The sequence below is a fragment of the Phalacrocorax carbo genome, chromosome 10 (genome assembly GCF_963921805.1).
Source record: "Phalacrocorax carbo chromosome 10, bPhaCar2.1, whole genome shotgun sequence".
NCBI lineage: Eukaryota > Metazoa > Chordata > Aves > Suliformes > Phalacrocoracidae > Phalacrocorax > Phalacrocorax carbo.
Genome location: NC_087522.1, coordinates 12,192,947 through 12,480,363, shown reverse-complemented (window position 1 = coordinate 12,480,363; position 287,417 = coordinate 12,192,947). Strand labels below are relative to the sequence as shown.

General features: G+C 37.9%; 6 protein-coding genes and 1 long non-coding RNA gene across 37 annotated transcripts; 4 read left to right on the top strand and 3 right to left on the bottom strand.

Annotated features, from left to right (window-relative positions):
* Window positions 1-33,249: 33,249 nt before the first annotated feature.
* On the top strand, window positions 33,250-44,752 carry SNN (stannin). Of its 4 annotated transcripts, none has more exons than XM_064461931.1 (3): window positions 33,250-33,355; window positions 34,255-34,383; window positions 41,953-44,752. In XM_064461931.1, exon 3 carries the CDS (start codon window positions 42,029-42,031, stop codon window positions 42,290-42,292), a length of 264 nt encoding a protein of 87 aa, XP_064318001.1. In that variant the 5' UTR covers window positions 33,250-33,355; window positions 34,255-34,383; window positions 41,953-42,028; the 3' UTR covers window positions 42,293-44,752. The 4 variants fall into 4 exon arrangements, with proteins under 4 accessions (XP_064318001.1, XP_064318004.1, XP_064318002.1 ...); XM_064461932.1 differs by having other exon boundaries at window positions 33,259-33,355; window positions 34,108-34,383; XM_064461934.1 differs by lacking the exon at window positions 34,255-34,383 and having other exon boundaries at window positions 33,254-33,355.
* On the bottom strand, window positions 44,187-79,588 carry TXNDC11 (thioredoxin domain containing 11). 3 transcript variants are annotated; one of them, XM_064461917.1, is made up of 12 exons: window positions 79,332-79,588; window positions 74,888-75,104; window positions 74,032-74,129; window positions 71,954-72,083; window positions 63,834-63,927; window positions 62,475-62,587; window positions 61,061-61,261; window positions 57,745-58,528; window positions 55,148-55,293; window positions 53,841-53,950; window positions 51,803-51,883; window positions 44,187-45,409 (listed from the first exon to the last, which is right to left on the bottom strand). In XM_064461917.1, exons 1-12 carry the CDS (start codon window positions 79,481-79,483, stop codon window positions 44,782-44,784), a joined length of 2,754 nt encoding a protein of 917 aa, XP_064317987.1. In that variant the 5' UTR covers window positions 79,484-79,588; the 3' UTR covers window positions 44,187-44,781. The 3 variants fall into 3 exon arrangements, with proteins under 3 accessions (XP_064317987.1, XP_009507208.2, XP_064317988.1); XM_009508913.2 differs by lacking the exon at window positions 79,332-79,588 and adding an exon at window positions 75,393-75,508; XM_064461918.1 differs by lacking the exons at window positions 71,954-72,083; window positions 79,332-79,588 and having other exon boundaries at window positions 74,888-75,018.
* A 356-nt stretch (window positions 79,589-79,944) lies between these two features.
* Window positions 79,945-110,601, bottom strand: ZC3H7A (zinc finger CCCH-type containing 7A). Of its 6 annotated transcripts, XM_064461912.1 has the most exons (24): window positions 106,127-109,662; window positions 104,961-105,043; window positions 103,490-103,593; window positions 102,313-102,352; window positions 101,282-101,479; window positions 100,572-100,730; window positions 98,784-98,864; window positions 98,653-98,697; window positions 97,832-97,859; window positions 97,036-97,316; window positions 94,913-95,120; window positions 93,882-93,946; window positions 92,926-93,118; window positions 91,021-91,182; window positions 90,146-90,342; window positions 89,835-89,932; window positions 88,603-88,784; window positions 86,533-86,609; window positions 85,856-85,989; window positions 85,396-85,501; window positions 84,793-84,901; window positions 83,852-83,985; window positions 83,346-83,509; window positions 79,945-81,968 (listed from the first exon to the last, which is right to left on the bottom strand). In XM_064461912.1, exons 3-24 carry the CDS (start codon window positions 103,555-103,557, stop codon window positions 81,779-81,781), a joined length of 2,919 nt encoding a protein of 972 aa, XP_064317982.1. In that variant the 5' UTR covers window positions 103,558-103,593; window positions 104,961-105,043; window positions 106,127-109,662; the 3' UTR covers window positions 79,945-81,778. The 6 variants fall into 6 exon arrangements, 5 of the variants coding, with proteins under 5 accessions (XP_064317982.1, XP_064317983.1, XP_064317985.1 ...); XM_064461913.1 differs by lacking the exons at window positions 104,961-105,043; window positions 106,127-109,662 and adding an exon at window positions 110,539-110,601; XM_064461915.1 differs by lacking the exons at window positions 104,961-105,043; window positions 106,127-109,662 and adding an exon at window positions 110,399-110,473.
* An 18,974-nt stretch (window positions 110,602-129,575) lies between these two features.
* Window positions 129,576-147,249, top strand: LOC135315213 (phospholipase A2-like). 2 transcript variants are annotated; one of them, XR_010374663.1, is made up of 5 exons: window positions 129,576-129,837; window positions 138,645-138,810; window positions 142,653-142,759; window positions 143,123-143,222; window positions 145,312-145,398. XR_010374663.1 is itself a non-coding variant. In XM_064461900.1 (4 exons), exons 1-4 carry the CDS (start codon window positions 129,603-129,605, stop codon window positions 145,455-145,457), a joined length of 654 nt encoding a protein of 217 aa, XP_064317970.1. In that variant the 5' UTR covers window positions 129,582-129,602; the 3' UTR covers window positions 145,458-147,249. The 2 variants fall into 2 exon arrangements, 1 of the variants encoding a protein (XP_064317970.1); XM_064461900.1 differs by lacking the exon at window positions 143,123-143,222 and having other exon boundaries at window positions 129,582-129,837; window positions 145,312-147,249.
* On the bottom strand, window positions 146,604-159,052 carry BFAR (bifunctional apoptosis regulator). 15 transcript variants are annotated; one of them, XM_064461885.1, is made up of 10 exons: window positions 158,566-159,052; window positions 157,129-157,354; window positions 154,968-155,138; window positions 153,641-153,971; window positions 152,652-152,853; window positions 152,132-152,301; window positions 150,417-150,561; window positions 149,997-150,164; window positions 149,285-149,487; window positions 146,604-147,794 (listed from the first exon to the last, which is right to left on the bottom strand). In XM_064461885.1, exons 4-10 carry the CDS (start codon window positions 153,904-153,906, stop codon window positions 147,602-147,604), a joined length of 1,347 nt encoding a protein of 448 aa, XP_064317955.1. In that variant the 5' UTR covers window positions 153,907-153,971; window positions 154,968-155,138; window positions 157,129-157,354; window positions 158,566-159,052; the 3' UTR covers window positions 146,604-147,601. The 15 variants fall into 15 exon arrangements, with proteins under 15 accessions (XP_064317955.1, XP_064317969.1, XP_064317960.1 ...); XM_064461899.1 differs by having other exon boundaries at window positions 149,285-149,418; XM_064461890.1 differs by having other exon boundaries at window positions 155,062-155,138.
* Window positions 159,053-159,149: 97 nt separating this feature from the next.
* PARN (poly(A)-specific ribonuclease) lies at window positions 159,150-222,200 on the top strand. Of its 5 annotated transcripts, none has more exons than XM_064461880.1 (24): window positions 159,151-159,257; window positions 159,608-159,685; window positions 160,574-160,653; window positions 162,314-162,381; window positions 162,476-162,557; window positions 163,296-163,356; window positions 164,081-164,246; window positions 164,457-164,522; window positions 165,297-165,335; window positions 166,989-167,031; window positions 167,711-167,791; window positions 170,414-170,470; window positions 171,513-171,590; window positions 172,760-172,803; window positions 173,272-173,314; window positions 174,964-175,039; window positions 176,681-176,791; window positions 176,877-176,946; window positions 182,989-183,044; window positions 187,098-187,184; window positions 194,409-194,483; window positions 211,447-211,636; window positions 218,403-218,596; window positions 221,263-222,200. In XM_064461880.1, exons 1-24 carry the CDS (start codon window positions 159,239-159,241, stop codon window positions 221,313-221,315), a joined length of 1,917 nt encoding a protein of 638 aa, XP_064317950.1. In that variant the 5' UTR covers window positions 159,151-159,238; the 3' UTR covers window positions 221,316-222,200. The 5 variants fall into 5 exon arrangements, with proteins under 5 accessions (XP_064317954.1, XP_064317950.1, XP_064317953.1 ...); XM_064461883.1 differs by having other exon boundaries at window positions 159,170-159,244; window positions 160,574-160,634; XM_064461881.1 differs by having other exon boundaries at window positions 159,171-159,244.
* Window positions 222,201-223,645: 1,445 nt separating this feature from the next.
* LOC135315210 (uncharacterized) lies at window positions 223,646-248,500 on the top strand. Of its 2 annotated transcripts, XR_010374660.1 has the most exons (3): window positions 223,646-224,271; window positions 245,716-245,828; window positions 246,193-248,500. It is a non-coding gene; the product is annotated as an uncharacterized LOC135315210 (long non-coding RNA). The 2 variants fall into 2 exon arrangements; XR_010374659.1 differs by having other exon boundaries at window positions 245,716-248,500.
* Window positions 248,501-287,417: the final 38,917 nt, after the last annotated feature.

Genomic DNA, 287,417 nt, shown 5'->3' with positions numbered 1-287,417 from the left:
TGCACAAGAAGCCAGGAGGGGACACAGTTGGGACAGCTGACCCCAACTGACCCCAGGGATATCCCACTCCATAAAGCGTCACGGTCAGCATATAAAGCTGGCAGAACAAGAAGGAGGGGGGGATGTCATGGCATTTGTCGTCCTCAGTAACCGTTACGCGTGGCAGAGCCCTGGTCTCCTGGAGATGGCTGAACACCTGCCTGCCCACGGGAAGTGCTGGATGGATTCCTTGTTTTGCTTTGCTTGCGCACGTGGCTTTTGCTTTACCTGTTAAACTGCTTTATCTCAACCCATGAGTTTATTCGCTTTTACTCTTCTGATTCTCTCCCCCATCCCACCAGGGTGGAGAGCAAGCGAGCAGCTGTGTGGGGCTTAGTCGCTGGCTGGGGCTAAACCATGACAGTCCTTTTTTGGTGCCCAACATAGGGCTCTGAGGGTTTGAGATAATGACAGATTTGATCGGAATGCGCTAGATCGCATTTATAGCTGTTATTGCGGTTCAGTTATTAATCAGGCAGCTTCCGTACTTGCCATGGGGCTTGCTTGCCTTACTGTATAGTTGAGTCTAGAGCTCATTAGTGGCTGCTTTCACTGCATGCCGTACTGCTTATCACCTTACGCTGCTGTGCCTGGGAGCAGTGCAAGTGCAGCAGTGACCCAACCTGAGCTGGCTTTGGTGCCCAGTAACTCCATGTAACACACCACCTCTCATGTCCTGAGTGACCACCATAACAGATGGAGCCCAAGGTCACTGACTAAATGAACTCTGTGGACATTTGTGGACACTTTAAAGACATTTTACAGGGTGGTCCATAGACTAAGGGAATGATATCTGTGTATTATATCAAAGGAGTGGCTGGGTGGTACTTAGCTACTCACTGGGGCTAAACCATGACAGTCCTTGACATTCTAAGTGTCTGGCTGACCACTTACACCTGGACATCGGAAGACGGTAGCTAAAGTAGGGCCATAGCACAGTCATCATAGAAATGTCTCTATCACATAGATCAGCCTGTGATTTTCAAGGAAATCGTCTATGTCTTTCATATAAAGAATGCCCTAGTACCACAAAATTATTAGAAGGTGGCAATTGCAGATGTTTATGTGCCAGGGAAACAAGAATACAAACAATTATTCTCATTAATAGATCACTGTAGTGGTATTAGAGATTAATGCAGGAAGATGTGTAAAGCTGGCCTGTCAGAAGGGTTTGGGCAAAGGATAGCAGGAGTGAGAAGAAAGAATGAGAAAAACGCTTATCACTAGAAATAGTGGTAAGATTTCAAAGCTCATATTGGCCAAAAAGGAAGGTGGCAGTGCAATGAGCAATGATTGCTGCTAGCATCCTGCAAAGCAAGCATAACCTGACTGGGGGAGTCAGTAGGATTGCTTGTCAGCAGCCTGCAGTAAAAAATGTATGTCATCATCCTAGCTAATAAGCAGAGCCACTGTCTGTCTGTTGAATTTAACAATCAAGAAATTTGGTTTTCACTTTTTAAAATAGCTAGCTTTCGCATCCTGTGCTAGCAAGTACTCATTTTTCTTAACATTTAGCTTTTTAAAAAAAAAGATAAAAGGTTTCAGCCTTGACAACTTATTACAACATATACAGGATGAAAATGCCTCTCCTTGAACAGTCCCTTCCAGTGATTGTCAGCCTAGTCATTTGAAACTCTTGCAGCTTACATTACCTTAGTGAGCTTAATCATTTTGGCATAATTAATTTTTCTGTGAATAGGAAATAAGGTCTGACAGCCATCACAACCACCAGGATATCTGCGTCACCATTAAAGGAGTGAAAAAACCAGCTCTGTTCATTGTGGAGGGCTTCGATATCCTAGGGTATCATACAATGCTGCCACAGTATATCCGCATAGCCCCTTGCCTGGTTGAATTGCTCAGCCGTTCACTGAATTATTATCCTTCAACTGCCACATCTGACTTCAGACCCTTGGGAAGAATTTAATCACTGTCTCTGCCCACTGAGGGCTCAACATCAATGAAAATGCAAAAGCAAATACTAAAGAAAAAAAGGGCAACTCAGATAAAGCTGAATCACGGGTACAGGAAATGGAATGCTAATCCTTCCTTAGGAATTGTCAGTGTATTTCCCTGTCTGCCACTGGCAATATTTTAGGCCCTTCTTCAAAAGGGTGCTATGAGTATGAAAATCCTCACTTTATTATAAATTTCTTTGACATTAACTGAATGCATATTAAAGCAGTGTCTTGCAAGCATAGAATCAGATGTTGGACTACAATCAGAGGGACACGAGATTGTCTGGCTCACTGCACACTGTTGATCCAACACAGAACAGACACCTTAAAGGTTTCTGGAAACATCACAAGACAACTACTATTTCTACTCTCGTTACATCCACTACTCTATGTAGTTACCAATGCAGGTAATAGGAGTATAAGACAAGGGCCTTGGTATTTCCTTAAAATAAATAGCCTATTTAAATGTAATTATAACTTGGATTTATGAAGTTGAAGTTATACAACCAGCTTCTGCACAACCTTGGGATAAAAAGTGATACCGGTTAGTTTATTAGTGCCAAAAGACAGAGATGAATGGTTAGGGCTGCCATGCCATCCTTAAAATGTACCAGCAGCAGAAATATACAGGGATAGGTTGGTGGCTGTCTTCTCTCTTTAGAGAAGCTGTCAGATAGAAATTTTTCTGTTCTTGCATGTGAACTTCTTCATTTGATAGATAATAGAACTTCCTCCTTTAATTTAAGAAGCAGCAGCTTGTGTGCTGAATTTAACACTATGTAGTCTTTTCCCAGTGCCCATTTAGGTATGCAGTTATCCAAGGCAGACACAGGCCATTGCAGGCAATCTAGAGTTAAGGGAGTTAGCAAAGCTAAGTACAGAATGGTCTAGAGAAAATTAAGTAAATCCAGCTGCTCAACTTCTAACATTTAAAATTAAAATACCATTACTGTGTTATTATAGTAATACTTAAACTCCTCATTATTTTCAGAGAATTTTGAGTTCGGTTCCTTCCAGTCAGGTCATTCCAATAACATTTATGCCAGCATTTCTGTTCTAATATCCTCCTATTTTAGAGGTTTTATAACTCACCTACCTATAAAAATATACTTCAGACTCAGGAAGTACAGTCTCCTTTTCTTAGTATTACTTATGAATATAGCACAAACTTTATTTTAACCCAATTCCATATTAGTTCACGGGTGAGTTACAAAAGCAGAAGTCTTTAAGATGGCATTGAAACAGTATCAGTTGTAAAGAGAGGGAAAAACAAGCCACAGAAAAGAAGAATGAAAAGGAAAATAATATCAAATTAGGACAGAATAGACATAAAAATAAAGTAGAAAGAAAAAAGCTAGTAAATGAAATGTTGTTCTCTACATCTTCAAAAGTGTTTTTTTCCCAACCATTAACCAGTCTCCCCAGTATCCCCATGGATTGTTTCCCAAGGTAGGAGAGAGGATTTTCTGTGGGTTAGGAACAGTATGAGACATTCAGCATTGGATTGGCAAATCGATTGGTTCCCAAGCCCTTGCCATGCATTAAAGGAAGTGCACAGAGAGCTCAGGGCAAACTGCAAGTGAAGGAGGCTTTCCCGAAAGAGTCAACATTGCATCCTGCTGCCTGAAGGGCAATTAGTCTTCAAACTTCAGCCTTCTGTCTGGTGAAGATTTAAAACCACTGATTGTCTGTTATATTTTCAGGTGACTGAGGATGCCCTAATAATAACAAATCATTTTATAGAACCTGAAATGATATAGAGAAAAGTCTGTGCATCAACTTACTTTACTAGTGAGCTAAAAAAGAAGTAAAGACTTTGCAAAATCCACAAATTATGGAAACCTGACTAAATTAGGGTGCTTAAGGGTTCCAGGTGCACTTGCGGGGTACTGAGAAACCCTGTGAGTTTGGCTGTGTAGCTGCCTGTACATTAAGTTGCCAGTCCGGCTTCATACAAGAAGTTTCCTACAGCATCAGAGTTGAGGTGCCTTAAGTAAATAAGACAATAATGACAACAAAATCTATTGCTACCTCCAAAGAACTTGACTGAGATCTCATAAAGCAAGAAAGAGAAATCCAGGCCTAGCATCAAGGCTCAAAAAAATCTGGAATCCACACCTGAAGTGCAAATAAAATAAGAAAAGAAAGCACTATTTCAACCATTGGGGCTTTTTGCTGAGGTATTCAGAAGAAAAAGCATAATTTTATGCTGCTACAGGGAACTGTGTAGCTTCTGGGAACCAATGTGTTAGAAGGAGCAAAATGTATCAACGCAGATTCTTCCCATTGTTTCTGGACATTGGTGTCCTCCATGACACAGATCCTTGCCAATTTAATCTAGAGGGCTTTTTTTTTTTTTTAGTGACTAATACCCATAGGAGGGGCCATATAAAATTTTCCCCTCTGTCAGCTTTGGCTATACGCCAAACATCAACTGTATGCAGCATTTGTATCCCCATTCTGTCCAACTCTAACATGCCATTTTCCTCTTGCTCTATTTTTACTTTTCATGGTCTAGCTTAGCCTGGCAAAACTGCAGCAGTCTGAGTGCAAGTTTAAAATATAAAAAACCTAACCCTCATAAACACACCAGAAACAAACTATGTTTTCAGTTGTTGCTCTGCTTTTCACATAGATTTCATCTCCAGAAAAGCAGTCCATCTCAAGAAAATTCTTTTCTACCACATAAAAGGACAATTATCTTGTTTAACAGCATCTTAAAACATGGAAAACAGCAGGTTTTATTTAGAAAACCTGTAAATATGTTTTTCTAGCTAAAGGAAAACATTGGTCAAATGGGATGTTATGAGTTCATTAAGCGAGATGCTGCTAAAATGAAAGCCTCACTTCACACTTCCCATTTCAAATTTCTCACCCAATATTCCTTTCTCTACATTTACCGTACAAGATATAAAGTATTTGTTACAGTGATTTTTCAACCAAGACTAAATAGGTAGAAACTTCTGTACTTGAAGCCACAAATCTGTAAATTGAGTTTACAGCAGCATGATGATGACAATATCTCTGACCTATCACCAAAATTGATCTAAACTGTTCCTTGGACTTTCAATTAGTCTGCTATGATGCCAGGAACATGACTTCTTCTTGAGGTCTGGGACTCTGGGACATGCCCACTATGCAGCCTGCCTGCTGGCTCCCTGTGCCATCCTGCAAGCCAGCTGACTCAGCAATCTGCAAGCTATAGTCCCTTGGTTACAACAGACTAAGCAATGCTGTCCCTGCTGCTTCATTGCCTGGGAAACTGGAAATAAAGAGTGAGTATTTTAACTGACATTAGAAGCTGCCCTACTGTTCCACTGCTTTCATCTGAAAATACATCCAATCTAAACCAATTCCAAACATTCCAAATTTTCTAAAATCTGACCTTTTGCTATGCAGTAGACATCAAATGGTGAGAAAGAAATCATTTTGCTTGTCAGCATATGGAAGATAGTCTCTCTGCATCATCCCACTATCTGGACTAGGTTATTCAAAAATGTTATCCTGAAAAGGAGGCCTCAGATTGTAAAGCAGCGAAAAAAGCCTCACACAGGAGCAAGATACTGAGTCCTATGTATCTAATACCATAAATTTAGCCACATTTCAGAACCATACATTTACTCATGAATGACGTAGACTGCCTATTTAGGCAGGAATTGTATGGGTCTTTCAAAAAAAAAAAAAAAAAAAAGAAGGAAAGTCAATGAGAAAAACTGCCACCAACTTGCTTCTTGTTTCTCCTAGAAGCTTGGAAAGGTGAGTGTGCATGTCAACAAGGAATATATGTCTATGTTAAATAATGAATGCCTTTTATTTCAGCCTCTACACCCCATCAAATACTAACAGCTACTGACGTTAAGAGCAAACTTTAGTCCCTGATCCTAGTTCCTTTCTTGTTTAATGAATGAAAGCAAAGTGTCTGCAAGCCTTTGAAGAATTTCCTTCCCTCCTTTTAAATTGTTTTTCAGTCAACAGGAATTTGACAAATTAGTCAACAGCTCACATTATGTAAAAGGCATGATAAGGATAGATGAGGATTTTACACTTGAGCTGTCAAGGAAAAAGATTTTAAGTAAAACTCCTTAGGTCTAGACATTAAGAGATCCTAAGCTTATTGGGTGTGTTTTGGGGTATTGTGTTGTCTAAGGCTGTGCTATAAAAGATGTCAAATTAGATTGTGATGTGATCTCACTGGCATTAAAAATCTTCCACCAACATCTATCTAACAAACATTAACAAAACATTAATCTACAAACAACTCCTTTGAGGATGATCTGTTGCTTTCTGCTTCAGGACAACATGTATTCTTTCCTTGAGCACAAGAACAGACATGAATGAGCAGTTCCTTCACCACATGATTCCCTTTGTCCTCAGCCAGTGCCACTGCACCCTAAGAGTCAGGCTAAGGTGAGTATCATTTGGAGGAGGGGATAAGGAACAAGCTACTCTGCCTGCCAAAAGAATGAATGGAAAACTAGATTTAGATGGTTTTGGTTTTTAACTTGCTGCATCCATCCTCCCTTAGGGAGACTTATTTCACAGAGTTAGCACTTTGGAGCATGTCCATTAAGTAAGATGATTTCGGCAGCAATTTCTTTTCCAAGAAGTTCCCTACACAGAGGATTATCAATACACACTGAACACACAACTTCTTTAAATATACACCCTTAATAGTTCTGTATCATCCTGACCTTTATGACTCAAATCCAGAAAGTTTTGGGTTTGTTTTGCTTTTTTTTTTTGGGTCACTTGAAACTGTTAGTTAGACATATATAATCTGAAGGGAAAGCAAACAAGTTATATTTCTGCCTCAGGAGACTGTTTAGAGTGATACCAGCACTTCTTGAAAGGTTCTCCTCAATGCTGATATGGAGAATTCCAGTTCATCTAACTAGTTAATCTAACCAGTACACTTTGGAAGCCCAGGAACCACAAACCACTACTTCAAAATTCTTTCTCTGGGTTCAAAACTCAAGAAGATCTCATATCCATGGTCGAATACGTTTAAAAATATTATTAACAACCTTATCAGTCACTCATCTGTTATTTAACTGAATGTATGGTCCTTCTATACTTCAGCTTTTAAGAGGTTTTTAAAGCGTGCTATCTAGTCAGGATACAGACTAAAGTTTTTATAAGCTTAGCGCTTGTCACTTATTTTCAAAATGTTTATAATGGGGGCAAGCCACACATTGGCTTATTGTCTGAAAGAAAATAGTGTATTATAATACCACCTGCCTGTGAGCATGAAATGTATTAGTAATTAATATTTCTGTTTCAAGAGATTAGATTCAAGTGTGCTATATTCACCAAGAGTCTTTGTTCACCATTTAATCCTCTGTTCTCCAGGGAGGAGACACCAAAATGATGGCAGAAAACTCCAAATGAGCAAAGCTGGTTGGCACTGTTTCATATTACAATTTTATTAAATACAGCAGAACTGTGTGGCCATAAGTACAATACAGTAGAAAGCTACAGCAATAGCACTAGCTAGCTTTTTCTCTTTTTAAAGTGATTATTACACTATCCGTGTAGCTCTATTTCTTTTACTCCCTTCAGGAAAGTATCAGAGAGAAAATTCCTAGATTTTACTACAGGAGTTTGGAGATAAACATGGTTATAAATCAAAATGAGGGATTTTATAAAAGGAAATTGAAGTGTAAATGAATGTCATGGTCTGAAATATCCCTTTTATAACCTCTCTCTTCAAAAGTGTCATACTGAAAGTGGATCCCCATTTGTTTGTGATGCCGTCTGGTAGATATATGTGAGGTATCAGTATGTGACTCTCTGTAAATAGTCCTTCAGTGTGCATCAACAGTGAGGAAAAGCAAACTCACTGCATATGCAAAACATACCATGGTCTTAGTAAGACTTTCCCAGGGGAACTGAATGTAAATTTTGGGACCTGGTAACTTATGTTAAATTTTAAACATTTATTTCATAGAAGGCACCCGAAGAAGACATCACATAGTACCTACCTTTCTTGTAGGAAGCATAAATTCTGAGAACTTTATACCTCTTCTGCGAGATTTCCAGATAAGTTGTAGATGGAAAAAATATAAGCACCAACTTTTTCCAAAAAAATAACATCTAATTATTTTCAACATAAAACATACAGAACATTTGAAGAATATGAATGTCCTTGATTGTGCGTATTAACTATGAAATTCAACACAGCTACTCAGGGAAGTTACTGCTAGTGAAATAAATTGGGTATGTACCTGGAGCCAAACAGAATAGTAGTACAAACTTAGATGGTCCCAGGTTTCCCCTAAAAATAACATAAATTAAAAGTGGTAAAGGCAGTCACAAATGAACAGTTTGTAAGCTACAAATGTTTATTTTACAAAAGCACCTAGAAGAGAATGCAAAATAAAGAGAAAACCATTGGGTTTTATAGAAATTATATTCAGGTTTTAAGTGAAATGTTTTAGAAGTTTCAATTTCAACAAGTAATTTTAGGTATTTAAGTTTTTAAAAAAAAACAAACTTGGGATTATAAATTTGATATCTCAAGTATTAGGTACAGTGTGTGTAAAAAGTTAATATGAAGCGACATTAACCACATCAGTACTCCAGAGTGCTATGCATTGTATAAATTATGCTGTAAAGATAGTCCCTGCTCCAAAGTTTTTATATACTACAAAGTGGCTAAATATGAAAAAAGAAGGTGCTTAAGAAAGATACACTTAATTGGGACTGGCTGTGGAGGCAAATGTAGACTAGTGGGTAGCAGTGAAAAGAAACAATTATTCACATAAAGAGAAGGGTAGACAGAAAAGTTTTAATTTAAGGTTCCTGAATTGGCTTTTCTTCTTGGGCTTGTCATGATGAAAAGGTTGCAGAACTGTCTGAAGTGGCCTTTTGGCATTTCCCTGGCTGGTACAGACCCTTTAGAAGAGTTCTACTTCTCTTTTGTCCACACACCTCCCATCAGAGGCAGGTTTCAGAGAAAAGTCAAAGCACTTCTACACTCAGTGTTCAGCACAGAGAGGATAGCCTAAATAAAAGCAGCACTCTGGAAAGCATTTTGAAAACTGACAGTTCAAAGACAGTCAGGAAGTTCAAAGCTACAGAGTAGTAAATTAATCATTTTTCATCCAGCACAGAAGTGCTATGTTTTTACTGTTTCTTCTTTTGATGTCAGCAGTCTACCATATCTGTTAGGCACAGCAGCACACAAGTTCATTTCCCATGATAGTAATCTGATACTATTAATTTTGAATACTGTTGCACATTTTAGAAATATACAAATTTCACAGCTTCTTTGTGTTTCCACCTTTTTGAACAACTGTGATGAAAATAAAATATTTCCCTCCTCTCCACAAAATACTGATCTTAATGTTGAATTTCTTTCCTGTTTATATTAGCATTTGCTTTCCTAATTCTGCAAGCATTCAGGCCTGCCATGTTGCAGAAATCAAGGCATACATTTCCTATGGAGCCAATTACTTTCCATAAAATTAATCATTCTCTTTCAGTCTTTTTAGTAGCATGTAAGAGGGTTCAGTGTTATTTTTATGCTCTGTGTTAGAAAAAGAGAAGAAAAATAACTTGCTTTCAAGAGGTAGAAAGTGGCAGCGGCTGGGATGATTTTATGTGTATTTTTCTAACTGAGGTGAAGTAACTGGAATCTGTGTCTGATGTCATGAAGAACAGGGATGTCCTGTGGTTTAGAGTTATATTGCAGCAGGGTGGATTTCTAGAAGATCTGAGCACCCAGAGATGTCAGTGGCTGCCTGGGGAGCTGAGAGAGCTAGGTGACTCAAAAAATCAAGAGGGTTGGGTTCTGTAGGATCCTATCAGCAAGCCATTTCATTCATATGAATGTATGCAATAATACTGTACTAAGTGTTGTACACTATCACCTGAGTCTCAGTCTTGAGTTAGTAAATCTATGTTTGAAGTCTCTGTTAGAATGTTTTTTTTATGGAGTCAGTAAACAGAAACCTAGCTGGTATATGACATAATTAAGAGCAGCATTAAAAAATAGTATTTATCTACTCATTAATAATATGCATACAAAGAAATATTTATGCATTTGACAAGTCTAATTTATAACTGTGGAAAAGTCTGACTTCCCACATAGTTATAATTCACTCTTCATACATCAGACAACCATGGCATCAGTCTCGTTCTTACTCCAAACACAAAAAATGCACATATTTCTCATGATTTAAGCTACTGGTTTTCAACCTCTCCATGTTTAGTCATATGTAGCAGTCATTAGCCTATTTGCTTAATTTAGCAAAATGAAAGTACGGACAAACTAGCACATGCTATATAAATATAAAGAGATATTCATTACACATTTTAAAAGTTTCTATAGCAAAGAATATTATGGAGTTACAGCCCCATTTCCCAGAAAAATCAGTTTAGAGATCCCGTGGCAAATCTCTCTTCTATGGAGCCTAGAGAGATTAACAATTAATTAGAATAAGATAGTTTGATCAAAATTTTCTTAATCTCTTGTTAAAGAGCCGAATTGCAAATTAGCTAAAACGACTTGAAGTTTAGCACATTAAAAAAAAAAAAAAAAAGGTGGGTGTTACAGTAATCTGTGTCTACAAGTGATTAAAAGTACCCCCACAGATTGTGCTGCTGCAATTTATTTTTAGGTAGAAATTTAAGACCTAGAACACTCAATAAAGCAGAAGACTGAATAATTTCCATATATAATGAACCTTGCCTGCCTAAAGAGAGGACAGCAGGAATCAACCCAGTACCTTTACCATGGAAATTGCAGGCTTCTCCCATTAAAGTGAAAACAAAGTGCATGCTGTTACAGTCACTATAGCCAGATTAATGGAGGAGACTCAGGATTGCTGACTGACCACAAGAGTTTGAAAATCATGAGTTCTTAAATGCAAAATGATGGAATTTTAACATTTATAATCCATTTAACTTTTTTATTAATCTATGTGTACCAACAGAATTACTGCCTTCCTTTCAATCTTTCTTTGAAAAACAGGGCATGCAACAATTTACTTCGCATTTATTATCTGAGTTTTAAAGATATGCCAAAGGTTGTAAGAATAACCACAATCAGCATGGAACTGGTATAGCTGGGGTTTTCTACATCCAAATGGAGTCTAATCTATTTTGATATAAATCCCAATACATTCCTAAACCATGTATGCAACACATACAAATCCAGGCATTTTTCTGGTGACACGCACAAAAATGACCTGTTAAATGCACTCAAATAGCAAAAATGGAGGCAAGATTCCCCTCTAGATCCAGTCATGCCAAATGAGTAACAAAATTGCCTGCAGAGGAAATCCTTTACCTGGCTTTACTTAATTCTTAATTGTCCTCTTCACTGGGGTTTGAATCTCCAGCTACCTGTAAGCTTTAGAAGCTAATCTTTTTCCCATGTTTGTTTTCAGAAAAGGGAACCAAGCAAATGGCCACCTCCAAGCATGGGCAATAGTCGGAGTGAAGGGCTGGAAAGGAAACCAAAAAAGAATTTAAGCCATAAATAAGGAGAGCAACAAATTGCTAGTTGTGCAGTGTACATGAAGGATCACAGAGTGCTCACATATCCTGAAACTTAATTCTACCTAATGATTATGAGGCAGATCTTGTCACTGTTGCAGACGTGACTTGGTTTGTTTTGAAAATAAATTTACGAAAACAGCAGATGTATCATGTCTGATAAATGATGTAACTCTTACAGTTCCCAGACCATGGTACTGGTGAATCCCAAAGGGAACTCCACTACACTTTGTCCTATGTACAATAGGTTCTCCTCTCAAACCTCTTCATTCCTGGATGTGTTGCCACTCCAAACACTAGTTAAATGCAGAGGTAGCTGGAAATAGCTGAGTTATTTCAAGCTCCTGTAGCAGCACAGAGCTAAAACTTCCCACAGAGAAGCTTGGACACCTGCACAAAGTAGTGGCAAGCTTGCTGTAATGGGAGGTGGCAGTTGGGAACCTAGTGTTAAGCTATATTATGTAAAAAAACAGTCATCATCTATATTTGCATGGGTCAAATCATACACAGTCTTTCATGCTGTGAGGAGAAAATCTTAGTTTCAGTTTCTGTCCCTTAGTCTGAAAAATAAGTCCCCACGGGTATTAGTGGCAGTTAGGCACCTAAATCTCTTTGGGGTAATGAAATACTTCAGTGACTGTGTGCAAGGCCACACTGAGGCAGAACAGGGAAATAAGTGTCCATGCCCTGACCCCAGTTTCTGAAGTTAATGGCACACTCTGCGTTTCTACAGGTTCATGTTCCGGTGAAGTCCTCTTTATAAAAGACTCATTGACAGCAAAGATTATTACAACCATTTGAAATGGTACTTCAGGACATGTCTTTTGTCAAGTAACATACACAGACCTTCTGTATATACCCATAACTTATCCCCCCCTCAACCTTTCTGAATTACAAATGGAACAACTTATAAAATGGGACTTTCAGATATGAAAACCTGTAACTCAGTAAACCCAAGTAAGGACCATGACCTTACTGCAATAAGGAAACTGCAGACTCTGTCCATATCTGTAGCTAAACACAATCTGTCTTAATACTTGCCTACACCATGCCCATATTTTTCAGGACTCTTGCTCCAACTTCAGTGACATTATATAATTGTATTACACCATGACCAGTCCTCTGCCTATTTCAAAGGCTTGGGTATGCATTTAATTTTACTTCTACACACATAATGGAACATTTTCTTCTAAAGTTCCTTCTCATGGTTTTGCCTCTAGTCACACTTAAAGAAAAAGCATTTTCACATATATACAGTTGATGCATTGTATTAGTCTTTCAGCTGGACAAATTAAAACATTTAATGAACTTATATTTTATAATAAACTCTGTGTTGCTGCTTCAAGAACTGAAGTAAATCTCACAGCAGTGGAACTGTTTTGACAGAAGCTACAAAAAATATTAAATGCCTAATCTCAGAGTAACATTTACAGGCTTCTAATGCACTATTTGTTGCTCTTCTGCATCCCTCTGTGTGTAAGTTTAAAAGAGAGTATTCATTCCTCTTCAGTTTATTAACATGGCAATTCCATTTCTGTAAGTGCTGTTGCATAAATAATTCATCCAGCATTAAAATATAAGCTCTCCCAGAAGAACTGTGTATTTTATTAAGACTTAATACACAAAAAGAAATGCAGAGAAAGACATCTCATTCTAACTTAATGGCTAGAAAAATATCCATAGTCATGAGACACATCTGGTCAAGTATTGTTTAGCTACAAGTATCTTCAAAAAGTTTTTTTTCAGTGTATTAGAGAGACAGTACTTTATCTAATCTGTTAAATGTTATGAACGCCTCACAGAAAAAAGGTTAATTAATATAAATGTGAATTTTCCTAACAAAGGCACAAAACCCATCCCTGAACAAAATCTGAAGAGAATGAATAAACAAACAGATAATTATAGTTACAATTTCATCAACTGAAAAAGTTTCATTTATCTTTATTTACAGAATGTCCACACAAGATGAAGATATGTTTACCATAACTGCAAACTGATTTGTTCTGTAAAGGGTTCTGCTGTGGCGAGGAGTGAGGAATAAGGCAGAAAAAAATCTATAATTAGGCATGCAGCAACACCTGTGTCTTTTCAATACAGACCAGACAGTTTGCAAACACTGAATGCTAAGAAACAGAAGAAAATTTTATAGCTATGTAGGTAATATTGCCTCATTAGTTTGCATGAAAGTGACAAGTTCAAAAAATAGCACTGTGTAAAAAATTCCATTATTTTGCCAAAAAGCTTTCTTGTTGTTTGTTGCAGGGTCTTTTCAGTCCAAAAAAGTCTCTCTGGTTATATTAACCTTCCTCACAGCTATTTCTTACTGCAGGGAGTAGACCCCATTTAGAAGCCTTGGTAACATCACTAATAACTTAACTTTCAGAAAGCCTCCTAAATATGCCCCATTTCCAGACTCAGGTTCTCTGGTCTGCCTTGAAAATACCACTAAAAGGACATAACTTTGGAAGCTCACACTTCTCTGTGTGTGTTTCTTGAGTAATTTGGACTGCTACAAGAATTCTCCATGCAGTTTGTCCTGATGTCAGAAACTGCAGGTGGAACACAAGAAATGAATGCAGTCTCAGCTGGCAAATTTCTCTTCTTCCAAAGACCACATTCAACATGAATTGCACTGAAACAGTTGATGTGTTCCTTATGAACAGTTTAGCATGTGAGCTAAAGGAATCACATGAACCATACCAATGGTTGCAGCAACAACTTTCCAAAGCAATGCTGGCAAAACTCTTCAAATGCTAAGTATAGTTTTGAATATAAATATTTTGCAAAAATAGGTAGTGGACTGCTGATACAACTTGTGACAATGCATCACTTCTATTATTCGCTCAAAAGAATTGGAATCATCTTGTGTGAAGACTGGGAAGTTCCTAATCTAGCCTTGCAAGCATTCCTTGACTTTGCCATATGAAATATAAGCTATTTTTATTCCTTCATAATACCATTTTCAATAGTGCTTAAATATTTTAGTCTCCTAGGCCAATTAATTTGTCAGATAGCTAGTTACTCAGCTGCAGCTGCAGGTATATGTATAATGTGGCTGAGGGGTTGGTATTTTCTTCTCCATGTCTATCACATCCTGAATAACAGGGCAAGATCCCTGCAGGATTAGAGCTTATGAGCTCTCTCAAAAAAATCTTGCTCTGGCAGCCAGACCATATGGCAGGGAATGCACAGGTCCTTCCCCTGAGACAGCAGATACCAGAGTTGTCAGCAAACTATGACGCTACTTCAAATAACATAATACTGCAGCAGTGCCCCTACACCTTCACTATTTGACACCGTTTTGTCACCTCTTTACAGTCTCTCTTTGCACTGATTCTTTGCCCTTGATTCATCAATTGCATATGTGTAGTAATCTCTGCATTGGTATGGTTCATGTGATTCCTTTAGCTCGCATACTAAACTGTTCGTAAGGAACACATTCACAGCAGAAAATTGAGGTATCCTATAAAGTATTCTCCAGAAGAAACGGGGTCTTTGTGGGGGATCCTCAATTGAAGAGCCTAACAGAAGTTTTCATTTATAATAACAGGGCTACTGATTCAATTTTAAAACTGTGCCCTAAGCTGATTCAGCAACACTCAAAATTGCTGAGCAAGAGGGACTTAAGGTGCCAAGTTCTTGTTCTTTGATTCTGCTGTTGAGTGTATGTAGTAATTTGGTGTCCTAATTACAGCTCTTTCTACTTTTTATAGGCTCTTCTCTGCCTGTTAAAAGGGAAAGGTGAAGCAAACACTGGGAGGAAGGGGAAATATAGTATCCACAAAGAACTAAAACTGCTTAAGTTCATTAGCATGATTAAGTCACTTACTGGGAAATTAAAGAGGGCGAAACACCACATTTAGTACAGGAATATGTTTATTCTGCCCTGAAAAGAGTGGAACAGAGCAGGATCAAGATTTCTCCTACGAAAGAGCTCAGTTGTACCAAAAATAGCTCAGTTGCACTGTTTGATAAATGTGCTATAAAGAAACATAAGTAAGTGATAATTATCGCTGGAACTGTGTAGCATTTTAACTATGGCTTTGCAAGCTATAACAATATATAATCACACAATCTATGATCCTCACTTTGTTTCCCTCCTGCCTTCCACTATGAAACAGAAGTGACAGCACTTAGGGGAGCACACAACATATGGTGAAACTCCGTATTATCTCAAATATAGCATTCTCACAAAACACTTGTGCCCCCGCCAAGCATTCCTCCAGGTCCCCATCTACCCTCGGCATAGCTCCGCAGCCAGGTGCAGGCAGTGGTACACTAGCTCTTCTCACGCTCCAGGGCTCCCATCCAGTTCTAACCGTGCTGGCCTGACAATGTGCCTGGGTTAGTGTGTGTAAATGGTGTCCTGACCAGAAGTCCTCAGGCTTCACAAGATCTGAACCCAGGTAAATCTAATACATGATCGTCTCTGCTTGACACCATAAACATGTCTTCTGCCATCTTTACTTCTCATGTCCTGAAAGGCTTAAACAGGTGCTTTGCTCAAAAGTTTCTATGTACAGCAGAGTAGGACAGCTTGCTGCATAGCAGGGGGAGGTAAGTGTTTAAAGTTGACTCTTCCATGCTGCTAAGGAATCTCTTTGCTGTACCTTTACTTAAACATAGCTCCAAGCTTTCAGTTTGCAGTTTGGATTTGTAGAGCACTGCACATGCCATCTGAAGAAGCATCATGTCACAGTATCTTTGCCTGAACAAAACTGTACTACAGGCAGTGACCTGGAAGATGAAACACTGAGCAAGTAAAAAACCCACTGCTCCTTAGTTAAACAAGCTTTGAATCCTTTCTACTGTTTGCATGGGCACCATCACCTCAGCCTCATAAAGTTATAGCAAAGGTGCTGCCTAACGAAAAGGAAAAAGAAAAGGAAAAAAAAAAAAAAAGAAAGAAAAAACAGGTTTATAATAGCTAACTTTAAATGTGGTCTTCACTGGAAGACCTTCACATGAATTCCACTTACAGATTTGCCCTTTCAGTACAGTAAATCAGCTAATGTAAGAGTGTGGGCCACAGTTTCTGCCACTGGCTGCCGCTGTGTAGACAGAGACAGGTGGTGGTGTTTATTTTTACTAGGCTATGTATTATGTAATCAGAATACAAATGCAGATTTGTTGTTGCTTAAGTGAAAGGATAGGTTTGGAGGAAAGGAGAATCAAAAAATCAAATCCCTAAAACTACATATACAATCAATAGTCATCTAATACTGTAGGAAAGGGGATTCTAATAAAATCCCATCCATGGGTTTGAATCCATAACTTTGGCTGCAAAACAGGATTCCATCTAATTATGGTAGAACTGCATGCTGATGCACACAGAAAAGGGAGCTTGAATGCAAAGTCTGAGTATTGGCCAGCTGGTGCCAGAACTCACTGCTCTGCCAATTTTTAGTGTGAACACAGGATGTGCTTGGCTCAACACAGTCCACTGCACTGCTAGCTTAGAAGCAGAAGTGAGTATGTGTGTTTGGTCTTAACAGCGCCTGAGCGTGACCATGAACTGTTAATGTTTTGTGGCAGCAATGTAACACTCTGTGGCTGCTAGGCACAAATGCAGGAACTGCACCAGCCCTGCCACACGCAGCTAATGTCAAGCAGGAGATGCTATTTCCACTATAAATCCATCTGTATTCACACATTTTAAAAAACAGACTAGCAAATTTAATCTTGACAGCTACCAGAATATGTGAAGAGCTTTCACAATCTTCCTGTTAATATTCCAAAAGTGTGACAATCACTGCTTTATCTAAACACAGTGCAGCCAAGGACTCCACTTTTCTCACCCTTCTGACACACACGAAATTGTTTGCACAGAAAAAAGTCAACTTATTCCAGTGAACACAACCAGCCCGCACTGAAACAAAAGTGTTTCTGCCAGGAACATACAAGTCTGCAGAGATGGGAACTAATGCAAAAAGAAACAGCCTAAGGAACAAATGAATTGCCGTTCTAGAAGTTACAAGACCATGCCAAGCAATCCCTACATAGATTTGTGTGAGACTTTTGATCACAATCCATGGAAATGTGACTGAAACAAATCAGCAATGGAACCAATTTCATTACTTATTAGCCCAGTAGTGACACAGAGCTGCTACCTCATTTCCAGCCATTCACTCTACACTTGGGTCAAATACCTTCAAAGTCCGAGGCCTGTATAACCAGACTAGCCTACTCACTCTCTATCAACAAAAAGGGCGAAGCACTGTCTATTGATTTATTGTGATTCTTTTTTTTTTTCCCCAGAAAGGTTATCCTCCAACTATGGTCTAGGCCCAAATCTGCCTGAAGTTAACTATTAACCTTATTTCACAGAATGAGCAGCCTGTAAATACTGCTGCCAGATCCAGTTAAAAGGAAGGCTTAAGTTGGTGAAGGGTTTAGAGGAGAAACCATACGAGGAGTGGCTAAAGTCACTTGGTTTGTTCAGCCTGGAGAAGAGGAGAGTGAGGGCAGACCTCATCGCGGTCTGCAGCTTCCTCACAAGGGGAGGAGGAGGGGCAGGCGCTGGTCTCTTCTCTCTGGTGACCAATGCCAAGGGAATGGCAGGAAGATGTGCCAGGGAGGTTTAGGTTGGGTATTAGGAAAAGGTTCTTCACCCAGAGGGTGGTGGAGCACTGGAACAGGGACCCCAGGGAGGCAGTCACGGCACCAAGCCTGACGCTATTCAAGAAGCACTTGGACAAGGCCCTCAGAGACATGGTGTGAATTTTGGAGTTGTCCTGTGCAGGGACAGGAGTTGGACTCAGTGATCCTTGTGGGTCCCTTCCAGCTCAGGACATTCTATGACTCTGTGATTCTGAGTCTAATATGCTGTTCTGATGTTTCCTCAACTCTGTTTTGACAGTTTGTCCAATAACTCCTAATATAGGCTTGTTCTCTAAGGAAGAAAATCTTAAAGTTGACTGAGGCTTAACTCAAGGGTTTTTAGACACTGCTAGAAATGGTTTTCTGAATTTCCTATGCAAAATGTTACCCTGAACAGAAATTCAGTGGCCCTTGAAATTCCATACAGTAGTTAGATACCAATGCCTGATACTGAAATTGAGAGCAATTTAGTCACATTTGATTGAAGACTAGGATCTTTGGGAAAATTTAGTTTAGCAGCTTGTTTTAGAATTATGGTCTCTTGCTACTGTCTCAAATTTTCTGATATATAGTCTTTTCTATGTAGTCCAAGCCCTTGGAAACACAAGAATCTCATTTTTCATTATTTTCAATGTATACTTCCAATCTTCCTAGTTACAAAGGAAATTTCGAAATGCATTCAAATAAACTACTTAAATGGAAAGAAATAACTCAATATTATTCTTTTTTTTCTGGCATTTTACTCCCCTTTCTAGGGGCATTTGGCAAGAACATATTGACTCGTGGATTTCTGAGCTTAGCAGTATGGACTGAAACACAATCCCTGGGGAATACATACAAGAAAGCTGAAGATGGATTGTCTAGTTCCTGGCAGCTTTTGAAGTTATTTGGAACAGTACTGGTCAAGCAAACCATTAGCTTTCTACAAAAGAAACTAGAGGAAAAAAACAGAGTAAATATCAGAGGTTCTGAACAATCTACTTTAACTGTTATATGCTGCAGGTTACTGGCCAAAACAGTTATGTACAGGCCTTTTTGTCATCTTGTGATGTGATCTAAGAATAGTTTACAGAATCTTGATTTGACTTTGTGATTCCATCTTCTTTCAACCTGCAAGTGTCAATGCGGGCCTCTCAGCAGAGCCTGCAGTGCAGGAAGGCTGTGTCTTAAAACACTGAGTAGCCAGACATTCTTCTTGTTTTGTTGCTTGTTTTTGTTTTATCTGTGGGTTTCTGTTTATCAAACAAAGGTGCCAAGGAATCTGAATCTGCCAAGAAAAGTAAGACTCAAACACTTCTCTCTCGAGTTTATTCTGTAACCTTTGTTCTGCTTGGTACTAGTCATACCAAAGGTACCAGAGTTTATAAGACTGGTTGCATTATTACAATACCTAAAATGCTTACTAATTCAGAGAGTGAGACCAAGTTTCCTAAATGTTTCCAAAATGATGGGAACAAGTGAAAGCCATTGAGGACAGCATCACTGGGGACATTTCAGCCCTCATTTCCTTAATAAGAAAGTGTGTAGATAAAGCTGTTGGAGAAGGCACTTAACCAAAAAGAGAAGAAAAAATTGCTACCAAGGTGTTTATAGCTTTTCCTAAACTAAGCCATATTTTTTTTTAGCTTTTAATGGGAAACTACAAACCTTTACCTGAGACAGAGGAATTAAGGTGGGGCAAATGCTGAAGCTGAATTCTTCATCTTAAGTGTCAACCAAAAAGCCTGCTTGGGCCTGCTGCTCTTACAGGAATACCTTAGCTAGGCTAAGAACATTTATTATAAAGGATTTTGAGGATATTTTCCTCATCAATGATTTGCTAGCATTACCACATTTCTTATGCTTTTTATCTCCTACAACTCAGCATTTCAGAAGCATGTACAGTTCTAAAGCATGTCAGCCTCATAATTACAGTTCAAATAATAAAGCAGAAATAATATTCTGCATATTTATGGGAAAATGGAATCAGGAGATTTGGGTTCTCTTGCTAAATCTGGCACAGATTTCCTATGTGCCCTAGGACAATTTGCTTATATAAAAATAGTCATATGTTGCCAGGGGAGTTGGAAACTTACAGTAGGAATGGCTTCTAGAACGAAACCCCTTATCATGGTATACTTTTTTCAGAAGCACAGAATATCCACAACTTCTATATGTTTCTGTTGTTGCATTCAACATCTCTGGCATGCAGTCCTATATACCAAGTTGGGCCCACAATCGGTGGAACTTCAAAACTCTGAGCTCATACCCATCTGGGTTTTACCATCTGTAGCAACTTTGCCTCACACATGACAGAGAGAACAATATTAATCTGTTTAACACTGGTAGAGAAGACTAACTATTGATTATTACAAGCATTGATAACCTTGAACAGTTCTATAGAAATACAGTGTTGATATACCAACATAGACAGCAGCTATCCGTAATGTGGTAGAGCAATTTAAAACCAAGTAACTGCCAAATGCACTCTGCACATATGCCTAGGTAATATATTTAACCATACTTTTATAAATGGATTTTTAAAGCAAATAGGTACAGGAAACTGAAACTACCAGGAAAGTAATCCATAAAAAAGCTGAAGTTTTGTATGTTCACATAGTTTACAGGAACATCAACTAAAAACAAACTAGCTAAGGTAAATAAATATGCAGCTGAGTGGGAAACACTGTAACAAATACCTTATTCAGATATTTCCATTCAGCGTGCAAAAGAAACAAGATGTCCAGAAGACTGACTTCATGCTAATATTACTAAAGTCTACCGTAACATATTGGAAGACTTTGCTTTCATCAATTTATCATGGAAAATGTGTTCAAAGACACAGAGAAAAGCTGGTGACTTAGGAATTCTTGCTATAAAGTTACTTAAGACCACGTGCTTGTGTGACACATCATGGAATCTCCTTGGATTTTAGGCAATAAAATGGAATATGGCTGAATGTGACAGGAGATGGAGAAGAGGTTGCAATGTGTATGTATAAATATATACTGAGCAGTAGTCCCTGCTCAAGAGTAATGACTGTCATTTTTCTGCAAGGTTAGGGAGAAGTCACCAAGGTTAGGAACTGAAAGCAGGAAGAGGCTGTTAAGTGAATGTTGTAGCTCTGAGAAAATATTATGTCAGAGAACTTAATTTTCCTGTTGGTGCAACAGAATGATTCTTCCTCTGCAAGTCAGGTGATCTGGAAGGTTGGCCTTGTTCTTTCTCACTTGCCACACTGTTCCCTCTTTTCCTCTCGTTGGTACCCGGCTTCACAGGACTGAGAGGAACAGACATGTTCTACTTAAACCTTTGAGGCAGTTAAACGGCATGACTCTGTTGCACAGGCTCTGATTTTGACAACATGTGAGTTTTAGCTAATCGAAGCCTGAGCTGAAACAAATCAATGCCTGTTCGCACATTTAATTTTCCTGAGCACCCCCTCCTAGAGAAGCTGATTGTAATTGCAAGAGGCAGTGCTTGGAAGCACTTCATATGGCCTGACTATACATTCCAGGACTAGGGCTGGTACTGCTGCACTCCCAAACCCCCATGAGCACAGCAGATGAGATGAAGTAGTTAACTACAGAAGACAAGGAACCGTGAGAAGTCTGAGCATAGAGAGAACTAGAAAATGGAGATTCAGTAGACCCAGGTGTCTGGGACACCTCACTAACTGCCTTGTCTGTCATCTTCCTATCACAGAATAAACACCTTCCTATTCTTTGCACATCTACATTATAGATGTCTATAGGTGACACTCTGGATGTCAGATTTCCATTTACAAGGCTTTTTTGTATGTTTGTTTTGTACCTGTTTGTAAGAAACAGGTCTCTTTAGAATACTCTGTTTACATTTCTGCCAAGCATTGTAAAAAGAAGCATATCAGTTGTGTCTAGGAGGCTTTCCAAGTGTCTTGAAATTAGCCAGAAACCTGGCCTAAGTGCTCTTTTGGGTCTGTGGTAGTCTTTTGTGCCACTTCTAATTTGATTCTTTTTAGAACTGGCTGATGGAGTCTGCTCTGCCACAAGCTGAAGGTAAAACTAGGTAATATGCTGATTTCTATTCCAAACAGTTCTTGGTTTTGTTTTAAATAAACTTAAATAGCATTTGAATGGCTGAAGAGCTGTATAATAGATTTCCCCAACAGTTTCTTTTAAGCTTTTCAACCCTCTGAACTGTACTGCCTGCTAGCCTGGACATCACACTCATATTCTCTTGTGTTTTGACCCCACTATCTATACTTCATTCCTATCAGCCATCTGAGCACATTGTAGATCTCTCGGCTACAGCTGTTGATCTGTATGTAGTAAATACTGTCCCACTAAACAATCAGAAAGCACATGTCTTGGTCATATACCAGAGGAACTACAGAAAGAGCATTTCAGGCCTGTCTGCATCATAAGAGGCTGGAATACCAACTCCATCAAAGCTGTTAATCTACATTTTTCCTCTATATTATTCAAGATTCATAGCCAGGTTAAATGCATCTTTGAAACATATACAAGAACACCAATGGGCCGAAGGTGCTCTGTACTACTCTACAGGCTTGAGTAACAACTAGTAATCTGCATAATTAATACAACCTAAGCTATATATGTAGACACGCAGCTTATCTGGCTATACACTGACACTCCAGAAAACAGAAGTAACCTCTTACTACTTAAAATGGAAATATGAGATAAAAATAAACACACTGGTCACAGCCCTACCCAGACATGTGATAAGAAATAAGCTCCAAGGGAAACCATACACCATATAAAGCAAAACTGGTCACAGTTATAACTGTTCACAGATGTAAATTGCACCTTAGTAACACCTTTCATGTTTGAATACCTACACATTTTGTTGAGTTTTCTGTTAAAAAAAAAGTGTACCTAATGCCAGAAGACTGTTTCAGAATCATTTCATATCTGATATCCTATATCCCACCTGAAGCTACATTCAGAGTCTTTCCATAGTTACGATGCTCCAAGAACAAGTAGAATGGAAAGGGGCTACCATCTTTGGGATAACCTGCACAAGTTGCTGGGGTGGTACTGTCACTCTCTCCCACTGCTCTGTATTCTCCTTTAGCTTTTAAATAATTTTTTCTGTCCTTCAGATTGCCTGTTCTCTGTTTTTCCTGCTAATACTCTCACCATAGAGTTCTTGACTCTTCACAAGTCTAAAGGAATTAAGGGAATTGCCCTGTATTCATAAATAACTGCTCCCTCCAGCAGCACCATTCACTGTACGTTCTGTTATTCCATCTGCAATAACCTACAAGCCCCAGGACAGCACATTGTCTTTGCTAGCACTTAGCCAGTGCCATAGGCCAGCTGCTAGCATGGGAACAACTACTGCGTCTAACTCTGGAAAGGCCTAGGCTGTCCAGATTATCCATTAATAGCAGAGGAACTTCACAGAAAAGTCTAGTAGAGATGAGACTCTTCAAGAGGCATGGGTCTCTAAAATGGAGAGCAGGCGTTCAGTCAGGGTGTAAGAGCATCTAGGGAACAGACAGGAATAAAAGAAATGTCTTAATTGTATTTGAAGGATAATAGACTTTTCAATGCAGTAAAGTGATCTGATTTCTTACAGCAATTAATATTAGCCTCAAAGAATATGCACTTCCAGTTTTGGAATTCTGAAATACAGTGGAAAAGTTCAAATATTTCCTATTGAAGTTGCCTTACAGGGAATAACTGCTGACGGGAGACCTCACTGTAAGGAATACTGTATAGGTTTTCTTTTACAGAAAAATGCAATGCTGTTTTGAAGCCTTGTGCATTCACCCTGGGGAATCTGCAGTACAAATCTTACACTTTGTATTGTAAGAAAGATATCTTGTTGTAATGACCAATGACTGGTGGGTAGTCCTGCAGCACAGTCCCTTTATCTGACAGGACTGCACACAAGGATGACTTGCAGCAAGATTACCCCAGAATGGTTGCTAGGCAGCTAATGTAGTGCCTAGAAAACATTTGATGCTGACAGCTACTGTAAACTGTTTTGTAGGGAACAGCTTTACCAGTGCATTAATTCTGCTGCAGTAAAGGATTTTCTAAACTAGAGCTACTCCAAACAAAAATATCATAAGAATCAAACTTACACTGAACTTTTGACATACAGCTTCACCTGCATTTCTCAAAAGAAAGATTTATAAAAAAAGAATTCTTTAAAAGCTGAGTCAACAAGGCAACTAGGTCACTAGAGAAAAGGCTGCTCCTGCCCACAGATTATAGGCCTGGATCACAGGCACTCAAAATTCTGCACCTACCACACCTACCACAGCTAACTTCCATTTAACACCCTCTAAGGCCCTGCTACTGGTCTAAACTGGTCACAGAATACGACCGATAATTATAAAGTAGCAAAAGTCACATACTCTGACATTTAGGATTTAACATAGCAAAATGGTAGTTACTGCAGAGCAGAATCAGTTCAAATTATGTCCAGCTGCAGATTTTCAGAGGGAAAGTACACCTAGTCCTAAAAAGGAGGTAAAAATGTCTTCACTTGAGACTTGAAACAATGGAAGGAAATGGAAGAGGAGAGAGCTACAAATAGATTAAGTTGCAGGAATGCAAAGGAGAATGAAGGCCTTTGCACAAACAGCATCAGAGCAGCTTATGGCTCAGCTTCTAGTATAGTGAGTAATTGCGGGTATTCAGGAAATTAACCTGAAGATCTTAATTGCAACTAAAACAATTACTCATAATCAGACCATTATATGTAATAGTCTTTCCTACTAATAGATAAAATAGCTACTTCATGTATTAAATATTGCCTATGTTAAATGTTACAATTGTTCTGATGCAATACTCCTGTCCTGGGTTTCATAGGTTGTGGGTTGCCTTCCAGGATCCCAGACAACTAAACAACAACATCCAGGCAAAATTTACCAGGAAACTTGCAGAAAAAATTGGTGACCAGAGTTATCAAAGGACCAGATGGAGCTGTCCGAATTGATTTGTCAGTTTGGGTTTAGGTTTCCAGATCATTTCCACCTTCCCTGTTTACATCACTCAAAAATAATTTTGGGCCTAAATCACCTCTAGCTTCTCTACTAACATCAGGCAGCTGTAATCATTAAGTGCAGTAGCAAATGTTTGTATTAGATTTCTATTCTTTGTAGGTATCGACTGTATAGTGTTTTCTGGTTTTCTGTAATGGCTGACACTTCCAGTTTGAACTGTTTACTATGATTTGGTTTGAAAGCAAGATGAGGCAAGTTGACATAAACGTTGAGATAACAAGGGATTTCTTTTTCTCTTGGCTACAGTAGGGAAGGTTCAAACTAGGCTTCATCTGGAGAGATGTTTCACTGCAAGGGATTCTGACACAATAAATGCAATACACTTAGTGTAAACTATGATTTGCATTAGTGCATTTACACTCTTCCATTAAGTGCTTGCTGTAAAAAGCAGAACTATGGTGATAAAATCTAGCAAGACTATCAAGAAGTTACTAAACATTTGACTATACAGTCTCATAACAATATCACTCCAATCTGAATTTCTAGCTCTATGTGAATGTAGCTCAAGTACACTGTGAAGCATATGGACCAAATACCTTATTCACCTCTGTATGCTGAAAAGGTAAAAAAATGTGCTTTAAACAGGCAATCTAAACAGATTTTCTTTTTGTTTCCCCAGCTAAGACATTCAATACGTGTCTGAAAGACCAGACAAGAAATGTGGCCTAAGTAGGGGAAGCAGTAGACAAGAAGGCTAAAAACTTAGTATATGTTCAAAAACATCTTTTGTTTATTTGAGCAAATGCACTTACAGTCGTCAACTTGAGAGAGACAATCTTCAGTTTCAGTGTGCAGGATAGGGTATTTACCTGTCCGTACCTTCAAAACTGACCAAGGGCTTACTATTAACTTATTAACAAGAGCCATACTAGGCTACACTAGGACCATTTTACAATTGGGTTTTTTTAATACCTGGAAGAAAGAAGATACTCAGTAAAACTTAGGAGTCCCTAGTCTAGAGGTCTTGGACTCTTAGGAAAAAATGTCTCCTCAGCACTGCTCTTCCTGTGCTGCCCCCCTCTTCTGGATTCACTTATGAATGTAAATCTGTTGTTCCCTTTCTCCTTCTATTCATAAAAATAAAAGAAAACTTGGAGCCTTTTTTATATTGTGTAAGTGAAAAGGTGGAAAAAATGTGACTGCAGCTTGAGTTTGGGTCGTTTTTTTTTTAAATACAGGTAATTTTCTTTAGGTTTTTTGTATAAGGCATTCTGGTACTACTTTAAAATATTCCTAGGGGAGTCTATGGTAGTCTGGAGAACTGGAAGAAGTGTAACATCAGAAATAAATCAATAAATGAAAACAAAGCAGGGAAAATGAAAATGGGATAGATTTACAGACAAACCATTTTGGTTGTGTTAATACTGTAATTATTTTATTTGAAAGGGATTAATACTTTTTTAAACCTATACACCTGCTTCTCTTCTGGAAAGGGTGGGGATAGGAAGAACACAACAAGGAAGTCCTTCAAGAAGACCCCCTGGGAAATCTCTACAGAGAAAACTAGGAATAGAAAGCCTGAAGTTCAGAAGTACAGTAAACCTCTGCAGGCTTTAAAGAGAAAGGAATTAATAGATTAAAGTTAGACCCAAATGACTAAGAAGCAAAACCAGAAAAAAAACTATTTTGATTTTTTGGGGCAGGGGGGTGGGTCACATGTACTGATTTTACAATCCTAATAAATCCACCATGATGTTACTATTATCTAGTAAAAGGAGGATAATGCCCTTTCTCTTTACATATTTCCATACTGTTCGATAGTAGTTCATGCAGTCAGCTCTTCCAGAAAGTAGCTAAATCACCCTATTTATCAGGAAATGTTTCTTCATAAAAAATGATAACAAAACCCCCAGCCAGCAGGCTATGAAGGAGGCTAAGCTCTTGCTGATGTAATCATACCCATTTTTGCAGTCCTTCAGGAGCTGATTGCAGAGTGTTTGTCCTACAAAAAAAGAGATTGCTTTACCAAAGTAAAAGCATATTCTGGGCCACACTACTGATGACAGAAGGAAATAGGAGTGGTGTACTAGGTTCATCAAGAAGGGCAAAAAAGCTATTACATACAGGAACACAAAATATGTTGTCTTTTTCCACGGATGAGAGAAAGAACTAGAATAAAAACTTTTTGGCTCTGTCTCTGGTAGAGGAACAGGGAATAACTTTGTTGCATATGTCTTTGTGATGAAGTTAAATTGAAGGAAATGCTGAACAACTCTACCAAATGTGGTTTCCAAATGTATATCAAGGAATCTATTTTTCAGCATAACACAGCTACCTATAGTGCCAAGCAAACACTCTTCCTGCGAAGCAAAGTTTATTACACTGCCGGATCTTTCAGCTAGGTAACAGTCACCTCTCATGTCTACAACAGACAGTTCCTGCAGCCTAACTACAAAGCAATGTTTGATTTCACTAAAACCTGTATGGTGTCATGTTTAAAATAACAGTTATTTTAATAACTGTTGGATTCAAAGCAATAACCTGGAAGGGTGGGAAACTGACTGTATACACCCAGATACACTGTGTGAGACTGAGGTGGTGGCACTATCATTAGGTGCCTTTTCTCAGTAGACTTCATAACTGCTGCAGAAAGGAAATGCCTTGTACCTTGCACATCAGCCTTCAGATACAAAACCAGTCTCCAAAGCATGGGACAAAGATGTTTCAACAGAGCAAAAGACAAGAAATGTCTCTTTTTGCATATTCTGAAGCAGCAGAAGTAAACAGGAGATAGCTGTGTTGTAGCAAAATAAAGACAAGGCTTTTCTGTGTCAATATGACATACAGCACTGTTTTCAGCTTTCTAATTATCATCTGTGTAATTACATATAAAAGCTGCTCTTTCAAGACAGAATGCAAGGCATGCAAGCAAAAACACCTCTTGTCCCAAGTTAGGTTCTATGCCAAAATGGGCTTCAGCCTTCAGAAGCCTGAAGCTAAGCTTATGCTCAAATGGGTTTTAAACAATCCTTTTTTCCTGGCCTGGATTCACAGTCTGTCATCATGAAGTACCGCCTACAGCACCAATCAGAATAACAGAATTTATCGTTGCCATTATTGCTGTCACATAAGAACTATCTTTCGAGGGTTTTCTTTTAAATCATTAAGGTGGGTATTCCTGAAAGTGGAATTAATGCTGAAGTGAATTGATTCTATTACTCAGATATACAGTGAGTCTATTCTCACACTAATCTTAAAATGCTTTTACACTTTTACACTTTGTGAGTCATAACAAAATGAAGGTAAGTTGCAGTGTGGATACAGGAATATAGATCTACAATTACAAATGGATATTCAGAACTGCACAGGATAATTAATATAACCAACTTCGTAATGACTGCCGAACACTTTAAGATAAAATTACATGCTCATTCTCCTATTCTCAGGAGTATCAATTGCCTTCATTTTCTCATCACTGAAGAGCGAACACACCACATTTTCTGAATGCAACGGAAAATAGTAGTATTAGTGGAACCTGTCTGATAGTTTCATTATACTTCTTTCTTTCCTAAAAAACTGGAAACTAGTTTCCTTCACTATGGACAAATATTCAGCCTTAGGCCTCAGAGTTTATCCACTTGCTATCTAACACACTAAAGCTGCAATGACATTATGTCACTCAGCTTTAGCTTTGCAGGCATGAAAAGAATGCCCCAAGTTTAGTGGACATGATACAACAAGCAAACATAAGCAGACAACTTTCTAATGCACTGAAGAGGTCAACCAATATGTTGTGCGTCAAACAGCTGAAAGGTAAAGAACAACCTCAAACTTTCAGCCAACAGTTGGAGCTGTGGAGGTCTCAGCTTCATCCATGACTGAGTACAAAAAACAATGGATGATTTCTTACACACAAGGCTATGGGAAACTCATAGGGTTCCACAGCAGAAGAGTGCCAGAAAAGCTTCTGGGGCATGTACAGCATGCCCTAGTAGAGGAAGTAAGTGTTGCTTTAGTATTACCATGTGGGTTTTATAGAAGTTGTAAAAATTAAACTTTGATCCTGACAGACTCTTCATCTACTTTCATTTCTCTATATGCACAGAGCTAGGTTAATAATTTCTCATTCCCTTCTTTCAGGTGAAATAAGAAAAAGATAAAACTTACCTGCCCAAGCTGCTGGAGAGATTCAGCTTGGTCCCCTTTTCTCTTTGATATGTGCTCTCCAGTGGACCTGTAAGCAAAGATGCAAAGTGTCAATTATACCTCCTTGAGTAGAGACAATGGCATTTTGTCCTCTTTAATAATCCCTCTGTAGATTTGCAGAACAGCTATTTCTAAGGAACAGTTAAAACACACATAAGAAAATGTTCTGTGTGGACCAGTCTGTTTCCCTGATACATTTTCTAGTGTGCAAAGATGATTACTGAATACATTTTGCAGCAAGAAGTGCTACAAAACAACTGAAATTTGAACAGGTATTATAGATGTAATATGTACTGTTGCATATATGTTGTCTTTCCAAGTGGGAATGGAGGAAGCAGGTGTTTTATTTTACTAGTTACCATTTCAAAAGAAACACAACATAAAGAACAAATATTGACAGTAACCATGCAAAATTTAAAGTTAATAGTTACACAAAGAGGACGCAGGGTGTAACTGACAGAATAAAACTCCCAAAAGAGGCACATTTAAAATAACCACATTAGCTATCTGAAAGCTGCTGAAAGACAAGGAGTGTGTGATGTGAAATTGCAACACTGAAAACAATTTCTCTCCAACAAAATAAAATGCAGGCAAATCTTAATCTGGTCATTAATTTCTCTGACAGTGGTGTTGTCCCTGAAGAGAAACCAAAGAATCTATAATTAGTAATACTTAAAATCAACATTGCTGGAAACTCTGCTAGGGGTCAGGGTAGTTCCAGCAGAGATCTGGATGACTGTGACAAAGATTACAACTGACCCCAGAATTCTTCTGCAGATAATTCCCAGTGAAGTCAATAAGCATATTTAATGGTTTAAAATGTTGAGTGCTGTGACACAAAAAGATCAAAGCAAGAGTGTGTATATTAAATGATGGTATAGAATTCAGAAAATTCTTAAGCCTTTACATATAAACTTCTGAATATCGGGAAAAATCTTATTGATAAACTTAGAATTTTTTTTTCTAGGAAGAGAAAACTATCTCCTATACTAGTATGCTACACGTTCATATTTGTACGTTACTTGTGCACAGTTAAAGAGCAATAGCAAATAAATGAGAGGAAACTCACAATTTTTCATCCCTAACACAGCTGAAGGACATGTTACTTGATTGCTTGATTTGAATCTGCCAGTATGCTTCACAAGCTCCTGGTAAAGTGTAAAGCAGGTTCTTTCTACTCCCCATCTGTGAGGTCACTAAAGCCTTGCCGCTGCTATAAACCTTAAGCATTAACTGAGGACAGGTGAAAGTGGCAAAGTAAGAGAAGCTTTTAAGCCATTCTGAAGGATTACCAGCCCTGTACTTTCTCCACAGCAGACTGGAAATTTCCCATGTTATAATCCTGAGCAGATCAAGCAGCCCATTTGCAAAGATAAAAAACTGATGTGAATGAACCTGCTTTGTTCTCTGTGCAATTTACTAAATATGAGTTACAAAATCACTATCAGAAGTTTCTCAAAGGCAAAAAGTTTTCAAATTATGCCAGAAGAGATTCTGATCTTCTCTTAAGGCTGTGCTATTGCTAGATAGCTTTTACCAGTCAGCTCTGTCATAATTGCATTCATGCTTTTTGTACAAAAGGGCCTGACCCTTCTCACTGAAATGGATTAGGACACTGATATACAGTGGAGTCTACATCCATGGTTATGTAAGTAAAACAGGCATCTCCACGGAGATTCAAATATCTAAATGGGATTTAGACATCTTAATAAAGTACTGGCCCAAAGGTTACCTCTACATCAGCTCACGTGACAGACAGGTAAGTTACTGCCATGGTCAATATTGCTTTGCCAAACAATCCAGACCATTAGTTACTAAGAGTGAAACTAACCCAGTGCTGGTGCTTGGTCTTTCTTTCAAAAGAGATTCTGACATATTAAGGATGTGCTTAGTAGTACTTTATCACCTCTTCTATGGTGGCTGATGCATAAAGGCAATAGAAACTGATGCTGTGCTACACTCATAATATCCAAAGCTTAAATAAAATATTAATTTTAAATTAAACAATGACTTTTCTAAAATGTTCTTAATTGGCTGTGGTATCTCAGGTATTCCATGCCACCATGAATTTTTGATTAACAGAACTACGAGATGGTGTGCTTAGGGCAGTCTGTACTATGAGACAGTTTCTCTGCTAATACTGCAAACTAGCTAGATAGGATTTGGGAGCAGTCCAGAGTTACCTGTCATCTTAGGAAGGCCTCCTGAGACACCAAAATGTGTGAGCAGGGCTGTACAGCTTCCCAGCAAAAGATGGCTCATATCTGGACAGCTTTGAGAGTGAGCAGGAGAGGTGAGGCATCCATCTGGGTACTGGGCCATATTTAGCTTTTCACTGGATGAGAATGGAAAGGGACAATGCACTTAGGATTGTCACATGCTCATGGTGGACTGTGTTAACGCAAGGAAAAGTTACTTTTATTCCCAAGAAAACAGGGCACGATTGTGCTGGTTTTGACTGGGGTAGAGTGAATTTTCTTCATAGCAACTAGTATGGAGCTGTGTTTTGAATTTGTACTAAAAACAGCATTGATAATGCAGAGATGTTTTAGTTGTTGCTAAGTAGTGCTTACGGAGAGTCAAGGCCTTTTCTGCTCCTCACCCCACCCCACCAGCAGGTGGGCTGGGGGGAGACACAGCTGGGACAGCTGACGCCAACTGACCCAAAGGATATCCCACACCATATGACATCATGCTCAGCATATAGAGCTGGGAGAACAAGAAGGAAGGGGGTGATGTTCAGAGTGATGGTGTTTGCCTTTCCAAGTAACCGTTACGCGTGGCAGAGCCCTGGTCTCCTGGAGATGGCTGAACGCCTGCCTGCCCATGGGAAGCGGTGAATGAATTCCTTGTTTTGCTTTGCTTCCGCGCGCAGCTTTTGCTTTACCTGTTAAACTGTCTTTATCTCAACCCATGAGTTTTTTCACTTTTACTCTTCTGATTCTCTCCCCCATCCCACTGGGGGAGAGCGAGCAAGCAACCATGTGGGGTTGCCAGCTGGGGTTAAAACACTACAATGATATAAACCAGCACCTATATTGTGAAAGAAGTTTTTGTAAGTCATGGTAACTTCTGAACTTGATCTTCTGTCAGAGCCTGTTCCCTCAAAACTCATTTGCCAGAAACCTGAGACTTTAGATGGACCTCAAACAAGTTCGGATCTGTTTTACCAGCAACTATAACTATATAAGAGATGTTGCAATACTCCGTCACCTTTTTGTTTTCTGGCATCAACAAGCACTAACTTCAGCGGAAGGGTGACAAAAGCCTGTATTGGGCAATTTCCTAAAGCACTTGCACAGTTACTGCACCAGCACGAGGTGAATTACTAAATATAACGGGCATACTGGGAATGACAGCGTACCAGACGTTTGAAACAGACGACCTTACCGGGGGTCAGGGGGTCCTGTCAGGCTGCCTGCACGGCGGCCCCGGCACGAGGGCCTGGCCGGAGGCTGTCGGTGCTCGCCGGGCACCTCGGCGGCTCTGGGGCGCGGCCTTGGCGATAGTGGCGCCCTCGCCATGTTGCTGCAGGAAGAGTCGAGAAAGGGGCTCTTGCGGGGTCCAGGCGGTACCTGATGGGTTTTACCCCCGCGGAGGCTGGGAGGGGAGCGCTGGGGCCGAGGCAGAGCTGGCTGGCGCCCTCAGTCCCTTCGCAGGGATGGGTGGCTGCGGGGCTGCCCGAGGGGTCTTCCCGCCCAGCCAATACTCGCTCCCCGCCCTCACTCGGCCCCGGGCAGGACTAAGGCGGCCGAGAGCGGCGGCATAGGGCGCGCTTCCTCAGCGAAGCCATCCAGCTCAGCTTCATCCTCCTCGGGCCCACCGTCCCCTCACGGGGAGGAAAATGAGGGGAAATGGGCCACCCTCCGCCGCTGCCAGGGAAAGGGCGGGGAGGGCCGAGACGCGAAGCCGCCCCGCCCCGCCCCGCCCCGCCCGTCAGCTGTTGCTGGTCGGGCCCTGCGCGCCGGGCGCTGATTGGCCGCCGCGCGACGCCGCCCGGCCCCCGATATAAGGCGGCGCGGGCGGGGAAGGAACTGTCGCGCCCGCCGTGGCGTCGGTGGGTGCGCCGGCACTGCTGTGAGGCGCTGTGTGGCGGGGGCTGCGGCGGACGGTGAGCGCTGGAGGGCGGGGGAATCGATACCGGTGCGGGAGGGGTGCAGCTGGGCACTGTGTGGGGCACAGAACTTCTGGTGGGGAGTGAGCCCGCCGTGCTGTGAGCCGCGGCAGGGGCCGGCGAGGCGGGCGCGGGTGTGTCCGGCGCTGGGGCCGGAGCCCTGGGAGCGGTGGAGGGGGCCTCTGTCCTTCCTGCCCACCCCGGGCTGGGGCCGCCCCTTCCCGGGCGCCGCCGCTCTTTGTGTCTGTGGCGGGAGGCGGCGGGCTCCGCTCCGGCCCTGCCTCGCGCCAGAGAGGTGCTGGGGCGCCCCGAGGGTGGTCGGGGGCACCCCCGGCGGCGGCGGGGGCTCGTCCCCGTCCTGCCAAGCGGCCGGTGCCGCCCGGCAGCCCCGGGGCTCGTCTCCGTCCTCCGGAGCGGCCGCGCTGCAGTCACAAGGCGATGCCTTAGGCTTGGCGCGGGCCGTGCCCGGCGCGGGAGGCTCGTCCCCGCTCGTTCGGCGCCGCAGAGCTGAGTGCGAGGAGTTACGAACGTACTACAGACCGAGTCCAAACGGACCGACGTATTGACGGTCCTGGGAGTTGTTCAAAATGAATTCTGTTCCTTTCTCTGAGCATCCGCAGTGTACCGTGCCGTCTCGTCCTCTTCCTTTTCCTGGCCTGAGTGCAGGTGTGCCTCCGTCAGCAGATGTTGCTTTTGAATAGACCTAAAGAACTCTGAGCAACTTGTAAAACACTTGCCTTGATTAGCAGGTAGGTGAAGCGGTACCAGATCTTCTCTCCCTGACTGCCTGTACCAGGAGCTAACGGTTAGACGTTGTTACGTAACTCTGGAAAGCCAAGAGCAAAAGGGACTGGGGATGCGGAGCATCTAGAGACCAGTGTGATCCCTCTCCACAGGGGAGGAGCAAGGCGGAAGACTTGCCAGACAAGATCCAAAACCAGTGTGACCTTCATCTTTCTAATAAGGTGATTCTGAAACTTGGAGTAGAGGACTCCTATCATGAGCTCTTGAGCTACTCAATACAGGTATGTGGTAGACTTTTTGGGTACTTGCAGTCTGAAGATTGGAGCAGAGTATAAAAACTGCTTGAATATTGGGAATGTATGGGTGCTATCTAGCTGCTGTTAGACAAAGCCATTAAAAAACACCGAACCACGGATTTGGAGAACTACCTTGAATGTGTAGAAAGGGCTTTTTATCAGCAAACTTAATGTTGTGCTCTCTCTATATTTTCTAATATATTGAGAACGAAGCTGCGCTATGGGATATACATAGCATGTTACTTCTGATCACTGAATGTCAGAAGTGACCCTGTTACCTTATCAGGACAGCCCTCTCGTTAGGGTTCCATGTGGATGTCACACTGACAAATATAAACCTAGAGTGTGACATGTCTTGCCAGCCATGCAGTTGCCTCTGAAGCAAACATTAAGACTAGAAACCTGCTTTGAGTTCTGTATAAACTGGTAGACCTGCCTGATTCCACTTGCTATGCTACTGAGAAGGTCTGCCTACTCTTGAAATTGTGTCACTGTGTCTGGGAAACTTCCTAACCTGCTATTCTCCCCTTCCTTCAACATACTGTCTTCTGTAAAATATTAACTTTTCTGTGGTTTAGCTTGGTTTAAAGCTTTAAAAGTGATTCTTGATTAAGTGTAAGGTACTACTACACCTCATGCAGAAATGAACTGCTGTTCCAGTCAGTACTCTTGGGTACCAGTTTTTGTTCTAGTGTTTCTAACAGTTGCTTCAATGTTAAGTTGTTGGAAGACTGTATCTAATTAGCCACAAACAAAGCCTTTTTTAGCTGTCTTCCCTACTCTTTTATTCCTCATCACAAGTATAAATAAGCGTTGTGAAGAGATCTGCATTGAAGGCTTCTACTGAACAGCTCCCTGCTTCTAAAATAGCTTCTGGCCAAGCCCGTTTGTGCAAGGTAACTTGGCTTTATCCGGAAGAGGTGGCATTAACTGGAGTTAATCACAACAGTGATCCCACTTATTTTTTTGGAAGTAGTGCTGCCTAAGCACTGCTGTATTGGAAAGGCCCAACTTGGCTATGGCTGGGTAGTGTGGGTGCTGTATGCACTTGTGTGCCAATGGTAGAATTACAGCTGTGATTCCCTAGAGGGCTCTTCCCCTCCTCTTCTACTGGCAATAAGGATGCTCTTGTGATAGCTATACAGTATGCCTCTAAAGTAATCTTACTGGCATATACCGGAAATAGTATTTTAAGCATTTAAGACCTCTTAAAGGTCTTAACATGGAGGCTTTTTAACTAAGCAGTCATTACTAATTTTTTTTTTTGCAAACTGAAGGTCACTCTGGTAGTTTTATCCTCATTTCCTTTGACCTGCTCCATTCAACTTACTTTAGGTGAAATACTGTAGTAGAAAGTATACCTCCCACCTTCCCCCCAACCCAAAAAACTAAAGCCAAAAGACTTCATACGTGCACCTTGAGGACTTTGGTATATTTGGGTGAACTATAGTAGATTTGCTTTTGAGGTCTTTTCCTATAGCTTTGGCTTCTATAGTAGCAGTATTTCTTTATTTCTTTTCAGAAACATGCCTGCAGGTGTTAATTATAGCAAACTTAGCAGCAGAATGCCTATAAGCATGAAAAACTTGGTTTAGAAACTAAGCCAGCCTTGCATTGAATTTGTCCCCTAGCAGCCTTCTGCAATTTAAACTGCCTTTCTGTTTGTCCTTTACATACAACTTCTGAATTGTATAATAAAACTTCACAAACTAAGTTCTGAATAGAAGCTGGTATTAGGCAAAAAAGAAAAGAAGCAGTTATTTATGGAAAAATGGTTTATAGCTGATGTTTTCACTGCTTGATTGCTCTAAGAGCTGAGATTGGCTATTTGCAGTTCCCACCAGTGAATCTGACTAATCTGGCTAATGAGTAAAGATGCTTAGATGCTTGCTTTGATAGCAAGTGTGGTGGGAAGGGATATAGCACTAGGAGCGCCACCAAGTACAATCACTCTGAAGATGAGGCATTTACAGCCTTTAATATCTTAGAGTATAAGTGATAAATGCAGTCAGTGTTGCTCCTGCTATGCTCATGGGCTTTTTTAGTTCAGGTATGCTTTAAGGGAAAAGTGAATCTGAAAGCTAGTTGTAATCTCTTTTAGATCAGTTTTAAGGAGATCTATATTTTCCCATCAAGAAGCGGACTCTGAAGACGGCTTAATCCTGATTTCAGTCAGTTGCTGGTGGAAAGAGGAGTGAGGCTGAAGTTCTGCATCTAGAAAACAACACAGAAACCAGAGACCTCTCTGGTAGTTCTTACTAGTATTGTTACAACATGCAAATGTACAGTGCTAAGGAGAGCTTTAGCTCTAGGTATACGAAAACTAGCAACAACACTGTAGCTTTCGGTACCAGACCTATCCAAAGCTAATGAAATAACTGTGTGTGTGTTACTGTCCCAGTTACTATCATGCACCATTAACTAGCTGTTTGCCATTTTAAATCCGTACAGGTGCTTAATACCTGACTTCATATAGGGTGCTAGTTCTGGACTCCTTGAATGGGAAGGAGAAGAGGTTATGCCTGCAGAAGGAATTACTTCTATGCTTTACCTCTATCTCATTGAGAAGCAGAGTTGAAGTGCTTTGAGAAAGTGACCTTGAATTTTATCTAGATGTCCTTTTCCTAGAAGGTGAATGTCCATGGGATAATCTTTTCAAAGATCTTTAAGAGGAATCTGTAAGTTGCTGTGTTGCATTCAAATTTGGAGTAGAAATGTTTAATAAGGGTAGTCTCATGCACCCTGGAGGTCCTAGGTCTCCATCTCTAACACTTTCTACCTTGCTGTATAAAAGCAAAATCACTTGAGACACAGGAGAGCCTTACCCAGCTAGAAGTAACTTTCTACTGTAAGCAGAGTGAGCATTCATGTGTAACACCCTACCTCAAGGACAGGTCCTGCAACTTTCTGTTCTATCTACTACTGTTAACATCTCAGTTGTCTTAGAGCTCTTCTAGTTAGTTGGTAATAATAAATACAAATGACCCCTTAGACTGGAAGGATAAGTATGATAATATTCTTCATTGTGTCTGAAGTTAGGAGTAAGACTTCTACAGGAAAAGATGATTTCCTGATTGTTAAACCTGCCCTTTTGCAAGGGATTTGTGCAGCTTATTTTAGAAGGAGCTGTCATGAATAAGCTGCACTAACTTGCAGAGGCTAAAGAAACAAAGCTGTCATACCCAAAGTAATCAGCATGTTCCTCCTGGCCAGCTCTGCACCTTGAAGCTCTCTACTTATGCTCATGACTGGCATCTGCTGTAGAATGTCATGTATTCTAGAAGCATCAGCTGTGTGGGAGTTGCCAGTGACTGAAGTCACACACTCATGGAGTGCATGTGTGCCTGCAAGGGTCTTCCCAGTGCTTGCTGAGAAATAAGACTGATGGAGATTTGGGTCTGATCTTTGTATGTTTTAACATAAGGGTTTTTCCAAAAGGTGGAAGTAGGGATTAAATTGCCTTACAACTTCAAGCAAGCAGTAGCAGTGTTATTAAACAGTAATTGTGGTGTTAAACAAAAGTGTCCAAGAACAGTAAATGAGAATTAAGAAAGTACTATGTGGCTTTTCACACAAGGACAGCAATAAATGCCTACCTCTCATAACTCCTCTGAACTGCTCCTGTGCAAGCTTTGTTCAGAAGAAGCACCTTCCCAGTGGACTTTCTGGTCCAGCTGTACTCCTCAGGATCCCAAAAGAAATGGGAATGGGAAGAGCCCAGTGTGTAACCTGCTAAGAGAAAGCCTTGTCTTAAGACAGAGATCTGTACCCTTAAAGAGCCCTGTTTCTTCCTCAGATAGGAACTTGCAGATCTGCCTGTGACTTCCAGGTCAAACTGAGACCATTGCAGTCTGTGGCTGTTAGAAAGGAGAGGGAAAAATATATTCTCTTACAGTCCAGATAGATGTAGGTCCTTTGTTATCTAGACCTAACATCTAGCTCTTGCTTTCAAACTTGTTCCTCAAGACTGCTTGCAAAGGTCTGTGCCTTGCTAGCTATTATGCTGAGGTCTAAAAACAGCTTGCCAAAAGATCCTGGTTATACAGAGGATGGTGGTGTACAAAACATCATACTTTATATAGCTAATGCTGTCTACTCACTTCAAGCCTGGTAGAGTGGTAGCATTTGCAATGCTAGTTTCTAGTATTAAAAGCTATTTTCTAGATAACAGTACTCTTTAGTTCTTATGTAAGGTTATGTGCTGCACCAAACTGCTGTAGAAAAACAGTGCTAGTAGGTTGTCATTGCTGCTCGCCTTTGTGCAGGCTGCAGAAGAGGGCTTACTGTGGATATGCAGGCACTGCATGAGAAGCAAGGTAAATCATCTATACTGATGCTGTACTGGTGTGGCTAGATCAAACAGTGCGCAATTCAGACATGCCCTGAAGAAAATGAAAGTTGCTCTTAATCACCCTCAGCTGATCACCCTATGTTGGATAAGCATTGCAGAACTGAGATGATCGTGACAGAAATCATACACCTCTCTGGCTGCAGTGGGCACATAGCTCTGCTGACGGTGTGCAGTGTGGTTAGTTTTAGGTTTTTCTTACTTGGGCAAAATTGAGAATGCAGTTCCTTGGCTGTACCAGGTACACTAGAAGCTATTGGTTGCTGTAGTTTACAGGGCTGGAAATGTAGCCACAGTGTGTGCAAGTTAGTTATGTGAGAGTGGGCCCTAATGACACTCATGCTGAACTTCTTAGTGGATGTGTCCTTGCTGAAATAACTATGTGGCAGTGTGCATGGATCTGCCATTCCATGAAACATTAGGGAATAAACTTAGTCTATAGCTTGAGTTCTGTCAGTAAAGATACTGTAGTTGCCTTGACTCTTTCATGTTGAAATGCTGATGAGAATTCAAGTGCAGCGGATAACACAACAACCTACTGATTCTGGCTCAAGTTTGGTTATGAGTGACTTATGAGGGGCTTGTATGAAGATACTGCTGTTGTTGCAGCTGAGAGACAGCAACAAGGATGGTGAGAAAGAGCCCTTCCTGGAAAGGTATGTGGCCCTCAACAGGCAGGCGCTTAGGGCAGCCAGAAGATACTCCTGTTACTCTGTTGCCAGTCAGTGGCCACCTGTCTGGTAAAATGCAGGCACTGTGGTTCTGTGCTTGCAGCTGATCTTAGTGCTGTGAGGGACTGTCTGTTGTACCTGAAATTGTAGTATTGGGCCCTAACCCAATTCCTACAGCAGTACACAGGTAATATATGTTCCCAGGTAGGACTGGCTTTGGCTTCTGCTAGTCCTCCATGAGTTTCTGCATTGTTAAAGAGCTAGGGTAGTAGGAAAGTAAAGGTAATGAATGACTGGCTTTTGCTTTCCCAATTGAAGTAGAGGAATGTAAAGCTACCAACTTTGTGAACAGTAACTTTGAAATTTAAGGCAAGGCTCACATGATCCCTTAAATAGTGTTAATTTGGAAGTGGCAAAAGATAATCTCTATACATTTTTGTCCTACCAAAACTCTGCAGCAGACTAAGGAAGTCTTACAGCTCTTCTTTCCTATTTTCCTGCCTGCTGCCTCTGGTCCAATTTCATCTGCAGTCACAGAATCACAGGTTGGAAGGGACCTCAGAGATCACCTAGTCCAACCTTTCTGGGAAGAGCACAGTCTAGACAAGATGGCCCAGCACCCTGTCCAGACAACTCTTGAAGGTGTCCAACGTGGCCGAGTCAACCACTTCCCCGGGGAGATTATTCCAATGGTGACTGTCCTCAATGTGAAAAATTCCCCTCTTGTGTCCAATCGGAATCTCTCCAAGAGCAACTTGTGTCCATCCCCCCTTGTCCTTTCCATCGGACTCCTTGTAAAAAGGGAGTCTCCATCTTCTTTGTAGCTACCCCTTAAGTACTGGTACATGGTGATGAGATCCCCTCCAAGCTGCCTTTTCTCAAGGCTGAACAAACCCAGCTCTCCCAGCCTATCCTCATATGGCAGCTTCCCAGTCCTCTGATCATCTTGGTGGCCCTTCTCTGGACCCCTTCCAGCCTGTCCACATCCTTTTTGTATAGAGGGGACCAGAACTGTACCCAGTACTCCAGGTGTGGCCTGACAAGCGCTGAGTAGAGAGGGATAATGGCTTCTTTATCTCTGCTGGTGATACCCTTTTTGATGCAACCCAGCATCCAGTTGGCCTTCTTGGCTGCAGCAGCACCCTGTTTGCTCATGTTGAGCTTCCTGTCCACCAGGACCCCCAGATCCCTTTCCACAGAGCTGCTCTCCAGCCAGGTGGATCCCAGTCTGTGCTGCACTGCTGGATTACGTTTTCCCAGGTGCATGACCTTACACTTGTCCTTGTTGAACTTCACAAGGTTCTTGTTAACCCATTCTTCCAGCCTATCCAGATCTTCCTGCAGAGCAGCTCTCCCTTCTGGAGTGTCTACTTCCCCACTCAATTTGGTGTCATCTGTAAACTTCATCAGGCTACACTTGATCCCTTTGTCCAGATCACTCATGAAGATGTTGGATAACATTGGGCCCAATATCGATCCCTGGGGGACCCAACTTGTGACAGGTTGCTAGTTTGAGAAAGAGCTATTTACCTTTTGGGTGCAACCTGTCAGCCAATTCCCCACCTGCTGCACAGACCACTCGTCTAAGCCACAATGCATCAATTCTCCAGGAGGAGGCCATTGGGAACTGTATCAAAAGCCTTGGAGAAGTCCGGGTAGACAATGTCCACTGCTTGCCCCATGTCAACAAAGCAAGTCACTTTGTTTTAGAAGGCCACCAGGCTTGTCAAGCATGATCAGTCCTAACACACTACCTTGCTCTTGTAGTTTGAAAGCCACTGAGAGGAGCAAAACTTAAAATAATCATCTTCCCCTTGTGTTTTGTTAGTCCTCAATAAATCTAGCTCTATGTGCTTCGTATGAAAAATGCACATAAAGCAGCATCTGTTGGTTTTCATCAGCTCAATGAAAAACCAATTAATGACCACGTAGTCAACCCTTCTAAACAGACCGGTGTTAGGGACAGGCTTACAGTAATGCATTAGCACTGCAGTTACCTGTGCAATTAGTTTACTGATCCTGGAACTCTTGTTGGGTAAGAAGGATGTTTGGCCCTTTTTAAAATTTAGTTTACAGACTTCTGACTCTGAAATGTACTGTTCCTGTAGGATTCCTTTAGGAAAACTAAAGGTAGTTGAATTGCTACCTGGTAATGGATTTGGGAGCTCACCCACGATTTATCATTTGTATTAAATAGTCTTAAATCTCTATACTAAACTGTATAGCTTCCATACAGTCTATGTGTCTGTGTCTTACCTTCTAGTAAAAATTGTGACCTCAGTAGGCTGACCATGTGCTATGTTGATGAAATAAGTTTAGCTTTCATTTGCTGCAGATTGTTGTAGAAACCTGCATCTTCAAAAGCAGATTGTTGAAGAAATAGCTTAAAATTAGTAAGAACTGTAGGAGTGTGAGAAGCTGAAAGCACTGAATGCAAGAGGGTCATGTATTGTTGTGAAGGATACAAACCATGAATATAATGTTGCTGAAAAGGGTAAACCTTTACAACTTCATTGTCTATTTTTTCTACTGCAGGAGTTGGAAGATGCAGCAAGCCTAACAGTAAAGACAGAAGAATCTCCTTAAAGTTGGACAAGCTGAAATATCGACCATGTCTATTATGGATCATAGCCCCACCACTGGAGTGGTGACTGTTATTGTTATTTTGATTGCTATTGCAGCTCTTGGTGCCTTGATACTGGGCTGCTGGTGTTACTTGCGTCTGCAGAGGATCAGCCAGTCTGAAGATGAGGAAAGCATTGTGGGTGAAGGAGAAACCAAAGAGCCCTTTCTTCTGGTGCAGTATTCTGCTAAAGGACCTTGTGTAGAGAGGAAAGCTAAACTAACTCCAAACGGCACAGAAGTACATAGCTAACTTGGAGCAACACGTGTATGGACTATGATTATGATGTGTGTAACCAGCAGAAGAATCTATACTGTGAAGAACCTAGTCACATGCACGCTACTCATCAGAAAACACCCTGAGGATTAAATAAGCTTTGTTTGCAACTGCATGCACTGAGAAGTTGCACTTTGCATCAACTGTGTATTCCTTTATGACAGGAACTGACTTACCTGGCATAATGTCCATTGCTGGCAATGGACACAGGGATATATTGGTGTGAAGAGACTACTAGCAGATCTTTCTTTGTTACTTGAATGTTTAGCTGAGCCTATTTTGATGGAGCTACTACTGTAATGTGAACTACTTTACAACTGTGAACAGGCTGCCAGAAGCTTTTTGCTTTGTGTTCCACAGCATATGGGAATAATACGATGCAACTGTACATAACACAAGGGGACTCCTGAATCACAACTGTAGATGCGATTCCAGACCTTCAAAACCAAATCTGCAGTTAAAGCTTGCTTCTGCTACTAACTTGAGTGCACAGCCATGAAGTCAGAACTCCTACTCTTAACAGTTGAGCGGACTGATGCAGAACACCTATGAAAAGAAGGTATAAGCCTTCAGTAAAATGTTGAGGGAGGAAACACAGGAGTGTCAAGAAATGAAGTGACTTCCTTCAGCTGCAGCTAGGTAGATTAAGCTTTTGGCTGCTAGAACAGAGTTCTCTAACTATGTAGCTACTGCAAGGAGGCTGCCAGTTTAATGGATTCCAACCTGGGAACTAATGATGGACCCTGAACTCTCAGGGGTGGTCCAGAAGGTTTCCAGGAGTTTGAAATGGCAGTAGAGCAGGCTTTTCCCTTCTATAGGTCTGCATGCTGAAACTACAGAAGTGGTTACTTATTAAAACTGGCATAATTGCAACTAGTATGAATTTTTCCTAGAACCCCTGTATGTGTACTTCGCAGTTAGGGTGTATGTTAACAGCCTGTTGTAAAACAGCATTTTAGTCCACAAACAGTCAACTAGAGAATTCAGTTAACGTATCTTGTAGATAACACTCTTGATTTAACTGCACTACCGCAAGATAAGTTTCAGTCTTTCCTATAAAAACAAATGTTAATATGGGGAAGGGAGAGATTGCTGATCAGTTTGTAAAAGTTTTTAGCTGGCAAAGTCTTTCCAAATAAAGACATCCTTTCCATTTCTTGCTCTGTACTATAGATGTAAAAAGATGTGTTAAACGGAGTTTTGGAACTCAAAGGTTTGGGGTGAGGAGATGGGGACGGAAAAGGTACAACACTGAGCCACCAGTGACAGCTTACATATTCTAAAACTCTTAAGGTAGGCACACATGCCTTGAGGCCACTGACATGTTTTCTATGATATTATATATAGCTTCCTTTGCCTACTGAAATCTTTAAACACTCAGTTGCCTAGGAGAAAAAAGCTACTGTAAATCTGTTCCCTGAGATAAGTTACAAACAATGAAGTCCAAGTTCTTCAGCTCTACAGGAAGCATTAGAATTCTTGTACCTGTACATATGGAATAACTAAGTAACTTAGGCCTAGCAAGCTTGCTTGAGAATTATAACTATATGCAAAACAATAATGGCCTAGACAAAATCTTGACCCTTTCTCCTACAGTAAGATGTTGTCTTACATTTTTAGTGCTACATTTGCCTTTTTTTAATTGAAGGCTATAGTTTGAAGCAAAATTAGTGCTGCCAGTAGCAAAAAGCTCCTGCTATTGCCTGTTGAGTAGATTATGGGGTACAGCTGATAGAGGGCTGTTTTTACCCTGGCACATGCCTTTTTATTTTTAGGATACTAGTCTCATGAGACTTGCATGCATAGCAAGACCCATACACTTAAACTACTGTATTCCAGACCTCTTACAAAGCAAGGAGTAAAGGATTAATTCAGTAAGACTTTCTTTAGTTTTCAGTAGAGAACAGTTCACACATGGCTCTTGCAGGTTTCAAGACAGTCAGATAACTGGTATACAAAAGTGATACAAAGTGCTGAAGTTCTAGAACAGCATAGTTGTAGCAAGATGACTATGTCCACTCAAGTTTACTGACTACACAGATGAAATATCTCTATTTTAATTCAGCAAAGAGAATGCAGTGTAAAGAACAAACTTCAGAAATCATGGAAAAGTATAAATCAAAGGTCTAACTTCTCTTCTAGCAGCTGTAAGAGAAAGCCAGTGAAAAGTAACTGGTCCTTAGTCAGAGATGCTTCACACTGCTGCCCCTAAAAATCAGGATCTTTAATTTCAATGGATAGGCATTTGGAAGTTAGTGCAACAGTAAAGTGCAGAAAGTGTTTTCCATTTTCATCTTCTCTTTAGATGGGGGTATCTAGTAAGTTGATCAAGTATACAAAAATATTCCATTTGATTTTTCTTTTTCTAAATCATGTGGGGGAAGAAGTCTTTCTTTATAATGAATTTCAATAAAATTTGCATAAATACCTACCCGATACTGCATCATTTGACTTTTTGTAAGCAATCATTCTGTCCTGTTTCCACTACTGTGCTCTGTCTCTATGGTATCAGTATTATCAATCCTTTTTTCCTCTGATGTGGTGGTAGCTGTTGAAACTGATATATCACTATCTTCAAAAAGTGTTTGTTCTGACTGAAGGGATTCTTTAGTTTCATCTTTGCTTTGTAGCTTTCCTTCCCTTGATGCCACCAGGATTCTCAGTAAAGTATTCTCTTTAAGGAGGTTTTCTGATGCATCAGCTAACTCTTGAAGCTTTTCAGCCATTTCTAATAATTCTTGATTCTTTTGGTCATATGTGGCCTGTAACTGCTCACTGTGGAGCTGCAGAGTCTTGTGCTGCTTTTCCAGTGTGTGTTTTTGCTGCTGTAATCTATGTTCCTCCCTCCTAGCTTCAGAAAGCTGTGCTTCAAGCTGGTTGTGGGCTTGATGAAGGGCACTGATTTCTGTTCTTAACTTCTGAATTTCTCTTTCCAAGTGGGAAATGTGTCCTTGCTGTAGAACTGCCTTTTTATGTAGGCATTCTTTGGTACAGGGCTCTGATGAAGAAAGACTTGAGTGATGTAAAATAAATTTAAGTAGATTAGGAAGATTAACTGAGAAGTCTTCAGGGAACTTCACACTTTGTTCCTTCCTAGAAAGATAGAATAAGTTGATATTGAAACATTCAGATAGGTAAGCAATAATAATTTTATGTAAGCATCTGCTATTCAACTCCAGCTTGATATCTTGGGGTTTTTTTGGTTTTTTTATTTTTTTTTTTTAACCAAGAATGGTTAATACAGTAGTTCAGAGAAAACAGAACTCATGTAATAAAGATAGAGCACTCAGTATTTTCTTTTGATGAACCCTTTTACCTGTATGCCAGTCTAGGTGCTGTAAGCATCTCTGCACTAGACTGGTATTTGAGAGCAAAATTTTCTGTTACAAAGTTTTCTGTCACATTGCAGGAAACAAATATTACTCTTACAAGTATCCCGATTATGGGCAATGAGCTTCAAGTACATACGGTAGCATCACCAGGGTATACTGATATGTTTGTTAGTAAGTTGAAGGAGAGCATTTAAGTGTTCCTGATTCTACGTACATTGTTAGAAGTTAAATCCAGATGTATAAAGCTATCTGATAGGAAATTACTATTTTGAGCCTATATATATTATCCTGGTAGAAGTAGCTTAATGTGTTCCCAACATCAGAGGGGTATTGCAAGGAGCAGAAAAGTACAGTTTTTAAACAGTAAGCAACCACTTTAGTCAGAAGCAAGGCCCTTTTGCTGTCAAAAACCCAAACATTTTTACTTGTTCCTCTTACTTCTTTGTCTTTATGCCACTGAGCTGATGAAGGAAGGAAACGAAATAAGGTTTTTTGTTTTTTCCTAAAGCTCATTATATGGCTGTAAATACTATGCTCAGCATATGAAGAAGTAGGCCCACTGCCTTCTGCTACAGCGTAAACTGTTCCTCTTAAACTGGCAAAAGAGTCCAAGCTGCTTGAAGACCAACAAGTACCAAATTCCTTCCTCAAGAGTACTAACCACCAAAAGATACCCACAACCTCCAGCTGTGTTAAATGTTAAAATTATTGCCCTCTTTGGACCATGTATATGCTTCTATCACAAAACATAGGCTAAACTGTCCTCTGAGACTAGACAAGAACTAACTCTCAACCGTCTTTTTCTGAACCAGTTACATCTAGAATCATTAAGGTTGGAAAAGACCTCTAGGATCATTCACTCAGCATGTTCCAGTACAACATGAGTTTGCTGCCTCCTGACTATTGCAGTAGAGCTACTTATACTCAGTTTGTTTAACTGGGAAGCTACCTAAAAAATAGCTTTATCACTTTGTATCATCTTTAGCCTTTGCCAGTCAGAAGCATATTCTCTCTTTCATTAGGAAGCCACCAAAACAGAGAAGAAAAGCTTAGTTTACTTCCCTTTGGTTGGCAAATTCATAAACAGATTAATGGTATGTAGCATACATTCAGATATGGGTTAATTACACATGTCAGAAAGCAGACATAAGACAAACTCAAACAAAAGTTATGGCAAAGCAAGAAAGCCAGATTCAAGTATAATGCCTAATGCCTCAAAGCTTACCACTGCTGCTCCTGTACAACGCACACCATGGACAACTCCTATGTCCCCACATGTATGACATTATGCTTTTTAATTGCTTAACACTGTGCATCGGAACAGGGGAGTTATTCACTAACCAATTACAGTTGCCTCAAAAATGCTTTCTGTGAAATCCAACTCATTACCATATGGATTATAAACATATGCTAATTTCATTTACTGAGATCTATTTGTTGTATTTCAGGGGGAACACAGATACCATATTTTATCAACAATTCAAGAACTTCAGCTAGCTGAGGCTCCTGTTTACCAAAATCAAGCTATTTCTAGAAGCATAAGCAACATGGTTTTTCTTCCCCTGCAGACTTCTGGTGACCAACCAAGTTAGTCTTATAATTACCATCAGCAGTTTCTCAGCTGACAATCAGCTCACATCCAAGTTTAATGAATCATTACATGATTCAGGCAAAAAATAGTCAACACTAAGACAAAACTGACTCATTACACAGTGGTAATATTTTACTACATTATCATCCATTCTTATTGACACAGTATGTATCAGAAAAGCAAAAGGCTGTTTAAAACAAAAAGCCAAACAAAATATTAACAGTATGTGGTGGAAAGAAACTGAGAACAGAGTTAATCTGCAATAATTGTCTCCTAAGGCAAATGCATAAGGAGCTGCATGGAAAGCCTTAACATGAGGCACCTTTCTATCCAAGATTAATATGCGATTATTCTAGTAGTACTAGTGATACAACAAATACTATGAAAACCTGATTTTCTTGATTACTTAGATGCGGCAAAATATTAAATATAAAGCACACTGGAGAGGAAAAGCAAGACAGAAAACAATGACTAGAGGTAAGGTACCTTTATGAAACCAATTGGAACATTACAGAAACAATCTTACTAAAACTATTGACTGTCACTCCAGAGACAGTTTAGAACTGCTTTATAAAACAGACCAAGGCAAAATGAGTATCTATGAAAAGAAATAGGGAATACCGGACTTTTTAGTAACACGTGGAAGATAGTAAGCATTAGAGGAAGATTCACTTACAATTAATTATTTTACTGCTCTAAAACCTGCTTGAGCTATGCTTTAAAATAATCCAAGAAAAAACTTTTCATCATGTTATACATGACACACAGTCTCCTAGAAGGCATGGCTCTGCAAACTAGATCTTTGCTCAAAAGTTGGAAGGAAAGTCACTTGACTCAGGTTTCCAAATGGTATGTTGGGGCTCATTAACTAGAACAGTGGTCTTTAAAACTGTACCCACAACAATACTTGGAAATCAGTTTCTAAGTTTTCCAGCCATAAAATGAATCACATTAGTATTCCAATGCTTATTAACATGGTTAGATCTAGTAGATCTTTACCTTATGCCACCTGACCTAATGGAGTGGAAGACAAAGCATACTACTACTACTTCCTGTCTCCATTGTCAACACCTCAGGAAACATGTGGCTCATCTCAGCTAAACTTGAGACCACTCATCTTTAAAACAGCAGGTCCTCCGCTTGTAGCCACTCCAGCCAGCCAGAACTAATGGACTGTGCAGATGACAGGTAAGAGTCTGAATGCTGGAAAGCATGTAAAATTGAGACCCAGTAGAATCTGCAGAACTCAACAGGTAACTGGACTCTGGTATTTGGCACTGAAGACTGCAGCTTTTGCTAAGCAGCAGATGAAGGTAACACTGCCTTTATGTAGACAGGTACACAGCTTGGAACTACTCCAGCTGAGTTCCTGCTCCGTTAACCTAAGGAACAGAGAAGGACTGGGACTGAGCTGGAAGAATGTGGCAGAGGGAGCCTGATCTGAGGCTGATTTGCAAGGCTTACTCCACAAAGTAGGGGAGACGATGAGTTGGAAGTTGGGGTGACTCAGATCTGATAGAAACAAAACTATTTCTGTACTGAATTAAAACATGAATTCAGAATTGCAAAACGTAAGGCACAGGTTTAAGGATTTTTGTGGTTGGTACTGTGCAGTGTTACCTGTAGTCTGAATTACCATTTGCTGACTGATAAGAGTTCTTGAGGGAGAAGGGTGGAAATCAACATTTTTTTTTACATTGCAAAGAGGCAGGTATTTATTATAGTGCTTGTTTTCATTTCCTTTGTATAAAAACTATAATTGTGTAAGATTGAGTATTGATCTTTTAAGAAAAACAAAACCCAAGGTCAATCAAATCTAATGCATAGGGCCAAAAACATATCTGAAAAAATAAAATTGAGCACTTTTGAAAGCTTGTGGCTTGCTTGCATCTAATGTTTCTTTCTTGTTTCTCAGCCTATGAGAGGCTGGATGCACCTGCACTGTGTGTACTGGTACAAAGTAGAAATGGCACACAGGTTTGACACACATTTTCACAATTTCTCCCTGCTGCAGAGGAAAAGTAGGATTCAGGACCCATGAATGCTATTCCAGGTCTCATGCCAGTCCTAAATGTACTCTCCTGTCCTTTTACATCCCTAACTTCAGAGTTCCATTTTCTCCTGACCCACCCTTCCTGACTTTCTCTACTCCACCCTCCGTTGTCTTGCCTTCCCCGCCCCTCCCCCATTCAAGAATCAGTTCCCTTCCTCCAACTCAGCTTTCTTTCACTATCCCAGAAATTATTCTCAATCCTAGCTGTCTCCTTGAAACTACACTTCCCTGTACTACACTCTCTATTTCTTGGCTTTTTGTCTGAGGTCTTGCTTGCTGTATGTAGTTTCACTTCAACAGCACCTACACTTTGTTTCACTGCTGATCTCCTTTGGATATTTTCCGCTTTAGGTGTTAAACTGCTACCAAAGCTTCATTTGTTTTCTATTTTAAAGAAACAATGCAAGGCTTCTAGAATGCCAACAAATCTACTGCTGCTTTTCTCCTGTGAAAAGTCCAGCACCTGTTACTAAGTCAGAATGAAAACCAAAACATTTTGGCAATATACACAAATTCTCATGATATATTCTGTAGTATCTGCAAAAGCAATACTGTCGGGTTGGTTTTCTTTTTTTTTTTATTACTGCTAAAAAAATTAGTCATAGCATTAAGGACATTAATGACAATTAAAGTATCTGCACTATTTCAATAAAAATTTTTTAGAACCTTGAAAAAATGTATTTATGCCCAAGTGAAATAGTGAATAAGTACTGTTTTAAGAAAGAAAAAAAAAAAGATATTTCAATAACCACAGTGTTAGTTTACAAAGGAAGTTCTTATATGAAAGAAATTTACTTTGAAGCATGGCTTTCACTTGAAGACTGTATCACACCATTTGAAATACTCATAGTTTAAAAAAAAAAATTATGTTTAATAAACACTGCATTAAAACAGTAAAACCCCTGAAGTATTTGCAATAGGTTTCCCGTTTTTTCTAGCCATGCAACATGACAATTTTCCAATAACTTTTATACCATTTCCAAACAATTTTGAGAATATTTTCATTTTAAGTACACTTTCTTACAGTGTGTTATAGTTCCACTTCTTCAACTACCTGTTTTTACTCCATCCCATATTCTCTTTCTACTTGATCATAAAATTCATAATGGTTGGTTGGGGTTTTTGCTTCATATGCTTTTATGGCACCACACTGATGCCATAACAAGACCAATGATATCACAAAAGTAGAAAAGTAGGAAAAAGGAAATAATTCTATATTCTGATTTTATCAGAAATGAAAACACCTCTTATTTAATATACATTTTATATATTGAAATTTCTTTAATATGAAACTTCTTTCACTACAAAAGGGAACATAGCTGACATATAAATAAAATAAAACGGCAGAAAATTTAACCCTTATTTTTATTAAATCAGAGATAGCTCATATCTTGCCCTATGTAGAATGCCATTCCTATACCCCGTAAAGTCAGAGGTTTTGCTTTAGATATTACCATCTACTTTAGAGAGCTTATAAAGGCCAGTAGTATTTCAAGTCATTCTCTCTGCCACTGTTAGACTAGTTCTCAGCTGATGGAACACTTCCACGGTTTATGCAGGTTGCCAAAGAATCCGACATCCAAAATACAGGTGCAGACACAGATACATTCCCCCCAAAAGCCAAACATCAGAACAGAGAAACATAACCTGAGAGGACTTCAGTTTGAGCAATGAACACTCCGAAGTCCCTCTGATTACGTTACATTCATTAAAAACTACAGAGCAGATGACAGAGAAAAAAAAATTCACAGATTAGGACCACTGTAATATTTCCATAGGATGCATAAGCCCTCCTTTAGTACTCAGATTCTCTGCCTTTTTTTCCTTTTTTTTAAAGACAAAGATTTTATTTTAAAAACACATAACAACCTACCTCCTCTCCCTCTGTAACATCAGGATTGTTATTTTTTGTTCTCTTAAACAAGACCAAGCTTGGGCTGGATTACTTACTCTCCATGTGTATTGACTTTTTAATTTTCTTCACTGAAAACACAGGAAGCAAATCCTTGCATTTTACTTCAAGAATGCTTTCTAATATTCTTTGAGATCTCTCTTAGTTTATCCAATTAGAAGTGATTAGATACAAGTTGCAGTACATCTACATTGCACCACCATCTACATAATTTCTCCTCTTCCTCCTCCTGTAGTCACTCATTAATTTATTTGGACAATGCCACAATAATAAACACAACCAAATTATAAGGAAAATTAACTGAAGAATATGGTTAGTAATGCTGCTGTTCATAAATGTAGACTTACAAAGAATTAAATAAAGACCTTTGGAGACAACATTCACTACCTGCATACCATCAGCTATCCATGACTATCGGGGTTTTTTGGCTGTTTTGTTGTTGTTGTGTTTTCTTAATTAGAATATGCATAACGTAAGAATACATATATGGAAATGAATTACTGTTTGGCTTTTTTCTCTACTAAGACATGTAAGCAGATAATTATTCTAACTTAGTGAAACAGAAGTTAAAAACCCACCGGGAAAATAATTACATTACCTCTGATGAGGAAAAAATAAAATGGTTGGGAGACGGTCTGTCATAAATTCCCATGGAAGGTCATTTCGAGTGATATCAATTCTGTTAAGAAAAGACACACTGATGAAGAGAACAAGCAGATTAACAACCTGTTTTTTCTTGTAAAAGACCATTTTAGGGATTGGGAAGAAGGAAATGCAAGTATCTGTGAAAGTAACTCTGTGTTATGTCAAAAATATATTGTGTATATGAGTCAGCAGAGTTAATTACCAATATTCAGGATGATGAATCTCAGTTTAACAAAAATCTGTGGGGTTGGTTTTTTTGCTAGAAAAATATGTACAGTATTCCAACTGCTCTCACTCAGCAATTAAATCATAGTCACCCATTAGGTACACACCTTCCTTCTCTGAAACAAACAAACGTACCTAACAGTTTCAGTGCGAGACTGAAGTTTTCTTCTATTCATTAATTTATTCGTCAAGTACAACTCTATGTATATTTTCCCTTTTAGTAGTTTTGGGAGAAAATGACTTTGCTTCTTCCAAGGACAAGCACATTCTTAAAGGCACATTTTTTTCTAAAGGTCTACGTAGAAAGGAACACAAGATTTTGTGAATGAAATATTTGCTCAATTGCTTGTTATGTTTTTCTCTGCATTTTTAGGTTTTCTTTGATCATAAATAAAATTCTTATTAATTACAAAAATTTTATTATAGAAAAAACCATAGCAATCATATTGTTAACACTGCAATAAAAATAATGGAACAAATGAGGGAACTTCAAAGTCAGGAAACAGAATGGGTAGAGATTTGACCATGGCATTACATCTGTGGGAACAAAGCTGCAATTATAAACAGGTGATAACTCCAGATTTTTAACTGAACTTTTTTCCCTATACGTCTCATGCTGCCTCCTGGAGTAAATTCAGTCACAATGAAACAAGGATGTAATCAGCACAGATCTTGTAAGTATTGATATATTACCAAATACATGAAAAAGAATGTCTGGGTTGCACTGAAACATTAAAAACCCTGAAAACACCAAACAAGACCATATCTTTTTTATATATTTATATCATACACATGCATATATAAAAAAATACATATGTCTATAAACTGGTTTTGGCTGGAATAGAGTTACTTTTCTTCACAGTAGCCTATATGGTGCTATGTTTTAGATTTGTAATGAAAATAGTGTTGATAACATAGGAATGCTTTGGTTATTGCTGAACAGTGCCTCCAGAGCATCAAGACCTCTGTTTCTCGCTCTGCCCCCGCAGTGGGCGGGGGTGGGGAGGTGGGACACAACCAGGCAGATGACCTGAACTAACCAAAGTTCTATTCCATACCATATAACATCCCACTCGGCGGTAGAAGGGAAAGGAGGGGCCTTTAGGGGGATTAGCCATCTTTTACTTGGGAACCATCTGGGCATCGGTCTACCCATAGGCGGTAGTGACTGCCTGCCTTTGCAGCACTTGCTTTGCTTTCTTCTCTCTCCTTCCACTTACCCTTCACTTATTAAACAATTTTGTTTTGTTTTATCTTGACCTCCAAGTTTTCTTGGTTTTATTCTTCCTTTCCTCTTCCCCCATCCCACTGGGGATGGAGGGGGGAGGTGAGTGAGCAGCTGTGTGATGCTTAGCTGCCCACCAGGGTTAACCCACAACAATATGTATTTTGCCTGTCTCAAACAATTTCTCAAGTAACAGTACTACAGGTTATAATTATCTGCTACATGTTATCAGAGAGGGGTAAAAATTATTTTCTGCTGCTGTTTCATCGATTAACTTCCTGAAATTAGGAAGTTTCAAGGTTAATTGCACTGTTTGAAAATTCATTTTAATTAAACTGCGCAACTACTGCAGTGACATTGAAAACCACAAAGTTTATACAGACGAAAAGAAAATAATGTATTCAAAGAGAAATGAAGCAGATGTCATTCACATCTACTATTGCAAGATTGTACAGAGGAAAAAAAAGTAATTATTTTCTAAAGGTGATGACCTCAATGAACTTACATTATTCTTGAGAGATAAAATTAGAATCTTTTTTACCTTGCCACAGTGAAATTATCTGGAGGCAAAAGCCGAGCAAGTTGAATAAAGATGTGATTGAGAGAAGCACAGAATCCACACCACTGTGCGTAATATAGCAGCAAGACATTCTGGGAAAAAAAAAAATGGAGAAGAGTTTCATTATCTATTGTAGTTACTCTGCAGTAAAGGAGGACTAGTCTTCACAACATCTAACACTTGGCACCCTTAAAATATGAAACTATATCCTAATGTTAATAAACTTTATAATAAGCTATTTACTGATGCCCTCTGTCTGCTGAGTTAACACACAAAAACGCTTGGGGAATTTTCTTTCCATAAAGACAAAATGAAGAGGATTATATTATTTAGTTTAGGATCATTCCCTTTAAGTGAAAATGCACCAAACTTTATTACACTTCCTAAGATTCTTTTGCAATCTTCAATTCCTATGTATCTAACAGTGACTGTATACTTCATGGGGTGGGAGGGGGAAGATGATATCTAGACTTCTGCTTTTTGCCTCTAACTAGCAAATCAGGGGTTCAGGCTGCTGGAAGCCAGTTACTGGAGATGCATACATTCCCTGCAGCCTTCAAAGACGATGGATATTAATTCTTAATATCACATCTTTAAGAAACCAAAGTAATTTAACTACTGTTCAGGATGACATAAAGCAATTTTATGGCATGCAACTGGAAAGCTTTTAACTGTGAGAGTTTGGGGTTTTTTGCTGTGTGCTTTCAAATAATGCCTTATGGTTGTTTTTTTTTCATTATGTCTAGTTTTTAAATTTTTTTAAAGTAAGTTTTTTAAAAGAATGTAATATATAGAAAAAGAGTTGTGGTATATTTATTTCCTTTGAGGTATGAAACACAGAAATCAGAGTATTCTTCCATGTTACCTCAAACCCCATGTATTTAGCATGTGCTTCTGCTACAGTGGAAAAAAAAACACACAGGAAAAAACCCAAGCCTCTACCCCTGCTGGAAAAACAAAACAAAACAAAACACAACAACGGAAAAAAACCCCAACACCAACTCCCAAAAACCCAACGAACTTTGAACTGTGGCAGAAACCTGTCAGGGATTCAGCTGCACTGACTTTTAGATTATTTTAACACCAGAAGGTGATCTTTTGCAGATTGACTTAAGATCACATTATTCCAAATTGCCTGTTTTTTAAAAAAAACACTTTTGAATTGTTACAAAATAACATATTTTATGTTACAAATAAGCAGAGCATATCAATGTAAAAAAAAGAATGAGACCCTCTCCTCAGAAGTCTGAGCAACTACTTGCAATAAATTTTTCAGTAACGAGGTGTACCTTTTCACTCAAAAACACGGTATCTTGAAAGGTATTAGTAGTCACTTCAGTGATTACATGCTGTTCATGAAAATGGACTGAAGAGTCATCAACAAGATGCCTTTTCAAGGGACTGTAGAGAATACTGAAATTTTTAATGAAGTTCTCTGAAATGATACATAACAAAGCTATTTCAGTTTCACAAATATGTGAGTTTGGTAGTTTTTACTTTGGAATTCAGAAAAACTTACAGAGAAAATACAAATTCAAACCTGACTTCACGTCATTTATTTTTGACAGTTTGCAATCAACTCTTGAGTAAGTACCACTGATGTGAAAACAGCATAAAAATTTCACATTTTTTTGTTTTGCTCATTACTGTCGTCTTTTCACTTGCCACACTACTCTCTAATCTTGCTTCTACTCCTATGTACCATAGTAATAATTCTTTAACCTCCTAATCTAACCATATACCTGCTAAGTCATAAATAGTATCCTCTCACCATTTTTCACTTTCTACATAGCATTGAAGTACTTAGCCCTTATCTTGAAGACTCCACTTAATCCCACATTTATTTGCATTTATTATCTCATTTTTAGTTACTTTCCCTGTAATTCTGCTTTCCTCTAGACCTTTAAAGACTGTGCTATTCCCATGCCAAATAGACCGACCACCTCTTGTTTACTGGTGACCACCTTCCTCTTCATTCAACTTTCTCCTGGGTTTTAGGATATTTAACAAGTAGCTGGCCAGTGGTAAAAGTTTAAAACAAGCTCCAAAGCCCTCAACCACCTTCAGGTACATTACTCTGAGCCTGGACCATGTTCTCTAAATTGATGCAAGATATTGACTGTATCCTCCTTTTCTATTTAGATAGAGAAATATTATTCTATGCATTTTAAAATAAGAGTATTCAATAATCAAGACAAAAGATAAAATATCAAGCACACTAAAAATAATTATTTGACCAAATACAAACATCGTGTACTAGTACTTCCAGTCCAAAAACTAGGCCCCAGTAAAACTGTCACTTTTGTACATACGTAGAAAATACCAGATCATCAAGTTTATCTCTGAAATGCAGAGAGCAGTACATTTAATTTTATATATACTATTCAGCATTTCATTAAATTCTTACACCAGACCAAACCAGGTTTTTTTTCTTTCTAGCTCTCCAGATTTGGAGTACCTACGCATGATTAAGTAATAACTGAAAGGAGGGGGCCAATTAAAAGACATTCCTGAATTTTTAGAAGCCATCCATAAAAACAGAAATCTGTTGAAGATATTAAATGCAAATCTCTTTTATTTTAAAATACCAAAAGTTAAGAGGTTTAAGGAAGTTAAATAAAATTAAACAAAAAAAACAAACCACAAAACCCAAACATAAGTCACGGTGACTCCTTGACAAAATATATAGAAGCAAAAATTTTCTGGAAGTTCAAATGACTTAGGATAGAAATAACCTGAGTGTTACTCAGCAGAAAAACCCTCATCATGCTCAGGAAATCCTGAGGCCTGAAAAAAGTTTGAGACAGAAAGTACTGGGAGCAGAAAGGGGAAGGAAATTTCTGTCTTCTCACGCTGATCTTAATTTTTCTTAGGCATCCTTTTATGGTCACTGGAGGTTTTGTTTGTTTTTCCAGAGTGTTTTTCTGGGGGGGTGGGATGGAGACAGGATACAGGGCTGGATGGGATCCTTAATAAGGACATGGCTATTTGTTATGTTGTGCATACATTTGTATTTCCAGATTTATGGCAAAATGGAAATTAATACTGTAAGAATTATATAGATATACCTTCTTGAATAATTTATTTTAATACTATGCTTACCTGATTTTACTTCCATGTTTACTTACACTGCTAACATTAAAAAAACCCCTGCATTTTCTGAATGTGGGCTCAGTTTTGCACACCATGGTAGGTAAATGCACGTGGTTAGGCATGTTGTGTCTTATTCAATAACTTGCAAATAAATCTGAACTGTGATCGTTGAATTGGCTGGTTTTCTTGTTTTGGGGTTTTTTTCCTCCTGCAATTCAGCCAGGAAATAAGAGCATTGACAGATTTGGCCAAAACCACTTCAGAGCTCTACCTTGAAATCACACATACTTTTCAAAATAAATTTAAACCCATTTATAAGTTGGTTTCAGAGGAAAAGAGGAAGGGCTAGTCTCTGGTGGTAAGTGGGCAGTATCTCATGAAATTCTGGGATATTTAGTACAGAGAACAGCTGAGCAAATACTAACACCATAATTAATATACAAATATCTCCTGTAATATCAAATGTGTTGATGCATAGTATTTTTTTTTTCCACAAGCAAATTAATTTATATTTTACCAATTCCTTCAACCCTTCAGGCAGTCAAGAATCACAGATTTTGAGGTTCACTTCTTTTAAGCTAATTACTTTTGGTATATGAAACGTAGTTCTTACATCATCTACAACATAATTCTACAGTTTGGTTAACTACTAAATAAATTAGAATAGAATAAATTATGATTCACAACGTTGAATATAGCCTCCCTTTTCAAAATGGCATTAAGTTTTCCATTCATAAGCTTACTTGCAAACTTAATTTTCTTATTTCAAGCATTTGTATAGTGGATACCATACCCAGGGTAGATCCAACAAGTGATTGATTTTGATCCAGGACATAATGCACTTCTTCTTTCAGGTCAACAATGGCAGCAAATTCCTTAAGGTGAGTAGAATTTGATGCTCCTAGTCTCTCTGCATATATCCAAAAAAGATTTGAATCCAGGAGATAAAGATTCAAGGTTTTGTTGGTCCTGCAGCTCAGACCAGTAATGTTAGTGCTACTAATATGAAGGTCAGGAATAAAACAATTCCTATCCTCAATGTGAGGAATAGAATGTTGGCTGTTATCTTTCTTCCCATGGGAAGAAAATGCTATTTTGGGGGTCTGAAAGATGGTCTTCTCAGAACTAATGAAACTTAAAAAATGCCTGTTTACCGTCCTGCAACATGCAGTGTAATAGCTAAAAGGACTATAGAAGCTTAAGAAATTGCTGCATTCTATGGTATTTGATATAACTTGAAAAAAGGTACGTTCCTGGAGGTAGAAAGAGTCCAAAGCTGCTTCTATCTCTAAAAAGTTACAGTGTGGCACATGGACTTTATTTGGTTTGACACCAAGTGTCTGGTTAACGCAAAGCTCACAGATGTTGTGAGTTCTAGATATTGAATGCCACTGTGGAAGCACCACTGTGTTACAGCATGGGTACTTGGTTATTGAAAATGTTTCTGGTAATTTCATATGTGCATCTAGTACAGAGGAATCCAATGCTGGTGAATCAGTGTCTCCTAAGTGTTGAAGATCTGGCTCAGCTGCTTGGCTTTTATTACAGCTGTGGTATTCCAAGGCCACTTTGGTAATCTACAGGGTGGGAAAAAAAGAAAGCAAGATTGACTGTACATAGTTCACTCAAATGCAGTTATCTGTTGCAGGTTCAACAATATATGCACAATTAGAGATGGTATTTCAGGAACATAGCGTTGACTACTCCTTTGCTCTTAAAACAAAATTATAGGAGGCTCTGACTTGATAAGAAAGTTAAATCTTTAGATATTTCAGCATGAAAGAAATAAATGTGCAGAACAACACAAAGCCACTTTAGAACTTTTTCAGTCCACTACACTGATCTCAAGGTCCTCTTTGCATCGTATTTATCACAGTACAATAACACTACATTTTAAGGTTAAATCCCACTACATGAAGCATTAATCAGTTGAGGATCCTGAATTTCCTTTATTTTCCAATACAAGGAGAAAATAAATAAAAGCATTCATAGAATCATAGAATCATTAAGGTTGGAAAAGTCTTCTAGGATCATCAAAGTCCAACCACCAACCCAACACTACCTTGCCTCCTAAACCATGCTTGTATGAAAAGGGAATAGAGATTTTTCCTGGTATAGGTGATACACAGATTTTGTAACAATCACTAACAGTGTTGAAGCAATGTTAGTATTCTCCCAGCCATGGGCATATAGTTGTAATACTGCAGGTGTACTTTGCATATAGTAATGCATAATTTATGGGAGAAGAAAGAAAAAAAAAAAGGAAAACCAGAAAAAAGCCTGCCTCTCAGTGCAAACATTCCTGTGCTGCGTCACCATTTTGATTTTCATAAGCAAAGGGACACAAGCAGCAAAAAAGGCGTGTTTATGGACCATAGAAGGAATTCCCTTTCTAGGAGATAAGTAACAGACCATTCAAGAAAGGAAATGAATGAGAAACTTCCCTTCATCCTCATCTATCACATGAAACATAATCAAAATACAGAACATACACACATTGCTTACACAAGAACACTTTGATAGGAATCATCATCATTATCAAAGGGATGTTGAAGGGTTACGTCTAGGAGGGGTGCTGTGTTACAGGACCATCAGTATTGAGATGTGGTCTATAGCAACAGTTTGCCACATTCTTTAACAATTCATTGTTAGATATTTTCATCCTGAAAATGTTCAATTAAATACTTAAAAGAAACATGACCCCTCATATTATAATCTAGCCTGAAGATTTTGACTACCTACATAAACTTGAAGAAATTATGAACAGAAAACCAGATTTGCAATAAGAAATCTCACTTCAGTGAGCTACTATCAGAAAAAAAAGTTTTGCTCTGAGAGCTTTCAACATACAACTTGGCAGCCTTGTTCTTTGCAACTGCCTTACAGCCAAGCGGTGTCATTGCTTAATGAAACCCAGAGGATGGCTGCAGTAAGTGCCTCTTCTTATGGTAAAGAAGTTGCACAGTATCTCTCTATCAAAGTGAAGCTATACAAGATCAACTGGAATATTTTGTATCGCATTTCACATTTTGATTTAGATAAATACTATTATTTAGCAGAATAAAATCTGAATCAGAATATCTTATGTTGCACTGATTTGATCTAAAAAAGTGGTACCTGTTACTAGAACGTTTAATCTGTGACAAGCATCACTGAACTAAGTCTGCCAAAAATAAGACAGGTTAGTACAAGAATAATGGCAGTTCTTTTCCAGTCTTTCCACAAAGATTTCCCCAACCCTATCTTGTAGCAGTCTAGCTTTTACTGTGTTTATTTCTACTTTGTCTGAGTATTGTATCGTAAGTTATTTTAGTTTTTTTTCCTCATTGCTTCAGATGCTGCAATATTCATTACGCCGCCTTCTGGAAACCACACATTCCAGGACATAGATGCCATGTAAGTCAGTCAGCACTGCCACCAAAACTTAGCCCTGCTTTTCATCTTCCACAGATTCTTGTTCCTTAGTGCTATGCTATCGCCACTGTGATATGCAGCTGTGTGATACACTAAATGGGACAATGGGTTCCAGCTGAAAAACAGCCCAGGGAAAAAGGTTATTTTTCAGACAAGTTAGTTTCCCTATCTCATTTATAGCAAAGCTTCACGAACTCCTGTCCTAGGCAGTTCAGAAATTGAAATAACAGCAGAGGAAAAGAAAATTGGAAGGTGACTAAGGAATGAATAGATCCATTCTTCCTTGCATAACCACTGCTGGAAAGATGGAAGGAGAGGAGAAATAGAATAGGGTGGAAGTCCTGTGATACTCGATACATTCCTGCTCTTTCATTTGAGCTACGTTAGCTGGAACAGAAGACCAGCATCTCTCTCACAGCACTCACCACAAAAAGAAGGGAGTCAAGGAAAAGAGTTAAGATGCTTGTTCTAAACAACTGTTGACATGAGACAAAGGTATGTTGTGCAGGATGCAAGCCAGCATAAGGGAATTGTGATAACATGGCTTGAGAAAGCATGCTTTTAAACAAAACTGATTACTTGAAACGGTGAAATAAAATGCAGGATCTACCACAATTAAGCTCAGAACCCTGACTAAAGTTCTCAAGTTCTAGTATTTTTGAAGTGGAAAAAAAAAAAAAAATTATTTAACTTACTTCATCTAAAAGAGGATGAATTTCTGCTAAGGGATCGTAAGGTATAAATATGAGAAGTGCTGGTCCTTTCTTCAGCTCATTGTTTAGAAGAAGGCTTTTTCCACCATGTGGTCTCAGCCAGCGTATGAACATCTCTCGATTTTCTAGAGCCCACTTGCAAATGTTCTCAGCAGTATAGTTCATGGCATCATTTGGATAGATCTTGAAGAGGGGAAAAAAAAGCAATTATTTGTCCTCACTTGGTTTAGTAATTAATGCAGTTCTCAAATATGACATGCTTTGTTACTGTAATATCTAAAACTGTCCTTCTAAATTCAATGACACTATTCAGCGAGCTTCAGTGTTTCATATACCCTTTCCAATTGGGAAATTTTCCCAAATGCTCATCAGATCATAGTAACACACACAATCTTTCAGGCAAAAAGTATTCTACCAGGGAAGGTCCTCTTTCTTTTATTACATCTTTATAATCTTTACTTTTCTTACTTGTATAAATTTTCTTTGTAAGTGAAAGAGCTCAGTCTCTAAGTTGGTATCATCACATATCTTGATTTACAGCATATTAGAGAACTTTTCCCCACTACTTAGTCACCATATTAACTCACTTTAAATTAGTCTTTTAAGACTGAAACATGAAGACTGCATTTAAAACTGGTATTTCTTATTACTCGATGCAGGGAAAAGAAATGCATAATACAAAGCACTCACAGCTTCTAGGGCCATTTTAATAAATTAGGGCAAGTTTGTCTCAAATCTTTTGCATAGACAAAAGCAGCTTTATGTCTTTACCAGTAATTTAACATGAAAAATCCATGTTTCGCCTAGTCTCAATTGAATAAAATACACATTACAAGACTTATCTTCATAGAGTTTCCACTCATGGTAGCAGTGTGGATAGATACGGTCTCTATGCCAAATAGCAAATCTGAAAGTTAGTATTTTCAGTCTTGGTCTTCCAAACAAGGCACATGGATTAAGAGTTACTATAAATTTTCAATTAAATTAATTTGCATTAGTTTTCTAATCAGCGTAATGTCATACCTTTAAATGAAAATGCACGTTTTCACTATTCGTGCTATCTTTCCACAAAACCTCTTTGTCCATATCTTCATTCAAGTAGCCTTGTAACTATAACCCACTGAAAGGGGTAGAAACTTCAGGAAAAAGTCTTTGTGTAGTCATTTCTGAGGTGCTTGGGTTTTGCTTTGATAGAGATCATAAACTTGGGTCTTAGCTACTGTTTAGAACAGCTGCTGACTGACAGAATGAAAGCATGTATTACTGTACAAAAATATTGTTCTTAAATATCCTGTATCCTGAAGTTCTGTGAAACACTTATTCATTGTCTACTACAACAGAGCTTCAATCTCCATGTACTGTGTCAGAGTCACTACAACAGAAATACAATACTCACAAGAGATGTGTTGACGTGTCTGTGCAAATACACGCTGCCTGAATGCACCAGTGAGATCTCCTCTGCAACGTGTTTATCCGTGATCACTCCAAAGCGTATTGTTCCAAGGTAATCTGAAAGGGCAAATTTTCAGTTTTTAAATATATTTATACACACCAAACCTCTCTCCCAAAAGCCTTAGAAGAACATATTTAAACCAAAATGCAGACCACTGCTGTGTAAAAGGCACAGAAATCTTCAATGGCCAATATCGGTGATTAAGTGAGGTAGAAAAAAGATAACAAGAGCAGGCAACAAGAGCATGTTCCTCTTCTGCACTCAAGGTATAGAGAATGTTAACCTGAATTACTCAATTTCTTGATTTGCTTATTAAATGTAGAATCTGGTACACAGATGCAGCTTGCTATGTGTTATGGCATCTCAAAAGCCAAGATGAGATACACGTATAAGGAAGATGTACGAACCCTGACTGTTTACATGATGTGCATTTACAGCAAAAATATATTATTTAAATACATATTATATTATTTCTTAATTTATGAATATGTACACATAAGGATAGAATGCTTCTCATCTTCACGTTGCAAAGAACTATCCCAACATAAAAATGGGGAAGTTGCAGAACAAAATATAGAACAGGTTCTACAGCATATACCAAGTCAGCGGCAGAATAAAAATCAGATTATTGGTATTTATTTCCTTCATTTGCTGACAGGAAGAAATATCCCTAAAATGTGCTCATCTTAACTTTAGGAAAGTTCTATCTAGAATTTATTACACCCCCACCCCCACCCCCCCCAAAAAAAAGGTGTTAATCATATACAAAGTTTGCATATTTAAATGCAAGAGTTTTTAGATTTTATATTATTAATGCAAAAGAACAGGGGGAGAAAGCCCTTCTCATCATGCTACCTTGTACCAGCTCTATTACTCCATCCAGGAAAGAACTTCGTTGAATTCAGTTACATAAGTATTGACAAAGTGTTTGTCTTGTGCAGCATTTGAAATGTCAGGTATTAGGATGAACTTGACTCTTTGATTCAACTTAAGTGCTAGTCTGATTATGGCTCTATATGGGTTGCACCTACACATCTAGGTTTTTGAGGAAACTGTATCTTAATGCACCCTTGAATAGCAGCCTATCATATACTTTATTCCATGATGGCTGATCATATAATAAAGCCTTTTATGTAAGCAATCCTTGCACTGTAATAAAAGACAGTCTCATAATTATATCAACATCAAGAAACACTCAAAAGGGGTTCATTCCAAAATTACAAAATATTGCAAAAGACCTACAGAAGCCCATCTACATAAGTCTTTCACAGATGCTTTAAATTACGAAAATTAAGCTTTTACCTTTCTTTAATGAATGTAATGCTGATGTGAAGAATGTTAAATAACCAGGAGGTTGAGGTGAAGCATTGAACTCAAAATATCCTAGAACTCCAGGCTGAAATAGTAACAATTAGAGTTAGTTACGCTATTTTCAAGTATAATTATATGGGGCAGAGCAATTATTTGCCTACAGTAAAATACCACAGATTTAAAAAAGACAATGTTTACTGAAGAGCGGTCACTTTATGCTGCAAGAAGAAATTTAATATTAAAAGACTGAATGGAAATCAGTTCTAAAGTTGTCATTCAAAAGCTATGTATGAGAGAGGGTTTTTACGGCTGTAGATGCATAAGTTTAACAGCTGCACATTTTCCATGTTAGCTATTAAAAGTTCATTAAAAACAATTAATATTTGTTTTTTTATTTGCAACTATTGTGACTATTTTATAAATCAGTTCCAGCACCAACATAGGACCATAAGCATTGTAAAGACTTCTTTTAGAACTGGAATATCAAATACGATTTTTCCAGAGTATAAACAACTAAAACAGGAACACTTAATTGTTCACTATTTTGCACATAATTAGCAACTACATATGAATTTACACATTTTGTGCATGAATTCTTGAACTGCTAAGCCAACTTATCATCCCATCATTAAGCTACCATTCATTGTAAATTCTTTCAGTATATCTTGCAGGAGTCAGTGAGAGTTCAGCTGCACAAAAATAATGAAAGAGCCCCATATCCCACCTGCATATCCATAAAGTTCTTCGAATTGCCAAACAGACAATTCAAAACTTAGAAGACTCGTCCCTAAATAGGCCTATTGACTTTGCCAGGTATAAAGCCTGAATGGCTTCATATTAAATTCAGGAAGAGAATCTGAGAGAAGCTGACTTGGAACAAAGAGGTGTGTACTCTTTAGACTCCTCTTGCTCCAAAATTTCAATTAAGTTCTTCTTTTAATATAATCCATCGAAAATACGTTTTTAAACACATCACTGAAACTGTGATAATAATAAATTTTCTTGCTAATAAACTGAGAGGTCAGAATAAGTGACGGACTTCGGTTACATTGTGTTTTTTTTTCCCTAGTTCCACCAGTTCATACAGAAAGAGCATCTGATACACAAAGCAAGAGCACTCTAGGGATTTCTGTGGAACAAAATATTCCAGACTCACCAATCACCCATTTGTGTGGCAAATAAATACTTAAGTGGGAATGTTCATTTGGTATGCTGGAGCCTGCTTTATTTTTTTCTTGAGTTTTACATGCAAAAATTTTAATTTCTTTTAAAAATAGGAACATATATTTTACCTGTTACTGTCATTAGTCATACGACTTCAGTTACTCATACCAGCCACAGGAATTGAGCTAATTCAATACGAATTAGTGACGTCAGGATGTTCACCAATAATGGCATTCCAACTAATGACCCGCTCTTTTTAGGCTTTTTAGGCAGGCATTATCTTTCATGAATGAATGCTAAACAGAAGGTCCTTGTTCATAAAGATTCCTTTTGAGGTACCCCAAGAAAATTATCAATAGTAAAAATGAGATACAAGCAACTAGTGAAATTTCTGCAACAACAATTGTCAAGAGGGAAATAAAAATATAAATAGAAGTGAAAAAATACAGCAAAATAATAACATCCTTCTTTTTTAAACAATAAACAGGTTAGTAATTAGTGTTCACCTTTTTCTCCTAGTACTAAACTAAGACAGTATAAAGAAACAACCCCTTATAAAAAACTTTTAAAGCATTCAATTGAACCAAAATAAGGAGACAGACAAGATCGTAAAAATTTTAGTTTTTCCATTTCCTAGGCCCATTTTTGAATACCATTAGTGTATGAAGCGAACTTATGGCACCAAATATTGAATGAAAGAAGAGTCAAAAGTGACAGTAAAATGTAAGAAAAAGCCACATCTAGAAATATTTATGTATTTATTAAAAACAGTGATGTTCTGATTCTGACTGCCACTTCTGTTGAACTTAATAGCAGCTTAAGACTTCCAGATTTTGAAGAATAAGATGTTTCCATTATACATTTTAGAAAGTGTTTTTTCAGTAACAAAAATATTTTAGTGGAGAATATATACTAGTGCTATATGCCTAATTAGTAATCTGGTTAATTAATGTTGTTTTATCGATAATCCCACAAGAGTTAAAATTTCCTCGGTTACAGGCTGCAATTATACATATGAGGAAAGTGTCTAAAAAGCTGTATTTCTTCTCAGGTACTATGTTGTTCTGCCCAGAATGAAGACATTCACTTACCAATACCAACTACTCTGTTCATTTTAACAAAATGGCACACCTCCAGGTGCTAGCAACTTAAAAGGAATCTTGCTCTGTACAAGTGAGATTCAAGTATTACAGAAGAGATACCTCGATGTAAATAAGAGGTTCCTAGTTTTGAATACAAGTATACTAAGAGGAGCTTGATGGCAGCAACTCATATTTCCTTTCATGTAAGAACCTCCAGAACAATAACTGGTGTAGCAACAGCCACCTGCATACAATTTACATGGGCATCTCCATACAAACTGTTATTGATGATCAGCTGCCTCCAGGCAACCATCTGTGTGGAGTTACGGTTAACTATCTTCATGCAGGCAGTTAGGAACAATCAGTTGGACAGGATGTGACTTGCTGCTGTATAAAGTTTGAGGATAAAATATTGGAATGTGACATAGGGATAGTTTAAAGCACTGCTTTAGGAGCATCAGTGTTGCTAGAGTGGAGCTTACTGGAGCTTGTCTTTCCATTAAACAATCTTCAGCACATGCCTCAAGCCAAGTGTCTGTAGGAAAGGTTTTGGAACAAACCTGAGGACATCAATACTGAAGAGTCCTAATTTCTCCTAATGAAATTCATATATGGAAATTTAAAAATCATTAATTGTAGCACAGCCCATTTCTTGCTTGGTCTCTACAGCAGAGGAATGGAAAGTGACATGTGATGGCAATTAAACATAACAGACTTTACAAGAATCTCAACAATTACAGAACAGCAGCTTCATAGACACTTTAAGAATTAACAGAGATCTTCAGGTGAGTAATTTTTATTGGAGAACAGCCAGTATGGTTTTATTACTGAACCATGCCTGAAGTCTATCACAGTTCTGTGAAGGAATAAGCAAGCATGTAGATGACTGATCTACTCAATGCAGAATACTGTAATTCCCAAAAAGCCTACAAGAAGCTACCAAACACACTGGAAGAAACTAAGGTGATAGAGAATAACATGGAAGGTCCTTTCTACTGATCTAGAAAAAGACAGAAAGCTACACATAAAAGTTATTGTTTTTACACAAAGACAGCCAGCCAAGATGTGTAAGGATGCTCATATCGTTCAACATTTCTATAAACACTTTGGGAAAGGGAGAGAAGGGTGAGGAACAAAATTTGTAAATGTTATTGGGAATCATCGAAACTGCAGCTGACTCAGAAGGGTTGCAGAAAGACATACTAAATGACTATGCAACGTGGGCAACGAAGCTGATGAAGGGTCTGGAGAGCGGGTCTGTGGAGAGCTGCTGAGGGAGCTGGGGTTGTCTAGCCTGGAGAATAGGAGGCTGAGGGGAGACCTTGTCACTCTCTACAACTACCTGAAAGGAGGTTGTGAGGTGGAAAGTGAGGTGGGCGTTGGTCTCTTCTCCCAGGTTACCAGCAATAGAACGAGAGAAAATGGCCTCAAGCTGCATGAGGAGAGGTTTAGGCTGGATATTAGGAAAAATTTCTTTACTGCAAGAGTGGTCAGGCATTGGAACAGGCTGCCCAGGGAGGTGGTGGAGTCACCATCCCTGGAGGTATTTAAAAGATGTGTAGACGCGGCACTTCAGGGCATGGTTTAGGAGACATGGTAGTGTTGGGTTGGTGGTTGCACTTGACGATCCTAGAGGTCTTTTCCAGCCTTAATGGGTCTATGATTCTATAAAGAACACTGAAATTTAAAGGCAAATAAATATGAAGTAATGGGAACAGAGAACAGAAAAACCCTCGTAGCTACTGATTAGCTTTTACAATTAGATAAATGCTTTTACTACTCAATTAAGTTATTTCTATCCCAATTTGTATGTATTCATTTTTATGTTTTGGCTATATTGCATTGAGGTAAGGGAAATTTTTTTTTTTCAGAATCTCAGACTTGTGCAGGCATGGATTTCCTGCCTCATTTATCTGTGAGCACAGGAAAGAAAACAGCAGAAGGAAAAGAATGCATTATCTCTGGGGTACAGAAGAACCAACATTACATACCACTAATTCAATACTGTAGAAATGCAAAGAAACAACTGTTGACTGATATTAGATTAATTACAAGTAAAAGTCTGTTCATTTTCTAACAGTGTTAAAAACATTGTGTATCCAGAACTGAAAGCAAATTCTCACATCATCATTTAACATAGGCACCACGGTACCCCACACAAGAGCAAGCTATTAAGGCAAATCCACTTCTGGGTCAGACCCTACACAGCTGGTTAATGCTCAGAGAGCATTTCTACACAAATAGAGCTGATACCTTGTTAAGGCACATGCCAGGTCCCTCCCAGAGAGACCAACTCCTCCTGCACCTCTCCTGAAGCTAGAAAATGTACAGGTCCCTGTGCACATTTAACTTTCCTAAGTGAATGAAGCTTTTAGTCTAATTACAGCAGCTGTGTTTTCTTCCTCTGTGCCTCAGAAGGATGAGGCCATTTCTAGTAGCTGGATTAGTCAGGTGAGGAATGTGATATGCCAGTTCGGATTAAAATGAAACTGTTACATCTCTGCAGTTAAGAAAACAAAATAAGCCTGATTGTAGGTACTTACAGGTATCCAGAATTATGGTAGCAACTGCAGATCTTTCTCCTCATGGAATGTGCAGGAAGATCTAAGTTACAAGTTTTTAACTGCTTTCCCAATGGGATTTTTTCCTTACTGTCAAAAATTAAATTCTAACTCTTATCCAGTTCTAGTTTTGCACCAGTATTATTCCACAACCACAAAAAAAAAACCAAAAACACAAACCAAACCACACACCAAACCTTAAATAGTATCAGAAAATGCAGAATCTTAACTTTCCAGTGGTCAGCCAGAATTTTTTTTTCACGGGGTTTCAGCGCCCTCTTGTGAGAGCAATACAGCATCTCACGGTATTCGTGATTTGAGGAATGGACATAACACCATGTAGCTACCACCCCTCGCTCTTACATTTAGCTGGATTCTGTTCATTAGTACTTCTTAGAAACAAAAACGTGCTAATTAACATTCGAATACAAAATAAAATACTGCTAGTTTTCAGTATCTCTTCATGTGGTTCAACTTCCAAAAAAAATGCTTTGAATGTTTACCTTGTTAGTCCAGGTGTACTAATATATTTAACGGATTTTGATATTCAGTTGAGTGTGGGTAGAGCTCCTGGTTTTCTCCGCTAGATGCTTTTTCTGTCAAAAGCTGGCTGCTGGAATTTGAAGACAAGACTAAAGCACCAAAAGCTTCACAGATTAGATGGACAAGTCCTGGCTACCAGTAAATTGAGAGACATCAACAAAATGCCCTTGAAACAAAAAAAGAAGGGTGCAGTAGCTCTTTTAAGTGTGAAAACACATGCTGAACAGAACTTCAGCTCACCATGGTGCCCTGCAAATGAATCACTCATCTATTAACAACTTGCCAACCTATTGCATGCTCCAGATTATATATAGTGCTATCCTTGGACAGAGAAGGAAAATTAATGAGGACCAATAGCAAGTGACAGGCAACTGCCCTACAACCTACTGCTTCCTTAACATGGGAGACCTTAATACCAAAGTAGAATCAAACAGCCAAGGAACAGAATGAGCACTGCCTAAGTGCAGTCTGGGGATCAGCTACAGAAGATCCTTTTCAACTGAAATTTTCAAGTCAAAAGTAAATACTCCTAATGTAAGTTTACAGAACCCATTCCCTAGCAGAACACAGGACTGAAAATTAGATACTGATGATGACAAATCTTCCAGAAAATATTCTGAGCTTCAAAATAATTTGCTTTTCAACGAAGAAATCACAAAAACCTGATCAAGCAGCAGACAGTGGTCAAAATGCCCAATGGTCTATCCTTTACATTCTTCTCTCCTTTCCCTTCTGCTAAAAATTAGCATTTTTAATATATAAAAGATCAAAAATCAAAGGAAGACACTAGCCAAGGCTATCAAAATAGCAATTAGTTTGTGCCATACATGCACTTCCTGTAACCTACTCTACTCCTCCAATTCTTCTCGCTCCTTAAACACAGGAGTCACCTTCTGGATTTTATCTTCTCTTACAAAAGGTATAGCAAGTTCCTTGACTTGCATGGAAAACATCAGAAAGCAGTCATATTTATAACTGTTTAAAATGATGAAACCACGTGTTTATTTCTGGTTTAAACTAACTTTTCCTTTGTGCCTGATTATGTTTCCCTCACCATCCTTCTTCATATACAATTCTCTGTATCTTAGGTCTTCTCTGTATCCTAGCTCCTGATCACTCAGCATTTGCTCTTCTTGCTGCACTCACCTGGACATGCACTAGTCAATGCCCTGTTCCCTGAATTGATATTACTGCATGAGCTGACTGTTATTTTTGTACCCCCTTCTCCCTCTTGCTTAACTTTACAGAGGCAAGACACTGAGCACCTAGTGCCATGGTCTGGGAAATAACCTCAGTCTTAAATGACTGTGGGGCAGCATGACAGATCAGACTATTCTTAGTCTATTTCAGAAAAAAGAACCAACCAACGCTGAACATAAACAGAGATTGGGCATTTGGAGCCACAGAATCTGAAGCACAGGAAGGGGGGGAAGTTTGAACATAGCAATAAAGATATCTGTTCAATTGCTAAGCAGTATTTTAAAAATATTTTCAGTTTCCCCCATAAACTTCTCAGTCTTTTTCCAAAGGAAGCACACCTCCTACTGTAAAGCAAGTTTAAGCTCAATTACACTACTCTTATTAGCTACCTTTTGCAGTCTACCAACAAATAATTCACGTAACACATACCAAAAACCAAGCATGGCTGTTTTCAAATCTCTATAGGAGGCAAGAAAATATGAGTTTTAGAATGGCAAAACTGAAGCAGTGAAAGGACAACAGAATTGCTTGTGATCACAGAAAGTATTAGCATCAGAGACAGACATACAACTTGCTACTCCTGACTCACAGTCCCCACTTAAAACATTGGAAAACTAAACCCATTAATAGCTCCCGAGGGATAAACTGAAGCGAGAACAGCACAGCCCCTACCCATGGTATCTACCAGTGTGCATCCCCTTACACTGCGGCAGCTTTCATTTAACACCACAGGTCGTGCTCTGTCCTGCCACAGAACCAGTCATTGAAGCAGAGTTCCTCTTTGGCGCCTGTTCTATTCTGAAACACTGGAAAGCCCCTCTCATGTTTTGGCCACTACTACAGCATCAATTTGTTGATCATGTTTTCCATTCTCCTCTAATAGCTTGAAGTTTAGTAAGATTATGGTATTTCTCCATTGCACACTATAGAAATTGACGGTTTTAAAGGGATTATAAATGGTTGTTGTAAGCACTTTTTGTCTAATTGGAAGTTATTAATCCACTAGTATTGATACCAATCTTGACACCTCTGAACACAACAGACCGAAAATTAATGCAACACAATGTGCCAGTGGATTAAAATCATGAAGTTACAGCATACAAAGTGGTTAGGAGCTCTTACTTCAACTGATTTCACATTTCTTTTTTACTTAACAGACTTATCTTATTAGAAAGATTTAATATTCCTTTAAAAATTGAAGCGATGATTATATATCTCTCAAATGCTTTCCCAACTTAGACTGCAAGATTTTTGCAGAAAGATTTCTCCCTTCTTTCTTGTTCATATGTAACTATTTGGTGAGGTAACAATTTTGATTGTTGTCTCTACAGACTGTAGTACTGTAAATTAAGAGCATCACTGAATCATAAGTGTTACTACACAGGGAACCAACATTATGAATTTGTCACTTCATATTTTTATTATTTTAACAAATTTACAGGGCACTGATTTCAGGATCCTGGAAATAAACTAGTACTTTGGAGCAGATCAAATTTAATTGTGAAACAAGTCAAGCTCTTTCTGAACCACAGTGGTAAAACTAGAGAAGAGAGACAAGTACCTCATAATTTGAGAGGAAATCTAGTAATTTTGATCGAGACGAGATGTAGAGTAGTGGTGTCATCACCCGGCGAACAAACTTTTCAATATAAACAGCACTCATAGGGCCTTTGTATTCAATTGGTCCAAAACTAGTACCAAAAAAAATAATAAAACATTAAGACTTAAATTAACAATAGAGTCCCTCCTGGGGGTGGCAGAGGTAGGAGCTACATAGACAGCATGCTCAGCCTCTAGGGAATTACCCTCTGTGTCAACTAACAGTGGCTTCTGCAACTGATAGAGGAGTTGTGTTACCAGACTTGAAGTACAGCGCAGAAATTGCAGCGACTCTAGCCTTAAGAGTCTATGGGTAGGGGCAGAGTGTTGGTGAGGGCGAAAGGATGGAGGCCACATCTGAGTCCCGTTAAAGAAGCTGGTAAAATGCAGGTATGAATTATATGATCATATACATATCTTTCTGTTTTGTCTAAAGTAAATACATGTTACTTAAAAATACAGATCTGAAAAATGTCTCTATTTTCACTTGACTTTTAAAAAAATCTTTATAAAGTTCAAACAGTATAAATTTGAAAAGGTGCAATATTTTTATACAGACTTTTAAAAGTAGCACTCAGTAAAGCAGGGACGAATCCAGTCACACTGCTGATGAACAGACTCAGGAAGTCTATAGTTTCTCCCCCAGCCATCTGATAAAACCGCTCACACGACATTAGGTAATACTAAAATAGAAGGCGGGCCAGGCCTTGTAGCTACGATTTCCAGAGCTCCTCCTTCATTCCCTTGAAATCCTGCATCTGTTTCATTATTATTAGGCTGAACAAAGCATCACAGTCCAAAATGAAATCAAACACAAAAAGCATGAGGAGTTAATCCATTCCCACCAAAGAATTTCATGTGATGCATTTTTTAATATAGTGTGTTTTTCAGAGTGTCTGTATGTGTATCAAAATTCCACTGAGATACCTACATTCAGATGCTTTGAAATGGTCTTCTCAAGCCCACTAGAATATTCTATATCCTACACTGATATATTACAAACCTTTGTCTTAACAGCAACATGCACTGCTTCAATATGCCACATGCCCAGTACGCAGCACTTGAGGTTTAATATCTCAGGCATGAGGGGTGCATTACCCTTAGGGGTTTTTATGAAGTATCAATATGAATTTACTTCTCATCATGTTGTAATTCTGTTCAAGGTTACTGATAATACTGAAGTGCATCCACCTATTGTGTTGTAATTTCAAGATCAAATAAGTTTAAGTCAGCGTACATCCAAGTGGGATTGTTGTTTTCTTTATTACAGTTTTAATTATGCCAGTGCCATCTGTGTCTATTCCAAGTTCAGCTCAAAAAGATCAGGATTGCTCCTCCTCAAGACATAAATCCCCCCAAAAAAACCAAAATCAGCCTCTGTAATGGAAAAGAGCTGCAGTTCAAGGCTAGAATACACAAGTAAAATGCAAGTGATAAACTACACGGCGTCCAGCCTTATTGTACCTTGCATTAGAAAGCGTGTTTCCTTACCTGCTGCTCCATTCAAAGAGAAAAAAAATACATACAAACACAAAAAAGTAAGTAAGATTATATAAAATTTTATACAACTACATCTCAACTTTTGGAGCATAAAAAAAATGAGTGTAAAGTTCAAATTTAGAAGTAAGTCTCCAGTACATAGTCCCATTTAAATATGCACTTAAATTCCACTAACTTCAATAGCCCTTAACTACATACTTTATTGCTGTCACAAATTGGGACCAGTGACACAATCCATCTACAGAGCAAGCAGACAACTGAAATATCTATATAAATTTGAATCCTTTACTTTCCATTGGAGGCAGAACTTCCAGGAGATGCACAGGTAAAAGAAAACATCCTTAAGGATGAAGCATTGCACAGCATGTCATTTACCTGACATTTACAGCCCTTCTTGACACCCAAGTAGCATACAGGATGAACTTCACCCAGAATCTCCTCCTCTACAACTAATTACTATAGCTGTAAATAGTATATTTTCAAAATGCAACACTTTATAGATTATCTCTGTTTCCCCAGACTGTACGTATGAAATCTTACCTCCGATGGTATAAGTGTATCACAGGAAAATAAAAGAAATGCTTCTGCTTCCTGCATTTCCCCTGGTTCCACCAGCAATTTACAGCCACAAACAGCACCTGCAAAGCAGGTAAAAATTCACAGCTAACAAAGTACATTACGTGTTAGATACAGAAGGTCACAGTATTTTTTTTCCAATCCATTCCATGTGCTATTTTCAGTGTCTTTTTTTTCCAACTCAGTATTCCATATCTGCTCCTCTTAATTCTATCACACGAGACTATTTTTTTTTTAATTATTATGATTTTAATCTTCTTTTTGTCATTTTGCAACAGCAGTCCTTTTGGTCACTTTTCTTTCTAGTTTTTAACCTCCTTAATCTAAAACCTTCAAATTCACTAACATAAACAGCATTATTTAGTTTTTCTGCAGAGTGGAAACCTGCAGACATTTCAACGAGCAGAGATTTAAGACAGATCTACCTGTGAAGTATTCACATGTAACCAACTGCTAGAAAGCAGTGCTATGGCTGCAATCTCACGTGACTACCTGCATCCCCAAGGATACTGGAATTGGAAGCAAACTCCCTGTAATTTCTGTCTGACAGCAGGTGAATACATCTGAGAACACTTTACAAGGAGAAAATTGCAGAGTACCCTATTCAGGGGCAAAAATAACAGACAACTGAGCAGGAATAACAGGTTTTTCCATTTGTTGTACCACTCTGCATGCTAAATTAAAATTGAGTGGCTGAGTTCGCCTAAAAGGTGAGCATTCAGGTCCTACTGGTTCCCATGGGATGACAGAAATTAGCATCAGCTTGGATATTAAAAATACATCAGGTCATGTTTAAAATTCATATTTTCTCTGGAGTTACCTGGTCTGACAATCTGCTGGCCACATGTTCTATTTCCTCTCTTGCTGCAATGGACTGGCCACACCACGGCGCATAGAAGAAATACAACACAATTTCTGAATCCTGACGAAGGTGATCTGCATAGTCTAATTGTCCCCGAAAAAGATCAATGACTGGAGATCTTGTGGAGAAAAAATTCACTGGAAGCTTCGCTGGCATTGTTACATCTTTTGCTCGGCTGAAATTAAGAACGAAATTAGAGTGGTTATTGAGACTGTACAGCAGTAGTTAAAAAGTGTGCCCAAAGCCCTGATTTTTAATCTTGGCAAAGGTCATGCAATGACAAAACTTTAGAAATTGATGCAAATTACTATGACACCATCTGAGTTAGTTCCGTGAAACACCATAAAAATCTAAAGATCATCCTTAACCAGCTTTAGAAAGTCACACCGTGATACCATGCACTATATTTATGCGTATGTTAGCTCACACTCTTATTGCTGGTTGCTACAGAGCACAAAATTACCAGGAAGAGTGATTTCTCTGGATTTCTTCCCTGTCCTCATCCTCTTTTAACACTTCTACTTTAAGTAACTGCACCCTGATAAGAGAAGAGACACTGGTCATAAAGTTTTGTGATGTGACGTTTATATAAACAGAGACTATTACCCTGCCTCACGCTTTGCTTTAAAGTATTCTACACTTCCATTCTTTTATATTGTATCAGGAAAAAAAATATGTAAATACATATCCATTTATTTTACCAAGCAGGGACTGTGAACTGTTCAGGGCATATTTCCTCTTCAATGTAAGGGCAATATCAACAAATAGAGAGTCTCGATTTAAAGAGATCGTGACAGAGTAAGTTTCTTAAGAGAAATTAGTTCGACCAGTAATACCAAGAATGTAAACCAAATACTCAGGAAACCATTTTCTATCAAATCAGCAATAAAACAATCAAAAACTTGGCATTTCCAAGGCATTCAGAAGTTGTTACAGTATAAACTGCCTTAAACGTACGTGAATGATTATATTCTTTTTTTTATTCTCTTAATTCCAGAATTTTCAACCAGCTATGTTTACACTGGAGCAAGTCAGTTTAACAACTGGACCCCACCACTGTAACGCTCCGTTTTGCCATGGTTCCTTATGTGACAGGAAGTTTTAAGAAAGACACTGCATTCCTTTATCTTGCATCACAATAAAAAGCTCCTCCAAAAATCTTTTTACCTGATATTTCACCCTCCTCAGGTCACAATTTTAGTAATTGTGACAAAATTATCGATCCCCAAATGCTCTCAAACTCACACTTCAAGCAACCTCCTAACAACGCTGCCACATTTTCAAACTTTACAATCATTCTGGTTTGTAAGTACCACTTTTGTTTTTACCATACAGGCCCACAAAAGCCACAGCTCTTTTCTCATTTCCAGTTTACTAAGCATACACTTAAAGCTCAACATTTAAGAATCAATCCCAGTATATTTTCTATATGTAAGAGACAACGGTTGCTTCAAAATACAGAATTTTTAAAATATTAACTGTTTCCTCATGTTTACAATTCATTAATTCCACTACTCTCAAAATTTTGTTTTCACACAGATGGCCAAAAATCTAGTTTCTTCTATGGACTTCTACCCGTGTTCCTTCCTTTCTCCCCCAGTCCGTAACCCAGCATCTCCTTCCCCAACCCTTAGGTTCTTATGTCACCTCACAACCAACACCTCTGGTTCCCTCCCATTCCCCCAGCCCATGCTTATCCAAACTGCTAGCTTCTTCCCACGATTTCTAACTGCCAGCTGCACAGGACAACACTGATGTGTACAGCCCTCGCTCCCAGGTCAGGGCACAAATGCTGATTAGCTGCTGAAAGCGAAACACAACAGCTAAACGTTGATCTCCCACCAACACATACATCTCCAGAGACATTAACTAGAACTTCTCTTTGACTAGTTGAATGAAAACAGACAATGTAAATATGTTTAAAACCTCTGCTTCCCCTACTGAATTAAACTGAAAGTGGACGATTGGTTCAAGAGTTACAGCGTAAGCCTTGAAAATGAGGTATGAAATTGGCTCCAAATCGCAAGAAAGTGTAAAACACATCAACAGAAGTTCCATGACATGCTTCAGTCAGGAACTACATGGCTACCTTCAAATATGAAAAACCTCCACTAATTATTAAAAACAAAACCACAATAAATCAAAAACTACCAGCTTCTTCAGCTGATTTGCTTAGCGTGCCTCCCTTTGCGATACCAAATGTATAACAGAGTACTTTTATGTCATTCCCAGGTTTACAAAGGGAATAGCACTCTGAACCCCTAAAAATTATACAAGTATAAACTGAGGATTACATAATAAATCATTATACAAGAAAAACAATCACAAACTGTTTTTTAATAAACCGTGTTATTTACCTGCTGCACAGAGCCTATAAGAACTTAAACTCATTTTAACAGAACAACCTGGTAGTAAAGGAGAGCACATGGAAGTGCCTGTAGGATCAGCCCCTTTGACTGCAAGGTCCCTAGAGTGGGGTTGTCTCAAAAATCATTTGCATAGTTCCAGAAATAATTCAGGCTCTAAACCACAGAATTTCCATAATAATACATGTTGAGTCAGGCTTCATTTGGCTATACCTTGAGCCACTATAAACCTGCAGTACCTCAAACCCCACTAATGGATTGCTGTGTAGTAAAGGAACTTTCCCTCTCCATACAGTTAACCACTGGTCTCAAAAGTTGTGTGTTGTAAGTGCAGTGGTAGCAACGGTACACTGGTGCTGAGGCCGCAAACCGTACTGATGTGTGGTGAGAAACTACATCCTGTAGTCACAGTTAACACGCAGTTAGCCATCCCCCAAAGGGCATGTGGAATTTTTACACTTGAATTTTCTGTTTCTGACAGCAACAGAACAGGGAACACTTTTATGATATGTTTGTCTCCCTCGCCACAATCTGAAAAGCCAAACCCCTTTAATCACAACTTCCTGCACAGAGAACAGGGTGGCGAGAATCATGTTCAAAGCACATTCCATTTGTGAGCTTCCAAATGCAGCTAGCAGTAAAATGAAAGGAACATGCAAGTTTTAAATAAAAGAGCAGGAGGAAAGCAGAAGCATCGTTGCAAGTTTAAAAAAAAAAATCAATTTTTAGCAATGGACAGGAAAACAGGGAGGTAATTAAGTCCAGAAATCATCTTCCATATGTTCTGTAATATGGCAAGAGCTTCACACTTTCATCTAAATTATCCGGTCACTGCAAGGTACAGACTACTGGGACAGCGGCACTGCTGCTCACAGAGCAACTCATTCATAGACTTAAAATTCACTCTGATCCAGATAATACATCCTCCGGGGACAGGTGAGAAAAGACAGCCTTAATATTTTTCAGAAGCATTACCTGTGAATCAAGTGTTTCTTGGAACAAAGATTTGTCAGATTCTGCAGAATAAGGAAGTAACCAGATCCTTGTGGCCTTCTCCCACTCCCAAAATTAAACCCCAAATGCCACAGATGTTCTTAAGTTAATATAGTATGACTTGGAGCACATAACAGTCACCTTGACCTAGAACCCATCCAGAACATTCAGATCCCAGATTAGGCTCCAGACGCGAGCTTCCCAGCTGCAGCACACTGACACGCCTACTGCACATCGCCCAGGTCTCCCCGCACTTCCAGCTACAAGCACCACCTGGTCCCACGCACCCGCGTACACCCGGCTCTCAGCAAACAGGAGCTAAAGAGGCTTTTGCAATGAAGAAAGTTCCAGCTCCCAAGAGGAGCACCACCACGTTGGGGGGGGAACCGCAAAGCACCCTTCTGTCTGAAGCGGGTGCAGGAAATTGGGGGGGGGGGAGTCCCACTGACGCATGAGTCAGAAAAGACCTGTTTCCCTGCACTTTGTGCCCCACGCCGACACAGCCAGCTGAGCGCACTGAGGAAGGGGTTTCAGCTCTGTGTCCCCCTCCACCCTTCTGAGACACGGGTGATTCTCTGAAGAAGCGCAGCTTTCTCAACAAAGCGCCGCCCCTCACGCGTGTCTGTGCCCACGTACCTCCCGCCACACCCCGACGCCCTCCAGTGAAGGGGCACGTGCCTTAGGAACCGCGCGGCTTCCTCCCCGCCACAGGAAGGCGGGGAGCGCGGCCGTCCCGCCGGGGCAGGGTCACCGAGCGCCGCACTCCCCCGCCGCCACACAGCCGGGCTGGCGGCCCCCCCGCCCCCCACACCGCCCGGCACCCGACCGCGGAGCGCGGAGAGAGGGGCGGCCGCAGCGGGCACAAGGGGTCGCGCCCCGGGAGCGCCCGCGGCCCGGCCCTGCCCGCGCCGGCACCCCCGCGGGCGGCGCTGCCCCCGGCCTCCGCGGCACGCAACGCCCCCATGAAGAACGGCGGGAGGGCGGCCGCTTCCACCGGCCGCACCCCGCGTCCGCCCGGCCCCCGCAGCCGCCCCCACCATTACCTGCAGGTGACTTTGAGGGCGACGAGGAAGGCGCAGCCTAGCACGATGGCAGCGCCGCACAGCAGCTCGGGCCGCCGCGCCATCTGGGCGGCGCGGGGCCGCAGCCGAGGCACAGCCACGGGGCCGGGACCGGGGCCGCCGCATAACGGCATCACCCCCGGCCGAGGTGGGGAGGGGTGCGGGCCACCGGGCCGCTCTCGCTCGCACACGTCTCCCTACCGCCCGCCTGTCAGCCGCGCCGGGGCGGGGCGGGGCAGCCCTCTCCACCGGCGAACCCGCCGCCGCCACGTCGCGCCGCCCCGAGCAGGCGCAGAGGTGGCCGGGCCAGCGGGGGGAGCCGGGGCCAGAGCGGGCCCGGCCGGCGAAGGACTGGGGCAGGGGGCAGCGTGAGGCCGCCCGCCCTCGCTCGGCCCCCGTCCTACCCGCGGGCTCGGGAAAAACACGTCAAGAATTATTTTGTTCGCCTCCTGCTGTCTGTGCAGGGCATTGTTAAAATTCCTGTCGCCAGGACCAGCGACTGAATTCCCCAGTAACTCCTGCGAGGAGCGAGCCCCGCCGGCAGCGATTCCCCCAGGGTCACCACGCTGCAGGCATTAAAGACGTCACACCGTCCTTACAGAACAAGGATTTCATGTTTAGTTTCGTCTAGAATTACTTCCAATAACTTACAGAGCACTCACATTAAACAATGACAGCATAAAACTGAGAAAACAATTCAGAAAGGCACACGATACAGTCAGGTTTTGTCACAGAAATAAGTGTCCATAGTACTCTATTTCAAGCTCAGTTTATTACAAACAATGTAAAAAATTAGCACTGCAGCAGGTGGCATTTCAAGCACTAAGCTGATTTTGTATGCATACTGTACATCGTATTCAAATGTACCTCAGCTGAGCCTGCAAGGAACAGATACCGCACAAGCTCCCCAAGCTACGGCTGAAGCAGAAGGTGGTGTTTTTATAGTCGTTGTGCTTTTATTTTGTGAAGTTGAAGGGACACAGCATCCAGACTTGTCATGGGTACAGGTATCACTGAACTTTGGTTGAACACTTCTTACGTACACAATATACAGCCAATGACTACATTCAAACTACTGAAGTCATTCTTAAAGCTCTTCTAATTATAAAAGGTCAGCCAATAACAGAGAAAACACTGTTGAAAGGAGGGAGAAGTCAGTCATAGGGGGGGGGAAGAAACCTAGCTTTAGTTATGTTGAATGAATGGCTGAAAAAAGCTTAATTTAAAGAAAAAAAGGAATTAAGTGAACACACAAAAAACCTGAAAGCATAATCTGCGGAAAGGCCAAAATGCAACAGAAGCTCCAGCAACCGTAAAGCCAAATGGCTTGTCAGTCAGAAGTCGTCTCAGCCCATGAACAGTTTTCCATTGCCTGCTGTCTGCAGGAAATGCCATCTGAAGTACCATCCACCTTGCAGGTGAGGTGGTGGTTCCTAACCAGGTCAAAAGGCTGAAAAGGCATCCCAGCACCACATAGCTCCAAAATGCTTTGTCTACTTTGCAAGTTAGCTGGCCATTTTTGTTATTTTAGTCATGAGATGATGCAATAGAGAAAACTGCAAACAAGCAGCTGGAGACACAAGTACCAACTTATTAAATTTTTAGCTACAGGTGCTGAAGCTTTTGCTAACAGGCAAATCATCATTTGTTTGTTTTTACAAAGTCTCAATCCTGAGAGGCTACATGCAGAAAACAGCTTTGTGTAAAGTTCTCTTTATTACAGGCAACATTAGTCCATACAATACACAATACTGACATACAAGTTTAATCTTTCGAAATCATCATTTAAACAGCAAAGACCAAGAAACAGAATTTTAACTACTTCATTTTCAAAAATTAATACTTTTTTCCCTCCCAAGATCCTTTTTCAGTAAATTATATTGAAACATACAAATAGAGAAAAAATACCCATTCAACATATACTGTAGTTAAATGGTTATTTTGTTTAAAATCTTTAATAAGAAAATCCTTTTTAGCAACCTACATATAGATAAGTAGCAAACTTTGTTTTAAACAAATCCTCTCCATTAGAAGATCTAAAGAATTTTCATCCATCATTTTCTTCTTAGCCCATAACACTCTGTTTTGTAATACCTTGATACCTTAAAAGTTTTTCAACTGAAGGACTGATACTAGGGGGCTTCCTAGATATTATAACCTCTCTTCCCCCCCTTCTATTTCCTATCTTTCTGTCCAACAGAAGGTGAGTAAGCACGTAATACTTCAGATTTTTTTTAATCACCACTCTGTTTCATGAGAGCATAGACAGGTCTGCTCAGTCCCCCTAAATCTACTATATTTTGCTGTTCAGGAGGAACAATATATGCCAATAAAAGCAGAAAACCTGCAGCTTTTCTGTCACATGCTTTTGATTATTGTCAAATTTTCTGGTTTATGCTTCCCGCTAATATGTATGTGTCATTTCCGTATTAGTTTAAATCTTTAAACAAAAAACTATATTTTCCAAAGTCATTATCACTGGGGGCAATCAAGTGGTCTTTTCTTGCTTTGCTGAGCTTCATTCTTAAAACTTGTCTTCGTTCTTCCCACTCATGGAGTTCAGCATTTCCATGGGCAAATTTACAGTTGTTTCCTTCAGTGCAAGTACCAGCCATATATCTGTTAAGACAGATTGCAAATAGTGTTTTCACAGAATTATCATGATCACTATTGTATCTAGGTATTTTCTTCTGGTCATGTTTTTCAAATACACTAATATATTAAGGACAAAAAAAAAAAGGTAATTACTTTTTAAGTAAAATGATACTAACCCTGGTTAGCATTTGATTATATTTTTCTTTCCCAGCTGTCAAGTACTTATAGAGTACAAGAGATGACTCTTTTCTTTCTGTTCTTCATGCTCCTACTTTACAGAGTAATTTAATGCTTGAAACCTTTAATTTCATCAGGTCAAATGATCAGGTAAATTAATACCTTATCATTTAACTCACTAAGCTAAAGAACTACTATTGCTAAAAAATCCAACTAATTAATTATCCTTTGTTTACTAAATTTGGTTTTTAAGTATACAATATGACTTAAAAATCTATTTTATTCTAGTATTTTTGTATGAAGTTATAAGGATGCCAGTTTGCATTCACTTTATACCGTGTATCCAAGGTCTGTTAAGTGTTAGAATTAAAAAAAAAAACCCAAACAAACAAAAAATACCATTTAGGATGTTACTTAAAAATTTAGCAAAGGGGGCATGGAAGCTTCTGTGCAAAGACTGCAAACAAAAAATAACTTGCTTTACATGCTCTGCAGTTTCTCAAGATCTCTAAACCATTCAAAATCTGTAACTTGAAATGGAGTAACAAAGGTATCCATACCAGTGAATTCAGCCTTTAACACCAGAACGCAGATTCTGAAGTTCTTAGCCTTCCAAAAAGATTCCAACAGTGGAATGAATTTTCATCAGATTTACAAAAAAATAAAAAAATAAAAAAAATCTACTGCAGAGAGGTAAACAGGCTGCACTTAAGAATTAAAGGGAGCACCAAAACATAAAACCAACGCTGGGAAAACCAACAGCTCTTGGAAGGTCTCTTCCACACGTTCATAAATGATTTCCAATAACAAATACTCGATTTTAACAAATTTGGTCTGATGCTAACAACATTTGTACTTGCCTTAAATCTCCGATATCACTCTCCAGCTAGGTACTGTTCTTGTGTTCCACAGGTAATTAACATGCAGATGCCTAAGTACACTTGTAATAATAGCAACACTATTTCATGTAGCTGCAATAAACCTGCAACCCTTTATTATCAGCACAGAAGCAAATCAATTTGCTTCCACAATTAGGCACCTTGTCACTCCCTGAGTTCTAACAGTATGTGTTAGAACATTGTTAATTACTTAATTTCTTGTTGAAAGATGTATGCAAAGCAAGAAATACTAGAAACATTGTCTGTCAAAACTAATAACCACCTTAATTATTTACACTATGAACTGTCATTTTTCAGCATTTCTGACATCTTAAAAACCACATACCTATCACAAATGCTAAAATATCCAGTTGGAAAGCGATACTGCCAGCAGTTTTGATCATCCTCAGTATGGAAAACCTTCTCTTTATGCTTTTCAGAAGAAATGTGACCCTGCCATTGCTTCTCACTATTACAGTTCTTCCCACACATCCAACAGTGAAAATCCACCTGTTTTACAGGAAATTTGAACACAAAACATTAAGAATTCAATATTGTAGGCACAGAACTGCTCCTAATACATTTTGGATGTTTTCTTTATGTTGGCCTGTAAATTGTTTACCTAAACAGAGTTATTTAAAGAATCACCGGAATTTTATGATCTCCACTACCTTTAGAGGATTCAGAAGAGCTGCTTTATAGTGTCAGTTAAAGTTTGCATTTAGCGTAGCTAGCTATGATCTAAGGAAGCACCAAGAAAATAAACACAACAGATGTTACGCACTGGAGGGGGACCAAACCAACAACAACAACAAAGTGTTTGAATTTAAAATTTTACCTATGATTACTTACTGTAACTTCAGCATAGTCAGTGGGCATGTGAATTTGCTTCCCATTTTCTTTGTTTGCCTGAGCAGCTGTATCATCTCCTTTTTCTGGTTTTTGACTTTTTAGCCATATGTCATACAACTGCTCCAAGTCTTGAACTAATGAGAGCAGAAGCTAAAATAAGTAATTAGCAATTAAGGCAAGAGTTTGAGAGTACTAGATAAATAACTGAGTTTGCAAGCATAATTCAGTCTCCACCTACTGTAAGACGAAAAAAGGAAGGACACAATGCAGACAGTTACACAGTTTAGAGGTATGAGCCAAGATCAACATGCCATTTCCACCAATGTGGGAAAAAGTAGGATGTTACAGTAACAACTGTGCCACTGTGTATCAGTAGCTGAATTTCAAAGTACTAATATAAAGTGTGCTACAGTTTTGGGGAAATTTATTCTTTCTTGCAGACCATGATGATATTATTTGTGTAATTTATTACTTCCAATTTTAGATTATTTCTCCCCAGTAACACTCTAGTGGGATAACAAGTCAACAACAGAAAGTGAATAGTAATTACCAGTATATACATGGGGCGGGAGGAAGGTGAAATTCTTAGCATGCCCTCATATGTTGTTATCAACTGAATCCTAGTGTGTGCACATAGCAATACAGTGTAAAAACACCAAAACAATATTGCTGCATGGATCAATACACTATTTCAAAGACCCCTAAAAAAACTGATACAAACTGCTTTATTGTTAAACACATCAAGCAACAAATGTATAATATAGCTATTTTTATTTAATACTATTTTGAATACCCAGTCTGGGCTTATTCAAATTAAAAAAAAAGGCACCTGCAAGGTTTACTATGAAAGACAGTGAAAAAAAGTGGATTAAGAAGTAACTGAGGAACAAGAATTAAAAGCAGAACACTTAGATTTATGTTAGATTTACTCTTCTACTTACTGCTATTCTCTTTCATATAGGTCCACATCTCTCTCTCCTCAGGACTGTGAGCAAATGAGCAGTTCCCATCATATTGACATTTCTTGCCTGAAGCAATATGATTGCACAACTGGAATGTGAATTTAAAAAAAAATCCTTATGAATAAAAACTAAAATGGATTACAGCAGAAAAAAAAATTTTGCAGTCTTAGCTAGTGTTTCCCTTCCCAAACCAACACTTATATCACATGAAAAATTAAATCACGTTTGTTTTGTAAAAACACTCATATATTGAGTTAGAAAAAGCAAACTGCTGGAAGGAAGAACTACGACTGCTTTTTGCCTCCTACCAGATTACCAGACCACAGATATGTTTGAAATACTTACTGGATATAGTAAGAACTTAGTTAAATCACTTTAAAAGTTATTAACTTCCACTGATGAGAAAGGACTTCAGTGAAAACATCTGAAATCAGAGCTTTTAAGGCTGAACTCTGCAGAAACACCATAAACATATTCACACCAACTCCCACAGGAATTTCTGCAGAACCAATGAAACCAGCCCAATTACTAGTATTTTCAAGTTACCCTATTTTCTTAACTGTTAGTTTTAGGCTAACATACATCAAATTGCAGAGGCACTTGTTTCTTTGCGGGAAGAGGACGAATAGTCATCCACTTCTTACGTTCATTAGACATTACTAGCACCACACGGCGATCTTTGGTCCATCTAAAAAACAGATGCATTCAATAGAAGAAAATACTATTAAAAAAAGACACACCGTGTACACAGAGGCACAACCAAGAAAGCCCAGAAAGGTTCTTTATAAAGCTTTCACCATATTTTTAATTGAATTCTACTGAAATTTTACTATAACTGTTAATTAAAACCAAAACTAAACAGCCACCGAAGTGTTTCTCATTAACAATTAGTAACATACTACACAGAGATAACTGTGTTCTGCTTCAATATATTTTTTTTATTTCCTTGTATGACTCTTTCCTAAGCAGTAACAAAGCTTCCCAAAAGAGGTTTTAAATGGCTGACAAAACGGTGAGATTTTCACTGTTTGGTCTTACTTACGGATGCCTTGCTTTTGCACTACAGTATTTTTTGTTTCTGTCTGGCTCATTAACTTGACCATTTCTCCAGCACTGACCACAAACAAACTTCATCTTCAAGTTAAGTGATCCATATTTCATTTGGTTCCCAAGAATCTTAAGCCAAAAAAAAACCAAAAACCAACAACAAAAGGTATTTTGTATCTGCAAAGAAATCCATATATAATTACAAATTACCCCCTACAATAAAAGTTTACAACACATGTCCGGAAGCAGATGTTACACTCCGTGCCTTGTAATTTCAAACTAGACATTTCCTAACAAATGCATTTCTACTTAATTTATTTCTGATTTAGGTATACGTACCCAGAAGCTGTGATAAGATATACAAACTGAACACATGAAAGTCCAACACATGGGAAAGATAATTAATTGCCCTATGGCAGCTGACTTTGAAACCATGTTTAGGTTTTATGTTCCGCCTATGACAAATAAGCAAAGCAAAAAAGGAATTGCTTAATAGCAAAGCAAGCATATTAGTGTAAGTGGAGCAAGCTGAAGAAAGCCTACAGTGAAAGAGATTATTTGACCACAGCATTAAAAATTAATTTCTAAAGTAAACTACATTATACACAGACATAGAAAAAGAATTATCACCAGAGTCACTGCAGAATTAGTTTAACAGAGAACCGAAAATACCTGTGATCCATGTGCACTAGCTTCCATGTTCTGCCAGTATTTCTTTGATTCTTGAACGATAGTATCATGTGAAATACCTACAAAGGAAGGGAAAAAAAGTTCTTGAGCACTTATGACTGTTGTAGAATTACAGACATGCTCAAACTGGAATGCTACTGAAGCTCCAAAGCTTTAAACTATTTTTCTTTTTATATATTGTATATATATACACAAACTCCTGTGTGGGTGTGTATATACATTTACATCCCTGCCCCCATATAAATATATATACACACACTCTCTTCTCTTAAGAACCTCATGAGGGTCTCCAAAACAGAAATATCATATATGTCATCACATTGAAAAGCAAACACAAAAGTTCTTTAAATTACAGGCTGCTCAAGTAAGTTAAGGTGCATAATGTGCTAAACCTCTAATGACAATCAAATTAGAAAAGCTACATTGTATTATGGACACAGGAAGACTATCCAAAATGCAGACAGACACCAGATTGCCCCTGCTTTCTTTACAAAGATTTTAAACAAGCCCTGTTAATTAGGTTTTGTTTCAGAAAAACATTCTTATAAATACTTTGGCTAAGGTTCCTATTGGAGCTATACAATGTTCACACACACTGTAACATTTACTGCTTTAATTCCACACAAATACAGACAGTCATCTGTGTTTGGATTTGAGGGTCGGTGAAATGTTTATTTCCTGAAGTAGCATTCCTTTACTTCCCACATGTTCCATTCAGAAGAGGAACCTCATTCAAAGAGCAGTGACTGAGCTTTAACTGACTTCGGCAAAGCATGAGGGCAGCATGAACACACCATAAAATTAAAAAAAAAAAAAAAAGCCTTTTGTGGTGAATCAAGTTTCTTGGAGAACCCAACCCTTACTTCAAAATAGAAAATATTTGCTATCCTTGCCTTTGTAGCAGCAGCTGTAAGAAAATAACTGTTTTACTTTCACACAGAAAATTCTAGAGGCTCATCCCAGGAGCGAGAACAGGAAATCAGCAGAGAAGTCTCTCTCTATTTGACTTTCTTCCTCCAAAATATTCAGGGCAGTATGACATGTTGTCTCAGTATGCCTGTACAAGAATCTACATAGAAAGCTGACACAACAAGGAGCCTCTTTTTCAAAGATGGGACAGATGAGGAGAAATCACAGATATAAAAGGGCAAAAATGCCAGAAATGTTGTAACACGTTGGGATTGCCCCATTTCCCTTTTTCCTCCATGCATCACAATGATCCAACATGATTACTTCAGATGTGAAGTACTGCTGTCATATAGAGCAAGGTAGGAAGAATGAGCAACTGTTATGTGGTACAATTTGTTTACTGCTAAGAGTTTAATTGCCTTTTTTTAAAAAAAAAAAAAGTCATGGGGAGTTTGGAAGTCACGACCAAGAAATCGCCTCTACATACAGAGACATGTCATTCAAAAGCTGTCAGCTAGAAATGAAGCCTGATCAACAAAAAGAAGCCAAAATGCCCTGTGTAAGCAAGTACAGAAAAATAGTTAAGTTTTATCAACACATACACTAATAAGAGACAGAATAGTGAACTGGGAAGATTTATTTTCTGGCTCACTATATAAGAATATCAGAATAGCAGTAAGCAAAAAGAAAGGTTTGACTGTGGAAAAACTTGATTCTTTTTACTGGGGGATGGAGGGGAACAATGGCATAAGTATTTCAAGCTTTTCTTTCGGTGCTCTGAGAGAAAGAAATTTGATCAAGATCTTCCAAAGTTTGAAGGTTTAAAAATAAAAGCAGATCTAGTTTGACTTGGATCTAATATCTGCTCAAGGCTTCTAGTTTTATTTCAAGAAAAAAAAATCTGGTCATAATGAGCAGTTTTGAAGGTATTTATTATCAAAAACTTGCTGATTTTGAATAGCTAGTAGCCTACTCAACGCTTATTGTACTTACATTACTGTATATTGAATATGCTGTATGAAAGATTCCAGCAAATTGTAAGTGAATGGCACAGATCCCAAGCTGCTAATTTCAGAAGGGTGTTCAGACGAGAAAGAAGTGGCATTACAATGAAGGGTAAAGCAAGCATTTTACCAAACGTACCTGTTTCCTTTTGCATTATCCAGACTTTAAGCTCTATCAGACTGTGAGCATAAAAGCATTTATCCTCTCGTAAGCAGCCATAATGCACCTCATGTCTGCACAGGTCAAGCTGACATCGAACTTGAAAAGGGCGGATTTTGGAATATTTCACCATAGTTTCTCTCAAAATGTGGACAAGGCACCTGTTTAGAAAACAGTGAATTTTATATATTCCTTAAAATTACTTTGTTCATACGTGGAAAAACACGTTAAATAACCACCCCTCATCACAGTTTATTCAGATGTCTTTTTAACACTTTTTATTTGAAACCAGAAAGCCAAAAAGTTTCCAGAAGGAAGTAGCATCTAATTATCGTTTCTAGGCTGAGTAAACTACCATCATGGAAGAGCACTCTTGTAAAATCCTGAGGTCCCTCTTCTAATAAGCATTACTGAATTCAGTCCAACGGGATCACTGGTTTCCAAAAGCAAAAGCATATCATGTCCACTTTCAAATATATATCCTGATCTCATTACAAACACAAGTACTTATGCTGTTGTAGAGCACCATTAAGGAACAAGTTGCTGCATCACAGTAACAGCCTAGCTCTTATAGCCGTAGTTTTTCCTCAAAGTAGGGAAGTGGAGTACTAACAAGGCAATTAAAATGCTCCCACTTATGCTTCCATCATATAAAAATGCAAATGTATTACTTCTCCAAAACTTATTTAACACTATTACCACTATGAAGTCTTTGTTAACTTTCAAAGAACAATTAAAGACACCTTCCTCACACTTTATGAACTGAATTAATAGAGATTATGGTTTATTTCAGACACTGTAATTAAGGTAAACCTGTTCTGACTGACTTAAAACTACAACAAAATAAGCAAAACAGACTGAAGAAAGAGCAAACAGATTAATTTCTATATTCATTTCACATCACACATCTACTTACATCAATGCAGCTTATGAGGTAGATAAGCTATTAACAAACTGACACCAAAGCCAGTAAGATTCAAACATGAAGGGGCCACCACTATTTTGAATGCATTGATAGAGTTCACTGTCTGTTTAGTTACATGAGACAATCCTTGTTCAGTAAGTTTGTCTTACCAATACTGCCAAAGCGTAACAGTTAGCAAGGAAAAGAAGTTAATCAACAGGTAAGAAATGAGAAGTCAGTATTAAAAAATGCCCTGAAACCTTTTTGCTTTTAATTTGAAACTTAAGATATGGTATTTCAGACATACTTGTTATCTTCAAAGTCGTGCATAGCAGGGTGAGAACAAGAAGATGAGTTATCCTTGTTCCTTTTGCTTATTATTCTGGGTTTGTGATCAAAACATTTCTGGAATAGAAAAACAGGTAATTATAGAGTATGTATTTTATACATTCAAAAAAACACCTTACCTGAAAGATTATAACAGAGGCTTCAACTAGTTTCTAATCTAAAGATAGCCAGATTATTACTGAACATGCATGCATGAACCAAAGCATTTCTTTCCAGATAATTTTATTATCTGTTATCCTTTTTATTGTGTCATTAGAAATAAAGCAGCACCTCACAAAGAAACATAAATAATCCATGATGTTCTTGAAGAAGTCGGGACACAGTCAAGTTAATCTTTCCATTTCCTCCAAAAAGAGCTTCTCGACTGAAGGCTCCTTTGCGCTCCAGTGTCCACACATCTATCTCTTCTTGGCAATATGCAAACGTGCAGTGACCTGGATATCTGCATTCCTCTTCAGCAGCAACATCTGAAATGGTAACATGGAATATAACATAATTGCTTTTACACAACACTTAGTGGAAATTCATCTTAAAACTTCCACTATCTCCATTTCAAATGTTTTTAATAAAGAAGCTACATGTGGTGTAAATGGTCAATTATGTCTAGCAGACAGAAGCAAAACCTTATGCTGAATGACTTGCTGAAAGAGCAAAACTCCTCAGAAAGGCTGATGAACACCTACATCAACTATCCTTCTCTAGTCTAAGGCAACAACGCTGAGAACTCAGAATACCCTTTGTCTAACTACAGTCAGATGTAGCTGTTAATTAATCCGTGAGTCATCTTGCTTACATCATAAGTAAGGGGTTCATACTGCAAAAGTCTAACAAGAATGCTTTTCTATTATTATTTTAAATAGTAATAGCCCAGCACTCGGAAGCAAAGTTATTCATGATGAAGAACTGTATAGAAGTACAGTGCATGTGATGCACTGTAATGTGTAAGATGCAGTGTGATAAATAATCACACTAATGGTCAAAATATGGCTCTCCTTACAGCCTTTGAAAATTTAAACAACCCAGTGAACTTCCTTCTCCATCTTCCATGAGCAAGAGTAAAAACTCATTCTCTGCTTCACTGTGGAAAAGCTGAACTATATTACTCTGAGTGTAGGCATTACCATTTTACTATCTATAACACGTACCTTTACATATATAATATGGTCCCACATACTGTGTCTTTGTTGGTCTTGGACGTATTTTTTTCCATGATTTATCTTCAGAGTTTTTTATTCTGCCAATTAGAATATCCTTCTTACACTTATGTTCTAAACTGGGATGGTAAGCATAATCCAATAATTTAGGACCTGAAACAATCACAGAAAATTGCTTATATTTGCATAAATTGCAGCATACTTGTAACATTTCCATACACAGATTAACATATAAGCCCAAAAGCAAAGTACATGAACACACTGTATAGAATTCCTGCTTGCACCAGCAACTCTGAAGAACCAAAAGTCATTAAAAGACATGTCAAGCAGAACAGAAAAAAAGCTAAGTACTTACAAAAGGACAAGCCTTGTAAAAAAAAAAAACACCAAAAAAACCCAAAAAAACCAAACCCAGAAGTTATCTGGGGAGGGATGCTGTGTTACAACCTTAAGATTACTTTGGGACAGAAACAAATTGCTGCTTTTTTTCAAATTACAAAGTATACATTTCCATAGCGCTAATTTAAAACTTAAATAGCTTATTTATAATAAGTCAATGCAGATGAATTCCAAGGATCAGTAAATGTCTCTCTCATCCTTCAACTTTTATTGTATTAGAATAGTTACTATGTTCAGAGACAAAAACACACCACATAAGAACACATGTGCCAAAAATATAAAGGCCAATCCCAGAGCTTTGTGATTTTGGAAAGAAAAATATGCCTAGATTTAAACTCTGAATTTAGTATGATACTGAAATGAAGATTACATTACCACTAAGAAGACAAAATTAGGGAAAGAGTCCAAAAACGAGCAATGCTCAGCAAATTTTACTATGTAAGGGACTACAAAAACAGGAGTGTGACGCAACTTTCCTGGACAAGAAGCTGATAGAACAGTACAATTTCAAAAGTAGGTAGTAAAAGCAGGAGACACTTAAAGGCACTGATAGAAATGCAGAGAAACAGAAGAAATAGATGCTTTGATGCAAAAAGCCAAGATAGGAACATGCTAAGTATTTCCACCAACATTTTACAGCTCCTGCTTTTAACAGAATGTGTTCTACGGTTTTTCAAACATCACAGATTTTTCTTGTATAATGAATTTTAAACTTTTATATAAGTTCTTAAAACTACAATAGCCATCCCTAAATGTCTTGATACATTTTTTTATGTGTTACTACGCTGCATGTTATTAGTACCAATATCAATGACACCTGCGACTTGAAAGACAATGCTTATTTTTAATATTAGTCTTAATAAAAGCTATTGCCTCTAGAATACAGCTCTGTTGTACAGCAACAGCCCAGGCCTAAAAGATTAGTTATATTAAAGCCCTACACTGGTTAAGATCCTTTGAGTCAATACAGTGGAGTTAATTATTACTAAGGTTTGGAAGCCTCAGGATTATGATTTAGAATTAGTTTGAAAGAACAATAAAACAGATGGGATGCGAAGGTTACCAGGTACTTTGAACTGCGGTTCAATTCCCCATGGCCAATCAGAGAGAGTACTGCAAGTTTTTTTTAGTCTTGAGCAAAGGTGTCATTCTTCACAGTACCCTGGGGGTTGGGAGGAAAGCGAATACAGAATGTGAACGACCTTACGTAGTAAACCTACAGGTTGGGGAAAGCGTGTGGTGATTTATGGTGGTTTTAGGAATCAAGAATTTTAGACATGAATATAAGACAAGAAATAAAGACGAGAAGAAAGAAGATAAAATAGTTGTTGAAACATTTTACCAGTTCCTTAATCATAAGATCGTACTACATCTGCAAAGAACAAGTCACGATTAACACTCTTTAGAAGCCAACAGTATTTTAACTTATGAACACTAACGTTTTAAGTGTATGCTTTTTAAGTTTTTAAAAATCAACCAAGTCCAAAAGCCCCTTACCTTTTTTGACAAAACATAACTGGCAGGCCTGTCTTAGCTCATGTGTACCTTCTAATGGGTTTCTTCCCACAAGTGCTGAAGATGCAGGTATATTAGCAGTTGCACTGCTAAAAACATTTGAAAAGTCATTTCTAGTTTGGCCTGTAATTCCCATGTAATTTTCAGACCCAAACAAACTATTAGGGCCATTTATCTGTTGGAAGAAAGCATATCTTACTCAATCCATATAACTGAATTTATCTACAATTAAAATTTAACCTACTGAATTTATTATTTAAAGCGTAAGAAAGACTACACACAAAAAATCATAATACAAACTTAACCATATGTCTAAGAAGGGGACATGGATTTTACAAAAGCCATATATCCAGCACAGACTAAGCATATAACAAGACCCAGCCAGGTACAGGGAGAACAACAGCACTTGACAGACTAATTATTACTCCATCCTGGCTCATGAGGATGCAATCCTTTACACCACCCTTCCCCACATAATCAATGGCCAGCAGCATGATTGAAAACGTACAGCGTGACTAGAACACAGAGACCAGATGGATTCTCAGACACAAGGCAATCTCTGCTCTGTTTGTGTATCAGGACAGTTCTCCAGGATTCCTAACGTTTGGCACCCAGATCATAAGAGATTTTCTCTCTCTTACATTGGTTATTTTTTACACTTCCACAGTATTTTACAGCAAGTTCCTCAAAATGGAGAAGTGACTATGACAGCAGTCAAAGTTCACATATATAAAGCAGCATTTGTAGTTTTTCTTGTGTTCAATTACTCTTGCTGTGAGCTGCTGTACAACTGTTTTCCAAGCCAGAATCAGATTTTAATGGTAAAAGTGCCCTTTTTTAAAAAATAGAAACTTCTACTGTAAAAATTAATATCTATGTTAAGCCTCCAAGGCAGTAACATTTGAACTGATGGGAAAGAAAACATGCAAAATACTTACAAACAACGGGGAATTATTGCTGCTGAGTGTCGGTGTTCCATCCCTAGAAGCTGAACTTGAGAGGTCTAAAGGAATAAAAAGAAGTTTTAATTATCTCAGTTCCCCAAAACACCCTATGAAAAAAAATATTTATCATTCCTGAGAAGAAGTATCAAAGGTTTGGTTTTTTGACACACACCAAAGGTTTTTGTTTGCTATGATCATTTTTTTCAGTTATATAAAAGCCCCTTGTAAACATCTGAGCTGAAAAATTACTAAGTAATCATCTTCAGTATAACCATCTGATTAACATCAGCAGCACCTTCACAGGCATATGCTGAAGCAACATGAAGATACTTGTGCAGTACAAAACAGGTAACTGGATAAGCAATGCCAACTAATAAAAATGAAGAAATGAAAGAGCATTAAGAGGATTCTTCTATTTTTTATTTTATTTTGTAAATTTGGCTTTCTTCTAAAGAGAGCATGCTCCTGTAACGCTGGTAATTAGAGAAAAAACTTTATTTTACCTTTTCTATTTCACTGGCTATTTATACCTTTCTCTTCACATACATGATTTCACTACATAATTAGTCCCTAGGGTTTGAATCCAAACATGTAATACTGGTATCTTTACAGAGCGCACAGTTATATTAGCCTTTTAGAATTCTTGTTTACTGCCAAACCATCAGAAGTGGTTTAAGCTGTGAGAACACCTTAGTTTTAAAAAACAAATTTTGAAGAAACATGGTTCCTTCCTTATTCTTATTCACCTGAAACAAATAACTTACACAATAAATGCAGAACAACTGAACAGAGGGAGCTTGGAGCATGCTTTTGCAGACCCCAAGTAAACAAAAGCTTTATTTATAAATTCTGTGTACAACCAACACCAATTATCAATACTCAAAAATTGTAAGCACAGATCAAATGTTATGTAAGTGTTAAATATTACTGAATAGTTGTGAAAACTTGTTTGTTAAAAAGATAAGCCAGTCAGCTCATGCACAACTCTCATCATAAAAGGTTAAATATTAAGACTTATTTCTTACCTCTTTTTGGGTCACTGATTGAAAAGGTGCTTAATGGTGAACAAAAATTTTCCAGTGAAGAAGCCAAAGGCTGTGAAAAGATTTCTGAAAGAGAAGGTGAAGGAACAAATCCTGTACTAACTGGCAGCGTCCCCAGCAAAGAGGCAGAGAAAGGTACACTAGGAGCAACGCTTCCTGCAGGAATAGGTCCCCTGGGTCCTGTAGTTTGCTGGAAAAAAAGACGACATTTAAAAAGAATGTTCACACACAGGAGAAAAAAAAGAAACTCAAGAAACCCAAGAACACAATATCCAGTAGTATTTCTTTTAGTAAATTATTGGAAAGTTTTTATGTAACTACTGAAAAATAACAATAAAAGGTACACTACAGTACTACACTACTGTACAATGCTACAGTACACTCAGAGAACTACAGTAATCAAACCCTAAACAATGCCCTAATGCAAGGAATTAACCACAAATCCACCACTTTAAAGGTTCACTTAGCTGAAGTTTATTAACAGATTTGGATTTTTTTATGAATCAGATCAGAGCTGAATTTCCAAATTATGTTAAAAACATAAGACAATACGGAAAAGTACGAAGAGTCAGAATTCTACATAATCTTTTTTCTAAGTAAAGAGAACATAATTCAAATTGCAGTACAGTAAAGAGTTAAGAGTTGCTTTAAGATATATCCTTAGAAACAATCAAATGATACCATGTTCTGCAAAGGTCTGATCACCTTCCCCCCGCAAATAACATATCATTCTGCATACATTTGTTTAGGACATTACCAAGTGGGGAAGTTTCCCTTCCTCATCTCTGTTGTCCCAGGAAGCTCCCCTCTTGTCTGGAGGCTGACCAAATTGGTCTGCAGAGTTTGGCCAACATGTAACTCCCTCTGGTCCCCAAGTTGTTAGCCTACAACCCACTTCAGAGTCTACATTACATGAGACTGCAGTGTATCTTGGAAGACTGTATCTCCTCCTGGCTTTCAGAACAGGAATAGGAGTAAGAATAGGAATAGAGTATTCCAGTTTGAAGGGACCTACAATGATCACCTAGTCCAACTGCCTGACCAACTCAGGGAACTTCCTAGGATCTCATTAAAATAATTACTTTCTGTATTTCCAAACTACATTCTACAAAACAAAGTGCACAAAACAGAATATAAGAAGCCCAAGCATTTTTTTATTTAAAGATTTACAACTGCATCCACACCTGAATGAGGAATTAAAATCACAGCTAATTATTAATTCAATATGCCACAGCCTCATTTAACATTGTAATACTAAGGGCTCCAAATGACTGGCAGGGCCACAGCAGAGTCAGTAACCTTGCTAACAAGTTCCAACACCTCTGCTCATCAGTCAGAGCTTTCATTTTGACTAACAGTGAGGAACTCTGTATGCTTCACAGTCTGTTCTAGCTGTGGAATGATGGTGTAATTAAGAACAACTCTTCATGTGCCTAAATTTCTCTAATAATCTCTTCTGAAAAATATAAAATGTTAGACTCATGACAGTGTAACTATTTCTGTTTATCCAGGAGATGGATCTGGACAAAGCTCTGATTGCAGAGATACTAGTGAATGCACTAGAAGATCACAGTGCAAGTATTACTGTCCTTAATATCAAAGCTATTAGCATGATTTTACCTATAGTTTCTACAGCTACAGTGTGGGCACTCCCAATATACTCTCAGGTTCTGCAAGAGTTTATTTGCACCAAAAAAACCCAAAACAAAAACACCCAAACCACCAGCCTTGACTTCAAATGTCTACTTCACTATTCACAGTACTTCCTGGAAGCAGTATCCCTCCCACTGTGGTAGTATTGGTAGCAGTACAGCAGTGTTTCTGAAGTAGTCTCTCTCCCCCAGCAACCTCGCTAAGGTTTTCCAACACACAAAACCAATATAATTGTCCTCAGAGCTCTGCTGGGTCCTGGCATCTTTACAGCAACATTTGCAAGAATCTGCACCTGAGAAAAATCAACCCAACCATACACAAATACAGCTCAACATAACAGGAAAGTTAACTGACATTTCACTACTAGCCCACTTGATAAAAATAAAAGATCCCGTTCATAAGGACAGTCTTTTGAGAAAGAAAAAGAGACCAAAAAAAAAAATAAATCTTACCATTACACTTTCATCTGGATCAGGCACAGAATCAAGTAATTCATCAAGTTCTTCCCCAATAATTATATCTCCATCTCCACAATCTAAACATGCTTCTGGCATAGAGAAAGAAACATTCCCTCCATTTGCCAACACTGCAGAAGGCAAAGAAACCTTTTCTAATTGAAGGGGCATAACAGCAGATAAAGCTGGTACAGGTACGGATGACACTTTTGACACTTCAGAAACAAAGTTTGATGAAGAAGCAGCAGAAACCATCTCTTGCTTCTGATCAGATAAATCTGAAACAGGTAAGATGGGAATGACTGGAACTTTTGTTCAAAGATGTAAAAATATCTTGCATAACTTCTATGCTGACAATGTGGGGGGGTGAGGGGGTGGAGAAACATGAAGAACATTTAAGCAAAACCACATTAAATATTTTCAGCTTCCACTAGCTTCCAATTCATGTGTACCTATGTCAGTGTTTATATACTACTCAAGCTAAAAGTTACAGACCTGACACTACTAAATCTTTGGCATATTCTCCCCTCCGTATTTTCCCAAATGAAAGAGAACAGTATGTAACAATCAGTAGAGGAGCAGTTACAATCATAACAGGTTGAGAAGACCTAAAAGGAATGTGGCTCAGCAACTTGAATATGTAATTTTAGAGATAAACAGATGAGACTTTTCATCGTGCCATTTGAAAGATCTACGGTAAAGTTCCTTAAGAAATTTCATTAAAAAAATACAACTAGATATGCACAGCGTATCTAGCTGCCTAGCATTAATATTGTAATACAAAAAGACTCACCTAACTCAATATCTTCTACAGAAGAATTCTGTAAGTGAGAAAAAAATACCTCTCAGCATTTTGCACAAGATTCATTAAAAATTTTCAAATACATATTTACAGTCTAAGAATATAAGTCCTCAAATTTAGCTTTTACAAAATTTGAAATTTATGAAGTCTACGGAATTTAAAGGTCAAAACTTTTTAGATAAAGCATCCGTTTGCAGACTGAAATTCACTCACAGTATCACTAAAACCCTGCAACCAACTAACAAAAGTGAGAAAGATACTTCAGGGAACAAAAGATCTAAACAGTATCTTAAATGAGCTGTTCCTACATTTCCTCATTTACAGTTGCATTATCTATATTCCTGTGGAAAAAAAGGCCATAAGATAAAGACGCACTCCTCTTCATTACTGCTATTCACATTACAAATAGCAAGGTAAATCCAAGTTCAGCTGCTAGTGAAGGTCGAATTTGGACAAATGCATAAATTAAAAGGGATTTTATCCCAGTACCCTTCACTTTGATAGTCGTCAACAAAATTAATTAATAAGCACATTAACTATGCCCTTGCCTCAAGACATTAAAAGTAAATATATTCACTGCACTGGATTTAATGTTTTAGCTAATATTTATTCTACAAAGACAACTTGAATGATAATCTTATGTCCTAGTCTGCCATAAATATACCGTAAAACTGAACACAAAGATCAACAGAACCCTGAAGTCCAAAATAACAACATCTTGTATAAAACAACAATTGCACAATTTTTCCTTATGAAACACTTATTCCCTGTAGTTTAAAGTCAGCTTGCACTCAGAACATGTAAAACCTTACCTGAGTTGATACATCATTGCTAGAAACTGAATTTGAGGAGGGTGGCTGCAATGAAAAGATACCTTCATTAAATACAAAATTGATATCAAGAGAGGGAAACCTCAATGTAAAAAGTCAAAATAAAATCTTACCTTTGCTCTTACATACGCTTTCCTTATTTTTAATCCTAGTTTTTGAGCTAGTTCTTGGGTAAGCTTAATTACACTTTCATCCTAAAAGATATAAACAAAATTTTGAAATTTACACATTGTCATCTAGTCAAGACATCTGCTTACGTCTCAATCTATATACTGCAAGATCCTTATATGAAGAATGTCTCATAATGCATCTTTATTCTTTCACAAACATATGAGACTGCAAGCTACCACTGAAAAATACAGCCACCCTCAAGCAAAATTATTCCCATATATGGAAATTTTTTTTTAAAAGCCAGAAAATAAGACAGTTTCCTTCTCTTCCATTTGTGTGAATTTAAAATAATGCAAAGATTTTTCCAAAACCAGGAAAGTTCAGAGATGTGGGGAGTTTTTGTGGGTAGGTATTTTTTGCTTGTTTATTTGGGGAAGGTGTATTGTTGTTGAGGGGATGGGTTTTTTTTCTTGTTTTTACACAAACTGAGGGGCACATTTCTGATAACCATAATGTCAGCTCCTACATAACACTGCTGAATATTTAATGAGAACTCCGTATTTTAGCAGTAATTGCATCATACAACTAGAAAAGTTGAGTTAAAAACCTGGTCGTATTTCACTCTGTCCTATATAATTATAAATAACTATCCATTTAAATTATTTTAAGATTTAGCTTCCAGAACTTGTCCTACAGCTAGAAAAAGCTATTTATAAAACTTATATAAAGGCATATAAGCCTTAAGCAAAAACATTCAGATCTGGAGGTGCAAAGTGAGGATCCAAAGTCCAAAGTTACATGTTCAGATAAACTGCCGTGTCTTTGGAAACACAACCGAAACCTTCTCTATATCGAGTGGTAAACCTTTGCTCAACAGTTAGTCTAGCCATTTTACTGTAATTTTGATGTAGAAAGGCAAAAAAAAAAGCAATTGATATTCTCTCCTGTGTTTCAGTCTATTTTGCGCAAAGCATGTAAAGTTTCCATCAGCATTTTAGTTCAAATCAGGAATGCATTTCTGAAGGGAATCTCTGGATCATCCTCTCACTGCATTTTAGTTTGTATTATGAAGTGTCTCAGAGAGCCAAATTAGATTCATTTTGGATGAAACTAAAACGTAAGTGCTGCAGGAGTGTACTTGATGCACTCCAACTCTTCAACAACAAAAACAAAAAACCAAACACCCCCTCCTCCCCCCCAAAAAAACACAAACAAAAAACCCACAAACAACCATGGAAATCAGATCCTCTGGACCAGCATTTCAGTCTGTAGATCCTCTCCTATCATACCACATGCTGCTCACTAATATAGATACAGCCTAAGATTAGAGGTGCATGTTAAGTGATTCAGATGGAGGCCAACGCACAGATAAGAATGTTATTAAGTGCTGGGAAAGCTAAAATACAGTTATCAAAAGAATCAATATTACATGCTATCATTATGGGCGCTTTTTTCTCTTTATGTTGTGAGTATAATTCTGGCTGTAGAGGATCCTTAACAATTAATTCAGTGGTTCTAGGTTTTTTTTGCAAACATTTATGGCACTTGACCCCCACTGCAAATTGACTATTTCTTTTGCTAAAAGTTAACACAACAAACTGAACGTGGGGACTGTAATCTCTACTGTCGGCCTTCACTTCCACAACAAAAAATAATTCTTAGAGGAATAAAAATTATTTTACTGCATTAAAAAACCCAAACCAACCAAAAAACCTTCTCTGGTCTTGATGTAAATATATGTTTTCCACATTAAACCTTTAAAAATAATCACCAATATATAATTTACCTACCTGCGGCACAGCAAGAGAACATTTTGCTACAGCATCATAAGCCTTCTTATACCTTCCCAGTTCATTCAAAGCTTTTGCTTTCCGATAGAGAGCTCTGAAATTGTTTTCATTCAATCTTAATGCTATCTCACAGTCTTCTAAAACTTTTTCATGCAATCCCTACTTGGAGAAAAAAGAAAAAAGGCACTGGTCAGAAATATTATCATCAAAATACCAAATTTAAACTGCATTAGATGATGGTATTGAAACACTACAAAACATTCAACAAGGCCACTGCACACTGCATTTATGAGTTTTGCTAAGTCACCAACTTATGCAACTAAAAAGAAGCAAGGCCACCATTCATGTAAAACCCAATAACAGTTATGAAGACAATTCAGCTCTTTCACAAGAGCCATCTTATTCCACAGAGAAAGCAGCACTCAGGGGCAATGAGCAGTATAAATGGATGAAAATACTGTTCCATCAACTTCCAAGCCTGGTGTGACTCTCTTACATTAATATTCTAGTATTAGTAACTAAAAATATCCTGATGATTATACTTGTAAAAAGAAGAGATTAAAGAACATTCCAGAATTATTATGATGGTTTGAAACATGCCAATTCTCAAACCAATACCAAGAGCTTTTCACTCACTAGGAAACTCTCCATGACTTCACAGTGTTAACACATTGTTCTTGAGAAATCATACAATTTAAACAGAAGCTTACCATATTTGAAAAACATGCTATCCTGTTCACGTGCAACTTCTCTAAAACATCATCAGAAACATGGATTTCTTCAGAATTAGCATAATCAGCTATATTTATAGCTTCTGTATAGTGACTCAGTGATCCTCTCCAATCACCTTCTCGATATACATCATTCCCTTCATTAAAAAGATTTCTAACAAGCTCACGTATAAATAACTGGAACAAAGAAAAAAAAACACCCATCAACAGCAGTTGCTGTTTATCTTCCATATTTCCAAATACATTTTTAAATAGAAAATTTAGACTTGTAATGCAAACCTTTTGTCTATATTAGTATTTTTCTTCTGACATTTTTCCAAGACAATCTGTAACATTCAACACTACCATACAAGTAAATAAAGAGGCTGAACTACTGACAAAATAATTGTTTTGTGTAAGTTAAAAGAGAATATATATATATGTGTGTGCGTGTATGTGTTCCCTACATTCTTTTAGCAAGCAGCAGCCATAGCAACTGGCAAACCAGTAGTACACAAGGGCTGTTTTTGCAGAGCGAAAGATTTTTTAAAAAAATCTAAAACATGAACAATTGCATTTTTATCTAATACGTTCTCAGATCCAATGAAACCACATACCATTAAATAAAAATGCTAAAAAGTTGAGTCTGAAAAGAAAAAATTATGCAGAATTATAACATATGTAGAAACAAAATATGTTATGAAGATTTATGTGACCAAGGTCCTTTTATCTCACTTTTGCTGTGCTACTCTAAACTTCACTCAGAATAGCACATTGTTTTATTCACTGAATGCCCCAAATTCATCCCTACCAGTAAAGAAAGAGTTAATCTGAACTGCTATATGAGTGAATTCCAGGCATCCAAATATCTGAATACCTGTATCTCCATGTAAGCAGTCCTCCAGTACCAAGACATTGTAAATTACCATTCATACTATACCATTACCTAAATGATGGTTAAAAAAGACTAAATATAATAAGACAGGTCAATGTTAAAAACACTTCTGGAAATGCAGAAGTAATTTCATTACCTCATATTGTTCTTGCGTCCCTGGATAGGGCAAAGTAGATCTACAAACAGAAATTACAAAATTTACTTATTATACATATTGCTTAAAGGACAATCACACTGGAGAGTACTGATTCTTACTAAAAGCAGTCTCGCTGCAACAGGCAGATCTCTAAATATTGTCTATTGCCAGCAGTGAACAAGGCAGGAGTGCTGCAGATTAGTTTTGATTAAACAACTGTGTAATGACTCATTTTCATTTAAAGTTATATAGCCAGTCTCAACTCTGCGTTCAAAATTTATTAAGGCTTTGAATGCTTTGAGTTTAAAACTTCCATGTTGTTTCTTTAAAAACAGTTTCCTTCCTCTCCTCCACTGTGCAGAAACAGATTATACATGAGGAGAACTGCAATCTTCTTGTAAGTATTATAAAATGACAAATTATCTGTCAAAAGAAAACGTCAATTTTAATTAAGTCATACCAATGATACCACAGGAATTTAAAGAGCTCTTTTGCAGGACACACAACAGATACTTTTCTCTAGTACACAAGAGATATTTACTTCTAACTTTTCGGGAACAAAAACAGGAACCCTTTCCTTTACCACAGAGGTTATCTGAGAATCTGTTTCTAAAGAACTTTTAGAAGGGCAGTTTTCTTTTTTTTTTTTTTTTTTTTTTTGAATGCCTTATGCAAGCAGTGCATTACTGTGAAATTTCACAATGATTTTAAGCTAGCCAGGATCTTCTAGAGAAGAATTTGGCATTGATCCAAATGAAAATTAACTACTAAGATGATATTTCATTAGGTTAAATTTGAGCTCGAGAGAGCTGAAACACTTAGGTATTGTGGAGCAAACCCATCCCCTTCAGTAGCAACCTAGTCCTAGGCATAGCTGTCTGTAAGTATAAGGTGGATTTTCAGGCTATCAACATTTTCCACCCACCAAAAAAATTGATTTTTCTCAAAGGCAGAAAAGGAATACCCTCCCACCTTCAATCTGCTCTGTTTGGGAACAAAGAGGGGTACTGTCTTTTCTTTAAGACTGCTCTCCATTTCCATGTTCACGTGAGCAAATGTTCTGAGGAGAAAACACAGGCCCTCCTCCTTCCCCCACCTGTGCAACATCAAAAGGACTTTCCCTGGGCTATCCATCTCATATATATGTGTGTATAAGAATAAAACCATAAAATCATACTCTATAAACTGGAGTCCTTTCTTAATGTCCTGTTGTCTAGTGCTTCTCTCTTCCGACACATTGGACATGTTATCCTGAACATCCACTTTTTGGATATGCCACTCCTCGAAAAGGAAGAAAGATAAATGGCTGTTAATATATAGAAGTTTGCACTTGGACCAGAAGGATCAAATCTCACATCAACTCTTAAGTCCATCATACAAAGATGATACTGCACCACAGCTTCAGAAAACACCCTCTGAAGAAGCTCCAGACAAACACTGCAGTGCTCACAGCAAAACAGGCAGAAGCCCCTGGCCAGAACCAACAGCCCGTCTGTCAGTGCCCAGTTACAAAACACTTCTACAGGAAACCTTTCATCCAATTTCTACTTTATCTTTGGTTTTCCACTAATTTACTCTAGATCATGCAGAGCCATCTTAGTAAAACTAAACCAAACAACAAGTGCAGCTTGCTTGCATTACTGCTAAGCCAAGCTAAGGTTCCACGCTCCTTTAATAGCTTTATAGTGCTTCAAAATCCTGGTATATTTATTAATAAATGCCAAACTGATCAGAAAACTACCATTAAGTCTAATTCTAGAGTCTCTCATCATCACCCAACCACTAAGGTAATCAGAAGCAAAATACTACTGCTTTAATAATATCTACCAGTTGACCAAGGTGAAAATCTTGGTAACTTTACCAGTGGTAATGACTACCTATTTCATTTGAAGAAACTAATTACTTTAATGTAATTCCACATCATCAACTTGACATTTAAATCCAATTTAAGTAGTCTGAATCAGTGAATTTTTTTTTCTTCTTCATGTCCTTCATTTACTGGATTTACAAATATTCAAGTCATATAGGCTAAAACTACCTGTATAACCTTCAAAAGCAGGCTGTTGAAACTATGGTTTCACAGCTGCATACAGTTGTGACTAATCGCAATACAATAACTTATTTTTACAAAAATGATCAGGAGGACAAAGCTTTATTCTGAAAATACTAAAATTCAGAAAAAAAGGCTATTAGCTTGAGGAAATACAAATTTTTTGTGAAAAAAATTACTTTGTGTAGAAATTTAAAGTTGTTGTTTTTTTTTTTAAAAAAAAGGCAACTACACGCAGTACATTTCTGTTAGCCTTGAAACTAAGCTAAAAAAACCCTAGCACTTTGTGCCAGGTTACCATTTCACATCAATAAGAGAAGTATGAAAACAAACTAAAACAATAAACAAAATAACCCCCAGCAAACCCAACAAAATCCCAGCTGAGAATAAAAACCCGCTGGAGAAGATACCCTACTTCCTCCAAATGATTTGGAATAATGGAACAGTCTGAAGAGTTTTCAGCTCTAGTAATGTTTACAAACCTTTCCAAAGTATCTTAAACAAACAGATGAAGCCTACACCCTTTCAAGTCATTAAGAGTTAGCCCTATTGTAACACATTCCTAAAATGAGCATATAAAACTGAGTAATTTTCTTACAGTCACTAAGCAAATTAATGGAAGCACTCCAAGGTCCCCACCATTACACCTCACTTCCTACTGTGACCTCTCGCATCAGCAAGCTTTAAAAAAATAAAAGTAAGAATCAGTCTGTAGATAAATATCACAGACAGCTACAATAGTTAACTGACATTAACCTAAACATTGCTTGTTTAGGTATATAAGTAACACTCAGTAACCTACTCTCCAAAGAGGAAATAACCACGCATACCTTTTGGAACTGTTTTTTATGCTATTTTACACATCATCTTTTCTTCCGCAAGTTAGTGACACATACTGTGCTTTTGGCATATATATGAAAGACTTTTATTGTAAGATAAGTGTTTTAACGAATAACAATAGCTGTGAAGAAATGTGAAGAAATCTAAATATAAATGCTAAAAGGAAATTTATTGGGAATCTGAATATTTTATTTTCTCATACATGGTTTAGATTTTAGAATTCAAACGAGGGCTAGAAAGAGTCAGAAATTCTCGCACTAATCAAAGGCAGCAATATCAGCATATGCTTTCCCACAAAAGTAAGCAAGCTATAGAAAACATACTTTAGTCCCATGAACTGACAAGGTAATACCTTGCCAACACAAGTCTTACATATGTCAAGATCTGGGCAAGTATTAACATCAGTTTTACTCTACCAACAACTTGCAAAGAGATTAAAAAAGTCCAACACAGTAATAACTGATTTATCAACCCAGCACAAATATTAAAGAATAATTGACATATTGAAACTTGAAGATGTGCAGATCCTATTTCTCCATAACAATAAAGTTAATGGAAATGTTACAAACTGGCATCACAGATAAAAGAATAGCTAGTAAGTGATGAACATATGTGAGTGGTGTAATTTATTATTCAAAACAGTTTTCTAATTATTTCCTACTTACTCATCTGCATCCATAAGATGTTCAGGCAAAATTATCTTTCCTTAAGACACTTTGACAGTCATGTTGCCCCAATATTTGATGATTTTGCAGAGGATTTAAAATTGTTTCAGATAGCACCTCTAACAGCTTCTCTCCCCTCCAAATTATTCTTAGATCCTCTTGAGCAACCACAAACACATTAGACTCATACAAGGCAAATAACAATCATGTCTTCACTTTTAATGTCATCCAACCCCTTTCAAAGTTTAAAAAAACCCACCTATTTAGCAACAGCTTTTCTCCTCCATCTGCAGGGACAGAATTTAAAACAAATATACATATGTGCAATCATTAAAGAAGTAAAATGTTGCTTTTAACTATTACTAGGAAAAGCAAAGCCTGTACTGTTGCTTTACTCTTTGTACAACTCACTGAAAGAGACAAGCTAAGGTAAAGGAAAATAATAGTATGGGATCTGAAAAAGTGTTATATTTCTACAACTGCTGCTACACGGCCAACACAAGCTCAATCTACTAAATCTACTAATGTGCAAAAAAAAAAAAAAGCTGCCTAAACCCAAACAAGTTAAAGAACAACTTCTACCAGTTTATCTTTAGCACAGGCTTCAACTCATCATGTTTTACAAAAGCTGAAGCCAAGTGACAGAAAGTACACTGGCAGTAGCCAATGTCACCTTTTCCGCTACATGCTGGTCCAGTCATAGAAATAGGAGATACAGAGGAAAACAGCTTTGTGCCAGCTCTGGCAGACAGGAATACCTATACTTTTCTCCTATGCAAAGCCACTTACGCCTCTTACTGGTTATTTCCTTTCTCTCCAGGACATGGCAAGTCCATTTTCTTGTTTTCTGTATTTTGGCACTTCTGAGGTACTCAAGATAGGTTTTAAAGAACATTCACAATACTTAGGATATGCCTGGGATAATTCTTCAGGCACAAGGGCTTTGAACACAACAATTGCTAGAACATCGTGAAAGCAAAATTGATCTTTGGAATGCAAGTCAGTAAAATCATACAGAATGCAGACAGTTGAGCTTATCTGTAGAAGGAATAGGCTGTGGTTATTCTGAAAAGGAAGGTCATGCTGCTTAGAACTTCAGACTATCTAGCCTTTTCATTCTAAATTGCAAATCCAGGGAGCAAGTATCTACTGTTTGCCATGCACACAAGTTCCCCCTGTTGAAAATTCAGTCCTGAAGGATAGGGAACTGGGCAGGACTTTCTCCTGCTGCATACAGTTGTGCAGACAGCTTATTTAGAGATGAATGAAGAACAGAGGAAAAATGCATAACATTATTTGGGGACCAGAGCTACTACCACTGGGAATTAATGACCTTCAGCTGACCAAACGATTCTGTTGTTGTTCATTATTGACGTTAATGGTTCCAGCTATTACAAATACTTCAAATAAGTGTTCTCTGCACCTTCAGGCCTAAATGCCGAAAACAACTGAAAGTCAGTGGTCCTCACCACACTTCCTTCTCCGCAGAGCTAAAACTTACAAACTAAGTGCAGTGTATAGACATGGATTTTCTAAGGTACAGAAGCATAGCTTCTTGCCATGCCTCACTGAGTTCACTATTAAAGCAATTACTGAGTTGCAGGAATCTCAAATTAGATCTGTGTACAGTACAAAGCACAGTCAAAATTTTACCATGATTGCTGCTGATGGATCTCTACCAGCCTCAATGGCTCAGGTCAGTTATGAACATTGACTGGGGTGCAAGTGTAGTGAAAATCACACTGAGCAGAGAGACCCCTTTTGTATTCTAGCACCAGCCTTCTCATCTTCTTTATGACACAGGCAAGAGAGAACGTAACAAACTCAAAATATTAAATCAACTCAAGTCAAAAATTAACCCATCATCTACACCATCATATATCAAAACTTTCATCAGTTCAAGTTGTGAAACCAGAAGCCTGTGCATAAAACGAAAACAGCTCACCAATGTTTCCATATAGGAAAACTGTACTCCATAAGAGAGAAGTTACACCTTGAATAAACATTCTAGGATAAAGGGAATACCACAGGGACAATGGGGAAGATTGAAACAGAACAGTAGGAGTGAATATATGACTAAAACACAGGCAGTATAAACCCTTTTGAACATAAGAAGCAAAAGCCTGTCTCCGCTGCTACCTCCTGCACCACTAAGAGCAGCAACAAGCATAACGTGTTCAGGCATCTGGATCCAAAAAGCTACATACATGTAATTCCCACTCCAGTGGCACAACAAAGCAGGCCCCTACCTCAACAGAGACAAGTGAGAAAAGGCAGTGGCACACACACAGCTATACCCTAACTGCTTCCCAGAGAGATGTCACCGACAAAAACATCTCCGCCACCCCCAGTTCCAACACAGCCAAGAATCAAACCCGACACCAAGCACCTGCCCAACACAGAGTAAGCCCGACCCAAAGCAGACTTCTCAAAGCAACCTTACTGCTCATCCTAACCATTTAACAGTTTAAATTAATAATTACATATAATAAACTACAGTGCAAATTAAGACGTGCCTTATAGAGATTGTAAGCTGCTCAAGAGACTTGGACTGGCATCAAGATGAGGAAGGGAAAATAGACATCTTACTACAAAACCTTTTTAGAAACATCTTCCTCAGACAGCAAAGGCACAGATTTCATACTCATGCATCACTGGGCCATTACATAAGACATTTCAAACGTGTAACATGCTGGGGGGGACACAAACAGGGAAAACAGTACACGACACGTGTTTCAACAGTTCTACAGTTTTCAGTTAATTCCTCTGCTTAATCTAGTGCTTCTGGTCACAAGCACAGGATTCTTTTATGTCAGCTGAAAAAGCCACTTAATAACAGACATAATTCAGTTTTAATTTTTATTTCTGTAAGGATAAACAAACTTGACTGTTGTCAAAATGAAATATCTAAATACAACAAATGAAACGGAACACACAGCAACAATTTAACATCTATTCACTTCACATTCTTTATTTACATAAAGTATTTAGCTGCGTCCACTACCACTCGTTCCCTGCCCGCGAAATAGTAAGATACTGTTCAATGTTTGTTTTCTATTTTCATAGTTTTCCTACTTTTTTTTAAATTCATGAAAGAACAGGAGAGAACAAAAGACGCTTTGTAAAGTCGCTTCACTTCCCTATGAAATTAAGGAATGGGCTGGAAGACTTTGGTTTACACTTCCCTTAAACGTTTCAGTAAAGAACAGATCCAAAATTCAAGCTGAAGGAGGTGCATCTTACCAACAAAACCAGATTTATCAACAGAATTTGCACCAAGATAAGCTCTGGCAATCGATTTTAATGACTGTAATAGACAGACGCTGGGGCTTTGTTTGTTTTCACTCCCCGTAACAGTTATGCCCTTCTGTACCGAAGCAACGGCGCTGCCCCGCCGAGAGTACTGTCTGCACAAACCCAAGGCAGGGAGAAGGGCATTGTTTGCTCCTGCAGGCGGAGGAAGGGGAGCGCAACTTGCAGCGCGCACTGCTCAGCGCTGAGAGACCCAACAGTTCGTCACGCGTGAAACGCGGCGGCGCCGGCCCGGGAGGACCCGGGGGGTATCGGGGTTACCCAGGGGGGTGTCGGGGGGGACCCGGAGCTGACACCCTCCCGCGGCCGGCCGAGCCGCTGTCACGCCTCGTTCCCCGCTCCTGTCAAACGCCGGGGCTCGCCCCAGCCGCGCAGCAACAGGCGAACTCCCGGCCCGCCGACTCTTCCGAGGGCGGCCGCGGTGAGGCCGCCAGCCCGCGGGGCGCGCCCGCCCGGCCCGGGTCAGGCCGGGGATGAGCTGGCCCCTCGCTCCTCGGCGCCGCCGCCCGCACCGCACCGGGGCCCACGCCGGGCCCGCCTGCCGCCGCCGCCGCCGCCTTTGTTCGCGCCAACCAGCTGCCGATCACGGAGGGACAGCCCTCCCCAGGGGCGCCCGCCGCCCCGATCAACTTCTCTAGCGGAACCGACAAGGGCCGTAAGCAACCGCGTCGCCTCCCCTGCGCCGGGGAGGCACAGCTGGCAGGAGGGCCGCTCCGCTCTGCTCCCCCGGGAGGGGCGAGGCTGCGGACACTCCTCGGCCGGGGAGCGGCGGCACCCACGGAGCGGGGCGGAGCGGGAGCGGGCCAGCCGGGCGGCGCCGCCCGCACGCGGGCGCCCCTTCCGCAGGCGGAGGAGCCCGGCCGCGAGCGGGGACAGCGGCGCGCGGTCCCCCCTCCCCCCGCACAGCCCCTACCTGCTCGTCAGGCCCACGGGAGCGCAGCGCCGGGGAAGGCGGGGCCAGCGAGCCGGGCGCGCGACAGCGGCGGCGACACCGGAGCGCCTCCCCCGCTCCGCTCCCCACCCCCAGCGCGCCCCCTGCTGCCGGGAGGTCACGAGCACGGCCTGCGGGCCGCCCAATGCCGTTGGCCAGGGCTCTACCACTGCGGGCCTTCCGATTGGCTCGTCACACTTGTTTTGGAAACCGGTACTCCTGATTGGTGGGGGCTGCGACATTCTTTGCTACTGATTGGCTGGCTGCCTAGGCCCAACCCCTCCCCACCTTCCAGCGCAGCCCGCCCTGAGGCCCCTCCGGCGCCCTACGGCCGATTGAGCGGCTGGCATCCGCGCCGTGTGCCTGCCAGCTGTCCCCGTCCGGAGACGCCGCTCTGTGCGGCCCGACGCCGAGGATCTTTAAGCTACCCATTAGTTCTCGCGTAAGCAGCGTGACGTGGGCAGCCTACTCGCGGCGCCCCATGGGAGTCCTGGCGCCCACTGACGTCATCCTTCCGCTCCAGCGCGGAGGCTGCTGCGCATGCTCGGGGCTGGGCAGGGCTCTCCGGGGTCGGCTGGCGGCCTTGGGCGGGGCGGGGCGCGGGAGGGGCCGGCCGTGGGCGAGCGAGGGAGTGATGCGGGCCCGGCGGGAACGGCAGCCTGAGCGCCGCCCTGCGGCGTGCGGCCTTTGCCATTGCCCTGCACCGGCAGGGCCCCAGGTTCTCTCCTTCGCTCGCCCGCCATGAGTATTTATGAACCGGGAACTTGTCATATCTTCTGGCTCTTTACGTGGGAACTCACAAATACGTTTGTGAAACGTCTCTTGCCAACTAGTAAAACGCGTGAGCAGGAGGCTGAAGGGAGGTCGCTGTGTCGGTATTTCTGCGCTCGCCGGTGGCGGGTGAGGGCGGGAGCACGGCCCTTGTGAGCGGCGGCAGGTGCCGCCGCCGGCGCAGCTCCAGCAGCGTTAGCATGGCGGTATCAGCGGCGCAGCTGGCCACTCTCGTACAGGTGTCCCCACAAATAACGCGGTAAAAAATATCTGAGACACTGATCTGGCACGTATAGTAGAACTGTACAAAGAAGAGCTTTCTGGGTTTTAACAAATACGTGTCCAAATTATATTGCCATTCATTGAGACTAAAGGGAATACAGCCAATTAGTAGTTTATCAGGTGAAGTCACACTGATGGAGGGTTCCCTGACCTGGGGAAGCATACCTCTATTAAACACTCTTCCGTTATTCAAGGAAGCATTTAAGCTGGAGAAGCGAGTCCTGTATTCCCTAGAACACCCAAAGTGCGCTCCAGGAGTCAGCCACTGAAACCCGCCCTTGTTGCTCTGCTGCTGGTTCGTCGTTTCTTCCAGGCTTGCTCCCTTTGTGTCGCTTTTCGGATTCGGCCAAGCTACAGCCTGAAAAACACGCAGTCGTAGATTTTCTTCAACAGTCGTTATTAAGACAGAAGAAAATGCATATTCTATCATTTCCACTGCTTTACAGGTAGATGTGTTCCTTGTTAATCTTAAATGATGATAATATCTTCAGATTTATGATTGAGTAGTTAATTTTAGAAAATCCTTCATTAATTCCCTTGTTTACGTAAAGTGATATTTTGACCTAAGGAAGAGTTGGCACTTAGAGAAAATGGAAATTAAATCACTTATGCAGCTGCCTTTTTCAAAAACATGCCAGCTTTTTAAACATTTTTTTCTCCCCACAATCAGCTTATAAACAAAACAAGCAAAGGGACTTCTCTTGAATTCTGAAAACACTTTTGGAGAGGAAACGAAACAAAACCAGTGTGATTTTTATAATTCAGATGTTATGAAGTAAATTGCTTTGGAACCTATATTTGTTTTATGCTCACCAATCAGGAGGGTTACATAGCTGACAGTTTTAGATGAGTGGAAGACAAGTAAGTTTTCAGTGCATTCCTTTATCTGCAGCATCTGAAGGCCTTATCATGGAACACTTTCTGACATTATTATTGCAGTTCACTGGAATTTCTAACATGAGTTATTTATGTGTAGAATTAATTCCAGGAATGCGTTCCCTTCAAAACAGTTTTGGTTTTGCTGTTTTGAGAGTCTTTGCTTCTTTCCCAGACCCAGAATTCTGTCATATATGTGTATATAAGGATGATGACATTACTCTCTTTCCTTAAACTGTATATGGAATATAACTACATATGGAATATATGGTTATTCCAGCTCCATGTCTGTTTTGGGAAGGAAAAACATCTCCCTGAGTAATAAAAATGAGAAATTTAAAATATATATTTTTTAATTTTTTTTAACATCTGTAAAAACAGTCAGTTTTGGTCAGATATGAGTATACATTTTAGCTACTACCAAAGGAAATATTCAATTACAAAAGATGTATACAGAAGTTCTATAAATATATCACCAAGATAGAGCTGTATACAAAACAACAGTATGAAATACAGAACTCCTTTGCTGAAGCCGCGCTCAGAAGTATTGACCTGAATTGACCAGATTGAAACGGTTAAGCCATATTATATCTTCATGAGAAGAGAAACCTGCAAAATTAAACTGAACTAAACTAGATTATGAACAATTCCCATCCAAAGGAAGTGACTTAACCAAAATAATGCCCTTTATTGTAAATAATCATGTAGATTAAATATAGTTTAATGTAATCCATTCTAAAAATCGGTCTGTGGTTGGTAGGTTTTTTTGCTTGTTTTTCTGGGGTGCCCACACTATTATTTTTTCTATTTTCTGCCACTACTTGACACTTTTCTTTGTGCTTAGGGTACCCAGAGATGAGTGAGCATTGCTCTGACCAAAGTAGGAAGACCTATTGCACATTTTTGTAGCTGGCCAGCATACGAAGGAGGACACCCACTAAACATATTGCCAGGCTCAGGTTTTGTTTCTGCTTTTTTATTTTAGTGATGGATTCCTAATATCTCCATGATAAAACATTGAGTATTGCATGTGAGATACACTGTCTGTGGTATTTTATCTGTACTGTCACGTGCGTATCATGCTGTTGAAAGCCCTAACTCGCTGCGTTACTGAAACAGCAAAAGCTTTTCCTTTGCAAATGCTGATGAAATTGTACCTTGTATTTTCCAGCAGTTACTGGTCAAATTATGGGCTTGACTCTTGAAAGTCAGATTAATTTTTTTAAAAAACAGCAACTACATCAGTCTATACTCTTTTTTGAAAGCCATGCAAGAACAGAATATTCTGTACTAGACAACACTTACCTCTGTAGGAATAAAAACATTTTGGGTAGTTTGTGGGTTTTTTTTTACTTTTTCATTTATTGTTTCTTAAATGTCTCTATCTTATTATTTAATTACCTTAGACTTCCGCTAAACAGCATAGCAATATCTTCCTACACAAATGGCATGTTGCAACGTTGTATTTGTGACTTGGTACTCCAACAGACATGTTTCAGACACAATTCATTTACTTTTTGCCTAAGGTGGTAATGCCCTAGCAGAGAAGTGATTTCCGCTGTCACTAAGAAATTGGTGATGGTGGAGAGGCAGCAGAGTATTTGGAAAACAGCTACAAGGCACGTTAAACTGTAGCTTTTATGATATGAGCTGGATGTTAGCTATGAACATTTTTAATTTCCTTAGGGAACTACTTAGCATTTTAAAAATTAATTTAAGATTTCTTGCTTATTAAAACATTGTTGGAAATGGTTTAAGCCCATGAAATACCTATGGGGTTTTGTGTAGGAGTTAGTGTAGAAATCCATCAGTCATATCCTTTACATAAAAGTTAGGTATTAGTATACAACAGAGAGTATCTTGATTTGGTTTTAATGTCTCAATCGTATTCCGCAGCAAAACCTAAAAACTAGTAAACTGTCATTCCGTAACGCCTCGCTGTAACTTCTGGATTATTGTACTGAACGGGAAGATGAGCTTTTTGCCTTCCACAGTAGAGGAGTCACGATCCGATAGACCAGCAGAGGGCATAAGTCCCACTCCTGCGCTCGGGTGGTGGCCAGGCCCACGGTGTGTAGGAGCCGTATCCTACGGGTTAGCTACAAGTTTATGTCTGACCTGAATCCACCAAAAAGTTGAAAGGTAACAATTCTTTTAGATTGAAAGTTCAAAATTATAAAGGACTTCTTGAATTTAAAAAAAAGAGTCAAGCAGTGTCAGTGCAATATTTTAGCGCACAGGAAATAAGCAGGACTAGTTGAAATTTGTTAACACCGGGCACCATCCCGAGCGTTAGCTTCAGGCCTCTGAATAGCCTCTGAGGATAATCATGAGCAAAATATGTTGCAGGATGACAAAGTTATGGATGACTGTCTAATGAGGATGTGAACAGAAGAGAGAACCCTTTTTCAAAATGTGTGACCTGGTAGAGATCTTCGGTTAGCCAGAAAAAAAAAAGAAAGGGGGGGAAGTGCCAGTCTCTGCTTTTAACCTTCTCTTAAGAGTAGTAAGGGTTATAACAAGCAGGTGAGAGATAAACCTAGGGTTTTTTCCTCCAGCTATCTTTACTCCCTAAGGCATGTAAGTTACTCAGACCTCTCTTAGTACGTTTGGAAAGAAACCAAAACACACCACCTCACTTTGGCACAGGGAAGAAAAAGAAGAAAAAGAGACATGCTGGTTAGACTATCAGCAGTATTACAGTTTAGACTATCTTCTGTTGTCATCACGCACATTTGAACAGGAAGAGTGGCAAAACTGGAACCACATGAAGCCATACCTGAAAGTGCCTCAAGAGCAACTACACAAACCCACTCTTCAAGCACAGTTCCAAAAATGCAGTAGTTAAATTTTTAATCATTGCAATCAAGGTGCCTAGAGAAGATATCCTTCCTAAGTGTTCGTTGTCCAAAGTATGTAAAAATATGCAAATAAAACGTTGCTGGACTAGAAAATTCAATATTCATTTGCAGAGCCACACAGAGAGCTCTGAAAATGTGATTTAAAAATGAAATGGAAGATGTAAGGCATTCTGTATTAATTCAGACAAGAAATACTAAAAAGTGAATAAATTTGAGAGACTGATACAAAGAAAAGTTCTGCTCTGTCAGCTCTCAGTAGATTAACTTAGTTTTCCAGCTTAGTGAGCCTTGACACTGCAAACCCTTAAGATCTGTAAATCTTTTAAGGTGCTTACCATTTTCTTAAGGGAGTCACACATCTGCAAAATTTCTTACAATCAGACAAATGTATCTGTCTGGACATAAAGGCTGTATTTCAATAGGAATCATATATACATAGCTTCAGTTCTTGATTTAATGATCTATGATCTATTCCAACTGATTATAGGTAATTTTGGCCAGGGTAACGAGCAGCCAGAAGTTCAGACAGTTCTGTGGGCAGTTCTCACAGCACCTTTCTTCAAGCCCAGTGAGCTAAGGACACTTTCTGAGTGTGCAGGATGTATCTTGAAAAATGAGCTGCTGATTTATATATAATCAGGATACTTCAGGGATTCAAGGAAAGCACATTATAAAGGTATTAATTTGTCAACTCTCGTCTTTCGATGAAACTTTTAATTTTCATTTTGCTAATGTTATGGTAGTCTTTGCCATTTCTCTTAAGAAAAGAATATCAGAACTTTTTCTACCCTTTAGAAATAATCTTTTTCATATTATTTATTGTGGTTAAGAAGGTTTAAATATAGCAATCTATGCCCACTTAATTTACTGGATTATTTTATTCTATTCCATTTTCTCTATATTCTTGTTTTACTCATTTGTACCTTACAAAGAAGCATTGGAGATTAAGCTGAGGAAAATTACACCTATTTTCTGACCTGTTTGCTAATATAATAACTGTTGTGATGAGCTAACCCGTTATCATGAACTTCAGCTGTTTACATCAGGCCTTAATTTTACCCTTTTCTGTAACTATGGCTGCGTTGATTAATTTAACAGTGTAAGGTGTGTCTGATTACTTCCTCTGGAAGATGGAGAATGTCACTGCATCCACTGTTAGCATGAATCTCAGGAAGTGTATTATTCAACGTATAATGCTTGTAGCTGTACTTTAGAGCTACTGTTAGCTCTATTGTCAGATTCAGTATCTTGATTTTTCACCTCAGTAGCCCTGTCCTTATTTGCTTGGCTTTATATTTAGAGGTTAACTTCAACAGATGTTTAATGCTAGAGAATTATAGTGTAACTGAAAAGAATATGGGTAAAGCAAATTGATCTCTTTTCTGTCAAGGTTATATACAAGGTTTAAATCTGCCCATGAAGAAGATGGGGGAACGGAAAGCAGCAGTTTATAATCTAACTCAGTTAAAGAATGATGTTTTAGCAAGTAACACAGGCAGAACTGAAGAATACCTCTCAACCCAGGGAGGGTTTCCTACCGAAATAGCAAAACACAACTTTTTTTTTAGCCAAGATCTAGAAGGTCTCAATCTCTTAATAATGTAATAGCCAAATTAGTGTGAATTCTAGGACTGTACATTTAGTAAGAGTTGTCCAAGAGAGGCCAGGGACGTTCCTGAGCAAGGTGTATGCTGACTCTGCTGTCTTTGTGCATACTTATGTCTACTTCAGCAAGTAGACTAGTCCAAAAGAAGCCCATTTGTAGAGCAAAAGTTGCGTGGACATCAAATGCTCAGCATCAATGCACATTTCAGGGGTTTTACTTTGGAATGGCTTTATCCCAAACACATGGTTGAATGTAGTGGTTGGAGCACATCTTCCTGTCTCATTTTACCTCAAAGGAATCTAGATCACATGCTCTGAGATGGCTCTGTAAAATGAACCAAAGCACAGTACATAGGGACAATCAATTTGGCTCACTTCTGAGCCAAACTAAAATGCTAGCATAGACGCATGCTTTGCCAGTTAAATTGCTCTTAGCAGTGATTCTGTAAAGAAAGTTTTGCAAGGGACCTTTGCATAAACAAGCAGGGATCAAGACAGATTTTATCTTTTTACAGTCAGCTATCCCAATCCCAAGCTAGAGTGTTGCTGGTGTATGTTTCTCTGTCACTAAATAAGAGACACTCTACTTCTTTTCACAATTTCAACAAAAAGAGTAGAGGCAGTAGTTGCTTACAAACCTCTTTAAGCTGACAATTGGATTATCCTTGTCATAGGTGAGCCTGTAAACTGTATCATATCCTGAAAGCTACTAACACATAGGCAGGCTGTCTGCTTCCCTGCAGTCTTAGGTCAAAAGGGCTAAATATTAACACCTCTCTGCCTTGCTTTATCATATCCACATGGCTAAAATAGAAAGCCCCCAATCATTATATTGGCTCTTATGAATTCTTAACTCTCTCCATATACTGTGGAGGAAGCTCAGGCCCTTCACATAAAGAACCAGACATCACACTGCTCAGTTATAGACCAATACCTTAATTCCTCCAAAGAGTATAAGCAGTTATTCATCAGCTGATCTTAACTGTCATCCTTATTCAAAAAAATCAAGCAGTCATCCAAAACTCAGGTTTATAAGGACTAGCAAAAATGGCAAAGCTTCAATCTGACTTGAGTATAAAAACATACTTAAGGAATTCTTCAGGTTTACCTCTGACACATTCCAAGGAATTGGAGTTTCAAGTCCTTAACAGTAGTGTTTACTTTCTGCTTTGTATCCTTCTATTTCATGTTGGAGAACATACTGAAAAACAAAATCATTTTAATAATGTCTCCTAAAATGTAGTGAAACAAAAGCCATGTTACAAAACTAAGAGTTTTACATATACACTGAAAAACTCTGACTGAATTTAAATAAAGCTTTAAATGAGGAGTGGCCAAGCTTCACTAGGTTCTTTCAAAGAAAATACTTTTGACAGCAAAACAAAGGAGAGTGAAGATAGCTGTTGTATTCGATCTAGCTTATTTTTGCTTATTCCTGTTTTTATATTGCTAAGAATCAAACTGATGTCCATTTTCTTTATAATCACTACTGAAATACAAGATTCAAAATACAGGTTTTTAGAGGGCATGGAAGAGAAGCCAGTGTAAACTACTGTGCTGCCACTGCCTAATTGAGAAGTGCTGACATAACTTCTGCTGTAAGCTATATTGTAAGCGTCTAGGTATGTACGAATTACTCTTATGAATACTTGCAACTTCAGAAGTGATGAAGAGTTCCATGGCAGTGGACTAACACAATATACTTAGTTTCACAGAGTTCTAATTCTGAAACATGGAAGAGAATCCAGATGAACGGGTAGTTTACAGTGGCCATTACAATAATGGCACCGATGGAGCAGCAAGACCTTGCACAACAGTCTTAGTCCACACGGGCATTACAAAGCAGGGTATAGGATACATGAAGTAATGGAGGAACAGTTTTAGGAAGCAATTGCAATTGCAACAGAATTGCACTGCCATTAACATAGAAGTTGCTATAGAAGAAGAGTTCTGCTGTTTCTCACACCTTTGGGCTAATCAACTTTTCATTTATTTCATGCTCTTTTAATCTGTTTTATAAAGCCATTTTTGTGTTTCTAACCACTTGTGCTTCAACAGAATTTGAGTTTTGAGCTCATATGCTGTAAGGCTCAAAACAAACCTTAGATGGTTGGGGTTTTAATGTTACTGTTGGAGTAATGCTGTACTCTGAAATGTGGCACTCCACCCATTGGCTGTATACAAAAGGAGGTTTTAAATTGACAGGAGAGTTAGCATTCTTCCAAACCTCAGTCTGGAGCATGTATAATTATGCTAAGTCATTGTTAGAAGCTATTTTGAAAGGAAATGTTGCCTGCTTTCTTAGGTTTTTCTATATATATATAGTTTGGGCACATCAGCCTCTCTTTAAAACTACAGCATTATTATTCTTGATAGAAGATGCAGCACTAGCACACTTAAAAGCTCAAAAAATAAGACAAGCAGCTAGGCTCTTCCAAGTGTATATGTCTACCTTGCCACTGATTTTGTACAGAGCTTCAGTTATCCTGGGTCTCATTATTTAAATTTGTAAAATTGAGCTTTCAGTTTTTATACGTATGCAGCTGCTGCAGTGGTTATTTGTTTACATAAAAAATGTACTTTCTTTTGTAAACTGCTGAATCTCAGGTGTTCATTTTATACACTTTTTCTTTGTTACCTTTTAGAGATAGTAGGAATGTACTGGTTTAACTGAGGACAGAACCTAACCTGTAGTAAATATTGTTTACACTTCATTTATATTTTCTCAAGACTACAGTTCCTCTGGCTGTCAGTTGAAACATTTTAGTATTGAACTTACTGTCATTCTTTCCTTTTCTCAAAGGCTTTTGCAGATTATTACCCGTAACAAATATTTTAATGAATAAACCACTCTTTTCTTGCTGAGAAAAAAAAAGTTTGTCTTTATTAAATTTTGGTTTTACTATAAAAACATAACCCACATCAAATGTGCATAGTCCAGGCTGTAAATCAATCAGTTTTTAATAAACCCTCTCCTAATTAGGCTGTCCCATCTCTACTTCCGGTGCCTACTCTTGATTCAACTTTTTTCCAGCCACAGGCCCCTTACAAGACATTCTTCTGTTAACAGAACAGGAAGTTCCTTATCTTCTAAAATTGTGTGACTCCAAATTTAATTATATGCTTTAAGCAGATAGAAACTATGCCTTGCTCAAAGAGAAATTACTTGGGCTGGTACAAGAAATTTCAGGGCCTATGGCATGCAAGTCAGATGAGATGATCTGACCCTTCAACTCTTTGAATAAATGACAAGTGACTTAAGAAGCCAAATAATGAAAAGATGATGGCAGAGGCCAAAACAAAGTGATGAAAAAGAAAATTCAAAGACCAAAAATAGTGGAAAGAAGCAGCCTACCAGTAAGCAGTTACACTTGTTTCAATGGTATCCCTCTGAAGGATTGTGCTGCTTAGTGTTCTCACATGGGTTCCTAAGTCCAGTATTTCGAGTAAAATTAAGACTGCTGCAACTCCTCCTCTTCCTTCAACTTGCAATCGTAATGATCATAAAAGGACCCACCTAATTCCAGTCCTTCCAGTTATGGGGCAATCAGCTAATTATGCAGATTACAGAAAACTGAAGGGGGGATGCAATATATGTGCTATGGTACAAAATACTTCTTTCTTTATATGAAAGAAGGTGATTGTTTAGTGCTTATATTATTTAGTGCTTCCTTTCCATCCAAAGGAAGATGCATTCCCTTTCCTAGGATCAGGGATGAAGTCATTACAGAGAATTAACTACTTTGCTTTATGTTTTAATTCTACTTCATTGCATGTATATGCAAAACACACATCTGTAGGCAAACTATTTGTTGCTTCGAAAAAATTAATGAATGAAAAATACTACTTGATTGGAATTGAAGAAAATGAACCTTCAGCAGCATCTCAACACACAATTATCCTTGAACATCCATACATTTGAAAGAATGATGTACAGTGTTGACTTCCGGTTTTTAAAATAAATACTATCTAGGTATTTTCTTTGGCGCTATCAGAAAGAACAAATCAAAACAAAAATTCAGTATACTATTTTATAAAATAAATATTACTTAGAATGGCTTATGTAATTAAGTTTGGGTATGCCTCCCTTTGACTCTCCACTCTAAATAAGACTTGGAAACAAACAAAGGTTATCTGTTCCTGGCAGATCTTTCCTAGGGATTACATGGTACATAAACAAATAAGGGTTTATCTTTTCTTCTTTCTGAGAGAGGAAATAACTACAGCAACATTAAAACATTAATGTGGCATTAAAGAATTCCAAACAATTAGGAAATGAAAAGGTTTGGGTTCTCACAGCAATATCAAATCACCATTAAGTTTAAGTATGCAGATCTTAATGGGCAGACCACACATAAAATTCAGAATACTCTGTGTGTGCAGTACTATTTTGCTCTGTGAAGTAAAAATGTCAAGTATGCATAAGCTGTTTATTTTAAAAGATAATCTGAATATGGCCAGCATAAAATATTGTATGCAGCACCATATTATTCCTATTTTTGGGGGTTCCATAGTCACAAAACAAAGCTAGACAAAATTTCTACCGTTCAACGTAATTTAAATGAAAATACTTAAGTAACTGAGACACAATTAGAATGTGCTAAGTTTTACACCATAAAAAAAGTAAAAATATATTTAGTACTTGCCATCTGAAAGAGTTTGATGATCACTGTAAAATGGCTATTTGGGAATATGTCTGTTTATTTCTGTAAACTTTGAAAGACTAATCAGTGAAAGCTACATCATAAATCTGAAACTAGGATGTTAACCAAAGAAGGCCTCAGAGGAATGAACTACTTTGTTACTAGTCACCTTTTGACTGCTGGTTCTTAAGTTCACCTATGACTTGATGCTCTAAGTATTTTAGGAAAAGTGCTTTAAAGAATTTAAATCTATTTAGCAAGATTCACACCTCTAACAGTTGAAGAGAAAACTATTATTTTTAAAGCTTTACTAGGACTGATTCCTTGCTCCGCTGTTTTTTCTTGCTACCTTGCACATCCTGATGCCAGTTAGCAAGGCCTGTTACACACAGTATAGCAAATTCCCTTATTCTGTACAATAAATGCAAAGAGGATGACAGTTCTATTGCTGCTAGTACAAATTGGGTAGTTGATGGCATTTGATATGTTACTTTTATGGTGGCATCTCATACACAGTTAAAACTTTTTCTCCTTTATACATAGAAGCAAGATTCTTCATGCATGCTATTTTAAAGCATACAGCCCCTCTATGTGTTTAGGATGGTATGAATTTTATTAGTTACAGGACCTGTAGATGAGGGTTTTTTAGACAGCTCTCTACAAAGTACATTAAATACAGTATCACCATTAGGAATTTGTTTTATTTTAAACCAAGGAAGCAATTTATGTATTTGGATCAAGTAATCTTCCTTGTATTAAAATAAAACCAAAAAGAACAACCAAGGCTTAAGACTGCCAAACCTGTTGCTGTGCTAGTTTTCAATTTGTACAATGGAAATTATGCAACATTTCTATGTCTTTGAAGATTCGGTGAACCCTGTAAGAGTTAAGTATCATCATCTTCCCTGAGCACCGTCATATTTACAAGGTACTGGGTCTTCACTTCAGCAGCTACCTTCAGATGCAACCGTTTTCTTAGCTTTTTCAGACAGTGACCCTACAAGTCTTGTGCTTATAAGCATCCTAAACATGTCTTCTCTTGTCCATACTGATCACTTTCAAGGAAAAAATAAAGCCTATAGAATCATACACTCTTTCTTAGTTTTAGGAAAAAGTATTCTTAAGCCAGTAATTGACACTGCAAAGAAGCATAAGCTAAAGTCTTTATAATTACAGGATGTATAATTTGTTCTAAATCATTTATATTATATAGTACCCATGTCATCTGTTGCCTTCCAAATGCAGTGGAAAATAGGCCTACGTAGAACACTTAATAATATGTTTTTCATGATGGCCCAGATTTGAGAATACATTTAAACTCTTCCCTTCTATTTAGATGAGAGCCCTCGCTTCTCACTGGAAATCAAAACAGCAACTACTGGCAAAACAATAGCAGCTAAGCAAACATTTTACTGAACATCATTGACATGCACGTTGTACACACACACCCTATGCATACTCCTCAGCAAACAACTGTTAAATCTTTTGGCTGATTTGGAAGTATATGGTTTACTTCAGGTGTAGCAAATGATGATGTTAGTGCTGCTGGTTCTCTGGTTCAATTACTCTTCATCCCAACCACACTGCAAAAGCAGAGTAAAGATGGGAGACAATCCAACAGCAAAGAAAGATGTCCAGAGCCTGCTTGACAAGTGGCACATACTCAGTTCTTCAGCACTATCAAGCCCCTTTTTGATCCCAAATATCTTAAGATTCCAGATTTCTGGTATTTACTTCTTTCCTACTCGTAAGTTCTCTAACTAATCCCAACATTCCCCATCCCTCAGTACTTCCAGAGGTTTTTTGTCTCTCAACAATATATTCAGTAACTTCCCAGTTCTCAAAGCAGTCTGGATGGCATCTAAGCTGTTTTAAGATAGATAGCTCTTGTGCTGATTAGCCTGGAACACACAAGGGCTACATTCCACTCGCCTTTCCTTTGATGGACACATAACTTAGGGGTTTTATCCTCTGCCAAGTGTCCAATTGCCATAAGACCCTTCACAACTGAGGAAGCAGACATCGCGAACAGACAGGCCATGAAAGAAAGCTGTAACACAAGCAGACCAGACCAATAGGGCGTTGCGCCGTTGACAGGATGAAGAACAAAACAATAAGGGGGAACAAATAAATGGATAAGAAAAATCTGCATTTTATTTTTCAGCAATGTAAAACATTTAGAGGCAACGAAGAGCCAGTAGATGTATTAAAAGGAAAAGTTACACAAAATCGGAATATGTACATCTCTGTCTCTTCCCTCTTAGTGGAATGTAGTCTGCACAGTCTCTATAAATCCATGGTCTATCTTCACCTTGAATGCTGCATACAATTCTGCAGCTTCCTCCCATCTTAGTAAAAATAGAACTGGAAGAAGGTTGAGAAATGGTCAATGAGGACAAAGGCATAGAAATGGAATTTCGGAACAGTTAATTAATATGGTAGGAAAGTCATTCTTTATGAAAAGGGCACTGCGTCTGTTTATGACAAAGCTGTCTAGATAATAAAAGTAGGCAAAGTCTCAATTCTCATTGAATTCAGTACAGATTATTTCCACTGTACATTTGCATAGCTTAGTTGGTGATACATGTTAAAAATAATTATCAATTAATTTTTTATTGCAGTAGAACAGGTCTACTGCCTTCCCTGCCTGCAGGGCATAGTTTCATGAAAACCTTTAGGCAAAAGGAAGAGTGGTATTGGAGTCTCTTTCCCTGACAGGGTAGAATTACTAGTTTGAAGCTATGTGCTGTCACATCACAAAACCATAGACTCACGTAGGTGGTAAGACACTTCTGCAAGTCTGCAGTCCAACTTTCTGCTCAAGGCAGGTCCCATTAAAACAGGTTGCTTTGGGCCATGTCCAGTTGAGTTAGGAGTATCTCTAAGGATGGAGTTTCCATAGCTTCTCTGGGCAAGCTGTTTCAGTATTTGACTGTCCTTTGTATAAAAACAAAATTTTAAAAATGTTTCCCAGATTGAATTTGAATTTCCCATGTTGTAACTTGTGTTCTAGTGCACCTCTGGGAAGAATCTGGCTCCATCTTCTCTACACCCTTCCATTAGGAAGTGGTAGACCTCCCCTCACCATCGTCTTCTTTAAACCTGAGCAAATCCAGTTCTTTCAGCTTTTTCTTGTATGTCATGAGCTGCAGCCCCCTGAACAGTTTGGTGGCCTTCACTAGCCTTGCTTTAGTATGTCAGTGCCTTTCTTAAAACAAGACACAGAACTCCAGATGTAGTCTCACAAGTGTCAAAGAGAGGGGAAGAATCTCTTCCCTCCAAACCTACCAGTTATACTCAGCCCAGTATGCAGCCAGACACATTTGCTGCAAGAGGACACTGTTGACTCGCATTCAACTTGCCCACCATGACCCGGCAGCCACTTTTCTACAAAGCTGCTCTCTGTTCAGTTGGTACCCAACATGGCCTACTGCATGAGTTTATGCCAGCCCAGATGCAGGGCTTTGCATTTGCCTTTGCTGAACTTCATGAGGTCCCTAACAGCTCATTTTTTTCCAGTCCAACTAGATCCATCTGAGTAGGAGCCCTTCCTTCCAGTGTATCAACCAGTCGCTCCAATTTGGTATCACCCACAAACTTGCTGAGAGGTCACTCTATCCCATCATTCTGGTCATTACATCAGCCATTTCAAGAATTCAAGTTGATGTAACCTGTATAAAAGAAAGCAACTCAAACATCCTTCCAGAGATATGCTACAGATTTCAAATTTTGTTTTAAAAAAACACAGGACTTGCATTGCTAAGTCTCTTCTTCTCTAGACATAAAAAGTAGCCCTAGGTTCCACAAGAAGCAGGCCCTGGGTCTTTTTTTTTGGGTGTAAATGCTGAAACGTAGCACTTGACTTACAAAGTGTAAGAAATCTGGAAGGCAGAAATGACTGTCAAAACTTAAGAACTAAGCAAGCCAGAAATTATTTATAGAGTCCTTCCCCAGAATCTTCCAGTCTGTGGCTTTGCTCAAAGAGAGATGATAGATTTCCATGTTGTAAACATGGACAGAATTGCATCAGTATATACATGGTACTCCAAGAACATGCTTGCAATGTTGTTATTTGCCTGGGTAATTGTATGCATGGGATGCACTTTGCAGTAGTAGCCATTATACTTAGGGAGCAGAGGGAAGAACCTGGAACAAAACAAAACAAAACCAAGAAAAGACAGATGAAAAAAGAAAACTGTAGGAGTAGTTTAGCTCCTCTGCATAAATTATAACTGTAAACCAGTTTGAAGAACATTTATGTAATAACCACCTTTCCAGCACACAACTGCTTGTTATGGGCAGCTATGTGCTAGCACAGTATTTTTTGCAGAACGGACAGAATAACATTGCTGCCAACAGGCATATAAAGGACAATGCTACAAACATGGCTCCCAAAATTCTCTCAGAACTTGTTATGCTACTCATCGGCTTACTGTTACCAAAGACATTACAAGTTATACTACAGCCTGGTCTAGCCTTAAAGTTGGATTTTGTTCTGTATGCTAGATTTAGATTTGAGATAATAACCGGTACATTGGAAAATACTATAAAACAGCTTAGCAGAATGTTTTTTGATCGTCCGTGTGGAGCTTGTCTTTCCAAACTATGCTCTATAACTCCCTCAGTTTTTGGATCATCCCCGACAACATGAGCTGAAGAAAACATTGGTGAGCGGGAAGCACTGGTTGTGAAAAGGAACTAAGAGAAGAGGGAAAGGCATGAAAGAGGAGAAAGCTGGACAAACCTCTAAAAATTGGAACAAAGGCACTGAATGTTTTCAAATACTTGAATAAGTAAGGCTGGGGATTTTTTTATCATGATAAAGAAGTTGCTTGTATACTACCTGGACATTCAGTATCTGAAGAAACATACACTTGTAAGGGATGTATTCCAGGCCAAACCTGTGTCCCAACCCAATGCTTAAGAACACATGGGGTAGCTTAGGCACTTATGCCAAGTATAGTGATCAAGTAAATACAGTCAGCTGACTTATTGCTGGGAAGCAGCTCTTCAGTTCTCATCATTCTGATACCTTCACAATGAGGCATGTGTATGCGTTGCTTATTTCCCTCCAGGAGTCGGTGCCACAGAAGAACCCAGTTTGGGACTTAAGCTGGGATGTAGAACACCAAGGTGCAGTTTCCCAGTGCTGCTACAGCCATTGTATAACACCTTGAGCAAATCACCCTGCCTCCATTCCCATCTCTAACAATGGGAAAATAATCTCTTTCACCATTCTTTATTAGTTCATTAATTCAGTGGGGTAGCAAATATGTCATATAGCTTAACTGTCACATGCTTAATGCAGAAGGATTCTAATTTTTTAGGACTTCACTTAGATACCTACAGACCCTACTACTTCTGCACTCATCATCATTACTACGCATCTTCGTAACAGCTAAGAGCAGAGTATATATAAATTTGACCAAGGTAGGTGGTCAGTGCTTTTTCATTTCTCAGTAAAAATAACTGCTCTTACTAAATAAGAAGTGTTAATGGAACCAACTTCTATTACTAGAAAAATACATCTTTGCAGCTGTTTAGTCAGCAGTAAATAAACTGTTACAGTGCTCTCACAATCACTACCTTCACCTGCTCACAGGGAAGTAGATAACTTGCACTTATGTTAACTATATTTTAGACTATTCTAGCACCTTCCATAAACATTTTGGATTAATATACACTATCATCTTCCTGCATGTACAGAATCACAGACACTGAGAGACCAGGCTCTTATGACTAATTTAACAATTTTGCCCATGATATTGTTATTCTGTGAGAATGTTCCTCAGTACAACTGTGTGTCTCAATTATATTAATCTATTCTTCAGATTTAAAAACAACTTAATTAAAACAACCATCGAGCACATGCAACCTCATTTGAGAAAGCATATTTTAAAAGCAAATGCTTCTCCCCACCCATGCACAGCTCCAGTTGACAAAAAGAAAGATTTCATCAGTAAGAAGGAAAATGCCATTTGTCACAGATTACTTACACCAGTTACCAAATGCTTCAGATAAAAGGAACACTACGGAAAGCAAATATGACAGGTCTGCACTGCCACATAAGTTTTTATTTAGAAAATTAAAGGGAATTTTAAATCTTGTAAAAAAAATCCATACTAACTTCCAATCTGTTACTAGTGTATTTTCTCAGTCATATGCCATGGCAATTAACTGGACAACCTAACTCCCCCTCAGTAGAAGTATTTCCGTCTATCAGATTTCTCTCCCCAGCCCAAAAACACTAGGTGTCCTCCTTTGAACTTTTACTACAACTCATAGGAAATAGAACTCCTGGCTTGCATTCCTTACCTCATCACTTCATATAGTGTTTGTCATGTCACATCTTTGTCTACTTTCTGTTAGAAGCAGCTCTAGTCTGAACATTTCAGTCTCATTTGATTTTTCATTGGTCTTAAGATTACTTTCCTTCCTTCAAAGAAAAACTAACCACGTGTACTAATCCAGCATCAAGTGCACTAACACGTTGCATCAGTCAGTCTCCTGCAGAACAAACATGAAATGTAATTCCTGTTGCTCCCCTGGGTACTGTTTTCATTGTCATATCCAATGGTATGCTGGATGGGATACTGTTCAACTGGAAATTTCACTAAACTGCTGTTGAACACTATTAAAACATTCTAATAGGTGTGACTTATTGACCGGAAGAGTCAGTAGACAAATGCATTATAAGCGACAGTATGAAAACAGAGTAACAGTAATTAGTGATGTGACTCCATGAGTAACAGGAAAATTGCTTTGACCCAGTTGATGGCAGTAGCAACAAAATCTTAAACAAATTTCTAAAAAACCTATCCCAAATAGATGGTTTTTCTATTACAATTTGTGCATTACCGAGACTTCTCAGGGTCACTGACAACATTTGTTTGCCACAGATCCTATTTTGCTGGTATTCTAGTCCTTCTCTGTTGGGAAGCACAGTGGTACCTGTGGTCCACTCTCTTCACAACACTCAAAAGCCTAGCCGGCCACGTTATCATAGCATGGTGTGTCAGAAGCTACTTGGTGTCGATCAGCAGGAAGTCACAGTCACACAGCAAGCCTCCAACCACTTTCGTCCCTTTGCAGAATACAAGCTCTGAAGCTGGAAACCCTGCTTACCCCTGGTTTGTCAAGTTCATACCATGATCCCTTCTGCTTGTTCAAGCACTGTGCAGTTTTGACGATGCTAACATACCATTTCTGGTGTTCTGCATGTAGTTGCACAAAGGTGTATCAGGTGTACAAAGGCATATCAATATCCTACCTTAAATAGATGTGCTTCCACATTTATCCTCTGCCACCCTAACTTCAGTGCCAACACAAACATTTCATAGAGTGTGGATTAATGGACATAACAAAACCAAATCCAATCTGTCTGTGCATGCTTTTTGTCTTTTGGAATCAGACCACATACAATTTTCTGCATCTCTTCTGACTAAAAAGGAATGATGTAATGCAGATATCAGAGCATTCTAATACAAAAGTAGAATTACCCTTCAGTATGCATATGAAAAAACATTTTATTTCTTCGATGAAAATACCATTCACTACAAAAAAACCTACCAGCTGCTCTCCAATAGTTAGATGACATGACCAAGAACAAGTTTTTGTTAAATTCCATAAAAAAGCCTTTGTTTTTATCTTTCCTTCCTTATCCTAGTAGCGTAGACCTCAGCGGGATCCAGTGGGGTCATATCCTGGAATATAACAATGCCAAAAATAAAAGAAAACAAAGCAAAAAACACACAGAAAAAATCGATACCCAAAATTTCAGCGCTTTTGATTGCTTGAACACTGGTTTCAGTGCAATAACAAAAGATCTGATGAAATACTTGGAATGTATGAGCAAGGAAAAATCACATAAAAGCAAATGGTATTGTCTGTGTGTTGAGAGAGGCAATAAAACTGTGATTGCAATATGGCATCTAGTTGTAGATTTTACAAAATAATAGAAGAGTTGGAAAGGGAATGGAAAAACTACAGGAAGATTACACAATGTACAAAAAAATAATGTAAGACTCTGTTTTGGTTGAGGGAAGGTTAAAACGTTATTTTGATCAAGTTACAAATATCCATAACCAGTGTAGGAGTTGATTGCTCTTTAGTCCTCTAAGAAAAGCGGCAACTGGGAGATGAAGCTTGGCAAATTCAGATTACAGGTACAGCACATGTATTCAGCACCGGTTATAATTAACCACTAGAATAACGTACAGCACAGTTCACTGCCGTCTTAAGTCTTCAGATCTGGATTAAATTGTCTAGGAAGTGCTGTAATTCACAGAGAAATTAAAGCTACCACAGCAGGAACGTCCAGGAGGCCAGCAGACAACCCGACTCCAGGGTTCCCTCTGCCTCTGCATGTGTCCGTGTGTCTGCGCCCCAACCGCCCGAATGACAGGTCCCAGCGCTCCCCAGGTCTTCCAGCGGCAGCTCCTCCCTTCTGGCCGGATGGACAGCACAGCGTGGTCTTCGGCTCCGGCTCCGGGGGACCTGGCTCGGGGCAGAAAGCAGCCTTTTATAGGCGGCCCGCAGCTGCTGCGGCTCACACCGCCACAGTGCGCTGCCGCAGCCAGGCGCCGCTGCCCGGAGCCCTCCGCGCTGCCCATGGGACCCCGCCGCCCGGCGCTGCCCCCGCGGCCGCCCCTCCGGCCGCCGCTGCTGCTGCTGCTGCTGCTGCCCGGCGGTGAGTAGAGCGGGGCCGGGGCTCAGCCTGGGGCAGGCGGGTCTGCGGCGGCGGGCGAGCGGCGCGCCGGGAGCCGGCCCTCCCTGCCCGGCGGGGAAGCTCCGTACCCTGAGGGCTGGGGCTTCGCTGCGCTGGGGGAGGGCAGGAGGAGCGGGGAGAGAGGAAGGAGCGTTAGGGGAGGTGATCGTGGCAAGTGACTACCTTCGCCATTTGAAAATAAGTACTTAGAAAGATTGTCTAACGCACTTGGGCAGAATTGGGTAGAACTCGCCCAAAGGCACGGTACGGAGCTGCCGGCTGCCGCTGCGCTGGCAGCCCATCCCCTCCTCAGCTTCCATGGGCAGCGCGGGAGTTTGCCGGAGGGTCTCACCTTACTTTTTAAAAGTTCATCGATAACGTGCAAGTGTGTTAAAAAGTTCAGTATTTAACGTGGGATTGGAAATTGCGCGTCTAATAATAATCTTTCTACAAAGCCAACACATTTACCCACACTCTTCTTGTGGGCATTAGAGCTATCTCGGAGCACTGAAGTTACAAAGCAGTTCAAAAGCTAGGAACTGCTAGAACCGAGGTTGCCTACAAAACCATAACTGGGTTATCCTGAAAGAATGAGTCAGTCTTTATGAATAAGTTATGATGTGAGAACGTAATTAAAGGACCCCTGCCTCATACCTGAGCATAGCCAACTACTCACTTTGCAAGTATTTAATTTTTTTTTTTTTTTGGGTCTCCTATGTCCTATTTATTAAGCAGTATTAAAGACCAGTTGTAATAATTTACAGTCCATTTCCTCATAGGTTTTCTGAGGTATTCATCAGTAGAGTATCTGAATGTACTTATTTCTTTCATACTTCTGTGAAACTACATCATCACCACTCTTTTTCAGATAGGTAGGTGGGCTGACACAAAAAAGCATCCACTAATTTTAAGTTCCTGTGGTAAAACGTTAGAACCAGATTTTAACTATGACTACTTAAAATTTATGTGGAACTTCAACTACTCAATGCCTGGCTCTCACTAAGTATTGCAGTAATTTGGTACTCCAGCCCCAGGCAATCAGCAGGCTGGGAGCATACTGTTAGTAAACATTGATAGGCATTGTTTTAAAGTGATTAAACTAACCTCATGCTGAACCTTTGTGACAGCTGTAAGGATAAAATCCAGTTTTCCAGAATAGCATTCAGCTGCTTTAATTAAGAGATTCTCTTTTGTCTTCTTGCACTTTTTTAATACATTCCTACACTGCTTGCAGATTCACCAAACCAAATCTTGCAAATAGAAGGGTCCTAAGGACGAGAGGCTCAATTCTTTCTTAAAACAGATTCTGTGCACAGAATGAGGCAGGGTCTGGGGGTGGGGAAAGGCAATCGCATGATTAAACACCATAAGGTAAGGTGCTTGCATAATAGGGCCAACTTAAGGTCCCACCAAGCTCACTGCCCCAATTCTACTTCCTGACCTCTGCATGCCCCTATTATTCCTTCTGCATTTTGATCATCCTCTAGCCTTCATCTTTTGCACGGCACAAACCCCAGCAAGAACATTAAGGGAAGCAATGGAAGACTGTTTCACTGCTTCTGCCAGACGAGACTGATTGTTACAGAGAGCCTGGCTTTGGTCCGGTAGCTCTGAGTCAGGCATCGCAGTCACCCATTCCGTGGGCAGTGAGGAGGAAGGGAAATGCAATTTACCTGTTTCTCAATGCTTGGTCCGCAGTATCAAAACAGGCAAATTTATCCTTTCAAAAAATTTACACGTGACCACAGTTTGTGGAAATAGCACATCAGGAGTCTGGGCAACAAGACGAGGCAAAAAATGCCATTCCTGATGGCTTATGAAACAAGAGGAAAAAAATCTAAGAAAAAAAACCCCCAAGTATCTGTAATGCATACAGTTCAGAGGTTTCCACTTCTGGCAAGATCTTGGAGATGCATCAGAAAGTCTGCTTATTCCCAAGTTTCAAGTTCTGAACTACTGGAGCACTATGACTATACAAAGGAAATATCACTACAGAACACCTGAAACATATTTATACATGGTCAGTTGCCAAGGGGAGCGGCTCCAGAGCCAGCCCAGCCCACAGCGGAGCGGCAGGTCTCAGTGCACAGGGGGGGTTCCCGAGGCTGGGAAGCACCGCAGCAGCGGAAGGACCCACTGGGAGCCAGCAGCTCTCGTGGGAGATGCTGACAAGGCCTGGGCATTTTCAGAGCAATTGTGGGAGATCTGAATGTGCTATAAAGGAAAGGAAGGGTCAGTTGCTGAGGGGAACCACTCTGGAGCTGGCCCGATCTGTCTGTTCAGAAGGGACAGGTGAGGAAGGAGGGGTGGAGGCGTTGTCCTTTGCATCAAGAAATGGATAGACTGTGAAGAGCTGTCTCTGAAGAATAGCCATGAGTGGGTTGAAAGCATATGGGTAAGAATCAGAGACTGAGGCAACTTGTGGGTGGTGTTGACCACAGGCTGCCCGATCAAGGGGAGCCTGCTGACGAAGCCTTCTTACTCCAGCTACAGGAGGCATCACGCTCGCAGGCTCTCGTCCTGCTGGGGGACTTAAACCACCCCGACATCCGAAAAAGCAGGACGGTGAGCTGTAGGCAATCCAGGAGACTCCTGGAATGCATTGAGGATAATTTCTTAACCCAGGTAATAGACAGCCCTACCAGAGGGGATGCAATACTGGACCTGTTGGTCACCAATGCAAGTGAGCTAATCAGTGACATCAAGACTGGAGGCAGCCTGGGCTGCAGTGATCATGCACTGATGGAGTTCACAGTCCTGAGGGATATGGGTCGGGCAAAGAGTCAAGTCAGGACCCTGACTTTTAGGAAAGCAAACTTCCAGCTCTTCAAGGAGTTAGTCAATAGGAGCCCCTGGGAAACTGCCCTCAGGGACAAGGGAACAGAAGAAAGCTGGCAGATCTTTAAAAACACTTTCCATAGAGTCTAAGAGCTCTCAATACACAGGTGTAAGAAATCAGGAAAGGAAGGCAATAGACCAGCATTGATGATTTGAGACCTGCTGGTCAAACTAAAGGGCAAAAAGGAAATGCACTGGCAGTGGATGCAGGGACACGTATCCTGGGAAGAGCCTAGGGATGCTGCCCAGTTGTGTAGGGATGGGGTCAGGAAGGCCAAGCTGGAGCTGAACTTGGCAAGGGGTGCAAATATAAGAAGGGCTTCTATAGGCATGCAGGCAGAAAAGGAAAGTCAAAGAAAGCGTACACCCCACCCCCCTGATGAGCAAGACTGGCAAATTGATAACAACAGAGAAGGAAAGGCTGAGGTACTCAACAACTTCTTTTCCTCAGTCTTTTCTGACAGCCTCTCTTCTGACACCTCTCAAGTGGATGGACTGCAAGATGGGGGCTAGGGGAACAAAATCCCTCCCACTATAAGGGAAGATAAGGTTCATGACCACTTGAGGAACCTGAATATACGCAAGTTTATGGGACCTGACATGATGCATCCCAGCGTCCTGAGGGAATTGGCTGATGTAGTTGCCAAGCCACTCTCCATGATATTTGAAGTCGTGGCAGTCAGGTGAAGTCTCTGGGGACTAGAAAAAGGGAAACATTTGCTGCCATTCTTAAAAATGGCAGCAAGGAGGGCCCAGGGAACTACCGTCCTGTCAGCCTCACTTCTGTGCCTGGGAAAATCATGGAACAGATCCTCCTAGAAGCTATGCTAAGGCACATGGAAGACAGGGAGATGATGTGAGGCAGCCAGCATGACTTCACCAAGGGCAAGTCCTGCCTGACCAACCTAATGGCCTTCTGTGATGGATTGATGACATCAGTGGACAAGATCTATGGATGTCTTCTATCTGGACTTCTGTAAGGCCTTTGACACAGTCCCCCACAGCATCCTTCTCTCTAAATGGAGAGATATGGATCTGATGGGCAGACTGTTCAGTCAACAACGAATTGGTTGGATAGCTGCATCCAGAGGGTAGTGGTCAACGGCTTGATGTCCAGATGGAGGCTGATGACGAGTTCTGTCCCTCAGGGATCCATACTGCGACCAGTACTGTTTGATATCTTCATCAATGACATAGTGGCATTGAGTGCACCCTCAGCAAGTTTGTAGATGACACCAAGCTGAGCAGTGCACTTGACACACCAGGACAGGATGTCTTCCAGAGGGACCTAGACAAGTGGGAGAGGTGGGCCCGTGAGAACCTCATGAGGTTCAACAAGGCCACACGCAGGGTCCTGCACCTGGGCTGGGGCAACCCCCGTACCAATACAGGCTGGGGGACAAAGGGATTCAGAGCAGCCCTACAGAGAAGAACCTGGGGCTGCTGGTGGATGAAAAGCTAGACATGAGCCAACAATGCGCGCTTGCAGCCCAGAAGGCTAACTGTATCCTGGGCTGAATCAAAAGCAGCGTGGCCAGCAAGCTGAGGGAGGTGATTCTGCCCCTCTACTCTGCTTGGTGAGACCCCACCTGGAGTGCTGCGTCCAGCTCTGGAGCCCTCAACACAGAAAGGACATGAATCTGTCGGAGCAGGTCCAGAGGCGGCCACAAAAATGATCCAAGGGCTGGAGCACCTCTCCTGTGAAGACAGGCTGAGAGAGTTGGGGTTGTTCAGCCTGGAGAAGAGAAGGCTGCGGGGAGACCTTAATAGCAGCCTTCCTGTACCTCAAGGGGGCCTACAAGAAAGATGGGGGCAATCTCTTTGGCAAAGCCTGTTGTGACAGGACAAGGGGTAATGGTTTTAAACTAAACGAGGGTAGATTTAGACTGGATATGAGGAAGAGGTTTGTTTTGGGCTTTTATTTTTTTTAACAATGATGGTGATGTAACATGAAGAGATTGCGCAGAAAGGTGGTAGATGCCCCATCCCTGGAAACATTCAAGGCCAGGCTGGATGGGGCTCTGAGCAACCTGATCTAGTTGAAGATGTCCCTGCTAATTGCAGGGGAGTTGGACTAGATGACCTCCAAAAGTCCCTTCCAACCCAAACTATTCTATGATTTAACATCAAAAAATGTTTTCTCTAGCCTCAGTGTTTGAAAGAATGGCTTAACATTTCTTCTAAAACCCACAAAACATCATAGACTGTATTAGATGCTACTGATTAATGCAGTTATGTATCATAATTATGCAAAGCTGTGCATCTCAATAAAAATGTAATAATATATACGCAAAAATAATTGTTTGCATTGTGCCCATTGCAAAGGCTAAAATTTTATGGGAAATATGATCTGTCACAAAAAATTAATGTGTTTCTAAATTTTTTTCCCCTCTATGCATACGGAAATTTAAGGGACTGGATTTTAAAATACTATTCTAAGCTATTCAGAAAAGTAGTAAAAAAGGTGGGCAGGGAGGTATAGTGGAAAACATCTTGCAAAGACATAATAATGTATAGCATTTAGCACAATCTGAACTCTGAAGAGCTTATACAGGCAACAAACCATGACAGTATGATGAAGTTCAGACTCTCCAAATGTGGCAGGACTCCAATTTGGGCAACAGGAATTACTGTTTTAAAATCAAGCACAACACAAATATAATGTGATTACTTACTATGAGTTTCTCTCAGGCTGTCTTAAGTGTTAACTTAGTTTCAGTCCTCAGAAAGTCTCCTCAGCTTTTGATCTCTCTGGCTCATTCACTACAATCACAGAGACAACTGCATAGACTTGTTCAGGGATTTTTCTTTCCCTATCTGCTATTTTATGGTGCCTAAAGTAGCCTTCGGATTAGTATGGCTTTGGTTTCCCTTCAACCATTACTTTTAAAGCAGCTACATCACATCCAGTTAAATCTGCGTTTGCTCATGGACTAATCCTTTCTAAGTTTTTTTCCTCCCCCAAATATCTGTCTTTAAAGTTTTCTTTCAAGAATGAGATCAACTGAAACTATAACAAAGTTCCAATTCCCATTACTCAATAAACACCAGAATTAAATATGACAAGAATATTAAAAATCATAATAAGACTAGTCTCAAATTGTTTAACTGTAAATTATTTTTGTACGCTTAGTTGTACATATGTCCTGTGACCTCTAGATATCAAAACAATGTGGTCTTGATTTTTTCATACATATTGTAAAGCAATGGAATTAAAATAAATGCAGCCTGGTTCCCTCCCTTTTTCCCCCACCCACAATACTGTGTTTGATAGAGCTGCACACAATCTGCGCAACAAAAACCAGGCTAGACATAGAGGGACGACACTACTCTTTCAGGAATGCATAATCAAACCTACAGGAATACTCTTGTCCATAAAGATAAATGCAAAATCTTCATAAAAACAATCAAAATCGCACATAATATTTTAAAAACATACCTTCAATCATGAAACATTTGGGAATGTGCAGAACGTCACTTCACACTCTGATTGTATTCCACAGAAGTTCTGATAAAATACTTTGGAAATTTTGTGTTGCTAATACACTAACGCTACCATCATCATACTGATACTCTTATTGTTTCCATAGTTTTATACATTCTAGGATGGTCTTTCATCGTTTTTATTAAATTCAGGTTACAAAGCTGTTGGGACAGAGGTTTTTCCTTTGGTCACGTTCAGAGTATCTGCAATACGATACAGTCTTGGTTTACACCTGGACATCCAGATGCTGTAACACAAATAAATCGCAAAAGTTCACGTCCTTTTCTTTAATTTACATGACGCATTTTAAAGATTTGTACCTGAGCTCCTCCAGGAGTTGACAGTTGATCACTTCTGCTTTACATGGATTTAAATCAAGGGACTGGGATTTGTCCAGAATTAGCAAACAATTCTCTGATGTAACCAGGAATATGACTTGGATTTCCTCTTCCTATTTATAGCTCTCCTACACCATCATTCCCCAGTTGCCAGGACCTGAGACACAACGTAAAAATTCTTCAAGGATTTCTTCAGAATCACTAACACCATGCAGAACAAACCCAGCTTTGCCATTAACCACTAACAATGGTTCCTTCAGACATTACTGGCTAGCTACAAGAGTTTAGCCAAAGCTTACTAAACATTTACGATTATAAGCAGTTGTCATTTGTAATGCTGCAGCCTTATTGCAGTTATTTTTTCAGCTGGGAATTCACTGAACCTGTACTGACAGTGAAAATTACACTTCCAACACTTCATAAAGCTAAGACCTGGTTATACTTAAATGGGTGCTTCTGCTACTCAGAGCTGAAACATACATTCAGAACTGCAGTAGAATGGGAGATGATCATGTATCAGTTCTAAAACATGACTGTTATTTTGACACCTGGAACTACAGGTTCCACAGAGTCCACCCAGTACACCTTATGGACCCTTTGGGAAAGCATGAGAGGATCTTTTTATCAGAAAACCTGTGTAACTAAACAACAGATAATACCCTGGAAGAGGAGCCATGACACAACAGATACTATTCACTACCTTAGCAAGGAAACTTTAGTGCCAATGAAACAGTTTTTAAATGAAACTGCAAGCGACTACATAGCCAGGGAAGGTTTTTAACTTCTCAGGATGTGATTGCTTTTAATCAATGGCCAAAGATGCATATGCAAGTGTAAGCACTCTTGTTTAAACATCCTCTCCTCTACCTAGATCACGTGCCTGCAGAGCGGGAGGGAACAAGATCTGGGAGCAGTTGCCAGTCAGAAAAGTACTAAATATTGTCAAGGGAAGCCTAACTATGTTCATAAGCAAGGATTAGGTACAAACATTCTTTCTAAAGCTTTTTTTACTATTCTTACATACAAAACCCGGTATTTCTTAGTGAAGTGATTTCATGAGGTGTTTAAATCCCTTTGTTTCATGAAATTACAAGTGCTGGAGGTCACCAGTATCCCATGCGTTTCAAGTTACTCAAGTGTGCTGGGAACAACATTCTCCTGGCAGACCTTCCATTAACTGGTTATAGTTAATCATATAATCTATTATAATATGTTGGTCTATTAGTCTATTATAATAGATTATATGATTATACAGATTATATGCAAACTGTATAATCATATAGTTATTCTGTAGGAAAATAAATATCAAAGTCTTCAATTACAAAGTCTAACTATTTTTTCTGCTGTCTTTCTCACAAATATTATCAGTTATTAAAGCTTAATGTTTTTCCCAATCTGTATCCAGTACTGGGAGTTAAGGTTTATAAACTGTCCTCATACCAAAATAAATCATTAGTTTAATTAGTAAGACAACTCTAATCAGCAGCCTTCTGCTAATTTGCCTTCTGCTAATTTGTTTTGCACTCATCCAGCTTCTTAAAAATTGCTGCAAATGGCTTGGAGCCTGCACTGCAAGGAAATGCTGCCTATTATCATTCAGGGTCTTTGATGCGTTAGCTCAACCTGAAGGATTACATGAAGCCCTAAGAAAAGTAATCTGGTGTCTCAATATTTATCTGCGGCCCTGGACTTACTGCTTTAGTACTGACATAGGATGATTAAGTTCCTAAATAGAGTCTTGTAAATCATAGAGGGCATATTTGTTCAAATGTAAAGCATTATATTCTACAAAATAACATGGGAAAAATTGCATGTTATGATAAGGAGAAAATACTGCAATGCTTAGGGCATCTAATCTTAGGAGATTAGTGGACCTAGAGCACAGGACGCATGCTTACCCTTGCCAGTTTCAAGACTGGAAATGACTGAAGTCTGCCATTGTATGCTGCCTTGACGGGAGGAAAGCACTGCAACTATTCAGAATGCCATTCAGATTCTGCTCACTATAGATTGGTGTAAAAAGCGATGGGGTCAAGCAGTGTGGCCCCAAAGCATCAAAAAGAAAACTGTATTATTTTCAAGGACTGACATGTCTGATTCAATAAGAAAATAAAGGTTTTCTTCCACAGTTTATCAAGGCACTTTTGAAAAAGCCCATTTTAGAAATCGAAGAGGAATTCTTGAATTAGCTGGAGCCATTAGATGTACTACAGGACGATCTCCTTTTGCCTACCTACGTTATGGATGCTACTGTGGTCTGGGAGGAAGAGGATGGCCCAAGGACAGAGTGGACTGGTAAGAGTAACTATTTTTCTGAGTAATTAAGTGCTGAATATATGCAGATGACAGAGTAAAAGGACTAAAATATTAGGCCTTTTTAATATCAGTGAGGGAACTGAGTTTAAACACACCTCAGACAACTAAGAAACTCTGAAATATTAAAATTGTGTTACTCTAGATGTACATGAGTCTTGCCTTTAACGCAAAACTTATTGCATTAACACTGGATTCACAGTACAATTAAGTTTCTTTGCTGTTGCTGTTTGGCCAAGAGCTGAAGAACTGAAGTGTTCTTGGAGAAGCTTAAAAGCTCGTACATTCAAGTTATCTAAAAAAATAAAACAAAAAATTAAAAAAAGTTGCAACTGAAAAATCTTGATTCTATTGCTATTCACACCATTTTATTAGTATTCAAAGTAATACATTAAAATTATGCAAAATTAAACCTGTTAAAGGTTCAAATATATAACATTCAAATATATAAAGAAATATATATAGTAATATAGCTATATTCAAATATATAAAAGTTCAAAGCAACTTTTGAATAAAAGGGATTATGAGTTGTTACTAAAATAATTCTAAAAACAGACCTTTGTATTTATTACTAAATCTCAGCATATTGACTACCATCACTTTAATTTATAATTGAAAGTTAGCTGGCAGGAAGATGATTTTCTGGTAACAGGGGTTTATATTTTCAAGTTTATCATTATACTGATACATTTCCCCACCGTATGTGACATCTCAAGGTTTGATGTATCGGACACGTATATTTTAAATTAAAAGGAAAACAAACATCTGAAACTCACCTTTAGGGCAGAATACATGGAAAGTTCAAACCTGATTTTTTAAATAAAAATTCTAGTCGTGATTAGACCTAAAACTTTTAGAATCTCTACCCGCATATTTCAAGTTTCTGTATGTGTAATCTGTTGTTTAAATAAAGACAATTTTGTAGAATGTAATTGCTATTTTAATGACTGGGAACACATACAATATGAAGGGAGCGTTATTAGTTCTGGTCATCTGTATACCTAAACATAATCATGGAGAATCTGCAGTTTGCCGATTTTTCATTGTAGGCCATTTTTTCACTTTGTGGAAGTCCCACTGTAGCAAGATGCTGCTTCTTCACATATTTGTGGTCTGGGTTTCAATAGCTACAGAATTTTAAGAATAGGTCAGAAGTGAGTGTATTTACTCTACTGCATTTGAACAGAATCAAGAATTGCACCAATTGAATGTAGAAGCAAAGATTCTAAGCAAGTTTGATTTCTTAAACTTTTGAGCTATACAGTGGGCTGTTTACGTTCAGAATTAGGCCCAAACCCAAGTTAAGTGAAAATGCAGAAATACTTAATCTGTAGTAAGAATGTCTGTAATGGAATTATTCAAATAATCGCTACTGCAATTTAGGTGTTTGCCTGCCACTTATAAACTTTCAAATGGAGACATATATTGCTTTCATACGATAAAATGTAAAATCCTTAGGCATCTACTTTCATTTAAAATGCTTAAAAAAGGACTAAAGTGAATCTAAAAATTTTTGTAAACATATAAAGAGTCTGGATAGAGGCCTGTCACTAGCTGTGTTCCCCAGGGGTCTGTGCTGGGTCCAGTCCTGATCAATATATTCATCAATGACCTGGATGATGGGATAGAGCGTAACCTCAGCAAGTTCTCTGATGATACCAAGCTGGGAGGAGTGGCTGATACACCAGAAGGCTGTGCTGCCATCCAGCGAGACCTGCACAAGCTGGAGAGCTGGGCTGAGGGGAACCTGGTGAGATTCAACAAAAGCAAGTGCAAGGCCCTGCACCTGGGGAGGAACAACCCCAGGCACCAGCACAGGCTGGGGGTGACCTGCTGGACAGCAGCTCTGCTGAGAAGGACCCGGGAGTGCTGGTGGGCAGCAGGTTGACCCTGAGCCAGCAATGTGCCCTTGTGGCCAAGAAGGCCAACAATATCCCAGGTTGCATAAAAAGGAGTGTGGCCAGCAGGTCGAGAGAGGTTATCTTCCCCCTCTACTCTGCTCTAGTGAGACCACATTTGGAGTACTGTGTCCAGTTCTGGGCCCCCCAGGTTAAGAAGGACAGGGAACTGCTTGAGGAAGTCCAGCGGAGAGCTACCACGATGATCAGGGGGCTGGAGCACCTCCCTTATGAGGAAAGGCTGAGAGGCTTGGGTTTGTTCAGCCTGGAGAAGAGAAGACTGAGGGGGGATCTCATCAATATCTGTAAATATCTAAAGGCTGGGTGTCAGGATGATGGGACTAGGCTCTTTTCAGTGGTGCCCAATGACAGGACATGGGGCAATGGGCACAAGTTGGAACACAGAAGTTCCACCTCAATATGAGAAAAAACTCCTTCCCTGTGCGGGTGCCAGAGCAGCAGCACAGGCTGCCCAGAGAAGTGGTGAAGTCTCCTTCCCTGGAGACATTCAAACCCTGCCAGGACGCGTTCCTGTGCCCCCTGCTCTGGGTGTCCCTGCTCAAGCAGGGGGGTTGGACGAGATGATCTCCAGAGGTCCCTTCCAACCCCTACCATGCTGTGATTCTGTGATAGACTACAGCACTATAGCAAAAGAAGCCATACTTCCTGGTGCCTTAGTACTGCTAAAAGACCCACGGGAAGTAATTTTTTTTATTATTTCTACACACGAAACAGATGTACTGAGCTCCTTCACAGGCACGTGATGTTCAACTGTTCCATACTGCAGGATCTTTAAATGGAAATTCATGTGGATTTACCAAGTAATTATTTAATAAGCATAGGAAAAAACCCAGTAATTGCAAGTGAGAGCTCACAGCATTAACTTTTTCTATTGCAGACACAAATTCCTCAGGCAATCTAAACATCATCCAAATATCATGTGCCTACTGTAATATGAGGGTTTTAGGCTACCAGGAGGAAACTAAATGACTACATGCAAAGAGCTCACAGATACATCATGTTCTTCCACTGAGTCAAAAAAAGAAGAGTATGGTTAGTTTGCAGCAAAAACTTACAAGCTATCTAATTTCAGATCCTTGTTACCTCCCCCACTTGCTATTCTGGGCTTGCAAAGACTCTACAACAGAAGATTAATTCTTTTTTTAAGCATTAAAATATGCCATTGATGCTTACCTGTACTGTTCAGGTCCACAATGTGATAGAAAGTCTACTGAATTCATTGTCCCAATTACGACAATTTTGAAATAATCATTTTAGGCAATTTCCCAAATTTTCAAACGATACTGAGCAAACAGTTTTAGTTATATTATGCCATTAAGCAGCACCCATGCCTATTTATTCCTGAATATTTCATTGGCTCTCAGCTTTTCTGCCACTGTCTTTTAATACAGACTTTGCTGTAAGACAACATTTATGATAGTATGCTATGGCCTAACTCATCTTCTTGCCCTTCCCCTATTAGTAAACTGTTACAATAGCATCAATAACTGCCAGAAAAATACAACATTGTTTATCTGACAGACTACTCTGGCATTTAGTCTTTTCCTTGGAAGGGATTAGAAGGGAGGCATACCCACCTAAAAGGTTATTGTGTTTAAAACTGAGAATGCTTTAAAGATTCCTCTTATTTTCATCTATGAGGAATTTCAACTAGATCAATGTGTATCAGACATTTTCCTCACCACTGATTACATGAAAGAGTAATATTTTTTTCCAGGTGATCTATAAAACAATTGCCTTGCTTTGATTCCTGCGCAGGTAACTGTACATTCGCATATGCTGTTTGATTATTTCACAGCCTGTGAAATGTAGCCATGTAATAACATGCTGATAAAAAACATCCCGATTATGTGACCACAAATCACCTCAGATGAATTAAGACAAGCCCATTTCTCTTACTCTCAGGTGCTGCTTTAACCATGACTGCTGCTATGGTAAGGCAGAACAAGCTGGTTGTCATCCAAAGACAGAAAGCTACCACTGGGAATGTGAAGACAATGCTGCTGTGTGCGGTGAGTGAACAGTTCTCGTTCTTGGTTGGTGGGGTTTTGGTTTTGTTTTCTTTTTTACTTCTACTGATTGTCTCATTGACTTCACAGAAAGACATTTTCTTAATTAACAGTAAAATTCTTATCTTACCACCCTTCCTTTTGTGACTTTTTTGCCAGGGTAAGCTGTGCCTTCTAAAAGCACAGCTATGCCAACCAATGAATGCAATTTCTTCTTCTTAATCCCTACAAACTGACATACATAAGCAAACAAAGTTCTGATCTACAAGCTTCTATTACCCTTTCAGAAAACACTACTAAAAAACCCCCTCTTTTTACTCAGCACTTACATACGCTGAGGAACCCATGTTATTCTATTCCCTGCAGGTCTCCAACTGGGAGAGCTACTATAAACAGGAGGCAAGAAAATTACAACTGTTTAAAAAGGACCCTTTTTATACTTAGCAGAAAATATTTCACACCATTTGTAAGTTTATGATGGACAAATTTTTTGGCATACTTACATTGGTTGCGCATCCCACTGCTAGTGGCTACAATTTATGAGTTAATTCACAATTACAACTTATAATTTCAAACACTGAGGTAGTAAAATATTTGATGAGTATGTTTATTTATGTAACATGTCCACAAGCCAGAAAATTTTATTTTGAAAATATTTACATAATTAGTGTACAAGTTGTAACAGATGGCTGACCACATCCTGATAAATTTTGTTCAGTTGCTCCAAAATATGGATGCAATACACTTGCTATGCTATAGTATAAAAAAGAAGGACAAAGCGATATCAAAGAAAGAAACAAAAAACATTTAACAGGAAAAAGCAGCATTTCTTTTACATTATTTGTTCACAATTCCCTAAGTTTTAGCAAATATTTTCCAATACACTTCAATGGCTTTTTGAACCTATAACTTCTCACAAGCACCCAAAACCTGCAGGTTGTTTTTCTTGTTGTTAGGTTTGGTTTGGTTTTGTTTTTTAAATCAGGTACTACTTTGAAGTTACTTTGCATGTAATTCTATGCTATTACCTAGAATGCAAATCAGCTTATGAATTGGTTATTATGTGCACCACAAAAATACAGACCTTATATAAACATGCTTACAACAAGTCTGAGTTTCTGACTACCGCAGTTTAAAGGCAACACAGTAGGCCATTCAGAGAAAACACAAACCCCTGTCGTTTCATAACTCAATTTAGAATTTGCCTGACCTGAAATCAAAGTTTTTGACAGTATTTCCTTTCCTCTTTTTCATTCAACCTTTACTTTGCCCAAGTGTCTGCCTCATGCAGAATCTCTACTTGCTAATTTCCTCCTTTGCTCCTGAAGTACTAAGCATCTCCTCTCTCAAACTACCTGATTAACTGAGACATTACAGTCCACCTATATTTGGCTGTAAAGGTTCTGCTCCTATTCCAGTCCAGAAGCTGATAATATTTTAAAATACTGGCCAAGATAGTAGGCATGTCATCAAGAAACAAAGCTGAAACGAAGTCCCTGGAGTACCATGGAGAAGATTAAGTTTGGAGCAGTACCAAGAGAAGGAAAAGGAATAGTTCTCCTCAGTCAATATTTTTTTTTTTTTTATTCTATCATGTTGTTTATGCTACTTATACTGTTTATTAGTTCTTTGGGTAGCTAGTTGCAGCATCAACGTATATACATTACAAACATTTCCATTTCATTGCAGAATTTGTCTTCATTCACAAAACCGAACGCTTGTTCTGCTTGTAGACAAGTCTCAAGCAGAGATTCAGTTAAGCTTTCAAAATGTTAAATGCTCAGACAAAATATGATCAAGGATTTTTCAGTTTACAGACAGTCGCAGAGAGAAAAAACACACATTTCTGGGATGGCACAATAAAACCAAAATATATTGCTGTAGAAATGTTCATGCCAAGAAGAAACCTTGACGCCAAGAAATATGTTAAGTTATAACACTAAAATTATAAACCAAGTATGGCCAAACATAGATTTTATCGTCCTTAAACACACTTGACTGAAGTTCTTACTGAATGCCTTAATAAAGGTGGGTGGTTTAAACTGAACATAGAACATCTTCGCACCCCTTATTTCACATCTATAATTTTAATGCTACATCCTTCAGTAGATTAAAGCATATATGAAATGGAAAGTATCTTCCCAAACTCAGGTGTTGCTAGAGCAACAGGGCAGACAGGGAGGGTCACATACCACTTTTTAGAGAGGAATCAGTTATCAGCGTTCCTTTGTTAAAGAAGGTGAAGAAGAGTATTTAAGTCTTCATCTAATTATTATATTCCCACCTAACAAGATAGTTCTGCTGTTTATCAACTGTTGCTAAACCAAACCATGCTTGCACATTCTCTGTTGCCGAGATGTCCTGTCACGGAGCTCTGCCTAAAGAACACGAAAGAACTGGAAGTCTTACTAGAGCTCAGTACAGTTTCTATTGCACTTAAAATATAAGAGCCATTTATATGGCAAACATGGTACATAAGGTAGCAATTCTTGGTATTCCATTTGGTATTTTTAATTACTTCAGACTAACATAAAACTTACTGTGTTTTCTTTCAGAATCACTAGAAGATGAGTGTCAAAAAATGGCATGTGAATGTGACCGTGAAGCTGCCAAATGTTTTTCTAAAGCCCCCTATCACACAAAATACCTTTTGTGGCCAGACTTTATGTGTGGTGAGATTCAGCCTTTGTGTAGATATTAGCTACACAGCATCAGTCTTTATGAAAACTCTGTATGTATTTAAATCTAAAATAACTTTTTTTTTTTTGTCACAGTAGTGACCACAAATGATTTTCCCCTTTCTTGATCCTCCTTCCTGTCACCTCAGCACCTTCACCCCAGAATGGCCAAAATAAATGTTTATCCTCTTATTTACCTTCTAGAGTGCATGGACTAAAAGCAAGTTTGTCAGTTCTGTGTAAGCTTTTATTGACTAAGTAGGAATTTGAGTTTTTCAGCTTGAGTAACTGACTTAAAATTAATTTCATTTATATTCAGATTCACAGTTTTCTCAGTGAATTATATTACGAATCTGAAATTTTCATCCCCTCTCCACTGGCTCTAAGATAGAAATCAAACTTCTCCACTAACATTTACTTTAACATTTGTTTGAACTGACTGGAAGAAATGCTTGAAGCGACAGTGTCAGCACAAAGAGCCTTCCCATCTACGTCAAATTATTGTGAAGACTAATTTAACTTTTGCACCTCATTCACCTAAGTAGTCCTACCTGTATTAAAAATTGCCTAATATAATTATTTCTTTCTAGTATTTACATTTTAAACACAGTTTTTCTACGAAGTTGTTCATTTGATATGGCTCAAGCTCCTTATTCTATGTACACCTTGAGTTTCCTGTAGGCACAAGAAGAAGTTTGACCCTTAAAACTACAGAGCCAGACTGAAAAGTGCAAATGCAAACCATCACCAAGACAGATACATGAAAAAAAGTAGATGTTACTGGGACCAACTGTCTTTCCTGGAAGTGTTTGATCTTGGATGACAGATGGATCTTGGATGACTCAAACAGCATGAGTTTGCCAAGTTCAGAAGTTCACAAAGTTGAGAAGTTTACATTGTCATAAGGATGTAAAGATAGTTTATAGCTAGGGTCACTTCCTAGTTTTTGAAACCTCTTAAGAAGAGGCATCAGTAACACGAATTGCTGAATAATACACTTTGTAACTGCTAATGTTAACAGTTTAAGAACCAGGAGTGTTTAATGTCTCACCCACCTCACTCACTTAGAGCTGCAGGGCTACAGAACAAATTTACACACATCAAAGCTAGTGACAAGTACTTCAGTATAAAAAAACCAGCCAAAACAAACAACACTTCTTCAGGAAGGATGAAGATTTTAGAAGAGATCTTTAATCTTTAAAAATATTCATAGGCAAACTTAAAGTTCGTATTAATGATACAAATGAAAACAAAATCAAAAACAATGTAGAATGCCAGGGGGCAAAGCTCTTGAAAAACCTAAATTTTGCTTCAGTCAAAAGCCATACATTAACAAATGGCGATACTGTTTATACAAAATAACTTCCAGTCAATATTCACCCACAGATCTATATACACACATTGTGTTGCAGGAAGATGTAATTACAGTGTCAGGTCACTTTTCCAAAATAATCCTTTTAAGGGATAACCCTGAATTTAGGCATTAGCATCAAACATCAAGAGGATAGCATTAAAGAAGCTGTTGGTGAAGTCTAACTGACCTGAATAAAAAATTTTGTACGGCGATCACATCCCATTTTCCAAAATACAAGAAATCACATGCAGCCTTTGCCTCCAGCAGGGGAATTTTTGAAGAAACTACTGTGAGACTGTATATTTGACAGTCACAACTTTACATGTAAAGCAGACTGAAAACACTTAAGTACTTTCCATATCAAGCCTATCCAGGAAGAGCCTTCCTTTGGAAAACTTAAGTTGAGGAACATGCTTGCTGGTATGAAATGCTAAGTAAAAAAAAAAAAAAAAAAAAAAAAATCACTATAGCCGTTCCGAAGACACTGATTTTAAGGCAGGCTTGAAAATAACCAGAATGGTCAAGACAGATTACAGAAGATTTGATTTGATTAAAAATAGGGTGACGTAAGTTTTACATGGCTAAATTAGGAATGTAATTTTTTTCCCCAATATAAAATTCCTTTCAGATAATAAAGTCCATCCTCAGAGTTGGAATCAGATGGTTTAACAGTAACTTACCTTAAGGCTTTTTTTGTATGTTCAAGTTAACATAATCCACCAATTTCACTGCCACATATATAAAGAAGAAAACCAAAGCTTACTTCAAATGTCCATTTTTAGAAGCTAAACAGCTCAAAAGTTCCAATGCCAGTCACTGCACTTGTGTCTCCAGACGCCTTACTTCTTTAACCACAAGATCAATGTTTATAATTGGGTTAAAGTACAAGGCCCAGTAAAACAAACAATTGCAGACAAACTGAGGAATAAAAGGCCAAAAAATGGCAACAAAAAGACCCTGGGTTGAGACTTTCCAGAAATGTCTCCACATACTGTGAGGAATAGTCCTGTGAAAAAGGAAAGAGAAAGACTAAAAGGAACTTTCCATTTTGTTTTTATCCATTCTAAGAAAAGCTAATATGCGCTGCAACCTCAAGTTATTTAGCACTTACTCAGGTACCTCTAAACCATCATTTTGCACTCCAGAAAAGCTTCCGTGAAATACAGCAATACTAGATTTTATATGAGGAAGCATTAAGTCAATTTATTCAGACCACAAAGCACAGCAAGTTAATGTGGTCAAATTCCAGATTTATCATACATTATTTCCATGTACCCTGTTCCCTTTTCATCATGTTCTGCCCTCTAGCTGCTGGCAGAGAAAGTAAAATCCCAGGATGCACCAAACAAGAATTTCTCCTACACAAGTTTTAAAAACGACACGTAAAAGATCACATCCATTATTAAATAATATTAATATGCTTGAATTAAGGCTAAAGCAGTAACTGAAAACAGCAATTTTGATCACCAATCACAAATAATGTGTAACTAAGCTTATTTATGATCCTGAGAACTCATCCTTTAATAACTATACTGTAAGCATATCATGACAAAATTCTTATGTATGTAGTTCTCAGCTCACAGATAATACCAGTTTCCATAAAAGGCAATTCTCAGGGTAGGAGTTAATAATTAATTACCCAGTGACTAAGAACATGCTTATTACCGTCACTGCATTTGCTATATCTGATCAGTAAAACCAGCTATAAGGAACCCTTTCAAGTATTCACAGATATTCAGGAGTGAGTACTTGTCTATGTGTGGTTTCAGATTCACAGGTTCCTGTTAACCCCAGAGTTCTGGTTAGAGCCGACAATGTGCCCTTGTGGCCAAGAAGGCCAACAATATCCCAGGTTGCATAAAAAGGAGTGTGGCCAGCAGGTCGAGAGAGGTTATCTTCCCCCTCCTACTCTGCTCTAGTGAGACCACATTTGGAGTACTGTGTCCAGTTCTGGGCCCCCCAGGTTAAGAAGGACAGGGAACTGCTTGAGGAAGTCCAGCGGAGAGCTACCACGATGATCAGGGGGCTGGAGCACCTCCCTTATGAGGAAAGGCTGAGAGGCTTGGGTTTGTTCAGCCTGGAGAAGACTGAGGGGGGATCTCATCAATACCTGTAAATATCTAAAGGCTGGGTGTCAGGATGATGGGACTAGGCTCTTTTCAGTGGTGCCCAGTGACAGGACAAGGGGCAATGGGCACAGGAAGTTCCACCTCAATATGAGAAAAAACTCCTTCCCTGTGCGGGTGCCAGAGCAGCGGCACAGGCTGCCCAGAGAGGCTGTGGAGTCTCCTTCCCTGGAGACATTCAAACCCTGCCAGGACGCATTCCTGTGCTCCCTGCTCTGGGTGTGCCTGCTCAAGCAGGGGGTTGGACAAGATGATCTCCAGAGGTCCCTTCCAACCCCTACCATTCTGTGAGCAACTATGATATTGTAAGACTTTCTATTTACAAAGCCATGTACTTCCTACCCTCTTCAACAAGCTCAGTAAGACTTACTTTAATTCTCTTCTTGACCAGAGCCTCCAAAAGGAGAATAATTCCAGAACAGACAGCAACATGGCATTTACAATTATAAATCTTGATGTCCAGTAGTGCACATCTAGCCAATCCCAAGCAAATTCAGCTATCAACTGGTAGGGCAAAAATATATATTTTACAATGAATTCTCTCCACTGTTTCCAAGAAGGATCTTTAAGGTCCTGTAAATTAGGATAAAAAGACTGTTAAGCAGTTTCCTATTAAATAGACACAATACTGCCTTATTTCTACTACTCTTTTTGTTGAAAAATTGCTTTTTCATATATTGAAAGCAGTAATGTATCTTTCCTATACCTTCTGGTAGATAATACTATAACCCAGTAATTAGTTTAGAGTAAAACATCACAGACAGACAGACCTTATAATGCCATTAAAATACAGGTATTCTGAGTGAACAGCCTTTCTGTAGTCATGTGAACTCCAAAAAATCAGTTGCAGAGATTTAAAGTCTTAAAAGCCTTAAATCAATCTTATTAGAGGTAATGGTCACAACACTGGTGATAACATATAATAAAATCAAAGAACCACTTACTTCGTAGGAATTTTTTTTCTTGAAGTTGTATTGTAAAGAGATGAAATAGTGAATAATTACATCATATGGTTTTATATTGCTAGTCTTAAAATGCTCATAACTGAAGTAAGTAGCATATTTAATGTTTTCAACACTTACTAGTAGTTTTGTGACAGTATCTTCATACTTGTCTTGTGTAGGACAAATTGTGTGGATGAAAGGTAGGAAAGCTTCTGTGTAATCAAACAAATATAGGTATAACATACTGAGTCTTGGAGAACTCTTCAGTGCATACAGAAGAAAGAGTGATTTTCCTGGATTTACTGCCTGAAAGGTATAAAATTATCAAGTTTCAAACAATGGAAAAATAAGATGAAAGGGACATGCCAGTTCTTAGATTTTTCTGACAATCATTTTTCAAAGGATAATTCTTCAAAGACAACGGTTCACTAAACTGAGCAGTTTTTACAATGGTAATTCTTCTACCTTAACACTCCTCCTGGCTTTAAGAGAATTTTCTTTTAAAGATAGTGTTATAAAAATACTTAATATACATAACAGTCTTTTTATAAAATTTACCTTATATTCCCAAAGATTCTGTGGTGGTTTAACACCTAAAGTTTTCACAAATTCCAGTTCTGCCATGATAGCTTTTCTATGGTTACTGTTCTCTATACTGTAAGGCTCTTTTGTGAAATCCTCCTCTGTCAGCGTTAGAAGGAGTCTACAAAAGCAGAGTAATTCAGAATGTAAACAGTGCCTCTTCAAAATGGTATGACTAACAAATTAGCAATTCCATACCGAAACAAGAAGCTGCTAATAGAAGGTACCACTTTTAGGATTACATTCTGTATGAAGTGTTCTGAATCAACTGTGTCTCAGAGCCTGGGTTTTAAATACCCTTCTTCTCAAGTTTTCTCTTGCCTGTTCTCTGCATGCAAATTTAGCAGCTTGTTGGCTATTACTGAGCACAGTTCTTCAGTACTTCACACATCTAGTCTGGTCTGCTGAAGTCTAACCTAGAGCTCTTAGGTGGGATGCAACAATGCGTATAGTTAGTGCACCCTCAGCAAGTTTGTAGATGACACCAAGCTGAGCAGTGCACTTGACACACCAGGACAGGATGTCAACCAGAGGGACCTAGACAAGTGGGAGAGGTGGGCCCGTGAGAACCTCATGAGGTTCAACAAGGCCACACGCAGGGTCCTGCACCTGGGCTGGGGCAACCCCCGTACCAATACAGGCTGGGGGACAAAGGGATTCAGAGCAGCCCTACAGAGAAGAACCTGGGGCTGCTGGTGGATGAAAAGCTAGACATGAGCCAACAATGCGCGCTTGCAGCCCAGAAGGCTAACTGTATCCTGGGCTGAATCAAAAGCAGCGTGGCCAGCAAGCTGAGGGAGGTGATTCTGCCCCTCTACTCTGCTTGGTGAGACCCCACCTGGAGTGCTGCGTCCAGCTCTGGAGCCCTCAACACAGAAAGGACATGAATTTGTTGGAGCAGGTCCAGAGGCGGCCACAAAAATGATCCAAGGGCTGGAGCACCTCTCCTGTGAAGACAGGCTGAGAGAGTTGGGGTTGTTCAGCCTGGAGAAGAGAAGGCTGCAGGGAGACCTTAATAGCAGCCTTCCTGTACCTCAAGGGGGCCTACAAGAAAGATGGGGGCAATCTCTTTGGCAAAGCCTGTTGTGACAGGACAAGGGGTAATGGTTTTAAACTAAACGAGGGTAGATTTAGACTGGATATAGGGAAAAAATATTTTACTATAAGGGCGGTGAACCACTGGAACACATTGCGCAGAAAGGTGGTAGATGCCCCATCCCTGGAAACATTCAAGGCCAGGCTGGACAGGACTCTGAGCAACCTGATCTAGTTGAAGATGTCCCTGCTAATTGCAGGGGAGTTGGACTAGATGACCTCCAAAAGTCCCTTCCAACCCAAACTGTTCTATGACTCCGTGATGATAATAGCATATGCTTTTTTTCACAAGGAAGAAAAGATGGGAGGGGTAGATAATATGTTAGTAGAATTTGAATTTTAGTATCATTTCAGTCTGCATTGTTGGCATTTTAGAGAGTTCTTAGGAAGTTTTCAGTTAGCTTGCTTAGCATCTGCTACTAAAGTTTTCAAGTACAAGTCTTAAAACGTCCCCTGAATTTTGTTCTAGTACATCAACAGAATATTCCCACAATCTAGGGAATGAAGTATGGTCATTTCACAATATACCATGCCTAATGAATTCTATCCAGTAGTCCAATCAAACAACAGCTGTTCTTGACAGTTAGGCCTCTCACCTTCCATTCACTTTCTCCAGTAAAAATCTTTCTTTATAATTGGAAGCCCATGGGCCCAGCTGCTCTAGCCAAAGTATCACTTCCTCAGCAGACCATTTAGCAACAGACTTGTGGACAAGATGATCTTCTTCAAATTCTCTGCTACTCCAGTGATATCCAAGTAGAACTACCTATAGGTATAGTTAAAAAAGACAACCTCCTTTACCTGTAAAGCAAATATATTAATAATACAAGTAAACACGTATTAGGGGCTTGACATGTAGAATCTTCCATTTTATGGCCTCTAGAAAATTCACATTATACGAAAGTATAATGAAGTTTTACCCTATTTGTGTAACTTCCATTTGCTGTATATTGCAATTGTAGTTCCTGACAGACAACTCTGAATGCTACCTTATTTACTCTGCTCAGCTGAAGTCCCTTCTGTGCTGACGATCTTTTATATGCACATGTAAATTAAGTATATTTGATTGCATGCTTAATAAAGTACATAGGGAAAAATCAGCCAGATGAAACTTACTGCTACACAAGTTAAAGCTGTCAGAACGCCTGAGAAAAACCCTCCTCCTCGAGGATTAATTCTTCCTGTGTTTGGAACTGTAGGGATCTGGTCATTCCCGTATTTTTGGAAGGTTGCTAAGCTGCGCGCTACATCACCATCTTGTTGAATATCTTCTTTTCTTTGTTCAATGGCATCAGAAAATAGCTTTTCAATAACATCCCTAATGGGAAAAATATTTGTCATTGTACTATAACCATTGAGGCTTAGCATTCAGAAAAGGGACTGATTTTTTCAGCCACTACTAAAGAATGTCATCTTTGAAAGAAAGAAAACGTCAGTCATTAGTTAAACTTTCAAACAACAGTTTGCTTAGTTTATAAAGATAGAGGAAGTGAAAATATCACATAAAAAATAAAAATTCTTATTTCTTGTATAAAACTAAGTTGTGTGTGTTACTGACAAGCCTGGACTATTCAAACATGCTAAGCAAAAGAAAACATAAAAACCTACCATCAATCCTACCATCTATTTATTAAAGTATTATTAATACAAGAACTTGTGGGTAATTCCAGACAGCAAATGGGTATTTCTCACTTTGTTCTGCAATAACATCACGTTTCTTCCTCTAAGTAATTCCTATTACAGAAATAATTACTCAGTTACCAAAGATCATTCTAACTTAGAATCGTTAGGAAACAACCAGCTGTATTAAAAGATGCAAGTGTCTCAATACTGAAAAAGGATCCCTCCTCTCCATCCCTGAAAAAATTCACAAAGGAAAAAAAACCAAACCCAAACCAAAGCAAATCCACGCAGCCCTTATTTCCATGCAGAAAAATGTACTTGAACAGTTCAGTACAAGTGCAGAACATGAAAGACTTCAGGATTTAAATGTCCTTGCGACATTTCAGATTACCAATAAACTATGAAAATCCGCAGTGAATACAAGAAACCAGATGACTAATTTCAGTTATTTTTGAAATCCAGAAATGGCATAGTACGCTCACCTGAGGAGGATGTTGACTTTGGGGAATCCTTCCCATTTTTCTCTGCATTCGGGGCATTCATTCTTCTTGGACGATACCCACCACAAGGCTAGGCAATGTCTACAGAAACTATGCCCACAGTTCAGGGTGGTAGGATTGACCAGAATGTCATAACAGCAGTGGCAAAGGAACTCACTAACTGATATCTGCCGACCGACCTCAGGAGTAACATGTGTTTCAACATTTGCCATCTCAATTTCACCTTTTAAAGTCTCATCTTCTTCCATTTTCTTTTATGCCTTATGCAGACAGAAAGCTCTCTTAGATCTTCACACCAGGTAAGGCATTACTTCTGCAAAACAATAAGATAAACCTCATTACGAACAACATTACTACAGAAGTTTAGAACTACAAGCAATATAATTTATCACTGTAATTCTTCTGTCGCTCTGATGGTTTTAAACTTTTTAACTAACTTCACTCTCCCAAGAATGAAACACAATCTACTTTTTCAACATGTTTATTGCAAACTACAATGGAAACCAGATTCTAAATGTAAACAGCTGGGCTCAATCTCCCTATATTTTTTTCCTGTCCTATAAAACACATGAAAATGAAACAAAACACCTCACTAACTATGATTCAGATTACTTTTGACCATATCTTTAATCAAGGTTTTACAAAAAAGATACCAATCAAAAGACATATCATTAGAAAATACCATCAGATAATACAAAAATAAAACACCTGTATAACATAATAATGTCATTTACTCCATCACTGTTCTTTCCAAGCATATGGAATAAAACAAAGGTCAGTGCTAGACATTGCTGGGCAATGTTAATCAATCCACAAAGTCATATGCTTCAGAATTCTGAAGGATTCATCTGGATTGATCTGCTTGCCACCTCAGTGAAGGACTGAACGCCATATCAACTTCACTGGTAATTACTCCTTGCTAGTATTTCAGAAAATGCACAGATGAGAAGAGTTTAAGATGGTTCCAAGCTTCCAAACACATAAACCTATTTGCTTGACATTCCTACTATATTCTCTCAGATGGCTGTATCTAGTTTCTTAAGAAAAACATTCACCCAGATCTTATCAGTCATGATATGTTAGAAGCTATCAAAAACTACACAATTCCCTCCTCATGCACCACCAACCCAAAATATGCTTACGCTCTCCACCATGTGGCTCCTGTTTACTACTGAGTTATTATCTTTCCATCCAGATCAAGCACAAAGAGGTAAGCATACACACTGGTAAAGAATAAAAATTAAAGAAAAAATACAAGCAGTACTGAAATAGAAACCAAAAGTGCAGCTAGAATCAGCAGATTGCTTACAAACACGCCTTTTCCCAGCAAAGCAAAGACTGTTGGCTTTCTACAAGACAAATCTCAAACATCCCTTAGGAGAAATAAAACCGAGGTTCTGCACCTAAGACCATTCTTCTAGTTTTCCTGGAAGAGAGAGGCAACAGGATTTCTGCGGGTGCAGAAATATTTCACCAGTCTCTGCAGCAAACAAGAGAAGGGTCAGAATTAGCAAGCTTACTAGCTCCTCTCCTGCCTCCCCTCTCCAACTCCAGCCCGCTGCCTCCTCGCCCCGCCGCGGCCAAACCCGCGGCGCGGTCGGCTCGGTCCTGCGGCGGGGTGCGCCCATCGCAGAGGCGCCCCCCGCCCCAGCCTAGTCCTCCCTGCGACCCCCGCGGCAGCACCGGGCCCAGCGGAACGCTGCCGCTCGGGCGCCAGCGAGCACGGGCCGGGCCTCCACGGCGGCCCTGCCCGGCCTGGGCCCCGCCGCCCCCGCCCGACTCACCCGCCGGCCGCCCCGCGGGAAGCATCGCCTCGACGGGGGGAGGAGCTGGCTCCCAGCGCCCCTCCTTCCCCGCCCCGGGGCGGCGGGGGAAACCGCGCTCCCGGGTGCGGGCACAGGCTGAAGGCGGGAAGGGAGCCGCTCGGGGCGGCCGCCCCTCGTGCCGAGCAGCGGCAGCGAGCTTACCGGGGCCGGCTGCGTAAGCAGAGCCCATTGCTTTTTTATCTTCAGGCGTTGTATTTCAAAGCTTTTTAAAATCGCCGGACAGGAACACGATTACACTCACATTTTTCTTACTGCGCTCACTTCCACATTCGCGAGAATTGAGCTACGTTTGCTGAATGCACGTCCACGCACCCGGGTCATCTTTCCTCACATAAACTTTGTTCAAGTTTTATTTTACCAGTTAAGATCTAGAGGTCTAATCTCAGAAGTAAATTAGACTCTTAGGCGCTAGTTTCCCTGCAATGCTAACGCATACTGCACCTCGTTGGTTCATACACTATTTTTACCACATGAGAGTATATCTATATATACATGCATTCACATTTATATCAGTCTCTGTTCCCTTACTGCATTTCTTTTTGACCAGAGTCCAAAGAAAATTGAGTGATTTTTAAAATACTGTTGAGATGTATTTTTGCACTGTGCAGCAGTGACATTTTCTTAAAGATTTTCTTCTTCCAAGTTGATACAATTCCAGTTTAAATATCTCAGTTACCAAAATCAAAAAATGAACTTTTTAATTATTTCAGCCTATTTCAATAAAGAAAATTATAGTCTCTCATTGTTTCCTATCCCATATTATCCAGATTTCTCCAGAAGACAATTATTACTGTGCTGACACATACATAGCTCTGGTTAACTTCAGAACTATCCTAATCAGATTTCTTATAGGACAGAAAAACATGAAGCTGAGAAGTTCATCAACTGTTTGAGCAATAGTCCCATATTTGTATATTACACTTCTGTATTTAGTTTCTCTACTTAACAGTTACTCTTTCTTTATTCGCAGGTGGAGTTCTGTTAGCAAGACTGCAGTAGTATTGCTCAGATATGTTTGGACAAAACAATCAAGAACCAATTCTGGCCCTCTTTAAAGTAGTACATTAACAGTACTAGACAAAATTCCTATCAACAGGGAATAAACAGGCATTTATCCTCAAGGGTACAGGCCATTTCAAGATTATTTTTTTTTTAACACAAAATTCTAGCTATAACAGTTCAGGGATCATAGGAACGATTATGGATTCCAAAGCAGTTCTCAGCTTTTGTCAAATACAAATTAAAACTCCACTAGCAGCACAGAAGAAGTGCCGACAAGCAGGTAAGTCTGTCCAAACTAGCTTCCAAAGCTTTTTTAGCTTCCAAAGCTTTTTTTTTTTTTTTTTTTTTTTTTACAAAAAGACCTACCAAACAGCTCACACTTATTTGTTGTTTTTATTAAGTATTTGAAGTTAAGTCGCAATCAGCAAATCCTTAAACTACCCTAGCATAAAAGCATCAAAGGAAGTTAATCTAGATCTACCTTAGTATTCGTGAGGTGAAAACGTGGCTCAGAATAGTTAGGCCTTCTAGAATCTTTTTTTCTTTTGTGTGCGTTTGTGTGCATTTTCACTTAGCTTCACATTCCATGTTCAATAAAGTAACAAAACATACAAAAGCATTTGATACAGTCTGCAGACATACCTGATGTTGGGGAAATGCAGCCTTTTTGTTCTTGTTTATAAAACTTTCATGTATATAAAAAAAGCAATGTAGTCTTGTAACTAGCTGTTTGTATTGCTCTCTCCCAAGAGTACCCAGTAATTTGGAAAGCAGCCAAACTTTTCTGGCGTCATTTAAAAAAATGAGAGATTTGAAGAACTCTGATTACAAAGTACCTATTCATAAGTGCAGTTGCTTTAATATATACCTGGAAGGAAACCAAGCAGATAATTAATTAATTAGGCAAATATGTTATCTTCTGAAACTAAACAAAAGCAAAGATGTATGCCCTCTGAAACATTTCCTGACATATAAAATTGCAAGCAGAAAACTAATTAAGGAAAACTACACAATAATGGGGATTAAAACTTGAATAAATATCATAAGGGCTCTAAATTCTTCTTAACACATAATAGCATTTCCTTTTTATTGCAACATATTATATACAGGAAGATGGTAAAGAGCAGACTATTCCTGAAGAGGAACAAAGCCAGAGAATGAGGCACCTGGGCCGTCAACTGTACAGTCAAAAATTAGATTTTTCTCCAAACCAGATCTTCTCCGAAAGCAAACAAAAGGCAAGATACTCCCATTCTATTCAAGCTCTAGTTTGGGACACTAGTAGTGCTAACCCAACACAGAAGTAAATCTGAGGGGATTAATTGGACATTCAACATTCAAAGAGAAACATCTAGTATCAAATGGTAGTTCTGACTACTATTAACTAGACAGAAATTGGTTCAGATGTATAATTGTCGTAATTCAGCAGAGTACTTTGTGCTATTGTAAAAAATTACTTTGTTACTACGTGCAGGGCACATTTCCAAGATGATGCCACCAAAACCAAACAGCGCATACAATACTATATCCAGGGTAAAACTCTATTAACTCGTAGTGTAGATTACTGCACCACATGTTTTTGGAGCTACTATCACCAGAGTCAATGCTAACTCCAATCGCGTTGGTTTAGTTCTGCTATTCAAGTTCTTCATACTTTTTCTCCAAGTTAAAACTAACCTTTTAAAATAACTAAAACAAAAACCCTAAAAGATTCACTTGTTTCAAATTTTCCTTCTAAATATGTAATAATACATACACATTGAAGTAGACGTCTGATCTATAAGACATAATACCTTAATTCCTATTAAGTAACTGCACTTTATTACAGCCTCTTACATTTCTACTTGCGGTTTAGCTTTATTTTGTAGGTGAATGAAGCAAAGAGTTCTTGGATTTGTCAGCTACTTGGGGAAAAACATCAGGTTTCTAAAACTGCCATTAAGCACTTTAAAGTACCATGAGCACTTTAACTAGAAACTCCAAGAGCATTTCTTAAAAAACAGAGGAATAAGATGAAAATTTTTGGCTTCAGCCAATTTACTGCAAAATAGAAAAATCTCTACTACTATTTTAACTGACCTCTTACTGAGCACCATTTAATCATATCGATGAGTTCTGGGAGCGTGTGTAGGATGAATTGCTTATACTAAAACTTCAAAACCTTTAAAAGCTCTCTCCACTAAGTCCTGCGTAATTCCGTATCTTCTATTCTATGCAGAAATCACCTCCCAACTGATAGATAATTTTCCATTTACTTTCATTCTGCTGGAATTCTGGAAAATATTCTTCCCCTGCTGCGCAAACTCTAAACGCTAAACTCTGCATACCGTCCTCGCCCGCAACTTCTGCTTTCTGCTCCCGTGCAACGGCTCATCTCTGGGGCAGTCGTTCCCACCCGCAGCACCGCTGCAGAGACATCTTGCTGCGCGTTGGGCTTTGTTTACGGTTATTCTACAATGATGTAAACGCTGGTTTTGTCATTTCAACAAGTAGAAAACTGCTTCTCCCGCAATACTTTGAGCCTTCCAATGCCCACAATCCCCGGTAGCCCTCCCACTACCCCCCACCACTATCTCCTCAGCCGGCACAACATGGCGGCCGCCCCGCCTGCCACCGCCGCCGCAGGGCGCTCACGTGGGCGCTCACGTGGGGCGGGGCGGTTTCCGGAAGCGCTCGGCGGCAGCGGGCCGGGGTGGGGCGGGGCGGACCGAGCTGGGCCCCAGGCGGGCCGGTCGGTCGGTGCGGGCGCGGGATGGAGGTGATCAGAAGCAGTGAGTGGCCCGCTGCCCTCGCGTCGCGCCTCGCGGCCGCGGAGAAAAACTCTGAGCCGGCGGCGTAGAGGACGTCCCGGCTTCCCTTCCTCAGGCCGGTGGCGGGGTCTGGCCTCAGGCTATTCTTCAGAGGCGAAGGGTGGCCCCGCTCCTCCCTGCGCCCTGAGAGACAGCCCCGGGGGCGGGGGGGGAGGGATGTGCGTCGGGCGGGCGGGAGAGCCCCGGAGCGGTAGGCCCCACGGGCCCCACTGGCGCCGGCCTTGCCGGCCGATACGGACCGCCTCCGCCCGCCTGAGAGGCGGTGGGAGGTCGTTAGGAGTCTCAGATGTGTTTTACCCCTTTACCCGCAGATTTTAAGGATAACCTAAACAAAGTTTATGAAGCCATTGAAGAGTCGGATTTCCTGGCCATTGATGGGGAGTTTTCAGGTACAGTCTCACCTCTTCTTTGATTGTGAACTGTGGCGGTATTTGTGTGGAGTCCCCGGTGCCCCAGTTTGTTCATGTAACATTTCTCAGTGTTGGCTTGAAAAAACTAAAGCTAAGGCTACCTAAGTCACCTATTACATGTGCCTTAGTAAGGAAAGATGCATGTCATACTCATGCTGCTTCTACCTCCTCCCCACAGTAGCCTTTTAACACGTTAATGGATTTTCAGCTGCAGCTCAGGAAAAAAAAAATATTATTTTATATGTGTCATGAAAACAAGAGATTGGGATAAACAAGGGAGGCCCTGCAAGTGTTTGGACAGGGAAAGACAGCAGTAAAAACTTCTACATTTGTAAACCCTGGAGGGTCTGTGCGTCAGAGAGATACCTTACTAAGTGCTGTAGCTTTGGGATATGGAGTCCAGTCAACTGTGAAACATAAATGTGATCAAGATTAGATTTTGTTCGGTGTGGTGTTTATGAAAATATAGTTGTTGTTATGTATTGCTTAAGGTGGTTAAGTCATTCAATAAATCTATGGACAGCACTCTTTCCATTTTTCCTTTGACTTTGAGGCCCGCATTGTGTTGTAAAGACCCATCAATGTTATGTTACTGGTAGCTCTAGTCATGTTACTATCCTGTAGAATAGGAATTAGAGCAGCAGAGCTTCTGCAATAGAGCTTTACTGCTAGAACACTGCCATTAAACTGGGTAGCTTTTATGCAAAGACGTATAATTCTTTGCAGTAGAAAATTTTTCTCAACTGGAATAATCTTAATATGTACTTTAAGTGATAATGTTTTTCTTAAATTACCAGTTGTTGGATTTCTTTGCTGTGGCTAATTACAAAAAGCTTACCCAAAGCAAAATATGTTCTACTTTTTCAGGGATCAGTGATGGGCCTTCTGTTAGTGCATTAACCAATGGCTTTGACACTCCAGAAGAAAGGTATCAGAAACTTAAAAAGGTAAAATGTTTACCTTGACTAAAATGAAAATGCTGGCTGAAGGTTAGAACTTAGTTCTGGAGGCAATGCAGGGAAATATGACAGAGGTCTGTAAAATTGCTTGTTTCATTGCCTTTACTAACACCAGAATTGGGGTGTGTTGCATAAAACTTGAAGAAGTCATGGTTGGAATGGACAGACAGACATGATTCCTCACAGAGGAGTTAGATGTGTAGAACTTGTCAAAGGATGTTGAGAATGTTAAAATTTACTAGTTCAAAGGGGGACTGGGTGAGAGAAATTCAGTGACAGAGAAACTACATCAGGACTAGGGTCCTCTCCAAACTATCTCCCCTGTCAGCATGTAATGTTCCTACTTAAACTTAAATGCCAGCTGTCACCTCTTCCTCTATGCAGCATTAAAAAAAAGGGTGCTGGAGGGCATCAAAAAAGTTATGAAAAATAGCCAAATGACCACAGGAGGCAACATATGGTATGTGAGGGTCAAAACTGTAATGTTTTGGGTTTTGGGTTGTGGGTTTGGTGCGTTCGTTTTTTTGTTTTGTTTTTTACCCCTATAAGAGAAGGGAATCAGAAAAGAGAAGTGCTAAGCATCTTGGCACTGAGAAACTAGGTCAACAAATGGCAAAACTGGGGAGGAGGCTATGGCTAATACAAACCCCTCCAAACACTAAAGGAGACAATGAAAGTAGAGACCAGTCTCTGAAGAGCATCCAAGAAGCTAGAGGATGCCATATTCTGTTCATCTGGCTGAATATGAGCCTTTGAGAGCTTCAGGGTAGCTGACAATTCAGGCGCTGCAGGCACAGCCAGTCTCTGTTGCTCATTGTAAGAGGTCTGCTGTATAAGAAGCCAGCCCCAAAATTTTGTTGTCACCTTCTTGAAACTAAACTTTTACAAGCTTTTACCTTTTTGATAGTTTTGATCTTTGTACTCAAAGAGGACTAATTTTATATGTTCTGTTGCCACCCATTTTTTCCCCCTATGATAAAATTGAATAATCCTATGTCTCCTTTGTGTTTAAAATCGGTGTTTGGCCCTTAGGAGGAATGAGTCTTTAAATGAGACCACAATGCTTGTTTATTTTCTTGTGCACTTGCAGGGGTGTTAAAACCTCTTCCAGTATTGATCCAACAATTGTGAAATACTGGAAGACACGATGATGAAGTGCCTATTGACTATGCTAGTACTTCTATAATGTTTCGTCTGTTAGCCACATGGATTAGAAGAACATTAAACATATTATTACATGAAAACTATCACAGCCAGTGTCCCTCACAGCCTGCTTCCACAATAAAGGGAATGTAAATGAATGTTGAGAAGGAGGACTGGCAGCTGCTTTAGATGCAGTGTCTCTTGTGTGTGAGCAACAGGTGGAGAGAGATGGGACTTCCCTCAGTTCTTGTCTGTTTAGGGAACAGAAATGTATACTACAAGTCATCTCTGGGCAATAGTAAGATGATTAAATGGGGATGAAAACTAGTTTAAAAACTCTGGTGTACTTACTTCAAAATTACCAACAGAAAAAACGCTTGTTAAGAAGACTCAGATTTGCATAATTCTGAAATGGAGATAAATCATATTTATTGTGGATGCACCCCAGTTATCTTTGAATGTGTATGATTTTTATTCTCATGCAAAGTTTTTTTTTCCTTTCCAGCATTCCATGGATTTTTTGCTCTTTCAGTTTGGCCTTTGCACTTTTAAATATGATCACACAGAAGAAAAGTACGTTGTTCTCCTATTCCTTGTTTTCTTGATTGAAGAATTTATGAAGTAATATTGATAAGCTGTATTGACATACAACTCGTCTTTTTCGCAGGTATATAATGAAGTCATTTAATTTCTATATTTTTCCAAAACCCTTTAACAGAAGTTCACCAGATGTCAAGTTTGTCTGTCAGGTTAGTAGAAAAACAAGTTTCATTTGGTTTGGTTGAGGTATACCTGTTGCACACTTATAAAAAGTATTTCCAGGAAAGCTCTACATCGTTGTAGTGGGGGAAGTGGTTGGTTCTTTCAACAGCTTAAAAGGCAGATAAACGTAAGTTTCTGGGGTTTGGGTTTTTTTCTTATAGAATAAATAAGCATCAGTTAAGAGCAATCCATAAAACTGAGCTTTAAGGGAGTATCTTTGACTTCAGTTTTTAAATCTTGTAACATATTACGTTGTGTGGTTTCTGGAGTTGGAGATAATAATCTTGCCAGGTTTGGAACATTTTTTTTTATTTATTCCTTTCTTGTCTGACTTCCCTTGCACCCTTGCTTTTTCTGTTTGATCCTTTATTCCCATCTGCTTATCTTGCTTTCACTGCTTTCCAGACTATTGCCAGCATTTTTCTGGTCTCAGATTTGTTCTCCTGAACCACATTTTGCTTTCTTTAGTTTCTTCTCTCCATATAGCTCGTTCTTTCATCTTTACCCCTTTAGTGTATTTATTGTTCTTGTACTGTATGGAAGTTGAAAATAAATAACAAAAATAGCCTAACCTAGACTCTCTGTGGCTTCGTTAGGGTCACAAACTTGGTTGCTCTTGACTTTGGACCTAGTATAATTTCTTAAGAATTGTCAAAATAACTGAATTGATCTTTTTATGCCAGAGATATTCTTGCCAATTGTAAAGCTATTTTCTTCTGTTGCAGAGTTCAAGTATAGATTTTTTAGCAAACCAAGGATTTGATTTTAATAAAGTTTTTCGCAATGGTGAGTTTTTTTCTTTCTTTCAATGTCTGCAAAATTTATGACATCTTCATTTACTGCAAAAGGAAAAAGGCAGCCATTCCTGATACTCTCTTAACACATAATGAAGTTTTGAAAATTTATTCTTATCTGATCTACGATTGTGCTGATAGTTACTCCCTTTCCAAAAATTAATTGTTTATATTCAACAGAATAGAATTCCTCTTTAGATAAGTGCTTTGTTTATTTTTGTTTGGTGGCTAAGCATAAATAGATGAACAAGTTGTGTAGCTGTGTAATGGATCATAGTGACATTTTAGGAAAAGTATCAGTGCATTGTAATAGGTGCTGCTGCAGTCTATTATCAAAGCAATGCAGATAGGAAGGAGGAAGAGTGCTAAATATTTTTGTGATTGTGATCTACAGCTCTGCAGTCCTCAGGCTCATGCCTTGTGCAGATGAAGCATGTAACTCTTAAAAAGAGTCCATTGGTACCAGGTAATCTGGCATGTGCTAGAAAGAAGCCTGTATACACACAGATAAAGAATGGGGTCTAGAACAGATGACTGAAAGGGAAGGATGTGTTTTGAGCCTTCAGGGGTGTAACACTGGCCAGTGCTTGGTTAGTAATAAGTCTTTGCTAAATGATACATCCCTAATTAGTCTCTAATTATGATGAGCTTTTAAATGTGTGTGGGTTTTTGTTTTCTGTTTTTAATTTTTGTTTGTTTTGGTTTGGTGATTTTAGGAATTCCATATTTAAATCAGGAAGAAGAAAGACAGCTAAGGGAACAATATGATGAAAAACGTTCTCAGGCCAATGGTGCAGGATCTCTGTCATACATTTCTCCTAATGCCACAAAGTGTCCTGTAACAATTCCTGAAGATCAGAAAAAATTCATTGAGAAAGTAGTGTAAGTAAAATTGCTTAATATCCTCTGATGTTGTTGAAACTAAAACATAAACAATAGTGATATGTTTGTATGTTGAAGCTATTTTTTAGTTCACTGGTTGTGAAATAGGTCTTTTTTTGTTATGGTGTATTTTCTTGTCTTTTGGGGAAAGCTGTAAACATTGTAGAAAGAAAATGGTAGTTACAGAAGCAAATAATCTATTTCTTCCAGGGAACAGATAGAAGAATTACTAAAGGATGAAGAAAATGAAAGTTTGGAACTGGAGCCATGTACAGGGTCAGTTTCTGAAATTACGTATCTTCTGAAAAATTATTTATTGTGGCCAGATAGTTTTTCTTCCTTGTCAATCCCCTAATTCTATCTTTACTTGGGTTAACTGTAGCAAAATCTACATTTGACTAATCTCTGAAGGTTGAGAAAATGTGGTAACTCCATTGGATGTCGTACTCTGCTTTATGAACCATAGCTTCTGCATATAGTGACGACATATTTAAGTGTAGCCAAGAAGTGTCTTGCATATGTGAGCCTCCTTCTGCTATTGCTGAATTGCTCCATAGGCCTTGGGTATGCTTTTTATAAACAAATTTCTCAAAACTATTGAGCTATCAGTTATTCATAGTTGACACTGTGTATTGAAACTGGTTTTTGTGGGTCTCCTTCCCAAAGTCTGTTTAGTTTTGCAGTCCAGCTGTTTATAGAGTACTGTTATTTAAAAAAATTAAAAAATGGAATTTAGAAATACTAGAACATTGTGAAGCTGGGGGTAAGGAAGCCTCACTGTACCTATATTCAGTAATCATGACTACAGAATACTTGCTTATGAGAAGGTATGTGGATAACTGTACAAAATGGTGTAAATGCATTTACAGCTTGGCAACTGATCGTCAGAATTTGGCAAAACCCTTCTGAGCCTATTGGTTCTGGTAGCACTGACTTATGCTTTAAAAATCTTTCTACAAATGGACATGGGGCTGGCTTTAACTGAACATTATTGCTTTGAAACACATATGTAAGTGGATTATGAGTTACACAATTATCTTTTGATTTTAGATTTCAGAGGAAACTAATTTATCAGACCTTGAGCTGGAAGTAAGTTACTGGTAATACTGCCTTCCTGTATATTTTTAGTATTTCTGATAAGAAATCTGGGTAAGATCTGATCTACTTAACCTCAGAGGTGATTCATGTAGACTTTTTTTTTTTCTCCTTTGAGAGAAGACTTCTATAATGTTCTGAATATAAATTTCGTTAAACTGGTTTGTCATCAGTCATTTGAATATTTTAAAGCTTAGTATTTATTTTATCATTCCTATCTAAAATAGACCAGCAGAGCCTAGAATTATGTAACAAATGCAACTAGACAAGTTTTTAGTGAACAGAAAGTGTATATACAGATTGTAGGCTTTATTTGAAAAACTACTAGTTCTATAGTAGGTACTGGTATGTTTATAGTTTCCTGTTAGGTGCCAGGTATAAACATTTCTGATGACTTAAAAATCCTAATTTTAGTATTAATTCTCTTCTTTCTTGGCTTACTTTATCCCTTATCTTTGCCTAAATATATCCCTTAAGGCCTTAGGAGAAAGCGTAAGCCTCTCTAGATGAGATTTTCATTGTTCTGACTGTTCTGATAAAATGTGGAAAATACAGTGGAAATCTTTTTCTGTACATTTAGTTAATTCAGTGTTGCAACGGTATCGGGCACTCTGTTACTTACACTGGAAGCAGATAAAGCTTCTCTCTGTAAAATGGAATCTCAAGATGTGAGCTTGAGAACTAATCTGAGAAAGTGGTGTTTTCAAGAATTTTTCTCTGTGGATTTTTTAATATATTGATAGAATATCTACAGCTTCCAATAGCACATAGTGATAGGTTTGTCTGACACTTGTTCTTGAATCTTCTCAGTGGATGGAAGTGTGTGTTCATGAGTTGTATTTTTTTAACATTCAGCTCTGTTGCTTTATGCGTGTACAGCTGCATACACTCTGTGTGTATGTTAGCGAGAGAAAGCAAAGTTGTGAAGTTAGCATGGAAATAATTAAAGCAGAAAACAATGAGGTTATTGATTGCCGTTGTGTCCTGAACTCTTCACAGATACAGTTTTAGTAGTAGCCAGAGGACAAAGCAAACATGCTGGTTCTGCAGTGGTTATATAATTGTGGTTAGTTTAGTATAATGGGAAGATTGGAGTAGTATCTACTTGTTAAGCAGTGAAAGACAATACTCTGCTTACTGTTAGCAGGAAGGTCAGGATTGTTTATAAGTCATAGAATAGGATGTTAAATAATAAATCAATCAATAAATAACATGTTAAAGGCGTGCAGTCACCAAAGAAGCTGTCTTGTGGCTGCAAGTAAATGAGAGGTGTCTCACCAGTGTTTCGGTTTTGGATTTCTTGAAAGCAGAGACTCTAGACTGTGATGAAATACCTAGGTGATGTTTTCTTAATATTACTAAAATAAGAAGTTATATAGGTTTTACAGTAATAGGATGGGAAATTGCATAAGAAAATACATTTTAGTGCTAGTTACTGTTAGGTAACATAATAAGGCCAATTTAACTAGCCTATTATTTCAAATTTTCCATTATTTTAAACTAAAAAGGAACTTCTAATACTACTTTTGCAGTTAAGACTTACAGTAATAATGAAACATTAAATTACTAGGTCACTGTTGTGGTTTCAATATGCTGAATGCCAAATTAATAACAACTTATATTTACTTTTCATCTGTTTTGATGTAGGTATCCAAAAGGTATCCATGTTGAAACTCTGGAGTCAGAAAAGGTAACTAGTCATGTTACTGCCTGTAACATTTCTTTAAAGGAGATTGTATTTCTCAATTTTACCAACTCTCCTAACTTCTAGATCTAGCTAGAACTTTGTTACGCAAAATGCAAAACACTTTAAATGAACAATGAAGTAGTACAATGAACCAGTTTCTAGACATTAAATCTGACCAACATAGGAAGTGTAAGCATGTATTGATGTGGCTTAGTATTATTATTTCTTGTAAAAATACCAAAGGGTATTTTAAGGTGTAGTGGATCTGACGTTCTATATTGGTGAAAAATAAGTCTATTGGTAAAAAGTACATCTTGATCTTGGAGGAAAAATAGTAGCATCACATGCTATATCCTTGCTTCTCAGCACAAATCCCTGTTTCAAAAGATATCAAATATCCCCTGTTTACAAGCAAATGCTGATAACCTTTCCTCAGAAGTAAAAAGTGGATTTAGTGAAAGTTAGGTTTGGTGAATGAATCTAATACAGCTTTCTAAAGTAGGCTTTTGGGAGTAGGTGATTAAGTGGTGCTTACAATAGAAATAGTCATATTGCCACGTAACTGCTGCTGAGGTATGACTTAATTTTCTTTACAATGTAAATTTGCAGAAACCTGTAGTGGTCTTAAATATGAGCTCCTCAGAGTCATTCCTCAAACTATAACTTTTTTTTTTCATTTTAGAAGGAGAGATATATTGTTATTAGTAAGGTAAATGAAGAAGAACGAAAAAGGAGAGAACAGCAGAAACAAGCAAAAGAACAGGTAAATAACTTCCATTTCATTAGTTTACGTGAAGGAGAGAGGGAAAATCTATGACTTCAGCTAGGCAAAATTGCTTGATAGGGTTTGATAGTATTTCCCTTTGGTTTGGCTGTGGCTGTTGTCTGAAGCTGATCCTCCAAATTCTACCAGATAACTTAGGCTTTGCAATAGAGCAAGAAGAGTTGCAAGACACTCTACAAAATTTTAAAGAATGAGTAATTGTAGAATACTGAAGCAATACTCTGGAGCCATGAATTCTTCTTTATATGAATCTTTTCCATCAGAGAAGTGTGGTCCTGTAATAGGAAACATCACTTGATTACATTTATTAGTGCTGTATAACAATAGGTAGTACAAAAAGTCTTGCAGAAATTCTGGAGCAAGCTGTCACATTGTTTGGATTCACAGTCTGTCTTTGGAGTAGTACTCTGTTACAAAACTTGCTTGCTCATAGTTGTCAGAGTTAAAGTGTCCTGTACAATTAATATGTCATCTGACTTGCTGATAGAAACATGCAGCACACAACTACTGAAGTAACAAGTTGACTGGAAGGTCATGTCTGGTATATTCAGGCACTCTCAATGTTCCTTAAGGGACTTGGTATTTTTTGCTTACTGAGTCTGATGCAAGTTTCAGGAACTCTTAAGACTTGAATTGTGGGAATTCTTGATCACACTCTGGTGATTTGTGCTTATATGTTTCAAGATAAAGTCAACTTGGGTAGAACAAATAATACTTGCATGCAGAATGCTTCCTAAGAGGAAAGAGATATCTAAAAGAGACCAACTAATGGGACATCCCTTTTTCCAAAAGGCAAGTTAGGGACAATTTACTACAACAGTAGATTTTTCTGAAGCAGTCTTTATAGGTGTATTACTCACTCTGACTAGTGGCATTCAGAGCTGAATTAAAATAACAGTGAATGTTTTTATTGAATTTCACTTCTAGTTGAACAAAGACAAGGCAGAAATTACTTCCCTACACCTGAAAAAGAAAAATCTGTTACGAAAAATTCCTTAAGTGAAGCTCAAATAGATGCTGTAGTGAGATCCCCCCCAAACCAATCTGAGTCAGTTTAAAATGTGTAACTCCCATTACATAATATTTTAGTTGTATAATACTGTAGTTGTATAATATTTCTTATTTTTGTTTATATAAATAGTGAAGAATGTTTCTTCCCTAATCTAAATGTTAGCATAAAAATACAATCTGATGTAATAGAAATAACAATCAGGATTCAACCTGTTGCATCTTATAACAGTGTATCACGGAATCCCAGGTTGGAAGGGACCTCAGGGGTCATCTAGTCCAACCTTTCTGGGAAGAGCACAGTCTGGACAAGATGGCCCTGCACCCTGTCCAGCCGACTCTTGAAGGTGTCCAACCTGGCCGAGTCAACCACTTCCCTGGGGAGATTATTCCAATGGTGACTGTCCTCACTGTGAAAAATTTTCCTCTGGTGTCCAACTGGAATCTCCCCAAGAGCAACTTGTGTCCATTCCCCCTTGTCCTCTCCATGTGACTCCTTGTAAAAAGGGAGTCTCCATCTTCTTTGTAGCTACCCCTTAAGTACTGGTACATGGTGATGAGATCCCCTCTAAGCCGCCTTTTCTCAAGGCTGAACAAACCCAGCTCTCCCAGCCTGTCCTCATATGGCAGCTTCCCAATCCTCTGATCATCTTGGTGGCCCTTCTCTGGACCCCTTCCAGCCTGTCCACATCCTTTTTGTGTAGAGGGGACCAGAACTGTACCCAGTACTCCAGGTGTGGCCTGAAGTACTCCACGTGTGTAAAAAATACGGCTGAAGTTATCTAGCTTAATTTTAGTATCATCTTCAGCTGTTTGCAGTCTAATAGCTGTTGAGCACTGTTGAAGATACAGCGTTGGCAATGAACTGACTACAGCTGTATTGGTCTGGTTAGGATGAAATTATCTTTCTTCACGGCAGCCCATATGTTGCTGTGCTTTGCATTTGTGGCTAAAAGTGTTGATGCCATACAAGTGTTTTGGCCCCTGCTAAACAGCACTTGCACAGTGGTAAGGCTTTCTCTCTCTACTTCACCCTCCCTCAAAAGAAAGTAGCCTGGGGTGGGTGGGCAAGAGGTTGGGAAGGGGTGTTCGTGGTTATGGCGTTTATCTTCCCAAGCAACCTTTAAGCATGCTGAGGCCCTGCTTTCCAGGAAGTGGCTGGACATCTGCCTGCTGATGGGAAGTGGTGAATGAATTCCTCTTTTTGCTTTGCTTGTGTATGCAGCTTTTAGTTTTATCACTAAACTTGTCTTGATATTAATTAATGAGTCTTTTTGCCTTCCTTTGAGTTTATTTTCTTGGGGAGAGCAAGAAGTGGAGTGGGTGTTTGGCTTCTGGCAGGTTAACCCACCACAATGGCTTGTAACGTGTCCTACTTCACAGTGAACTAGAGCTACATATAACGCTGGAATTCTGTCAGCAACATCCTGCTTGGACCACATGTATTTTCCAAATATTGACATTTCCTCTGTGGTCTGTTCTTGGTTATGTCTGAAAAACAGTTTGAGCCAAACTGGTATGTCTGCCAGTTTGCAGGTACTGTTTTGACAATATTTGTGTTTGTTTCACTAATGTCAGAATCTTTGCTTATAGGAGGAATTGAATGATGCGGTAGGATTTTCCAGAGTAATTCATGCCATTGCTAATTCTGTAAGTTAACGTGATTTTTAATGTACCTTTGGTTGTAAGAAAAAAAATTATTTCAAAGAAAGAACTCTTTTGCTGTTATATTTTGGAAGATAAGATGAAGTACAAGTTAGTACTCTCTTTAAATTGATGTTGCTTGATGTTTTACAATGGTTAAGTATGGTAGGTTAAGTAAGCTCTTAAACTAATGACATGAACAACCTCATTGCCTGTAAGAGTCAACAATACCAATTTCTTACAGCTCTTAACAAGATTCTCTTAAGTAACTAAGCTTTGAGGGCTTTTTTTCTCTCTCCTGAGAAGATTGTTGTTTGTCTTTTTCTGTCAGTTAAGGGCTTATTCAGAGAAGGTCACCTGGTTCTCTTCTACTTATGTAGTTATAATGAGCTATAGTTTCACATCTGTCCCTTCAGCCCAATTATTTTCACGTAGTTGTTACAGCCTGCTGCATAGAAAAAAACCTAACCTATAGGCATATTGTTTTTTCTAGCAAATGGGGGATGCAGGGAAGTAGATAAGGTTGTCATGTCAAATGAATCAAAGATAACATTTAAAAAATTTCTTGTACTTTTTCAAAAAGGAACTTGTTTGTGCAACAGCTAGCATGAAAGGTTCTTAACTGAAAGAAGCCAGAACATGGCCCTAATAACTATTGTATATTACAACTGTAAAGAATATATTGTGAGTTGTTGTACAAGTTGTAAATTAAAAGGTAGGGGACTGTGAAATCACTTGACTTCTTCAATCTTAAATAGATTGCATTTGGAAACCAAGTTCTAAGTAGCTGTTTTAGTGCATCTTCTCAACGTTTCAAGCTGCTGCTGAAGGCTGTAATAAGTGGTTGGCAGTAGAGGAAAAAAGAGAGGCTGCTTTGAGAGAATGGAGGAGTCTGTAGGGCAGGCAAAGAGCAAATGTGGGGGAGGGATTTGATTTGTATTTGTTCCCAGCAGCCCTCGGCTAGCATCTGGGATAGGTGCTTTTCACAAATGTCACTTGCCATGGCCGCGATTGGAAGTGTAACCGATGTTTCATGTTCTTTTCACAGGGCAAGCTTGTTATTGGGCACAATATGCTACTGGATGTTATGCATACCATACACCAGTTCTATTGTCCCCTACCTGATGTAAGTAATCTTCTGACTGTTCAGATGATGAAAAAAATGCCCTAATGTATTTGTTGTTAGTCTTATCTCCAAACTTTCATGTGAATGGAAGACTGTTAAGAACAACAGAAAAGTGTTTTAAAAAGAACACTTGTTACTGCTGGGCTACTGCCTTATTTTCTTAAATCTTCAGGTAGAAAGCTTAGTTTGATTGAATTCTTCTCCTTTACATTTTTAAAACGTTCAAATTAAATGTTGGAATTGAACTGTGGTTTATGCCCATATCTGTTAGTCCTTCAGAAACTGGTTGGACAATGACAGGTAAATTTGACTGACTTGTTAAGATACTGGTTTAGAGCTTCAGCATTATTGTGTGGCAGTTTTCCCTCTCTAGTCTACAAAGTGGAAATACATGTTTTCATATAATATAGTACAATTAATAGAATGATAAGAAATCTAGTAGCAGGATGATCTTCATTGAGGTGAACAGGTGGAATGACTGAATAATTGGAGGGAGCATACTTTCTTGACTGCAGTAGGGCAGTCTAACAATTCACAACCGCTCACAATTCTGTTCACAATTAAGTTAAACTAAGCAGTGTATTGGCACTGAGGACATTGTCTGAAAAAGCCAAAGGTCTCACAGGAAGGATTGCCTACATGATGGTTATGTTACTTACAGTCCTCAAGGGCTTGTGGCTTTTATGGTAAAGACTTGGTTATGAGATGGGAGAAAGAAGTTTGGGACTGGTTCGGACAGTGTTGGAACATAAGCAGTTGCCATTTGTTCCTGATGCTTGGAAGATCTAAACCTGTAGGCAGTCAACTGTCCACCTGGAGTGAATGCTTATATTCCATTGACGTATTAAACACTGAGAACATTTAAGTAAAACTGTTAACACAGCTGGAATTAGAGGTAGTCTAGGTTATATAGTAGGATAGGGTATTGGAGGTAGTAGAACATTTCTCTTACGAATCACATTCAAATCAGAAATAATTAGTCTGTAGTTCTGTGTAATTGCAGGTGGTATTTATGGTAATGCTGACAAATAAATCTGTTATGAGAGTTCAGTCACTGTATCTCAATTTTAGAAGCTGATTGGATAATTGTAGATATTGCTATCTGTCATCATGAGACTGAAAACAGTTAACTTACTTGGATTTTATCTTCTGGATTAACATTAAATTAGGATCTAAGTGAGTTCAAGGAAGTAACATCATGTGTCTTCCCCCGGTAAGTTCTTAGTTCAAACTTTCAACTGTTTTAGTATTGTTTTAACAAGTTGATATTGTTTGTCCTAGCCCTGTAACTTAGCTGTTACTAGAAATAAAATTGGGAACAATTTAGATAAATATATTCTGTAGCATTTTTTTCAGAAAAGCAGCACTATGTTCTACTTCTTGGCAAAATATGCAGCTTTGCTACTACCCCCTTGCTTTCGGCATGGTGTTTGATGTTTTGAATCTGCACTACATTTGGAACAGGGTTTATTTGCTACTTATTGTTTGCATCTCTTGCTATTGTGTAGCTGCTGTCCTTTTTCATGCTGAATGGAGTGTTTTGGCTGCTGTGAGATCCGAGAGTAATTTTTCAGGAGGGTGGAACTGCTGTTTCCCAGCTATTACACCAAAACGTTTTTGAAAATTTGGCGAAATGGACATTCTTCTATTTCAACTTATTTAGCTCTTGCTTTGTTTCTAGGCTATTGGATACTAAACTGATGGCAAGTACACAACCTTTTAAGGTAAATTAATAGAATATTATAGAATTATTTGAAGATACAAGTTTGCATTAAGTGTGTATTGAAACAAATTAATTTTTTTAGAGGAAAATGTCTAACAATGTTCTGTGGTGCCCCTTTTCTGTAAAAGAATTATTTTTCTTAACCCTATATCTAAACTTAAAAAATTTTTAAACTTACAAATTTTACTTGTGTACAAAAGTGACTTTTGTGTTTGTTGCAGTTTTAAGGTAACTTAGCAGCTTTGAATTCCAATGTACATTTTTTGCTACTTAAAATGTGATAAGCAGAGTTTTTGTCTTGTAAATTAGCACAAGACTGCATGTCTCCTCAGGAAGAAAAAAAATAGTGTTGTTCATGAACAAATAGGGCCTGGAAGGTGCTTGTATACTTGCAGCCTTTGAATATTGTAATGCTGACTTAGATTTGTCTAGAAAAAAGATGCTTGAACATCATCATTAGGTTCTGTTGTGGCCTGCTGTTCAGTGAGTAGTCAGCAGGAGGGAAAAATGACAGGTTTCTTTTAAAACCTCTTGCAGCATGAGTTTTAGTCTTCCAAAGATGTATTGAGATAAGTGATCATACTCTCTTGCTTTCCTGTGTGTGCCTTTGGAATAAATTAATTAAAAAACGTGCTAATGAAGCAGCATCTATCTTTCTGCGTATCTCCCTGACTTCAGAGCACTGCATAACAGAAAATCTCATTAAAATGTACTTAGTAGAGATTTTCAGGTTTGTCTTGGATACTACTGTAGTGAGAATAGAGGCTTTTGTATTCTGAAAACTGCACAAGTGCGTAATCCTGCACAAGTTTTATTTTTAGTACAGTTACGTTGATATTTGTAATTGCTTGTTCATTGTACCGAGCTCTTGATAACTTTTCAGACCACAGTCTTGATAACTGTCTTGTTTTAGAATCAAAGAAAATTTGGTCCTCAAAAATTTCAGGCAGCTTTAAGAAAGACTGTGCAAGACTTTAGGTTTTCCCTTGCTATTGATTCTGCATTTTTTTCCCATTGTACTGATTGAAAAAGTATATTTGATTATTCAGTAGGTTTTGTTTGAATAAATTAGTAGTCTAGAAATCTCTTTGTGACATTTTGTGTAAGCATATATAGATTCAATAATGCAACTCAGCTAGGCTGAAGTGTAGGAGCAGCTTTCTGATCATCAGGCTTCTTTCACTGTCTTTGCATTACTTTAAATCAGCAGTATTTACACTTACAAAACTATTCAGGAATGTCCAGTCAGCAAGCACACTTCAATACTCGCCTCGAATGCCTTCAACCATTATGATCAATGTTTAGGATATTTTGCCTTGGTGTTTGTGCCGCCTTTTCCCCTGCCGCATGTACCATACATCAAACCAGATTCAAACAGAAATATTACTTTGGCATAACTCATCATCAAGAATTGTGAAAAGTGTTAATAAATGCTTGTGACTCATCAATATTATGTTGTAGGTGAGGCAAGTTAACTTTTTAAAACTTGTCTTGACAGACTTCTCTGGTGTATTAGTTTGAAATGAGCCTATGTATAAATCCTTAGAGAACACAAGGTGGCAGCAGCAAATACTTATTTTAGCCTATTTGATTTCAGTTTCTAGGGAAAGTGTGCTTGATGGTGGCAGTTAATGGTGTCTTTTCTTGCAGGACATCATTAATAATACATCCCTTGCAGAACTGGAAAAGCGTTTAAAAGAGGTTCCATTCAGCCCTCCTAAAGTTGGTAAGGATATATCAAAATGATCTTATTTCTGAAATAAAATTTCAGAGGAAAGAAAGTATTCTGATTATTTTTGTTCTTGGTCTGAAATGTAAATTCCCATATTAATACTTAGTGTTTTGATGAAAGGGACTTCAAACATGGGCAATATACATATAGTGCAGTTGTATTTAGAACTAATATGGAAGTCCGTAGGAATCATTCAACTTTATTTCAGATAATAAAAGAATTGATGTATTCAGTGAAGAGCAGTTTCATCATCTTCTAATGATGGCATTTTAGTTTTTAGCCTGATTTTTTTGGTGGTTCTTGTTGTTTAACAAGTAACTTGAAATTGTTTCAAATCTAATAGGCACTTGGACAAATAAAACCAAGAAAACTTACATAGTAGTGACTAGTCGTGTGTTCTAGAAATTATAAAAGTTCCTTTAGAGCTTGTCTTGCTTTGAGGTGAATGAAAGGATACTTAATCAAAGGGCAAGTTTATCTCAAGGTTCTGGAGTTTTTCTTAAACTGCTGTTTTAGAAAAGTAGAGTATGAACTGAACAGTAGAGTATGTTGCAAGGGAAAGTGTCAATGCATAATCAAAACCAGGATGAGTGATACTTTTTAATATGCCTGAATGTGCAGAGCAGATGCACTTAGGCTGTAGTACAGGACAGATAATAAAATGGATAATCTGTAATCTTCTTGGACATTAAGCAGGAGCTGTTGGTGCCTAGACCTAAGTAATACCATGCATATGCAGTGTATAGTAATTGCATGCAAACCTTTTAGTGGTGTATCCTCTGTAGCTTCTCAGGATGTAACATAATTTGGCAGATGTCAGATGCTATTTTTTGCTGATTTAATACAAAATAATAATTTCACTTCTTTTTTTCATGAGCAAAATGTGACCATAATGGTTAACTGACGCAGAAATGTTAATATTAAGTCAGAAATTATTAATGTGGTTCAGAACATACAAAGCAAAGCATGTTTAAAAATACTAGAATACTTCTGTTAACAGTTCATTTATGTTTTCTTTTGGATATGTATCTATTAAAAAATAAAAAACTAAGTTAGGCACTAAGAAATGTCCTTGTCAGATCAGCCAGTATATCTTAATGTTGGCTGAATCTCAGACAACTTTATTTTTTAAATAAATATTACAGGGGCTCATCTAGAAAAAGGCCTGATGTTTTGCTACTCTAGTTTTGTATGTAAGATTTGGATTCAAGTTTCTTTTTACAAAATACAACAAGAATGTAAGCTTACATATTTCCGTCGTATAAGGTATGCTGGTATTTCTGTATCACTGTTTTAAATCCTGGGTATGTTTCATCATTGTTTTAGCTTCTTTTGCTGGGCAGAATGCAATAAATTAAATGGAAATAAGACTTCACTTTTCAGTCTCTACCTTAATGTAAGGGTCATGATTTTGGCTTTTTAAACGTTTAACTTTCTTGTTCTTATGTAAAAATACAAAATAAAACTGTGCTTTTTTTCAAAATTTCTTGACATTTCAAAACTTCAGAAATTCTGAAAGTTGTATAAACTTATCCAAATGGTGTTATGCTCTGACAAAATAACTGTGAGGGTAAGCATACAGAGCTGCCTTTAACTTCTGTGGTAATGTGTTTACAAATTATTTTTTCTCCTCAGAAAGTGCAGAAGGGTTTCCAAGTTACGACACAGCTTCTGAACAACTTCATGAAGCAGGATATGATGCGTACATTACTGGACTCTGCTTCATCTCCATGGCTAATTTCCTAGGTATCTATGTAGCCTTTTTCAAACCTTTTCCTTAGTGCTATCTGTAGCTGCTTATTACATACTGAATTTCTTCTTCATTCATCAGGTTCATTCCTCAGTCCTCCGAAAAACCATGTGTCTGCTAGATCAAAGCTCATTGAACCTTTTTTTAACAAGTAAGTAGTTATTGTATCGAAAGACCTGCTAAAACACAGAAATATAACACTAGCCTTAGAATATATATCTCTAGCCTCAGAATCAATGGCTAACTGCATTTTTCTTTACACTTCAGTTTTGATTGGCTTTCTGGTTCCCGCTAGTAATGCTGCAGATAGGCCAGAATTTGTAAAGTGAATATGTCGTCTTTTGAGGAGAAGGGTTTACTTTCTGCTAACCTATAAAAGGACCCTCAGAGTACCTGGACTGCTTTAATGGCCTTGTCCATGTCAATATTGAGAACATGTTTACAGTTTAGAAAATTATTTTTGGAGTAGGCTTTGGGAGTTGTGGAACTGAAGAAAATCTCGTCAGCTGGTTTTTATGTTGTAGGATGCTGTCAGAACTGGTGATAGTTAAAACTGAGTACACTAAACAGTCTGGAAAAACTGAAATGTCCCTACTGTAATATCAATCCAAATAACATGAAGCTATTATATTAATGTTATCAGACAACCCATTTTTAAGAAGGCATAAAAACCTATATGATTACTGGTTTATGGGATGATGCTGTGATTGGTATTTTGCTTTTGAATTGGGTCTTCATGCAAGTTACTTGAACAAATTGAAGTAAGGCTTGAGAAATCTAGAAGTCTTTATGTACAGATTTGATTCTTTGTGTATTTAATGTATGGATTTTACATTATGAAGCTTGTAAAGAGAGTATAACCTGTCATAAAGGGGAAGAAGTTGAAATTAAAAAGCTGCTAATGCTTTAGTCTATTTGTTTTTTTAAATTCAGGAGAAATTCTGTCCTTTCTAACCCTATCACGCAGGAGTTGGCAAAAGTACTTACTTTAGCTTCAGATGGCCCACACAAATGAGGGATAATTGTGATCAATGGCCTTTGGCTTTCATTGATCTGGAAACCAAATGGCTGTAGCGACAGCAGTTAGGTGATTCTCTTGACACTGAGACATGTGAGGCAGTAACTCCATATATAGATGTTATGTTGTTATAAATTGTATGTAAATTCCTTAGATTGAACATGGACCCACACTGACCACTTCATTTGAATGTGAAGGCCATGACAGAATTGATCAGCATAATTTTATTTTAAGATAGGATTTGTCACAGGGTTGTTTTCAGTAACACCAGCACACACACGCCAGCCAGTAGGTGCTAACTGAGGGGGTTATTTTTTCAGTCGTTAACCAAAATGCTTTCAGTTCTTTCTAGAGATGCATGCTGCAAGAAGTACAAACTGAAACGTCTAAAACTGTCACAATAATACGTTAAATTTAAGCTTTTCAGGTTAAATAAGTTTGTGTACTTCAAATGTGACATTCCTCTAACAGTGACATCTCAAAGTTTGGAGAGGAAGCCTGCTGCATCTGTTCTGGCTTCAGAGTTAAGACTGCCTCACTGTAGTGAAAGGAAAAGTTAACAAAAAAGTTGTAGGGAGAACAACAGTGCCTTTCCCCCCCTCCAGCCCCCCATCCACCCCCCTCCAATCCACCCCTGCCAAGCAAGAACTGAAAATTACAAGAAAGTAAGTTATCCATTCTGTTATTATTCAGAACTTGTAGCTTCTTGTTTCAGGGAAGTTATATATTATTTTTAAATCATGAAAACTTGGAAGACTTGTTATGTCTTACTTGCACATCATCTTGGAAGCTTTGCCGTGTTCTAACTAACATCTGCCACCTCAACTCAGTGAGAGCATGGAGTTGAAACTGTCTCACCTTTTCGTTAGAGTGAGCAGGCCAAGACTTGTATTTTTAATGATTTTTTTACCATAATGCAAAATAACAAACCAGAATAAGGCAAATCCAGTCGGAGCTGTTCGATACCTAAATGAACAAGTCTTTTGCTCTGTTCAGTATGTCCTTGCAGACCAGATGGCTGTTTCCAGCACTTGGTCTGTTTAGCACCTGTAAGTAGCATCCAGGGCTTGTGCAATTTACATAGTTAACTTAAGGTTCCTAGTATGTGTGGTGCTTTGGGGTTTTTTTTGTAGGAATGCTCTGGGCTACCAGCTAGCTTCCTGCTACAACTAGTTTTCTCTAGTTTGTGGTCTAGAAGCTTTCCCTAGCTGAGCACCCTCTCTTCTTCCTGGGGAGAAAAAAAAAAACTATCTTCCTCCTTCCTCCAGAAGTTCTACCTGATCCTGTGGGCAGCAGTCAGAACAAGGAAACCTTTTCCTTTGTGCTGTAGTCATGTTCTTCAAGCAAAACACAAAGTACAACATGCAAACAGTAAGCTAAACAAATGAAAGTTATACTATCTGTCACAAAACTTTTTCCTGAAAGAAGCTCAACAGAGTAGTTTATTATAAGGCCATTATTTAGAAGCAATGTTCTCAGTTTGAACTAATATCAAGATAGTCTTGAAAATGTTCTTTAAAGCAGACCATTTTATGATTCTTTGGGTTGCCCATAAAGTCTTAATTTCAAGATCTCTGGATACTAGCTGTTCAAATACAGTTTAGAGATTAAACTTTTACATGATTAGTGTGACTGATAGGATTTTGGAAATGTTTTCTGTTTGAATAGACTTGCCACTAATGTGAGTAGTGGGAGTAAATTTAAAACTGAAAAATCAAGCTTAGATTTTTACAAACTTAGCCTTCAAAGGAAGGTTAATACTTTCTTCAGTAGTTATTTTGACCTTTTCCACAATGTTAGCAAATTTACAGAAGTTCCTGGCCTGCTGTTCAAGAGTGTTGGCCAGCACATAGGTTAATCTTCATACAGATTAATGAGGAATATAGGTAAAATCTTTAGTTTCAACTTCTTGTAAGAGTGGAACTGATTAAGAACAGACTTTGCCTTAGGGTTGTTTGGCTCTTTTAGGCATAATGCAGTAAGTTATATGATAAACAACTCAATAAGCCAAGAATTCCAGAGATGTATTTCTGTACTATTTATGCTTCGTGGTATATACAACATCTTTGAAAAATCATGTTCATGTGAACAATCTGCTGTGAGTAATCCCTAATGAACATTTAGCAGTTAGGATGATGGGACTTTTTGTATTGTAATATCTAAACTCTTATGTGTATCATTTGGATACTATATTGTATTATGTGCTTTGGAGTTGATTTGAAAGTTTTTTGACTTGTTTTGTTTAGAGGAACATCTCTTCTTCCATTTGATGTATGTATAAAAAAGCCTGGGTTTGTGCTATATTTGTGGAAAATGTCTCACCAGGGAGCTAGGGTCTCTGGCATGTATTGCAAATCAGTTAATTTCTCCCTCTGCTTTTCTATATTAATTTAATTTTCTTTGCAAAATTATTGCAAAAGAATGTCAGTGTGCCTTTCTGCAGTTTGGCCAATAGCTTTTCAGTCACAGCATAGTAGTAAACAATTGCTGTCCTTGTGCTTTCAGCCACATGTGGCTGTACTAGTTACTGAGCTGGATTGGTAAACTGATCTGGGTTTAAAAAGATGCCTTTTCTTTTTCCAGCTGGATCAGTTTCTCTACACAGTTTATCACACGGCTGTGAGAGCTTTCATGCTAGCTCAGTGCGGAGGAAGAAATTTGACTACTTGAGACTGCTTATGCAATGCTGTGAAATGGCATGATCATAGCCTTGCTCTCCTTGTTTTACTTGACTTGCCACAAAAACAATTGTATTCCAAGTGGCAGTCTCAAAATACTTCAGAGTTCCTCTGATATTTTTGTGTATTGAGAAGCAGACCTCTGTCCTCTGACCATGTGATCTGGCTGTAGTCTCTAAACAGTGTAGGAAATAACTTTTTTTTTAAAGTATTGGTCGATATAGCTTTTAAATAATTGTGAATTAATGCAGTGAAAAGCAACGTCATAGCTACAGATTAATGAATCTAGCCAATTTAAAGTAGGGTTCCTGTTGTCTTATAGACAACCTTATTAGTTTAAATTTTCTGCAGATAGATGAGGAATCTTACAACCATAATTACGGATACTTAATTATGGATTATGCTGCAACTCCTAAATTCATAAGCCATGTAATGTGTTAGTGCTACAAGATGCATTTACTTCTGTAATGTGCTTTAAGTGCACTTAATAGTAAAATCAGTATTTATACTATCTCTTTAGGGAGTGTGTGTGCGTGTTTGTGTGTGTCTATGTGCTGCTTAGAGAGACAGTTCTTTGACCAAACAATGTAGGACCAAAAAATGTAGGATTTGCCTCAGGGGATGAAAAAACTGATCTTAATCATCTTAGGTATATGCATTTTTTGCCATAAGTCTGTGCTTGTTGTTAGCCACTGTACTGCTTTCCTCAACATGATAAAACCTGGGGGAGGGCAGTTTAACTAGAATTGTCCCCTGAAGTTTCTGTTGTATTTTTAGTAAACTTCATCTTTATTTTTATGAAAACTGCTACCTAAAAAACTAAACTAGTTACTTGAGAACTTTTTTAAGTAGCTGGGTCCAAGAGTTCTGTGGGAGCTTTTTCTTCAGATAGCTCAGCTTAAACCCAATCTGCCTTTTTTTCTTTTTTTTAACTTTTGCTATCCTGCATGGATGATGGACAACCTTCATTCAGTGAAGACTAAACCGCTTTTACTGACTAGCTGAAATACTGTACATTTAGGCTATTCTTATCCCCTGCACTGGAGTCTGAAGAAGACTGTGGCTCCTACTAACAGTGACAGGAGATGTAAGAGTAAGAATGTTTTCCTCTGCTTCTTTGTAGAAGCTGTGTTCTGAAGCTAGCTTCATTCTCAAGATGTCATTCTTGTCCTGTTTAGACAGATAGCTATAATGAAGCCAAGGCTGTAGGAGTATGGCACCGAAGGCTAAACTTTGTCTCCTTTGTAAAATATCCTCCTTACCTAGTGCTATGCTGGAATTGTTAAAGTTTCTAAAATTAATTGGTGCTGATGTTTCTGATTTTTATTGGTAAAATTCCTTTTAGGTTCTGCACTGTTCACGGGGTCACAGTGCGTGTTACACTGTACCTTTCCTGAGACTCAGGAAGAGAAATTAGATGGGATGGTGTGTCTCATAACTGGTGGCAGTTCTCTGAAGACCCCGTGGCTCATGTGTGAACCTGTCATATAGTCCATTTTCTCCCCAGTGGTTTTTTTCCTTTGTGTCTCCTGAGTATTTATAATAAAGACAAGTTATCAACTGCATACCAGTAGACTTTTCAGTGATACAGGTAACCATAAGGACATAATATTCAAACTCTTAAAAACTAATAGTGTGGTATGCTACAGAGAATCTCTAGGGAATTACGGATCAATCTGCACACTTAAAATGTTTTTATCAGCTGTTTATATCAGTTATTACTTAGTTGAATACTGTTATTACTTAGTTGAATACTGTGACTGTAATCTGATAAGCATTTTAGAAGCTCTTTGAAGTTATGATAGAAAAGTTACTTATTTAGCCCTCTAGTGAACTCTATACACAGCAGATGTTTTGTAACAGCAATTTGGCATCTATACCCATAACAGGTATTTAGGCTACTTATTTTTGAGGAAAATAGTTTTTAAAGCTGAACACGAGTATTTATTGAAAGCATTTCTTGAATGTTTTGAGAAACTCTTCAGGTACATGTTAAAGGGCAAAAGACTTGTCCTCAATATCTTCACTAAAGTGTCAAGATGGCTTTTTGCCGTTTTATGGTTTTAAGATCCATTCTGTCTAAAGTATGATGCAGCACTCAGAAAATGGGAAAGTGTATTTGTGTTCAGAATGACAGCTTTTGCACTATTCATCATGTGACTGGCTCTTACTGTGCAGAGCTGCTACTTTCTAAATGTTCATTTCCCCACTTGTTTTAATTATTTTCATCGGTAACAGTTTGGGGCTTCTTTTGTTCTTGTTTTGTTGAGTAAGTAAAATTACTAGTGTGATACCAATTCACTTTTTGAATCTAGATTGTTAGATAATGGATTGGACTTAATTAGAGGGTCTGTTTGTTTTAATGTAGCTTAAGATGTGGTTGGGATGATCAATTCTGCTTCTTCAGAAGCAACATCTAAAAAACTATGAAAAGGAAAGCTTATTAAAAGGTCTTTAGGCAGGAATTTGCTAATGGTGCTTTTCTGTTTTGCTTCAGGCTATTTCTTATGAGAGTAATGGACATACCATATCTCAATTTGGAAGGACCAGACTGTAAGTAGCTTATTTCGTTGTAAACTTACTACCATTCTGACAGATTTCCTGGAGGGAGTGTAAAGATTAACTGTCATGTATCTAAAGCACAGGACGTCAGCTGTGTTTAGGTTATTAGCCACTTACCAAATGATCTAAACGTCCCACTCTATTTTATTTTTTTTTTTAAATGAAATAGCAAAACCATAAGTTCTTCAACTTTGACCCGAGAATCTGCATTATTGGGGATTGAGTAGAACAGGTTAAACTATTGTAATTAAATGTAACAGAGTTTGAAGTTAACAGCTTTATGGTTATTTTGAGTCACTATTCTTATGTACCATACAACATATAAAGAGGAGTCTTAACACTTTCCTCCTCTCCCTTCACCCCAGCAGTAAATACAGATGCACACTAGTGAATAGCAAATGGTTCTGAAAATTCTGGCCACTTGCCTTCACAATTTACACGCAGCAGTACCTTTACTTAATTTCAATCAAAACATCAGAATTCTTTTGCCACATGAGATTACGATTACATAGATGGAAAAATATTACTTGAAATATTTTTACATTTCAAGTTACAGACCTGGGGCTGTAATAAGTTGCTAATACATTTAAACGAAAACAGATTTTACTAATATAAAGGTCCTTACTGTTATGGGCTGTTATGCTATGAGGGAGAAAACTTCAGATGGGTGTTGCCACTGATGTCTTGACTTACAAAAATGTGAAGCCCTGGAGGTCAGTCTAGTCCCCGACTAGATGAAAGCTTAATTTTATACTGTGTAGTCAGATACACAAATGTCTTAAAAATGAATACCCATCTGGAAGCAATACTGATGTGAAGGCATTTTCCACTCCATGCATCAGAAAGCTCAGACTGGAGGATGAACCTTTATTAGATGCTAGTTTAATAGTAACAGAATGCAGTTCTAAAAAGATGGAAGTAACTACTGGAGAGGAAAATATATGCTGTAAGGGCAGATATTTAATTTTTAAATGCAGTTAGGTGATCAGATCACTGCATGCTGGCTCTGCAGGTCTATTGGAATGGTTATCTAATTATGTTGCATACTTCGTTCCCCAACTGTTTGATATTGAGTGGAAGAATGGGTAAATAATTTGGGTCATTGAGAGAGTGCCAAAGCTACTAAGCTGTAAAGATGGTACTTCCTCTTGCTAGCCAACTTACAGGGTTGTTTTGATACTTTGCCAAGAAGAGTTGCCAAAAAAGAGTCTGCCTCTGAAAGTCTCTCTCTTTTTATCTGAAAGCCACTCCTGTAGAACAGACTGATGCAGATGTTACGGCAGAATCTGAACCAGGGAGAATTTCTAAGCTTCAAAATGGAAAGTACATCTAGGGTGGCATGTTTGGCTGCCTGCTTTAGAAACTTTGATTTCTAGTCTGAGATTTAAATGCTACTGTAGTTTGAGGAAGCTATCTGTTTGTTGTTGTCTGTAGAGTGCATTTTTGCTTAGAAGTAAAGCCATGCAAAGAATAACGCCACACTTCTGTGGTAGGTATACTTGGAGACTGTTTTATTAAAAAAGAAAAAAAAGGTGAGGTACAGCTAACTAGGTAACTAAGTTTTGTTGTGTTTGTCAGTTTGTCCTGTACTGTTTTAGCTAGTTTGTGCAATTTTTCCAGAAATAATAGGGTACAGTAACATATGTTAGGTCAAATAATATTAAATATGTAAAAGTGACTGACATCATCATCTTTTGTTACTGTGTATTAAAAACTCCCTTAAAAAGAATGAAGTTGGTGCACAAAATGAGTGCAAAGCAGAATATGACGTGTTTCTCACCTGAGTAGGCAGAAGCTATAGAGGTTTTTTGTAGAGGATTCAAAGTGAATTTAAGAATAAACTGATACTGGAGGGTTAGGACTAGTGTCTTCTCTCTAATCAATAGAAAAAGGCTGTTATAATATCTGAAACTGGATTTTCTTTACGTTCTTTATGTTCTTTACTTATGTGGAACAAAACAAGTAGTCGCTCAAAACAAAACTTATTTTCTCTGGACTTCATTAAGTGTTCAGTATTTATGAGATGCTGAGTTATGGCCACATTTTTACTGGTGATATATGCATAATAGCGCTTCTGTGAAGATTTTCTTTTTTTAGTATTTTCATCCTGTAATTGAGTTCATGCTACAGTCTCTTCCTTAGAAGACAGATGCATTTGGAAATCTCTGTCCTATTTTCATGAGATGTTTTGGTTAGGAATTTGAGTTTTAGAGGCCTCTGAGTAACTGTTGAGTTCTGTTGGGTTTATGCAAGATGTTAAAAATTACTTGGGAATAAAAATTCCATTAACCCGTTGGGCAGGGGTGGGAAGGTTTAAAACCAAAGTGCATAAAAATCTGTTCTAACTATTCAGGGAACACCATAGCTGTTGAAAGCTACAGTTCTCAAGTTTGTGCAAAAATGAAGCCTTACTTGTGGAATAGGTTTACACCTAGAAACGTAGATGCTTTCTACTGTAAAGTATGTACCAGGCGGAGGATACTACCGCTTACTATAATTACTAGTCATAACTGAATTGTAGTAATTGCTAATGCTTAGCTGTATTTATGAAATTAATAATTCACAAGGCTTTCATCAGTAAAGAGTGCAAAGTTGCATCTTAACCAAATGTGGCAAAAAAACCCGAATAGGCTTGCCCTTGTATAACGGGCTCAACTGCACATGGAAGTCGGATATAGCAATAACAAGTGGTTGATGATCTGATTTTGGACATGAGGTCCATGAATAAAATCCACCTTGAAAAACTCTCCTATTTTAATGCTGAAAGCTAAGGAGGTCAGAAACTTGGAAAGTTTGTATCACAAAAGAATTCAGGAGGGTAACTCGCTGAGGTAAAAGTCAGTTCCTGTATCTCTATACCCAAAGAAGAGCTCTTCCTGAGAGTGTTTCCATGTGGTCTAGTTTAAAATCTGATCATATAAAGCTGTGTGTAGTTAACCCTTGAGATACCTTTAACAAACTGGAGCAGTAAATTATAAAGTGGAACACTCCAGTTTAATGGTTCAGCCTCTGTCTAACATCAAATGTCAAATGACAAGGGAAGATCTAGCAATGCGTCATGTGTAAAAACATAAATCCGCAGATACCTGCGGAGAGGCTCAATTAATGACTTGTAAATAGTTCCATATGAAAATGGAAAACATTTCTGTATCTTTGAACCTTAAAATATGGTATTCCACTTGCAGCTTTTAAAAATATGATAGGAATCCACAGGTTTTAAAAGCTCAAGTGTCTAGTGAAAGAACTTGTGTCACAGGTACATTGTGGTGATTTCTTATGTACAAATGGTCTTTACTGGGTGAGGTCAAAGGTCCATCTTATTCAGTAGCGTGCTTCTGATGATGACCAAAACCAGATGTATAGGGGGAAGTGTGTAAAAGTAAGGCAGATGTACAGTGATAATTTCTGCTGTACTCCTCCTTGTCCAGCAGTTTGACTTGGATTCTCTCTCTCAGATTCACAAAGCACCAAATAACTTCCAGTGTACACCAAAGACTTCTTTTGCACTTCTTTAGATGTTGGCCTTGATAGGCTTTTTTTTTCCTTGCTGTAGTTTTTAATTAAAAAAAAAAGTCTAAGTGTGTGTATTCTAGCTTGAACCTAATGTTATATGAAAACTGAATTGAACATTGTTTCATACTAAGTTTTTATTGACACAAAAAATGGCAACATTAAACTATAGCTAAGAATTTTTTAAAGCTAGAGCTGCAGCATGAAGCAGCCGTTGTTTTTTTCTTCTGTCCCTGAATTTGGTGCACAGGATGTAAAGGACTGGATTTGTGGGCATTTCCCACTGTATGTAATGCTGTTTCGATTACAGATGAGCCAGTAGGATTTTAGTATGTCTATTTCATGTATAATTGCGGGCACGTTTTCACTGGTGCCTAATGGAGTTTCATAGATCTTGGCCTGTTTTCTTATTTAAAGAAAAAAAAAAAAAAGGAAAGGAAAAAAAAGCTACATGACTGTTACCAGATAATTTTAGTGTAGTCTAAAGATAGCAATAGTGACTCTTATTTTAACAGATGCTTTTTTGTTTTGCAGTGCAGCCAAAACGAGATCATGTTCTTCATGTTACTTTTCCCAAAGAGTGGAAGACTAGTGACCTTTACCAGCTTTTCAGTGCCTTTGGTGAGTGATATAGTCTATCCTTCCTTATACTTTTTTCTTCCCCTCCTCTCTTTGTCATTAGCAGGTACCTCTGGTTTTGTTTGTTATTTTTAATCTGTCGATGCAGAGTTACTCCTAGTATAGGTAATGGTGAATCACCTTTTGTAATTTTTGGATGGTGTCCTGTGGACTTTCTTTGTAGTGATGTGTTGAAAATGTCTGGCCCGATTAACTGCTCTTTAGAAATTTTTATGTGGTGCTGGTTGAATATTGTGGACCTTTTATCCTTCTATTTACAGCTTCTCCTGGGTTGAGGTAAGATTTCATATATGTGAAAGGTAGATCAGGGTTTTAAAAATAAGGTTCATCTGCAGTCTTGTTAAAGCCAGGTCCTAACTTAGGTGAGTCTAGGCAAGCAAGCAAGCCTGAAAATAGCCAATTTGATTTCAAGACTGTGAACACCATCCCAGTCAGAAGAAACAAGAAAAAAGCTATCTAATAACTAGGGACTAGTAGTCCTGTTGTTCCTCTACTAAGGATTAGTATATAATGTAAGGATATGAAGATCCTAATTAATTGACAGTGAGCTCCCAATGCCTAACTCTTGCAGCAGAAAACAGTCACTATGCTTTGCATCCTCAAATCAGAACAGGAATGATGTTTCATACAGCCCTGCATTGGATGTTGTTCACAAGATTTTTACTGCAGATTGATTTCTAGTTTCTTATTGTTGGGTAAAGTAATACTTCAAAAGAGATCTTTTGGGCTTACAAATAACTCTGAAGTATTTTTCTGTTGTGGGTTTTTTGCTTTACATTACATTAGTCTTGGCAGCTCTAAGCAGGGTGTGAAATGCTGAATTTGTAATTTCCCTATTCCTAAAAATTTTCTGCTTGGCACTGTAGTTTCCCCTTTTTCCTGCCCCCAGTCTTAATGATTTTTGTCCATTGGAGTATAATCACTGTTAAAACTGTGCATATTTTTACATGTGTTCTTAAGCAAATAAGTGACTAGTTGTCTCCCTGTTATGAAATGGACTTTTCTCCTATTGGAGAGTGAAACAAATGAAGAGATGTCTGTTTAGCTAGTACTTGATCAGTGTACTGCAGTTGTTTCAAAGTAATAGAATCATAGAACCATTTTAGGTTGGAAAAGACTCTTAAGATCATTTCAGTCCAACCATAAACCTAGCACTGCCAAGTCCACCACTAAACTATGTCCCTAAGTGCGACATCTACACATCTTTTTAAATACCTCCAGGATGGTGACTGCACCACTTCCCTGGGCAGCCTGTTCCAATGCTTGATAAACCTTTCAGTGAAGAATTTTTTTGTCATATCCAATCTAAACCTCCCCTGGCACAACCTGAGGCCGTTTCCTCTAGTCCTATCAGTTGTTATGTACCACACTTAATGACTTAAGTAAGAGTTTGTAGTGTGGCAAATGGATTCAGGGCAAACCTGAACCTAACTTCCATTGAAATAATTGCCATGGCATCCATAAGGATGTTTAATCACCAGTAAAAGGATGGAAGTCCCTCAGTGTATTCAAGTCTTGTCAGTCCTGTGCTTGCTGAGGGTCATAGCGCAGGCTCACAGAAGGATACTGTTCTCCTCTTCACCTAGAACTGTGACTTGGTAGTCTGTGCAGGGTTTCTGGATTTATATAAAATTCACTCAGTTCCATCTTGACTTTTTGATCTGTACTGTAGCATGATGCCAGTATAACGATGGATAGGATTTTATATTCCCCATTGTGAAATCTAGAATGTGAGCATGTAGAAAGTTACTGAGATTCTTCTAGAGTTGCTATTCCAGGGGTAAGAAACAATTCCATTTGGACATTGTTTCTATATGCTTTTAAAGACTTGGCTGTGTAATTTTTTCTTATTTTAGCAATACTTCCTCTTCAGTGTTCCTGTGAAATGCAAGCGCAGATCACTACCACCAGGGGTCATGTTTACACATCTCGAAATACTATTCAGTTTTGAAATTCCCATTTTTCTCACTTCACATTTCAGGGCTGAATGCTTCCATACCTGAATTTACACACTCCTGGTATTTGGGTAGTACTTAATCTATATTTTGGTTTAGGTCTTATTGCCATAGTATCCTAACACAAACTGCAGATTATTCCTACCAAAATTCTAGGAGTACCCATGAGAGACAGAATGGCGCAATGTGAGGATAAGTGATTTGCCAAAAGCCCCCAAAATATGGCAGTAATAGATATTAATTGTTTTGATTTATTACGCCAGTTAAACAGAAGTGGTTTTAAATTAAGCTTTTACCTGGATTAAAAATTAATGGTTAAATTGCATAGTAACATTAATCTGACTTTATAGAAAAATTATTTTGGATTTGTTTTAGCCTAGTATGAATTGAAGCACAGTTGTAGTCTTCCATGAAGCTTCTAATGAAAACAGTGAAGCAGCTGAAGCGGCTGCAGTGTCAGACCTGGAACTGGTTTATGTTTGCTACTCTAGAGGGGGGATGTTCATGATTCTGAAGTCTTTCAGTACAGCATGCATACCAAGTAGACACCTGTTCACGCAAGATGTTTTTATAGTCTCGTGGGTGAATGTAGTTTCACTGTACAAGTACTTGCAGTACCATGCAGTCTCTTAAAACACTTAATTTCCTTAAATTCTTAAATTTGTGTAGTTTATTTGGTCACGCTGATGCGAAATATGAAGGTATTAAAATAGCATTTGCTCCAATACAGCTTTTGTCTCTGGCCTTCACCTCTACTTAAATGAATGCCTTTGGGCTTTAATTAAAACACATACTATAAAGTATTATAAAAACTACGACTTAAAATTTTTCCGAGTGGAGTCAAACTTATGCATTGTATTTTGTGAGAGCATGAGAGTCCTCTTTGAGAGGGAGGTAAATTCATGGAGTCATAGTGATTTTGAAGATGCATAAATACTTTTAAAATGTGACCAGTCTTTTGTGTGTTTAGATGTTGTTTTAGTAGTCCAAGCTACTATATAGGTGGGTTTTAAGTGACTCTTAAATATATTTTTGAGACTCATTTACAAGTTCCATACACTGTGACAACTGTTCCTGTACTGCAAACTCACTGGTTTTTTCCTTTCTTCTTTATTTTTTTGGGGGGGGAGGGGGAGAGGGAAGGGGAGGTGGAGCTTGGAAAATGTCCCTTTCAAAGGTGAACATTCTTGTTTAAGGAAAACTTCTAGCACACACACAAAAAATACTAAGTGTTCTCCTGAGCTCATGTTCATATAGATATGAGCTTTGAGTGTTAGGGTTTTTTTTTGTCTGTGGGGGGGTTTTGGGTGTGGGTTTTTTGTGGTGTGGGGTTTTTTTGTTTGGTTTTTGTTATTTCTATTGGTTTTGGGGGGGTGTGTGTGTTTAAATTTTAATCCTATCTTTCTCTGTGCATTTCTGGCCTTTCCTCCTTCTTCTCATGCCAATGTTTCCTTCAGCTGTTCTTGCTTTCTTTGTACCCTGTCTTTCTGCCAGAAAGGCGGAAGCTCTGTTAACCCTTCTCAGTCATTCACCAGGAAAATGTTTGTGTTTAATATATGCTTCAGCCCTTGTTTGTAGACTAAAAGCTTCAACTATTTCTGTTGTCTGATGCAGTCAGTGTCCAGAAACTGTCAGCAATTCTATCACGGTGTCAGTGTGGTCTGTTTTTTATTCTAAAAAAGTAGAATATATTAATACATATTTTTTGTTAAATGAAGGTCCATATAGTTGTAAAATCTATCCTAAGCATTTAATTGTCACTAACAGTTGTTTAGGAAATGTATAAGAACAGAGCCAAAGTAAAACAACTTTCCTGTCTTCTAGCGATCTATAACTTAGGGACTCATGAGCTAGAGGTCACACTTGCATCTTTCAGTTTGAGCCTTTCACAGCTTTCTGTAAGTCAGTCTAAAATCATTCTTTATCTGATATGTATTCTTGTTATCCACACCATTTGATGGCAGTTCCTTAACTGCAATTAAGCATGATGTGAAAAATTCTTTTGGTTTTAAAACTTCTTTGTATTGTATTAGCTGTGCTTTAGTTAAGTTGTTTTATAATGAAATAGTGAAACCCTTCTCTGTGTCTTTCATTTAATTTCTGTTCCCATATCTTCCCCATAAGCATGTATAGACATCTTCCTTAGAATTTTCTTTTGAAGGCTGAGCCTTAGTTTGCTTAGTCTCTTATACGGAAGCCTTTCCATACCTTTAGTCATTGTGGTATAAAAACTGAAGGAAAATCTGTTTGACTGACATAATCTATCAGTATCATTTTGTTCTGTGGATTTTAATGTTGTTTGCATGTTTGTGTTTATATAGAGAAAATTCTCAACTTTATTTATAGAAAAAAACATATTACCACCTTCATCTCAGAAGCAACAGATCAGATTTTCACCTACTCCTATTTGGGTGAAGATGTTTTATTTCACTTGATAACTCTTTGCTTGATGTTACTTTTTTTTTTTTTAGCAAGGAACATTGTGTGACAGTGCATGTAATAGCAAATAGACAAGGGGTCATATAGGCTAACAATAGTGTTCGTCAAAGTGAAGACATTTGATCTGTTCTAGAAGTGTAGAGAGAAAGATCTTCTGGTTTATTTCTCTAGAGCTGGTATTCTATTACATTGCTGTATATGGCTTATTTGGATTAGCCTTGCAGTTAAGTTGGCATGCGGCTATGTTGATTGCTAAATATTGTACTTCAAGTGCAGATGCATTTGCTTTTCAGATCTTCATTGCCTTTTCACCGTACTTTTGAAATGCACAATATTTACTGAGTGCTTAGCAATATTGCTGAATGATCTAATTTATTAATCTTGTCTCTCTTAAAGTCTTATTTCTTAATAATAATGAAATGTGACATAATCTGAAAAGAGTGTCTTTTAAGCATGGAGAATTGTGTAAGAGCATTTGTTGCAGTTCTCTTCAGATTGCAGCTCCGTGTCCACTATTTAATGTTTGACTTGTTCTTAAAATTATGTATTAAAAATGTACAAATCTTAGTACAAAGGCAGCATATGCTGGCAGGTATTGAAACCCTTAATTATCTAAAATACCAAAGTCATTTAGAGTGCAGCAGCCTTTCTGCAGCAATGAATGAGTATCTGATACTCAAATGATGTGCCATCAATAGGTTGATTTTTTTTATTTATTTATTTTTAATTGGCACTTAGTGAAAACATGGGCACTGAAGTCCATTTGAGTAGTTAACTGAACTCCTTCAGGAGGTTTTAGCCCATCACTGATCCTCTTTGATGTTTTATGATAAGGGCACAGTTGCAAGATATTCAGGAGAATTTTTCTTTCTGATCTTTTTTTTTTGTCTATTCAGGGTAGATATGGAATTTATTAACTATTTATAGAGGAGAAAAATTTATATAGGTATATAAAACTATATATATCTGGACAGCACTTTCATGTTGAAGAATTACAGAAGAATCTGGTGTCAGATGTCTGAAATTATTGTTTAGAAAATTTTGTAATTAGTAATGCAAAAATGAAGGACTGGATGCTCAAATTCAGAGCAATATCTTGTCAGTGCACTTGGAACAGTGTTAAATTGTGCAGTAATTTCTAATATTTAAAGGAAGCTCAGTGTTGGGATGCTACCAAATGCACTATGATTTTGAACTGCAAACATAAATCAGATTTGGGTTTTCCTGTGCTGTGAAATGTTAAGTGTACTGCCAAGAGTGTGTTCTCCCTACAGTAAAGACCCTTACCCCAAGGCAGCAAAGATCTATGTTCTTCAAAGACTGAATTATTAGAAATTGAATTTAGTTGTTATACGAAGTGTTTAAAGAAATTCTAATGGTTGACTTCTCAGTGTAGGGTCTTCTTAATAGCCCCCTCAGCCCTGTAGTAAAGGGAGATTTCAGAAACCATACTGAATTAATTATGGTTTTGGCAATGATCAAAATGATTATAACTTAAAGTCCAAAATAGCTGGCTACTCAAATGTAGAGCATGCAAACTAAATCTAACTAGGCTTTTATTTTTTATAATTAGAAAATCTGTTTATTATCTGGCTGGATTTCAGAAGAGACTGCTATAGCCTTGTAACCTGTAGGCTAAATTAGATTTAAATAGATCAAACATCTGAAAACAAAATGCATTTTAAGCCATTTTGTATCATTGTTTTTAACCTTGTAATGTCTGAGGGTTAAATGGTGGTGTAACATTATACGTAACTTGATTTTTCTAGTCTGCCTGAAAAAAATTGCACCAATTTTCAATATCTGAATTGTACAAACAGTAGAGCACTTGGAAGAGCACAGGAGATGTAAATGGTTTTCAGAATATAATAAGACCTTGTGTCTGGAATGGGAATCTTTTCCTCCACCTTTGCTTGATTATGAGCTCTTTTATTGCTGATGTGACAGTTTAAGCCAGTCACGTAGAAAATGGACTAACTGCTTGATGAATGGAGGAACTTATTTCCAGTCACTTTTCCATTGTCATAGCTTCCAAATTAGGTCCTTGATTTTGTACATTTGTTCTCATATTTATGGAAATTAAGGTTGCGTTGCGCATCCAGGAAATGGTGTATGATGTGATCCAAACAAACCAGAGTTTGAAGATTTAAAGTGTTGCAATAACTGGAGTTCTTCACTTGTGTGAACAATCTTCCCCACACCCGCCCCGCCCCTGACTCTACTGGAATTTCTTATCTTGGGTGTCTGTACTAGTAAAGGAACACTGAGTGGTAACTGGAGCTTGTCCATGCTGTGTCTTTAGGAAATGCTGCAGTTCCGAAGGATGGATAGCTTTTAAAACCCAAAGAGCTGATCTTTATTTTGGGACAGAGCTGAAATTTGTCAGAAAATATTGCTTCAAATTTTGTTGTAGAACTATATAGAACACATGAAGGGAGGACTAAAAAAAAACAACCCTAAGATTACTTGAATTCTTACAAGATGTAAAAAAAAAAAAGCCATGAAAAAGCAAAAGAATACTCTGGGAGTGAAAAAGGTATTAGATGTGTCTCATTTTCCTTATGGTCCTTACTTCAGTGGGTCTGAGGGTATACAGGATGCATACACAGCCCTAACAGTCATTGCTTTCTGAACAGTTCCAGGCTCATGTACAACTGTGTATGCACTACGCACCTTTACGGTGGACAAAAGGCTTCTCAGGTGAAGTTACTCTTAGTTGACTATCTTTTTCTTATGTCATAGCACATCAGATAAAATCTGTGACTAAGCCTAAGGTAAAAATAGTCCTAATCATTTCTTTTGCCTTTTCTAGGTAACATTCAGGTTTCGTGGATTGATGATACATCAGCATTTGTATCACTGAGCCAGCCAGAGCAAGTACAAATAGGTAAGTGTTTCTGAATTTACTTCAGTATGAAGTCTTCAACTGGCTCCTGTAAAATGCTGAGCCAACAGGGTCTGTGATTCTAATGGCAAAACTACTGACTTGCTTCAGATGCTATATAGCAGGAACTAAAATTTTATAGTACTGGCACATGTGTTACAGCAAAGACAAGAAGGCCAAACTGGGCTTGATTGAGAGAGTTTGGTGTTTCATTCCATGACCCTCTAAGTACCTGAACCTGTAGGTAGAGTAATACTAGTTTCTTCACTTGATGTATTATTTATTGAGGTTATTTAATGTTACTTTGCAAAAAGGAGAGCTCAAAGACTTTTATAGCCTTTGCCTTCAAATATACTTTGGATCGATATAAATGTTTGGTTTGTTTTACATCTGCAAGTAAGAAGTGCAGTAGGCGGCCTTTTGGTGTATTGTCGAACACATGCAAAATAGTCTCCTACCAGTCTGGACTGCTAATGTGTCTACAGTTAGTGTATTAGTAATAGCAATCTCTCCAGACCTTAATTTTTTAATTTTCATTTGAACTTTTGAGGTTAGCTTTAAAAAAAGTTCATGGAAGTATACATGTTTAACTTTTTCCTTTAAAGTTGATTGGGTTTGGGTTTAGGTGTATACATTGCTTCTTAGTTTGGATTTTAGGAGAGGGATTAGTTTAAAGGAGAAAATTTGGGTATGACCACATAAACATTCTTAGTTGAACCCACATTTGTAATTCACATAATTAGGACAGATAGCAATATTTCACTATTTACAATTGTGCGAGATACTCTAGAAAAAAATATTTCCAGGATAAGAAGCTGACTGAAAGCATAGACCAAAACCATTATCTAGGTATCATAAGAAAAATATGGAATAAGTAACACTCTTGAGAAATCATCATGAATTAAGTGAAAAACATAGCAAGAGACCAACACCTCTGAATTTACTGAAAACATTGCTTCCAGTTATGAGGAAAACCAGCCTTTTTCGGGTATGAGGTTTTTTTGTTTGTTTGTTTTCGGTTTGGGTTTTTTGTTCTTGTTGTTTTGGGGGTTTTTGAGGTTTTTTGGTTTGATTGGGTGGTGGTGTTTTTGCTTGGGTTTTTTTGTTGTGGGCTTTTTTTTTTGTTAAGATTTTCGGTTGGTTGTAGTAAGATCCCCAAGCTCTTAGTGGTTCTTTTGGGCATATATTTGAGGACTGACCCATAAATTTACTGCTGAGAACAATGACTGGAAGTGGACCATTATAAATGATTATGGTAGCATCATCCCTATTTATTCAAATGCTTGCATCAAATACCATGGAGCCAGTAAGAACAGCAGTATACACAGCACTTTTGATTAAGTGTCTGAAATTTTGTTGCACTTAAGAGCTATCCTGCCAGAATTCCCCTGATTAAGTTCTAAAGAGAGAAGAAGAAAAACCCCAAATTAGAAAACCCCACTGAGTTCACCATCATCTATCTTATGAAGCTCAAATAAAAGAGCTTGCAGGTTCTGGATGCACAATCAGTGCATCTCTCTAATTCCTCATTAACATCCTGTGAGTGTTTATGATACTTCCTCAGACATACATACCTCTGCAGAGGATTTTGAGTGCTTACCAGCAGCCTCCTTACAGCAATTGCTCCCTATCAGCAAGAGCCATTCTTTCTTCATCTATATACGGATATAAGGACCATATAACTTCTAATGAGAAGTTCCAGATAAAGAATTACTTCGAAATAAATGTCGCCTCATTTTAGCTAGCTCTGTAACTTAGGAAAGCATTGCTAGCACTTCTGCATGTGTTGTCTTAGTTTCTTACCTCTGAAGCATTCATGATTTGAGAACTGTATGTATTATAGTTGGTGGTGATACCAGCACACCATCAAAGGTTTGAGGGAAATGCTGTTCGTGCAGCAATGGGTACATTACAAAATTGGAGGGAATAAGGCTTAATCTAAATTACCTTAAGTGAAAATGTACTCTGAGCTGTGCAATCACAAATCATGTTTGTGAAGTAGCAGCTTATCTGGTGTCTGAAGCTTTTTATTTCAGACCTGATTAATCTTATTAAGTTTGGTCTCCATGTGTGAGACAAATTGGAATAAGGTGTTGAAGTTGTTTCACCTTTTTGTCTTTCCAAGAGGATTTGTCTTTGCGGTGAAATGCAACAAAATCGTGTTTTCTGCTTTTTAGTTTGGATGCCCTGATGTACAGAATATCTGTAGGTCATTGTAAATTATGTATCTCTGCCTGTTTTCTCTCTTCAAGCTGATTGCTTGTTTCTCTGAGTGAGACTTGCAAGGCTATTTGTTTTCAATTTAAAAAAAAGTGTGTTATGCCACTTCATAAGCTGAAAGCCTTCTTAGATTCTTACCAGTTACTTACCAGTTGTCTGAATATTTGGCATACAGATTCACCACTACTATTTTTTTGTTGTTGTTTGTTTGTTACAGCAACTACATATTGTGGAAAGAACTGAATGTCTGCAGGATATTTAAACTGAATCTTTCTGGCACTGCTCTGTGTGTGGTTTTTTTTTAATTAGGCTTTGACAAACAGGGAGGCTTCTTCTGTGGCCTACGTGCTAAGAAACAAGTTATTTGCCTGAAAGCTCAGGTGATTATAGTCTTTCATAGATTTTTATTAAATCAGGTTAGTAAAATCTCACATACTGAAAGCAGTCAGCCAAACAAGCCGATAAACTATAGCAACCTCAATTACCAAAAAGCTATGCGACTTTTACTGTAAAATCACTAAACCTCTTGGGGTTTTTTCCTGTAACAAATACTTCATGAAATCAATTCTGTTATTCGATTTCCTGATCTTAAATTCTTTAATGAACTGCTTTGACAATAAAAGTCATTATTTGTATTTGTGATTTAGTGAGCTGTGTTTAAGTGAAGAACCTAGGAAAAACTAATTATATGACCTGGTTTTTAACCTGTTTATATAAATATGTCTGCATCTTCTGGACTATATAAAAAGCCTTGGAGAACTGGCAAACAATATGATACAATGCAAGATGTTGCTGCAGACATATGTTCATGCTTACCTCTTAAAGATGTTTCTGGCTTTAGGCTGCTATTAATATCTGTAGTTAACAAAGCACACATGCAACAAAAACATTTATGGAAAATAAATGGATTGAGGACATGAAGGGTGTATGGAAGTTTCCCTATACTGATGAGGCGGTCAGATTTGCAACATAGGAGTCTAAGCACTGTAAAAGTATCCAGACTTATTTTGCATCCTTTTAATAAGGGACTAAAAGCTATGAAAATAGGATTAGTTTTGCATTAATTTGGATGGAGTGTTAACTGATTATAGGTCTACCAAATTTTTTTTAAAGTCAGGTCAGATCTGGGAGGTGTCTTTGTTTTTCAGTGGCAGCAGCGATTCAAGCATCCTGGCTTGTATCAGGAATAGTGTGGCCAGCAGGAGTAGGGCAGCGATTGTGCCCCTGTACTCAGCACTGGTGAGGCTACACCTCGAATACTGTGTTCGGTTTTGGGCCCCTCAGTACAAGAAGGACATTGAGGTGCTGGAGGTTGTCCAGAGAAGGGCAATGTCCAGAGAAGCAGGTGAAGGGTCTGGAGAGCAGCTCTTATGAGGAGCTGCTGAGGAAGCTGGGGGTGTTTAGCCTGGAGAATAAGGAGGCTGAGGGAAGACCGTATCGCTCTCTACAACTACCTGAAAGGAGGTTGTAGTGAGGTGGGTGTTGGTCTCTTCTCCCAAATTACTAGTGATAGGACAAGAGGAAGTGGCCTCAGGCTGAGCCAGGGGAGGTTTAGATTGGATATGACAAAAAATTTCTTTACTGAAAGAGTGGTCAGGCACTGGAACAGGCTGCCTGGAGAGGTGGTGGAGTCACCATCCCTGGAGGTATTTAAAAGATGTATAGACACGGCACTTCAGGGCATGGTTTAGGAGACATGGTTGGGCTTGATGATCCTAGAGGTCTTTTCCAACCTTAATGATTCTGTTCTGTGATTCTATGATACAAATGCTGAGTATTTGGCTGAACTTATGTGAAGTTACAGAATTGAACTTGATCATTTAAAATTGATCATTTAAAAGACAGATCTGCAGTCATCGCTTGATGTACATACTCGGGATAACCAGTTGGTGAATCTGGCTTGTTTCTTAACTTTTCTCCAACGCCTTTATATTTTGACACCTTCAAGGTGTCAAAACAGAATCTGAGACATGCGTTTTGTCCATATGATTAGTTTAGTATAACTGTATCTAAGGGTTGTATTGAAATTGTGAAAATTCTGATGGTATTGTGTCCTAAGTACGGGATTTTTTTTTCATGCTGCTTTGAAAACTTTGCAAAGTGTTGCTTTTCGAGATTAATTTTTACCTGATTAAAAAAAGGGGAGGGGGGGGAGGTTGGAGGAGAGGATTTTTTTATTTTGTCGAGTTGTCTTTCACATTTCAGATAATAATTAATTTTCATGTCAATGCTTAACCCTTACATCAAACAAATGACAGAACTCTTAAAATGTGACACTTTGTATAAGATGTTCTGTGCTGTCTCTGTTGCTTCTAACTCTCCTGGGTTCCGGTATTTTAAGTGGACTAAAAACTTGTTCATTTACACCCTGGGAATACGTTGGTTTTCTTATGCTAATATACATAGAAATCTATATTGGATGTGAAGGGAATAAAATGTGTCTGTTCATTCGCCAATGCTCTTTTAAAGGGTTCCTGAGTTATGTAATATCATGGATGGTAACCATTAAGACCTAGTCAAAAACTGATTGATAAACCGTTGGTCCATATGCTTTTCTTTTTAGAAGGTATAAATCTGATTAGCTGAATTCAACTAATGAGTAGCTCTCCAAATTTCACATGGTAATCAGTAGTGTGTATGTGGCCAGGAATAATGCACATTCTAATTTTTTAACTGTTAAAGTGTTACCCTGAAGGACCTATGAATCTTTGAATAGTATAAAAAGACTTGTTCCCTCTTCTACACTTGTTCCCTCTTCTACTTATTTCCCTCTGAAAAAATAAGTAGGGGAAAGGGCAGTATTTTTATAGGCAACTTTGGAAACTTTCGAAGTTTCAAACTGAATATAACATGCTTAAAACACATAAAACAGAAACCTCAGGAAACAAGAAGCAAATCCCTTAACCTTCTCATTTTGCTGCTTATAATAATGTCCAAGAGTCTTCACTTTATTTGGTTATTCATGCGACACTCATATTGGCAGACTCTCTAATTCAGTATGAGTAGAAAGGGCTTGTTATTCTATAAAATCATAATACTCTTTACAGTTAGAACATAAACTTCAGCCTGAAGTGGGAGTTGCATCAAGACAAATTTTGGTTGACGGTTTCACAGTCGTCACAGAGTTAGGTGTCTGCTGTGTCTGTGCAAGTAAGTTGTACCTGCACAGTTAGTGGGGGAGGATTGTTCTTGACTTCTAGTGAGCTGTGTTCTCTGTGTCAGTTATCACTGTTGAACTGCTATGTTATCATGTTAAAGCCAATAATGAGTTTGTGAAAGTGGTGGTTTAGATGGCTCTAACTTGTCACTTTTTGCAATATGCTCTGCTGTAAACCGATTTCCAAGTTAGAAGCACCTGAAAACAATAATGGACAATAAATAGTGTATTTTCTTTTGAGGTTTGCTATTCAAGGCAGGTAATTAATAAGAACTTGTTAAATGGTTGATATTCCTTTAGTTGGACATCTGGGAGACAGAACTTACTGTTGCCAAATTGTACTTCATGTGGTCTCAACATTTCTGTCAATCATGGAGCATGTGCTTTTTAAGTGTGTAACAAAAGAAAAAGTACTGTCCACTCTTATAGTTGATGAGCACAAGAAACTTCAGAACAAACTTTTGGTGTACAACTTCTGGTTCTTATGACTTCCAGCTTGCTAGATAAGCTTGCTTTTGGATGCTCTTCAGCTTTGTATATTTATAAAGTTGGCTTTTCATCTGAAAAGGGTAATTATGAAATAAGTACCATTTCAATGCTTCTTGACTTACAGGGGTCTAGACTTCATACAAATAGTCTGGAAATGTGTGGTGAAGATGGGAGAAACATCAGCTTGTCTGAACTTTAAACCCAGTATATTATTTTAATTAATAAATTGATGTAACCTGAAGTATTTCAGTGTTTCAACCATTTCACTATCTCAACCATTCTGGGCAGTTAACTAGTTTGTGAGTCCTCAGTTAATGCTTTGTATCAACGATGAGTTCTTGTTATTTGTGATTTCCATGCATTTTGTTGCCAGCCAACTTCCAGTGACTATCTAAGTCACTGGTCTAAAAAGAACCTAGACACACTCTTAAAGGGAGGTTTCTCTATATGTCTTTGCACTTGTGGAATCTTTAAAGGCCATCTAAAATGTGTTCTTGAAAATTGCTGTTACTTGAGGGTGGATTAATTTCTAAAACATGGGAAAAATATTATGCTAGATTTTTAAAATACTTGAAAGTAAAATTGTGTTTCTCTTCTGAGACACTTGACATAGTTATATATTAATGGAAATAATTGTCAAGCTTATCAGCAGTACTTCAAAAATATACCTGTTTTTTTTCCCTGAGCAGCTAACGCTTGCTCTTAATTCTCTTTACCTCAGGGTTCAGTGCAGTTTGTTAATGTCTGTGTTCTGATCATGAGCAACTTCTACAATATTTTAAGACTTACGGGTAATTTTAACTTGAGAATCTTCCTGAGTTTTTTTCGTGCTGTTTTAAAATGCAGTAAATACACTTAACCTGAAATTTTAAATACATGTGAAAAGCACCTGCTTGTCATAAATGGCAAGCATTGAAATAATGTTAAGTTGTTCCATGTGTTAGTGCCCTGATACTTGAGCTCATATAGAATTTACTGTGTGCAAGATATCTTCTTCCTCTAGGCATTGAGTAGACCAGTGTATTTAGACAGCAGGGGAGCAATGGACTAAAGCAGGTGCAGCAGCTGAAATTGTGATGGCCTTTCAATGATTCTTGTTTAAATCATTAATCTTTCTGAACTTGTTAGTTTCTCAGACAGGGCTGGACTTTGTGGTTTATTAGTGTTTTATAAGGTTTACTATAAAACCTTCTGCTTAGCATGAATGCTTACCACCACAATTTAAAAATATACACATATATTTTGAGAGTGTGTGCATATCAGTCTCTTCTCACTGTATTTGGGGAAATGGCAGGTGGGACCTACTGTACTACCCAGATACTTTGTAAAACTATATTTCACATGACTCTGTTCTCACCAATAAGATAACGCAAAATTCATGTCAGATATATACTCCAGGCAGGAAACTTCCTTAATGTAGACGAAGGAAGCTGGAGTCATATTGCAGTATGTCTAATCTCAGCCATTACTGTTGTCTTACTTTTTATTCAAATTATGTGCAGTCTCAAACAGTTTCTTGAGCTTTTTGAGATTTCCCTTCTCCTCCCCTCCATCAGATTCTGGATTCTTAAGATCTACAAGGTTTTGATGTTTTAGGAAAGCTTGGTTTAAATTTTGTATTAGTGGTATTTCTTATGTTAATTTTTGAGTGGCTTGAATTCTTGTGCTGCATCAAACTGGCATTTAAGATGAGAAACTAATAGTTGTAATAATTGTAGTAAGATATAATCACCTCGTACATGTGTACTCTTACATTATTTTCACACAAGTTGGATTATTTTTTTTTTAAAAAAGTTACCTTGAAACTGCATATAGTTTTTCAAAAGACTCTAATGATTTGTTATACATGCCCATATACTATGTAAGGACTTGAAAGAAATGGTTTCACTAGGCAGACCTAAGCAGTTAGTCTGTAGGTTTTGCACTCTGCATGGGTAATAAGGGTTGTCAAAATGGAAAGGTTAAAGATTTTGTTTTATTTGGGGTGCCTTTTTAGATGGGGACAGTGTCAACACACTTGTTTGATGCGTTAGTGAATATGTTAATTCTGGCAGTGGGGTGCAGTCATTCCTGTAGCAAACTGTATGTGATGGGTGAACTCATTATCTGGATAGTTCTTTTTGAACTACCTAACATGTGGAGCATTAATAGGCTTTTCAGTTGAAAATGTCTGTGTTGAATCTTGAACAGTCTTCTGGACAGCACTGCCATGAGGGTGTCTCCACGCTTAGTTCACTAGTTCTTGTTCTGAAGTTTTTCACAAGTGTCAGAAATGTCATCAGATTTTGCAGGAATATGCTTCCTGCCACTGCTTAGCCTTAGCTGAAATGTTTAATTTGCTGATATTAAAATATAGCTAATAGTTTGTGCCGGTCTTTCATGGTTACGTAGAAGGGATGACTTTTTCTCCACTCCAACAGTGAGTTCTCACTGTTTTTCTTTTGCTGGTCTGTGTCCAGAAAAAATAATAAAGGAAAATTCCTGCTGGTTCAGTGAGGTGAACTGGCTGATCAGCAGATCAGTAAACACCAGAAACACTGTAAAGGAGAGGCACTGGACCAGGTGGCTTGGAGCAGGGGCTAAACAGCAAGGAATGGGATTTTCCCATTGGTGGTAACAAGCTGTTAGATGAAATTAGCTGTCTAGCCAGACCGTGGGTTCCGTTTCACTCCAAAAAGTCTTTCAGATCTGAGCTCTCTGTGCTTTAACTAGTAATAGACATTGAGACCTTTTATCTGACTGGAAAGGAAGTGTTCTGCACATTTTACACTTTTAATTTGTAGATTAACAGATCTGAACATTTTACTAGTACTCCAGGAAAATAAAATTCTCCAGTGTTGGTTTAAAGGCATTTCTGTGTTAGTAAATGCAGGGAATGAGATGTGGCAAATTTCTACTTACGTGGTTCAGGAGTCTTGACTATAATGAGAAAATGAATTGCTGGTTGATATATTCTAGTCATGGTTTTACTGTGGAACCTGTGGTATAAATCACAATATAGACAGCTATTTTACAACTTTCAGCATTAGTGATGCAGAATTAAGAGGACCTGTTATAGACTTGCCTTCAGGCACCTGCAGCCATATTTTTTTCTCATCAGTTAGAAAACCCCCTGTGCCCTGTAAGTTTGAATATAGGAGTTTTCTTAACATAATGTTGGAAGTCTTTTGACTACCTTTTAATTTGATTTGGATTTTTTTGAAAAGGGTTAATACATTTCACAGCTTTTGTTTCAATTACTGAGGTATTTAAACAGGGTGCAAAGGTTAAGTACCTTGAATTCTTTCAGTAATTAAAAAACTGCATCTTTAAGAAAGTTAAAACCCTTTATAACAATCTGCATACATGTGCATAGTGTGAAATGTCTCAGTGGACTATGCTATCATCTGTGGGTTTTGTTGAAATAATTTTTTTTAGTTTAAAACGTTGAGGATTCTTCCTCTTTGTCTGCCATGCTGTGTACTTGGCATTTTTTCGTTCTTCTGTAAAACCACTTTCTTTCAGATCACATGTGATTTTTCCATTTTCTCCAAAATGGAGAGTCAAAGACTTATTTTTGGTTTGCTCTCTGACTAACTTGCCATCCTCCTTTGCAAGGTGAACAGCTGCTTTGTCACCACATTGATCCTGCTCTGGATTCAGGTGTCAAAAGATACGACAATCATTGTAAAACAGTCTTTTTTTAAAAGTCTAGTTTAGAATCTGTAGGCACCTTCCACTATCTTGGGCTAATACAGGAGAGGAAAACAGAAAGAGGTGGTCAGCACCATGTACAAATTGGAGTTTACAGTTTTGATACAGTCTGCAGATAATTGCTATTATCAAATATAATGCAGAGACTGTGGGTCCTTCAAACTACTAAATTACTTTTCTCTATCATGCACTCATACACAGATTCCTTGGAGCAAGGAAATACATCTTCACCAACCTTAATTTGTGTTTCTGTGCAGTCAGTATGCAGCTTGTGAAATTAGGTACGGAGTTAACTAAAGAAGTTGATATTTTTTGTAACCTGGAAAGATGTTGTCCTAGAATAGTGATTTGTCCTTGAATATTTGTACTTAATTCTGTACCTAGGTCTCAGAACAAAAGTGATTTTTACAAAGTTAAGATTTTCTTCATGCACAGCAAAGAATAATGTAGTGTTTTACCTCAGTTGTTTTGGTTTAGGTTTTTTTCTAAACAAAAAAAAAATTTAAGACATCTGAATTTCCAAGCATGTGAAAATGATCAGGCAAGTATCATTTGTTTTATTTTAGGAAATGCAATGCAGATCATTTCGGAGAGTTATATTTTCTTAAAGCAGTTTGAACAGGTGGTCTGTGTTGGTGAAATTGAGAAAAACTTAAGTTCTCTAATAAAATGTTGAGACTTGGCACTTTTAAAATTCAGTACCTTCCAGCCCGTTGAATGTTTGGGCAACTGAGGAGGAGCAATGTATATACAGAAATCTGATAAATTCCCTTGGGAAAAGGGGGGAACAGGCATGTTAAATAATTGAAAACTTTTTGAAGCACACATTTTATGATTGAATGCTACAACTGGTACTGAGAGACTTGAGGCTTTCTAATAGTTACATTGAGGCTGCTTTCCTTATCACTGAATAAAAGGTGGAATAAATCATTCTGCTGATCTCTGAAACAGTCAACTGTAGTTATACTTCTGGAAATACATTGACCAAGTAAATACTTTTTAACTTCAGGACTTTTGAATTTTTCTAAGTGATGCTGGGATCCAAAATTACACTGCATTATAGCTTTCAAACAATTAGACTGTCACTTCCACATGGCTAAATGTTCTTGGTTTTTGTTATTATTTTTATTGGTAAAATAAATTGTAAGTGAATTTCAATTGTCTCCTGACCTCAGAGCAAATGAAGACTTTCCGTTCCTGATGCTTTAGTGCAGGGTGATCCTAGAGACTCTTCCAAGAGATCTTGATATCTTGTTTTATTTAATTATCTACCTTTTTTTTTTTTTAAATAAACTGCAGTGAGGGTTTTTCTACTCTTTAACCTTTCTTGAGGACAAGGATCTTGAAAGGCACACTGATGAAGTGTCACTTCACTTAGCAATGCCGGGCAAGTCTGCTGTAGTTACCTTGGCATGTGCAAAAGGGTTTTGATGCAGCAGCACAGCTATTATGGAAAATGAAAAACAGGCAGTCAGGCTTTCTGTAGCTGAATTAGCAGTTATTTTTTACTCTCTTCAGTCACAATTGAAATAAATGTTTGACTCTATTAGAAGTAGATCTGTGCAGGGTACTTCTGTTGAAGTTGGAGAAAACTATTTTCAGGATAAGGTTTCATCTCAATAAAAGCTTTAGCGAAGGGTATGCTGAATACATACAACTCAACAAAATAGCTGCCTTGCTAGTGTGGTTTGATGGCCAAGGCTTTAAAGAATTCTGTCTGTCATATGTAGGTGTCTTACCTTGGTAAATTGATGAGGCCTTAGATCAGTTCTGACAGTAACAGTGTTAGATAGGTTTACTTTCCTAAAACCCCACTGTGCTCTTCAGCTGATTGATGTGTTGGGGTGAGTATTCCAGATCAAAAGAATAAAAATAAAAATAATTTTAAAAAGACAACAAAAAAACAAACCACACACAAAAAAACCACAAATCCCACAAAAACAAAGCCACAAACAAAACCCCAACACTTGAAAAGCAGGATTTAAGGAAACGTTCAAGTTTTTCTTTTGAAAAACAAATTAATTTGAATCCTTCTGACCTGCTAACTGTGAAAGGTAACACAGTTTAGCTAACTTTTTTTGGTAACCAGACTTGAGAAAATTATCTAATCCACTACATGTAGTTGCTGCTTGAAATGACTTTTTTTTTTTCCGGGGAAGTTACTCCCAGGATCACGTCTTTGCTGCTAAAGAAACATACTTGTTTTGTAATATTCTAGATTCTTCTACATGCCTGTGAAATTTTGAAAGTCACTGAATAACACAATAAAGTAGCTACTACTTTAGAACTTCATTCTCTGTATGTACTGGGAGAGAAGACAACACAAAGATTGTGAGACTGAATCTGCACTGTGTATTTGAATGAGTGCCATTCATAATTAACTCGGGGGTCCTACATGGGCTTACTCCAAGGGCAGAAAGATTAAGACAGAAAACTAAATACAGTAATTTACTGGTAGGAGTCAGTATAGCCTGCCTTCATCCTAATCCTAAAGATTGCTTATAGTTTTCAAAAGTGTTCATTTAGTCTTGTGGGGGAGGGAAAGGTGTCCTGGTGCTGTCCCTGTTCTTCACGGTGTTCTTTATTTTGGTTTTCAAACCAGACTATTTTAAGAAAAAAATTAATGATAATGGAGTAATTTTTATCATAGACTGGTGCATGGTTCCAGCCCCATTGTCAGCTCTGCTTCCCTCTTTTAAGAAAGGAATGGCCAAGAAACTAGTGAATTCGGATGAGATTGGGAACTAATTAGTTTACATGTTCAGATGGAGCAAAGAGGCTGTGATTGATCCAGGTTTGAAAATAAACCAATTTGACACTAAAGAAAAATGCATTGGACAACCCTACATGAAAAAAAAAAACAACAACCTGGGATAAAGAACCATAAATGGATAATGGGATGTAGCTTGGCTAACTTAAGCAAAACTGGTGCCTAATGGTAGTGGAGACAATGTAAAAACAGAGGTAGAAATACTGCCTTGCCAGAGAAAATAGGAAACAGTGAGTTTAATATTAAAGAATGTTTAGGGTTATGATAGATTGCAAGACCAATATGAGATAAAGACACACCCAGAAAAGACAGAACTGGGAAAAAGGCAAACTGGAGAGGGTAGGCTAAGAGCAGAAATGTTGGATAACTAGTGAGAATGCTCTCAAGTTCATGCAGCCCTTTCTGAGAGAAGCCAACAGCAAGTGTGCCCAATGCTTTTTATATTGACTCAACACTAGCAACTCTCAGTAACTTTCATAATTCTAGTGGGAGAAGCTGGGGAAGCGCATTTAAAATTTCTGGTCCAACTAATTAGTCGTGTGTGTAACAGTGTGGTGCCTTGCGGCAGAAATTGCTCAGGTATGCTTAAAGGTCTGAAAACTGCATATAGGCAAAAAAAAAAAACAAACCCAAAATTAATATTGCAATGCCAATTTCACTAATATTTAATATAATACAGGTGAATTATGCTTATGCATTGGTAAAGTCCCTGGCCATGTGATCACATGCTGTTTCTTTTGGAGAATTTTGATTCATGACTTGTCTGGAAATATGTTAATGCATTTGCTGTGTAGGAACCCTACCCTGATTGAACGTTCTGTATAGTGGGCAATTTAATCCCATTTAGGTTAATTTAAAAGATACCCTCTAATTTGGGATGTTGAGTCTTCTGCTTTCTTGTTATAAAATAGGCACAATCACTCTGCTGCTTCAGCTCGTGAGGTTTACTTTGAAACACTGGACAATGCCATGATGAAAAAAGTGCAGAGGCAAACCTCTGATTTTTTTTTAAAATGGAGCATGAATAGCCCTAGAAGTCAGTAAATAAGGGTGTGGAACCATACAATGAGTAATCCAAATAAAACAAAATACTGAATTAGCTACTCACTAATTGAACAGTTGATTGGACTGAGGCAGCAGTCCTATGTTTTTAGTACATGATCAGATAAGACTAATACAGCATCTATACAGAGGTCACTTTAAGGCTTCACAAGTGAATTTTTACTTTAGTATTTCATAAACTTGAGTGTTAAGTATTGCGGCCTTAACCTGTGTAGCTCTGTGTACTTACTTTATTTATATATTGTGGGGTTTTTTGCCTACACAGTTCACTTAAATATTTGTCTGTCTATTAAGAGACTTAACATTGTCAGTGGCCATCTGACAGGATCTTGTTCTGCATAACAGCAAGGACTTGGTGAGAGTATCTCTGTATACATGCCTCTTGGATCGCTCAACATCAGTCAGCCTGTTCAATAGCTTGCCCGATGACGAGGGGAGATGTCATCCTCTAGAAATGTTTTTCCTGAAATAATGTGCCATTACTGATACTCTACTATAAGACATAAACTTAACTTTACAGCTGCAACTAGTCTTAGAAAATGCAGCCATGTGGTGGTTACTACATTAGGTTTCTCACAGAAAGATCTGTCTTCTCTCTTATGATTTAAATAAATAAGTAAATTAACCTCCTAAGTTCTCTTTAGTTTTTTAGAATTCACAAAGCGTTCTAGCAATGCATTTCTTCTATTGGAAATGCAGAGCAATGTAATTGTATTTGCTTTGTTTGGGAATATGGACAGTATTCATCAAAAAAGCATCAGAGAAAAAATGTGTTTTAAACTTTTACAGGGAGCTGCTCTTCAGTTCAAGACCATGCAAGGGTGATTTATCTGTGTGGCTCGGTAGAATTCTCCATATGCCTTCATTTCAGTTGTTCAGTGCACAAAGCAATATATTCAGTATATAATTTCTTATATTAAATATAATCATATAATCATTAAGGTTGGAAAAGACCTCTAGGATCATCAGGTCCAACCGTCAGCCCAACAATACCATGTCTCCTAAACCATGCCCTGCAGTGCCGCGTCTACATGTCGTTTAAACACCTCCAGGGATGGTGACTCCACCACCTCTCTGGGCAGCCTGTATATACATATATATGTATATGCATATATTTGTGTGCGTATGTGTAATATGAATGGGTTGCTATAAAATACAGGCCTTATTTCAGGAAAGCAGAGTTGTCTTTATTCAAAAATACCAACTCTTACACAGATTTATTTTTAAATTATCTTTAGACTTCATAAAGATGATTTTTAATTTTTTCTTTATTTTCTTAAATACAGGCTGGGTTTGTCAGGGAATTGAATGGAAAAGCCACAACTCTGGCTCTTAGTTTATAGCAAAACAAATACGTGAAATGGTTATTGTGTTTTAACAAATCACTATTTATCAGATGATCCATGGTAACTATGTGCTTTATTTTAGCAAGTAAAAACATGCTTGAGTTTAACTAAACAAATTTTACCCTGAGGAATGTCGGCTGGCATGCAATAACTCCAGTGAGCATTACTAATTCATTCATGATGCCTACACCATAACTTCATGGGCAATAAATATACTCCTAATTTTTATAAACAGATCCTGTAACTTCACAGTTCAAAACAAATATAAGGGGTGTGAAAGGAGGTATGAATAACATGTCTTTGGTTAGTGCAACAATCTCATGAGGCTATTAATCATAATTGCTGGTATCTATTCTTGGGATTAAAATTAAATAGACAAAGCTGTTGCCCAGTTTTATGTATGTTTGAAAGACTTTGCAGCAGCAGTATCTATATGCTGTGACTGGTACTATAGGTAATTCATTTCACAGTAGCATGGCCAATATGCAGAATAGCTGATCTATACTGAAAGAGGAGAAAAACCAAATCCACCCATCTTCCTTACCTTTTCTGAATTGTGATGTTGGAGCTTGCTGTTTCTAGTGCTTGGGCTAAAGGTAATATAGAATACCTGTATTCAAGATGATAACACTTCAACTAGAATCAGAAAGTTATATACACATCTGAAATTTTTACACAAAGATCAGAAGTATCAGGCTTTTTGCCTCCACTACAATTATGATATATTATTGTGCAGCCTAAGTAAATGAAAAACAATCTGGGTAGGTTGTTTTTTTTTTTAAACTGGCTTACTCTTGGTTTGCAATACTTCCTTTCAGTGAGTTAGACTGAAAACAGCAGAGGACACCAGTTGACAGTCAGTTTAATTTGCTGATTCATCTGTTATAGTGATGGCTTCAAGCCAGAGCTTGGCTTGCAGACTAAAGGCTGAGAGCTGTGAAGATCCTGGGATTTGAAGGAATGTTGGTAAATTGTTGCTGAGTGAAGGCAGTGAAAGTTTTTTCTTTATTTTTGAATTGATCCTGATTTTGCATTGACAGAAACCTTTCTACCTTGAACTTGCAGTCTTTTTTAGTTAAATGGAGACCAAACTTTATAAAGATACCAGGATGGAACAGCTGGATATTAGTTAAGTGCTGCTTCCATGGATATCTTGTGCAACCAAAAATGCAGCTCAAATAAGCTTATGTTTCACAGCAATCAAACAGAGTTTTGGCAAAGGCTTTGCAAATGTCGTCTTTTCCTGGCAGACTTGCAAAATAAACCTGCTGGGTTAAGTAATGAGACTAAAAGGGAAAAAATCCAGGAAATCTTTTCTTGCCAACAAGCAATCTGGAAGAGGGTTACAACTGAAGAATTGATGGTTTCTAATTTAAAAGAAAACTCTTAAGTAGATTTAACCCTTTTTGTATGAAGTCTGACTCTAAGAAGAGTTTTGAATATCTAATTCAAACATACTATGTGTATTTAGGAGAGTAGGGCTTCTTCCCCCCCCCCCCCCTTTCTCTTCTCTCTTCCCCCCCGCCTCTTCTCTTCCCCCCCCCTCTTCTCTTCCCCCCTTCTCTTCTCTTTTCCCCCCCTTCTCTTCTCTTTTCCCCCCCTTCTCTTCTCTTTCCCCCCCCTTCTCTTCTCTTTCCCCCCCCTTCTCTTCTCTTTCCCCCCCTTCTCTTCTCTTTCCCCCCCTTCTCTTCTCTTTCCCCCCCTTCTCTTCTCTTTCCCCCCCTTCTCTTCTCTTTCCCCCCCTTCTCTTCTCTTTCCCCCCCTTCTCTTCTCTTTCCCCCCCCCTTCTCTTCTCTTTCCCCCCCCTTCTCTTCTCTTTCCCCTTCCCCTTCTCTTCTCTTTCCCCTTCCCCTTCCCCTTCCCCTTCCCCTTCCCCTTCCCCTTCCCCTTCCCCTTCCCCTTCCCCTTCCCCTTCCCCTTCCCCTTCCCCTTCCCCTTCCCCTTCCCCTTCCCCTTCCCCTTCCCCTTCCCCTTCCCCTTCCCCTTCCCCTTCCCCTTCCCCTTCCCCTTCCCCTTCCCCTTCCCCTTCCCCTTCCCCTTCCCCTTCCCCTTCCCCTTCCCCTTCCCCTTCCCCTTCCCCTTCCCCTTCCCCTTCCGTGGAGCTAGAAGTCATTTAAATGAACAGAATAAATAGCTCACTGCCTTCTGCTTTTCAAAATAAGTTATTTCAAGAGAGGGCATGCTGTTATTTAAGTGTTTTGAATATAACATCGCTCTTCTTCCCCATAGCTGTAAACACCAGCAGGTATGCTGAAAGTTATAGGATCCAGACATATGCAGAATATGTTGAGAAAAAACATGAAGAAAAACAGGCAAAGAGAAAATGCACAGAAGATAGTTGGAAGGAGATTGAGAGAAAGCGGTTAAAAACTCAATGCACACCTTACATTTCTCAGAGTCGATACTGCTGTGTTAACAGGTAAGACTTTTCCTGCATTGCCAACTCTTGTATTTTTATTGCATCTTTATTAGAAGTTTAGCAATTTTCAGGTAGTCCTTAAGCAATAGGTATCTTGTTTTCTGTATATATTTCTTTGCATTTAAATCAGTAGTGGAACATCAGCTGTCACAAGATAATATGGAAAGGATCAGAAAGAAATTAGTCACAAATGTGATTAGACAAATTTTTAAAATATTGGGACCTTGAGGGCAAGTCAGATCAGTTTCTGAGCTTTATGCAGCAGCACCATTTCTTATAACCAAAATAAAAAAAATTATTCATTTGACAACTCTGACTTGTGTCATCTAGAAACTTAGCTGTCATCTTATACGCTTGTAAAGGCCGTCTGGGTTTTGGATGACTTTCCGTGGTGATAATACTGCTACAGAGAAGGGTATAAATTACCATCTTGAGCAGTCCTGATGAAATCATCCTTATGTTTCAGAAAGAGGAGGGCAAATTATGATACCTTCATGGCTTTAAGTTTTTGGAGTAAAACCTGAAAAGGGTTTTAGTTCATTACTTAAGGACACAATTAAGGCAGGAGATGCCAGTTTTGATTCTGGTACAGTATGTTGCTTTGTATATTTCTTGTTCCATTTTTACCCTCTAATATTAATGACAGGTTTTGGATATGATGGTAACAGGAGGCTTCTTAGTCATCTGTGTAGCTGTGAATGGGAAGGGTCTTTTAGTATTACTTTAATTATATAATTGACCTTTCAAGTTTATTGCTTCCTCCCCTCCCCCAAAATCTATATAAAAATAAATTTCAGTGGAGTGCACAGTTACATGTAAGGTGGAGAGTTTGCAGTTTTTGTTGCTTGGTTGGGTTTTTCTCCCTGGTTAAACAGACCAAATGAGATGATCATAAAACCAACATGGAGGTCTTTCTGCTTTATCTTTCTTGGGAATGCTATGATAAGTTCTAGCTTTCATTGTAACTTCCTGTAAATGTTATCTGTCATGTAACAAATCTACTCAACTTGTTCTGTTGTTCTCACTTACACGTGCTTATGATTTGCCTACTTTGCAAAATTAAATGCAGGTGTGTATTTTATCTAGCTGTCAAATTACCATGGCTTTTGTCACGGTGGGAATTCTAAATGTGTTAGAGACATGTTCGATCCCTGAAAACCATATGGTGGAACCTGGTGATAAAATCCATATCAAATGAAGTTAGTTTAATTGAACTATTGTACTTCAGAAAACTTGGGACTGCATGCTGTGAAGAGATGAGGAGCTCTAAAGAGTGTCCTGGCACTAGTTTACATGTGGGTAAGGTTTAGGTCTATAGAAGGAATCATATAATTAAGTCTGTATTAAATGGTCTGAAAATACTTATCACATCTTGGGTCTAATGCAAAGAAATATTAAGTCCTAATTCTATTTCTACTAGAGGAAGTATCTCTCCTCAATGAATGTTTGGTTTTGGGTATCTTATGGATTCTAGACAGATGGTAAGAGTGGCAATTTATGATTTGAACCATAGACAGCTTACTCTTTTAACATATACTCTGAAAAACAGTAAATGCAGAAAGCTGGTTTCTTGTTATCTTGCAAAGAAGTTTGAGGACTACGGCAAACATATTTGGAAAATTGCTGAATAAAATTTTCGGTGAATACTTAAAATTATGATACATTGCAATGAGTGGTATGCCTAAGCACTTAATCTCCTTGAGAATTTTTAATCTGTTTTTTTTTTTCTAGAGTTGTAAAATTCCACAAGAGGCAGCCTTCGTTTAGGTGATCAACACTTTGATAGCCTTGGATAGCAGCCTTTATTTTGTTGATAGAACTTGTTTTGTAATTGATGTTACATGAATTTTTGTTCTCTTGTTATTCCATTAATCAAGTGGTTTGGTTCTGTCCCAAATTCCCTTTCATGCAGGTCTTTTGACATATTTTTCTTAATTTTATTTTTATTTGTTACTAATTAGATTGTGTTATCCTGTGTCAATCAATTTTTTGTAAACATTTCCTCTTAAGTATAATCTGGTTAGGTATAACATGGATCTGCAAACCTTGTGGTCTTTCAGTTCACTTGGGATGAACATTTTCCCTTTGTTTCCAGACAAAGATATCTCAAAAATATTTATTTTTTAATATGTTATATAAACATTTAACTAGAAAATATAATAACTATAACATAATATAAATATTTCTATGAAGCAGTCAGGACAAATATATGTGTTTGTATTTGTCCAGGTTAATTTGAATCATATATAGTTGAGCACTCAATACTGTACTGTATCTAGCAGCTGATCTCTTATAATAGCTTCATGTTACTACATCCTTTATTTATTTATTATTTAGTAAGCTTACTTCATCAGTTTCTGCCAGGGAGCACAGCTGCAGAATAGCTGTTCTCTCCATGATGGCAATATATCCTGGCTACTTTTTCATTCAGTAATGAAGTTGTTGGGTATTTGTCATGATCTTTTGTCTTAAATTGACAGGTTGATAAATATGTAACATAGGTTCTTTAATTCCTGTCTTACTAAAAAAACTATAGTCCCATATTAGAAAGGAACTACTCTTCAAAAACCATAGCGTGATAGTATTGCAAGCAGTCACAAGGTAAAATCACTTATTATTAACGTACACCCTGTGCATACAACCTATTACTACTGTTAGATGTTAAAATTGGTTTTAATGAAAATATGCCTAATTATTAATGTCAGATGGAGAAGTAGATGGAAAACTGATGCATTTGACAAAACTTCAAGTGGTTAATAAGATTCCCTGCTTTAAAGCTGATCACTATTCAGAACACACTTTTGAAATTGATTATGGCTTCTCGTATTATACAGTACCAACCTGCCAGCTCTGCCATGACTGTTAAATGCATGGATTTAAGATCTTTTCCTTAGCAAACAGTGTTAAACTATAGCATGAAAAAAACACGGTATGTTCCATGTAAAACTAGATATCCTGCTTTTCTTGTAGTTAGTTACTCGAATTTTCCTGATCATCATCTAGCAATGAGTAAAATAAAATATGGCCAATGGCAAAGGATTGAGGCTAGTATGAAGGACACGAAAGTGATATGTCATTCTGCCTCAGAAGTTTTCTGCCTAAAACCAGGAGTGCTGCATCTTCTGTCAAGTCAGGGTGCCGTTTGTAGCATCACTTCCTTGAATGTCTTTATTTTGCTGAAGATGGTTTGTCTCATTTTTGAAGTGTTCATGTATTTCTGCTGATTATTCTTTTGCTTTTTACAGAAATGGTTGTTTATAGTGGTTTATTACTAAATAAAGAATAAGAATTGGAAAAAGCTGTGTTATTAAAGTATGGATAATAAATATTGCAAGCAAATTATTATAGTATTCTAGTGTTATTTCAGGAAATTTCACCTGCTTTTAACCAAAAATTACATATTTTTATGATGGGTCAGTAACTATTCCCCTGCTTTCAATGTTGTTCAAAGTGACAAGAAAACACAGGGTTTATGTTTCTGCTTAAATGAAATTTACTTGAAGTTGGAGGTCTGTGTATATCCAGGCCAATTCAAGATGCTCTCTGTTTTGATGGAAGTAAGTGTTCCTTTTAAAAGTAGAACATGCTTTTCCAAAACAGAAAATATTTAATGCTACATCATAATTGTTTTCCCACCTTTTGCCCCCCTCCACTTGCTACATCTTTCAAAATAATTACCACAGTACTAGTTAGATTGCCGCTATTCAGTAGCTGAAATGACATTAAAAGGTTCATGGGCAGTTGAATCAGGTGCTCTTTCTGGCAGTAGAGTGATATAGAAGTCCTCCACATCCTGTTGATTCATCTCGTACTAATGTTGCTAGTCATACTGCTGGAATTTAAGAAAAATACTGTGTTCTTTGTTGATTCAGACTGTACTTAATGGGAACAGAAATTGAGAATTAAATCTAGATTTTCTGTTTCTATCACCTTCCTCCAGTGGCATTCATCCTCATCAAGTTTGCCTGTGAGCTGGCATTAAAATAGGTCAACAGAAGGGAGAGGCTGAGGAAGGACTAGTGGAAACTGCTGTCATTGAAGACACTGGGAACCCCACCTACCATCATCACTAACTGATGTGAAAGCTATATTGTGTTCACTAAGTAGATTTGCCAACTGGCAATGTATGAGAGGCTTTTCTTGTGGTTTTGTTTTTTGGTCCATTCCATCCCCCCAAACAGAACAACCCACCCCAAAAACAAACAAACAAACAAAAAACACCAAACAAACAAAAACCAACCAAAGCCACCTTGATTAGTAATTTTATTTAAAAAATAAGAACAGTCTCCATTTCAATATAAAAAAGAAATTTCAGAACCTTCTTAAAATATTCTTTAAAAAATTATTGCCTGGATAACTCTTGTACATGTGTGTTTTGAAACCGAAGTGCTAGGTTTATTAACAGATGATGTAAGTCCCTGTCTCTAAATGGTTCAGGTGTCCGAACAGTTGAGGATCCTAAACAAGTGTATCTGAATTGGACAGTTACTGGTAGCTGTTAGTTGTTCGGTTCTTCCACTTTGTTTAGTTGTTTCTGTACAGAGTAAGGAAATTGAGACAGAAATATGGACATATTCAAAACTAGCCGGTATAATTAGAAAACTGAACTTTGCTGTGAGTAGTGCTCTACCTTGTATATACAACCATACTGATTTGCTACTATTCCTGAGTGAATAAATAATGTTGCTGTAGTCCTTGAATCTTATTTTAGGTCAAAGAAGAGTAAGACACAAAAAAATCAACCCGTAGACATCTAGAATCCATGCAATCAATGAGTGAATGTAGAGTAAAATTAGTAGTTTGGGAGAAAGCAATAAGTTAACAGTTCTTCAATATAAAATATATATATTTTGGATTTTGTGCTGCTGGTTTTCTGCTGGGTTTTATTCCCCTTAAGGGTATCTGCAGAAAGAATATAAGGTCTAAAATTAATTTTTATTTTGTACTTTGGTACGCAGCTAAATGCACACTGAAGGTCAAGAACTTGTTTCTCTTTATTTGCAATAACTTTATTTGCAATGACTTTTCAAAAGTCTAAGTTGAAAAATATTAAATTTAGCCATAAGACCTTTCAAAAAGGGAACTTCTTTCTACAGTGAATATAACTTCCCTTCTAAAAGCCAAGTGCTCATAATCTGTGTAAGAAGTCCTGGGATCATAATTTATGACTCCTGAGTTTTTTCTTCCTTATGTATTTTTCAGAATATCTTTCCCAAAAGTAGAATTCTTAGAAACTTTTCTAAACAATGTATTAAAAATATATATATTAGTTATTAATTTTCGAAATGCTCTTTCTTCACTAGACCTTTTTTCTTTCCAAACCAGTTTTTTGCCTGTTTTACAATACTGAAGTGTGTGTGTAGGATAAACAGTTCTATCCAGCTTTTTGGCTTGCATCTTTTTATTGATGGTAGTTGTGGTCTGACTTGAAATGATGATTTGCAAGAAATCATGCAAGAAGGCCTTCTGTGTGTGAATGTTTAGAGGAAAAGCCAGCTATTCATCACAGTAAATGGTGTTTGTGCTCCTAAAGTGGAAGTAAGCGCATGAGGCGTAATCATATGTTTCATTTTTGTTTATTGCCTTTGGACATCCCAGAAAGAGTCTGTTTTAAATTGCAAAATGTTCAGCTGAAAAAAATTCCATTTCAAAGCCAGAACTATACAGCCAAATTTAACAGTCTTTTAGCTGAAACCGTATTGAAACAGCATAATTACATGCTATTATTGATTAGAAAAAAAAAAAGCTTGTAAAGCTTTGTTCTGTAACTTGGTATTAATTTTTATTTAAATAAAATAATAAAACATGGCTTAGATGCATACAGCCATTTTGTGTGGTTCTTATTGAAAAACTAAAGGTTTGTATGTCTAGAACTACCTTTATTTTAAAGAGTTTTTTCCAAAAGAGCATTGAAAAAGACATTTAAGTAGCTGATATCCACGTATCTAAAAGTTTGTAATGGGAACTATTTTTTCAATTAGCCCCTTTGTTACTGCCTTCTTTCTTATACTCATGCTAATTTGATTTTAATATAGTCACATTTGTATTTCAAAGAAACTAAACAATAGTGTTCCAGCTGAATGAAAATCTATGCAGTGTTATTTCAATATATGCTGAATGAAATGGAGCTCTAAGTTCATCTTCATACTGTATTAGTCAGGCTTCATTCAAATGCTACCTATGAAATGAGTGTGCAGTTTTTTGTGCTTTTTATTTTGCCAGCTCATTAGATGGTAGGACACTTCACTTTAAGGCCTGATTTTAAGTTTATTATATGGAGCTTGATGGTTTTCTCTTCCTTTCTATAATAGAAATGCTTTTAAAACTGTATATAGTTCCAGGAGAGAGGATGAAGTTAGCATGTAGAATCCTTCAATATCAAGATGTGTGTTTGAGGCTTAACAGTGGTATATAACGTAGTGTCTATTGAGAATGATTTACAAGAGCTTTCATAACTAAGAGAGTAAAAATTAAAAGTAAGCAGAGATAGAGAACAGCTTTAATTACGTTTGAGCTGAGTGATCTCATCAGAATAGCAGCTAAGCCTGAGACATCTATAGTACAAAGAAGCATTACTTTCATCTACATAACTATAAAATTCTGTAAGTTGGCTAAGTCAGATCTTCCAAATAATGTAATTTCATGGTACATCACTTAGTACAGTTTATTCTACTACCTTCATAAGCATTTAATTGATGTACAGTAGCTAGTACCTATGTAATAGTTATTCTTGACTTCTCTTAATCATATTTCTTCTGCACTTCAGTTTTACAGATACCAGTACAGTGGGAAAGAGAAGCATGAGTCCTATTCAGGAAGAAACTGGTTCTGATGATATAGAAGAGGGAGAAGGCCAAGGTCCTGAATATGATCAGTCAGGCTCCTGTGCAAAGTCCCTTCCAGATGGTAAGAAGAGAGCCAAAAAGTTGAAAAAGATCAAGGCAGGACAAGTTCCAGCAGGTAAGTGCAGTTGTTCATGCACATGGTTTTCTGTTTTGTTTGGAAATACCCTAGGCCTGAACAGAACTGAAGTTGTTTTCTTGACTATATTAACTTTTCTGGACTTCTGTGAATGTAGTGCAGTAAGTCACTGTTATAAGTTATTTTGCAATAAGTTATTTATACTGAAGATTACATAATACAAAAACTGTGAAAACAACCAAAAAACCCCCCACAAAAAAAAAACCAAAACCCCACCTGAGACCAACTAAAGGAAGTAGGATGTAGTTAATATCTTACTTGCTTACTTTCCTCCTTAAAATAAAGCTCTTTGAATATTTTTAGCTATTCTTATTATCTTTTTTTTTAATATGACTTTCTATTTAAGGTTATCCAATATATTTTGCATACCATACGCAAAATTGAAGGAATTCTGAAGGAACTGAAGTAGGATTCTAGAGTAGGTTTCCCTGTTAATCCAATACTTTATTGTGAAATGTAAGGTTAACTTAATGCAGACATTTTCCCTTAAGCTTGATTGGATGGAGTCATGGCATAATTGAATGCACATAGCTTGACCTGCCAGATGTGTGTCATTAGACAACCCCTATTGCTGGCAAATGAATCCAGTTTTAATAAACTTACCTGCTGCCCTGAAAGCTAATATATGTGCCCTTTTATTTACACTTTAAAACTAGACATCCTGATAATATGGCACTAACATCCCTTATTTACAGTTATTTGTGAGATAAGGTATTTCTGTGAGTTGAAAAAACAACAGAATTTCTCAATCTGGTCAGAATATTATTTACGTCTACAATTAACCCAAAATTTTGACAGTCTACTTGCCTGCCCCTCACCACTCCTCTGGCACACCTCTTTCCATAGTGCTGTTTGACCCAGTCAGACTGCTGTTTTATATCCTCAGCTATAAATAACTAGGTTGCAGTCCTCTGCAGAACATTTCCTGAGAATGTGTTGACTTTCTGAGACAGCTCAGTGAAGGAGTAAGCTGCCAGACAGGTGCTGATCTACTGGGCTCTTAAAGTTATTCCGGCCCTTTACCTTTCTGGGTGCTTTGCATTTATGAATCACTTAGCTGTGGGGTTTTTTCTGATAACACTTGGCAAGATGGTGATGAAAAGTGAGTGTGTTTAAAATCCCTTCTAAACATTTTTGATAGGTGGATCATAATTGCCCTTAACAGTTTTTGCAGTCTACTAAATGCCCTGAGTAAGCCTTTGCTCATTTGAAAGGCTTACTGAACTGTGAGCAGATCATTTACATTTCATGGACTGCTGGTTGTTGAAGCTTGAGGAATCTCACTTTCAGGAGATGCAGATTTTGAAAAGCAGAAGAAATAGTATTTTTTTTTGTTGTAAAAGTGACGGTTTGTGGTCTTGCCCAAGTGATAATTTTTTTTTCTTTCTTCTGTGATGTATTTTATAAACTTAGAATGTAATGCTTGAAAGGTCAACAGTGTTTCTAATACAAATTATAAACCCAAATAATCTTTTCCTTTGTTCTAAAAACTGTTTTGATGTATACATCACTGTATGCAATGCTCTGTGTGGTGTTTGTAACCATAGCCTTTCTTATTGTTCACTTGGTTGAAGACTTTTCACCTAGGGATGATGATGCAAGGGGGTTTTTGCAGACTTTAATACCTACACATTTTTTAGCCAAAGTACTGTAAACTGTATGTCTGACTAATCACAGGCGGATGATACTGCCTGTGTTTACAAGGTTTTTACATACAAAAACCCTGATATTTTTGCTATGTTGCATGAGTTATTGTAACCTGAACCGAAAAAAAAAATTAACCTTAGGTCACATTAATTTAAATCTCCACCGATTTTACTTTTATTGATCTATTTATTGCTGATTCTATTTCAACTTTTAGTAATTTCTTACAGTAATGGATTAGACTAAAAAATTAAGTCATATCTTAATTATTGGTTATCTGGAGTACTGTCTATACTGAAGTATAATAAAATATGAATAGTTAAAACTTCATTTCAGTATCTGCTCTAGCCACTTTTATCCAGAAAGTAGTATTGTATACCAAACATCCTTTTTGCTGGTTTGTTAGAGTAAAACCTTTCTTGGCTGATTCAAAAGCTGTGGTTGGAAATTGCTTTCTTCTTGTAGTTTATTAGGGCAGTTGGGCTATGCAGCCATATGCAAAATGACAAGACCTGTCTACTGGCATTCCAAATGTAAAATATATTTGGCATTATGGAAATACACATTATTGGTATTAGTGTGACTCATCTTTCTTTTCCAATTAATTTGGGCTGGAAATAGTCTTCACTGCATTAACTACCTTAAACACGAATAACGGCAAGTACACTTGGGAAAATATTATTATTTAACTTTATCATCCCAGTTATTGCAAAAAAAATTACTTGGTTTAAAATATTCATTAATTGCAAAATATAATATTTACCACCATTTGGGTAAGAAACTTGACATTAACTTTTTTTAAAATGCCTATTCATAAACAGTCTCTTGGTTTCCCTTTGTAAATATTGACTTGCCAGTAATGTATCTAGAACATTGCTCTAGAGAAGAAAATATGTCTTTGTATGCTCTGAAAGAATAAAAAGATTCTTGATTTTAATATGCAAACATTGAAAGGAATAAAAATTAAAGTTTTAATATATTGTTCTGTGACTGTCTTTTAGGAAGCGTCACAACCAGTTCCACTGGAATTTTTGAAGTCCCTGAAACATGGTAGGAAACAGCTGCCCTAACAAGTGGATTTGATTGAAAGCAGTTGCAAGAATACACCTCTTGGAAGCCATACTTTATTTAAATAAAGTGGTGTTAACAAAGCAGTATGTGTCCTGAAAATCAGTTTAATTATTTTAAACTGTTTGTTGATCACTGTCAATTTTACTTGTGTGTATATTAACTAGTATATGATTCGTTGTTGATCATGTGATATCTTTGCTGTCATAAATGATAGATTTAAGAAGAAAGACTAAACATATTTTGGTCTCCTACCTTGGCATGCCAGCTATGAAATGTACAAAAAGTACTGGCACTCTGTGATTTCATGCTAGGCTATTTTCTGTGCTTGAGGAGAGTTACCACAAATCTCCTATCTTTAGCTATTTTTTCGGGTAATATCAGTATGCTGTCAGCATCCTTGAAACAGGTAGAACTGCAGTTTCACATTATTGCTTTCTACCAGTTACTTTATCTGGAAATTTTTTTTAGTTCTCCATTCCCTACCCACCACCCCTGTGCAGCCAGTATTCATCTAAATGCCAACTTTATGCATACCTGATCCTTTCAAAAAAACTAACTTACAAGTTTCTCAAACATCAGTTTCCGCATAGAAGGTAGTTTTCCTTTGTTTTCACATCTATTGCTGTTTTCATACTTAAGTCTTGATCTGTTTCTTCCCTCCTTCTTCCCCAGCTCGAGGGGATTTTGTAAAAACATTTTTTGGTTCCTGTGACAAACCTGCTAACTGCACCAGCCCTTTATTTGTTTAAAAAAAGATCTGCATTAGTAGATTTCAGAAAATGTTTGATATTTAACATTTTTGTATCATGGAAATAAGAACAAAAGATGTATTTCCGTAAAATGAAAATTAAAGACATTTTCTTAGGAACTGGTTTGTTTTTATTTATTAGCTTCTGAAATGTTTTTAGTGAACTCTTTTTCTTCATGATACAACAATTTTTTTGTCAGGCTGCAATTAGCAGACCATTTTGGTCCGTGGACTACTTTCAAGATATTTGTGAAATGTAACCAGGAAAAGTAAGTCTCTTGTCATAAGATTTAAATTGCTCTGCATTTCCCTTGGAGGGGGGTCAAAAAGGAAGAGTTCGGCAAATCAGCAAGTTTAATACCATTGCTGTGGAAGAGTGAAATATTAAGAAGGCTTCATCAGGTTGTATTTACATTTGTTATTAAGTATAATTGTTATTAAGTATATATCCTGAAGAACTGGCATAACATGATTTGGGAGGAAGCTTAGAGTCATAATGTCAGAAGGATACAAAAGCATTTAAAGGGATTGTCAGAAGTACAGGTCGAGAGGCAAGGAAGTCTGCTGAAGAGCTACAGAGCCTGCACTTTTGCAGAGAATCCACCTGGAGCCTTTACCCTGAGGTCAAGGTTAGGATTTTTATAGTAGTGGCTTCGCTCTTGAACAGCAACACTTGCACACCTGCATGGAAAATGTCTTCATTCCATTACAATACAATTCATTAAAAACTTGTTTCTTCAGAGTAGGCCATGTATATTCTTCTCTAAACTACAAAGGTGAATAGATATTCCCATTATTTCTACCTTCCTCCCCTTCCCAGTTGTCATTTTGAGGAGCAGGATGTTACTTATCTCTACCTGTAATTACGACCTCTTAAGAAAATAACATTCTTCCATTTTCTAGTCCTTGTATGAGCTTGATTTTACCAGTTAACACCTAGGTAAGCTAATAAAATGTGACTGGATGTGGGGTTATAGGATTTCTAATACTAAGTTTGGCTAGAGAACTGTCAGGGGTCGGTGGAAGGTGGTCTTCTGAGAAGGAACTGACCCAACAGACACCACATCAAACCTCATTTTTCTGTGGGGGTTGGTGCACTTCTCTTTGCTTTAAATGAAAACCTTAATTCTAGAAGGGAAAGAATGTAGCTTCTTCAATTAGATCCACATTTGTTTCCTAATGTACGTTTATGTGCATAGAATTTAGATCTTTACAGCATTTGTTTCTGAAAAGCGAAGCTGTCATCACTAGTTTTCATGGCTGCGGAGATTCCTGGGTCTAGATCTCTGGGGCTTTTATGTACTATTACTCAACCCCAGAGGTACAACGAGGCATTGGTCTGGCTGCTCCATTAGGGAGCTGGGATAGCTGGTAAGTTGCTGAGAGGCAATGTTTTGGCCCAGTAAAAAGTGTGTGATACTGTGTAATACTTTGATTTACTTCTTTTAATTAGTTTTTTTTCTTTTCCCCCTTCATTCCCTTTTTCTCCCGGGGACGGGGCGGGAGGAAACCCACGAATCTGCTGAGCTTTAGAGCTATTGTTTTGCTTTCTATTCGGAGGAGCAGTGATAGCTACACCGAGATCAATGCCCAGCACGGCTGCCCCCGTTCAGGGCCGAGCCCGCTCTGGGCAGGAGGACGACTCCGGCGGGCTGAGGGGGCGGCCGGGGCGGCGCGGCGCTCTCCCCGCTCTCCCCCCCTCCCCCCCTCAGGGACGCGCTGAGGTGAGGGCTGCGGGGCGCCTGGCGCAGCGGCGGCCCTAAGGGTTCTGGTTTCTGCCTTCCAACTACACAGAACAGCCAGCACTACCTGGCTGTCCGCAGTGCCGAAGTGAAAGATTTTCTTCAGCAAATGGCCAGGGGCTTCACTGTAACTGGGTGTCCTGTGGAAGGCTGTACCTGCTTGTGGTGCGGGCAGAAGTGGCCTGTTCCTCACCGCTGGCCGCGAGGGGGAGGGAGTTGGGAGCTGTGTGGGGGTACGCGAAGGACGGTGTTGGAGGCAACAAGCAACAATATATAGAAGATATATAGAAGTGCTGTAAGTAGGGGTTGAAGAAAACGAGGAATTTCCTTGAGAAAATTAGGGCATTTTGTGAGTAGCACTGAGGAGAGAAAATTAGAAGTTGGGAGCATGAGGCTACCTGAAGAAACTGGAGACACATGGGAGAAGTCTGGCTCAGCAGGCGGATGAGGTAGGTGGGCTGAAATCCTGCCTCTTCAGAGGAATAAGAACGTTTTTGACTGAAACTTAAACTTGACAATGATCACTTATCAATGGTGATTGAGCACTTCATTGTTTTATCAGAAAGCAAGTTAAAATTGGATTTGAAGCAGTAATTTTCAAATCTATCTCAAGCATTTATGGGTGAGAAGTCCTAACTTGTGTCAGACTGCACAGGATTGACAGCACAGGGTATAGGAAGTTGCTGGTAGACAAGACACATGGAGAAAAAAGTAATTGGGTAGCATAGAGTAAAAGGGAAGAGCATGAGTGTCCCTGTAATGTGCATTTGAACGGGGACAGGTAAGAGAGAATGGAGACTAAGGGAGAATTAACTATCCCACATAAAATTAAGATTGCTGGGAGTGCAACAGCCTATTTTTGGTCTCTGTTTTGAGCTTATGGTTTGGAGCAAGAAGCTAAAGGCTTCAGATGATTTAGATGGAGGACTAAATTTAACTATCCATTCAGTGGAGAAACCAAGATGAAGGTAGAACGCTAACAGTGATCTGGGGGAAAAATAAATGTTATAACCCTTCCCTCCCCCTTTCTTCCCTCCCCCTTTCTTCCCTCCCCCTTTCTTCCCTCCCCCTTTCTTCCCTCCCCCTTTCTTCCCTCCCCCTTTCTTCCCTCCCCCTTTCTTCCCTCCCCCTTTCTTCCCTCCCCCTTTCTTCCCTCCCCCTTTCTTCCTTTCCTGTCATGATGCCCAGAAAATGTCTGGTACCCTGGATGTGTTATCTATCTTCAAATCATGGTAAATGTAATGCAGGGATAACTGTCTTCTGCAACTGAGCTTCAGAGCGTACACAAGAAGACTCCTGATAATCAAAGATTATTGGCTTCTGAAGTGTTTAGACTATTGCCAGCTGATCAGATGTGTACACTGAAGAAGATTCCTCAAGTTACTGCACAGTACATTTAGTGAATGAATAAACACTTGTCTGTATTGTGCTGTTGCAGCTTTAAACTTACACTAAACTAACATTCCCTGTGTGCTTTACAGAAATACTGCCACACTTTCATTGGATGAGGAGCAATAGATGGTGGGTTATGCTGGGATTTCTAGGGTAAATATACTCTTAATTAAGATGTTATTTTTGCTTCAGTAGGTATGCATGAAGCTCCTTTAAAAAATATTTTTTTTCTAGATAATAATTATTGGTAGCCATGTGCTTCCATGAGCAGTAGAGCAGGTCATGGGTGAGTCCCAGCGCAAGATGAACTTGTATGGGATGCATCTATTCATAAATGCAATACAGAAAACATTCAGCCAAACTGTGAAAAGTTAGATTTCCCTGCCCTTACATAAATTTCTTTAAAATGAGTGATAGTTGTATTTGTACATAAGCAGTATATAGTCTTGTCTGCAGGCAATAGCACGCACACCCCCACTGCTGCCCCCAACCAGCCTATGCTGATATGGTATACGAGTAATACATTAGATACAAATGTTATTATCATGCTCCCATCCAAAGGCCTTCACTTAGAAATCTATTAGTCTATAAACTATATGTATATATAAACATAGTCCAGTTGTTCAAAAACAAAGCCAAGTGTATGGAAAGGAACACCAGATTTACAGATTGCTAGCTGAAGAATAGTCTGATAAAGGGTGTGCCTAAAGTAAAATGGAGATTCAGTGGAGGAAAGAGCTAGAAGGATTAGACTAAATATAAATTATTTTAAATTGACCCTTTCAACAAATGCTTATTTTCCTTACAACTTCTCTGAAAGACATTTTTTAAGACTTGTGATGGCAGTAGTAATATGCTGATTATGAGTACTTGCTTATACTAAAATCTAAATTTAATGTAGCTATACACACTTTAAGAAACTGAGTTTATGAAAAGACTAAAGAACAGAATGATGCTCAATTTAATATATCTCAATACTAGTACCACGCTAAGGTTAGCAAGGTGGAGCTATTTTTTCACCTTGGAAGGAATCTGTAAAAGAGATGCTTCTGAAATCACTACTCCAACACGTAAGTCTGATAAGTAAATTAGAAAGCAGCACTTTTCTGAGGGAAGTGCACCCTTTTTCATGGCAAAAAAAGGATGCAGTGATACGAGAGGATTCCCAGTTATAGCCTGACAATTTTCAAAGGCGTGATGAATGCACAAACTCAGGTCTGTATTTTTAGAACAGAATTTGCCTGGGTTTGTTTTTGGGTTTTTTTGTATATGACATGTAATCTTAGGGTATGTGTGTTATGAGCAAGAGCTAGAAGCCTTTATACACATATTCAAGTATCTTAAAAAACAGGCCTTCTTACTCTGTCTTGTGAAAATGTGCACTCAGGCCAATGCATTTTAGTGGAACAGAAGGGTTTTCAATCAGTAGATGCTTTTCAATCTAGTGTAGATGTTTTCTCAGCTTAAATAAGGAATTTGGAAAGGTCTGTGCTTTACTTCTACAGGAGTTTGGATGAGACAGAGTTGTGATATGTTCTGAATTCCAGTTTCTTAAATAAAGGTAGTTCCCTGCTTTCTTTCCCATGCATACTTCCAACAGTTTAACGCACACCAAATTTAACTATGGCTACCACATTCTCATCTATTTCTATTTGCTAAAATGCTCATTCCTGGAAAACAAACACACACATGAACACAGCTGTACTATTGCATTCAGAACTCTCTGAAAAATGTTTAATGTTTACACTACATATAGTATTACTCGTGGGTATATTTCCTTTATATGTAGGAATAAATTATTGGGATAAAAATACTCCTGTGAATTGAACATAGAGTACAATTTCAAACGTAGGCATACAGGCTAAGGTAGATTTGTGAACTGTAATCAGTATTTAAGTCTCCACTGCTCATTTTGGCAAATAGATTTCAGCTTGTTTCCCTCTGCAAGAACTGGATTTATCACTGTGTTTTGAAATTGCAGTCTCTCTACCTCTCACAGGCTGTTTTATGACTCAGGCAATCTGGGCAATCTCCATGTATTAATGGATAGAGCACTTCAGTTCCACCTTCAGAATATTTACATGAAATGGAACATGAAATTAATAATCTTGCATAGTGACTACTTAATATACTGCAAAGGACTGTGGAACCAATGTGTGGCTGTTCAGCCATGCTACCACCACTGCAAAGGAGTTCTGCAAGCCAAAGCTGGAGGCACTGGCAGACTGCTTGTGCAACACCCTCAAGAACAGTGCATTTGAAGGCTGAAGACCTAACCCAAAAACTAAAAAATCCTAAAACATACTGAAATAAAATGGACAAAGGATATCAGTAAAGATGAGAAGTTAACTGTTAGAATTTTGAGCGCTTCTGCACATCTAATATTTCTTAAATAGAACTGAAAAGGCTTGTGCCAATAAGATCTCTTGTAGGCAGTGTTCAGTGATGCCCTTTGACAAAGAAATGACTAGTGGAGATTTAAATGTGACACTAGATTGAGAAAATAAAGGATAAAAGTGTTTTCATGTTTTGTTCTATAACATGCTGCTATATTAATGCTGCCTGTAAGTGTTGAGTGCTCCGCTGGAACTGCAGGATATAGATGTTCTACACTGGAGCAGCATCACACCTTCTGTTCAGGTGTCTTGTCCTTGTTAGGGGCTATTAATACACAGTCACTTACCTGTTCTGTAACTGTTTACATGGATGTAATAGTCTAAAGCTTTACGGTTACTACTTATTTCCCATAGCTCTCCTGTTAAATGCTAATAGTATGGTATTTATATCACAAATCTTTACAAAGCATCTACTTTTTTTTTTTTTAATGCTAACAATATGCAAACATTTAGTGAAATGGACATTGGGAGCTGAAAGAACCAAATGCTTTGTATTATACAAATTCCTTTCCTTGCTCTTTGTCCATTCCTGATAAGAACCTGGGCACCTCACTAAATAATTTAATTTCAGTTTGTAAAAGTGAGCAATATTTTCTTATCAAGCATTCCAGCTAGGTTTACTACCTGTAAGTTTCTATGAGACAGCTGGAAGATTCTATATATACTGTTAAGTTTTCCATTTTTCTGCTTAATTTTTCAGTTTAAAGATAATTACTGAGGTATTATGAGATTTTGGAGAGAGGCATCACTACAAGAAGACATGTTTGTCTTAGCAGTTTTCTTTGAACAGAATATTCAGTTTATATTCAATTCTGATTTTGGGGTGTTTTTGAAGGGCTTGATTTCATTGCAAGGCACAATCTAAAAATAAAATACGAAACTGTTGTCTAGCTGTAAATGTAAGTATTTGATGACTGCAGTCAAATGGGTATATGATATGAACAGGAAGAATAAGGCCAAGCATTGGCATCTCAATACTGTGGGAAACAGAACAGAGTAAATGATCTTTTTGGCCTGTAAATCTGACTGAAGTTATATTTGCTAGCAGCCCAACTGTAGAAACTTCTGGGAAAAAATAGCAGGAAGCTGACACTCGTCTAGTATTCTGAGTAGCTGAAGTGCTAGTTAACTCATGTTCAGGAAACTTGTTTTCTGTCCTTTTTTAAATGCTAAAAGGTACTTGCATTTCAGATACGTTTAGCATTGTGTCTGGCAAAATGGTCAGATGATTCTCAAGTTTCCAGGTTTAATATAATCTAACCTAGAAAAACAAAATGTAAAAGTGTTTACTGTAGTGAAATGTAAACACAGGGACTTCTAGTAGATGAGAAAAATTTGCAGGACTCTTGCATTAGCTTTTAAATTTTTTCCATTGCTGCTCATGCTCTGTATATTCTGAACCTAACAGACATAGATGTTTACTCTGTAGATTAGAAGACCCTTACTAAGATCTATCCACATTCAAAAAAAAAAAAAATCACGATGAATTTCCAAAGCTTGCAGTGCAAGAAGCACAGTGTTGTCATTGTAGATAATGAACTGACAGAGTACTGCCAAGTTGCAGACTTTTTTCTGTGGAATAAAAATCGGAGTGAATGATCCTAAGAGAAAGTCTGAACTATGCCACTGATCTCTCTGGGTGGGTGGATCCATTTTAGCATGCTCTGGCTGGCTTTTAGGTAACTGAAATTAGTACTGGAAATGGGAATGGAAAAAATGGGTAATATAAATAAGTTAAAGCATCCATAATCGTAGATACACAGTGTCTGCTTAATAATAAAACCAAAGCAGGAACTTAACAACCCTTATAAAATTCCAAATATCCAAACAGAGGAGAACAACTAGAGAATTTACATAGTTGAATTAAAAATTTTGAGTGCTTTACTTATATTTCATTAGAAGAAGTTAATGGCTTAGTGATTAAATAATATGCCACATTCAAAAGCAGTCTGCCAGTCCCCCTTCATTTCCTGAAGTTTGAGCCCTGTTTAAATCACTGTAAAACTGCTTGACACTTAATCATATTCAGACATGCCGGTTCATGTACTTCTCTGGGATCCAGCTCACACTCACGTGTCTGCAACTGTCTTGCACCTTTCATGCTCTGAAAGACTTTTTTTTTTAGCACTGTGTTGACTGGGAGCTACAAATGAAAGCCTTGGAGTTTAAGCAGCTGCAGAAGTTCTCTTGTACAATGCCCAATTCTCATGCAGTACATGCTGCTGAATATCATATTCTACAGAATCCTAAACTTGGAAGCTGAAAAGCAGTTAGAAATCATTTGTCTGAAGCTATAGTAATTCTTCACAGTGTGATTTGTCTGTATTCCACCCTGGGATATTTATCTTAATTTTAACATTGAAATGCATGGTTGGTGGGAATCTGCAAACCTTTTGATCTGTGCTTTTATATGCACTTACATGGTATTTGTAACAAATATGAATAATGGCTGTCTCTTTTCCCTTAGTTCATTTGTATTTCTGCTGCTCTATGGAGGATTCTATAGCAGCATACAACTTATCCTGAACAGTTCACAAATGTATTTTCAAACTTAGTGTAGAATAAGACAATTTAAGGGATTCCCTACTTGCTTTCACAGTGCTTCTAATTCTTGCCACACAGTCTCCTTCTCAAAAGATAAGAATCTTCTTTGATTGTTGGAACTCGTATGTAAATAGCTATGGCTGGGAGACTTTAATAAAGTATCTTCTGAAAATGCATATAACTTGTAGATAATATTTATTAAGATCTAAATTGAGTAATCAGTGCAGATAATGGTGGCTTTAAACACAGATTTTTTTTTTCCATAGTGGTAATAAAATGTGAGGATTTATTTTGTATTTTAAAAAAATCAGTCCAATGTCAGAGATTCAAGATTATTTTTTCTGGGATACCTGTATTTAGCCACGAGCTGGATAAAACCTCCCTCCTGAAAATTTTACATTTTTATGCTCGTCGTGCTGTAGCAAAGCTCATTCAAGTTAAGCTAATTAGTTTAGACTTAGTTTTTGTGAATTTCAGATAGAGTTCTGACATTCTTTCTTCCTGACAGATTAAATTCTTCTGATTTTAACTTACTCATTAGACAACTTCTGGGGTATATCTCAGGACATTAATTTATGTAGGGTTGGACAGTGCATAGAGTAAAGCTCAGCCACTCAAACCTACATAGGTTTAAAGTGTTTTGTAAATGTGAATTTAATATCATATTTAACTAAAGTTTCTAGCTGAGGGTAGTTCTTTAGTGAACCTGTGAAGATTTATGGCATTATGAGGAGAAACAGTACACCAAGCATTTCCTGGTTTTGCTAGCTCTATACGGAGTAATTGCTCTGGCAATTTTACTAGCACTTCTTTCGGTTTACCATAAAATCTTATCGCAGAGAACTTCACATTCTGCCCCCACCCCTACCCCCCCGCTCCCCACCCCCAAAAAAAAACCAAATAAACCCACCCCCCACTCCCCACCCCCCCCCCAAAAAAAAAAACCAAACCACTCCAACACAAAATTTTAAGGTTTTGATAGATCCTGGGGGTGGACTGACTCCAGCGCTTAATCTGATTGGTATTGTAGAACGTTTTTACTGTTTCAAAGCCAGAAGAGGATGCTCTGCTTAACTCTTATGTTTCATTAGTGTAATATAAGGGTACTTTATTATTTTGTTTTGTTCTGTTTTTCTTCCTTTTAGTAGCCACCTAAAAGGAGCAGCCACTGAAATGCTAAAAATGAGGATGAATGACACATTGTAAGGAAAGAGGCTCTACGCCAAATTCCACACATTTACATTGCCAACATTTATCCACAATGTTGGCAAAGTGGAGGAACACTTCTTAACTGTTATTTATGAGACAGATAATTTTTTTTCCTGGTAGGACAGCACTCGATAATCTGATTTTTGTCACTGTCAGCTTAGCCACCAGTTTCTTATGTGACATTGGGCAACTCACTTTAATCCATCTGTGTCTCTAGTTTCTCCATCTGTAATATGGAGGTAATAGTTATGTATCTGATATTAGTACTCTGAGACTGAATTAGGTTAAGATCCAGGAGTATATTGTATTTTATGTGAGGCATTATCACTTATGAAAATTATTGCTTATATGGATTTAGCGACTATTTACTCAGGATGTTGAGAGCTTTGCCCATAAAGGAAATACACGGGGAATTAACTGTTTTTCCATCTGTTAATAAGTATTTGACAAAACCAGGTATGATAGTTTTCTTCCATTTCATTTGATAGCTATGACCATACACACTTAAAGATATTCCATCTCATTTGTCTTTCTGAAGTCATTCCAGGATCTGCATTCACTGTGAAATACCATGTTTTACCATCTTTGTCCTTTCTATTTCCTCTGTCTCCTCAGTGTTACAACTACACTGTATTATTCTGTGTTCTAACAAAGTTGTCGCGGTTTAGCCCCAGTCGGCAACTGAATACCACGCAGCCCCTCACTCACTCCCCCCTGCTGGGACGGGGGAGAGAATCAGAAGAGTCAAAGTGAGGTAACTCATGGTTTGAGATAAAGACAGTTTAATAGGTAGAGCAGAAACTGAGCGTGGAAGCAAAGCAAAACAAGGAATTCATTCACTACTTCCCATGGGTAGGCAGGTGTTCAGCCATCCCCAGGGAAGCAGGGCTCCATCACACGTAGTGGTTACTTGGGAAGACAAATGCCATTACTCCAAATGTCCTTCCTTCTTCTTCCCCAGCTTTATACACTGAGCATGACGCCATATGGTATGGAGTATCCCATTGGTCAGTTGGGGTCAGCTGTCCCGGCTGTGCCCCCTCCCAGCTTCTTGTGCACCCGGCAGAGCACGGGGAGCTGAAAAAGTCCTTGACCAGTGTAAGTGCTACTTAGCAACAACTAAAACATCTCCGCATTATCACCACTGTTTCCAGCAAAACTCCAAAACATAGCTCCATACTAGCTACTACGAAGAAACTTAACTCTATCCCAGCTGAAACCAGGACACAAAGTGTATAGGGATGGTGTTAATATATAGTGTCTTAGTTTATGGAATGATTTCCACACACCCCGTTTTCTTGTCCTGAAAAGACCCATAATGCAGCCTTTCCTGGTATTGTAAGCTCCCAACAGAGAGCATGAAGTTAGAAATGTATGTTCATTCAACGAGAATGTTAGTTTGAACAATGCGTACTAAGTCATTGCGCATGTGGAAGTTAGTTACTGTGTAAGAGATTTCATATAGATGTTCATTCTGGGAAGCTGCCTTAGGCAAAAAAGACAAATTCTTATTTTTTGAAATGTCTTCACTACAGTAAACAATGAAACCATGTCTGAGTTCAAGCAGATAAATATTCACTTTAAATGTAACCTGTGTAATTACACTGCTATGCAGAAGCTGTTTTTCTATGCAGCTTGAATACTGCATAGGAATACTCCAGCTGGGAGGAAACAGGGGAAATGAAGTAAAAGAACAATTAGAACAGCTGTTCTTTGAAATCATAGTCCAGGTTTTCTTGGTTAATGCTAAGTGTGTATTTGTGTAGGAATGGAGGCCTGTGGAACAACATACCCTTTTCATCTTGGTACTTGTAAGAAAAGGCATTACTTTTTTTATTCCTTGAATAAATATGCAAAAATGCTTTCAAGTGACATTTAGTATCTGCTACAGTTCTCTTCAAATATTTTTCTGATATAGTTTAAAGCCTCATGCAAACACAAAAAGAAAGCTTTATCCTGTTTCATGTGGTCAGTGTTGTTGGACATACTAACTTTTTTCCATTCATATCTAGTGCATTCAGTCTTCCAAAACAGATAGACCAAGACTCTCAACTCCAGTCAACTTATTTCTATTGCTCTGATTACAATAAAAATAGGGATAAGTCGAATTTGTGGGTTTTATGTTTTGGGGTTTTTTATTTGTTTGTTTGTTTTTGTTGGGGGGTTGTTTGGGGTTTTTTTCCCCTTGAATTCTCCTGAGTAGATCTTGTAACAATCTAACTTGCCCCCCTTTTTTTTTCTTTGCTTTTTAGTTTATGTGAGGGACAGAGAGCATACCAAAGAAGAAACAGTTCTTCAATTTATTTTTTTATTTCAACTTCCATTTAGGCTGTCTTTGTATTCCTACAGTTTTATTTTTTTAATGCAAATGTCAACATTAATTTCATTTTCAATATTGATTTTTTTTAAGTTTGAACTAATACAGTGTTTTCTCTTGTGCTTTGTTTGGACTTACTAAGACTTCTAAGTAAAAAGTAAAGTTTTGGGGGTTTTTTGTTTTGTTTTTAAAACATTATGTACATTCTGCCAGCTAAGAATATTGTTGGTGAGACAGATATCTCCAGGAGAAGACTTATAAGGCTGGCTTGCAAGTGTCTAGGATTTAGAAATCACACAGTGTAGAAACTAATAAATTACATGATTTACGCAGAGAGAGTGAGTTCTTTGAGCCTAGAAAAAAAGTCTCAGAAAAGGTCTCAGAAAGAAAGGTAGCAAACTCTAAAAACTACTTTTAATTTTCTCAGATATAATTCCTCATGTATTATATGCATTGCCTGCAAAGTGCAGTATTCGCCTCTGTAATAGAAGCACCTCAAGCAAGTCATTACTTAAATGTAATGTGGTCAAAAATAATTAATTTAGCCAAATTGAATATACATAAATCACACTGTAAATTAAAAATAAAAAAACCAACAAACACTTAAATAAATACTTTGCTATGATATGAATGTTGAATGTGTATGGTAAGAGAGGGATTTTTGTGCAGGCTAACTTTAGCATTTATAGTTTCCTGACTTTCAACTGACTTTTTTTTCCCAAATTGCAGTCTTAGATTGCTGCAACGGAAAATCACCTCTATAAACAGAAATAACATAATTAAAGCTTCTGTTTAAAAGCTTGCAGAATCTTCATGTACACAGCAATCTCAATTTAAAAGGTGAACAGTTGTTAGTTTTCACATTGTTTCCCTTGTCCTGAAGGCAGAAGTAACAACTGTTATTGATATCAATGAGAGAGAAGTTACAAAATTTGCAATCCCTCCCTCAGGTCCCCCAAGCCATTGTGTAGTAGGTGTGGGACATGGATAAGCTTTGTGATGGGCAAAGTTTGTATTTCTTTCAAAATTTCAAATTGGCAAAATGAGATGCCAAAATTTTTTTTTCTGCATTGATTTGTTTATTGTTTCTGAGGATAAGAAACACTTAAACATCTACTTCTAAATAAAAGACTGAAGTACTCATATTCCAAATATAAGAGGATTAATTTTGCTAAAACATCTAATTAAAGCTTCATCTAGTTGAAGCTACCCATCAGTTTCAACAGGAACAAACCCTTCTGGAGGATGGTTCATGTCACGCTAACACAGGTTTTGTCTGATAAGAATTAATGTCTTCTGGAGCTGCCCAGCTATTTTCTTGTCAGCTGCAGAGCAAAAGCAATGGTCAGAACAAACTGATCTTACCTTTAAATGACAATTTATTTGAGAGAAATCTTACCCAAGGTGCCCAAAGGCGAATTGGTCTGAAATAGTAGCTGTGGTAAAAAGCTCGAGTCTGTGGCATGTCACATTCAAGGGTTTTAATTCTGCCCCTGAATTAATTAATTTTTTTTTTTTGACTCGGAAGTACTGCTTCTGCATCTGTAGTATGTCAATGAGAAATATGGGTGTCTGGAAAGTTTGTTACCTTCTGAGATACTGTGAAAAAACTGAATAATAACTGATTCTTGGTAAAGTACAAGAGAAGGCAGATGGTATATGCTCTTCTACACTAGAAGCAAGGGAAGAATGTAACATAAGGACACAAAGTAAATAGTGCTGGTTTTTTCTTCTTTATATTTTGCCATCAGTTGTAAATCACTATAAATGCAAAGAAAGTTAATTTGTTAACAGATTATAAAAGCTGAGAGGCACCTTAATAATCTGCCTGCTAAGGAAAGAGTTTTGGAAAACCAGGAACGTCATAAACATAAATGAAACTACAAAAAACCAAGAAAGTCAACTAGGTATTGCTTTTTCCTTGTACTGTTGATATTACATTTTTCAAGAAACATCTTTGCCCTCTCGAGATGTCATTGTTTCATTCTAAAGAATGGATAACAAAATACTGGAAAGAGGAATAAGAGCTTCTCTTGCATGCTTACACTTGCATGTCAGCAAGGAAGTGCCTACGAGGCACCATTATGGAGAAATCCCCCAAACCTGCTCCAGGAACTCAACATGCTGTAGGTGAGTTCCTGGCATGCCTTTATAGTAGTGCACACAGTACGGGGAATAAGCAGGATGAGTTGGGGATCTGCGTGTAGTTGCAGGGCTGTGATGTTCCTGGGATCACGATGACATGGTGGGTTGGCTCCCATGGCTGGAGTGCTGCAGTGGAGGGGTATGGGATCCTGAGGAAGGACAGGATGGGAAGACGAGGCAGGGGAGTTGCCCTTTATGTGAGACAGCTGCTGTAATGCATGGAGCTCTGTCTGGGGTTGGATGAGGAGCCAATTGAGAGCTTATGGTTTAGGATTAAAGAAAGGACAGATAAAGGTGACATTATAGTGGGTGTCTGCTATAGGCCATCTGACCTGGAAGAACCAGCAGATCTGAAGACAGGTAAGAGCAGCCTCAAGTTTCCAGGCCCTGGTCATCATGCAGGAATTCAGCCACCCCACTATCACGTAAGAAGGTTGTGCATTGACATAGATTATTCTTGAATGTATAGGAATATGATTTGTACTGTTGCTGCAAACAGAGGGACTCAGTTGCTTCCAGTTTCAGGTTTTGCTCTTCGTACCCATGGAAACCTAGCAGAAGTAGTGGGATGTGGACATGCACGTAACTTCACTATCACATGAACTTCTAAAGAAATATTTCCTGTCCTAGTGCCGCGCTGTTGGCCCTTTGTGCAGCAATGGGACAAAAGATATTGCTGGAAATGGAGCGTGGATGGGAAGCAACTTAAACACCTTGTGAAGCCTTGGAGGTAAAGAAAGGAGGGAATAGAAAAGATAAGTGTGATTGAGCAAGACTAACAGAATTGGAGCATTGAAACACTGCCTAACATGCTTGCTTCAGTTCAAGGTTACTTCTCCTTAAATATACAAAAAGGAAATTTGATAATATAAAGTAAAAACACTTAGAAGTACCTTTTTTTAAAGTAATCTTTAGTTAATTTCTTTTGTGTAGGTCGCATAAATGGGATCAAGACTCTTTCCAAGATCAGGGAATAAGAAGATGCTACAAACTGTATTGTAGGAATTGTTCATCTTCTGTAAAGGAATAGCTACATATTAGGAGAGCTATTCCCATTACAATAAAAACTATCAGACTGTATGATAGATCACCCATGAAAACACTAAAGTATTTTGATTTTGTGGGTGGACATATGCAACAGAATTGGACCTTGTGATTGATAACTCACTACTCTGAGTTCAGAATGTTATGCATGAGGTCCCTTATGATAAAGGTATACATCAAAATGGGAGTGTGGTTAAAACATCAGAGTGGTTTTTAAATAGCAAGCTTTCCTTTTGATTTAAGCTAACAGGTAGGAAAAGTTATTTTAAAGAATTTTTAAGTATAAAGCAGATTTTCCTTGACAGTCTGATTCTCAACACTTACAAGGCCTCAAAATACGTAATTAATAAATGGGAATTAAGAAAATTTCATCCTCACATGCAGAAGAGCCAAAGGATGTAAAAAGTTACTTTTTATTTCAGGATGATCTAATTAGGACATTAAGCCCAGGGTTTCCAAAGATTTGTTGGTTTGACCTTCCTGAAAATTTTTACTACAAGCATATGCTGTTTTAAATATTTCTTTCCCAAAAGCATGCTTTAATTTCTTTGACTTCCATTTAAAAATTCTAAACTGCATCTTTGTGGACTCTGTATATACTATGTAAGTAAATGCTTTTTGTTAAATGCATTCTAATAAAAAGACAAAATTAATATACAGAACACCCAAACCAAATGTATTTAGGGTGGAGCTTAATTTTACTTTTGCATAGGCCTATGTAAACCAATAGATCTTCAAAATGACTGGGTTAATAAATAATGGTATTTAATGAGATATTTGAAAACTAAATCAACTTCAGACAACAAATTAGAGTTCAAGCCTTGTGCAAACAGGTGCAATTTAAGTGGCTTCAATGGATTTGGTTATTGACATTTCTTAGGAGGCTGAAAGAGACTCAGGTAAAGCTTTTTGAAAGGCTGTACACAAGGGAGAGTCACCAGTGTGTTTCTCCACAGAATTCTAGGACATCAGTTTTACCTCCTGGGGAAATATTCTCTTTGAAATTTTATAACTTCGCTTTTATAAATTGGCCACTCTTGCCAATATTGTGTCACATTTGCAGCATGAAATTTACTGACTTACCGTGAGTTAGCTTGAACTATTTTGCACATATACAATGACAAATGATTAAATACAGCTTCAGTTAAACTATCTTCCCCTGACAACCTTAAGCAATATTTTATTTCAGTAAACCAAACCATTAGGAAGCCATCTGTTTGAAAATGACAGACTTTGAATTTAATATTTGTATCTACCTTACCTGATATTGAATTGTTCACTCTTGTCCTCCTAATTATGTGAAACCCACAAGCAGGGATATATAAATCTTGGGATCTATATACTAACTGTAATCAATTTTTGTGATTATTTGTTTGCTGCTATAAATTGTCAAAATAAGAATCAGTCTTCTAACTCGCAGTTCCCTAAAGAACTGTAATATACGCAGTCTCCATCACTTTCCTAACCCATAATTTTTTTTTCAGAAGTGGAGAAATAATGTCATACACATGGCAAAATGTTAAAAAAACTCATGTTTTGTTACCTTTCACTTAGCAGTTTCCCATTTGGTACTTTACTTTGGATGGTATATAAAGCCAATAAGCAGGTGGAAATTGGGTCATAGGAATCTTTCTGGTGCCAAAACCCAACTTAATGTAAATTGTTGAGCATGTATTTTCTAAGGAGATTTCTGTTCTCATCTGATTTGGGCATAATATTCTGTATTATGTACATTTGAAACGATTGTAAATTAATGCTGAATCCATTCGTGTCTCATCAGCTCCTGTTAACAGCAAACACACTTAATACAGATGTATGTCCACTGGAAATAGGAAATCTTTTATTTGAAATGTTACAGCTTTACTTTTACATTTTTATGATTGTTATATTTCAGTATTCATCTAGACAAGAGCTGAAACTTTAAAACTTTAGTCTACTGAAGGCTGTTTATTAGGTTAATGCTTACTTTGAATATTATTAAATAAAAACAGGTGTTTGAATAGGACTGACAGTTGAATGGGTAGATTATACATATGGTCTATTTATCTGGGGTTTTTTTTTTCCTTACTATCTGTCTTTCTCAAAAAAAAAAGGGGGGGGATGATTTTTATTTGTTTATTTATTTGCCTTTGATTCATAGATGTTAAGCTTGAGTTCTTTTGAAAAATGTTTAGATGCACAGGGAACTTTGTCCTGGTGATAACTTTAGGTTCCTACAGATGTCAGGTGATTAAAAGGATCAGCAGAGTTTGGACTTCAGTATCCAACCACACTAAATCATTTTGTCCACCCAGGCCTTACTCTTTGCACAAGCTGTAAGACTGTACTTAAAACCCAATTATGGTACTTTCACCTTTGTAACTGGTGTTTCAGAAAATGTATTTCCTGCTAGTTTTGCAGAATAATAATTTAAAGTCATCAGATAATGATTATCTCCAGGGAGCCCAATGCCTGCTCATCTGCAACATGAGTTGTAGTTACAGGTATATGGTGTGCAGCAGCACTTGCAGGTCAAATTGTATGCACTGGCTGGGTGGAGCAGGAACTGACACCCTACTGTGGACGTCCTAATCTTTTTCCGATCTTTCTTTTCAGACTAGATTGGGACAATCTAGCCTATCTTGAACTGTTTCACTTCCTCAGCTACATTATTATTCACTGTCTTCTTGGGAATGAATCTTTGCTAGAACTCAGGTCTGTAATGCACAGTTTTGAAGTACTTTATATAATTGAAAAAAATGAGAAACAATAAGCTTTCCAATCTTGTCTAACCCCATATGATTGCTGTATTATCTTTTGGATAAATTTGATAACTGACTCACAGTTTGCAGATATCAAAACCAGAACTCTATCTGAAAAAACAAGGTGTAACTAAAGGGGAAAAAATTAAATCATTTCAGATAAGGAGGGTGGGCTATCTGGTATCCACAGGATGTCTGAGTCCTGATGTATATTGAAATGGATGGACTAATTTAAATGAAATAACTGATTCTGGGCCTCTTGGAATACGAAAGCATCTGTCGATTTAAAAAAACCAGCATAGACCCATTTCAAAAACAAAAGCAATTCCAGAATTGTTGTCTTCGCTTTAAAACAAAACAAAAACAAACTCTGAAATGATTGTGAGTCAACAACACTTGATTTGCAACACTGGAGAATGAGACAGTAGCACGTTTATGAAACACATCAACACACATGCGCTCTCATTATTTTTTTGCTATTTAATTCTTTTCCTACTGTTTTTTTTCCCAAACAGAAAAGCTTCTTCCTTATTCTTTCACTTGGTTTTCATAAATTGTGTGTTATTCTTTTACGCCTCCATTAGCTAAGTTTCCCTAATTATTTCAGAGCTTGACAGCGATGATATTGAAACTTAAAAAATAAACAAATCTCTTCTGTTCGGTCCAGTTCTGACAGAAGTCAATGTAATCTCTCCTGAGTCAATATGCAAAATCAGTAGGTCATGAGTGGCTGGAAGAAATAATTGAACAGTCTAGATTGCTGCCCAGTTATTTCAGAATAAATGCGAGGTTCTGAAATCCCAGGTTAGTTGCAGGTGTGGCATAAACCTGCCCACAGCAGTCCAGGAAGGATGGCTGAGTTTAAGCTTTGTGTCAGTGTGCAGAAAGACTAGAAAAGGTGGTGATCTGCCTAGTAGTGGGCTCACAACTGCAGATTGCGGTGTTGGCTGCCTAAAAGCAGATGTGTTTGTCAGAAGGAATTATTGATGTGTGGGCAGTGAGACTAAAGAAAACTAAACATACCCGCACTTGTATTACTACCATTACAGTTACTTTTGCCAAGCCACTTTATAAAAGGCATCTTGTCAGGTGTGAAAACAGTTAGCATGTAAGCCCAGTTCAGCTTTCATCTACCTAGCATTCTTACTTCTCATAACTAAATACTATTTTGAAAGAATTACAATTCTTGTGTCTCACCATTAAGTTTAGATAAGTGAAAATTTACAGTTATGCCAACAGATAAGAAAGATACCGATCGAAGACATTTAATACCTGCAAATAAACCTTAGGTTATATAACTTTTTTAAACCAACTCAATTATTGCTGTAAGTCGTGTAAATTGTTTTGGAATGGAGATGAATTTGTTTCTTTTTCAGGAACATTTACCCAGAACAAATGTGTGTTATACAGCATTTTGTTTAGCTACTGGGCTGCTTAACATAATTATATCTTGATAGGATTCCATTGCTAAGAAAGATCAGCACTTTAATCTTACCCTCTTTTTATAATGCATTGTCTAGAATTTCATAAGGACACGCTAATACTGCTAAAAGGCGACATGCAGGACATATAGCAGTATACAATCTTATGAAATAATCTGTTATATCCAATTAATTTAATTTGTTTTTATTAATAATGATTTGTATTGTAACAGAGCTATATTTTGAAGTCATTGGGAGAGAAGATTTTCATCTATTATAAATACGGTTTGTTATGTTCACAAGACAATGATAAGTGATAGAAATTCTGCCAGTTACATCCTTATGTTTTGATGTTTTTAACAGAAATATGTAAAAGATGAGTCTGTGGTAGGTTGACTCCCAGCATTCATTTCATCATTAGTACAACTGGAGTGAAAATCAGAATTTTTTTCATTTGGGGGGTTATTTACTTTTTTTTTTGTTTTAATGCCTTTTGTGCTAACCAATTTGTCATTAGATGTCCACAACATTCCGCATATCATCACTGGGCCAATTACTTTTTTTAGTAACAGCATAATATGCTGACATTATTTACATGTATAATAGTTTACCTCTACTTAGATTTGAGTGAAGTGAACATTTTAGACCGTATGCCATCTCTTTGTGAAATGAAACTTCATGCAATTAATTGCTGGTTGATCCTACATAGTAATTGTTTGCATTTGTTACTTTTGATTTGCTTTTAATAATTATTATGATTAATGGAAAAAACCCACCTTACAGGGTTTTTTTGGTTGGTTTCAGGCATTTCACAGTATGGAATTCCAGGCATTCTGTTACACTGGCTGACAAAATACCCAAAGATTTCATGCTTATCATTAAATTGTTGGTGTTATTTTTACCATTGTATTGTGAGACTTGTTATTACAGAGTTTGTGGCTGGAATAGAGAGGTTTTTAATGTCCTTCACAAATTCTTACTAATTAAAATATTAAGAAACAGATAGAAATATTCCAAAGGACAGGTATGGGTTTTTTGTTCAGCTCAGCCTTGAGATGAATCATCCTTTTGTTGGATTACTGAATAGACAAGACAAAGAAGGTGATATCTAATGTTGCACAAAAATCTTACATTTCGTAATGTTTTCATACCTGACTTTGACTATCTATCCTTTAAGACAGATTTTTTTGAAAGCTAGTACAAAGCAATTACTTTTGCCATCCTGAAGTGAAGGGCTTTTTTCTAAATGAGTACAGAGTTCCAAAAGACATCTGAGCTCATATTTCACTCATCTTTGTTTTTCCACATTTTTCTCCCTTGAGATTCAAGCCTCCAATTCAAATGTATTCTCAAACAGATACTCGTTAAGAAAAAAAAAGCAAATGCATCCTGTACTCGTTTGAGCACTAGTAGCAGGAGTAGGCTATTTTACTCTAATTAAAAAGATATGTGCATACATAATTCTGTTTTTCTTTTAAGAAAGGAGTATGAGGTTGGGATTTGATAGAGCATCTCCTATACTACACTGAAATGTGTATGCTCCTATATATAGTTGGAATAAAAATTGATTTTATATCTGTAAGTAAAAATGTGAAATGCTGTAAAGGAAATATTTCTGGAGATGCATTGTAGATGCAAGATCTTGCAAGCAGTTGTCTTTTTTCCCCCCATACAGTTTAAAGAATGGTTTTCTTTTAGAAGTTTGGGCAGATGAGTAATTTTGTTTGCAGACTTGTGGATCTTCTCATTTAGTATGAATCTGGTGACAGTCCTTGAAATGCCTTCCAAAAGAAAAGACAAAGATTTTGTAATCCCTGTGTCAGAATTTGTGGTAATGCAAACTCATTATATATGTTAATACTTCCTTCATTAGCTTTGATGTCTAATGTTACAAAACATTGAATTTTCTATGAGCTAAGTAGCAAGGATTTTTGCCATACTTTAACTTTTTTTTCTAAGTAATAAGCCCAAGAGAAGAGAGAATGCTCTGGAATGAGTTACACCCAACTTCTTCAGATTTGGTGACTTAAAGGGTTTCTCTTGTTTGTCAAAATTTGTCAGAAAGTTAGGAGTTAAATCTGTACCTGGAATTTTAGCATGTGAGTCACAGCAAGGTCTCCAATAACAAATGTTTTGACTGGGTGTCCCAGGTGGAAAAAATTGCCACTTAGATCTCACTGAAGAACAGTCCTATAATTATCTCTTGACCTTATTTTTTATTAATGTTTTATTGTTTCCTGTGTGGAGAGAATAAAACCCCAACATTCACACAGCTTCTTCTATGGTCATGATTCACCACTATGGAAATCAAGCAAATCTTGGAAGAATACTGCATGATGGCTTGCCAGTGCCTTGAAGTGCATGGCAGTCAAAGCTATTTGGACGCTCTTTAACTTGAACATTGGAAATCACACATTAGCACAAAGTTGCCTCTTGTTTTTCTCCACCCAGAAAATAAAACGACGGTGACAATGCACCCTCATACTTTTGTTCTAAGAATGCATTAGGCATGCATTATAATGAAGAGGAGTTGAAAATATTAAAAATGCAAATTATTATCCTGAAAAGTTGCAGTCAAATTATTCTTATGAATAAAGAAGTCAAGGACAGAATTAGTTACCTATATGTTAAGAAAACAGCTCTGAACGTTGTCCTTATCTTATTTTCGGTATATCTACAAATGGTTTGAAATTCCAGCTTAGTAGCTGGGGTGTAATTTTACAATATTTTAAAGAAAATGCATTTTCATTAGGAACAAGTATTTGTCTCAGGCAGGAAATTTTCCTCTAGTGTTTGGCTAAGAACATAGGAAGAATAGCGAGATAAACAAGTAGCAGCTCAAATTCTGTTAGTTATTTAATGAAGAGCGCTCAGGTAGTGAAGAGCCATTTGTAAGTATGACTGCATGGAGAGTTTCCTAAAATCATCATAACTATGTTAGCTTATATTGAAAGTGACAATTGGACAACCGACCTGCAATTTTCAACTCGTGCAATAGTGAGAAGAAACACGGGCTTGTCACAGGCTTGGTAATGTCCCCTCAGCTGGAGATGGACTGGATTGCTTTGATTCCATTCTAAGCCCGTATACCTTTTGATCAGAGTTGGAAGCAGGTTTCTCTCTGGTTCAGCTTCCAGTCAGGATTATTTCTCTTCTATTCCTTGGTAAATGTGAGACTTTAGTGGCTACTTGCATGTGCTCCCCCCACCCCAAGGATGAGTACTGACAGCTGTGTCCCTTGGTTCTCTGAAAGATTAAGCATATCTTTTCCTTTAGCCCCCATTTTACTCGCCCAGGGTTTACAGTTCACCTCTTAGAAACATGTGATAGTTGAAGTAGACAAGCACTGATGTAAAAATTCCATAAAATCAATGATTCGTTGTATTAGCTGGAACAAAATACCATACAGATGAGAAAACACTAAAATACTGTGTATACTTCCCTTCCTTGGTTTTGAATGTTGTTTTGGGCATAGTCTGTGCACTCCGTGTCATCCATTTCTGTACATAACTTTTCTAAATTATGTTGCATGCATGTCTGTGTCAGAATTCTGAAGCCAGTTTCCTTCTAACTTGGCTGGCCCACAGTTAGCAAAGTATGCCTAACTGTTTCTTCCCTGTGCACAAATTTTCTGTCTCTGTGATTCATGGCATTTCCCAAATGCTTTAGCTTTTGAGGTCCAGTCGTAACATTTGATCTTCCTTTCAGTTTTTTGGGAAATTCCATAGCTCTAAACTCTGGCTTGCAGGATGAGTTTGTGTGAATTGATTGCTGTCTGGCTCAAGCGCCCCACTGTCCTTTTATTTCCCCTCTTGACTGGGAGCTGCTAGGGTGGGATGTTTTTCACAGTCCCATGTCTGAGACACATATGACTCAGCCCTGACAGCATATGGTTGACTTCACATCCTCTGAGGTATTTAATGATACAGCAATTTCATAACCACAACCAGGATTCATACTTTGTACAGGGATAGATTTCCCACATCGTGACATGTGCTGTTTCAAATATAGTTTCTTAACAGTTTTGAGTATTTTACCTACAAGCTGTATGGGTGGCATTCTACATTCCACACAATATTTACTCACCTGACTGTTGCTTCTGTGCAGAGTATGTAAACAGGTGTTAGAGTGGAATAAAATACAAAAAATGAGAATTGACACACCACATAACTTCTAAGTAGAAGGGTTAGTTACAAAGTCAGCAGCTGCTTTATATAAAACTTAAAAATATATAGTCAATACTTCTCAGAGCAGAAGAATCTCACATTGATTATGAATCAGAAACATGAGAAAAATGGATGCAACAAAAGCCTATTCCATTTCTTTCCAGGTGTGTTTTAAACAATTTGGTGTTTGCTCATAAGATAAACTGACAAGAAGGTTGTGAATGTGTCTTAAAGTTTTCCATAACAAACCTATAATGTGTATATCTCAAATTAATATAGATGTTATTTATTGGACTGCAAACATTTAAAATAATTGGCGTTTTCATAGCTTAGTTTTATGAGAACATACATAGGTCTCAGAAGGCAAGGTGCTCATGGAGGTTGTGCCTGACCAACCTGGATGGCTTTTGTGATGAAAACGACTGGCTCTGTGGAAGGTAATGTAAGTGATTATTCCCCTTGTCACCAGCACTTGTGAAGCTGCATCTCAGTACTCTGTCTGTTTTTGGTCTTCCCAGAGATACAGACAAACTGGAGGGAGACCAGCAGAGGACTACCTCGGAGACCTGGGGACTGGAACAAGGCATGCAAGGAGACACTGAGGGTGCTTTTCTCCCCAGAAGAGGCTGGGGTGGGTGGAATCCAGACTTAACTAGACATGTTCCAGAGAAACCTGCTCTAACTTCAACGTTAGTCCTGCTTTGAGCAGGAGATTGGAGTAGAGATTTCCAGCAGTCACTTTCAAACTTATTTTCTATAATTCTAAAGCATTATTTTGTAGTTTGTTTTGTTGGGTTTTTTTTGGGGGGTGGGGAGGTTGTTTGTTTGTTTAAAAAATCACATTGAGCACATAATAAAGGTCTTGAGCAGCATCAAGCCTTGTATATCACAGCTTATTTCTTGATGCATTAAGAATAATCCATTTCTACATGCTTTATTTACCAATTTTCATCACTCAAAATAACAACCAAGTCTTATTTGATAATTCTTCATAGATAAAAAGATGGTGTCTTCTAATGACACAGAAGGCTAGAGGCTTGGAAGCATAAGTTTGGCTTTTGTCACCCCTGAAGACAGAACCTTTTTTTTTTCCTGCTATAGTTTCAAAGAAAATAACAGCATCATAAGTTATTTTTGACTTTCACACAGTAAACTTTCTGCAAAGGCATTGGAGCAACATCACTTCTGCTCTCTTTTGTGCTACCCTTAGTGTGCAGTTTGCATATCTGGCTGAGTCAGTCTAAGAGCTACTCCTGATGGGAACAGTCATCTTGATCCTGGCTTCAGATTCCTGCCTCTCTGTTATCCCAGTTCAGGGAATTAATGTGGCAGAAGGTGATTTCCTTTTCTGTAAGGATAATATTTTCCTTGTTTCACTCCCAGAACTTAACTGAAAAAGATCAGAAGGGTGCTTCAGACAAGGATCTTGTCAGAAGATGCTGGTTCAAGGGGAGGTAAAGAATGCTAATTGATGTACAATAGAACATTTAGAAGAAAAAAATACTAAAAGACAATTTTAATTGTTCTAATTTTACACCAGTGTACATTTTATTGTATCTGCTTGTAATCTCATCACATTAAATATTTCTTGCATATGAAAAAAATAATTGAGAATGAAAGAAATTTTAAGCTTCAAATTGTGCACAGGATTAATGTTTTGGCACTTAATCCAAGCATCTAAATAGTCTAAATAAGTATTCCTAGACGTTATGTTGCTGTATCCAATATCCAGATATGATAGCCTGGGTCTTAGTTTGGCTAATTCTGTGTACCATAGCAATTCTTAAAAAAAAAAAAGCCAAACTCAAAACAACTTAGAAAATAAACTTTGACCCATTCTTCGTCTGTAGAATGATTTACATTAACAATACATTAACTATTAAAAAGAAGAGAGCATAGAACAGAAATCTTTTGTATCTCCAGTGTAAACATGGTAAACTTTTTTTTAAATTAAGCTGCGGCCCAGTGTTCTGTATTGTCCTTATTAAAAAACAAAGGTCTGGCAACTTTTTTCTTTGAAATACTGGAATGACCTAAAGGCTTGGAATTGAGATTTGATGTTGGCAGGAAAGCAGCCTGCCTGTTGAGCATGTGCTTTTTGTTATTTCTGTGACAAATCTACATATTTAACCAAGTTTTAACCCTTTTGGGCATAACTCCCAGTATGATCTCTGCCTGCTGTTAGCAAAATTTTTGATAATTCTACTCCCTGATTATTCCCATAACCTCTTTCTGCACGGAGTATATGCATACCCGCTCCACAGAGCTGTCGGGTACGCTCTGTGGCCTTAGGTGTCTTAATGTGACTAGACTGCAGGTACCTTTCAACGTAAACATAGTGGCATAATGAATTCAGTCATCTTTAACTGTTGTTGAAGGTGATTCAACTGAAGCTAACTGGCTCAGGAAGTCCATTTCACTTACTGGGACTTGAGGATGGTAAATAATTAGTAAAAGTAGTAACATCTTAAAATTATCACAGCTGTTTCTGAAGTGTTTGACCACAGCTGGAGAGGCCCAGTAGATGAATTTCTTGGCAAGCTGGTTAAAGAGTTTACTGCATCTGTCTCTCTGCTCTACAACTCAGCTGGCAGTGCCCGTCCCATAACGGGGCTGCAGAACCAAAGGAATGTTGGCTTTGCAGTCATTGCAGTTGACAGCTCTGTATATTAAACTTTAACAAACCGCAGCTTAATTTCACATGCTCAGCAGTGAACTCTAGTAGTTTTCCCCCAGGTTTTGTTCTGAGGAATTAGCATAAGAAATTACGACCTAAGCTGTAGATGTGGCTAGCATGAAAAAAAGTACAGTGTGTAAAAGGTTGGCCTTATTTGATGTTACCAATAGTTAATGGTTATAAAGCATTTGCAGTTAGTCAGCCTTTTCACCTGCTACTGAGAGAGTTATGAGACATGACAGTTATATCTGATTATGATAGTTTAAGGAACATAATCTGCCTGAGGGATTCTGCAAAACCACTGAATTGCAAAAGTTCTGAACTTTCCTTGTAAAACAGAGATTTCTCTTCACATTATCAGGTTTACATGTGAACCACCTTATGAGTTACAATAAGATAGCTGTATAAATTAATTATTTTCAAGGCTTTAACATCAATTCTGCTCTCTGTAATTCCTATCGCTCCTTGTAGTAGTATGTTGTTAAGTAAGTATTAAGTGTAATGATTTTGTAATCTAGGATTTTTGTAAGAATCCAGATGTTTTGAAAAAAGAAAATAAGTCATTCACTGCGAACATCAGTTGAATGTTGACCTTCCTCAGGCCTTAATAAACTTTAATAATTATATTTTGGTGACTTATTTATTATTACATTACAATTACATTACAATATTACATTACAATATTTAAATGTTGGGTTTTTCCCTGCATTATGACTGAGCATTCTGGGTGCTTACATCTTAAACTGAGAGTAGAAATAGTTCATCATTCAGACAAAACTACGCAGTGGATTAAATCTCAAGCAGCAAAATTCCAGTTGTCTCATAAGCATGCATAAATGCACATATAATGTTACATATGTAACTGCAAAGGGGAATCAACAAGTAAAAGTCACGTCTCACCTTGTGGTATTTAGAGTGTCTGTTAGATAACAGGTAAAATTAGTGCAAATAACTGTCAGAGATACTGAGTAGGCAATCTTAGTTTTACTAACAGTTTGCACAGAAGTAAATATGCATATGAAGTGCCATAAAGGAGAGAATAAGGCCCCCAAAATCACTACCTTTTAACTCTAGATACTTCTTATTTTATGCTTTCATTTTTATTGACATAAACATAACATTTAGAATTAAATAATCTTCATTTAAACAATTATTTTATATTGAGTATATTTATCTCCTGAGCATATTGAATCTTTGCAAAGCTTATGCTGCAGAGAAATACCCTCTAAGTATTTTTCTTACTGCTGATTTATAATGAGTATGACAAACTGGCAGAGATACCTCTGCCATTCTGGCATGCTCCTCAATATTTCGCTTGTCTGCTAAAAGCTCTCTCCAGTTGTGCTAAAAAGTTTTGGTTCCCATCAGTCTCTGGAAAATGCTATTTTTCTAGTAACTCAAAATGTTTTGGATATCTTGACTTTCAAATAAGCTTCTCCAGTGCCATTAGAGTTTGCTGCATCCTTTGAATCTTGCAGCTTCCAATGCCTATAGGATCCACCTTTCTTTAAACCCAACAGAAGTGTCATTATTTATTGGATGGTGGATCTGAGTGTTGGTTTAAATTCTGCTCAAGATTTCCTTTTTCTTCAAACATTGCAGCCATGTATTTTAAACATGCCAGATATACAATACTTGCATGCATTTGGGCACTATTCAAATATGTTGCTTTACATAATTTTCTCTGAATGGGTCTTTGAAAGACCCCTGGATTCCAGTACATAAAAGATGTGACATTTAGGGGTGATAGTGGAAATACTTAGAGGCAAAAGCATTACTTCAACACCTCTCACTGCAGCAGATATCTTACCAAATTGGCATGAAGACAACACCCAGCAATAGCAGCAGCCACTGAACTTGTTGAAGTAATTCATTTACTTGTAAAAATGCAGCTCTAGAGAAAAGAATACAAGTACATTTACTTCTACTTACTTTATTACTTGTATATTTGTCATCATACAGGATGTCATGGATGATGTAATGAGATTTTTGCAAAAATTAGTTGAATTTCTACATAATCTAAAATTAATGTATGTGAAGTGCTTGATTACACTTTTGCTTTCTTCTTCTATCTTCTTTCTCTCTATCTTGGAAGAGTTTCGCGAGTTTAGAATTATAGAATCATAGAATGCCCTGAGCTGGAAGGGACCCCCAAGGATCATCGAGTCCAACTCCGGTCCCTGCACAGGACAACCCCACAATTCACACCATGTCTCTGAGGGCCTTGTCCAAGTGCTTCTTGAATATCAGCAGGCTTGGTGCCGTGACTGCCTCCCTGGGGCCCCTGTTCCACTGCTCCACCACCCTCTGGGTGAAGAACCTTTTCCTAATACCCAACCTAAACCTCCCCTGGCACGTCTTCTTTCTAGTTCTCATAATAGCTGTAGCCAAACTTTTGTCTGAAGTTTTGCCTTGCCTTCAGCCTGGATCTAAATACCACCTTTTTCTGTTATGTTCTGTTTACCTCAATAGAAATATAACTTCTGTTGGTACATTTCTGCCTCAGAACAGAATCTGGCTTTGATATTCTGCTCTAAGCAAAGTTAATACAACTTTGCTGTTGATTTCAGTGAATAAGATTCTAGGCTGGTTCTTCTGAAAACCAGTAAGTTGATTATGCTTGTCCAAAGCTAGTTGCTTTTTATTTGTTTCTTGGCATGCACTGATTACTGTGTAGTTTTCTGTGTTTCTTACCTGAATGAGATCAATTGTTTGCCTTTTCTCCTACAAGACATTATTTGAAAAGAATCCTGCTTAGCTTTTGTTGGATTTAAATTGAATCCAGTTTGTCATTTCATATGAAATCCACATGGTCCAGAACCCTGGAGATTAGTTGTCTTTGTCAGTAGGAAGAAGGAAGCAAATTTCATTACACTTTTCATTTTAAACATTAAATTGTAGCGGTCTTGCTGCATTTGTTTTCAATTTCTCATACATGTCTTAAAATGTGAGCATTAATTTTAAAGGTTGTTTTTTACAAATAAGCTGTGGAATAACCTGACCATTCATTTTACAGATGCATAAAAGATGCATAAACTGACTTATAGTTTCATGTTTAACAGTTTCATCCACAATCTGCAGGATGATACCTTTGATTTTTCCAAACCTTTGTACTTTCGGGAATATATTAGTAGTATTTACCTGTTGACAATTAATGAGTGGTCTTGCAGGTTGGATTGAGAAGGGCTTTTGTATACTATTCTTTTTGAATGGATTGCTTCCCTCCACCCCCAACCCTCACCCCCTGTAATTTTTTAAATATATTAAATATTCAGTCTTTCACTGCTTTTTGTCTCCTTCTCTGTTTCCTGTTGCCTTGTATTTCACTTCAGATTGCTGGGCATGTCTACCCCTTCTTCATTTTCTCCATGAGTGCATTATTAAGTATGTGTGATGATATGAAATAATTTGGGACAAACATTACTGTTAACCAACTGGGTTTTGTGGCAGTGGTATTGCAATCAGAAGCTAACATCTTGAGAGAAGATGGTATCTTTATAGCAAAGGGAACATCTGTGGACTGATTTGTAACACATACTTGAAGCATTTACTTGTGAATTCTCCAAAGAATATGGATTCCATCACTGAACCATGTTCATATGCAGCAAATAAAAACCATTATAATTAACATGCTATACCAAAGCTCACTTTAGGCTGGTGCACCCTCTTCAATTAGCAGAAATAGAACTCAGAAGGAACATTAACTCCAGAAAGAGGCAGATGAAAACTGTGGTAGAGAGATTAATTCACTGCAGCATGGTAGTGTTGGAAACACTAACTTCTCCTTTTCCTTGTGGGTGAGGAAAAGTTGAAAATGTTACAGAGCTACTAATAACCTTAGGATCTTACATCCTGCTCTTCTGGAAGCTCTTCTAGGGGAGCTGTTGAGCTGGTCTGTATTCTGTTGTCCTGCTGCACCCTAAGCTTCTCAGATAGCTGTATTTCGTTACATCTATTTTTGAAACTATTGATCGTCTTGTTTGTGTTTGTTTTCTGTATTTGAAATGTATTAAATCAATAGGTCTTATATTTTATAATCCTCATAATATTCTTCAAAATCACAGAAATTAATATAGGCTTTCATGCTTCCAATTCTCTTGATGCTCCCCTGTACCATGAAGTGTAGTAAGGAAAGCAACATCTCGCTTTCTTCTCTGCTATGAAATTTCAAGAGTTTTAATTATGTGGGATAGGATTCTCATTATTGTTTCACATTTTTTTCCATTTTAGCGTCCATATAAAAGTGAGATTCTGCAAAATGGCTACTGTTCTGCTGCGGTACGTAATGCAATTTCTAATTCCCATGAAAGACCGTAGTTGAGAATGCTTAACATTTTGAATTTCTTAGACTTAAGAAAGATGGATAATCATCAGAGTCAGCGATTCTGGAAATTACACAAGACTAAGGAAAGGTATCAGCTCCAATTTGCCACTTTTCTTTTTAATGTCTTGCATAAATATTTTGGTTAAGACATCTCTTCAGAAACAATATATTTCCTGAAAATAATAAGATGATTTATAAATTTAAAATATGAAATTACTAATACATAACACATTACTTAAAAAGAAATTTACAGCTTGTCACTTATATCAGTTGATTTGTATGGTCAATGTATTAGAAAAATATAATTAAAGAGAAGGAAATGAAAGGGTGCAGGGGTTTCTGTGCTTTTGTTTTTTTTAATGTTCCATTTAGCAAGTAATTATTCCATGGCCCCCTTACTCCACAACATAAATATTTGAACAGCTTGATATATATTCCAATAAGATGCAGTTTTTTGTATGTTAATGGTAATGTATGGTAGTGGGGGAGACAGTTGTATTTTAAATATGCAGAAAATATAAAGCAAAATTTCTCAATTTAGCAGAAAAAGAAATACATAGACAATACCATGCACTGCTGCCATAAAGCATTGACTTATAAATGAATAAAAATAGTGTAAATGTTGGATTCCATTACTTATGTTTTCTCTTGCAGAATGGTCTCTTGCAGAATGGGGTGGGGTTTTTTTTGCATGAGTGGGAATGAAAGTGCATGAATTAAAACAAAAGAACATTGCACTTATCTCATAGAGCAGTTTCTGATTCTTGCAGACCACAGGCTGAGAAACTTTGATGGAAAAGGTTTGATTTTAACCAGCTGGCTGAATTTCATTGAGAACTTAGAGAATGAGAGAAATGGCAGTTACAACATAATTTATCTTGATAACCAGAGATTGAATCACTTACTACATTCCCATAGCGCAAATATTTGTGCAACTAGGTTTTCTGGGTCCTTTCTTTGCCTAGTCAGAATCTTTGGCAGCTTTCCTCTATGCCTTTCTAATGCAGATTTTTTCTAGGCTTTTCCTAGACAGGTATTGAAGAACATGAAAGAAGTGCAAAGATTTTGTTTCTTATGTCTAATTACCAGTGCAGAGATAAACAAAGAATTTCAGAAAGCAGAGGTCCCAACAGAGGGGCATTATTTTGTACACGTGATTTCAGAATATGTAAAAAGAATTGTCTTGTTTAAAACTTCTGAAGCATAGTCAGGATTTTGTGGAGTGCTTGATTTGTTTAATTCAGATTATTTTATTTTAAATTGTTGACATTTAAAAGCTAGTTAAGAGACCTTGCAAAAGTGTATAATTTCATCAGTAATCAAATGTGTAGAAGAACATATCTTCGAAGTCAAAATGGATTAAAACTCATACTGGATATATTTTAGTTGCATAGGGTTTTCAGAAAGTGAGAAACATCAAAAAGTTGGGTGAATATATGTGGTTTTGAATTTATTTTTAAAATATGAAAATAATTTCAAGATTAAAAATGAACCTTTGAACAGCTGTGGTATGTCAAGTGTGGATAAAGGAAAAATAAGCCAACAGCAACAGAATATTTGTAAGGATTTTAAGCATTATATAAAAAACACATGCCATCTTTAAAGCGATGTTACAAAGTACATCAGAGATATTAGGGACAGATTTGTAGAGTCATCTTGGTATTTGTTCCAGTCGAGCTCTTTTCCACAGTATTGTAGTCTGTAGCCATGTGAGTTGTCCTAAGTCACCTACATATATGTTGTTTCCTCTTGAAGAATAACCATCCCATATAAATGGAGCACTTGCTCTGGAAAGGAAGTAGTTCAGAACTGCTACTAGCATAGATTCTGTGACACCTTGCTGGGTTTTTTCTGACTGTATCCACCATAAAGTAGCAGACTGTGTTCACAGTAGTCATTTAAAATCAATATATTCTCAAGGAACAAAGTACTATTATAATTTCTCACTAGTAGAGAAAAAGTGCTATGATAGAAGCATAGTGTTTTTGCTCAAGCTTCTCAGGAAATACTTCGCAGTTATTTTAGCACTGAGAAGCCAACAACCAGATTATAGAAATTTATTTTACCAAGAAGCTAGGCAGGAAAGGTAGTCAGTGTCATGAATTGTCTCCTTATCGGATTCAGGTTTGCTATCTCACAGTGCTGTTCCAAACTCCAGATTGCTAAACTCCATTTTAGCAATCCAAAATGCCATTTTAGCAATCTGGAATTTGTTCCCTTCACTTCTGAAGCCAGATGAGAGAGGGAATTGTCTGCTGTGTTTCTATATTTCCAGTTACTACAGAAATCTTTATTTTAGAAAAATCTTTGAATTATTCTAGAATTCCCTTTCTTTAGAATCCTTCCTTTTAGGAGATAATTTTTTTTTAGGGAATCTTTCTTTACTTCTTACTAATTTTATTGTGTCAACTATAATCATACTTTCATAACAATGAAATAGTATAATGGAGTAGAGAGATAGAGACAATAACAGATTGAAAAACTTTAAGACTAAATTTGTATAAGATGCCGGCTAATTATTTACAATCAGCTTGGTATTATCAGAGATTCTCAATACAGAAGTTGTAGCAGAAGACTTAATTGATTTTTACAGAACACATGTAGCGCTTATCATCTTATATATTCCTTATAATGCAACTCCTAGATATTATGAAAAACCGAAAGGGAAAAGAGAAATGAAAAATGTGGTTTGTTTTGGTTGGGTTTTTTTGTTTGGTTGGGTTTTTTTTGCTTTTTTTGTTTTTTTAATGAAAGGGTGGAACTTCCCTTTTAAAAAGATGAAAAGTATAATAATAAAATAGCAGACTTGTTGAGGCAAACACATTGAAGTCATTCAGAAAAATAACTGCATGACATCATGTGAGAAAGACAGAACCAAAAAAGGGCAAGTTTTATAGGCCACATAGCTTCTATTCATTCCCAAAGAATTTGTCCTACTCACACAAGAATTGGGAGAGAGAAAGAAATAAAAGCTTTATCCTTGGAAGCTCACAAAATACAAATATGTTGTCCCAGATAGGAAAGGTCAAAAAAGTAAAAAAAATAAAGTAAACCCAGGATTCTAATCAGAAATGCTTACTGAGAAAAACTGACTTGCTGCTCAGAAAATCAGAGCTGAAAGTTACTTCCAATAATCCAAAAAGTCCTGGAGCCATTGTGAATCCCTGTATGCTCTTGTTACCTTACATGTTTGGCAAACTAGTGTTTGTGTATAAAAGGATGATTTTTTACACTTTTCTATCTTGATCTCTCAGAGCCCCAGGAAGAGTTTTACCCCTTTATGAATTCAGCAAGGTGATTCCCAGGCACTTTCTTGGCACTACCAAATTTCAGAAACGTGAGCTGCTACACAAGCTGATCTGTGCCCTATAGCTTATCCTGTTCTTAGTCAGATAATTGTATTGTCTAAACTAACCCACATAGTTTAGGAGGAAGTGAAGCATTTGGCTTCAGAAGACTTCCAGGACTGAAGTACAATATAATCTCAGTTTTTATGTCCCTTGACATATTCAGGCTACTTTGAAATAAATGCTATGCTAAATACAATGAGGTAAATCTTGTAATGGCTGTTTGAGATTACTATCCCTACTTTTCTGCCCCAGGCCTGTTTATCTGCCCTGGGCTGTTAATCAAATAGCAGAACAGAACGAGCATCTGCCTCAGCCTTTTCAATTTGTTGTCTGACATGGTAGCATAAATCAGTAAAATGGGCTTCTATCTTCAAGGTTTGGTAACAGATACATGTGCTGTATTGCACAGGCTGAAGACTATTTACTGTTGCAGCACCTATAGTAGGCATACTTGTCTCCTGCTCTTTCTTATGTTCAGCGTATAGGCAATTAACATTCAGCATGGCCGTTCCCCATCTCTGTTACTCTGAATGTTGTCTGCTAGGACAAGCTTTTCTGTAGTAGTAATGTTGTTGCCATGATAGTCTCCAACGCTGTATGATATGCCATGTAATACAAATTGGCCTACTCTCTGTAGGCTTTCTTTTGGTCCACAGCTGTCTGTAGCAGGACTGGTTTCAGGGAATTGCCAATTGAAAACAAAACAAAACAAAACAAAAACAAACCCAAAACATTTTGGAGGTATAAACTGTGTGTATTCAAACATCCATACCTGATGGACCAGTTCCCTGATGATTTCTGTGACCAGAGCCTGTTGTTCTGATCAGCTCAGAGAAAGTTTTAATCTCTTCTGTCGTAATGTTCTTACTCCACCTTTTTTAAATATTGGCTGTTCAGTCTCAGTTAGTTAGAGTCCCTCAAGAGTCAGTCCCCAGGTAACAGGGAATTTTTTTCCCCTTCAGGAAGTAGGCACTTCCAGAAGTCCATTTTGATTGCCTTCTGTCTCTTTTCCCAGGCTGCACAGAGCATGTAGATTTAGATGAACAACTTTTTTTTGCATATCCACAGAAAATTAATCCCACCTGAATCATGATAGAAATGGTCCTGCTTCTTTTGCCTTGTTTTCATATGCTGATAGAAAGCATTGAGAAAATCGTCCAATAACTATTTTATGAAGGCAGAGTCCTCTTTAGAAAGCTTATGTGAAATATATGTATGTGGTAGCAACTAAAAAAAAGAAAGACCTTTTCTTTTGCACTGTCCAGAAAGAATTCCACATACTTGTTTCTGTAATTCACTCTAAAAATGTAATTGAATGAGCCTACAGATTTACATAGTGAATTGTCGTATAAATCCATTGAGCAAAGAAGTATATACTGTAATAATCCAGAAATCTTTATAAATGTAATAGTTAATCCCTTATAATTCAGATCCAAAAAAAAATGTGTGCCAATATTACTTTCTCATAATTGAAGCATATTCAACTTTCTAAACAGATGAAATGAGTTTGTCATATTTAACAGGAGATCTAGGCAGAAGAACAGAGTTTTCTATCTGAATCTTTAGTAAGAAGGGAGTTGTAGGTGAGGCATAAAAAAACCCCCAAAAAAGAGTCATGACAAGACATTTCTTTTCAAGTAGGTACAAAGAAACCCCCCACCACAAAGGTAGCAAGGTCTGTACTAACGGATAGCTTTCAAAAACTTCTGTTTTGGATTATTTCAATTACTATCACTTTAAAGCCTGATTACAAAAATAAGAAAATGATACGTGGAGAATGTTAGAGGAACATTCAGTGTTTTATTTTTTGGCATTATTAGTACATTTTAGATGGCATGCACTAGTAAAACTCAGAGCAAAGCATTGGAATTTGGCTTAAATTATATGTTTTATTTCTTCCAACAGAGATAAATTAAAACAAATCCTGTATGAGCGGGTTTGAGTTCAGCATTTCACAATCAATGTGGTTAAGTAAGCAGTTGAACTAACGTATATACTATGTGTCAAATCTTTTCTTATAAACTATTGCTTTTGAGTTGAGTATATAAAACCCACTTCTTACTGTTATATTCTAAACAGTGTATGTGCTAATACATAAAGTAAATATCCATAGAGAAAAACCACTTCTAGTCTCAATAGCTTGTGGATTGAAGTTCAAAAGAAATCCAAAACTCTCTGCAACAAGCAATTAATTTTAACCCATAAGACTAATAAAATGATGGCTAGTATGCAACCTGGCTCACAGAAAGATGATTTAATATTTCTAGCATGGTAAAAAAGCTTGGTGTGGCCTTCAGTCTCAAAGACAATTTCACCTGTTGCAAAGCTTGTCTGAAGTCCACGTATTTTTGAGTTATCAAAACATACCTTAGAAACAGAAGCTCAGGGTTTTACTACCTGTTTGGGGTTTTTTTTCTTCTTTTTTCTTTTTTTTTTTTTTAAAGGCATATGTCGCAGTAAAGGTTTTGCTTCTATCCACTGGAATAGAAAGAACAGTTTTCACAAACCACGTGACAGTATTATTGCACTGGATTTTAGACACGCTCTGATGGTATATTCTTTTTTTCTTAACCATTTTGAAGATTAGCAATATCAACAGCAAATTTTTAATAATAATGCCCTTAACATACTTGTTAGTAAAATGGAAGATTTAAAAATGGTTAGTAATAGGATAAAAGAAATTGTTGTGGATGATGGTCAAAAAGGAAGGAGCAAATGGAATGCAAAGCTGCTACAGAAATTCATTTGACGGAGCTCTAAGGGTACTAATGCATGTTAAACAAAATATAAGATCAGGAAGAAAAATGAAGAGAGAAATCCATTTTAAAAGCACTTGATGAAAGTAGATATCTTTTACCTTTGCAAACCACAAAGAACAGGTGAATTTTCCTGTAACTTAACTGAAAATATTACTTTTATTCATGAATCAAAACTCACTTCTTTTTTACTAAGTATAAAAACTAAAAAGTGATGAATAACCTAATAAAAATAATTTGCAGTAATCCAGAAGATAAGTAGGAGGTGAGTAACAGGATGGATTTGTGAACAATGAACCGTGTTAAGCAAGTCTGGTTTCCCTCTACGACAGGGTAGTGGCTCTTGTGAAGGAAGGAGGGGCAGTAGGAGTTGTATATTTTAATGAAGCTTTTGAAAATGTCTCAAATAGCATTCTCATAAACTATCTAGGGAAGTACAATCTAGGTCATATACTGGCAACATGAAGGGCTGTATGCCAGACTGAACTGCCCCCTCCAAATACTGTGATAAAGAACCTGGCACAAGTTGGAAGATGTCGTATCTAAGATGCTTCTTACTGACAACCTGTCACCCCTATGAAAGATAGTGGTTTCTCGTATGTATCCCTATCAGTGTGCTGTGTTTCCTGTTGTTAGGGCAGGCAGAAGAAAAGAGACAGAAATATAGGATGAGAAGGCTGTAACAAGCAATAGCCCAAAGAGGCTAAGCTCTCCTGCTAGCCAGTTTTAGTAGCTCTCCTGATGGCAACTGCAAGGGCTACTGAAAACACAGTATTAACAGAACAGTGTCTTCTTTGAACAAAATATCCCTGAACCTATCTTCTGGCCTTTCTTTTAGCAGCTCAAAATTTATGCATAGATTTTTGTGTTACCCTTGCTGTAGATTTAGTGACGGTTGAAAAGTACTCAAAAATTATCATCATCTTGGTGAGGCTTTACAGAGGTGTCTAAAATCTTGTACTTTATTTTTCTTTTTTTGGTGTCTTGGATGCTGGAATTAGATGTTAGAATACAATTATTAAAGTTTCACAAGATTGAGAGGAGCTCCCAGACAGGATTAGACATTAGAATAGTCTTTACAAATTCAATAAATAGTCTGAAAAATATAACATACAATTTAGTAGGGAAAACAAAAAACTTAAATGTTTAAGTATAAATAATTCAAACACAAGGGTTATACAGAAAATTATCTGATTGTTATAAGGCACTGGAAATAGACTATATCACACTGTTACAAAAAAGGAAAAGTGGGAGTTCTGCCATAGCCCTTTAAGCAGCTTTACTGTTTGTTTGCACGTTCCTGTTAGTCTTTCAGAATGGCTAAAGTCTTTTGAATTAGGCAGCTCCACACCAGTCATCTTTTTAAAAATCTGTGGCTTGGTTTCCTTATACCTGCAAATTAAGTCTCCTATGAAGCACATTTTTTAAAACTTATATGATTTTACAAAATGTGGTTTCCATCTCTTGCTATGGAGTATTTGAGTACTTCACTAAATTCAGGCCATGATGACGCACACAGCAACTGTGCTGGACAAACAGCATAGAGGGTCCCTGTTTTCCACTCCTCCTGTTCATCCTGACTCTCATGCTACCCCTTTTGCTGTGTTGTGCTTGCATAACTATCTGTGGGCTAGCATGGGGCTGAATCGGGGCACTCATCCACCTGAAAAATAACACTATAAAAGCTCACAGCCAAACAAAAGATAAAGCCCACAAACAGAAGTCAGGAAAGACTCTGTGGAGATCTTGGGGACACCTAAGGCACACTACCACCAAAGAGATTTACAGAATCATAATCTCGGGGTGTCCACAAAGGGCAGGTTCACAACAATTACTTATTGGGGCGTTCATGCTGGGAGTTGTCCCATTAATATTTTCTACTAACAAAGGTCAATATGGGACACAAAAAAGTGGTTGATTAGGTAATGAGGCATAACAGTATGGATAATTTTTTGCTACTTGGTCCATAGCAAGTGGGACTGCTCAGCGGTGAAAACCTCAAAAGCTGCATTTGGAGTCACTGCTGACAGCTTGAGAAATAACAGGTGATGAAGAATGAATCAGCACCAACAGCTAACTGTTCATTCTCTGCTAAACAAACTGTCGAAAAAGCAAAGCTTGGCTTAGAAGTTCAAGAATTAATTAGTTGGTGCCAGGAATGGAAGCAGTGATCATTAACGTGCCACCTGGGCATATTCATGTCCACTGATATCAGCGGATATCGCTGATATCATCAGCAATAGAGAGCAGGACAAATTCAAGTCAGGGAAGGAAGAGTGGCCTGGCTCAGCTTCTGAGTTTGTTTTGGAGGTGGATTAGTAGCAGGGTCTGTCTCTCTGTGGTGAATGTCTCTGATCTGTTACTTGTCAACTAAAAAAGCCAAAACAAGAAAAACAAAGCAACTCACCACCTCCAAATGAAGTAGAGTGTGGGTGCCAGGTATGCTCAGCTATTCACTCCACAGTGAATCTGTCAGCCCTAAACCTGCACATTCTGACAGCTGCTATTGCTTTACATGGGGAAGAGGATCAAAGGAAAACATACTGAGGACAACACAGATCAAGTCTTCTAGAGTCCTCAACTCCAAACACTTCTTTCATGTGAGAACAAAAAAATCTGTATGAAAAGTTGAAAAACACTTCCATAACACTAATGAGGAAGTATTCTTCTGTTAACACAGCTTAATTTAGTGAATCACAGACCATATCTGGTCCCATGTAACTTTAGGTACTGGTATGTAAATTTTGAGTGTAGTCATCTTAAGGTCTTGAATCATCATCAGAAAGTTACTTTCAGAGTAAGTAACTTTTCAGGGTTAGGCTCTCCTAGGTCTGGGTTCTCTCTGGAAGTAGCTCTCATTTCTGGCTTGGAGTCAGTCAGTGGCTGAAGCTCATGCTATCTCAGTTACAGACACTATTGGCAGGTATAGAATACCTCTGGCACAAAAGGCTTCTCATCTTAGTTCCAAACCAATGCAACAGCTCCATTTCCCCTCAAGTTCCTCTCTGTCCCAGAGGTATAGCAATGAGTGAACTAAAATGCATAGTGAGCATTCTCAGCCCTGGCTATTCTGTGCCATCAGATAAACCTCTGGTGAGCACAAGAGTAAAAAACTGTTTTTGTTTAGGTCTCCAGCAGAGAGACTGTTAGTCTATAAGGTCAGTTTTGGGTACAATTGAAAGCGTCGTGCTTCACAGAGTATGTTTTGCTTCATCGACTTGAAGAGAGGCTTGCTCATAAGCAATGAACAGACTAGCTCAAAATTTATACCAGCTAGCACGTGAAAGGTGCTGACTTGACATCTTTGGGGACTGTCTGTAATTTTTTCTTTTTTTTATTTCCTTCTTCCCCCCTCCGCCCCCCGAGTCTGGCCACCAAGCACTCTCCTCAACCAGCTTTCTCAGGACTTCCTTACTAACGGTCAGTCTTCAGTCTCTGTTGAGATATTAACAGCAATGAATATTATTCTTGTCTGTGAAGCTATGTTTATTTTCTAGAACTCTTTGTCTTATATTATGTATCACTGTCTCAGTTATGTATTGCACTCTGAATTACTTTTTTTTTTGATTGCTGATTTCCATTTTCCTGAGGAGTAAAACTGAAAATAGTGGAGCTTAATAGGTCGTTAATATTATACTCTGGAATCTGTTTATTTTTTTCCATGGTTTCTTTGTAGAAATAGTCTAGTGGTGGTGTAAAAGAGGTAATTTTAGTAAATTACAGCAAAACAATTAGAGAATGAGTTTAGTTTGCAAGGAGGCATTTTTAGTGGTATTTTCTGGACTTCTTCATACCAAAGAAAATGTTTGGTTTCTTAATTATAGGTAATAAGATAAAGACTGAAGAAACTACTGAGAAAACCAAAAAAAATGTTTAACATTTTATCACTTAGGTACAGAAACAGATTAAATTCCTCCTCATACTACAAAAATTGCACTAAAACCGCTGTTACTTACAGTAGCTCTTAGTTTCATAAACATTGTATCTTTAAAGTTCACTAAATTGGCTTAAAGTCTATGGGAAGATGGCTTAAACAGCATAGCTCGAGTCAAGTGTGGCAAAATGTCCAGTGATGTGAACAACCTTTTGAAGGAAGTTCATCTGCATTGATTTGGTGAGCTCTGACTCTAAGGATGAGCTGAATGGAGATCATAGTAGTAAGACTTTGCAGTGATGTTTTTACTTTGAATGGTTTGGTAGGAATGTACTTAGGATGCATACAGAAAGAGTGAGGGAGCTATTGAGTTATGGGGGAACTCAGGTGTCCTCCATTGGGACTCTAAATTTCCTCTGCTGAATATTGGAAACCATCTTGGAAGCAAGGAGTTTCTCACACTTTTATTAGGTGATCCAGACCTTTTTTTGATGCAATAAGGACTGTAAGGACTAGTGTCTGAGAGAGCTACTGCCCCATCTAGCACAGCCAGCCACATAGCAAAGAATGATGCAACTAAGTAAAGCAAACATTTCATTAACCCATCAATTTACAAGAAAATACCAGAGGACTATAGTGGAGGTGAAGAGAATATAGTCAGCCTTTACAAAATCTTGGTTAAACAAGTTTGAGTTGAACAAGATAAAATGTGGGAGGAATATACTGGTGTGGTCTGTTTTATTGACATACGTGAATATGAATATCTTGACTAGCATGGGTAATTGTAATAACTTAAATATTAAAAGTCCTAGCAAGAAAATACTACAACACACTGGAATTAAGAACTCACATTTAAATTCTGATAAAGAAAATAACAGGAGTCAGCAAGACTTCTGGTACTACAGGACATTAAAGAATAGCAATTAAGACTTTTTGCCCTGCATGTTAGTATTTTGAACAATGCAAATTATAGTTCTGTGCTTCCCACCAAAAGTCTGTAGGCAACGTGATTTCTCTTTCCAAATGTTAATTTTTTTCTTTAAAGAATGTGTGTACATGATTAAACCAAGCTTGCCCTTCTACCTACTTCTTAGAGAAGAACCATCTTTCTATTGGTGTATTGTAGGAATTAAGCTCTCTCCCCCTTTACGGAAGATGGCACAGTTCAGAAGAAGTTGTTTCAGAACATACTCAGTTTAATTACAGGATCAGTGAACACAGCAATGTTTTCTTGGCAACAGGTAGAAAAGCTGGCAGTTAATCAGTTTCTCTGGAGCAGTTTCTTGGCACTATATCACTACAATAGAAACTTGGATTTCATTTCTTATTTTGTTTTTCTGTTCCCCTGCTTCATTTCCTCTTTATCAGTTTTTTTTTTTCATAGTGGTACATCAAAATAACATGCTGCATTCTTTTTTATGAAGAAAGTATTAACTCCGTTGCTTTTTGAGTTTGTAAACAATAGTGGGATGTGGTTAAGAATTCTGCATAGGCATATGCATTATCTGATAATAAATAAGGTGGCTAAATGAAGATAATGAACAGCTTAAAAGGAGAGGAAACAGTTTAAAGGGATAAGTGCTGAATGTTAAACTTACATAATTGCCATTGCTGAACTTACATGTTAAAATGTGTTGCATGCATAAGAAAAAAAATCATTTAGGTATATAATGTAAAACTACTAGTACATCAGGCAAGAGAAAACCCTTAAGGTAGAAAGACAGAGAACGCCCACAAAGCAGTACTTGTGACTTATGTTAGTGTTTAATCGCCATTGCCTTACTGACTTACTGCCTGCCCCATAAAGTTCATTTCTGTTGATCACTGCATATACTAAGCTGAATTTAATACTTGGAAGTGGCTATGATATATTAAGAGCAGTATTTTTCAGAGAAAATACTTTGTTTTCCTCCCCTTGTCCCTTTGAGAGACTAAGCAAAACAAACAATGGAAGTAACTGCTGACTGAAAAGATGTAAGGCCTGTGTATGTATCTACACTTGACAGAAGAGCATAGCTTTCCAAATTTTACAATTCAGATTGCTATTTTCTATACTTCAATATAGTCATACATAGATTATATGAAGATTTAATTGACAGTCTGCACTGGATTCATGATGGAGCTATCTGAGCAAAGATGAGTCATAAAGAATGGCATGCTTAATAGTAATGGATAGAACTTTTATGAAATAATTTGTATACCTGTCTAGCATTCAAAATTGTCTCACTTTTGCTATATTCTTACCTTTATTTATATCATCTTTGCTTTTAATGCTATCTGAAAATAGTTTTATCAATAATTTACTTTTCATAAATGAGATATTGTATTTTTTGCTCAGATACATTGTTATTTTTATGTTTGTACAGCATATGGAAGCCATAAACAGACAGATTCTTCTTAAGAGTGTGTGATGCCAGCATTCTGGCCTTATAGTTTTAGTTCATTTTTTGTAACTCTTGTTCTATGAAAGCTTCATCCAAAGGAAAAAAAAACATTGGAAATAGTTTCTTTTCTGTCTTCTTTTCCACTTACTTATGCCATCGTACAACAGTAATTGAATATGGTTCCCATTGCTAATTCACATCATGTACATTATCACATCTGGTAACAGTTTCTCATTGTATAGTTTCTAGTTTAGGATTGGAAGGATTACCCAGATAAGATAACTTTTTCGAAGTTTTTTGTCTGAGGATGTAGTTTTGCCCCATTGCTGAAGTAAAATATTTAAATTCCTATTTCGAGGTCTGCAAATTAGAAAATAGGGCAATACTTTATTAGGTTAAGATAGTATGCTGTGTTTTGTGAATGCAGAGCTTTAGAGGTTGGGGTTTTTTTATATGGCTTGTTAAACAGGCTTTCTGCACATCTGTACGCTTCCATAAAAATGAAACAAAATAAAATATTTTCAGAGGTAATGAGGAACAGGACAAAAGGAGTTAACAATCGAGTAGTATAGCTTCTGGAAAACTTTAAACCTCTCCTCTACATACTCATCACAGCAGTAGCCTAAAATTTTAGTTTAAATTTTGCATCATGTTATGAAGTGTTTATAAGACTTTGCAGTGTTTTTCACCAAGTCTGGAAATAATGCATTGAAGTTTTTTTCCAGAAGTGTTGATTATGCATGTCTAGCTCTCACTTAAGTGACTTAAGCTTATGTCTAACAAATAATGTCTGAGTAAGACTACCTCCATATGAAACCCTTTTTTTTTATGACAGGGATGACATAGATCTCTACCCCTCTATGCTAGATTTTCTGCACAACTTTTGTATTCTGTGCTCAGTTAGAAAAACAGTTAATAGAACTAGAGAATGTTTCACTCGTCCTGCAGAAACACCTTAATTCTGGAGAAAGATTCTGTTTATCTGATGAAGTACATAGCAAATATTAAATGCAATACTTGGTACCCTGTGTCTGCAAATAGTTTACTGAACCAGGCTGGTATTACTTAAAATCATTTCCTGAACTTGGGTGCTAAATTATGCAAGTCCTTCGAAGCAAGACTCAGGTTCAGCTACTCACTTGCTCAAGTGTCACTAAATCATGCCTCAAAAAAGGGCTGTACTGAACCTTTAAGGTATTTTTGTGTATTTTTAAAATTTGCAAATACCTAAATACAGTGTCTGAATTTTATTTCAAATTATATTTCAGAGAAACATAAACTAGAATGTTACTTCTGTTTTAGTTCTTTTTTGAGAAATTCTTTTGAGCGCTCAGAGAAGCATTTCCTATTTAATACTACTTCTAGTAGTAATCTTCAATTTCTTGCCTTTGGTAATAATATTAAAGATGTGTCTTGGATTTGCTCTTTTCATCTTGTTTCTTCTTTTCCTCTTGACTGCATTCTTATACTATGGTTTAGGTAATGATAAATACAAGAGTAACGCCTGGTGATTTTGACTCACTTCTGATGATAAATATGAGAGTAACCACTAGTGATTTTGACTCACTTTTTATTTCCTTTCAGGGCTTTCTGCTTTTATTTTCAGGCTTAATCACTGCTATTGTAAAAATATTTGCTGTCTTCACAAAAGTTCCCAAGTCATTTTTGACTATGTCTTGGGTGTGTCCTGTTACATGTATGTAACGGGCCCATATATACACATTGGTTGATTAACTGCCAGTTAAGTACAAAACTCCTTATTTTTTCCAAATATTAAATATATTTTTAGCCTGTCATACTGTGCCACACTTAAAATACTGTTTGAGGTATTTACTTGATCTTTATTTAGATGTGCTAATCCTGGTAAAATATTAAAAAATATTTTTGGTACCTAAGCTGAATAGGTTCTTGTTTGTTCTACTGTTATTAGATTTAGTATCTAAATTTTGTGCATTAATATAAAATGTTTCTTGAAGTGCCCAGGATCTTCATGTTTCCAGATTTAAAGTACTTAGTAGAGTCCAATCTTATCTCAGCGATTTCTGTACTCTGAATCTAGAGTGAATATTCTGTGTCCACTTCCAAGGGTTAGGAAATAGTTTTTCTTCTTTTTAGGGTCTTAATTTGATTTGTTTCTTAACAGAACACTTATTTAATCACATGGCACTTACTGTGACTTCTCAGTGGAGTGTAGTATTATTTTGCAGGGGTTATAAGTCATTTGCAAAGTGGAGGCTTACTATTAGTCTAGTTATCTCACAATTTTCTGATACTAAATGTGAGCAAAAAGCTTTTTTCTGAACTGCAGTCATGGGCGTTTATAGCTTACTTTTGAGCCATGCCATGTAGAAAGCAACTGAATTTGTTTCCAGTTTTTCACATAGATATTTTTCAGTCTGATATATCTTTTTCATATTTTGTTTTCTTTTGAGTTGTATTATTGCCATTTACAATATCAACCCATGTAAAGTAAGAAATAGAGGACAAAAAGGAAAAGTAACAGTAAACAACTTGTAGTCTTAATTCCTAATCAGCTACTGCTTTTGATACTTTAAACATGGTGATAATTAATGTGGAAAGCTCTGGAAGCCTTAGTAAGCTAGCTTGATCATCTGAAGAATGCCAGTACTTATTAGGGAAAGTTCATGATTCATACTCAAGGATTAAGCCAAGAGAATCTTGTGACCTAAGCAGCCTGGCTCTCCAGTGGTAAAAATGGGATTTTCTTATCTTCAGAAAAATAATAATTGAGACAGAGAACAGGGATGGAAGCAGACAGTACACATTTGATTTAAGAGCTAGCAATATTCAGTGTGTAGGGAAATCGCTGTTTTGGCAAATTGTTGGTGTGATGGAAATGTGAAGTTAAACTCAGTATATGAAGTATTCCGTGGAGGTGAATCAGAGCATGCCTGAGAAACAGTAAAGATGAGAATTTTGACATGAAATGTTAGGTATTTTATGTTTGAGTTATCCTTAAGAAATTTTTAGTCATTTGCCTGATATTCAGGCAAGTGCTCTTCCCGGGGTATTAATTACCTAAAACCAAACACACGAACATGTGTCACAGTATGGTAGGTAGTCAGTGCTAGAAGACTGGATGCAAGATTTGGAGTGACGACATGAAATCTAATCCTATTTCTAATAGTAAACATTGACTCGACAGAGTCAGTCACCTTCAGCATTTCAATTTCTCCATTTCTACAGCTGGGATAATGATTTAACTTGTGGCTTATTTGTTTAGAATGTTGAAATAAAGGCCTTTAAAATATGAACAATAAAGGATATAATGTGTAAGGGAGCATTGCGAACAATCTCCCTGACCAAGAAAGACACATAAACACATGCTTATTCTTTTGCAGAGCTCACTGACATTAACGGTCTTGGTTCTATTTAGTTATAAATCTATAAATTTATATTTAATATATAAATTATATATATAAAATTTATATAACTGTGGTGCAGTTGACATGCATGAGGAATGGGATACCATCCAGAGGGACCTGGACAAGCCTGAGAAGTGGGCCTGTGTGAATTTCATGAGATACAGCAAGGCCACATGCAGGGTCCTGCACCTGGGTCAGGGAAACCCCCGTACCAATACAGGGATGAAGGAACTGAGAGCAGCCCTGCAGAAAAGGAACTGGGTGTACTGGTGGACAAAAAGCTCAACATGACCTGATGTGTGCACTCACAGCCCAGAAGGCCAACTGTATCCTGGGCTGCACCAAAAGCAGCGTGGCCAGCAGGTCGAGGGAGGTGATTCTGCCCCTCTACCCTGTGCTGGTGAGACCCCACCTAGCATACTTCGTCCAGCTCTGGACCTCTCAGCACAAGAAGGATGTGGACCTGTTGGAGCGAGTCTAGAGGAGGGCCACAAAGGTGATCCAAGGGCTGGAACACCTCTCCTATGAGGACCGGCTGAGAGAGATAGGGTTGCTCAGCCTGCAGAGGAGAGGGCTCCGAGACCCTATTGCAGCTTTCTACTACATGAAGAGGGCCTACAAGAAATATGGGGACAAACTTTTTAGCAGGGCCTGTTGCAATAGGGCAAGGGGTAATGATTTTAAACTAGAAGGTATATTTAGACTAGATATAAGGAAGAAATTTTTTACTATGAGGGTGTTGAAACACTGGAACAGGCTGCCCAGAGAGGTGGTAGATGTCCCATCCCTGGAAACATTCAAGGTCAGGTTAGACGGTGCTCTGAGTGACCTGATCTAGTTGAAGATGTCCCTGCTCACTGCAGGAGGGTTGGACTAGATGGTCTTTAATGGTCCCTTCCAACCTAAACTATTCTGTGATTCTATGATATACTTTTAGATGCCTTACCACCTCTGTCCTCCTCTCTTCATCCTTATTTTAGTGCTCTAGCTTGTATTTTACAAATTGGAAGGGGAAATGAAAATAAGATTCAAAAGCTGTACCCATCATCACTTTTTAATTGGAATCTGCATTCACAAGCATGACAAAAGTAAAACACTACTGGTTCGGTGTAACTCTGTCTTTTTATATTGCTTTCATTCCCTTTCAAGAATGGATGAATATCAACAGGCAAAAATGTAATCATTGTATAAAACTGATCATCCTGTTGGTTTCTTTAAAAATCACGCAGTCAAATTCCTTAGCGTTCACGATGTAGAAATCTCTGGCATGCATTGAGAGAAGTTTCCGTGGCAGCTTTTGTGGGAACTGCATAGGTAGTGTGACAACAAACTCCTTTCTGTGCAGTGTTTTGTACTGGCTTTTCTATCGTACAAATAAGTTATAAGGGAATGATGCTGTAAGGGCCATACGCAGGCATGTTACTCATTTTAGTAACATCAGTGGTTTGGTTTGAGTTCTGTGGAGGTAATCATACATTTAAAGCTTCTTGCAAGAAGCTGATTTGTAGGGGAAAAATTTACCATCTTTACTCTCCTGTGCTCACTTGCAGCATCTCAAATTCATGTTTATTCATACCTTCCTTTGCGATCCTGTTGAGTTGCAGTTGAAATAAAAGAAATTATACAATGAAAAAGTATAAACCATAGCAGTACATAAAGCAAATTCCATCGGTGCTGCCAGAATCTTTGCTCAAATAACAGAATAGTTTAAAGTATTTTGTAAAACATTTTGGTGTGCATTTAAATTTTAATACGCTTTTGTGATGTTCGGAGAAAAAGTAAACAAATTGCATTAAGGAAGTCAATTTCTTTATAATAATACTTTGGACAATACAATTTCTATACAATAATACGTTAGTTTCATAAATTGCAGTCTAAATCTTTTAACATTTTTCTTAAATTTCAGTAGTGCACCAGCCCTTGGCAAGAAGTAGAGGTAGACATTTAGAGACATATCCTGGACCCTCCTTTTGTCCCCCTTAGTGAAAAAAGGATGGGAAAATGCTCTATCAAAAACAGCACTAGTTTTCTGTAATATAATCTGAAATTATAGAATTGCTATTGTACACGGAAACACTGTATAGCAGCCCTTGCCCAGCAGGGCTGTTCCCATTTTTACAAATATTGCCACCTCTGTTAGCAGTCAGGAATTTTCATTTCTTCTCATTATAATCACAAAAACGGGAAAGTGAGATTTAGGATAGCAACAGATATTTTTTTTTTTATGTCAGTAATGAACGCTTTCATGTGTACTGCATTGTTACTGTATTTTCAAAGGGAAGACTCTTAAAAGCAAAAAAGACAATTAGATCCCAAACTACATGTAAATCATGTATGATGACTAACCTGCCTAGCTCCATTTGTATCTGGGATATAACCAAAGTTTTGTTAACAGGTTTGTTAAATGATATTTACTACATTTGACAAAAAAAAAAAAAATTATAAACATAAAAGACGCATTATTCTACAACCTCTTTCACCTGCCAGGACAAGACAAAGTTCTATTGTGGTAAAAATGAGGACCCAAAGCTGTAACATATTTTTAGGTAATACTATTAAGAAACTATCAATAATTTAAATTTTAAATTTAAAGTGATAGTTCCTGGTGTTAAACTTGTCCTTCTTTCTATGCAGTGGTTATTTCACATATAAATTCAGAATTGTTAGGTCTTTAGATCTTGTTTTTTAATGTATGTGTTTTAGAAGTATTCTCCAGCTGAACTTGTAATTCTGACTTCCCTGATTCTCATTCCCAATTAACATTTAACATTTACAGCTTCCAGTATACAATTGTGTCTAAGTTGTTAGCTTTCAGTCCATATTTTATTATTTGCTGTTGTGATATTGTATAGGAAAATATATTTGAAGTGTTATACTAAAAAGACTGCTTTATCTGAAATTTCACTTCTAATTACTTTTACTTCATTCTTGCATATAACTTGCTGTTAAATGTGGCATAGATGTAGTTTTCTCACAAACTGAAATGAGAGCTAAGATTCAGTTTGAGAACATGAAGACCTCAACTAAGTGCAAGCAGGCACTGGGTAACTCCCTTGCCCAGCCTTACCAGGGTTTGTTGGTTCTGACTTGCAGAACCAGTCATGGGATTCATTTAAGTAGGGAAGAAAAATGACTGCTGAAGCGGTTCAAACCATACAATGTCTGCAAGTGGGGAGCAGTGTGTTCCAATTAGTAACATTTTTTTCTTTATGCCACATATAGCAAAAGATTTGACGCCATACCCCAGCATCTATCCAGTCACCTACTTCTTGAGTCTATTCTTTCCATTGTTTTTGGAAAAGCCTATGACGTGCCAGCGCAGTTCAATTGTGGTGAGAAAAACATAAAGAAAATGCATCTCTGCCAGTCCCTAACACTCACTCACCTACTGTTTTCTGGAGGAAATTAGTATTTTAGCTACCAGTCAGAAATATCTGTTGAAGGAAAAAACATCAAGGAAATTTCATTTGGTGAATGGGAAGAATGTATAAATGTAATATATTTTAAAGTGACAGTTGTAAGAAAACAAAAAGCATTTCTTGTTTCAAATGTATAGTTGATGCAAATATTCTTATATTTGTAACCTGTATTTATATTTTGGATCATCTCCGACTTCCTCATGCTAGAAATAATGTCATTGCACTAAATGTGAGCAAAGTAGAGGGTTTCTTTTACGAAAAATGCAATTTTCTTAGGACTATCAATAATAGCTTTGCTATTATTAGCTAAAGATGCCTTGTTTATTAGCATTTATTCCTGTAATCAATATCAGTAAGAGAGAACATCTGCCGCAGAGAAAAGTGGGCCCTATAACATTTGTGAAGATTAAATAGTCTTTCAAAAATCTGTACAGTTTGTATTGGAAAAATATTTGGTACATGTTTTATTCTCATATCAAAGTCATACCCACTGTGAATATCTAAAACTCATATACATAATCCTGACATTTGTGTGGACATAAATTATCTCAGTTTTCAACATAGCTTTAAATAACAAACTAGAATATTTTACCCATAAGAAAAGCAATAGGCAAAACAAGGATTATGACAAAATTTAGATCTTTTAATTCCCATATTGTAAAACATTAGCAAAATATATTTATTTTCTGCTGAGTAAAAAGAATAAAAAAGTCCTCAGTTCTAGACAGCATTGTATCCAGGCAGTCCAATTCCTGTAATGAATCCCATCAATTTAATTATGTTCACTGCAGGTTACAGATTTCCTTGCAGAAGCACAGTTTGTACAGGGAAGAATAATATGTTCATATACCATAAATAAAAACTACTTCTACAATGTTATACAAATTTAGGTTTTAGAATTCAGAGAAAAAGCCAAAGCCACCTCTCTACTTAGGGCAAGATTTTGACTTTGTTTATTGGATACCACCCATGGATATGGAATATGATGAACACAGGTTTACAAATTAGGAATAATGCCAGATAAGTTTAAACTATTTTAAATATAAGATGTAAACAACAGAGTTATAAAATTATTCACAAAATTCAGTCACCTGAAACAGGAAACCAGTTTACTTGGCTTTATTTAAACATAATTTAAAGTTTCGCTGTGACATGGATTGTCTGCATGCAAAACTTCTCACAGTGAAAGACTGACTGAAGGACAAACTCTGGAAGATTGACAGCAAAGAGCTTTATAAAAATTGCAATAAAATCCAAGTTTATAACTTATTTATATAGCTTCAAAGAGAAATTAAGTTTATCAATGTTGAAGTTCCTCAAGCAAGGAAAATTGGTTTTCTTTACAAAAAGGAAGTAAAATGAAGGCACAATATAATAATTAGGAATATTTACATACCCAGAAATTCATAAATGCAATACTTCTCATTTATGTTTTTCAGCATTCAGGTTCAATACTCAATGATTCAAGTTGCTGGAGCATGTCCAGAGAAGGGCAATGAAGGTGGTAAAGGGTCTAGAGAACAAGTCTTATGAGGAACAGCTGAGGGAGCTGGGCGTGTTTAGTCTGGAGAAGAGGGGGCTGAGGGGAGACCTTATCGCTCTCTACAACTACCTGAAAGGAGGTTGCAGCAAGGTGGGGGTTGGTCTCTTCTCCCTAGTAACAAGCGATAGGACGAGAGGAAACGGCCTCAAGCTGTGCCAGGGGAAGTTTAGGTTGGATATTAGGAAAAACTTCTTCACCAAAAGGGCTGTCAGGCACTGGAACAGGCTGCCCAGGGAGGTGGTGGAGTCTCCATCCCTGGAGGTATTTAAAAGAAGGGTAGATGTGGTGCTTGAGGATATGGTTTAGTGGTGGACTTGGCAGTGATAGGTTAGCTGTTGGACTCGATGATCTTAAGGGTCTTTTCCAACCTTAATGATTCTATGATTCAATATCTGCAGATGTGAGGTTCATCATACATTAATGAAATACACCTCTGTGTGTTTTCAGTTATCTACATACTGCCAGCACAAACTGTATTTTCAAATATTTTTTTTTACTTCTGATTTTGCATGCTTGTATTTTTGAAATGTATTTTCAAATATATTTTCAACATTGACAACTCCCTACTGATGTCAGCTGCAAATGAAACTCCTCAAAAGAAGCAGATTCTTTTTACACTTGAGATTAAAAAGAGAGTAAAGTCTTCAGAGTGAGTGGGGAAGACAGAGGTTCAGTGGAAGATACTTTCGACCAAACATTTCTTTTACAAACATAATCTTTTTCAAAACAGTTTGTAAGTAGAATATAAAATCCATTTTTATAAAAACCTAATAGCTATATATTGGAATAGTTATCTTAAGTCACTTTATTCCCTGCCCCTTTGTGAGTCATGCCACTATCCGTAATTCAAAATTCAAAAGGATTTCTTCATAACAGGAAATGGGCTGAACAACTCAGTTTTATAAATCCCTGGAATACAGAGATTATTTTAAAAACAATGTGCATTTTGCTGAGTTTTTAACTTGCAGTGTTTATTTTGACGACCTTTAGAAATTTCATGTAAGCAACTGAAACTCAGTCTTTATCAACGTTTTAGGAATGTGGCATATGGACTCTGTAAATTCCACCAGTGCCCTTAAATTCCACAGAGTGGGGTTCCAGGGTGCTCTGCAGATATCTAGCAGCTAGCTTGTATCAGAGAACAACAATTTGCTAAATCTTTTCTAAATATAAGTAACTTGGGCATTTCTGTGAGCATAGTATTTTATTTGAAAAATCTCATTGCAATGTGTCTTAATTAGGAGATACCTTTTTTTTTTTTTTTTAGGTATTGATCTAATCCAGGTTTACCTATCTCTGATGTAAGGCTGAAGTGAATTTTTCAGCTTGGAGCAAACTTCATTGCTAACTAAAACCTTCCCACAAACAGAACAGCAGAAACACTAACACCACATCCATAACTATTTCACTAAAAGCTGACATAGATCTAACAATGATACTTAAAATCATATGGTTATTTAAAAGACGATTATTTTCAAAGTGAAAATATTTTTTGGAGTGAAAGAATTGTAAAGTCTGTCCATGAAATTTTTATAGTGCTGTTTTTCTTTAAAAAGTGAGAGAGATGTCTGCAGTATTTATATACTCCTATACATGATTAATGGTGTCAGCGCTGTCTTTTTTATTAGCATGTCTTTCCTATGGTATTTATGACATTAGAGGATTAATAGTACTGGCTGCAGTCAAAGCTAGTGTAGAGAGGCACTATGCAGGCTTCTACATATTTTAACTAGACCACTGCATTTTAGGACAGACTCTTAGCCTAACAGAGTTTGCTCAGATTAACACATACAAAGCAGCTAAGCAGGTTAAAAGTCTAATGCCAAATGGAGTAAAAATCTCATTTGGCACTCAGCTGCATTTTCTTCAGGCAAAAACCTCTGTAAATGTAGGTGGTAGCTAAATGAACATATTTTGTCTGTTGTTGATGATGGTGGGGATAGAAAAGAGCTTGCTCCAGCACTAAGCATGCTATATTCCACATAGACTTTTGACATTCTTCTCCAGTAAATCCTTCAAAGATTTCATCTTGTAATTTGTCCATGCTAGTGAAGAACTGAGGAATCATGACAGAATTGTGTACGCGTAAGAATTTGTTTTGGCGAATAAGTGGTTATCACAGTTTAATCAAGCTAGTGAAGGTTTTGCCAGATAATGTCAATCCAAGTATTAAGAGACCTTTTTAATGCCAAGCAGTTGCAAACTGTAACTAAGTAGTTTTCCGTCACTAGCCATTAGCGATTCATTTAGGTCATTGTTTAAGGTGGCTGGACTGAAAATGTGCTTTCTACATTATTCACTATAGTCGCTCTAAGGATAAACCTTATGCTACAGAGAAGAATCCATGCTTGGGTTGGGGTAAGAGTTATATTTTTAATGGGCATGTATGAAGAGTGTAAATATTCAGTGAAAATATATTTGTAAATTTGAAACATGGAATCAATTGTTGTGCACAGTGTGAAATAATGCCTACAGATAATGGTCCTGAATATAAGTTTTAAGGAGAAAGTGTAGTTGTCCTAGGTGATTTCTGGATTTTGCTAGCCATTTCACATGATGCGCTGCAGCTCAAAGCAAGTACCTGAAAGGTGTCTCTGGGATAACATGTCACAATATCTCTTTATTTGGTCCAGCTACTGGAATAATGTAAAAACAATTCCCTAGTTATTGGGTAATGTGCTATTTTATAATGAAGAAAGCTACTAATAGTGCATTAACAGTCTCATTTTTGCATAATGTTCCAGCCCCTGCCCCAGACAATGATCAGTGTGAAGGGGTATACAGCTATGCTACATTTTGCCCTTATGCAAAACACATCCTGATTAGAGTGGCAAACACCTGATGCAGCAGAGGAACCTATTTAAGATGCTGAATTTGATTTATGGTTAATTTGTTGTGCCCTCTATTCCTAAAGCACCAGGAGGATTCCAGAAGAATGAGTACAAAGAAATTGCCAATAGTAATATCTAGAAGGTCATCATCCTCATTTATTCAATGTGTTAATCCAGCTATCAGTCTAACTATGTTCCAGCGAGAACCTCCTCTGGGAGAGGCACCAGCCATTTTTATCAAACAGCATTTACAGTCTCCAATGTTTAATCACTGTGCATATAATAAGAGAGGGAACCTTGCTTGTTCAGCACAGTTGTACAATTTGCAATTTCTGATTTATGAATATAGTAAAATCTTTTCATTTTGGTAAACAATTTGGCATGAAAAGATTAGCATGGGTATTTCCTTCATTTCTGTACTAGTTTCTCACACTTTAGAGTTACTAATACTCCAGATTCCACATGAATCTTGGCCAAAATCTCTCGAGTTTCACGTTATTTCCTGTCATGAGTACTAACATTTTGCTGTGTTGAAATGAAACCATAAATCAGCTCAGGCGTACTAAATATGTTAAAGGGGATCTGGTCTGGGTTTCCAGACCAGATTTAAAAGCAAAACCTATTGAAATCAAGACTCTTTTCCATAGATAGAGATTTCTTTTTTACTGTTTCACACTGATCTATGTGACACTCAAAATTTACATAAGTGATTTTTAGGGTAAAATAAAGAAATAGGGACTCAGAACAAAATGTTCTGTCAAAAGAACATTCTGCTGTGTTCCATTATGAACAAAATGGTTTCTTACAAATGTAGTTGTTTGAAGAGATGCTAAACTTACGGTTGTGCAGATCAGTTTCAGATTTCAAAACGGATCTATGCCTAGTAGAGATGTCAGGTGATAGACATATCTATTTCTGCATTCTTTGATTTTTAGTAGGGCTTCTCTAAATAGGGAAATTCAATAGTTCCATTATAACCTTATACTACAAAGGTTTTCACAACATAACATTTAATGCACACTCTTTTACTGTAGCAAGTTTTATCAATATAATGACATAAAAATATTACTGCCAGTAATTTTCCTTAAGTAGACAATTACTAAGAAAAACTGTGTTTTGTCATTTAGACTTTGTCTCTGATCATACTAGTTCTTTGTGAGTCAAACATCTAGTTGCTTTATTTTTTATGTGATTAGCCTTGTCTAGTACAATTTAGAATGTGTTTATAGGCTGAAATGATTTATGCATGATAAACGCATGATTTTTTCCTATATTCATGCTTAATTTCATTTTGTCATTTAGAGTATCTGTAGGTTGCATAAATAGATTTGGGTGGTTGATGAAGTGGTGTCATAAATAGAATAGGCAGCCACAATTATGAAAATAGGAATCCCACCAAAAGCAAGATTGTTCACCCGGTGTACAATATGCCAAAATACACACAGAGTGGAGGTATTTTATTTATCTGCGGGATATCACAATGAGATGATATAAGAATAGTCCTTTTTTCAGTATTTCTTCTGATCTAGTAAGGAAGAAAAATAATGCGCTGGCTTTTCACTTCTTAATCCTCTAAGAAATATAAAGACTTTAAGGAGAATTAATCCCTCCTTACTCTGGGCATCTAAAACATAGGCACCATGATGAATATCATCACTGAGTAGTACCCTGTTATCAGAGAAGAGAAATGGCTACTGCCAAAGAGTTATTCATCCCCTCATATGATAAGCATCTAACATAGGTAGGACTCAAAGAATTTGGTGAGTTTGGAAAGACTCTACCCTGAATATGGATTTATTCTACAAAACCAGACTGCCATCTTTAGGGAGGTTACCCTGTTAAGTCACACTACAGCCATGAAAAGGTGGATTTTATAGAAAGGGCTATTTCCTTTGCATCTACTAAAGCAAACCATATGTGTCTGTATATATATCTCTATATATAGTTATATCTATATATACATAGATAATAGGTTTTGTTCCTTAAATTATCATGTATTGCAGTGAGGCAGAACCAGGTACAATACATTACCTGTATTCTGAAATGTTTGTTCATTATTTTAATTACTTTTTAATTTAGACCTTGGCTAAGAACAATCAATATGGCCTTAAATCTGAACGTCAAGTAGAAATAGATACTGCAGCTATAGGAGTACAGATAAAGTACTTCTCATGTTATCAAAAATTGTTTAATAAGAATTTGTTAGATTTGTAAAATTTGTTACTTCAATAAGGACTACATTAGTCATGCTCTGTAGAAATTATTTCTAATACTCTATTTAGTTTATACTTCTTTGTAGTGAACTTACCATTCAGCTCTATAACAGGTTTTTTAGCCATAGAGGAGGACTATATTATTTAGATTTCATTCATCTTTACATTCCATTTGCTGCTTTACTAGGATTAACAAAGTGTTCCAAGTATTTTAACAGGAAAGTAATACATTCACAAAAATTCTCCTTAAAGTCTTTATCTTCAAGTTACAAAAGACTGCACTTTTTTAATGATTAAAAACTGCATACTGAAGCAGCACATACTTAGAGAATGATTCTGCTAGTACTTTAGTTGCATTGATTTGGGAAGATCCCTTTCTTTGCTACCACATTCTTGTGTCTTGGGGCTTTATTACTACAGTAATAAATATTGAATTCTAATTCCAGGATATAATATGTAGCTATCAATGCCTGACTAATTAACACATATCTCTTCTATTATTATAACAATCCCAATATGGAAAAGTTTAGTTCTAAATCAAGAGGATTAAATTATATTTCGTTTCGTACAAAGTGAATAAGACTACAAGCATACCTAAATAGCACCTTTCCGACATAGGTGTGTTGCCTTGCAAGATTTATGTCTCAATTTCACAAAATTTTGGGAGGATTCTTAATTCATACTGTATTTTTTTTTTTTAATTCAGAAGGGAAGTCTATGTAATTACAATCAGTACTGGAATGCATTGTGTAAAGAGTAGACTAGATGCATTACCTCTTTAAGCAGAGATAAACACTAGAGGTCATTAAGTTGAATTCCTGCTGCAGTACTCCTGGTGTACTACCTCTGAGCCATTACTTCAGGACAGTTTCTCTACCTCTAGCACTTAGCAACAAAAATCCAAATAAACAGCATTCCCTACAGAACATTCTGAAATGAGGTGTTTCAGAATCAGGACATGTTCCCAAGATGGGTCTTCCCAGAGAAATACTGCCAGCCTGTTGTTTTAAATAAAGGGGTCCATGAAGCAGCTTTGTAGATTGCTTCTGCAGTAATGTGTGAGCAGAAGAAGAGAGACATGATTTCTCAAACGTGGTACCTACAGTGAAAAGTTACACACGTTCAGATCTTAATTTTGAGCTACTCAGTTCTGAGCAAAGCTCATATTAACGTAATTGTGCAGTCAGGCCTATGATGTTGCAGTTTCTAATACATTTCAAGTTACCATTGTATTGACAAAATACAAATATGGCTGATTGCTTTGGGAGATACATATATACATTGCAAATTAAATGAACTGTTAGAAAAACATAAATAATTTTCATGCTGAAGAACACTGGATATTCTCAGAGAACTTAGAAATTAAGAAATGCACTTCTTAATTGTTGTTATTCTCCATGCGCTTTAATTCTCTGTGAATTTGTGATCATTTATGAATGCACACCATTGTTTGCTTCTATACGCATACACTTTCTTTCACTCACCTCCCTGACAGAGGGGAGGCAGAGCTTTGTTTCTCAAAAATTAAGTTTTCAAAAAGTTTTGTAAAGTACTGTATGGCAGGTGTGTGAAAAGTGGCATTGTAGAGAAAATAATTTTTATGGTAATTTCTCTGTACATGTCTATGGGTAATTAGGAATCTTTTGGACACTAAACACATCCTGCAATGTTCAGTACAATGCCCTGCACTGTGAAATTTTACAAGTTCTATTGTACATTGAGATGTGATATAACTTGGCGTTATGCAAAATGCTATTATTGTATGTCTTTTCTGTTAGTGTGAAAGAATGCAAAAAATGAAAGGAAGAACTGGCTATAGAAGAATTATGCATTTGACTGCATATAGAAATAAAATAAGTTGTGAAAGCAAATATTTAGATATATTTATACATTTACAGATAAAATAGTTCTGATTTTTCTTCATTCATGGTTTTAATTTAATGATTTAAAAGATGCAGATGGAGTAGGAGAAATTACATAATTTCCATTTTGCCAACAGGTTTCTTGTGCAAGAGTGTTTTCCTGAAAAAGATATAGTCATTTCAGCCAATTAGTCATTCTTCTCCCCCTAGCCAAGTTTCTGTTGTCACCTTCACCAATGGAAATCGCCAGCCCATTATTACTACTTGAAGTGGTAGGTATTATAAAAATACTAGATCCAATAACAAAATGAAAATGAGACAACAGCATGTTGTCGTAAATGCATTAAAATCATTACTTATATAACCTTTCAGAATTATATCGAATATTAAAGGGAGGCAAATACAAGACTGCTTTAGCTTTTCTTTTAAAAAAAGTCCCATTGCTGAATATTTTGCTATTCATTCTGTATTTGTAGTGAATTTCCATTCTTGTGTAAAAAGACTTGGATGTAACTGCACAATTTAGATTTGATAAGACCAGTGAACCTGCCTATAATATGCCTCAAATATTTTAAAAGACTGAACTTTGTTTTAAAATAAACAATACTAACCACAAACCATGTCAGCATTGGGAACAGGGTATATACATTCTTAGGTAAGGAAAATATTTTTAACAGACATTCACTACCTATATTGTTTTCAGAAAAAGTCAACTTAGTTTTAAATAAATCCTGCATTCAAACATTGCATATCTCTTAGTTAAAAACAATAAAATATTTTCTAGCTACATTCCTGCTGCCTTATATTTCCATGTAAAGCTAATGGGCAAATGTAATTCTGTGTGTCCGTTCCCTTTACTAGTTCTGGAAGAGGTCCTAACAGATTTAGATTTATCTACATCATGTATTTCAGATTTGGCTTGTTGATAATCAATTTCTCTGGAAGAGAGTTTTACCTTTAAATTGTGCTAAGGTGTTTTCTAGGTTCCAAGAAATTATGAGCCAAAACTTCAGCTGATATGAACTGGTATGATACTACTACCCTCAAAGCTGATGTATAAGGGCTACTGTGTGAGTCTCACTTTTTCTCTAGACTTAATAAATCAGGTAACAGAACAAGTAACACGTTCCCTGTCTCATTTCATTACTCTAAAATTGAACAAGACATTTAAGATCATTCAGGTCAAATTTTGTGTCTAAATCAGTCTTCCTTCTTGAAAGATGATACTTGTTTTGGGAGACCTAACCTAACCTAATATAACCTGATGACAAAAAATAAGATTGAAATCTCCTTTAGGCAGAATGATGAGTTTGAAGTGCTAGATCAGTGTTTTTTTATGATATATGAACTTTATTCTACCCTAAACATTAAAACCATCAGACCCAATATAAGACAAATGTTATCAAACAATTTTCTCTTCCATGTTAACTTAGATTTATTGGCTCCTTATGGCCTTTTGGGTTTTCATACAAACTAAGGAAAAATATTCTTAGACCTCAGAAGATAAGTGCTATCTGCGTCTGGTGTGTCTGTGCTTGCCATATGTGATCTCTCTTATGAAATACCAGCACCAAAGTTGGTGCGATGTAGAAAGACAATTATTCTTTAAGCAGTGTGTAGCTCCTATAGGCAGCCAGTCAGCTAAACTAGCACATTTCTTCTTTGCTTCTGCATTCTCACAGGTTATTATTTATGTTACAGGCCTACATGTGTTCCCTTGATCCAGAGCTAAAAAGCCTGTCGAATGGTGATCTATTAGTATCCTGCCTTCTTCATGCCACAGTCAAGGTACAGTAGTTTCATAACATGGGTTATCTGCTGATTATCACAATATGCATTAACACAAAACAGATATCTGCTGATAATCTGTTATCAGCACACACAGGTAGCAGATCTATCTATTATCTGTAACAGATATATACAGAAAAATTGGGTGCATTATCCCAATAATGGGTCTGCAGCCATGAAATATTAGACACTTTGGAGGAATCTCGCTGCACTGCAAGAAGCTATTGACCTCACAGAAGACTTAAATTGAAATTTGCACCTTATAGGCTGTCTTACTAGACTGCTTGCATTCTGAATCTTTCAGTTACTCTTAGCCCCAGTTTCTTAATAGTGGAACTACCTCTTGTACCAAGAGACATCTAATTTCAGTGTGCTGTTTTACAAAGGCCATATCCTATACTTGAGTTTACATTTATATGTCAGTGTCTAGTCTGTTGCTTAAGTTTTAATATTCTACATCTGAGAATCAAAAGAAACCAGGATAAGCAATTAAATAAATGAACTTAATAAACGACTAATTGAAAACTATTTATTTATTAAATTATTGAACTTATTTACTTAATTAATTGAAAATATCTAACATGCCAATAGGAATACTTCTGTGCTATTAGCCTGAGAGTAGTTCAGTTTAGAAAATAATAACCCCTATTTGACTAATATTAATACGGTGAATAAATATGCTACCATGAAAACTGTTTATGTTTTCAAGGAAGCCAAGCATCTGCATGCAAACAATCTCTGTCTTGCAGCAGAATGTTATTCAGTGTCTGAGATACAGAGGAAAAAAGCCTTTGCTCTTTCTCCTTCAAGACAGACAGGAGCATGTTTACTTTCACCAAATATCCATATATGTGTAACACACCCTCTCATGAGCATTTGGTTGCTGGATGAGTAAAACTTTTTTATTCCTTTCAATAAACATCCTGCACATGCATCTCCTCTGTGTGTACAAAATAAAGGAGGAAGGAAGTCCTGAAAGACTGCCTATGTATTCAGTTGTGAGCTCCCTGTCAGAAACCAAGGCAAAGGACACAATTCTCATAAAAATGGGCAAAGGTATCTGCATTCCACAGTGCCAAGCAACCATCAAATCCAGAAGAAATTCCTAGTCCTCATCCTTGCCCTACTTCAGGCATCTGGGAATCATTGAAGTCTTGCAAATAACTGAAAATATTACCCCTCTGGTTACTGATCACATCTTGCTAAAGTATATATTTCATCTACCCGTCCTGATTTTCTTGTCCCTTTTACCCCATATTGTGAGACAGGATATTAAAATAAGTTCCTCATAGTTCTTTGACAGAGTGTAACAACATTTTCCAGGTGAAATGTGTCACAATTTTCTCCACAGTGTATTATTGTTATTTCTCTAGAGCCATAAAAATTGGCATACCACAGACATCAATGGTACTTAAAAGCCTGTGCCTTAATGGGGAAAGGGACCATAAAAATAGTATGAATACTTTTGTAAGAAAAAAAAACAAAAAACTTTTCTAAAATAGTTGTTCAATAAAATAAATAATACAAAGAAGTCATTGGAGCGTAGGATAAAAGTCTCTTTCTGCAACCTAGGAAGAAGACCCTTTTCCTTATGTTTTCATCATCTGCGATGAATGTACCCACCTCCAGTTTTTGCCAGTCAAACCTGATACTGCAGCACTGTGCATGATCTCTCTGTTTCTCTTTGTTTATATTATGCTGCATACCATTACAAAAAGGTAACTAAAAGTGGCATTTGGGATTTTTAGTATTTACTTTGGCAGATCTTAGTTCAAATACAGATTTGGTGACAATATCAAGGGTCAGACACTATCAATTTGTTATAAGGTATATAGGCCTACGTCAGAAAAATAATCAGGCAAGAATTTAAGGAGTGCTAAGTAGAGATGTACAGCAGAACCCATCATAGCACCTATTTTGTACCAATACACAGAATTTCATTTTCAATATTTACAAAAGGCAAAAATATGGAAACAAGATCCCAACATCCACACTTAATGTGAAAAGATACAGAGCAGAAAACGCTCATTTTTAATCTAACAAAGTCACTAAGCCAAATTTTGCCTATTGTGCCATGACTTCAGCATAGTTGCTTAAGTTTATCAATGCAGAATTTAGACTCCTGTATTTGTACCACCTGAAAATACAGAACCACAACACAGTGGTGTAAGGTGTACAAAGGAGGCAGATACACTGAGGAATTTACCACAAACAGAAAGAAAAGGTATCTATAGCTCCCGTTACTAAGAGCGGAAAACCTTTTCTCAGCAGAACAGTTTGGGCATTGACCAATTATTTTTCATTTTTCAGCTGCACATCAAAACTTTTGAGCATATTTCTGTCTTGTTCAAATGAACTAATAAGCTCCTGATACAACTCCTGATACTGCTTATCAACTTGTCATGCATGGCAGTATTTGTTAACTTGCAACAAGAAAATGTTTATCTTTTTGCTACACTCAAAGCAAGTAGCAGAACTGAAAGTTCCTGAACAAAGCAGCTGGCAAGTGGCTTGCAGTCCAAAGAGACTTTGGTTTGCTATATTATTTTTCATTCCCATGCCTCTTCTCAGCAAAACATTTTCTATACTCCTAATGCTAAAGATTGGTAATAATTATTTACAGCCTGAAGTTCAAAAAATGTTCCAAGATAAGGAACAGCACCTTAAAATTATTATTTGTTCTTTCCAATCTTTTAACACCCACGTGTTAAACACATAGGTCAGGACTGTGAGATGTAGAATCACAGAACAGAAACAAAGTCCCTATCTCCCAAATATGTTTAGAACTCCATGTTACTGCTGTAACACTGCCGTATTCTGGTGCATTAGCATAAAATACTGGAGTGTTTTTATATGTCCCATAGGTAGAATGGGAAAATACATTTTCCTGTTCTCTGTCATATAAATTAAAGGTGAGAATATGTCCTTGGAATATATAGTATATATAATGTTAATACCATCCAAAATTGTGCTTCATTAGATGTTAGCTTTTTTTTGTGCAATAAGATAAACTTACAGGTATTGTCATACACTCTGCAGCATTTGCTGTTCAAGTATATGGCTCCACTCATATTAATTCCCAGTGAAATCAGCTGAAACTGTGTAGCTAAACAGTTTGTCTGCTATGCAGGATCAGGGTTGTAGGCTGTTTTTCAATCCCATTATTAACACTGATAAAGGAAATTTTCTTAGGGAGTTAGGTGAGGTGAAACTCACAATGCAGCAGTTCACCATTTCTTGCTATCTTGTGAGTGACATCTAAGAAAAAGTCAACAAAACCAGACACATAAAATAGCAATAATAAAGGTCAAGTGTGGTCTGCTTGCTGACCAGTCCCAACTAGCGCGTGCAGCACAAAGGACAGAGCCACAGTATTGCCCTGCAGGCAGAGGACTGGTGCCTTCCAGCCTCCCACCACACTCACAGGGTCCTGCCAGGAGGCGCCTTCCCCCCAGCTCCACCTTCGCACTGCAGTCTCCTCCTATCACGTGCACCAGTGTGTTGTATGACCCCCTGCAAAAACATGCTTTTATTATACAACCCGACACACTAGATGCATGTCTGTGTTGCAGGACATGATGCATGGAGTGTCCTGCTTTAAGAGAAAATCAAGAGGCTTGAATTGACTCATTGGTGTAATTTTTCCACTCACACACACCATACTGGGGTGTTAGCAAGAGGTATGTTATCAGGAAATTGCAGCTGTGGCCCAGTCTTTCTGGTGGGCGTGTCTTGAAAAGGAGTTACCTCTGGTTTGAGGTGGTTTTTTTTTGACTTCTTGGAACTTTCTGTTTGTAAACTGGATAATCTGCAAAGGAGGAGATAGGAATACCACTGGTACAGAAAGATACTATGTTTAAGGCCAGAGCTGACTCGCTCTGGCTTACTGTCCCAGATTAAAATGCATTCTGAAATTAGCTGGTAGCTGTACTACTCCCTCTGATACGTGAAGCACATGCAGCACCTTACCTTGCTTAGGTTCTAATGAAGGCATTTTGCACCTTCCTGCAACTGGCCAGAATGCAAATCAGGGCCCAGACCTTGAATCTGGATCATCTTGAATTTGCAACATTCATCTCCTATTACTCAGACTAGAACCAAAACTCCACAATTTTCATTTCAGATATGTTTTAAGAAGGGGTTTATTTTCCTTTTTGGTTTTAGATATACCCAGAGTTTTAAAAGAATATTAGTGTGAAATTCTGGTACAAGGTAGGATACATTGGTAAGATAAGATGATTTTATATGAATTATCAAGGTATTGAATCTAGATTATTTGAATATGAGTCCAGATTATATCACAGAGTCTATGTTTGATTCAAACTGCAATCTGAAGATCTTCTGGACACACTCAGTTCTCCTTACTGCCAACGCCAGTCATGGGATAATTCTGTTATGGATTAGTTCAGAACTCCAAAAATTACTAGCACAGATTCCCTGGCTTTATATATGAATATCTTATTGCTTCCTCTGACACAAAATTAACCTGCTGCAATCTAGCTAGACATTTGTGCTGTTCTCAGCACTGAGATCTCCGAAAGCCTCAGACAGCAGTCATAGCAAGGCTATAAAAGGAATTCACAAAATATAATTGTCATTGGAAAGGTAAATAAATTTTTAAAGTGGCTTCTTAAAAAAAAACAAACCAAACAACAACCACCCAGAAGTCAACAAAAAAAAATAATTTTGGTTAAGAATTCCAGTTGCTCCTAGATTATTTATCAGGTACTATCACCTGTCAAGTCTAACTACTGGATAAGTTAATCATCTCCAAATATTTCAGCTTCTATTTCAATTCCTTAAGTGTAAAATAGGTTATATTGACTTGATGAAAGCATGATTATGAAATGTGTGATTTCTTTTAATGATCTTTATTAACTTACAATGATTCCTTGTATTTCTACCCTGTATACACACTGGCAAATCTTCTTCCAGCATGTATATGAGTTATCTTCTTCATAACTTACATTTGCACTTGTTTATAATACAACCATAAAGATTTGCTTCAGTCAGAATCTTGGCACTGGTGGTTTATATTTGGGAATAAAAATGTTTATACACATTTAAAATTTAAGGAAAATTAAAACAAAACCATTTACATGTCTTTAATCAGCCATCAATGGCAACAAATTAACAAAGCCTGAAACAGTTTAGTGTAATTGAGAAAGGTAGTAGTGACCACTTATTGATGGATTTTTATATGCGTTTCTGCTCCCATAACTAACCATTTAAGGAAAAGATGCATTACAGGCTGAGCCTGAATATTGGTCTGCTTCCTTTACCCTTACTTCTGGCCACATTCTGGTCCCCTGTTCAGAAAACTAGTTAGGTCTTTGTTCTATAGGCTTACTTCCAGCATCCGAGTAGTGATTTATCTCTTGCAGTTGACTTGCTACTCTGTTTGCTATAGCTCTTCCCTTTCCCACATCTTCCTCTAACACAGTGTGAACCCAGATGGCTTATCCAAGCTTTTGTGAACAGCTTCCTTGTGACACAGGTACAGTCCTGCTTCCTGCATTCAAACTCTGATTGTGTTATTACGTGGTCACACGCCCTACAGGTAATGGTACAGGGAGCTGCACTGGTATCCCCTCAGTACTGACAGAAGCAGAACTGATACTATCTTAACTCAGTAAGAAACTGGATCCAACACATCAGAAGCCAAATAACATAGTAAATAAATATTATTAAAACGGGTAAGCCAAGTTCTGTATTCTTAATTACATTTTAAATAGTACATAGAGTTGAGGTAATGTTCAAAACCTGAGATGGTAATGGGTGTATTCAATACAAAAATGAGATTTGTTTATCTT

Coding starts and splice junctions, on each gene's coding strand:
- ZC3H7A (XM_064461913.1), bottom strand. CDS start 103,557: ATGTCCAATGTGTCGGAAGAGAGAAGCACTAGACAACAGGACATTAAG. Junction 100,731..101,281: donor TAGCATGTTTTTCAAATATG/GTAAGCTTCTGT, acceptor TTCTCCAAGTAG/GGATTGCATGAAAAAGTTTT. Junction 91,183..92,925: donor GTTATGTTTTGTCAAAAAAG/GTAAGGGGCTTT, acceptor TGATTGTTTCAG/GTCCTAAATTATTGGATTAT.
- LOC135315213 (XM_064461900.1), top strand. CDS start 129,603: ATGGACAGCACAGCGTGGTCTTCGGCTCCGGCTCCGGGGGACCTGGCT. Junction 138,811..142,652: donor CCCAAGGACAGAGTGGACTG/GTAAGAGTAACT, acceptor TCTTACTCTCAG/GTGCTGCTTTAACCATGACT. Junction 142,760..145,311: donor AGACAATGCTGCTGTGTGCG/GTGAGTGAACAG, acceptor GTTTTCTTTCAG/AATCACTAGAAGATGAGTGT.
- TXNDC11 (XM_064461917.1), bottom strand. CDS start 79,483: ATGCCGTTATGCGGCGGCCCCGGTCCCGGCCCCGTGGCTGTGCCTCGG. Junction 74,130..74,887: donor CCAGCAGATTGTCAGACCAG/GTAACTCCAGAG, acceptor CCTGCTTTGCAG/GTGCTGTTTGTGGCTGTAAA. Junction 53,951..55,147: donor CCGTGTTTTTGAGTGAAAAG/GTACACCTCGTT, acceptor TTTTTTTCCCAG/AATGTCTTGCTGCTATATTA.
- PARN (XM_064461880.1), top strand. Junction 162,382..162,475: donor TATGATCACACAGAAGAAAA/GTACGTTGTTCT, acceptor TCTTTTTCGCAG/GTATATAATGAAGTCATTTA. Junction 167,032..167,710: donor AAACTCTGGAGTCAGAAAAG/GTAACTAGTCAT, acceptor TTTTCATTTTAG/AAGGAGAGATATATTGTTAT.
- SNN (XM_064461931.1), top strand. CDS start 42,029: ATGTCTATTATGGATCATAGCCCCACCACTGGAGTGGTGACTGTTATT.
- BFAR (XM_064461885.1), bottom strand. CDS start 153,906: ATGGAAGAAGATGAGACTTTAAAAGGTGAAATTGAGATGGCAAATGTT. Junction 152,302..152,651: donor CAGCTTTAACTTGTGTAGCA/GTAAGTTTCATC, acceptor CTATACCTATAG/GTAGTTCTACTTGGATATCA. Junction 150,562..152,131: donor CTGGAGAAAGTGAATGGAAG/GTGAGAGGCCTA, acceptor CTGCTTTTGTAG/ACTCCTTCTAACGCTGACAG.